The sequence below is a fragment of the Xyrauchen texanus genome, chromosome 40, assembly GCF_025860055.1.
Source record: "Xyrauchen texanus isolate HMW12.3.18 chromosome 40, RBS_HiC_50CHRs, whole genome shotgun sequence".
NCBI classification, from domain to species: Eukaryota; Metazoa; Chordata; class Actinopteri; order Cypriniformes; family Catostomidae; genus Xyrauchen; species Xyrauchen texanus.
Window position 1 is genome coordinate 30,616,202 of NC_068315.1, and position 288,358 is coordinate 30,904,559.

Sequence of the window (288,358 nt, forward strand, 5' to 3'; positions counted from 1 at the left end):
GCTCTGGAAAGCTCTGGAAGAGGAGCCCTGGAAGGCTCGAGAGGTGCTGGCTCTAGGATGGGCACGACCACTGGCGCTGGCTCTTGGACGGACCTGGCTACTGGCGCTGGCTCTTGGACGGTCATGGCTACTGGCGCTGGCTCTTGGATGGTCACGGCCACTGGCGCTGGCTCTTGGACGGTCACGGCCACTGGCGCTGGCTCTTGGACGGTCACGGCTTCAGGCGCTGGCTCTTGGACGGTCGAGGCTTCTGGTGCTGGCTCTTGGACGGTCGAGGCTTCAGGCGCTGGCTCAGGGACAGTCGAGGCTACAGGCGCTGGCTCAGGGACGGTCGAGGCTACAGGCGCTGGCTCAGGGACGGTCGAGGCTACAGGCGCTGGCTCAGGGACGGTCGAGGCTACAGGCGCTGGCTCAGGGACGGTCGAGGCTACAGGCGCTGGCTCAGGGACGGTCGAGGCTACAGGCGCTGGCTCAGGGACGGTCGAGGCTACAGGCGCTGGCTCAGGGACGGTCGAGGCTACAGGCGCTGGCTCAGGGACGGTCGAGGCTACAGGCGCTGGCTCAGGGACGGTCGAGGCTACAGGCGCTGGCTCAGGGACGGTCGAGGCTACAGGCGCTGGCTCATTGACGTCTGAGGCTAACGGCACTGGCTCACTGACGTCTGAGGCTACAGGCACTGGCTCACTGACGTCTGAGGCTACAGGCACTAGCTCGGGGACGGTCGAGGGCTCAGGCTCGCTCACAGTGACATGCGAGGGCTCTAGCTCGCTCACCGTGGCTGACGAGGACTCAGGCTCGCTCACAGTGACATGCGTGGGCTTTAGCTCGCTCACCGTGACATGCGTGGGCTCTGGCTCACAGACCGGGGCTGGCGCGGGCCGGGAGGCGGAAGCCCGTCTTCTCTCCCTCCTCCGGGCAGACGAAGTGGGCCGCGCTGGCTCATGGAAGGCGACTGGCGACGCTGGAACGCTGTTCCTGGTCGGCGTGACTTCAGGCTCGCTGGCCAGGGCAGGCGTAGGGCTCTGGCTTGCAGACCGGGTAGGCGTGACAGGAGGAGCCCGGACGGCTGAAGGGTCTCCACAGTGGGTGGAAAGGTAGGGTCCTTCTCGGCGAAGCCCACGGTGTACTGGCGAGCCGCAGACCAGTAAGGTCGCCTCTAGGAAGTCGTGGAGAGTCCAATCACGCCGTAGCCGGCGCAAACGCTCCCTGAGCTAAACGTGTAAAGTGTCCCTGAAGAAAACCACCAGGGCTGAGTCCGGGAAGTCTGTGAACTTCGCCAGCGCGAGGAAGTCGCTGATGTGGTCTTCAACAGGGCGGTCCTCTTGTTTGAGGCTGAGCAACCGGTAGTTGGCCCGAATAACCGCTGGATCCATTGTGTGGTCTGTCGTTCTGTAACGAATGAGGTCGGAGTCAGACAAGGGATGAGGATCCAAATGCGGGTTTATTGATTAAAGGAAACAAACAGGCATGAATAAACAAAACTACCACGATGGGCAAATGAAAACAAAACACAGGAACTGGAACACGGGAACACAGGCATGGGAGCGAGCACAAACTACGTACAACAGCATTCAACGACAGACAAGGACTAAACCAAAAACCAGGATATAAATACAAAAACATGGGAAAAAGGGGCCAATGAACAAACAGAACACAAACTAGGTGACAAGGTGATTAACAGAAACCAAAGGCAAATTAACAAGGGCAGGTGAAAACAATGAACAGTGAACACGAGGGAAAACAAGACTATGGAGGTACAAGGGTGACAAAAGTGAAAACTAAGGAATAACAAAAGTGACAAAATTACAAACAAAGGGCAACAGTGAGACAAGACAGGGTAACCGTTACAGGTTCAAGCAAAAGTATCCATTTGCTCTTGAGATATTAAAGAAATCTCACTTGTGATTTTCCTATATGGGACTATATGTTTCATAATTACACTCAAATAGATTAGGATTAGTAGCGGAAAACAGGTCAATTTAATCATCACGATATGAAATTAAAGCAATATTACTTCATGTGGCTGTTTTCATGCCCTTTTGATTTAGCTCTTCATTAGCTTTCCCGCCCACATTTGACATGATGCGGTAAAGTTAGCTGCTTACCTTGGATGCATTGAGAACAAGTTTAAACAATGTGTTGTTTGAAGGCGTACTTTTTGTTCCCAAACTGATTAATGGAGAAATTTGTGAGCCAAGAGCTGCATGACCTTTCAGCACACAGACAACAACAGTCCCACTTCTGGCCACTGAAATGCATTAAAGAAATGCTTAATGGAGTGCTGTAGATGGGATTTAAGTGGTTTATTTGGTTTAGAGATCAGCTGAGACCCATGTTAATAAAAGGGTATTTTTGGGAACATTTGGTTTTATATACCATTTGAGAACTTGCATAATTGAATTGTTTGGTTCATTAATTGTGAAGTAATTGCTTATAAATAAACAGTGGTAAGCTTGAGGTTGCATTTTTGCACTGAAATTACTAGGGCTGTCGATTCAGTGTGATTTAATCATTTAAAAAAAATATATAATATTAAACAAATTAATACAATTAATCATTCCCTTATCTTAATAAGGAATATTCCTACAATCAGTGCAATTCAAGCTTGAAGTACCCACTTCAAGTTTTTGAAGTCAGCAGGGGACAGTAAACACAACTCCAGCTGTGCAGGTACAGGCAGCAAACCACACTGTGTGACAGCAGACAGCACAAGGTTAGGACGCGTTCCTGCATTATTGCATTCATAATTCTGAATGCATGGGTCTCGAGATGTGTTTTATAGGTTTCAAACTATATTTAACAGTTCTTAAAAAACCCTGTGTCCATAGGAAAGCCCTTATAATAAGTCTACCTCAGACAAATGGACAACATTAATAGCAAAATGGATTGCTGTGGACTGTAGGCCACTGATAGACTTATGTTTAATGATATTGAAATAATATATTGATTTCTAAAGTCACTTTAGCCACAATAACGTAATGCATTTTAAGTATTAAAATACAATATTTAACCATTAAAGATTGAATTATAGTTAAGCAGAGGCTGTTTGCACTAAGTGCAAATTGCGATAGATGCTATTTACACATAATGTAAAACGTATTATAACTATAAATCACCATGGTATTTAGAAGTAAAATCATTGTAACCACAAAATTAAAACATGGTTACTATATTAACACCATATTACTGTAGTAACACCATGGTTAATTGTATTCCATAAAAAAAATAAAAAAAATTTATATGAATTTTTTATTTGGGACAAAAAGGGGAATTGAACCCGGGTCCTTCTGCACAAAAAGAGCACACCCACTCGGTCTTTACACGCTAAGCCATTGCAGCAAAACTTGAGAGTGCAGTGTGGCAGGTGCTATTTACACCTAGTGCAAACAGTCGCCCGTTATAGTTATTTGGATGTCTTTCTCAGCAAATATTGATATACTATGTGATTGGTTGCAATTTCGAATATCCAATCCAATTGACAAATATGAATTAAGTATTCCAGAGAGCTGTGTAATAAATATGTTTATGTCTATGTTACATGTATTACTCTTTGCAATGCTGGCACTGCAGCTTTTGTGTTTAGCAGATGTCGGTTTTGCAATCTATTCAAGATCTAAATGCATTCAATTCAGAAGATCATTTAAGATTACAGATAACAAGCAAATTAGAAATGAGGATGAAGTTGCTGCCAAATCATTGTGATTAAAAAACATTTCAAAACATTTGTTGACGTGGTGATTTATAGCTTTAATCATCCCCAAAATAGCTGGAAGGAGCGTGATATACTGGCAGCATATTTTTCCAAGGTACTTATTTCACAGCAACCCCACTTCCATCAAAAGAAAGCTTTTCCTGACACATCCTCATTGTGCTTTGCTTTTTAATAAGTTGAGCAGGACACAAATGCAAGTCAAATAAAAAATCATATATGCTCAGGCTTCCAGTTGCTCATCATGCTTTACTCACGGTTGAATTTTTCATGTTGTAACAGAATGAAATACTTATCCGACATCTGCCTCAATGCAGATTTCCCCCTCCTCTTTTCCAGGCTGATCTCATTGGGAATGCTATTAATTGAGATCAAATGCTTTTCCGAACACTCTCTTTGCACATTGCTGCATATCTGTGGTTCCCCTGTGAAACTTAATCTGCCTGTTTCTCAAGCGCTCACTCGTGACAGAGGCAGGTTTGCCTACATTATTAGACTTTGCCAAAAATGAGATGGCAATGTGGGCTGGATATACAGCATGCATGTTATGCCACATGTGCTGCAGTCCATTTGTTTGTTTCTTCAGCATTGATACTGTGTTTTAAATTAGACCAGTTTGACATATGAGAAAAAGGATTTAATAGAAAATCATAATTACAATTAGTTAGCCATTCATGAAAACTTAAAGCTCTGTCTTTCTGTGCACTTTGAAAATGTCTGTTTAGATCGACCTGCTTAGACCCGCGCCAGCAACATTATTCAACTAATGGCGTGAGTAGGGGGCGGGACTGACTCTTTGCATGACCAATCACATATCGAGGGTGTACTCAGAAAGCTGTTTTGAAAACAAAGTTTAATTTTGCTATTCCATTTGGTGGCGCTAGTTTTGCAGGAATTAAATACTTCAGCTTTAACCGAAGAAAATATCAGTGCTTGCATGACAGCAAAAGTATGGCATTAAAGTTTCTGGTAAAATTATTTTTTTGAAAGGTTATAAACCCAAATATAGATAGAGGGAGAAAGGGAGAAAAAGAGAGATTAATAGTAATATGCAAAGTAGATGATAAGACATATCACTATTCAGTATAAAAATAGATATAAAAATGAAGACCAGTTGCAGTTTCAGACTGATCTTGCTTGAAATCAGCGACAGGAGATGGATTTTTTTGTGTGCAAAAATTGATCTCTGTTTTCCGAATTTCTGAACTGCCTCCCAGTGGCCGATGCTGGAAATACAGCTGAATCTATGTGCACACATACAGGCGATGCACCATGCAAGTGCAGTACATGAACAAACATGTCTGAATAAAGCATTTGAGTAGTATTTACTAGGTCTGGCAATTCATTAAAAATAAAAAATATTTATTTTAAATATTTAGTCTTTTAATCGATGTAAGCTTAGATTTCTTAAGAAGTAATGGTTCAGACTGCCAAGCACTTTAATAATATACTGTAGCATATCATGATTATTTGAATGCATATAAGTATTCTTGCATAAAGTGTGGATCTAGCATATGTAAATTTGCTTACGTTTTCATAGACACTGAAACACATATTATTGAAGTACTGACAGCATCTAAAATGTAACAACTTGACATTTTAGATGATCAATACATCAATAATGTACATTTCAGTGTCTAAGAACAACTTATGAACATGTTAACATATCCTAGTGGGTGTACGAATATTTAATTCCTGGTATCTGGCAATAAGCATGAATCTAATGTCAATATTAGTTATCTACACTGGCGGCTAAAAGTATGGAATAATGTACAGATTTTGCTCTTATGGAAAGAAATTGGTACTTTTATTCACCAAAGTGGCATTTAACTGATCACAGTGTATAATCAGGACATTAATAATGTGTAAAATTACTATTACAATTCTAAAAAAAAATTCAGAACTTCTTAAACTATTCAAAGAGTTCTCATCAAAAAATCCTCCATGTGCAGCAATGACATCTTTGCAGATTCTTCACATTCTAGCTGTCAGTTTGTCCAGATACTCAGGTGACATTTTACCCCACGCTTCCTGTTGCACTTGCCATAGATGTTGCTGTCTTGTTGGGCACTTCTCACACACCTTACAGTCTAGCTGATCCCACAAAAGCTCAATATATATATACCCGTGTGTCTGGGGGAGTGGCATGCAAATTCCACTCAACAGTTTTCATTGGCCTTTTCTTGGGGCTCCCATGAGCGTCCCCTAGTGTCAATACATCGACACAACATCGAGTGAGTGACAGAAGGGGAACTGAGCACGGTCATAAAAAATGCATCCGTGCATGGAACTACATTATTACGCAACGGATCAGAATCTCCAAGCCTCCCTTAGTAATTCAAAAATTTCAATTCAGAAATAGTATCATGGCTTGTGCTGTTTCTAACAAGTTTTTGGATAAACTAGGATGGATGTGTGTGTGTGTGAGTGAGAGAGAGAGAGAGAGAAATGGTGCATGTGCGAGTGTTGCCACTCCCAAGCAGAGATGCTGTCAGCTTTCTGAAGATCAGATTTCTCAGTGGAAAAATAGCATCCAAGTGGCGGTATTTCTCCCTATTTCGTGGTAGCCGGTGCACAAGGGTAGATCACTATAGAAACCGCAATGTCCTCTGCCATTTTAAACAGCACGCATTGTGTAATTAATCAGTGTGTTGTGTCTCTCAGCTGTGATGAGCCGTAATGCTGAAGTTGTTCACTTAAAGCCGTTTAAAGCCATTTCCTAGCTTTAGTAGTAGTAATACAAGCGATCACGAAGAGCTGTTGTATGTAAACACTGACTGATGCGGATTCACTTCACATCACCTAACTGGCTCATATTACACCAAAAAATATTTTGCCACCACCTGCTGGCTAACATATGTAATGTAAAAAAGCAATAAGTGTAAAAAAAGACAAACAGTATCTCTTAACACATGCACTGTTCTTACACTAGTTTAGAATGGCACGAACAGAAGCAGAGTGATACACACACACAGTGAAGCGTCCGAGTGCTGATCCTGTCAGACCATCAGAGCACATGGAATGTCTCTTGTCCAATCAGATTCGAGGACCGAAACTACCTGTTGTATATTATAAATTATCTATAATATTAGGCATTTGCAAATATATTTACATTTCAAATGTTGTAAATACCTATGCTTACGTTTTACAGTAGATGCTGTCAATATGTACATATTGTACATTTCAGCATCTATCCAAATGTACAGAAATACGTGTTTAAATGTTATAAATAGCTACGAATAATAACAAGATCAGTCTGAACCTACTGTATCTGTGAGCTACCAGCAACATATTTTGGGAGTTGTCTCTTAACGTAGAGAGACTGGGGAGTGTTGGAACGTGAGGGGAGATGTGCAGTAAATTCATGTACATAATTTACTGATGACCAATCTCCATGTTTTCTATTAGTGATACAACCCAAGTGGGTCTTTGTGCTTCACACAAATGTACCCAGTTTCAGGATAAGTAGTACGTTTAAACAATTTAATTTGTCGTAGATGAATATAGTAGTTTTATATTAAAGTTTGAAGGTAACAATTTACAATAAGGTTCCATTTTTTAACAACATGAACTAACGATCGATTTTGTTACAGCATTAATCAATCTTTGTTCATGTTAATTTCAACATTAACACATACTAATACATGTTTTAAATCAAAAGTTGTATTTGTTAAAATGAGTTAATGCACTATGAACAAATTAACAATTGCATTTTATTTAACTAACATAAACTAAGCATTTCTTTTAACCCTAACCCCAATCCTACAACAATGCTAAGTATAAATATCTTAAAAGTGGTGGAAATACAACTGTACTTCACACTTTAAGGCTTAGCTTCCTTTTCTTTTCTGATGATTTTAGCCATCTGCCAATCTGAACGTAACATAGCCCTGAGCACTATTTCTAAAATTCAAATTTTCCCCTTTCCTTAAAAAAAGAGAGAAAAAAAGGGTGTCACACAAATAATAGCCACAGGAATAGTAAGAGAACTGGAAAAAATGAAGCAGCTGTATGTTAAAGGCAGCTGTCATAATCCTTTTATGCCTTTGCTGTCAGAGCTGGCTTCGGCATAAAACTCTTCAGGCAATGTAATATACTGAGCAATTTCGCTACATTACAGAAAATGAAAGACAAAGTAAAACATTTGTACAAGTTAAAAGGATAAATTAGGCTGGAAATGATTTAAGAGCCAACATTTGGACTTAGTCCTGGGACCAGATGTTAGATTTTCCTGCACTGGGAGAAAGTTATGGGGGTTATCCAGAATGCTTGACTGGTAGCCTCTCGGCTTTCCACACATTCCTAAATTGCCATGTAATTTAAGACCTTGTTTTCATTGCAAAATAGTGCGCTGCATTCAATTCGGCGCGGTTACACTCGAGTTATAGAACACAAAAATAATGTTTGCATTGTTCGAGGAAACTGGGCGAGATTGCTGTTCAGTGCTGGTCATAAATGTGGCGGATGACTCTGTTGTGCAGTAAAATTCTTTTAAAGCGAACAGGATTAGTGCTTTGCCTAGATTGTTTGGTCAGTCCTATACCCATGCAAATCCTTAAAAGCGTTTGCATTACGCTCATGATATTTCAACCACTTTCCCCTGTAATATTTACATACCAATTGTTCTTCTTTAGATACCTGAGACTTAAACATAAACAGTATGGCTCCTCTTTGTTTCAATCAAACTCATTAAAATCAGCCCATTATCTTCAACCGTAGTTTATATTCATTTCCTGGTGGGTGCCGTTAATGTTGCTTACATAATGAAATTCATTGAGTCTTTAGGGCTCATTGTATAAATCATTAATTTCCTACAGCAGAACAAGTAAAAGTAAATCAGGCGCACCCTTGTTGTTTCATTTTAAACAAATCATTTTGTTGCTCTAGAGTCAATCTTATCTGGAGAGATACAGTATGTTTACCTGCACAAGGTTAAACTGAAATAAGACAAAGAAAGAGAATATAGTGGCAAAGGTCAGGTTTTATTGACGTAACACTTTCAATAGAATATAGTCTGTTATATATTATGTGAAATACTCTGGCGGTGGCATGCATATAAAATGTCATATACCATATTTCCTAGCAGTTGTTTTGAAATTTCAGTTACATGTATTGAAGAAAAGGTCTGGATTTTGCGAGCAGCACTTGATTTCATAGATTAGATAAAGTAACCCAACTGTGTTTGAATCTATCCAATAGATATGATACATGTATTAGTCATAGTATGATTGCATTTAGTAAACATATTAAACCATGATTGCATTTAGTAAACATGTTAACCATGCACAGTATGTTCTGACATGTTGCAGTGTCAGACAGTAATTGTCCATGACGCATAACATGTATGTTGTTAATTACTTTAACTAGGTCATTTGAAATGGCCTTGCGGTGAAAAATGAATGCTTATGAGTACAGATATTTATGTGATCTGTCAGTAAGGGTCATTAAAGTGACATTTATGATCATTTTAAAACAGCAAGAATGCTGTTTAAAGTAGCTTTAGATGGAGTGTAGCATGTCAACTACCCTGTTACACAAAAGCCTATTAGAAACTTAAACTATTACAAACCTAGGTGGCATTTATTCAGTAAGACCTACCATTAATATTCTCTTTGTTAAGGGTTTATAACGAGGTTCATTCATAACTAATAATTCATTTAAAAATGCATTATATAAAATATACTAAAACGTTCATGCAATTCTTGCCAAATAGTGGGAATTTTGACTTGCATGTTATAAATGCTTAATAAATACACTTATTCATATTTACGTTAACTAAAATCATAAAATGCCACAAATTGTGATTCATGTCACAATACAGCAAAAATAAACTATTGTGGTGAGATGTGAAGGAGGGATTATGTAATTTTGTCATAGTCTACTTCATGTTTACTTTAATAATTACTTTAATGTCTTGACTTACATGTGTTGTCACTTTCCTTGTTACGATGATGTCAAAAGAATGTTGATACTCCGAGTGGGATTTTTTTATTAAACAACTTAGAACTGTTTCATTCATTTGCACATTTATTATCAAAGCAATTATAAGTGGGTAAAGCCATAAAAGATAGATATGTGCTATGTACAGTATCATTGGAAAGATTTCAAATAGTAGACTGCAATAATCAAATTTGTTTCACACAGAGGCCAAACTGCCCACAGACACACATAAATATAATAAACAGGAGTGGCTTTTTGTCCAATTTTTTCTTATTATTTCCTGAAACATACATAAACATAGAGAATTACGTATTGTAACTTACAGCACACCAGATTCAAATGAGCCCATATGCAACAACTTATGATAAGTAAATCTTGAAATATTCCTCAAAGATGTACATGGAAAGACAATGCGCAAAAGGGCGGTCAACACACATTGTGTGTGTGAGAGAGAGAGAGAGAGAGAGAGAGTGTGTGCGTGCGTGCCTGATACTCACTTTTTGCTTGTACATTTTATTAAAGCAATGTAGCAATGACATAAGCCATGCTTTTAAAATTGCACTAGCATTTCAATGCTTCTATAACTTAATTAGTCATGAAGGCAGTCACATGGCTCATGGAAGTCTTCCACAGGGAAATTGAATGCATGCTATGTAGTCTATTAGACAACATCGTCTTTCTGTAATGCCAATACAAATGAGATGCAGAGCTGTGGACGCAGACCTCAACACTTGGTGCACAAAACACTATGACAGTAACAATCAAAATATTTTTTTATTCTTTTTATTTTATCATGATGGGTTATTTTTAGTAGAAAATGTACTTTAGACTTCACAAAACAAGAAGTTACCAAATCTATCAACACAATCAACAATATAAATGGTGCAAATCATCTAGCTAACTGTGAAACCATGCAAGCTCATTAACTATTCAAGCCCAGTGCATGATGGGAACACCAGCTTTGAAAAGTTAAGTAAAATTGACTCGTTTTATTTACTCTTGAAATTTATTAAAATCAGCAAATAAATATGACAATCTTGTTTTAGATTGATACATGATGACACTTTGTAAAGATAACAAACAATCATAAATAATATTACTAATAGGCTAAAGCGTTCATTTTTACATGTTTGAATTGAGTGCAAATGTAGGATTTACTTAATTGTTTCAAGTTCTCACTTTAACTTATTCAATTTAGAAAGTACTAATTGTTTTCTGCTATATTAACTTCACCACCAAATATTTTTTTCAGTGTTGTCCTAAAGTCCTCTCCAAAATACACTTTTCTATTCCTAATGCTCATTCGCATCATGTATAATATAATAAAGCTCGATGACCATTCAATCATATTGAACTTTATATTTACATTTACATTTATGCATTTGGCAGACGCTTTTATCCAAAGCGACTTACAGAGCCCTTATTACAGGGACAATCCCCCTGGAGCAACCTGGAGTTAAGTGCCTTGCTCAAGGACACAATGGTGGTGGCTGTGGGTCTAGAACCAGCATCCTTCCGATTACCAGATTACCAGTTATGGTGCTTAGACCACTACACCACCACCACTATATATATATAATGTTTGTAATGCTGTCAACTCCTTAATACATTCTTCATATGTTATCACTTTACATAAAGGGACACTTTCAAAGGTTACTAACGTTGAATTAGTGTTATTAGGCATTTATAACATGTGACGTGGCTCACTATCTGGCAGTTGTTTCATGAAAGTCATGCTTTTTATGCATGATGTTATAACTTCATATCAATGATTTATAATGCATTTGTAAATGAATCATTAGTTTTAATGAACCCCTTTATAAACCCTTAACAAAGGGGAATTAATTTAAAGTGTTAACAAACCTACATATGTATATATATGTATTATGCTTATGAAAAATGTATTCTTGTGATCAGCTTTACGATCAGTCCCAAAATGGCACAGTTTGCTGTTGGCAGAGACTCAGAAGAGCAGTTTGAAGCCTTTTTATTCATGTTATGAAATCATTGACTTTGTATATGAGTGGGTGTTTGTTCATGTCACTACCAGGGATGATTATGAGAAATATTTGCCTTTATCCAAACTGGAATAAACAGCACCTCAAACAGGCTATGAGACTGGTATGAAACACGATAAGTGCTTTCATGAATGTAACATTTTACACCACCTTTGATAACAAGTCCAAGCACTGCTAGTTTCTCTACCTTTTCAAAGCTGCAACATTCTGTCTCATCCATTTTTGGCGTGATAATATTAAGGTTCATCTATTGCAAAGCAGATTTTTGCTTTAGTGACAGATGAAACATGTTGTATAACAGGCTGAATAATGCATTTTTAAAATCGCTCCATAAAGCATACAAGCTCCATTGTAATGCGTGTGAATTATGCAGAAGCCCCTGTATTATTTCTACTGTATGTTAATGGCTGGATCCAGTGGCCTCAACATTAGCGTATTCAAGAACACGATAACATTCAATCATTCACAGCCATATCTTAAAAAATAAAACAACAACTCCAATTAGTTGCCTTTCAAAGCCTGGTGCCTTTATGCAATAACGCAGTAAAATCCATTATGTGCCTGGATGATAGAAAGCAAATGCTGCTGGAGGAACAGACATGGATATTGATCTGATACTATCACACCCGTGTCATATTCCCCAAGGCTCAAATTTATGCAAACAGATTCTGCTATGTTTTCCAAGTCCTCTGAAGCCATACGCTAGCAGACTGAAGAAACAGACTGAAATTTAAGTCATGATTGACAAAGAATCTTCCCCTCTACCATATCTCAGGAAATATCTCAGGAAATGCAAATAACATTTTAATGTTATTTGCATTTCCTTATTTAAATATGGTGCAAAGGTTGACAAAAATGGTGCCAAACAAAATTAGTTTTTGAGTGTCTTATGTCTGAGCGTGATACAACAACAAGTTTTAAATTGAACACAAGCGTGAGATAGATTTGATATCTATGGAAGAGGGGAGTGATAAACAGCATACATTTGCAGTTGTTCTACACTGAACGGTATCGTAACGGTTTAAGATGACTATCGTAAGCCCTTTCAACATTTAATCATGTGGAGCATATATATTATGGATATCTACAATTACATTTTCATTTGTTGAAATGCTAATTATTGAAATCAGTCATTGTGTTTGCACTAGTAAAAATGTTAATTCTTAATATAAAAAATGTTAAAGGGATAGATCACCCAAAAATGAAAATGATCTCATCATTTACTCAACCTCATGCCATCCCTGAAGTGTATGACTTTCTTTCTTCTGTTTTCACATCTGAAAGTGAAAGTGACAATGGAGATTTAGAGTAAAAAAGGACTTAAATATTGTTCTGTTTCTCACTCAAACCTATTATATTTCTTCAGAAGACATGATTGTAAACACTGGAGTCATAGAGTATGGATTACTTTTATGTGATTTTTGGAGTAACAAAGGTCTGATCACTATTTACTTGCATTGTGAGGACCAAACAGAGCTGAGATATAATTGTAAAAATCTTTGTTTGTGTTCTGTTGAAGAAAGAAAGTCACACACATCTGGGATATCATGAGGGTGAGTAAATGATGAGATCATTTTCATTTTAGGGTGAACTATCCCTTTATTTTCAGATATGTATAATGTGATTGTAAGTAGTAAGCCTTTAAGATATCTTTATTTACAAGAATATATCTGACACATATATATATATATATATATATATATATATATATATATATATATATATATATATATATATATATATATATATATATATTCTAGGAGATAAAAACTAAGCATTTTCACTATTTGTTATTTAATTATTGATATCGGTAATGGATATTTGTACTAGTAACAATGTCATTATTGATATCAAAATGATTATTTTGACTTATAAATATTGCGGATATTTGAATTTGGATTTCAGCTAGAATGAAATTAATTATTCATATCTGTAATTACATTTTAAACAGAACCAAATGACAGCTCATTGTGAAATTCTACTAAATGCATTTAGAGAAATTAAACATTATGGCATTTTCTAGTTGCAATCCCAGTTTTGATGAAAGAAGTACAAGTAATAACATAATTTTTTTTATCAAGAGTTCACTTTTTTACTAGTGCAAACATAATTAATCTTATTAAAACTTTCAGTTTCACTATTTATTCCATTGCTAACATTGGACTTTTTGGAGCTTTTTATACGTTTTGGAGCTTGACAGCTCCTGGTCACCATTCAGTTGCATTTTATGGAAAAGAGCAGCATGAATATTCTTCTACACATATCCTTTTGTGTTCCATGAAAAAAAAAATCATACTGGTTTGAAACTGCAAATGATGACAAAATATTTGAAGACAAAATTATGGAAAACATTTTTGCGTGAACTCCCTCCTTTAATGGCTTTAACTTATTGACATGCCTCACAAGTGCTGTTTCCAAAAAATTACTCATGTCTAATATTTGTGTGATTAAACAATAGTGCATTGTAATCTTTCCAAGCAAAAATAGAAAGGTGCAAATCTCAAGATCATATCACATCTGTTGTTGGTTCTCCAATTTTAGTTGCCTTTGGCCTAGCAGTTCTACACTACTCTTGCACAATTCCCAGTTTCCCAATTTAGATGAATAGTTTTAATTTGTTGTCATGGTGAAATCCTCTCTAGACCAATACATATAATACCAAAGAAATCATCAGAAAGTGGTAAAGGATTTGGCAATGACACAATTCAAATAACAGATATAAACATCTAAAAATCAGAAGACTGCAGTGCTTTTCTGAGAATCCCCCTTGTTGTTCTGCAAATTAAAGCCATTCTTTCTTGTGTTGATGCTAGCCCTCTGTCAAGCTGAGCTGATGACTATTAGTTTGCACAGCTTTTCACCATTAACAGCAGTATTTACCGTATGCTCTACATATGTATGTTTGGAAATGCCTGTTGGGTTCACACATTTGCTCTTCAACAAAAGTGTTATTCTCAAACACTTTTTCTCAAATCAAATTATTTTCGAGTGCATACACAATCACTGTTTTTGATATCCTATGGGAGACATTGTTTCAGTTGTCTGACAAAAAAGGAGCATGTATTTTCCATCTTTATTTTAAAGCACAACAATACACAATATATCAAATGCCCATGATGTTATGTATCATGTACAATTAGTTAAAGGGATTGTTCACCCAAAAATTAAAATTCTCTCATTTACTCACCCTCATGTCATTCCAGATGTGCATGACTTTCTTCACCATAACATAAATGAAGATTTGTAGAAGAGTATTTCAGTTCTGGACCATACAATATGGTGGAATATGAAGCTCCAAAAAGTACAAAAAAAGCAACTGTAACCCGCACACACAAACACAAGACGAGACAGTCACAATGTCGGAGGAAACTGCTTTATTCCAACAAAGCAGGCAACAGTACAAAAACAGGGCAAATCCAGTGATGAATGGTCAGGGTGAGCGTTAAGTCGAAGCCGGGGAATCAAGAACGGGCAAAAAGGGCAAATCTACAAATAGAGTGGTCGAGGAAAGCGAAGGGGTCAGAGCCGGGGTAATCAGAATAAGCACAACGAGGGAATCTAACGAGTAGAATAAACAGGGGAGCTAGGGGAACACTAGAGCTGGCAAGCTAAGGGGGGACTAATCACAGGGGAGTTCGGAACTAGACGGGACTAGCGGGGGGGCAAAGACACGGGAAACTAAATACAATAACCAACAGGCGTGAGACGAAGGGGTTGTGATATATATAGGGGCGAGTGCAGGTGTAAACAATGATAGGTGATGAGACGAGTACAGGTGAAACTAATGATCTAGTGATTGGGACGAGTGCGGGTGAAACTAATACTGGTGATAGGAGAGCGGGCATGCGAGCCCGAGGAGGGAGACCTGCTAACGAGCATGAGAGCTCGTAGGAGCAAAACGAGCGTGCAAGCTCGAGCGAGCAAAATGAGCGTGGAAGCCCGAGGGAGCAAAACGAGCGTGGAAGCCCGAGGGAGCAAAGCGAGCATGGAAGCTCGAAGGGGCGGAGCGAGGAAGCGGGGTTCATGACAGTACTCCCCCCTCTATAACGGACGGCTCCTGACGGCCGCGCTCGGTGCGAGGAGCGCGACCTCTGGGAAGAGGTGCTGGACGATCCCAACAAACAAAAAACCCCTGAACAGAAAACCCACAAAACACACAAACAAAATTGAGGGCAGTCCAAGGGGCACAGAGGGAAATGAGACTGTCCATGGGGTCAATGGGCAGTTTCAAGGCAAGGTCAGGGGGAACATAGCGGACAGGCGGGTGGTCGGGAGATCTAGGGGGCAGCCATAGGGCAGAGTCTGGGTCAGGGGGTCTGGAAGGCGACTGGAGGACAGGGACTGGGTCCGGGGGTCTGGAAGGTGACCACCGGACAGGGATAGGGTCCGGAGGCCAGGGAAGAGGCCACAGGACAGGGAGAGGGTCAGGAAGTCCGGGCTGAGCCGTGAAAGGTGGAGCCGAAGGAGGCTTTAGGGACGAAGGCCTGGAAGGCTCTGGAGGTGGAGCCAAGGGAGGCTTTAGGGGCGAAGGCCTGGAAGGCTCAGGAAGTGGAGCCAAAGGAGGCTTTAGGGAGGGTAGGTCTGGAAGGCTCTGGAGGTGGAGCCAAGGGAGGTGGCACCGTGGGAGGTTTCCGAGGCGACGGCCTGGCAGGCTCTGTAGTCTCGGGGGGTACAGCCGTAGGAGGCTCGAGGGGCGGAGCTCTAGAAAGCTCTGGAGTCTCTGGGAGCAGAGCCGTAGGAGGCTCGGGAGGTGGAGCCGTAGGAGGCTCTGGAGGGGGCGCCGTAGGAGGCTCGGGAGGCGGAGCCCTAGAAAGCTCTGGAGTCTCTGGGAGCAGAGCCGTAGGAGGCTCTGGAGGGGGAGCCGTAGGAGGCCCGAGAGGCGGAGCCGTGGGAGGCTCTGGGAAAAAGGCCGTGGAAGACTCGAGAGGCACTAGTGGCAGAGTCCTGGAAGGCTCGAGTGGCTTGGGAGGCGGAGCCCGAGAATGCTTGTGAGGCTTGAGGGGGGAGCCATGAAAGACTCGAGAGACGAAGCCCTGAGAGGCTTGAGAGGGGGAGGAGTCCTGAAAGACTCGAGGGACGGAGCCCTGAGAGGCTTGAGAGGAGGAGGAGCCCTGAGAGACTCGAGAGACGAAGCCCTGAGAGGCTTGAGAGGAGGAGGAGCCCTGAGAGGCTGGAGGGGAGGAGGAGCCCTGGGAGACTCGAGAGACGAAGCCCTGAGAGGCTGGAGGGGAGGAGGAGCACTGGGAGACTCAAGAGACGAAGCCCTGAGAGGCTTGAGGGGTGGAGCCATGAAAGACTCGAGGGACGGAGCCCTGAGAGGCTCGAGGGGAGGAGGAGCCCTGAGAGACTCGAGAGAAGCCCTGAGAGGCTTGAGAGGGGGAGGAGCCCTGAAAGACTCAGAGAAGCCCTGAGAGGCTTGAGAGGGGGTGGAGCCCTAAGAGACTCGAGAGACGAAGCCCCAAGAGGCTTGAGGGGTGGAGCCATGAGAGGCTCGAGGGACGGAGCCCTGAGAGGCTCGAGGGGAGGAGGAGCCCTGAAAGACTCGAGAGGAGAAGCCCTGAGAGGCTTGAGAGGGGGTGGAGCCCTAAGAGACTCGAGAGACGAAGCCCTTAGAGGCTTGAGGGGTGGAGCCATGAGAGGCTCGAGGGACGGAGCCCTGAGAGGCTCGAGGGGAGGAGGAGCCCTGAAAGACTCGAGAGGAGAAGCCCTGGGAGGCTTGAGAGGGGGAGGAGCCCTGAGAGACTCGAGAGACGAAGCCCTGAGAGGCTTGGGAGGAGGAGGAGCCCTGAAAAACTCAAGAGGAGAAGCCCTGAGAGGCTTGGAAGGAGGGGGAGCCCTGAAAGACTCGAGAGGAGGAGCCCTGGGAGGCTTGAGAGGCGGAGCACGGGGGGGCTCGAGGGGTAGAGCTCTGGGAGGCTCGAGAAACGGAGCCATGGGAGGCTCGAGAGGAGGAGCCCTGGGAGGCTCGAGAGGAGGAGCCTTGGGAGGCTCGTGAGGCGGAGGCCGCGAGGGCTCTGAGGGGCGAGCAGGGGCTGGCAGAGCCGTGGAAGACTCGGAGAGCGGAGCAGAGGCCGGCAGAGTCGTGGAAGACTCTGAGGGCGGAGCGGAGCCCGGCAGAGCCGTGGAAGACTCTGAGGGCGGAGCGGAGCTCGGCAGAGCCGTGGAAGACTCTGAGGGCGGAGCGGAGCCCGGCAGAGCCGTGGAAGTCTCTGAGGTTGGAGCAGACTCTGAGGGCGCGAGCGCTTGTTCATGTCTCCAAATAGTAGCTCCTCGCGCTGAATGTGACGTGTACCTCCGCTCTAGTGAGCTGCGCGTGATGCATTGTGACTGTCCTCTGTAATGGTTGGTTATTCTGTAACCCGCACACACAAACACAAGACGAGACAGTCACAATGTCGGAGGAAACTGCTTTATTCCAACAAAGCAGGCAACAGTACAAAAACAGGGCAAATCCAGTGATGAATGGTCAGGGTGAGCGTTAAGTCGAAGCCGGGGAATCAAGAACGGGCAAAAAGGGCAAATCTACAAATAGAGTGGTCGAGGAAAGCCGAAGGGGTCAGAGCCGGGTAATCAGAATAAGCACAACGAGGGAATCTAACGAGTAGAATAAACAGGGGAGCTAGGGGAACACTAGAGCTGGCAAGCTAAGGGGGACTAATCACAGGGGAGTTCGAACTAGACGGGACTAGCGGGGGGGCAAAGACACGGGAAACTAAATACAATAACCAACAGGCGTGAGACGAAGGGGTTGTGATATATATAGGGGCGAGTGCAGGTGTAAACAATGATAGGTGATGAGACGAGTACAGGTGAAACTAATGATCTAGTGATTGGGACAAGTGCGGGTGAAACTAATACTGGTGATAGGAGAGCGGGCATGCGAGCCCGAGGAGGGAGACCTGCTAACGAGCATGAGAGCTCGTAGGAGCAAAACGAGCGTGCAAGCTCGAGCGAGCAAAACGAGCGTGGAAGCCCGAGGGAGCAAAACGAGCGTGGAAGCCCGAGGGAGCAAAGCGAGCGTGGAAGCTCGAAGGGGCGGAGCGAGGGAGCGGGGTTCGTGACAGCAACAGACATAAAAAGTCCTTTTTTACTATAAACTTTCCTCCTTGCCCAGTAGTTGGTAAAATGCATGAAGAATGTGAATCACCAAAAACAGATGAAGAAGTGAAAGTGAATGTTGGGATTTATAGTAAAAAATGACTTAAGAGACTTAAGATAGGTGTAGGTGAGAAACAGTTCAATATTTATCACTTCAGAAGACATGGATTTAAATACTGGAGTCATATGGATTACTTTTGCTTTTAGGACCTTCGAGAGCGAGAAAGACCATTATCATTTTTGGGTGAACTACCCCTTTAAGGGTTTCAGGGCTCAAACAGTGTAACTCTTTCTTAATTTGCTTTCCTTTTTGTTGTTCCAAACATGTTTGACTTTAAATAATGTCCTGGCTGATGTTTGTCATAGAAGAAACCACAAAAAGACGTGCTTGCTACAGCAAATTGATTTTATTTATTTTTGTATTATTATTTTTATTATTGTTATTTATCTACCCACGAGTATAGGGCTGGCGTGGCTTGCACTGGAGGCGATTTTGGGAATTTACCCGTTCCCCAGCAAGCTTGTTTCCCCCTGTCCGGTTCAGAGATGAGACCGGCTCGCCTTACGGCCAGTCTGATGTCTATTTCGGAGCCCAAAAAGCTGGATGAGAGTTTTGCCGCTGCATCAGAGAGCATCTTGGCGGACTCTGACGCTGAGGATTCAACTGAGCTAGCGCCTACGGGTGTGCTGGCCCAGTCTGAGGCTGACACCGAGCTGTCTGCTATTGTTACCTGGTCCTCCGTGAGTATCGGGCTGGCTAGATGATTGGTTCCTGGGTTTGGTACACTGCTCACAGCCATGCCCCCCCCGATTCCTTTCTTCCCAGAGGTGCATGATGAGTCTGCTCTCACTACCCTTGACGGCGGGGCGGTCCACATGTACACGGAACTCTCCCAACTGGACAAACGGCGCCACCTAGTGGGATCAACCGTCACTCCCCTCCAAGTCCTGTAGGTTGACGTCGTCTCTGGCAACCAGGGCCTACATTGCCGCTGGACAGGCCACCTCCGCCCTGCACACAATGGCCCTGCTGCAAATCCACCAAGCCAAGGCGCAAAGATATCTGCACTTGGGTAGACCTTTCTTGTTGTGCTGCAGGAACTGCGCTCAGCAACCACCCTCGCCCTCCGGGCCACGAAGGACACAGCACATGCACTCGGACAGGCGATGGCCACCCTCGTGGTCCAGGAATGGCATCTGTGGCTGAATCTGGTTGAGATGCAGGACCCCGACAAGGTTCACTTTTTCAACGCCCCCATCTCCCAGAACGGCTACACCATAGAGGGCTTTGCCCAGCAGTTCTCGACGGTGAAGAAACAGATGGAGGCCATACAAACACATCTTGCCCCGCCGCGGCTCAAAATCCTGCATTCTGTCTGCTAACTGAGGGCATCCCCCTGCGGCGGTGAAAAAGCTCCCTGCAGTAAGCGGACACCCCCCGACTCACGGACCACCTCCCGGACTCAGAAGGCTCCCAAGTGCTCCAGAGACGGTTAACCCAGGGAGAGAGATGTCTGCCACGGAGCTGGTATCCAGACCACACCATTCCACGGAGGAGGGCCGGGTAGAGATTATTTTGTTGGCTGCGGTACCCGTGTTGTCGCAAAGGAAGCAGTTTCCTCACTCCCTGGATCACTTAGCCGGTGCCCACAACCACTATTCTCATGGCGATCAGACACAGAGCACTTGCAGTCAGGCCCCCATGAACGCGGACCCTCCGCCTTCACGTGCCCAACTGCACCACACTCGCGCCTCAGGTGGTGATGAGTCTAGAGGTCATCGGTACAGAACCTCCTCCTCAGTCGCCTACCCACCCCAGGCTGGGCACGCGGAGCAAGTTAAGTGCTTCAAGCCTCTCCTCGGCACAACCTGTGAGCGGAGATCGCAACCCTTCTGCGCAAGTATGCGATAGAGCCTGTCCCTTCAGCCGAGATGGAGAAGGGTTTATACAGCCTTTACTCCATTGTAGAAAGGAGGTGGGTTGCGGCCAATCTTGGTCCTGCGAGTTCTGAAATGGGCCAACACTTGACACTTCGGGTCAAATGGGAAAAGAGCAAGCTCTCCCCGGTTCAGAGCATCTTTTTTCTCGGCATGGAGTTAGACTCAGTCTCAATGACAGCGTGCCTCACGAGCGGGCACGTGCAGTCGGTGCTGAACTGCCTGAGTTCATTGAGACCGGGCACAACGGTTCCACTGGAAATGTTTCAGAGGCTCCTGGGGCATATGGCATTCTCAGCGACAGTTGTGCTGCTCAGGTTGATGCATATGAGACCGCTTCAGCACTGGCCTCAGACTCGAGTCCTGAGATGGGCATGGCGCCATGACACATACCGTTTGACCCTCACCCCTTCCAGCAATCACTTATTCTGTGTCAAGTTCAGGGAAGTCGAGGAACAAGTCATTCTCGTGGACCCCCACTGCCCCACTCGGACTTGACTCTCAGACTCACGCTCCCTCGAAAGCACCTCCCTGGCAAATTTCCCTGAGGATGGTCCTTCCTTCTCAGGGACGGGGCACCCTCTGGAATCCACGCCCAGACCTCTGGAACCATCATGTCTGGCCCTTGGAATGGATGCGGATCTAAATGGTCTACCACCGGCCGTTGTAGGCACGATCACTCAAGCCAGAGCTCCCTCTGCCAAGCAGCTTTATGCCCTAAAGTGGCGCTTCGCAAATTGGTGTTCTTCCCGATCTAAAGACCTACAGGGGTGCGCAGTCAGGTCAGTGCTCTCATTCCTGCAGGAGAGGCTGGAGGGGTGGCTGTCCCCTCCACCTTGAAGGTTTATGTAGCCGCCATATCGGTTCACCACAATGCAGTAGACGGTAAGTAGTTAGGGAAGCACGACCTGATCATCCGGTTCCTTAGAGACACCCGGAGGCTGAAGCCTCCTAGGCCATGCCTATTCCCCTCATGGGATCTCTCTGTTGTCGTCTTGGGCCTTCAGGGTGCCCCATTTGAGCCGCTAGATTCAGTCGAAAAAAGGCCCTCTCCTTGAAGATGGCCCTCCTGTTCACGCTCACTTCCATCAAGAGGGTTGGGGAACTACAAGCATTCTTTGTCAGCGAGACTTGCCTGGAGACTTCGGTCCTGGAGACTTCGGTCCTAAAGACTCTCACATCATCCTGAGACCCTGACCGGGCTATGTGCCCAGGGTTCCTACAAACCCATTCAGTGATCAGGTAGTGAACCTGAAAGCGCTTCCCCGGGAGGAGGCAGACCCAGCCTTAGCATTGCTGTGTCCACTGCGTGCTTTGAGCACCTATTTGGATCGCACGCAGAGCTTTAGACACTCTGTGCAGCTCTTTGTCTGCTTATGTGGACAGCGGAAAGGGAATGCTGTCTCCAAACGCATGTTTTCCCCTCCCCAGAGGTGAAGACATGCGCTCTACTCCCCCAGTTGAGTCCACAAGTCACAGATCCTGAGTGTCCTTCCTCCCTAGCACTCTGGCTCCAAACTCAGCAGAGGAAGTTTGCAGCCAGACCCACTGCAGGCACCGACTTGCCTGCGCTGGAATAGGTGCTCCACTGGTTCTGATTATTCCAATATCTCCTGTGATGTATCTTCCCCAATGCATGTTATAGCATTAGATGGCCCCAGCCGCATCTAACACTCTATGGAGAGAAAACATAGAGAGAGAAAAGGCCGCGGCTGGCGCAGCCTGCTCCCAGGCTAGTTATGTCGCTTCCCTCCCTCAGGGATGTGGGGAACTATATGACATCTCTTGGGGCATTGGGGAAGGTTACGTGCAGTCTGAAGCACCTGCTATTTTCGCACGCAGCATCTTGCTTGCACCTGCATCAGCATTCACGTAACATGTTCAGTGGTGTAGCGTTTTTAGATAGGGACCAATAGTGTCACTACATCGACACAACGTAGAGTGAGCGACAGAAGGGGAACATCTCGATTACTGTCATAACCTTCATTCCCTGATGGAGGGAATGAGACATTGCGTCCCTCTTGCCACAACGCTGTACTAAGCCGCTGAAATGGCCGGGACCTTACTCTCGGCTCCGCAGCTCAAAACCTGTCTGAACAGACACACGCTTCCCTCCTTTTATACGCGTATGTCTTGGGGAGGGGCATGCAAATTCTGTTCGCCAATTCTCATTGGCCTTTTCTCAAAGATAAAAGGTAACCGAGGCTCTCAAGAGAGACCCCTAGTGTCACTACATCGACACAACATCGAGTGAGTGACAGAAGGGAACGGAGGTTACGACAGAAACCGAGGCGTTTTGCAAACAGACTTTTACGTGCAGCGTTCTACATTTCAGCTGCAGTTTCCTGGTGAAATTAACACTAGAGGTGCTACAACAACTGTGTGTTTTATACAAATTTCACACAAATTATTTTTTGCACTATTGCTAACAAACTGTTATGTTAAGATATTGAAACACTTTTACTCTAAAGGCATCATGTGAAAATCTATACATTTTAAAGCTTGCATTACTGACTCATTTACACTTTTATTCCAATGTTTTTAGCTTCTGCAGTAGCAGTGGAGTAGCAGTGTTGGACTCTGTAGACAGCGGTTTGAAACCAGTCAAACACGCAAGCTGACACGTGACGAGAGTGTCATAGAAGGGATGCGAAATGATGTGGTTGCTTCAGAAAATGTGCTTTTAATTTCTCATTTTGTTTATCGACACTATTGGTTAGGTTTAAGTGTCGATTTAGGGTTAGGATGTTTTATGTAACTCTCTTTTATTTTAGATCACTATTGGATGGGTTTAGGTTGAAGTTTTAGGTTAGGGAGGTATGTTTTACTCATTAAAACCTTTATCTAATATTCACATTAAAACCTAGTCTGATTACGACACCATATCACTCGCTTTTGGCTCAGGTCTTAGGTGAACCATTACTTTAACAAGCAAGAAAAAGGCATGCAAACAAAGCATAATCAATATTAGTCATGGTAGGTTTATCTGTTTTTAAGTGCGAATGAAAGGCGTTGGAGGCACACAATAATATTTGCTATTTTTGGTTGCCACTCATATGTTGCTTTGTGTGGCTGGTGTCATCATCTCTGCCAGTTCATATATCATCCTATTTACTGCTCTGTGTCTGTGCATCCAAACAACAGAGAGCAGATGGCCTGTACAGATGATTGATAAACATTCGCTTTAATGCAAAATTGGTGCACCTAGATTAGAAATATTCTGATGGCTTCCAGCATGAATAAATAAATAAATAAACAACATGAAGAGAAAGCCAAACAGGTGGTTTGGTGATTATTTTAGTCTTTGATATTCTTGTGTGTCACTAAACACATGTGCTTTAAACATATGTTCATCTGTTTTTTCAAGCCATCAAGTTTTTTGCACAGCTGATGGTCCATGACGGCGTGTTGTGGTCAGGTAAAATATGAGTGGTATTCAAAATCTGTGTGCACGTAGTCTTTAATGATTTAGTAACGCTTTTGAACACTTTTCTTAATAAAAATATGTGTTTTTGCATTGCATTTAACCCCTGTCGTCAAAAAACACCTTTAAAACCATTAATTAATGGGGCATGATGCAAATTATTACAATATTTCTCTTGACCACTGATGGAGCTACTTCCACTTAAATAAAAAATACATCAAAATAAATTTTGACTCATCCCTCCTTTTCTTTATAAAACAAAACAATAATTCTGGGCTACAGTGAAGCACTTACAATGGAAGTGAATGGATGCAAATCCGGAAACATTAAAATACATGTTTCCGGATACAGCTACAAACAATATGCTATAAACTATATTAGTGTGTAAACATGATGTTAGTGTGATAAAATCACTTACTAAAATTTTCTGTTTAAAATTACATACAATTTCAGAACTTCGTTGACATGACAACCTAACGGCATAAAAACCTAAAACGACCTTTAAAATGAAGATTTAAACAACTTTACATATCATACACAAGTTTTAACAGAATAATTAATTTACAAAATTATAAGCTTCACATTTCTGTCTTTAAAACCTCTAAAAATTGGCCCCATTTACTTCCATTATAAGTGCCTCTCTGTAGATTTTTGAAAAAGAGGGTAGTCAAATAATTTATTGTTGTTGTAAACAGTAGAATGCCACAAATGCTGTTGATTGAGCTTAACTTCACTGTAAAAACAACAACAACAACAAAATAATTATGGTAAATTACTGGCAGCTGTGGTTGCCAAACCTTTACTTAAAAAAAATATGGTAACCACGTTTCAGGCTTAACGGGATGTCATTTTGATGATTGTATTTTTTATGGTACATTAACGTTTATATTTTTTTATGACAAACTTGAAATATTAAGCTTCTGAAACTGTAAAAATCTGCTTTTCACTTTATAATGAAATGTTAATCACCAGTAATTACAAAAGGGCACATTATGACATAAAGTTCATCAATAGTGACTCTTCCTGGAGCATTGACCAATAAACATGTAGAGACAGTGCTCAGTGTTACTCACACAGAAACTAAACACCATCAGGATAACGCATGTGAAATTAAAATAATGCAATAAACATGTAGAGACCATGCTCAGTGTCACTCACACAAAAACTAAACACCATCAGGGTAACACATGTGAAATTAAAATAATGCAATAAGCATGTAGAGACAGTGCTCAGTGTCACTAACACAAACACTAAACACCATCAGGGTAACACGTGTGAAATTAAAATAATGCAATAAGCATGTAGAGACAGTGCTCAGTGTCACTCACACAAACACTAAACACCATCAGGGTAACACGTGTGAAATTAAAATAATGCAATAAGCATGTAGAGACCATGCTCAGTGTCACTAACACAAACACTAAACACCATCAGGGTAACACGTGTGAAATTAAAATAATGCAATAAGCATGTAGAGACAGTGCTCAGAGTCACTCACACAAACACTAAACACCATCAGGGTAACACATGTGAAATTAAACTAATGCAATAAACATGTAGAGACCGTGCTCAGTGTCACTCACACAAACACTAAACACCATAAGGGTAACACGTGTGAAATTAAAATAATGCAATAAGCATGTAGAGACAGTGCTCAGTGTCACTAACACAAACACTAAACACCATCAGGGTAACACGTGTGAAATTAAAATAATGCAATAAGCATGTAGAGACAGTGCTCAGAGTCACTCACACAAACACTAAACACCATCAGGGTAACACATGTGAAATTAAACTAATGCAATAAACATGTAGAGACCGTGCTCAGTGTCACTCACACAAACACTAAACACCATAAGGGTAACACGTGTGAAATTAAAATAATGCAATAAGCATGTAGAGACAGTGCTCAGTGTCACTAACACAAACACTAAACACCATCAGGGTAACACGTGTGAAATTAAAATAATGCAATAAGCATGTAGAGACAGTGCTCAGAGTCACTCACACAAACACTAAACACCATCAGGGTAACGCATGTGAAATTAAACTAATGCAATAAACATGTAGAGACCATGCTCAGTGTCACTAACACAAACACTAAACACCATCAGGGTAACACGTGTGAAATTAAAATAATGCAATAAGCATGTAGAGACAGTGCTCAGAGTCACTCACACAAACACTAAACACCATCAGGGTAACGCATGTGAAATTAAACTAATGCAATAAACATGTAGAGACAGTGCTCAGTGTCACTCACACAAACACTAAACACCATCAGGGTAACACATTAAAATAATATAATAATCAAATATAACACAGAACACCCCAATGTATGTAACTGATATTAGAAATAAGAAGAAACATAAATATTCCCATAAAATACAATGAAATGAACTGTCACGTAGGGAATTCTGGGAATGCCTGATTATTGTTTTTTACCATAATTTTAACAATAATTTACCATAAAAAGTACACGCACTCTCTTGTTAAACATACTATACATTTGTACTGTTAATTATATAGCAAAATCATACTTTTTACATCTATAATTTCTTTTACAACATTTTATGGATTTTCTCTTTAAATATTTTATAATTTTTCCCGTATATTTTAAGGTAACTACTCATTAACCAGTTAATGTTTTTTTTTACATATTTACCATTAAAATTACAAAAACATTTTACAGTGTTGTATTGAACCCTGACTATTCCTTTAATTAGTCATTAGAATTACATTTCAAACATTCCTGTCATTAAAACCTATAGGCTAAATGAGCAAAACCATTCAGTCTGAATGAATAGTATTGATGTTGCGAATATTCAGTGATATTTAAAAATAATATTGATGATATTGAATATTTAATTTTATTTATTTTATGATAAAAATGTAAATGTAATATTTGATTTTTTTATTTTACATTAATGTTTTTTCCTTCAAAAAAGAAATTACATACTGTACATTATGGATTCTGTGAAAATCAGATGACATATGGAACTAGATACACCTGGGGTTTAATGGATCTTTTACATAATTTCACATTTTGTGCAATAACAACTAAATAAGCAAATGGGTTTCATTACATTAAAGTCCCCTTTGTTAAAGATTTAATAAGGGGTTAATTAATGACTGATATGGTTATAACAACATGCATAAAAAGGGTGACTTTCATGCAATACTTGGCAAAAAGTGTTATAAATGCTTGATAACACTTAATCAATATCAGAAACCTATAAAAATAGTCCTTAATGTAAAGTGGACACATACAGTATGAAGCATTTAAGGTGTTGCTAACATGAAAAGTCTATGTACATAAAATGTAGTATAGTTTAATAGATATCAGGCTTTTTTATATGCTTGATTGAGCATGAAGACCTGAAAAGTGTTTTTTCAAAGGACTTAAGGCATCTAGGTCTAGGGGCCTCCTTTTAATCTCACTGCAAAAGTCCACTTTTACTCCATTGCGACATAGATATTCATGAATTTTATGTTTCTGATTGATGTTAGTAATGAATTATCAATGATGTTTAATGCATTTGTCAATAATTTCTTTAGTTGTTAATGAACCCCTTTACAAACCCTTAACAAAGGGCACATTAATGTAAAGTGTTACCAACAAAGGTTCCATTAATTTTCTCTAATAGTATAATGACGCATTATTATTCTACACTGTACAAAACTCTAACTCTAACCATTTTTCCAGCAAATATTCAATACACAGTATTATTTAACGATGCCTTACCCACTATCAATGCATTTAAAGATATAGGCACAGTCTCTGCTCTGCATAAAGAGGGTGCAGTGTGTAATTCCTCCCACAGGCAGCAGTGTGGAGCTTGTAGCAATTTGTCATTAATTTTTATGTTATATCTAAAGGGTGAGAGAGAGAGAGAGAGAGAGAGAGAGAGAGAGAGAGAGAGAGAGAGAGAGAGAGAGAGAGAGAGAGAGAGAAACTGCTGACTGTGTTTGCTCTCCGCCCTGCAAATTACTGACAGTAAGGTGAGCAGCATTTCAATGCCTCGGAGCGATCCTCAGAAATTACTCTGCTTCTAATTCAAAACCGGTTCTGAAACAAAAAAGGATAATATATAATTACTTGCAATTTAGTAAGATGAACACTAGTGCATTTGGAGGGAATGTAAGGCAAGGGGTCTAATTTGGACTAAAAATGAAGTACATTTTGTTGCATTGTTCGAAAAACAAATATAGGGACTAATGGAGTGGTGAAGAGGGCATAGTCATGCAAAAATCCATTGACAGGCAAAGCAGCACATTGAATCTCACGGTGAGAGAGAGAGAGAGAGAGAGAGAGAGAGAGAGAGAGAGAGAATTCAATTTTTCTACAAGCTTTCAAACTGCAAATGTTCCTTGCAGCTCTAAGAGAAAGATTAGGCTATCAATCTGCTATACTCATACTGTCAGTAAGCACGAGAAATCTGTGCCGCAAAGCAGATACTGAAACACACAATCTGTGAGGCAAATTATTCTTAACATATTCATCATCATCATTTATTACAGGACTGACTGGCAGAGCAATCAGGAAGGCGAACTATATTTTAGAGCTACTTATAAAGATGGTGAAATCACTATCCAGGATGCTTAACAGCCAAGAAAAGCAGAGCCTGGACCAAAATAACAAACAGAGCACATAACAGACAGCATAAAAACATACTGTAAGGAATTTGGTAAAATACTTAAAAGGAATATTTCACCCAAAAATGAAAATTCTGTTGTCATTCTATCCCTTGTGACTTTCATTCTTCTTTACTTTCATTGTATAGGAAAACTGTACAATGGAATTGAATGGTGACTGAGATACCATTCAGAGTAAATAACATCAACATTTTCAATATTGGGCAAACAATGCCTTTAATATTTAATCAGTCTTGATTAAAAACAAACCCTTAAACTGAATCTTGAACTCTGTATTAGGCATGTTGTTGTCAGTTATAATGCTGTACTTAACCCTTATCCATGTTCATTTTATCTGACTGGAATCTGTGTTTGCACAGAGGCAGTCTTCACCTCTCATGTCAAAGTGTGTCACAGTGCAGTAGGATGATTGATAGTGCACTTGAATGCACTTGCTATTACCACTCACTGTCTCAAATAAAGGAGTTTAATCATAGGCTGACATGACGTCAACAGCACCCCCCCTCCAATCACAAGGACTGTCACATACTATCACAATGCACTGTAATAAAACCTGCAGAGTACAATGACTTCCAGTATATTGGCAGATGACCATTTTCCTGTTCATTTTAATCTGTAAGAATTAGCATACTGGTAAAACATAAATGATACTATAAATGAAACATGAGCAAATGTTATTACTCTAACCAATATTTCAGGTCATTAAATCTATATGACTATTATTTTAAGTATCAACAAATTATTAAAACATTTTCTATATACATTTTGTACATTTTAATTAACATATATTCACATTGTATTGTACTGCTGTCCTTACATTGCTATTAATTGCTTATGAAATGATTATAAAGTGTCAAAGGTTACAAATTTAGTTATTTAATATCCTCTCTCAGAAATAAGATTAGAATGACTTATATTGGCTGTTGTCAAATATTTTGTTCATTCTAATCCACAAGATGTTGACCACTGCTAATACTATGTAATAACTTTCAAAATGAGCAAATGTTTTCACACAATAAAATATTTCAGATCATATTAACCTATAACTATTTAATAATAACTATCAACAGATTATAAGGTAAAAAGTAGATTCTGATTCACATACATTCACATTTGAATGTCAATGAACTACTAAGAATAATATTAGTGCTATTAATTGCTTATGAAGGTAATATAAACAGGTTACTAATGTATTTACTTCTTATCCCATGATTTAGGTTACTGCTAACACTTTATTATAATAATCAATTAATTGTATTAATTCATTTTAAAACATATTATTAATAAATGCTTAAAGACTGGGGGTCTGGGTATCTCACCACCACCACTGGAGTCACGAGTTTAAATCCAGGGTGAGCTGAGTGACTCAAGCCAGGTCTCCTAAGCAACCAAATTGGCCCAGTTGCTAGGGAGGGTAGAGTCACGTGGGGTAACCTCCTCATGGTCACTATAATGTGGTTCACTCTTGGTTGGGTGCGTGGTGAGTTGTGCGTGGATGCCGTGGAGAATAGCCACGGATGAATATCTCCACACGCACTAGGTCTCCACGGTAACGCGCTCAACAAATCACGTGATAAGATGCGTGGATTGACGGTTCCAGATGCGGAGGCAACTGAGATTCGTCCTCCGCTACCCAGATTGAGGTGAGTCACTACGCCACCACGAGGACTTAGAGCGAATTGGGAATTCCAAATAAAAAAAAAATAAAAAAAAAAGACAAATAATTTTAAGGCATAATTTTCAATCACATTTTTCAATGAAACTGCTCAATGAGTACTTTAAGACATTATCTAGACATTACAGCATCATTTTCAATAAAGCTGCTTTGAAACGATGTGTATTGTAAAAAGTACTATAAAACTATTTCTTGACTTGAATTAATAACCCAATGAATGAGCAAATATTACATAACATGATACATAACAGATGCTTGAAATGTTGATTTACATACAGTATTTTCAATTTTATTACAGTTAATGGCTAATTATTAATATATTCAGAGAGAATTTGTATCTTTTCTCAAAAAGAAGAAAGACATCTGTTATTTAAATTCATGGCACCAAAATGAAGCTTTTCTTTTCAGTCGGTTCCATCAATTTCATTGCAAGAATAGCCCCGCCCCCCAAAGCTAAATATTGGCTTATGATTCACATTAACTTAATCACATTTAAGTCTGGTCAGGTCATATTGGTTAAGCTGTTTTCTGAAGAATGAATCTGATCATATCTATAATCACCAGCTACACCTCGTGACTGGAGATAAAACATTGCATAAGACATAAAAATATAGCTGACGTAAATATTACATCCTCTAATTTAGGCCATATGTTATAACTTTTAAGGGCGCCGCTATGCATTACCAACTACAGCAAATAAGAACATGAACAAAACCTCATTCGCTCGATATACACGGTTTAAATATGAGGGATCCATAAATATTTATTTAATTGATCTCAGATATACTATGTTGTTTATTCAACTGAAATGTGCTGTATTCATTCTTAAAACCAACATCGCGATTTCACGTCTCGCTTAAAAACAAGAAATACCGCTGTATTTATTATATCTGTATCTGCACATTCACATTAGCAAAAATATGAGCTCCATTAAGAGTCCGATCGCTTCGTAAGACGTTTAATTTCTCATAATAAATAATAGCTCTCAAGACGCACCTCTTACACAGACATTCATTCGCCTGTAGCACATGTAGAGCTTGTAATTGAATGTATACAGTGTTATTAAATACTAAAAGTCATACTAAATGACCGTATTTACACTACAATGGTCATAATGGCAACGATTCAACAGACGATGTTACAATGTTTCCATTTGACGCGCGTGATGCATTTTTTTCAACAACGTTTGCGATCATAAAAGGCGCTTCGGTATATATTGTTCCAATTCCTTTTTATGTTTCGCCATATCCGGACTCGTTCGCACAACCCACCCACATATTAACGTTAATATGTTGGAGAATTGGTATGACGGTGATATTAAATTATCATTTTACAGTAGATGCGTTCTTGAAATAAGAGGAAGAATCTCTGCAGGAAATGTTTCTTTTTTTACACACAAAACCTCCTCTACACAGGTCCTGATCGACACATACATTCATCTGGTCACATATTATCATAAAATAGCATCACGTTTTATATAAATAAAATAAAATAATTAATATTAACTGCATAAATTACGAATATTTTCTATGAATATCAATTTTAGTCGAAATATAAACTGCGAGTTTTTAAAAAAGCATTTTAAAGGGTTGACAGACCAGTAAAACGCGAACCTCAATTCCGATTTACGAATTGAAAACGAACACGCTGCGTTAAAAATGTACCGAAATGATCGTAATTGAAATAATATACGTTGTAAAAATATTAGACATCAATTGCCGACATTTTAGGTGAGGTAATTTCGCAGCGTGTCGATTTCATATTGAAGCTCGTCGCGTTGGGACGCGCGCTGATATTTGTCCCTTCCAGGACCTTCGGTGATCCATTCAAGCCAACAAGTTTGGAGAGAATGTTTGAGTTTAATCAATTCAGAGCGACGAGATGGAGCCCAACTCACTCCTGGTAACATCATCTACTCCTCTTATACCTCATCTCGCTTTCTTTTCAGCCTCAAATTCGTTTATTATGCGCACACGTGTAAAATCACTGGAGAAAACTTGACAACAAAAGTTCAAATTGTATTATTCATATTCATATATAATATGATTTATTATGCGATCAGCTGGAATGCATTGCTGTGGTCCTGTTATATGCATGTGTGCATGTGTTTGTGCATTTTGTAATCGCACACTGTGCTGCATTTGAAGATGACATTAATGCACTATATTTGTGTTTCCGCAGTGGGTAGGCTCACCTTGTGGTTTACACGGACCTTACGTTTTCTACAAGGCATTTCGATTTCACCGCGAAGGCAAAGCGAGAATTTTGTCCCTGGGAGATTTTTTCTTGGTCAGATGTAAACCAGAGGATCCGATCTGCATAGCAGAAGTGCAGCTCTTGTGGGAGGAAAGGACATCCAAGCAACTTTTATCCAGCTCCAAACTTTATTTTCTCCCTGAACACACTCCCCAGGGCAGAAATGTCACGCACGGAGAGGTAATTGGACATTTATTCGCATTTTCCTGCTTTTTCTGAAGGGCTCCGTCTCTTCGCGATGTGTTTAGGAAAGTATGGATGAAATATGAGCTGTACTGTATGTGGCTTTGCATTGCCTCCCATTCCGCTTTCCGTTCATAAGACATCTGATCGTCTTTTTTTCTAATGCATGTAGACCATATTTCATTGTGATTAATAATAGACACGCAGTCTTCTTAATTTCGCATGGGCTCATTTGCATATCAGCGTTTAGCGCTGATGGTGAGAATGATGCCATTGTGTGAAGTTGTCACATCAGTGTTTTTTCTTGTTTCATCTGATATACAGTTGTGCGGAAACTGAGAACGGCAAATGCGATTTAAGCGTCTCATTGTGGTGGTGCATTCTGCTGATTGTTGAAACGCTGATACATGGATCAAGTAAATAATCGAAACGTGCACGGATGAATTTGCGATGTAAAACACGGTGTCGATCAGCGTGAATGGTATATGGCTCATGCTTTGGGATATTTTAGGTGGACATTTTTAATGTGCGATGTGTGAACTAATATTATAGGCAGACGTTTCCCCCGTGCGCGCGGGGAATCAATAGGAAGTGATTAATAATGGCACGCTGATCAAGCGAGCAGCTGGGATGCCTTAAAGGGAACGAGTGACATTTATGAAGGTTATTATGTCAAAGTGCTGCAGCCTCATTCCACATTACATATAAGCTGAGATCTGTTTCCCTGAAAGAAAAATGTGTTCTTTCTTTGGCTTTAACCCCTGGTGTACTTGTTCCTTTAAATCTCAGTACTGTTTGTGTACTGTAGGCTGCTAAAGTTCTAGAGGCACTCAATGTTTAATTATTATGTGGAGCTGCTTGTAGTTATATTGTTAGTACTATAGTAATTAATTATAATAACTAAATTAATAAATTCATACATTAATTACATTTATTAAACATATAAATAGGAAACCATTTATTTGCATAAATATAATAGCATAAATAGCAACAACAACTATTATTATTATTAATATTAGTGTTGTTAGTATATAATAATTACAATCTCTAATAATAGCAAAGTTTTTTTTTTTAACAAAGCATTATTTTATGTAGAACTGATTGTAATAACACATGGTTATTATTTAAGATAAGTGGATATTATTTATTTGAACGATAATATTTACAGATATTCATAATTTTTTAATTAATTTAGGCCAAAAAAGACTTTGCATAAATAAAATAACATACATATAAACGACAACAACAACAGTTATTATTATTAATAAAAAAAACGTTGTTGTTGTTGCTGTTGTTGCTGTTGTTGTTGTTGTTGTTGTTGTTGTTGTTGTTGTTGATGATGATGATGATGATGATGCTGCTAATTATAATAATAACAATAATAATAATCTCTAATAAAACCTTTGCTGTAGCTTTAAAAATGTAACGTTTAGGGTTTCCTTCTATTGTTCTCTTTGCAATTGCTATTTTAACAAAGCAGTGTTTCATGTGAAACTGATTGTAATTACATATTGTTATTACTATAGTAATCAATTATAATAACTTGAGATAAACAGATCATTTATTTGACTGATAGTAAATAATATATATTGTCAATGTAAACATGGTTTTCACAGGTAAAATAACATATAATATTATGTATTGTTTGTATAAATTACTTAATGTTTAACGTAACAGTCATCACCACTCCCATTATTATTATTATTATTATAGTGTAGATTGTGTAATATAATGTTCTAGTCCTTGTACCTTAACTATGTTGCAATTGCTATTTTAACAAAGCATTGCAGCTGCGCTCTTACATAAATAATGTAACAAGGTCTGTACCTGTTTTATCTTGCACTTCTCATGTAATCACCGATCCTGAATGCAAAAAAAACTCTGTGTTGAATCTCTACTGTCCTGTCCTCCCCCCATGGAGTGGAGGATCATATAGCCTTTTCAAAATAATCAACAGGTTCTGTGTGAAGCCCTGTCCAAATGTCAAGGTTACTTTGCTAAATTATTATCAGTATTAGGGGAAACACAAACCTTGCATCAACCTTGAAAACCCAGTGTTTACACATTATAACAAAGTGTTATTGAGGAAAAACATTAGTCTTAATGCCCTGTTTGTTCAGATGATCAGTGCTCTGTAGTCTCTCCAACTTGTCAGCAGGCTCCCTCCCTTCCCCCACTCGACTGCAGTGCCAATTATTTGCTTTTCAAATTTATTAAGCCTTCATGACTGCTGATCTTAAAACGGCTTGGGAAATAGAATTGCTCGCCAAGGACAATGCTTGATTCGTAGGTAGACTACAGTTTTGAGAAAATGGTGCAATATAAGGCTTTTAACTTGTGGGTCATCCTTAAAGGAGGGAAAAGCAATGCTGCATGTGAATAAAAAAATGCTACTAACCTCATTAATGGTGCGTAGTTAGGATAGAGACATTGAAATAGACTTATTAACTTTTAAAAGTAAGAAATCACTTCCCATGTCTTTTGCTGTTAACGTCAAAACTCTATATGTTATTTTGAGTGAAATTAATCTGTCACTTGACAGGAGCTAGCCAAATAAGACAGATGCCAGCATGGGCCGGTAGCATGACATGTCCTCATTAAAAACCGTGAATAAACTACATTAAATTTGTGAACCACTGCAGTACTGTAGATTCTGTCATTGTACTGTACTTTTTAGGACCACAAACTATTTTTAGGAGTAATAGCATACACCTACTAACATAACAGCTATATTGAGTATAGTGTACACGTTTTACACATGTGAAGAATGTATGTCACACTTTTGCGCTTTCGCAGAGTAGTCTAAATGAGACATGCAGAATTTAAAGAACAATGTGATTAAGTGTCAGCCCAAGCACCTGCCGTAATGTGAGCTGCACAACTCCACAGCCTCAGATGCACTCAGCAGATTGTCCAATTAAATTACATTTGCATTTGCAGGGAATAAACTGAGCGACCGCTGATAAAGTTAATCGACGATCAAAGAAGCCGACATGCATTTGCAGAGGCTATGCTTATGTTGTGTTAAAGGAAAAGCTGTCATTATTTTCTCACACTCATATTGTTATAAACCCTTACGCTGTTATATTGCTCACAGAACACAAAGGAGAATGTGTGAAGAATCGTCTCGCAGCTCTTTTCCATACAATTCATAGCAACCATGTCTGGCAATAAGGCAAGTAAGCACCATAAAAGAAATCCATACGACTTCTGTCCTGTGAGTCCTGTGAAACCAAGCAATTGCTTTGCCTGAGGAACAGACACAAATGTAATCTTCCTCTCTGTCTGAGATTACAAATACATTTTGCACTTGTATTTAATTTAATAATGGAAATGCACCAGGTTTGACATCATTTGACGGCAGGAGACATTGGTTCTTGGGTCTAATGTGTCCAATCACAATGCAAAGCAATTAAAATGTGACCACAGATGAGATTTGAGAGCTACTACAGAGGGAAAGATGATCACTGAATGAAGTGTTTCGGTCTGTTCTGCACACAAAGCTATCATATTGCTTCAGAAGACTTGGAATACACAGTCACACATACTGTATGTTGTATGGAACACTTTTATCGTTATTTTACTAAGGCGGTCAATCGGTTAACAGTTCTACATGACGTGCCGAATAAAAAATCTAATTAAGTGGTATTAATCACAAACTGTATATCAATATTATCTGAGAAAGGCCCCCAAATAAAGATAACTCAATATAAATAATACATAATAATCCCAATATTTAGAAATATAAAATATAAATATAATCATTCAGATATTCAGATTTAAATATATTTGCTTTTATAACAATATAAACACTTTTGAAGCATCTCAGTGGCTGGGTTTCCATCCAAAATGTTTTTTAAAATTTAAGCGCATTTCTAAAAATTAGACTTACATGTTTCCATCCACTACATAATGTGCATTATCATGAGGGAGCCGCTTCATCATAACGGAGCGGCTGAATGACCTCTCCATGCTTTGGGTACAGTTTTATTTGCAGGATTGGAGCAAGTATCAATATTTTATTAAATGCATCCACGAGGCATCGCAGAATAAGTGTAATATCTGATATAATGTGGGCTGAAATAGCTGCGTTGCCCACAAACCGCCAGTCTCCGCATACCTGGGAGCGCTCATTCTCTAAACCATTCTGGCGGATTGTGATGTTCCACTTTATCAACCAACTGTGGGTTAAACACTTCCGAATGACAAGCGCTATGTTCAGAGAATTGTGTACCAAGATCGGCCCTTTCGGTGGGCTAGTCACAGCTATCGCACACGCATAACACATGAGGAATGGTCAAAACCTTAATCCACATTTTTAACCAATGCTAATCTCTAGAAAATCCTCCTCCTCCTAGCGCATTACATTTTAAGCAAAATTTGAATGTTTATTAGCACATCAAGCATTTTCATTCAGGATCTCTTATGCATAATTTAAAAATGCGCATAAAAATATTTTGGATGGAAACCCAGTGACTGATTGTCAAATCCTTAAACACTGCATTTTGGGATGCTGTGTCAAGTTAAATGTAGTTGAAATATGTCTGTGCTGCTTGTGAGGTTTGTTGAGGCGCACTGACTGACCCCTGCTGAAGCAGCATGTAAAAACACAAATATAAATATACTTCAAGATTGAATTGCTCCGATGGAAGGAAAATACATACATTTACTATGGAATTTGCGTATGGGTCATGTGGCATGTTTACCATGTTTTTTATTAATAAATACTCAACAGCCATATATTCTTTTTACAGTATCACAGTATCACTATGAACCATTGTTGTATGGAAAAGAGTTGTGTGAACATTCTTGAAAAATTCTCCTTTTGTGTTCCATAGAAAAATAAACAGCACATGGGTTTGAAACAACATGAGAGTGAATACATTTTAACTGAATATTTATTTTTGGGTAATCCTTTAAGACATATTTCCTTCATGCAGGAACAGAATCTACATGACATGTTCCCTTCTGAAACCGTACTGTTCCTTCTTGAACAACATTGTGTTTGAGGCTATTTGTAAGAACAGCAAAGATAATAGACTTTTACATAACATGGCAGGCAATGTGCTAATGTTTAGCGAGTTTGTGTGTGCAAGCAGGAAGGTATGCGAGTATTATTGCGTGATAAAAGGGGGCACTCTGCAAATACCCTTTTGTTTCTACACCCAGGTGATGTAATTTCCCTTCAGGGTGGGGTTAGTCATTCATTAGAAGGATAGTGGTGGCAACAGGCCTGCTAGAGGTGGGCGATATGACCAAAAGCTTATATCACAATATGAGTAATTTTATATCATGATTCTCAATATATATATATCACAATATAGTAAAGGTTTTCTGGAAAATCAATACAAATTTGTTTATTTATATAAAATGACCATATTGTCCAAAATGCTAAATATAACAGTTTGCACCACATTTCAGTTTAATATCTTGTTGACCAATATTATTATTATTATCATAAACTTTACTCAAGAAACTTAAGATCTTCTCAAAGCAATGCAAAAAAACCCCCCCCAAAATAAACACTTTTCAAGAAAATAAATATCACTTCTTGCTAAATAAATAAATAAACAAACCAATTAATGCGGAGTTCATCTTTTGGCTTTCATAACATGCTTTTGCGTGCTTAATTTTGAGGTGGTGAAACAGATGTTGCACCTGTTTACATAACAAGCTTCTCTTCATTTTCTTGACTTGTTTGGAAGTCGTCCCGTTCTGTGAAGATTTTTTTCTGTGAAGATTCTCTGAGCTGTTCTGTCTCTGGAGCACAAATATCAAAAAGCCTGTTTGATACACATGCACTTCAGATCTCCAGAGACAGCACGCACCACAGTCACGAGCAACATTTGCGTGACAGAGGAGAAGAATATTAAGCACTTTTAAAGCACCAATGTGTGATGAAAGTCATTAAATTTGCTTTGGCGGGTGCAGAAAATTTAAAATCCCGGAAAAACCCTGTCAATGTTTCGTCAATTCTCTCAGTCCCACGTGAAGCCCTGCCCATTGATAGATAAGCCCACACTGCGCACGCAACATGATCACACCGGAAGTCGGCATGCTGTTTCCGAAAGTTCTGGTACCCAACAGTATGCCGACTCACTGACGTGCTGACTATCTCCCATTGGACATATTTGAAGCGGCTCAGCAACTTTCTCTCATGTCTTGACTGGTAGCGCGTTGCGTCAGTTGCATGGGAGCAGACAGTTCAATCCCTATTCAAACGAGGATGCAATCACGTTGTATGAACAATCATGAGCGTGAGAAGGAGGTTGCATTTTTATCCCTACATTGCATTTTGTCTCTACTAATGGTTATGGTTAGATTTGGGTTTTGGTTGGGGGGGTAGATTAAATAAAATAAGCTTTTCTCTTTACTGTTTTGCACCCTGTTCGGCTGAAAGCAATTATTTTTACTGAATTCTGGCAACCTCCTGGATATTAACTGAAACACTTACCGCTTTAGCCTCTGGAGGCATTGTTTTCAAATTCGGTCAACATATACCGATTTCGGCCCCAAAAAAAATCTGCACACACATGCCGATTTTTATGTGCGATCAGGCTGGCGCACATGGATATTTACATAACATGATTTAAATGATATAGCAACATCTCTATCGGTTAACACTTTATATCTTTGCCACAATAAATATTATCGCCCAGCCCTTCAACCTGCAGTGATGTTGTTCTGGCAACTGGCCGAAACTATTTAACATGAAGAATTTGTGCCTAGAGAGGGCAACATAACACTCCAGTGAAGATGTGCTGTTTTGACTTTTTGAAGCAACTGCTTCTTCATCAGTTTTACTTTATTACAGTATATACACATTTTTATTTTTGTATTTTTATTTTTTACTATAGTTCACTTTCATAGTAAAAGAAAAAACGCAAAATGTACAGTATTATATAATAATCAGGGTCTAAAAACGGTTCAAGGTACAAAAAACGAAAATGAACGAACGTTTAGCAGAACGTAAACGAAAAACGGAACAAAGTGATTTTTTAATTGTTCCGGAATGAAAAACTTTATTTTAAAATGCTGGTAACCGGTTATAACCGGTTAATTATGTTCCAATAATTGTTCATGTAACCAAAGGCCAAAGGGTTTTTCACAGTACATTTTTGAAACTACACCACTACAAACTGAATTGTTTTACACCAAAAATGTAACATGTTCTTTGATCCTGAAGGAAACTGCTGCATAACGCATTTCTTTGCCTAATTGTCCATTGTGAATGTTGCATTCTGTGGATGAAGACCTCTTAAAAAAACATGTATAATTACTACATACTATACAGTACATGCACGTCTAATTTACTTACAGTGAGGCACTTACAATGGAAGTGAATGGGCCAATGTTTGGAGGATTTAAAGGCAGAATTTTGAAGCGTATCAATTTTTAAAGCACTTGCATAATTTGTTTTATGTTAAAACATGCATACTATTTGAGCTCTAAAGATGTGTAAATTGTCATTTTAAAATTTGTTTTAGTGTTTTTTTGTTTTGTATTATATCGCCATAGTAACATAGTTGTAAAATTGGCTTTAACTTTACACAGAAAAGGTTAGTAAGTGATTTGATCACAGTAAAATCATGTTAACATCCATATTGTTTATGTCTTGTGGCTGTACTTTTGAAAAAGTTAAAATATTAATGTCCAAAAAATGTCCCCATTCACTTCCATTGTAAGTGCCTCACTGTAACCCAGATTTGTGCTTTTATTAAAGAAAAGGAGGGGCGAGTCAAAATTACGTTTTGTGGTAATCAACAAATGTTGTCGATTGAGTTGAACTTGTATTGAGTGTCTTGAACCCAGGGAGGGTTCATAACTTACATAATTTTGCATCTCAAGTAAATTTTGTTTTAAGGATGTTTACATATTTACAGTCAGACAAAAATGACTGATTAAGAAATAAAAAATAAAAAAACTGCCTATTTACTTTAAACTGTTTTCCAGAAAGGCAGAGCCAAACACTTCATTTGTGATTGTGTTTCAGAGAAAATATGTGTCATTTCAAATGGAGGAATTGTTTTGGCAAGAGCTCAGAACTGCTCTCTTTAATTGGACCCAGTTGTTCTTGAGTCCCTTAGCTCGGAATATCATTGTTTGTGTGTGTGAGAGAGGGGGGCGTGATGCTGTGTCGACAATGACAATACTCTTGAATAGCATTTATGTGACATAAGAGCTGAACCAAATGAGGTTGGTGCTTTATAAATAGATTCCATATCAGATTCCAACAAGCACTGAGCACTTTGTTTAACAGCACAGTTTGCATATCCATGTAACCTCCAGCACTGTGCATTTACAAGCCCTTGTCTATGGAAAGTTAATGGCTATTTGTGCAGATATGCTTGCAAATGTACCCTTTTCAAGCTGCAGTCATTTCAAAGGATCCAGAAAAAGGTGCTAATATCTTATTAGTTGCTTCTTTCAGCTTTTATTTGAATTACAAACCTGAAGATTGAGAGTTGGGACTGTTGCACGGGAAGCATGTGGCAGCGCTCCAGACACATCTCTGCTGCCTGGCATTAGTCCATGTTTGTGTTTGAATGTCTTAGACATATTTATAGTTCAAATAAATTCAGCGCTCCTCTTGTAGGTAACATTCCGTAACATGTTATTTACTATTTTTGTGGCAGGGATGTGCATAACTTCATATTTGTATGACTGACTAGTTGGTCTTAAAGGGACAGTGCACCTGTAAATGAACATTCTGTCATCATTTACTCACTCTCATGTAGGGCTGTCACGATTATGAAATTTGGCTGATGATTTATTGTCAAACATCCATATTATTAATTAATTGCAGTTATGACAATTAATTGTCTGTTTTAGGGTTTTAGGGTCTGTTGTACAAGTTGTCATATTTTTTAAGGTGCATGCATGCTTCATACACCATAAGAAGTTAGTTTAACCTATTTAACTTTAAATATATGACTCAAATAATACAATAGGGTTATATGATTTCCTTTTAAGGCTTTAAAACCTTTAAAAAAATTTAAATATCAAAACATTTCTAAATTGTTAAAATATGTCTCTCAATTTGGTCAGCTTTAGTTTTGGTCAATTTTATATTTACACTGTTCTATTTGAATCTCATATTTTATATTATCTTTTTTATATATATAAAAAATACAATTGATCGTTTTTATATTTATATTAATTAATATAATATTATATTATGCAATAGTAAAATATTTCTGTCCCATTTTCTTCACTTTCATCATGCGCTCTTCCAGACAGGAACTGCTCTGGTTGACATCTGCGATTCGCCTCAGTGATGCTCGGGGTTCAACTGAATGACACACAAAAGTTTATGGCAAAATTCCCTTATTTTGGCATTAAAATGTGATTGGAATTTGAAGTGCACAATAATCATGATTATCTGAAATAACAGGTTAGATCAAATAACCGCCATCAGCAGAATGTTTAAGCTGCTTTTTACCATACAGTACATTTTTATTTATTTATTTTAAGTCATGAGAATTCCCACCACTGTGTCATTTCCTCCACATCTCAAATTCTGTATTGTGTTTAATAGAATTCTGTGGTGGAAATGATGCATGATGGGAATTAAATTATTATTATAATAATTTTTTTAAGAAAACAGTTTTGTCCTGACTACTTAGCTAAAATAAAATTTTCCCTAAAATACACCCAATTAAATAAAAACATAATTTGTCAAAATTATATCTGTGATAAAGTGATATTTACCTTGATATTTCTTTGTTTTCTTCAAACATCACTTGCCTCATATTTAATCTCAAGCATGCCCTTCACTGGCACTTTGTCACCTTGGTTAAAGTACACAAACTTTGATTTTTTTTTTAATGGGACACAATTGTTTGGATGGTGGAAATAACACTGGAGTTGTGGGACAGTCATAATTTTTGAAAAATGGATAGAAGTCATTTTCACACAATAAATATCAAAATTGGTTATGTTTATTTCACTTTTTGTTTAGATTATCATAGAATTAAACATGTAATATTATTATTACTTTCATAGGGAAAGTAAAATAAAAGTAAAATAAAAAAGTAAATCTGTAAAATGTATACCTCAAACGCATTTCAAAAGGACCAAAAATAAATTGTGAAGGTTGGTAAAAAGTTCTCAATTTAGTTTGAATGAAAAAATAAAATAAAAATAAAAATACATAAAAAAAATATATATATATAATACTAGTCGGTTGCAACATGATCACACGGGGCATTGACATGTTGCTTCTGAATATTCATGGACTCTAAAATCAACCAAAGGAGATCACCTTTCCCTTTAGCACTACTGATAGAGCATTGTATGAGCAACCTCCTAGACACTGGTTCGTTCTTGTGAACAACGGTGAGGGCAATTCGAGGGTTGTATTTTCGCTCTAAAATTTACTGCCAGCAAAGATATAAAGAGCCCTTAACATAACCCTTTCCCTAACCCATAACCAGTGTTTCACCACTGTTTGGAGATGTCCAGGCTGCAACTGTACTAAATTGGTCTGCACACATGCTCATACGTAAAGAAAACATCCTGCTTTGTCCACTGGGGGCAGTGCTTCGAATTTCAGTAAGCTCAGACCGATTTCAGCAGCAGAACTTTCGACCTACTGTCACCGAATTCACAGTGTGATCTGTCTGTCGGTTGATGGACAAATAGTCATCCATCCTGGACCTTCCATAGCTCATTTTCATGTTCCATTTGTCTGAATAATCACAACACGATGACTCGACTGATAAAACATGATTATGTAAAACCTTTTGTTTTTTACTTTTTAACCTTCAGAGTGTGGTTGACATGAAATATTTATTGTTTTCTTTTAACCTTCATCCAAGCGTTACGAACAAACATTTGCATTGTTTCTCAAGGCTCTCGGGTTTCTTGACAAATGGGTTTCATTTTGTAAAGCAGTGTCATCATATTTCAGAGCAGCTTATACTGAAGCACCATGCAGTTCCACGTCCAATCAGTGCGCTGCTCTATACATTCACACAAATGGCTATTGTTGGCTTTGTGTTGTTGAAGGAACTGAATTAGATTCAGGAGAGATTTCACTTGCACATCTGTAAGTTATTTCTGAATCAGTTCATGCCTGTTTGACAGCGACTGTGCTAATTGCAACAGGATGGAGCTGCGGCTCTCGTCTACAGTGTGAATGTTCAAAACAGACGTTTTATGCAACACTGTTGTTTTGAGAGGAGAAAATAAATAGTGATAATTTGTGTCTAAACGTCAGTACTTTGTAACTGTAGCTCAACAATGTTTCTAGTTCAGTGTTAAGTTTTTCTGATAGAACTTCTGTCTCTGCAGATAACAATGTGTCAAAAGTTTCAAAATCACCAGAATTGCAAAAAAATCACTGTTTTTATACAGCCGTCCTGAACACTACCCCAGCCTACCATTGGTGGACCACACTGATATTCCCACCCCAAACTCACGCCACTGGTTGAACCAATGTTATTATGTTTGTCTGGATGGGAGTAGAATTGCAATATTAGTAAATAAAATCAAGTTTGTGTGCATTAACAGAGTTAGCTTTGTGCAGTTAAGGATTAGTTGCCCTCTTTTTAGCTGTTGTTTACAAACAATGTAATTAGAGACACGTAATATTATAAGTGGTATTAAGATAATCTTTGGGTGTTTTCATAAATGGAAAGCAAGATTAAGGCAAGATTGGATTGTGTTCTTTGAGTGCCTTGTTTGCTTCCATATTTTGATACATTCATTTTAACCCACTAGTGCGTGTCATTTTTTGTTTGCCTATTAAACTAAAACAATATAAATACTTTGAGCTAGGGCTGAGTGATAGTTACAGTACATTTGCGATGATTTTGCTGGCGACTTATAATTAAGCATGAGTGTGAATATCGTAAAGATTTGAATGCACTTTTTTGGCCATTAAGTTTCCCTTGAGTTTCCCAAAATTTGTGAGGAATCCCTGTCTCGTGATTTACGTGATTTAAAAAATAACATTTTTTACATTCTAAAGCTGAAAAATTTTGCTTTCAGAGGCTTTATATGGAGTTAGGATGAAATTAAGGTGTATTTTGATCTGTTCTGAGACCAGCACAGACAGACAGCACACTGGAGGTCATTAAGTAATTTACTAAATAGGGAACAAGGGAGTAAAATGACATCCTATAGCTTTCTATTCAGCTAAGAGCATTCACTCTTAAATCCGACTAGAAGTTCAGTTTCAGGCTGCAGATGATTTTTGGACCATTCAACATGTTTGGCAGGCATAGGACAATGATCATCAGTACATAGATTCAGAATTTTATAATGTAAAACCTTTTTTTTTTTTTTAAGTGATTTGATGGTGCTGACCATTGCTTTTAATCAGACTTATTTATTCAGTTTTATAGATCAGCTGTAATATCTGTAACGTCTCAAAAACATGAATAACCAATACTCCTGGAAGCAATTTGATGAAAATAAATTATTTAAAATGTCTAAATTAGTACCGCTGTCCATATATGTGGATCATTATTTTAATTGTTTTGCATGTTTATTAGGTGCTACTAGATACAAATCAAAAATGGAAATTTACAGAGCACTCATGCGCGGGTCTCATGAGGTTGAACATTCGGAATCTCCTTGGAAAATCCCCATTTAATCCATTTCAGAACAAATACATAATACGAACATCGCCAGGAAACTAAAAAAATATTGAGGTATAATTTTTTTTAGCTACATAGTCCTAGTTTGAGCTCAGCATGAGATCATTTATTCAATCAGAATACTTGATTTAACTGTTAACTAGTGTTGAAAAGACTTAAAGATCTGCGAGGCTCTCTTTCACGTTACCAGGCAAGCAGGTGTACAAATCTGCGGTGACCTGGGGAATTCTTGAGCTGACCCCTGAATCAGCGGAGTGAGGCGGGTGGAGGGTTTTGCCATCTTCACCCCTCTGCTCTGCTTATCTTATGCTGCTCTTTAAAGACCCTTAAAGTCTAATAACAAGGAAACTGTGGGCACTTTTATGCACCAGGGATTCATTTTATTAAAACAGATTTCAACTCAACCCCCTTTTTGTTAAGAAAATTTACCATGAATTTACCATTCATTTTTAGTTCATATATAATAGAATTTCCACCACACATTTTTGTCCTTCACCAAATTTTTTACGAAAGTTACTGTACTTGTTTAGCACGGAGACAACCGTGTCGCATTAGTCATGAGTCTTGAAATATAAACATATGAAGGTAAATATCACTTGTAAACAATATTTGTATTGTGTGTCACTGGTTCATTTCCAATGGAGATTTACACTGGCGGCCTAAAATTTTGAATAATGTACAGATTTTGCTATTTCGTAAGGAAATCTAGACAGACCCCATTTCCAGCAGCCATCACTCCAACACCTTATCCTTGAGTAATCATGCTTACTTTCCATTACATCAAACACAGTTGAAAGCTATTTGGTTCGTTAAATGAAGCTTAACATCGTCTTTGTGTTTGTTTTTGAGTTCCACAGTATGCAATAGACTGGCATGTCTTAAGGTCAATATTAGGTAAAAAATGGCAAAAAATAAACAATTTTCTCAAGAAACTCGTCAGTCAATCATTGTTTTGAGGAATGAAGGCTTTACAATGCTTGAAATTGCCAAAAAACTGAAGATTTCATACAAAGTTGTACACTACAGTCTTCAAAGACAAAGGACAACTGGCTCTAACAAGGACAGAAGAGATGTGGAGGGCCAGATGTACAACTAAACAAGAGGATAAGTACATCAGAGTCTCTAGTTTGAGAAATAGATGCATCACATGTCCTCAGCTGACAGCTTCATTGAATTCTACCCGCTCAACACCAGTTTCATGTACAACAGTAAAGAGAAGACTCAGGGGTGCAGGCCTTATGGGAAGAAATGCAAAGAAAAAGCCACTTTTGAAGCAGAAAAACAAATTGGTTATAGTGGGAAAAGAAACAAATTGGACAACAGATAATTGGAAAAGAGTGTTATGGATCATAAACCCAATGAGCTTTTGTGGGATCAGTTAGACTGTAAGGTGTGTGAGAAGTGCCCGACAAGACAGTCACATCTATGGGAAGTGCAACAGGAAGTGTGGGGTGAAATGTCACCTGAGTATCTGGACAAACTGACAGCTAGAATGCCAAGAATCTGTAAAGCTGTCATTGCTGCACGTGGAGGATTTTTTGATGACACTTTGAAGTAGTTTAAGAAGTTCTGAAATATTTTTTTCAAATTGTAATAGTAATTTTTCACATTATTAATGTCCTGACTATACATTGTGATCAGTTGAATACCACTTTGGTGAATGAAAGGACACATTTCTTTCCATAAGAGCAAAATATGTACATTATTCCAAATTTTGGCCGCTAGTGTAATTTTGTTGAATTATGCAAAAAGTGTGAAAATATTTTCTTGTGTATATTTAGGATACATAAAGTGCTAGCTATAAAATTAGCTTGGGATCCTTAGCAAGACAAAGGAATTTGCCTTATAATTTAAATACAATGCTCAATACAGAATTTGAGATTGGAAAAAATGACACACTGTGATGGATATATGAATATTTTTCGAAACAATTGACAGAAATTGTCCTGTGACGTATCTACATACACTGTTAGGCATTGTTAACAGACAAATTAAATTCAATTTAGGATCCACAGGGTCAAAAGTGTCCGAAGTTAAATAAACACCTGGAAACGTTTTAAAGCGTATTATTTATCTTGCTCATAAAAATGTAAATTATATAAACATAAAACATATGAACACTGAAAAAAAGGGGAAAGTAGTTTTGTTGAAAATACTAAACAAGTACACTTAAAATTAACATAATACATATATGTTTGTGATGAGAACATGATTATATTGGGTAAAGTCCAAGAGAAATTCAACACAGTCATCAAAAAGTGATATGATAACCGCTATGAAATGTTCAACTGGATTCAGACTTCTAGTCTATAAAGTGTTCACTCAATTAACTCAATGCTCAATTAACTTTAATTAGTTTAATGCTACATAATTATTTAGCATTTGTCTCAACTTAATTTCATTGTGTTCAATCCATCTACATTTGAATTAATGCAGTTGTGTTGGGACTATGTGAATAACCTTGGTTGCGTCAATGTATTTCTGAAACTAAACAGGGGATTTACATATCCCAGCATGCTTTGCATGGGACTAAATTGGGAGAGTGTATTGTAAAATGAAGTGTCATTTTGGATATTTTTAGAGGTTACAATTGTGGACAAGAGTGGATCAGATAGCTAGGTTGAGGATGGCTATACTACTACTGAATTGTCAGTGTCTCATAAAGCAAATACTGAGGGATCATTATACTGTCATTATACTGACTGACTTGGGATCAGTAAACTAAACTCTTAGCAGCACCATACTTGTCACACAGTACACACATAAATAATATTCTAGCTAGCATCAAGCTACAAGGTTGTTACAATAACAGGAGTTATTTGATCAACAATATTTAACTCAATTAATTTGTGTTTTTATGCTACACAAAGTATTTGAGTAGAGCCTACAGTTACATTTTATATTGATGAAAGCAGTGGGGCAGAGTCAGAGCTTCAATGTGAGGGAGCAGGTCAAATGATCTCGTAGTAAATTTTGCTGTTTTGCTATCTGGCTCAACCGTGTTTGACCCACTTTGATTTATAGACACGTGAAAGCAGATGCCTCACTGCTCATAATGGAGAGGTTTTCATTTTTCTGCAGCAATTATTTGTAGGTGTGCTTGTTAAAATTAAACATAAACATAAACATTTCTTTTGTTTTTTTCTCTACCCTTTTCTCCCAAATTTGGCATGCCCAATTACCAATGCCCAATTACTAAGTCCTCATGATGGCATAGCGACTCGCCTCAGTCCGGGTGGCGGAGGCCGAATCTCCGTTGCCTCCACGTCTGAAACCGTCAACCCATGCATCTTATCATGTGGCTTGTTGAGCACGTTACCATGGAGATATAGCACGTGTGTAAGCCCACGCTATTCTCTGCGACATCCACGCACAACTCACCACATGCCCCACCGAGAGCGAACAACATTATAGGGACCACGACGAGGTTACCCCACGTGACTCAACCCTTCCAAGCAACCGGGCCAATTTGGTTGCTTTGGAGACCTGGCTTGAGGGGTGGTAGTCAGCGCCTTTACTCACTGAGTTACCCAGGCCCCCCCAACATTAACATGTTTTAATATTACAATAAACTGCATAGGCCCAAAATGGCAAAATTAATAACATGACTTAGACTGAGTAGACAGATTAACATCATTGATTTTTAAATGTGTCTTGAATTTCGAATGTTTATGCTCTCTTCTGCCAATAATTCACCACACAAAATACATATGGTCGACCATTCTGCTACCTTAACTATGCATGATTATATGGTTAGTTGCATTTAATTATTTGCATTGCATTTATTGTCCTTGATGTCCATGAAACTTTCAGAACACATGGTTTAGACTGCAATAATAGTCCAACATCACATGGGAATGCTATGTAAACCTAGAGGAATGCATACATTCCTGTGGAAATGAGAAGGAAATCATAGATTGGGCATTCATATCCTTCCATTAGCTGCTTTTATTGAGATTGAACCGCCTTCACTTTGTATCTCTCATATGGTACATTTATGTACACTGAAGTAAGTTCCATTTTCATCCCATTACGCTGTCTGTGCAAAAGATAAATTGTTTGCTTGACAGCATGAAACCTAAAAAAGAAACAGCCCTACTTAAAGAAGACGTAATTAGACATGGTCTGTTCAGCAGAAAGTTGTACTGCCTACAGATCCAACAATCTGTTTCCAACAGAGAGAGAGAGAAAATAAACGAAAGCTGCAAGCTGAAAATAAAATCTATATTCCTGTGTCACAGAGCAGGTATTCCTTGCAATCTATGCTTAGTTTTATTTGGTCAAGCTTGGGAAATACAGCCAAACAATTAAACAGAATAATTTGATGATTTTTCTCAGTGCTTTGTAGTCAGTGAAAAAGTCAACCTGGTCTCATAGTGAAAACGTGCCTCTATATATTTTTTCACAACTTGTTATATGTGCCTCCAGGTACAATTCCCTGCAGTTTCCAGGTGAAATGAACACTAGAGGTGCAACAACAACACTGTTTTATTCACTTTCACTCAAATCATGACTTTAATGGCTGATTATGTCTTTATAAATACTTATTTTTCTATCCATTACTCAGAACCTGCTTTTTTAAGATATCAACACACTTTTACTCAAACACGTCTTTTGAAAAACAATACATTTATTGTTTGTATTACAGACCCACCTACATATATACACGTATTCCAACATGATTAGCTTGCGGTAGTTCACCTGATAGGGCGTTGGACTTAGTCCAAACATGAACTCAAGCTGGCACGTGACATTACAGAGTCAGAGTCATTTGAAAAAAGGTTGTCATGTTAGCGTAAATTTCATGAGATCAGGCTGCAAAAAGCACATTAAATAGCACTGTGATTTACTAACACATCTGTTTCCCAGATTCACATTAATAATAAGAGCGTTCTGTTATCCTGTGCCAGGTCACAAGCAAAGCATTTCTTCACTTTGATATGCGAATAATAACGCAACCAGGTCACCAAGTGTCACATGCTGTAGTCGTTTTTATGATTTAGTAACATGATGTGTTAACCCTCCCTATTGTCTTAAGGCCATTTTTGACCCTGGACAGGTAAAGAATAATTTTCAAGACCATCAAAATGAAAAAAATTAAATAAAAATAAATATATATATATATATATATATATTTATTTTTTTTATTTTTTTTATTTTGTCTATAATTTTTTAAGAGAAATTACAGTTTACAGCAAACCGTTCTATCCATTGTCTTGATGGTCAATGATGACCCGTATGGAAAGAACCAGTTGTGACCTTCGGACTTTTCGGATATTTCAGATTTCCTCAAATTTAGTCCTAGCCCCATAGTGTTCTCCCCTTCATCTGCTCCAGTTAGTACCATTGCATCTTTCCCACAAATGTAAATTGGGTTAATAAAATGACAAAATTGATTAAAAGAAATATAAATGGAGAAATCCTTGGCCAATGGTTGCAAGTTATTTTTTATTTTTTTTATTTTGTTTAATTTTATATATACAAAGCATGTTAACACATATAATAAATAAGACCATAATAAAGCACATTTTTATTAAGAAGGTCTTTAGTGCCATTTCATTCAGTATTGGTCCTGTACTGAATAACCAAAAGACTAAAGGAGGGTTAAAAGAATCGCTCACCAAAATAGGAAAATCTAATTTATTCACACTTATGTCATTCTAAACTTGCCTGACTTTTTTTTCTTCTGTGGTACAAAAAAGATGAATTAATGAGCAGGTTTAGATGCACGATTTGACACCTAGTATGCATAAGGTCATGTGTAAGGTCATGTAAACGGCTCAAACGGTTCATCAGGGTAAAGTCATAAAATGTTTAAGCAAAGGCCGATTGACATGTACATTTTTGCCCATTACCCCGATTTCACTTTGCTTTTAATCACCTTTAATGGCATTCTTACTGGCAATACTTTGTTCATGCCTATTTAGGTTTTGATGTCAAATGCAGAGAATCATCCAGTGATTTCAAATCTGATGTAAACACGTTTTTCTTACATTATCTGATTTTTTTTAATAAGCTGATTTTTGTAGTTATCGGCATATTGGTGTGCATGCAAGTGCACTCACTGAAGAATATCTTACCCACTCTTTTTTAAGGATTTTTTTTTAATTACACCTAGTGGCATAGATGCTGCATCTTTCAAACAGATAAATATGAATAAATTCACTAGAGTCAGACATGCCCATGATTAATTCATCCATGAATGAAAGTGTCTAATAACAGGGTGGTTACTGATATTGAGGCGAGTTATATTCAGCTGGTCATGTGATCCCAACATGGCAGCCCCCATGAGGAGACTCTCTCCATAGAGAATAAATCAGCTTTTAAAGGGTTACTGATATGACTGGAGTCTTTATCGCATGTGAGTGCTCATATGTTTCAAAATTACTATTCATTTCTTTAGGGGTTTAAATGAATGAGGGCACCTGTAAAAAAATTACATTTTGTGTTCCACGTAAGGAAGAAATCGAATGGTTTTGGGACAACATGGAATTGAGTAAATTAAACCAGAATATAATTTCTTTGGTGAACTATCCCTTTAAAATGGAATTGCTCTCAAATGTACAACTTCTTGAACATTTACACTGAGATAAATAATAGTAAAATACATTATTCAGGGCTGTTCTGTGCATTTGTTCTTGTGTTTTCTTTCGGCTAAAGAGTAACATGATGTTCCACTGGTGTAATTACACTGCTTGGTGTGCACTTTGTACAGAGTGGGACAAGGCTGGGAGATCAGTGCCTTGTTTTTATTTAGAGATGTTTTCATGTGACATTCATGAGTGTTTAGCTTGCTTTCTCTCAAACTGACTCACTCCATACAGTATGTCCTGCCTCATACCATATATGTCTCTTGACAGGACGAAGTTATCGCCGTCTCAGAAAAGGTCATCGTGAAGTTGGAGGATCTAGTGAAATGGACGGTGCCAGATTGGTCATGCTGGAAGAAGGGTCTTCGGGCCATGCCCCTGAAACCCAACCTTCTCAAGGAGCTAGGCAAGAATGGCCAGAGAGAAGCGCTCCACAAATACAGAGAATCTACACTGAACAGTGGCCTCAACTTCAAGGACATCCTCAAAGAGAAGGCTGAACTCGGTAAACCGCATTATTTCTCATTTCTCACTTTTTCTGTTTGTTAAATGACACTATCTACATGTGTGGCTTAACTGAGAGAAGGTGGTAGTCTTGTATTTTGGTGCACATGTTCCAGTATTGGGGAGTAACTAACTTACCTAAAACCGAATTTCTCAGGAGCGTGACAGCATCTTTTCATAATAGTGTAGCATTTCCAGTATCAACCTAACACGGCTTTGCTGTTTTTTTGTCACATGTATTGTGCTCATAGCTTTACTTTGAGTGAACTGAGGAAAAAATCAAGCACACTCTCCAAAAACGGTACAGACTCATTTTGTAGTGAAACTGTATGTTGACTTTTCTTTTTCCAAAAATAGTCTGTGCTTACCGAAATGCAAAACACTGCCCTCAGTGGCCAAAGCGGTAAGTGTTGTTGGGTGTATAGGCATATATGATTAAATTTATCTGGGTAAAATGTCCACAGAGGGGTGCCAAAGCACCAACCTAAACCTCAAACCTAAACCTAACCATCTGTAGAGTAAACATGTAATGTAACGAATGAAACACAACTACTGAATCACGTTCGTCACTGATTATGGTTTCAATGTGGGATCAGAACCCGGGTCTCCCAAGCCACTCATGCAATACGCATCCAGTTGTGCCAGAGGGGAAGATAAACTGGAGCCAGTGCAAAAATGTCTGATAAGGGATGGTGCTTGTTAGTGAGTTGGCATAATGGGGCCAATTCTAGGGTTCCAGAAGTCTCAGAAACATCACATCGACTTCCTGTGTGATTATGTTGAACATCTTCTCATCATCTCATATGAAGTCATATGAAGTCATCTCATATTTTATGTCTTGCTGCAACTAAATACTGTATTTAGGTAAATGCTGCTGTTGACTTTATGTTTTACAATGTTATATTTTTTATTATAATTTTATATATACAGTATCTCACAAAAGTGAGTACACCCCTCACATTTTTGTCAGTATTTGATTATTCTACAAATTCTACAAATAATACCCCATAATGACTATGTGAAAGAAGTTGGTTTGAAAGCTTTGAAAATGTATTACAAATATTTTTTTTTTATAAAATCACATGTACATAAGTATTCACAGCCTTTGCCATGACACTCAAAATTGAGCTGAGGTGCATCCTGTTTCCACTGATCATCCTTGAGATGTTTCTACAACTTGATTAGAGTCCACCTGTGGTAAATTCAGTTGATTGGACATGATTTGGAAAGGCACACACCTTTCTATATAAGGTCCAACAGTTAACAGTGCATGTCGGAGCACAAACCATGCCATGAAGTCCAAGGAATTGTCTGTGACCTCCGAGACAGGATTGTATCGAGGCACAGATCTGGGGAAGGGTACAGAAAAATGTCTGCAGCATTGAAGGTCCCAATGAGCACAGTGACCTCCATCATCCGTAAATGGAAGAAGTTTGGAACCACCAGGACTCTTCCTAGGGCTGGCCACCTGGCCAAACTGAGCGATCGGGGGAGAAGGGCCTTAGTCAGGGAGGTGACCAAGAACCGATGGTCACTCTGACAGAGCTCCAGCATTTCTCTTTGGAGAGAGGAGAAACTTCCAGAAGAACAACCATCTCTGCAGCACTCAACCAATCAGGCCTGTATGGTAGAGTGTCTAGACGGAAGCAACTCCTCAGTAAAAGGCACATGCCAGCCTGCCTGGAGCTTGCCAAAAGGCACCTGAAGCACTCTCAGATCATGAGAAACAAAATCTGAGTGTCATGTCTGGAGGAAACCAGGCACCGCTCACCGCCTGGCCAATACCATCCCTACAGTGAAGCATGGTGGTGGCAGCATCATGCTGTGGCAGGAACTGGGAGACTAGTCAGGATCGAGGGAAAGATGAATGCAGCAATGTACAGAGACAAGGTTCATCTTCCAACAGGACAACGACCCTAAGCACACAGCCAAGATAACAAAGGAGTGGCTATGGGACAACTCTGTGAATTGTCCTTGAGTGTCCCAGACAGAGTCCAGACTTGAACCCGATTGAACATCTCTGGAGAGATCTGAAAATGGCTGTGCACTGACGCTCCCCATCCAACCTGATGGAGCTTGAGAGGTCCTGCAAAGAAGAATGGGAGAAACTGCCCAAAAATAGTTGTGCCAAGCTTGTAGCATCATACACAAAAATGCTTGAGGCTGTGATTGGTGCCAAAGGTGCTTCAACAAAGTATTGAGCAAAGGCTGTGAATACTAATGTACATGTGATTTATTTTTTTTAAAATTTTTTTTTTTATACATTTACAAAGATTTCAAACAAACTTCTTTCATGTTGACATTATGGGGGTATTGTTTGTATAATTTTGAGGAAAATAATGAATTTAATCAATTTTGGAATAAGGCTGTAACATAACAAAATGTGGAAAAAGTGAAGCACTGTGAATACTTTCCGGATGCACTGTATATGTACAATATATATTTGTGTGTGTGTGTAGTTATATATTTGAAAATATATTGCCCCCTTAAATAGCTTCAGTGTAGTTAGCTGCTTTATGCAAGTAGCTTGTTGTGTAGCTAACCACTTTTTCAACAGAGTAACTTGATTTTAGGTTAACTAAGTAGTTTTCCTATCACAGCAGTGTTGTAGAAAACCCTCATTCCAAGAACATGATGATTTGATTATGGCAGTATTTGAGTGTACTGCTATATCTTTATTATAGGAATTTCCTTTGAAAAGCACACAGTTGTAGTTTTAGAGAAAAGACACACTGCAGACAAAATACAGAGACCTTTGATGTTATGTTATTAAATACGTACATCTTAAAGTCAACATGATACGGCTTTCACAACCCATTTTACTTCTGTATACTGACAAATCCGCAATCCTGTCCAAGTTCTGAGAGAAATGGGACATTTAAATAAGAAAAGGAAGACAGGACTTTTATCATTCAGGTATTGATTAGATTGATTGTTGATAACAGGATGTTTAGCAGAGTGATTAGTCACATGACAATTTATAGTTCAGGTGATTGGCTCATTGACAAGTGTAAATGTGGCAACTTTCATTTCATTTACTAGTCATTACGACGAATGCTAATGCTAATGCTAACAGATAGCTCTCTTTAAGCATTTGAAACCCAATTGGATCAGTAAATGTCGACCAAATAGAAAACATATTTCATTGGCAGAGCTTGTGATTGCAGTTTGATAAAATATTATGAAGACATTATGTATTTAACTAACATTCAAGACAAAATGTGTTGTTTGTCATGTCTTTGATATTTATTTACACAGAATGCCTGTTTCTTCCAGTGATCATCAAATCTACTTCTTTAAGTGAAGTAGAAACTAAGTGCTTGTGCAAGATACAACAAGAAAGTGTTTAAGTATGACACTTGTTTAAACAGGCAGGGTGTCACTCTTGTATTCATCTCCCTCTGCGCTGTTTCCTTCCTTGGCTGTTTGCGCAACTCATTAACTGAGAACAAGATGGTGTGCAAATGCTCATTAATTTGGTGAAGGATCACACCCATTGTGATTACACTTGCTCTGATTGCACAGTAACAATCTGATTTAGCAAAACATTACATGTTCAGTTTTTAGGTTATGCTCAATTTAAGCATTGTTGTCTCTGAGAGAACCTTTCCAAGTCTCAACAGTTCTCAATGTTTTAAGTTCAGGTTCAAGTCCACAATTATTGTAGGTGCTTTATTATATTTATTGCTGAAATTTGGAATCTCTGCTAACAGGGATATATCTCAAAGTCCATGGCGGGTTATAAAGAAATACATTAAAGGGATAGCTCACCCAAAAATGAAAAATCTTTCATCATTTACTCACCCTCATGCCATCAAAGATGTGTATGACTTTCTTTTTTCTGCTGAACACAAACAAAGATTTTTTGAAGAATATCTCAGCTCTGTAGGTCAATACAGTGCAAGTGAATGGTGGCCAAAAGCACATAAAGAGAGCATTAAAGTAATCCATACGACTCCAGTGGTTTAATCCATACCTTCAGAAGCGATATAATAGGTGTTGGTGAGAAACAGATCAATATGTAAGTCATTTTTTACTATAAATCTCCACTTTTACTTTCACATTCTTCTTCTTTAGTTTTTTTTATTCGCATCCTTCCTTATTCATATCGTCACCTACTGGGCAGGAAGGAGAATTCATAAGTAAAAACAGACTTAAATATTGATCTGTTTCTCACCCACACTTATTATATCACTTCTGAAGATATGGATTAAAACACTGGTTGGTAGTCGTATGGATTATTTTTGTGCTTTTTTTGCCACCATTCAGTCCTACAGTGCAGAGATATATTTTACATTTACATTTATGCATTTGGCAGACGCTTTTATCCAAAGCGACTTACAGTGCACCTATTATAGGGACAATCCCCCCCGGAGCAACCTGGCGTTAAGTGCCTTGCTCACGGACACAATGGTGGTGGCCATGGGGATCGAACCAGCGACCTTCTGATTACCAGTTATGTGCTTTAGCCCACTACGCCACCACCGCTCCTCCATTTAAAACATATTTATTTGTGTTCAGCAGAAGAAAGAAAGTCAGAGTATGATGAGAATTTTCAGTTTTTGGTGAACTGTTGCTTTATAAATAACCCAAATGTATTTTATTTTATTTAGCGATTTCAGAATGACATCACAAGATGAATTGTTATATTTGCAACCTTTGTAATCACATAATGCCTTCATCGCTGTGTGTATATAGTGCACCGTGTGCGTTTACAACCTTATAAATGTGTCATTTTGGCTGTGTTCCTGTTTTTGCAGATACCTGCTATGGTTGGGAAATATATTGAACCTTCTCTACATATTTGTGATTATTTTGCCAGCAATATAAAATTAAGCAACTTCATGAATATTGCAATGACTATGTATTAAAAGTGGTTTCAATTAATCAGTTTAAAACTGATTCACTGATTCATTTGTGGCATCACTCTGAAACTTTAAATGGTCTAGTAAAAATATATACTACGTCCCCCTACGTGCGTTTTGGTATATTTTTCCTTGTGTTTATTTATTAAAAAACATGCCTTGATTATTATTAATGAGATTTATACAAGAGTTGGTGTTGGTAGAAATTTCTCATTCGATTCCGATTCACAAGCTGTCTCAAAGATTCAAATTTCAGACAGAATATTGCAGAATCCAAAAGAGTGAATGAGTTCTGAAGCAGGTTAAAATGCCATTGAAGGACCAAATATACATATCACCCCCTTCATTTTGGTTGAGATAATAATTATGTGGTAGTGCAGGGATCTTTTTACTTTGACAGTTACTAGAATTTGCATATGGCTTTGTCTCTGAGCGTGGAAGCAAACACGCTCTTGAGTGGGCTGATGTTTGAGCTTATTATGAGATAGAAGAATCAATAAGGGATGCTTTGTAGCTTTGATGCATTGTAGCTTATGTGCAGGCTACAGTTGCGAATGACAATCAATAGCCGGCCAGAAAAACGATCTGTGATTTATTTGCTGTCAGTTGTGTAACCTTAATAATTGTGTGCATACTGTGAGTGTACATTTTTTTGTAATTTTAATAAGTCGCTTTTTAATGATAATATGAGAGTGTTTGCATTGTCAGGATGCTAAATGAATTTACTCAGAGTGCCTCGAGATCCACTTGGTAAGCGAAATATCCTGGCACAGGACCAGGGACCATTTTTTCTCTCTCTCTCTCTCTCTCTCTCTCTCTCTCTCTCTCTCTCTCTCTCTCTCTCTCTCTCTCTCTCTCTCTTTGTTGGGATTATTCGGCAAGGCATCTCTTTCAGTACAAGACTTAAAAAAAACTTTGCTGATAGAAATAAGCCATAAATGAAATACTCATTTGAATCAACCACATCAACTTAGTGTCCACATTTGACCTTTGTGTGTCTTCTCAGAAAGTTTTTTTTGTCATTGAAAGGTAATAAATTATCATAAATTACAGGGCCACACTCATTTGCCTTGAATATGAAATCTGAGGTGGTTATCAAATGGATTTGGACTGAATAGAACGGTTTCCCGACATGTTGTGCTTCTATTTCTTCACCCGGGGCGATTTGACACACCTTTTCTCAGGACAAGAATGAAAGCTGTCTGCAGGTGGTATGACAATTGAGCAGTCACTTATAAAACAACACTCCACTCATGTTGGTGTAAAAATAAGGCATTTGGATAATTGATGCTGAATAAAAAGGCAATTGTTCACCTCCACAAAGAGGGGGTGTTTTAATAATTAAAGCAGTTTTTTTTTTACAGTCTGGTATGTGGACTGCAGCCAGCAATAGACTGCCAAGGCAATTGTGAGAGAGCCATAAAGAAATAACTTTTACTATCTATCTATCTATCTATCTATCTATCTATCTATCTATCTATCTATCTATCTATCTATCTATCTATCTATCTATCTATCTATCTATCTATCTATCTATCTATCTATCTATCTATCATGTCTGTCTGTCTGTCTGTCTGTCTGTCTATCTATCTATCTATCTAGCTATCTATCTATCTATCGTGTCTGTCTCTCTGTCATTCTTCTATCTATCTATCTATCTATCTATCTATCTATCTATCTATCTATCTATCTATCTATCTATCTATCTATCTATCTATCTATCTATCTATCTATCTATCTATCTATCTGTCATTCTTCTATCTATCTATCTATCTATCTATCTATCTATCTATCTATCTATCTATCTATCTATCTATCTATCTGTCTATCTATCTATCTATCTATCTATCTATCTATCTATCTGTCATTCTTCTATCTATCTATCTATCTATCTATCTATCTATCTATCTATCTATCTATCTATCTATCTATCTATCTATCTATCTATCTATCTATCTATCTATCTATCTATCTATCTATCTGTCATTCTTCTATCTATCTATCTATCTATCTATCTATCTATCTATCTGTCATATCTATCTATCTATCTATCTATCTATCTATCTATCTATCTATCTATCTATCTATCTATCTATCATCATCTATCTATCTATCTATCTATCTATCTGTCTATTCTATCTATCTATCTATCTATCTATCTATCTATCTATCTATCTATCTATCTATCTATCTATCTATCTATCTATCTATCTATCTATCTATCTATCTATCTGTCATTCTTCTATCTATCTATCTATCTATCTATCTATCTATCTATCTATCTGTCTATCTATCTATCTATCTATCTATCTATCTATCTATCTATCTATCTATCATGTCTGTCTCTCTGTCATTCTTCTATCTATCTATCTATCTATCTATCTATCTATCTATCTATCTATCTATCTATCTATCTATCTATCTATCTATCTATCTATCTATCATGTCTGTCTATCTGTCATTCTTCTATCTATCTATCTATCTATCTATCTATCTATCTATCTATCTATCTATCTATCTATGTCTATCTATCTGTCATTCTTCTATCTATCTATCTATCTATCTATCTATCTATCTATCTATCTATCTATCTATCTATCTATCTATCTATCTATCTATCTGTCATTCTATCTATCTATCTATCTATCTATCTATCTATCTATCTATCTATCTATCTATCTATCTATCTATCTATCTATCTATCTGTCATTCTTCTATCTATCTATCTATCTATCTATCTATCTATCTATCTATCTATCTATCTATCTATCTATCTATCTATCTATCTGTCTGTCTGTCTGTCTGTCTGTCTCTCTGTCTCTCTGTCTCTCTGTCTGTCTGTTGAGAACCTTGATTTCTGATTAACAAAGTCTGTAATAAAGAGATTTTTAAATGTCTTGCTTTGCTGTGTGCTTTTGACAGAGGGACTGCAATATTTTTAGCCCCATCTCGAGGGAAAGGAGAGGATAGCTATAAAGATTCATATTAGGCTCGTGTCAGAGCGCTCTGGGATACTGCATAATAATGATGCAGATCTTTGGACTGCCCTTGAAAGTGCTGTAGATTTAATGATGTTCCGGTTTGGTTCTGCCCTCTCCAACAAAATGATTTTTCATGGCTCTCAGAAATACTGTTTTCACTGCAGCTAGATGTTTTTGAGCTGTACTGATAGATTATCTCTCCATCAAAACAACCAGTAATGGGCAAATAACTGAGATATTTATAAGTAAGTTTCTAGAAACCGTCTTTCCCAGAAACCTCTTGTAACATATTTTAGCAAGTGCGTATTTTAACTTGCAAAAAAAAAAAGAAGTGTAAAATGGCTGCAATTAGTATTTATTCATTTCAGCAGAAACACACTCAACCAGTTTTGTCATACATGCTTATATTCTGTTTCAGCTGCCAAGTTACTGTCATAGATTTCAGATCGCTATAGCTTAACTGTGAAAAAGCAAAACAAGAATACAACAATAAAAAGAACTTGTAATTGACTTAATATATGAGCTTGTAATGCTTCTTATAGTGTGATGAAACTGTGTTTCTGAGGATTTTCTATGAAACAATTTTTATAATAAGCAATATTCAGTTATTTACACTTTTCTTCTTAATCACTTTTCAGTTCTTCAATAACGGCCTAGTTTACCGATACGTACTGCCATTTTGTTTGGGAAGTGAACAGCAATTTGAAGGCCAAAATAAAGAAGAAAATTAGCTTGCGAGCATTTTGTTTTCAATTTTGCGTAAAAAAAGTGGCATTAATAAATATTACTTAAAAAAAAAAAAACAAACAACGTAACTATTAACAATAAATATTTTTTGTTGTGTACAAAACCTGAAATAAACAGTAATTAAAAATTGGTTCTGCATATCAGTAATTGAACACTTAAGCAAAAATAAGTGGTAACGGTCAGTTTTTCAGTCTACTCTATCGATAATGCATTTCTTTTTTTCAGTATGAACGGGGTTGCAGTTTAAGCAATATAAGGTATTTTAAGCCCAAAATAAAAATAAACACATTTTAATAATAATATTTTTTTTGCAACTATTTAAATTGCAACTTTACACACATATAATGGCATAAATAATTACTACAAACATAAAAAAGAAAGAAATCAATGTATTATTAATATGGTTATCCCTATTGAAATGTAACATAAATATAAGTGTGCGATCACCTGTTGCTACTCCCAAGCAGAGATGCTGTCAGCTGTCTGAAGGTCAGCTTTCTCTTATTTCGCAGTAGCACAAGAGTCTTTCACTATAGAAACCGCAATGTCCTCTGCCATTTTAAACAGCACGTCCTCTCCAATGTGGAAATTTCTGTAGCTCCTTCAGTTTGTGTAATTAGTCAGTCTGTTGTGTCTCTCAGCTGTGATGAGCTGTAATGCTGAAGTTGTTCATTTAAAGACATTTAAAGCTATTTCCTATTTTAGTAGTGTAGTAGTAATACAAGCGATCATGGAGCGCTGTTGTATGTAAACACTGGCTGATGCGGATTCACTAAACGTCACCTAGCTGGCTCATATTACACACAAAAATTATATTTTACCACCACCTGCTGGCTACCATATGTAATGTAAAAAAAAATACATGTAAAAAGATACAGTAGCTCTTAACACATATGCACTGCTCTTACACTTTAGTTTAGTACAGCACGAACACAATTGGAGTGATACAAACAGTGAAGCATCCGAGTGATGATGATGTCAGACAATCAGTGCTCATGGAACTTCTCTCGTCCAATCAGATATTAGGACTGGAACTAACTTGTGTGTGTGTGTATATATATATATATATATATATATATATATATATATATATATATATATATATATATATATACACATGTACTTGTGGAGCGGAGGGGGGCAGGGCCAGGTCAGAATATTGCGCGCCCTGTCCCCAATCGGCCTGATGAGGCGCGCGAGGGATAAAGGCGGCCGGTGACGATGGTTCGAGAGAGAGAGAATTACGGGCATGTCCATCATGTGTGTGTTTGTTTAAATATTTCATTAAATATTATGATTTATGTTGACAAGTCGGTTCTCGCCTCCTCCTTGCCCATCCTTAACTATGTTACAATACTGTATATATTTACCCACACATTAATTACACGGGTATCTGGAATACTTGATTCTGATCGGTCAATGCTGCCATCTAGTGTCTGATATTTCTCAATAACATTCACACATCCACACACTGTTTAAGTCATAGACTATAGTAAGTCATGTCATCTGGATTTTGCGAGTCATCTTTCCTGCTTCTCGGCTCAGTGTGCAATCTCTACAAGTAAGCTAATGAAATAATTTCAACTCAGATCAGTGTTTCATGTCAATTTATTTATTTATTTGGTAAGTAGTCTTAAGCTGGATAATGAACATTCACACGGTCATTTATTATTTTAAAAAACACCAAAAGAACTCAATGCAGACAGGAGGTTGGATTGCACATAATAATACAATTGTACATGTACAAGTGTTCATTTATTAGGTGAGAAGCATTGTAATGAGCGGGTTAATTTACATTATATCTTACATATTTACATAATGATTACTTGCATATACATAATGGCATTAATACTTTTTCATTACTAAAAACAGAAACAATAATGATATATTTTATTGTTGTTCTTATTAAAATATTACACATATAATTTTTTATTGTTGCAGTCTAATGATTATGTAATGATTGTATATTTGAATTATTTTATTAGAACAGTAGTTATTGGTTCCGCATATCATGGATTAATTTTGTCTGCTTTCACAACCTAGAACAAAGCCATTCAGGTCACGGGAAGGATGGTGTTGTCAATCTGTTTGTTTACTTGTTTGCCTTCATAATATAATAAGTGTCATTGGGTTCAGTGGAGGTTCTCTCAAGCTAACACTAATATGATCTATATATGATCATGATATATAAGACTGCAGAAGAGTGAGTTGTTGTGTTTGAACAATGATTGGTTATTATCAGATGCACCGTGTGTTAGACTCCACCCTGCTATGCTATCTGTGTATGATATGTAACATAATGAGTAAACGGTAACTAAATGCCAGATAGGGAATCTTTAAGGAGACAAGGTGTTGATTTACACAGAGCGTGAGAAGGGAAAATGTCTTGTATTTTCAGTAGCGTTTGAGAGCTCATTTGAGCAGCACCTGGAGGGTGGTGATATAATCACAAATGGCTTCTATTTCACAGCGGATGTGATGTATCCATACAATTACTGCGCCTGCAAGTGAACAATAGAGCCTAACAACATATCTGACGTAATGTATCCACAATAACACAGATCTATCCGTCTGTCTATATATATATAGCTAGATAGGGGGGGGGTCTGCTGAGTGACATCCATGTCAAAATCGTTAATGCTACAGTTGATTTGTGACAGGAATGAATGTGGTTTTCATTTACATGTCCTGAAAATGGCAATGCATACAGTCGTTTGTGCTGACACAGGCAGAGAGAGCAGAGCTAATGCAAAAGAGAGTGAAACACAGAAAAACAGATGACATGTTAGCTTTCGCAGCCAGGGTGATATACAGTATAGCAGACTAAATACAAATGATGTTGCTACATGAGGATTGTGGGCAGGAAATTGTGTCCTACATTTGAAGCGCACATAACAAAACGCATTATTATGCAGATAGACCCTGCTTTTTTGTACATTATTCTAATATTTTAGCAGCAGTGAAGCGTGCTTCAGCATTTGTTATAAATTCTGGGTGAACGTTATTTAAAAACAAAAAAAAAAACCATATAATCCAGCCAAACTAAATGAAAATGGCTTTTGAGATTTGAATAGTCCTTATTAAAGAAGCTAATGTCTTTGCTCAACTTTCTTTTCAAATGAAATGGCTTGATGGTTGATGTATTCCCTATTGAAACATGAAGTTTGAGCCTGGCAGATCGAAGGACTCGACACTTTTTCTTTTTCATCACAGCTGTTAACCATGACTGGCTACTTGCTTTTGTTCATCATTGTCAGATGGTTTAAGGGGAGGGACATTCTCATTCTAGAGAGCATTTGATTGGGCAAAAATGTCGAAATCAGTTCATTTCTTATAACGTTACTCATTGACTGAAGCCATGCACCGCAGCCATTTTGCAAATCTTTTAAGTGGGAATTTAAATGGAAAAAGTCTGTTGGTTCACTAATAATGGAGTCATTTTTTAAACACAAAACAGGGAAAGGTTCTGTTGGGACCGATCGCTTGGGCTGTAATCATCACTCGGTGTTGATTCAAGTCGTTTTTGATCCTTTGCTCCATTTACGTTCCATTTCTAGAAAGCAAGACTCCCTGAGCTGAAGAATGCAAGGTGAGATAGCGTTTCTGCCAGCAGACGCTCAGACAGTGTGCACGTCTCCCAGGCCTGACCTTTGAGGAAATGAATATTTTTATTGTGTGTCCATTTCAGCAGTGTTATTATAGTTAATGAAAGTGAAAATGAACTAAAATCATTTTCATTAACTAAAAGAAAAATTCAATAGAATTGATCTAGAATTCATTTTAGTTTTAGTTTTTGATATACTAGGTGAATATGGGCAAAGTGGGACACTAATGGAAATGTTACTTTTCTTGACACTTTGAATTATGATCCAAACATCACATAACCTAATATTGTACCTATGAAGAAAGCTTACATTTACATTTACATTTATGCATTTGGTAGACGCTTTTATCCAAAGCGACTTACAGAGCCCTTATTACAGGGACAATCCCCCCGGAGCAACCTGGAGTTAAGTGCCTTGCTCCAGGACACAATGGTGGTGGCTGTGGGGATCGAACCAGCGACCTTCTGATTACCAGTTACGTGCTTTAGCCCACTACACCACCACGATTTTCAATACTGGGAAGTAGAACCTTTGAAGACACTCTTTTAAACATATCCCAGATTTTTAAAAGCAGTACTGGTAAAGTGGGACAGAGGAACAATAATTCTCTAAACATCTACAAAGTATTTGGAATTCGTTTTTAGATTTTCTAATACACTTTAACATCATAGCATTAAGTTAACTTTTACTTTTTACCTCAAATTTCTGTCATTTTCTTTACCATTGGTTTTCCCAACAGTGGTCATGAAAAGAGCTCTGCCACACATCCCAAAGTAAAATCATCAATTTAAAACCTCAAAAAGATAAAGGGAAGGTTGACCCAAAAATGAAAAGTCTCTTGTCATTTATTCACCCTCATGCCGTTCCAGATGTATATGACTTTATTTCTTATGCTTTATTTCCTCTCAGCATTCCTGACTCTCTGTTGTAGTTTCCTTCTGTATGATTTGGTGGCTGAACCAAACCAGACAGTTATAGATGTACACAGGACAGACTCAATGACGGCTGAGTTGAACTGTGTCAGCAGCTCCAGTGGCATATATACAGTATATATCTGAAACAACAGATGTATTATTCACTTTAGTGCTCATGTATTGCTCATGTAGTGAAGTATTGCATTGTTCTTGTGTAGACCTACACAATATATGAAAAAAAAATATTCACAAACTTTTTGCAATATTTTGCTGGCAATGTTAGACTATGCATGATCATAGCATTGATTTTAAATAAGACCTTTTACTAGGCCAATCATTTTCCTGAAGAATTCCTCTTCAACCCTAGTATTGTCATCAGTGTTAGGGTGACGCGATAAAAGTAATGCATGTTATGTAATCAGATTACTTTTTTGACTATCAAGTAAAATAACACAATATTTTTTATTTTAGACCGTAATCTATTTTTTGAATTTTTAAATAAAGTAACGTGTTGCTTTTGTACACCTCTACTGTCCCTGTATTGCAAGAAATCAGGAGTAAAAGTGCAAACTTCGGGGAGGAGATGTAGTGCATGATTGGCATTGTTGTTCTATAGAGTGTGAGGCCAGAGACTATTTAGCAGATAGAGACGAGTCACTGAAATTGTAATGTCCAACCAAGAAGCTCTAGCACCCAACAGTCAATGGATGTAGAAAGAAAGTCGCACCTTGAAGGGCCTGTCAATCAACTCACTAACACGCATGCACATTTCATGTTTTAGAGTAATTTGAGGTCAACAGGTTAGTACACACTGAATGAAAAAAAATCAGTAAACGCGTTTAGGCAGAGGGAATATAAGACTAGTCTTCCACTGGGCACGGCATGATACACAGGGTGAAATACTCGCTCAGTTCACTGACTTATGCAGCCGAACTGCTCCGTGTTACATCTCCCTGTAACTGGGAGAATGGGTTGAGAAAAGCTGACTCTGGATCAGTGGCTTCGAGCAGCGTTCTACATCGATTGTGTGCAGAGAAAATGTCTAAGTTTCTAAAAAGATTCTACATTTTTGTTTTATAATAAACAAGTAGTTTGATTCATGAAACAAACCATTTTTATTACATTTTGGTAGAATTAAAAAACGATTCCATTCAAGTGTCTGTACGCACCATGGATCAACTCAAAACAAGCTTGCACTGAGATGACTTTTGTGAAAAATATTCATTTATTCATCAGACTAATTCCTTGAACATGTTAGACTGGCATTCCCCACTGAATTTTATCCTGACTTTTGAAAAACATCTTAAGTTGATCTTAAGCTAATCGACTTTGTCGATGGTCACAGCACATGATATATCTGATGCAGGTTCAAGTGTTGGACTTTGCTACTTAAGGTAAGACAGTGGTTATTCTTCATTATTCATATTGGCTGCCATGTTGATGGAAAAACAAATCATGCATATTCATGTTATTGATTCTTTATTATAAATATGACGCGAAGACCTTCTTTCTAAATTTCTGTTTGTTTACATTGTTGTTTTGATATGAGTGTTGTACATTAGCTAGCATGACCTGTAATGTCTCTTGTATGGAATGCATAGCAGGAGATAAAGTGGCTGTGAGATAAAGTAACGCAAAAGTAATGCAAAAGTAAAATAATGCTTTACTTTCCATAACATTGTTTTTTAAATAAGATACTTTTTTCTCTCCAATTTGGAATTCCCATTTCCCAATGCGCTCTTAGTGACTCGCCTCAATCCGATTGCTGGAGGATGAATCTCAGTTGCCTCCATGTCTGAGCTCGTCAATCCACGCATCTTATCACATGGTTTGTTGAGCGTGTTACTGTGGAGGCTTCACACTTTTCTCTGCGGCATCCATACACAACTCACAACGTGCCCCACCGAGAGCAAGAACCACATTATAGCAACCACGAGGAGCTTACTCCATGTGACTCTACCCTTCCGAGCAACCATCCAATTTGGTTGCTTAGGAGACCTGGCTGGAGTCACAAAACATGCCCTGGATTCAAACTCACGATTCCAGTCAGCGTCTTTACTTGCTGAGATACCTCCATTAATTAAGTTACTTTAAGGAGTAATGCAATATTCTAAGGAGTTTCTTTTAAAAGTAATGTTACCCAATGTAACATTCTGGCAGGCTGAAGACAGGAACATATGGAGACAAAGTAGCTGAAGTGTGAACCCAATTGCAGTTTATTAACAGTGCTGGTAATGGACCAAAACAAACATAAATGACTAGACTTGACTTGACTAAGAACCGGATAGACTAGACAATGAAACAGTTACAACCAACAATACTTGACAAGGGACTAATGCAAACAAGAGAGCTACAATCCACTGACAAAGGAAACACATGACAAAGACAACCAATGACAAGACTAAACAAATAACAAGATAACAAACTACTAAGCTGGAACCAATTACAGAACATAAATGATAACAAGTTAACAAGAAAATAAACCAATGAGAACAAGACACATGAATATGCGGGAAACAGGATATCACAAGTCTAGATGAGGAAAAGGCAGAACTACAAACTAAAAGTCTCTAAACTCCTAGTGTCCTCTGGTGGCCGCTAGGGCAAAAGTCTCAGGTGTTACACCCAACATTGATTGTCATTATTGGAAAAATCAAGTTGTCTTTATTAAACATGACTAGAAATGTCAAGTTGTGGGCTCTTAACTCAAATATCTATGTTCCTTGAACTTATTTATCTTAAAAATATATAGACAAGATTTCACACCGATCAAGTACAACATTTAGGCTATGGGGAATACCCACAATCCTTTGCACTTCAATTACTTTATAATGTTTCCTTGGTCAAAGGGCACATGTGGGGGCATTTAGCTTTCATAGAGTTTTAATCTCTTGAGTAGGATTATTTATGTTGTTTTGTTTCAAATTGTTGTTTCGTGTGATGACACATTAGGGTGATCTGTGTCCCCTTTGGGCGAGTTGGACCCCGTTCACACTATCCGAATTCTCATTGTGCATGTGCAACTGAAGTACAGGTTTATATGCATTTCAGTGAAGAATTAAGTTTATTTAACAATTCACCTAGTATTGGTTACAATATGCTTTATTTGAGCTGTATTGTTTGTGGGATTTAAATTTGAGTCAGTTCAACTAGAATTATTAAGTAGAAGCAACAATATTTAAATAGCAAATCTGAGTTATGTCTACTTGCATCTAGTTAACGTAAATAATTAAGTTAATTCCAAATCAACAACAAGATAAGTTAACTTAATTACACAAGTTTTAGAGACACTATAACTCAATTCAATTGAGGAAACGAGTTAACTCATTTAATTGAGTAAAGTCAACAAGGTTTTTATTGTAATTTTTTACTTATTGCATTAAACATTTTGAATTGACTTGGCTACAATAGCTTATTGGTTGAAATGATGAAAAATTGCACTTTTAAGCAATATCAGAGCAAATCCATAATTATTGAGGCACTGTATATATTGAATATTATCAAAAAGATGGAACATATCGAGATATGATTGTTTTTGATCAAACTGCCCTTTCTTGTGTGTAAATGTTCTAAAAAAAGCTGCATTTGTTTCAGAAGAAGGAAATTCAAATAAATGCTAATGCAGTGTGGTGATTTTTTTTTATGAAGTTCGTGACCCCTCCGGGCAGCTATTGTGGAATTTTATATTTTAAAGCGAGGGGGCTGGCTGTGTTTGTCAGGAAACACAATTTGTCTTATTGTGGTGTCTGGTGCCATGCCCCAGTCACTCACGATTACTAATCTCTTATTACCATCAGCCAATCATTTGATGTTTAGTAAGCTGGGGGGGATTTGCGAAATTCGAGAGGGCCTTCCTTAAATATTAAACATCTTGGACTTTGTGCGTTTTACATCTCTCAGGCTAATTAATGCCCTATTTGGCTGCAGTATCCTAATGCCTTTAAGAGAGGTCATTTGTTTTGCTTAGTCATATGGCTCTGAATATTGTGTGCGTGAGGGATTTGATTAGTTGCTAATCAAATTCATTTCGGACACAGTTTTATCTTAATATCCAGAAAATGAGATGGGCTCCATTATTTAGATGACTGCATTTAAAGAGATAGTTTACCCAAAAATGAAAATTCTGTCAATATTTACATATTTCCATTTAAAGGCTAGGCCTTCAGTGTGATTCATGCCATTAAGAAAACACAGTTTCACAATGAATAAGACATTCTATGCCTTTGGGCATCATACATTATGTCGCAGCTAACTAATAATACCAATTGACATTTTAAAAACACGTCCACGCACGAAAGCCAAAACTTGAAACAAACACTTAATGCTCAAGCAATCCTAATTTAAACTGCAGCATGACTGATTTGTGAAATGAACGTCTCCCAAACAGACGTTCAAAAATCCTAATTATTCATATGAATCTACCAAGGAGGTCTATAATACCTGGAAATATCAATCTCTTAATATTTGCTATTTAAATGTTGCTTTAGTTTCGTCAGGGTACACGTTTATGCTGCGTTCCATTCAAGTTGGATGTGAGATATTCCTGCTTGATATTCCTGCTTGACCATAAATGCATTCGGAACTGCAATTCTCCCGTTAGAGTAACAGGGGTTTGACTCTCATTAGAGATGTCTCCTAGCAACCCAACTGATAAACAATACTGCAGCAGCGCTAGCATTTGTGCTACAGGTGTACGATTATCAAAAGAGATTATAATGTTTTATACACCTGTTTCTGCAGGCGTTTGTTAAACAAGCTTTAATATCATGTAATGTGAAAACAAACTCATTTATCGATATTACTCAATAAAGTGAATGTTTATCACTTACTTTGTATATCTCCCTGAGTGTCGTCGCCATGTTTGTGACATCATGCACCTGCATCTCGGCGAAATCACAGTTGAGAATTTCTGCAAGAGCATAAAAGTTGTAATTGTGACTTCAAGAAGCCTTCCATTTCACTTTTCCTACAAGGAGTTTGACTTTCCGAGTTGAATGGAAAGCAGCACTACTTTTCAAAACTTGATCTGACACTGAATGCTCAAGCAGCTTCATTTACACTTAGAAAACTCCTGATGTTGCTATAACAATGCAAAAAGCTCTTACCAATTTACTTAAAGTGAAAATCAGCCCTCCTTTCCTGCAGAACATCTCGTGTTTTTAAATCCATAAGAATCTCTTTCTCAACTGTGATAGCGGCAGTGATGACAGACGACTCGTCAGACAGCTTGATCTTACGCTTTTCGCTTTTGAATTACATACATCAATTAAAGTGTGATTGCGTCACTCAAGGTGAGCTAGAAGGACTCGAGCAGGACATTTCCTAAAGACCACACACACTAAGAACAAATAAATCAATCTGATTGGCTGATGAATCTGATAATCTGACTTTTGCACTGTTGAGGGATTCTGTGGAAATTCTGAAGGCTTAACGGGGTGGAGCTCAGACTCCCGCGCTGATTCGGCTAACGAGCATGGATTCAGGCATGTGATTTGTGAAACAGATGTCACACTTCTCTTGTAAGCATCAAGGAATAAATTCTGACTTGATAAACTTTTCTCTTTCCTCTATTTGTTTGTAGATTAATTAAGAGTGGAAAGCGATTAAAAATAGGTAGGCAAAAAGGTGATTGAGAATGAAAGGATGAAGATATGTATTTATTTGACATGTTAGGCCAGCAGAGAAGGATTTGCAGGCCCTGAGAATTCGCCACTGGTTCCAAACCCATATGCTGTTATTTTTTCTCTTTAAGTGCTTTTTTCCCCTTTGCATTTAAAAAATTTGACCTCATTGATGTTTTGGTTTTGTAGAGGATGTGGTATTGCTCTCTGGGGGCTGCTCTCAAACCCCCAATGATTTGCATGAGCTTGCACTAGAAAAGAAGAGCATGCGTTCAAATGGCAAAACTCCCTTGGTCTGATTTTATCCTGTTAGCCCTTAGAGACAATTGAGTGCCACAGTGAACTTTATCAGTGGCCCTTTACCTGATTTTTTCCCCCATTAATTTACTCCATAGAGGTTGCAAAACTTGTTTTTATAAAAGATTTGTAATGATTCAAAACCGATTTGTGTGCAAAAAAAATTAAAAATAATAATAGTACAGTACTGTATATGATGTATGATGAGGTTTATGAAAACCTGAAAAAATAAGAGTAATATTAAATAGTAAGTATTTCAATGATTTTATGATGGAATAAACTACTCCTCCCATTAAGCATGGTTAATGATGTAATAAAATCCAAAATGATAGAAATAATAATATATATTTTATAATTATATTGACATATAGACACTTTTTATAGAAGTAAAAGCAATATATTTTCAACACATTCTCACACCGACTCATCACATACGGACGCTCCGGGCGGATTCGTCGCTTATTGACGCACCGGGTATACCTTTGGCGTCGTTTTTCAACGCGCAGGGTAGTCCGATAGACTTCTATGTATCTCTGAACCGGAGCGTTGTGGCGTTGAAATTTCACGTCTTGGGTAAAAGCTCACGCCGCGAACGGGTCGAGAGTCGAGACCGCAATAAATAAAAATAAAAAGGAATAGGCTACAATGGCCCTCCAACAGTTTTTTGATGTTTCAAAACCCGGACGCGTCGTGAAATGACGCCATTCTATGTATCTCTGAACCGGAGCGTTGTAGCGTTGAAATTTCATGTCTTGGGTAAGCTCACGCCGCGAACGGGTCGAGAGTCGAGACCGCAATAAATAAAAATAAAAAGGAATAGGCTACAATGGCCCTCCAACTGGTTTTTTGACGTTGCAAAACCGGACGCGTCGTAAAATGACGCCAAAGCTACACCCGGCACGTCGATAAGCGACGCCAAGGGGTCCTGCCCGAGCGTCCGTATGTGATGAGTTGGGGTGTGAGAATGTGTTGATATTTTAAGTAAATTGCAAATTATTTAGACATACTAATGTATAATAAGCTTCAGAGTATACAGGAGTAGACTACTGTAGATTACGTATTTGCTATGCTTCATGGGAATGGGTGGTCACTGCTGAGCTCTTTTGGTGCACATTTTACTTCCATTGTAACAACAACTTCTCTGATTGGTGGATCTTTCTTTAGGATTATGGGTGGTGTACCTCTTCAACAAGAATTTGTCAGTTAAATAAGAATCTGAAATGGCACTACTACTTGTGGTTTTTATAGAAGCATACATAACTTGTAGAGCAAAGTTGTCCAGGCTGCTTGTTAAAAATGTCTTGGAAAATATTTCTGTCACAGTTGTTTGTAATTTACATGGCCTTGTTTTACACTAACAATATAGTGGAGTGATAGTCTTGTGCTCTGTAGCCAATCAGCAGCCACATTTCATCCCCACTGCCCCAGGGCAGTTGTCAGTTTGACCTTTAACCCCTAGTGAGTGTTGGTGCTGCTTAATAACAGCCATTATTGAACGCTAGTGTTTCCTTTCTTCTCATCGCACATGCTGTGGTTCTTGAACTTTGAAAACATATCAACATAGCACCTCTCAGACATGTGGCGGTGATTATCCAGCAAGATAAACCCTTCTGAGTCGTCCAAAGTCAAGTTCCTGCTCCTTCTGAGCTAGTGTTGGGCAGTATGATGGTATATACTGTGCAATGCTAAAAAAATAAATAAAAAAGAAACAGTAACAACAACAACAACAAGCACTAAATACAAATACCTTTTTTCACCTGCTTTTTTCTGCTGCTGCTGCTGCTATGTTGTTGTCACGAATGAATGACAACGAATGCAGACGAAGGTTGAGGATCCAAATGCAGCTTTCTTTATTATAAACAAAAACACAAAGGAAAACCCTCAGTGGGGAAATAAACATAAATAGAGAACTTGGGCAGGGAACACAGAGCAGGCTAACAACATTCACAAACATTCAACGATAGACAAGGACTGAACCAAAAACCGGGGTATAAAGACATGAACAAGGGACAAAGGGGCCAATGAACAAACAGAACTCAAAACAAGATAACAAGATGACAAACAGAAGCAAATGGCAAACTAATGAGGACAGGTGAAAACAATGACAGAAAACACGAACGCTAACAAGAAGACTGTGGAGCTACAAAAGGGACAAAAGTGAAAACTAAGGAATTACAAAAGTGACAGAACATGACAAACAAAGGGCAACGGAGAAACTAGACAAGGTAACTGTTACATAATCCCCCCTCAAAGGAGCGGATTCCAGATGCTCAAAAGTGACAAAACAAAAAACAGGAAGAACAAATGTCCATTGACTGGGGGGGGCTTGTGGTGGGCAGACAGACCAAGGGGAGCAACCAAGGGCAGACAGACAGTCCAGGGGGCAACGAGGGGCAGACAGACAGTCCAGGGGGCAACGAGGGGCAGACAGGCAGTCATGGGGGCAACGAGGAGCAGACAAGAAAAAGGGACCGGTTCGGGGCCCCTGGGAGGTGGCCACAGGACAGGGACAGGTCGAGGAGGCCTGGGAGACGGCCACAAGACGGGGACGAGTCTAGGAGGCCTGGGAGGCGGCCTTCGGACAGAGACAGGTCTTGGTGATCTGGGAGATGGCCGTAGAGCAGGGGCCGGTTCAGGGAGCCTGGGAGGAGGCCATCGGACAGGGACAGGTCCCGGAGGCGTAGCTGAGGGAGGCTCTGGAAGCTCAGGAGGCAGAGCCGAGGGAGACTCTGGAGGCTCAGGAGGTGAAGCCGTAGGAGGCTCTAGAGGCGAAGCCCTAGAAGGCTCTGGAGTCTCTGGGAGCAGAGCCGTAGGAGGCTCGAGGGGCGGAGCCGTAGGAGGCTCGGGAGGCGGAGCCGTGGAATACACTAGAGGCGGAACTCTAGAAGGCACTGGAGTCTCTGGGGGCAGAGCCGTAGGAGGCTCGGGAGGCGGAGCTCTGGAAAGTTCGGAAGGCGGAGCTCTGGAAAGCTCGGGAGACTTGAGAGGCGGAGCCCTAGGAGGCTCGGGAGGAGCTGACTCTTGGACGGGCACGACCACTGGCGCTGGCTTTTGGACGGTCATGGCTACTGGCACTGGCTCTTGGATGGTCATGGCTACTGGCACTGGCTCTTGGACGGTCATGGCTGCTGGCGCTGGCTCTGAGACTGTCATGGCTGTTGGCGCTGGCTCTGAGACGGTCGAGGCTACAGGCGCTGGCTCAGGAACGGTCGGGGCTGCAGGCGCTGGCTCAGGAACGGTCGAGGCTGCAGGCGCTGGCTCAGGAACGGTCGAGGCTGCAGACGCTGGCTCAGGAACGGTCGAGGCTGCAGACGCTGGCTCAGGAACGGTCGAGGCTGCAGACGCTGGCTCAGGGACGGTCGAGGCTACAGGCACTGGCTCAGGAAAGGTCGAGGCTGCAGGCACTGGCTCACTGACCTCTGAGGCGACAGGTACTGGCTGGGTGACCATGGTATGCGCTGGCTTGGGTTCGCTGACTGTGGCTGACGAGGACTCAGGCTGACGAGGACTCAGGCTCGCTCACAGTGACATGCGTGGGCTCTGGCTCGCTCACCGTGACATGCGTGGGCTCTGGCTCGCTCACCGTGACATGCGTGGGCTCTGGCTCGCTCACCGTGACATGCGTGGACCGGGAGGCGGAAGCCCGTCTTCTCTCCCTCCTCCGGGCAGACGAAGTTGAGCGCGCTGGCGCTAGGGCGGGCGAAGTTGAGCACACCGGCTCGGGAACAGAGGAGGCTGGGCACACCGGCTCTGGAGCGGACCAAGCTGGCAGCGTGGAGGTGTCGATACCCGTGGAGAGCACACCCGGGATCGAGAGGGGAGGTTCGTCAGCTGCGAAAGTCGACAAGATCAAATCGACGTACTCCCGCCAGGTGTAACCCTCGGTTCCGGGCGGCTCTTGCCCCCGGCGCGTAGGCAGGCCGACTCGGTACGCCGCTTTCAGCGCTTCCTCACTCCATCCGCCAATGCTGGCCACGGTGATGAAAAAATAGGTGTATTCGCGGATCGACAGATCCGCTTGGGTCAGCTCATTGAAAAAACCTGCTGGATCCATGTAAGGTCTATCGTTCTGTCACGAATGAATGACAACGAAGGCAGACGAAGGTTGAGGATCCAAATGCAGCTTTCTTTATTATAAACAAAAACACAAAGGAAAACCCTCAGTGGGGAAATAAACATAAATAGAGAACTCAGGCAGGGAACACAGAGCAGGCTAACAACATTCACAAACATTCAACGATAGACAAGGACTGAACCAAAAACCGGGGTATAAATACATGAACAAGGGACAAAGGGGCCAATGAACAAACAGAACTCAAAACAAGATAACAAGATGACAAACAGAAGCAAATGGCAAACTAATGAGGACAGGTGAAAACAATGACAGAAAACACGAACGCTAACAAGAAGACTGTGGAGCTACAAAAGGGACAAAAGTGAAAACTAAGGAATTACAAAAGTGACAGAACATGACAAACAAAGGGCAACGGAGAAACTAGACAAGGTAACCGTTACAGTTGTTCCATAATTAATCTATATTTATATTGCACACACATACACACACACCCCCACACATATACAGTATAATATATGCAATTTCAAGACATATTTATTGGTGGAAAACATTTTGAAATTTTTACTTTTTAAAAAAAGAGATGACCAAAATGATAAAAAAATATATAATGATAATATGACATTTGTCAAATGAATATCTTCATAATGTAACAAGTTGGAACGTTCTTTGCGTAATTAACAGCTGGGAGAGAATTTCTTTCATATGTAGGGCCGTCACAATTATGAAATATGGCTGATGATTAATTGTCAACAGATAATTGTGATTATGATGATTGTCAAACAAATAATTGCGATTATGACAAGTAATTGTCACTTTTAGGGCTTTTGTGATTAATTGTCATATAAATTGTCATATTTCTTAAGGTGCTTGTGTGCTTCATACACCTTAAAAAGTCATTTTAACATATTTAGCTTCAAATATATCAATCAAATAATAAAAAAAGGGCTAAATTATTTTCTTTTAAGGCAAGAAAACTATATGAAACATGCAAAATAATGTTTTAAATGTCAAGATATTTCTAAATACTTAAAATCTCTCTTTTTGGTCAACTTTAGTTTTGGTCAATTTTAAATTTACGCTTGTTTTTGCAACTCATTTATATATATATATATATATATATATATATATATATATATATATATATATATATATATATATATATATATATATAATATATTTGTATTATATTTATGTTATGTAATATTATATATTATGCAATAGTAATATATTTCTTTCCTAATTTCTCCACTTTCATGTTATTTTAATGCTCTTTGATTAAACTCACAAGACCTTATTTCTCATGAAGCAAAAACATTTTATCACTCCACATTAACACTGCGTCATTAACGTTTGGCATCACACAATCTTTAAATTAAAGTGAAACCGTAGCACTTCGCGTTCACTAGCAAAGTTTATATTTGTTATATTTGGTATATTTTCGTGGGAGTTTGTGTGCGAGCATGTGCTGATGGTGCGAGCACTGGAGCGCTTGAGAAGATCTTTGCGCGCTCTTCCGGACATGAGCTGCTCTGGTTGAGCGGCACAGTGACGTTTGAAGTTCAACTGAATAACACACAAACGCTCCATTCATGGCATTTATACATTTGCTTTAAATGTAAGTGCAGCACAGTTCTAGCGGGAAGACTAGCAGCTGTACATCATCGCACCATTAGCTGGGTAATTCCCAGCCAATCACATGTAAGCCATTGCTTTATAAGTCTGCTCACAATCTATCACATTGCTGTTTCAATGTGCTAACGCGGCAACCTCCACCACCCCACCACCACCAGTTGAGTCCCGTCCTACACTGGGGTAGGGTCCTCGCCCCTGCCTCCTATCTCCGGCAGGATATGACAGTTCCAAGTACTACAACTTCGGACCGCCAGACGGGGCCTACGCATTACTTTTGTGTTTTATTTTCATCAAATAAATGTCATCTTCAAATTCATTCAAGTCTGCAAGTCTTCCTGACAGAAATTCCTTTATTTGGGAATCCACAATAAGTTTACAATAATCTATCAGACGATTATTTAATTATCATTACAGGCCTATTCTTATGTAGGCAAAATTTACATTAGAATTGAAATATGCCCAAAAGAATTATAATTTATACAAATCAAGAGCTTGTGAATTGGAATTGATTATTGTAACTGCGTTGAGTCTTTTTGTTTTACTAAGTTTTACTTATTGGGATGCAGCTGTTTCTGACTGGAAGACCGGTGGAGTGTTCAGGAGTGTTTGAAAACTATAATTATTTTAGCAATTCTGTTTCGCTTTAACAAAAGATGGCGCCAGTGTGTGTGGCTAGCCGTCTGCTGCTCATGGTTGTATGGATGTTTGTCTTGTTTTTATTGACTTTTTTAAAAATTACAAACTCTCTATTAGTGTACGATCGCCAAACACTTTTTAGTATTAGATCGGCTTTGGATAATACGCCGATCTATATTTTGAACGGGGGTGGAACAAACAATTCACCCCCCCCCCCCCACCGTTCCTCTGTGGATTACCTGCCTATCTCTGCCGAACCCCATGCTGTCTCAAGAGAAAAAAGCCGCCGAAGACGCCGTGGCAAACGAGGTGGTCTGTTAGTAAAAATAAAAACTTTGATGACCCTGTTCCCGAATGCCGATCCTCGCTGGATTTTTGGAGATCTTGGCGTGGATTGCCGTCGGTACACGCTTAGACGGTTTGGGGATCCCGCGTATAGGTGGTTGGTACCTGTGACTGATGTGGATGTGGATAAAGAGCCTCCGGTCAGAGTTTATCGGGCATCCCGTTTTGGAAGAGGTGTGGACGCAACTCTCCATCGGTCTTTGGCCCGTGAATCGCAGTCATTGAAAGACTCAACTCCAGTGAGGTTAGCCTTGGTGAATGCTAGATCACTAGCTAACAAATCCTTCATTTTGAATGACTTTTTTACATCCAAGGACTTGGACATGTTGTGTGTGACTGAGACCTGGATCGGTGTTGGTGAGTCAAGTGTTTTTTCTGAAGTTTTACCTCTGAACTGTACCTATTTTAACTCTCCATGGCTCACGGGACGAGGAGGCGGAGTAGCAACTATTTTTAAAGAACATTTAAATTGTAGGCGTCTGCTATCTTCCTCCTACTCAAGTTTTGAACTGAGTGTTTTCGAATTAAGTCTGAGTTATCCTGTGTTATGCACTGTTGTTTATCGTCCACCCAAATATAACAAGAACTTTATTGATGATTTTTCGGATTTTTTAGCTGGAATCATGACTAAATGTGACCGGGTTTTAATTGTGGGGGACTTTAATATCCATGTGTGCTGTCCCGCCAGGCCTTTGGCCACAGCTTTTTTAAATCTTGTGGAGTCCTTTAACTTAACCCAGTTTGTCGTTAGTCCCACACATACATGTGGTCACACACTAGATTTGGTTTTGACATATGGCTTGCCTATTAGTAACATCGAAGTCTGTGATGCCACTTTTTCTGATCATTTGCCTGTTTTATTTGAAATATGTATTTCTCGTGATTCCAAAGTGACTGTTCCACAACGTCGCTGTCGGGCGATTAACCCTTCAACTGCTCAATTATTTTCTGAAGCTTTTAATGCAAATGAAGTTGATTATTCAATGCCCGCATGTGGGCTTAATACCGAAGAACTAACTACATCGTTCTTTTTAACTTGTCAAAATATTTTGGATACAGTTGCCCCTTTCAGGACGATTCGTGAAAAAATTAGAGTTCAACCGTGGCTGAATGCTACTACTCGAGCCATAAGGCTGGAATGCAGAAGGGCGGAACGCCGCTGGAAGAAGGATAAATTACAGATCTCATTTGATATTTTACAGTACAATTTGTCTAAATATCAAAAAACTGTTAGATTAGAGAAATCAAAGTATCTCTCTAATGTTATCTGTAACAATTCCCATAAGCCAGCTGTGCTGTTCAGTACTATTAATGCTATTCTGAACACTCCCCAAGCTACTTGTTTAGAGCCTTTTTCCGAGTTGTGTGAACATTTTTTACACTTTTTTTATTGATAAGATTGAGGCTATTAGATCTAATATATCCCCCCCTTTGACTTTTTTATCCGTTTCCTCTGAGCGCACTGCTGTTTTTGATCAGTTTGTGCCGGTGTCTCTTGTCTCTCTGAGGGAGTTTTTTGTTGAAATGAAATTATCCTCATGTTGCATGGATATTGTTCCTCCACGTCTTCTAAAAGACTCACTTGATACTATTGGTCCTACTGTACTTGCGATTATTAATAGCAGCCTGGCCTCGGGAGTCGTACATAAGTCTTTTAAACATGCATTAGTGGAACCAGTAATCAAGAAATCTAACCTGGATCCCACAGTCTTTGCTAATTTTAGACCTATCTCGAAACTTTAGTTTCTGTCTAAATTACTGGAGAAGGTTGTATTTGGACAATTGAACGCATTCCTAGATCTACATGGTATCCATGAAGTGTTTCAGTCTGGTTTTCCCAGCATAGTACGGAAACTGCACTGTTGAAGGTTTCTAACGATTTGTCACTTACTACTGACTCGGGGAACTGTGCGATTCTAATTTTACTGGATCTGTCCGCTGCATTTGATACCATAGACCATAAGACCATGGTTACACGCTTAGAAAAATGTGTTGGTATTGAGGGTACTGCGTTGGCATGGTTTAAATCATATTTGTCTGAAAGAACTATCTCAGTTCGCCTTGGAGAATTTGCCTCCTCAACGGCTTCTTTTACGTGTGGGGTCCCCCAGGGCTCCATTTTGGGGCCTATTTTGTTTGCCTTGTATTTGCTCCCTCTGGGACACATTTTCAGGAAGTTTGGCATCTCTTTTCATTGTTATGCAGATGACACGCAAATTTATCTGCCTTTGAAAAGGAGAGACACTCATACGTTAGCGCCTCTATTACAGTGTCTTGAGGAAATTAAGGCCTGGATGGCACTGAATTTCCTAAGTTTTAATGAAAGAAAAACAGAAGTCATGCTGTTCACGCCGGGTGGCACTTATGAATCCTTACAGGTGGATCTTGGGGAATTGAATCCACTAGTGAAACCATATGTTAAGAATTTGGGTGTGATTATGGACTGTGATTTTAAATTGGATAAACAGATTAACTTAGTAGTTAAGTCTAGTTTTTTCCAATTGAGACAACTCACCAACGTTAAATCTTTCCTGTCTTTTATAGACTTTCAAAGACTGCTTCATATTTTTATCTCATCGCGTCTGGACTATTGTAATGCCTCTATGTAGGCATTATTCAGGCCTCTCTCTCCAGACTGCAGAGGGTCCAGAATGCAGCAGCTCGCCTGTTGACGGGTACACGAAAGCGGGAACACATTACCCCTATTCTCTCCTCTCTTCACTGGTTGCCTGTCCATTTTAGGATTAATTTTAAGATTTTGATGTTTGTTTTCAAATCTCTTAATGGTCTTGCACCAAAGTATCTGTCTGAACTGATCAAGCAGTATGCGCCGCCAAGAGCGCTTAGGTCTGCTGACCATTTGCTTTTAGTTGTCCCTCGGGTTAAGCTGAAGAGCAGGGGCGAAAGAGCATTTGTAGTAGCTGGACCAAAGCTTTGGAACAATTTGCCCTTGTACATCAGACAGGCTCAGACACTTGCTGCTTTTAAATCTAGTCTTAAAACCTATTATTATAGTTTGGCATTTGACGCTATGTGAGAGTTGTTTTATTGCTTTTGTTTAATTGTTTTTATCTTTTGTGTCATTGGTCGTTTGTAGCAGTAATACAGGATTTAAATGTACAGCACTTTGTCAAACACTTGCTGTTTTTAAAAGTGCTTTATAAATAAACTTTGACTTTGACTTTGACTTAGTAGTACAAAAATAGCATATTTCACCTTTAATAAATAAAAATTTTTTGTGTTGAATTTCCAGGAAAAAATAGCAACATTTGGATTATGGCTTCAGTCGCTAAAAAATTTTAATCACGTTAATTACATGAAATTCCAAATAATTAATCGCATATGTAAATATCTTTAGAGAAAGCCCCACAAATAACAATAATGCAATATGTAATAATGAAAGAATTATAATTATAAATAAATATATACACCATAAAATTTCATACAACTAATTATAATGCATTACATTATTGTGGTAGATGAGTAAAGCATTGATAAGAAAATACAAAATGTGGCTTTAGATGGCAGTATATTGATTATTTCCATACTATTGAACATAAGCCTATCATTGGCCTACTGCCCACAGCAATCCATTTGGTAATTGAATTTTTCAAACTGTCTGAGATTGATTTATTATAATTGCTTTTTCAAGGATGCGTCCATGTGCAGATGCGTTGCTTTTGGAGAGTCTTATTTTGGTTGCATCACATCATAAACACACATCGCTGTGTCAAATTAAACCTAATTTGAAACTTTTAAAAAATATGTCTCAAGATCCCTGCATTTGGAATTACTCTCCATCCAGCTGTGTTTGAATGCAAAAACACATTCTTATCTCGTGCTGTCACATTTGTCAAGCAAACCTGAGTGTGGTTTGTCTGTACAGCTGCATGTTGCCTATACAGCTGGAGTTCCACTTACTGCCCCCTACTGAAAACAGGTAGTACTTCAAGCTTGAATTGCTCTGAAGGTAAAATATTTCATATTACGGTCAGGGACATAATTAATTGTGTTATTTTTTTTAAATCAACAGTGCTAATTTTGATATATACCTGTAACTTGATAGAAAATGACTACTGTAGATTTTGGTTATACTGCCCAGTGCCCACCCCTTCTCTAAAAATATATATTTACTTGATCGTCTTGACTTTGAGATTGATCTGACTTTGAAAAGTAGTGATAAATGAGAGCATCCTTTTGTGTCCTCTTCATTGGAATCTACAGTGTGGAATAACCCACAATTCCAGATGGATGAAAATTCCATAACATGCACGCTCTTTGTGACAGCTCCTAGACTTATGAACGATTCATTCTTTAGACCGTAGGCCTTGTCTACCACTGACTGCAGAAATCAGCACAATAGTGCACTGATAGCATGCTATCTTCTTATCCCATCCGTCATCTAATCCCTCCTTTGTGTTGCACTCAAAATGCTTTTTAATTAGTTTCATTGGGTAATGCGCTTCTTTTCCTGTCTGTGGCTATTGTCATCATGTTGAGTCACATGAGCGGTGCCATTGTTTCCAGCAGGGCTCCCCAGAATACACTTGCCATTTCCCGTGAACAAGCGCTAGTTAATCGCTTTGCCATACGTGTCACTCTTCTCCAGAGTTCGACTGCTACATGGTGAATGAATGCATAGTGAAATGTATTATTAAAATAAATATATTTGGCTTGTGTTACAGGCTAGATGTTGTGTTAAGCTGCCTCTGGGATGTAGCGTAAAAAGTGTGATAAAACTGCACTGTGATTTAAATGAATTGTTCAATCATTTGTGGTCAATGTAAGAACATAAAGCATAGACTTGAGATTTGAAGTAATTTTGCTGGTGATATAAATGAAGCGTCACTTGTGACAATTTTTATTTGCTTTTTGTTTGGTTATTAATGTGTTAATTTCGCAATCCAACCATGTCTTGCGACTTGCGAGTATGAGAGCTTTACAAAAAATATTTTTTAGGGTCTCTGGTTTAAATTCCAGTAGCAAAAATGTGATTTGGGTGGGTGGTTCGATTCATTTTATGTGAATCAGTTCACACTGTCTGTTGCAATGAATTGATTCAAAACACTGATTCAATGATTGCTTTGCATCATCGCTTGAAAATGTCAATGGAAGAGCCTGTGTGGCATTTTTCATGTGCGGAAATATATGTTGGAATATAGCTGTTTTCTTAACAATATATTGTTGTATTGGTGCATATAAATAAAAATTATATTGGAAGTCCTCAAAAGGCTGAACAATGTTGAAAATGATTTCTCTATATTGCTCAGCCTTAAACATACAAGTACTGTCTTTGCATTTAAGATCTCATAAAAATGAGCTAAGCTTGGTTGTTTTTACTTGTTGTATCAAAGATAGGAAATGTGTTAATCCGTCGCTGTCATGGCTATGAATTTCAGAGATGAAAGCTCCTTTATTTCCATTGTATTAGTGCTTTGAGTTGGACTCAACTGGGGATAAATTCCAGGGTGCTGCTCAGAGGGCCGGCTGGGATCCTTTGTTGTATGTTCGAGTGATGTTCCATGAGATCTGTCTTGAACAATTCATGAGAATTTTGCAGCAGACCTCTGTCTCAGGCATAATCAAAAATACATACAATTCCCATGACTTGCGCTGTCATTCTGCTGTGTTGCATTTAAATATTCTCGTTCTGTTTCATGAAAGATGTATCTCTAAAAAACAACTCATCTGTTTCATCCACTATTTAGGAGCCAGTGAACACTGAAGACCTTCTATGCACATGAATAAGGTTTAGCTTTAAATGGTGGTTTATTAAATAATATCAAAACTGTTTGATCAGTGTAACTACACAGATGTGCGTTTCTGCACTGTGAATCATCCTGTGTATTAGCACTTACGAAGGAAGCCATTTATTTTAGGCAATGATATGGTAATGGTGCTATATTTAAAGCTGTTACTTAATTTGTTTTGATCTTGCACTTAAAACCCTTTTCTTGCCATGAATAATTATAATCACATTTTAAGAGGCATCTTGACTGTTTTAGAATGTGTACATATACATCATGTCTTTTGATGATATTCAATAGATGTTTAAATATGTATGCATTTGCTCTGAACAAAGACTTTGGAACCATCACTTTGATGAAACAGCAGTTACTGCGAAACAGTCACACTGTTTAATGCAAGAAGTAAAATACATTAACACCTTTTTACTGTTTTTCATACAGTTTTTCTCTAAATTAACACAAGAACAAATGGTATTTAAATATGTATATGCACCATTATAACAGTACCGAATAATGAACAGCTATATTTACATATAACTGTATTTGTACTAAAACAATTTAATATATAAATGCCATGTTACAAATCAGTGAATCAGAGACTTGAACCAACAGTTTGAATTTACGAAAATGTATTACCAAACACTATTTCTCTATTTTTTCTGCGCTTATTGAGTTTCTCCTTTCTGCACAACATTTCTTTCATCTTTCATTCAATGCTTTCACCCGCAAAAGTAGCAAAACATCGAGAGATCTCAAAACTAGTAGTAACGGAATTACAAATACAATCAAGTGAATATTCTGAGTTCAATACAAGTTAAGCTCAATCAGCAGCATTTGCGGCACAATGTTGATTACCACAAAAATTCAATTCGACTCGTCCCTCTTTTTCTTAAAAAAAAAGACAAAAATGTAGGTTACAGTGAGGCACTTACAATGAAAGTGAATGTGGCCAATCGTTTAGGGTTTAAAGCTGTATTCCACACAAGCTGTCAAGCTTTAATAAGTTTTAATAAAGTTTTAATAATAATGCTTTCAGACAGGTTTTCCCAACATCTCACCATTCTGCCATTGGTCGGACCCTGCCCCAAACTCAGGCCATTGGTTGTGCTAGTAGTCATGTTTCATCCGACGCAGAGTCCTGATATCCATACTGTCCTGCTCTGTAGTATGCCAAAAACAGCATGCCAATGGAGTAGTATGTCCAAATCCTCAGTTTTCATAAAAAGTAAAATCCCGAATGACCTGCTATTTCTGGTGAGATTCTGAAGTACGGATCGACTAAACACTTTACTCTCCCATAATCCATTATGAGCTGAGGAAACGTCACATTCAAAACGCTGAATTAAAAGAATGGCTGTGAACCGCGAGTCCAAGTGCTCCTCTTAACTGTGAGTGCTACTGTATTTTTCTTTCCAAATTGAAAATAGTAATTTTTTACGTTATTAATACATTGTGATCAGTGGAATGCCACATTGGTGAATAAAAGTACACATTTCTATCCATATGAGCAAAATCTGTACGTTATTCCAAACTGTTGGCCAGTGCATATACCAACAAAGTTGTTCCTTGTGCTTAAATGGTACTTGTTTAAAAAAACCAGAGTAAAATATTTTCACGGTTATTGCTATTAAGTCATGGGTCAGTACACTTGTCCCTGACTGAAGTATGTCCGGAAGCTATTCTACTTGCATGCATACCTTAAGAATGTTCTGTGAGTGCTACTGTATACACAGGCGGCCAAAGGTATGGAATAATGTACAGATTTTGCTGTTTCTGAAGTAAATTTGTACTTTAATTCACCAAAGTGGCATTCAACTGATCACATAGTATAGTCGGGACATCAATGATGTAAAAATCAACACCATCACTATTTGAAAAAAGTCATTTTTGATCAAATCTAGACAGACACCAGCAGCCATCTGTGGCTGTTTAAGTAAATGCAAAGAATTACTTGAGGTTTAGAACATGCAGACAAAAGATGAAATTGATGTTTGCTAGCGTTCAGCGGTAAATGCCTTATGTGTGCTAGCAAAAACATTTCAGACAGTTCTGGAAGGTAATGGTAGCCAGTAATTTTGATGCAAGGCTTTGTGTCTGGCATTTCAGAATTACCAGAGCAACATTTACGATGCTATGCGATGATATTGATGATATTCTCTGATTGAATTATATATTCCAATAGCTTGTTGAGGCAAAGTCACATGACTTTTTTGATGCAACTAATGTTAACTCCATATTAACTCCATATTAATATTAACTCGGGAATACAGTATATCTCTTTTTATTTAATAAAAAATGAATCCACTTCAAGCAAGAATATACTGTATTCTTTTTTATGCACATTTTGGAGATTTCATTGGCATCTTGGTATTTCTATCCAACAATCTTTATGCTACATGACAAAATTAGCATAACAATTGCTAGTTTTGCAATGTTGGTCTGCTCAAGCAGAGCAAATTTTTGGTAGTATATTTGGTAAAAGTATTTTAACATTTAAGAAAGTGCACCAACTTTAATTATAAAAAGTGCATTAAAATCAAAGTGTGAATATTCAGTGTATTACCCAGTCCTAGCCAGCAGGTATAGGCAAAACAGGAACACTGTTGAAAAGACACACATTGAAGGTTGTAAACACACATTATGCACTATATACACACAATGATGGACTGTGTGATTTCAAAGGTTACACATACTTGTATAACAATTCACGTGATATCATTCCTACACTTTATCTCTTAATAACTCATAATTTGACAGATGTCCCATATATCAGTGACTATAAATCACTGCAGTCAAGTAAACACAGTTATTTCTGCGATACATTTACAGTGCACATAACACCTGCTTGTTACAACATGCACATACAAAGTGGAGTAAACGTTACTTGTTCTATGGGGGAAATTGCAATGGGATTCAAAACCACACCCCTGAAGAGACTGGAGACTTAATGTAGTACCATAGACCACTTAGACACACTAATCCTTTAAATAATTCTTGCATATTGCAAGACAGGGAAAGACTGTGAAACTAGTTTAATGAAAGTGATTTTAGAAAACTTAATGACCAAATCAAAAGTGCATTAAACCATTTCGATATTCACAATGTTGCTTGGTTTTTATATCGCCAGCAAAATCGCCCAGCCCTTGTGAGTACATATAAAACCTTTTCTAATCATTTCAAGTTTCCCTATTTCTAATAACAGTCATCTTGCTTTCCTTGAACTTCTATCTGTCTTTTGTATGTGGCTGCACCTTTTTATTCAGTTCTCCATACAGCAGCGTCATTATAATAATAGGCTAGACATGTTGCTCTTCTTGTCTTTTCAGAAAGTAGAACATTTTGTCATAACCAAATTTGTTCCACCCTGTCATGTTCTACAGGAGCCATTAAATGCGGAGTTTGCAGCCTGGTAATCAATAATACAGACAGTTATATTTGGGGCTGGTCCCCCCTTTAGGAATATTAGAGCTTTGGCTTGTTGCTAGGGAGCAACATGAAATGTGCTGAAACTGTAGCGAACGGATGCCCACTGCAGTAAAATATCGACAGGTGCCATAAATCATAAACAAAAGGGTTTCATGTTGACATCAGGGGATATCCTGGGAAAATGAGCTCAAGGTAATTTAAGCTGGGACAAGCTGGAATCAAATATAGAGTAATATCTTAGAATTATGAGTAGAATTTTGCCACATCCTGCCGCCCACATCTGTATCAAGTGAATCGCAACATATTGAGTTTTATCATCAAGTGTTTCTTTTGGCTCGCAAACGGCAATCATATGAAGTGACAAAGAAACAGTTTCAGTAATTGACCACAGGAACGGTTTGGTGAGATTTGATACTGTTTCCATCATTGAGTGAAAGAAAGGCTTGTTTTAGGGGTAATGGTGGAATCTTTAATCTATGGCTTTTAAGACAGACAATGACCTTGGAGAAGTGCAAAGACTGGTGGAGAGTGTATTAAAGACATTTGAATATGAAAAGCTTTACATTATATTTAAGTAATATAAAATGGTGGCATGTAATTGATTGGTTATCTGGGGAATCCATGCACATTATCTCTCTTACGACCTCATACCTTAAAGGGAAAGACAAACAGCTTGAAAGGCTGCAGTATACGTAACTGCTTTCTGTGTCCTAGTGTCTTAGAGGACAAAATCATTACTGATTGCAGCCAAGCAGGGGCCTGAAATTGTCTTCAAAGGTTCAAACTGTGTTACCATCACAACACTTTAAACTTAAAAGAAACATATATAGGGGTGTTACTTTTGGATTAGGGCTGCAAAATTAATTGGAAAAAAAATTGAAAACACGATATGGCCTACTTAATTTTTTTTAATCACAAAAGGTGGCCTAAGGAGCCTGTTTGCACACTGTAGGTTGCGTTCTTGTGCTCCAGTTATTTATTCTTTGGCCATCTTTTGGTATCATTAGTCATTATGCTGTGTTTTATTTATAGATGCTATCAAGTTAAAATAGTTACATTTCTGACATGCACACAGTGAATCAATGTCGGTTTTAAAACAATAGGCCAATCTATAAGCATATTTATGCTAGAACATACACTGACAGTCATACTTTTGGCATGTGGACATGATGCAGCTGCTGTACATTTAGAAAAACACAAGACATGCTTCATGAAGCATGTATGACATGCTGCTGCACAATTAGACATAATTACAATCCCCATGTAGCAGATCTAGATATAGAGCTGGAGACAAGGAGGGTTTCAGAGAAAACTCTAGCAGTGCAGTGAAATCGGTTTACTTGCAAACTGAGCAAATTAAATGTAGGCAAAGAGAGAGTATGCAAGTTGACTGACTGGCTAACAGATAACAGATGCCTGGGTTTAGCGGCATCCGTTTTACCTCAGTGAATGGCAAGAACGCCGCCACCCTGCATGCAGAGATTGCGAACCTTCTGCGGAAGGACACGATAGAGCCTGTCCCTCCAGCCGATATGAAGAAGGGGTTCTTCAGCTCCTACTTCATCGTACCCAAGAAAGGTGGTGGCTGCAGCCAATCTTGGGCCTGCGAGTACTGCACCAGCCTTGCACAGTCTCCCGTTTACGATGGTGATGAAGAACTGCATTTTAGTGAGTGTCCGGCATCAAGATTGGTTTGCAGCGGTAGACCTGAAGGACGTGTACTTCCACGTAGTGTTGTCAAAAATACCGGTACCCCGGTACCAAGTCGGTACTCAAACAAAAAATTATTTACGATACCAGAATTTCTGGAGGTACCGGGGTACCGAGTACCGGGTCTACCCAGTACCCATGCAGAGGCGGGAACTTTCGAACGCTCACAACAAGCAAAAAATGACGGCAAGCAAAGCTTCTGCAGCCTCTCAACTGAATCATGTCGAAATGAAAAGTGGAAAAAGCCAGGTTTGGAAATTCTTTGTATTTGAGGCTGATGAAAAGGGAAACATCATAGATCAGCAAAAACCTATTTGTAAATGGTGCTTTCACAATTTTTGAAGAAACAAATTTAATAAAACACATGAAAGACAGACACCCGGATTTATTCAAGCAAATAAAGCAGGTGAGTTTAAAAGCATATTATCATTTGCATTAGGGCTGAAACGTTTAGTCGACATTATCGACATCGTCAAATACAAAATTGACGAGAAAAATGTTCGTTCGTTGACGCGTGAGAGCAGCAGTTCATGCCTGACGGAGGAAGAATTACACAGATCAGTCCAGATGCACTCTAAACTTTCACAGTTATATTATGTAGATCCCAAAGTATTAAGGAATGATTAAAAAAAAAAGTACATTCAGAAGCATGTACCGTTGTGGAATAAGCGGAGGCGGAGTTCTTTAAAGGAAACATCCCAGCGTTACATCTTAAATGCAGTGAAATGCAGCGTTTTTGCTTTATTAATGTTCAAATAATACAGAAGCAGCTCATGTTAATAACTATAAACTCAGAAACTGGCATTTCTCTGTGTGGTCGGTGCCTCTTCTATAAGTTGCGCGAATGTCCCGATCTAAGGGGAAGAGATCGAAACTGCACACGGCTGAGAGAGTGTCTGCCTCGGGGAACTCATCCCTTGTGCGCGCACGTTTAATGCAGTTCGATTAGAAAGCGATTGCTCATGACTTATTTCATCATAATATCTATATATATGTCACTATGCATTTCTTATCGTGAAGAAAAATTTCAATATACAGCTTTAGTAATAAGAGAGCACTTTGCACATTAGTTTGGAAATAGTTTTTTATTCATTCTATTGTATGCTTGTTTATTTAGGATTTGTTTTTTAGTACTTGGTAAAAACTTAAATTAAAAGTTGCTAAAGTTGAAGCAAATATTATATAAGTGTTTTGTTATAATTCAAAAATAATATATTTAAATTAAAGTGTTGCTCAATGGCATATTTTTGTTCTTAGTTCTGCTGCTAATTTTGTAGACTTTGTTATTAAAAGAGTGTTGTTCAGTAACCTGTTTTTGTGTTTTGCTTTGGTACCGAAAATGGTATCGAGTACTGTGAAATTTCACTGGTATTGGTACCGACTACTGAAATTTTGGTACCGTGACAACACTACTTCCACGTCTCGATTTTATCTCGGCACAGGCCCTTTCTGAGGTTCGCCTTCAAGGACCAGTACAAGTTCCTCCCCTTTGGACTATCCCTGTCGCCTTGCGTCTTCACAAAGTTGTAGAGGCAGCCATTGCCCAGCTAAGGGAGATGGGCATCCGTATCCTCGACTATCTCGACAACTGATCCTAGCTTACTCTCAAGACTTGTGTGCGCACAGGGACCTGGTGCTCAGGCACCTCAACCGGTTGGAACTTCGGGTCAACTGGGAAAAGAGCAAACTCTCCCCGGTAAAGAGCATCTATTTTCTGGGGTTGGAATTAGACTCACTTAGTTGGTGCTTAACTGTCTAAAGTCGTTCAGGCGGAGAATGTCGGTCCCATGTATGTAATTTTCAGGTGCTCCTGGGGCATATGGCGTCCTTGGCAGAGGTCACGCCACTTGGGTTGATGCATATGAGACCACTTCAGCACTGACCGATCTGCCGCCGCTTGTTCAGCCCTTGGACGGACCTTGCATTTCTGTGGGCAGGGGTCCCCTTAGTGCAAGTGTCCAGGCGTGTTGTGATTACAACAGATGCCTCCAAGCGTGGCTGGGGCGCTGCGTGCAACAAGCGCACAGCCACGGGCTCCTGGACAGGGCCACGACTGCCTTGGCATATCAACTGCCTCGAGTTGCTGGCAATATTTATCGCCCTGCTGAGGCTTCGGCCGTTGATCCAGGGCAAGCATGTGTTGGTCCGGACGGACAATACGGTGACGGTAGTGTATATTTGTGCCTGGAGTTCGGTCCGAAATACTCTCACATTGTCCTGAGACCCCGACTGGGCTATGTGACCAAGGTTCCCACGACCCCGTTTTGGGATCAGGTGGTGGACCTGTAAGCGCTGCCCCAGGAGGAGGCAGACCGAGTCTTCTTGTTGTGTCCGGTGCATGCTTTGCACATCTATTTGGATCACACACAGAGCTTTAGATGCTCTGAGTAGCTCTTTTTCTGCTTCGGAGGACAATGGAGAGGGAGCACTGTCTCCAAACAGAGGATCGCCCACTGGGTCATTGACGCCATCGCTTTGGCATATCACGCCCAGGGCGTGCTGCCCCCATTGGGGCTACGAGCACACCCTATCAGGAGTGTGGTGGCCTCCTGGGCCCTGACCAATGGTGCCTCTTTAGCAGACATCTGCAGAGAAGCAGGCTGGGCAACACACCAATACCTTTGCGAGGTTCTACAATCTCCATGTTGAGCTGGTTTCGTCCCGTACAGTGCCTTTCCCCTCCTGGAGGGAGAGATGTTTTCTTTTTACCCCCAGCCGTGTTCATGAGGTCGTCGACCTTGAATATCCTTCCTCCTTTGCCTTAGTGGCAGGCGAGTTCACAGAGAAACTTGAGTTCCCCTCCGCCTCTTGTCGCCATGTTTGAAGAGCTACATCTCCTCTGGGTAGGACATACCAAGGGGACTTCTCCACATGCAACACTGACGACTTGGTAAGTCTTGGTAAGACCATGTGACATATTTCCACAAAATTGCCTCCCTTTCGGGCTGTGGTCTCCATGGTGTCTTCCACTCTGGAATGAACAGCCTATCCCCATTTTTTCCAGTTGACTTGTCCCTGAGGTGCAGGGGACTGTGCGACGCTTGTAGGAGTGTTTGGCGACATTACATGATAACCGGGTGCACTGGCTACGAGGCACGCAGTGGTTTGCCTGTCTTGCACTGCCAGTCCATGTAACACAGTTCAGCTAGTTGTGGCATTTCGTATAGGGACCCCTAGTATCATTACATCAACACAACGTCGAGTGAGTGACAGATAGGGAACGTCCTGGTTACTTTCATAACCTCCGTTCCCTGATGGAGGGAACGAGACATTGTGTCCCTCCTGCCACAACACTGAACTACCCACTGAAATGGCCGGGACCCTGTCTCGGCTCCTCAGCACAAAACCTGAATGAGTGGTTGCGAGCCAGCTCCTTTTATAACCGTATGTCTGGGGAAGTGGCATGCAAATTCCACTCGCTAATTCCCATTGGCCTTTTCTCAAAGATCAGAGGTGTTTGGGGCTCCCATGGGCGACCCCTAGTGTTACTGTATCGACACAGCGTCTCGTTCCCTCCATCAGTGAACGGAGGTTATGAAAGTAACCAGGACATTTTTCATTACCTTTTTAGTACCTTTTGTTTGATTCAGCAACTGACAATTAGCAAGTTGGTTTTCATTTTTTGTTTTGTTTTGTTATTATGTTTAATGAATATAGTGTGAAAACATTTAAAACACTGCCTAAAGTAATCTGAAAGATTACAATACTGTTTCCATTGTTTGTCATATAATTTGTTATCAGTACCGGATAACATTGAAGTAATCTACCCAACCCTGGCAATAATATAATATTTACAGTTGAAGTCAGAAGTTAACCTACACCTTAGTCAAATACGTTTAAACTTTTCACAATTTCTGACATTTCATCAAAGAAAACATTCCCTGTCTTAGGTCAGTTAGGATCACTACTTTATTTGAAGAATTTGAAATTTCAGAATAATAGCAGAGAGAATTATTTATTTCAGCTTTTATTTTTTTTCATCACATTCCCAGTGGGTCATAAGTTTACATACAATGTGTTATTATTTGGTAGCATTGCCTTTAAATTGTTTAACTTGGGTCAAACTTTTTGGGTTGCCACAACATTTAAGGTTTGCTTGGGGTCATTGTCCATTTGAAAGACCCATTTGTGACAGAGCTTTAAGTTCATGGCCGATGCCTTGAGATGTTGCTTCAGTATATCCACATAATTTTCCTTCCTCATGATGCCATCTATTTTGTGAAGTTCACCAGTCCCTCCAGCAGCAAAGCCCCCCCACAACTTGATGATGCTGCCACCCACATGCTTCACAGTTGGGGTGGTGTTCTTCGGCTTGCAAGCCTCACCCTTTTTCCTCCAAACATAACGATGGTAATTATGGCCATAAAGTTCAATTTTTTTTCAGCAGACCAGAGTAAATATTTAAAAAAAACCGAAGATCTTAGTCCCCATGTGCACTTGCAAACTGTAATCTGTTTTTTTATGGCAATTTTGGAGCAGTGGCTTCTTCCTTGCTGAGCAGCCTCTCAGGTTATGTCGATATAGGACTTGTTTTGCTGTGGATATAGATACTTTACTACCTGTTTCCTCCAGCATCTTCACAAGGTTCTTTACTGTTGTTCTGGGATTGATTTGCACTTTTCACACCAAACTACGTTAATCTCTAAGAGACAGAATGTGTCTCCTTCCTGAACGGTATGATGGCTGCGTGGTCCCATTGTGTTTATACTTGCGTACTATTGTTTGGACAGATGAATGTGGTACCTTCAGGCATTTGGAAATTGCTCCCAAGGATGAACCAGACTTGTGGAGGTCCACAGTCTTGGCTGATTTAATTGAGTTTCCCATGATGTCAAGAAAAATGAAGAGTTTGAAGAGTTTGAAGGTAGGCCTTAAAATGCATGCACAGGTACACCTCCAATTCAGTACACCTCCAATCAGAAACTAATTGGTTGATTGTCTAAAGGCTTGACATAATTTTCTGGAATTTTCCAAGCTGCATAAAGGCCCAGTTAACTTAGTATATGTAAACTTCTGACCTACTGGAATTGTGATTTAGTCAGACAGATATGTCTGTAAACAATGGTTGGAAAATGACTCATGTCATGTCAAAGTAGATGTCCTAAAGTACTTGCCAAAACTATAGTTTGCTAATATTAAATCTGTGGAGTGGTTAAAAACATTTTTTTAATGACTTCAACCTAAGTGTATGTAAACTTCTGTTCCCTCTCGAGAGGTCTCTCCTATTGCGTAAGTAGCTTACGCTATGGGAAAACTCCGTTTCTCGAGAAATATTGAAGTCTTTATGTAAAACGCATTGCAGCTGCACAGCAGACAGCAATGAGCGAGGCAGCTCGGTCATTGGCTGTGCTGCGGCAACTTGCTCGAACCAGTGACGGGGCGACTCTGAACGTGCAACCAATGAGCGCGTGCTTCGCGCCCGCGCGCTCAGAGCCAGCCAAGATTAGCATGGCTAAGGCTATATATTAGGCGCCCCGTCATGAGAGTTCTTTAGATTTAATCTCCTTCAGCAAAGACCTTCTCTTCGCTGGATTCTCCGGATTGTTGGAGTCTTTCGCCCGCCGTCGAAAAGCCTACAGCAGGACCGCTAAGAGGACGCCGGCGCCTTCAACCGCCTTCGAAGCCTTCTGCTACGCCATCCGGTGCGCATCGCTATATCCTTTTACTGCAAGCGCTCGCCTCTGCAACGCTTTTTTGATTAAGTAAAAGAGCAATTTTCAAGGCGTTGTTGCAAATGCCTTCAGCCTGCGCCTCGTGCAGAGGCCCTCTTCCTGACGAAGATCGTCACATCATTTGCACTCGCTGCCTGGGACCGGACCACGCAGAAGCTGCTCTCATTCAGGGTGGACGCCCCGAATGTGACTCCCTGGGCCTCGGCGAGCTGCACGCTCGCTTTGCTGCTTTCGCCGCAAACGAGCCTGCTTCCACCGTGCTGCCGCCCCCTCCGTTCGAGCCGCGCAAGAAAAAGCACCACTCACAGAGGCTGCCAGAGCACGTAGACTTCAGTGACGTTCACGCCGGCCCAGTCTCCGCGTGCTTCACCGCTACCAGAGATCTCCCCGCCGCTAGTCCATTTCACGAAGGCGAACCAGCACCCCTCCAACAGAGCGGTGGGTCTCGTCTCGTTCAGCACGTCAGGGGATGACGATGAAAAAGATGACAGCCTCTCTATTAATGCTGCATCCGACGACTGGCCGGGCTCGGCTTTCGACCCCACGCCATCGACATCAGCGGACACGAGCACGGGCACCAGCATGGACTCTGAGATTGTCCGTATCCTGTCCAAGGCCGTGGAAGACCTCAGGCTCGACTGGTCTTCTCCAGAAGAACCCGCTCGCAGCCGGCTGGACGAGTGTTTCCTGCAGGGGCGCCGGCAGGCCCCTCGAGACCCTCTCCTTTCTTCCCCGAAGTTCACGACGAACTCACGAAGTCGTGGAAAGCCCCACACTCTGCTCGCCTGAAGCCTTCTTTTTCTTCCTCGCTCTCCTCAGTGGACGGCGCGAGAGAAAGAGGCTATGGCCAACCATCTGTGCCCACCCTCCACTGCTGGATGGAAAGCCAAATCTTCTCATCCCTCGAAGCCCTGCAGATCCACCTCAGCTCTCGCCGGTCGCGCATACGCCGCCGCCGGCCAACCTGCGTCAGCGCTTCATTCAATGGCGGTTTTACAAGTTTATCAGGCCAAACTTCTCCACACCATGGACGAGTCTGGACCTGAACCTGAGGCTTTCAAGGACCTGCGCAGCGCCACTGACGTAGCCCTGCGAGCCACAAAGGCCACCGCCCAATCCATCGGCCGGGCGATGGCTAACTTGACTGTCCTTGAGCGCCATCTGTGGCTGACGCTAACGGAGATGAAGGACGCGGATAAGGCGCCATTCCTTGACGCGCCTATCGCTCCAAGCGGCCTGTTCGGACCGGCGGTAAAAGAATTCGCTGAACGCTTTACTGAGGCCCGGAAGGATTCGCAGGCTATGCGTCACTTCCTGCCCAAGCGCTCCAGCTCATCTCACCAGAGACCGCCTCAGCAGCAGCAGCGAGCCAGGGCGGCGCCTACCGTCTTCCAGCCAAAGAGCAGACCTGAAACGGATGCTCGATGCCGCTCGCATTCCGCTGGCCGAAGAAAGCCGCCTGAGCAACGAGGTCCTCGGCCCAAGATCGTGCTGAACCCGGAGCCTCGTAAGTCTTCCTAGCAATAGGAAGAAAAAGAGAGAGTGCGTGTCTCGCAAAGGCCGGACCACTCTCTCTAAAACATGCAAAACATTAACCAGTCCCCTTACAGGCAGCTGGAAATGTCTGTACAGCAGTCAATGGGCCAGTCACAGAACTCGCTCACCTGCAATCAAACGCCGTTTTAACGGCGACACACAGAAATCACGAAAAGAGTCATTTTCTGCCTGTGTCACTAAGGGTTCACATGTCCACACTAAAGTGCGCATTCCCACATATCAATACTGTCCAAACAGTGCCAAATACTTCCCCAGCTCAAGCTGGACGTCCCATGAATGTAGATCCTGTGCCTATTGTCATGTATGCACCACTACACACAAGCACTGTTCCCACAGTTATAAACACTTCCCCAGTAAAAGCGGGAAATACTATAAATGTAGCGCGCGTGCCTGCTGTCCTGCATGCACCCCTACACACAAACACTGTATGCATAGCCAAAACCCCCGCCATGGCGGAAGACTTTATGAAAGTGGTGCGCGTGCCTACTACAGTATATGCACCCCACCCATAAGCGCTGCCCATACAGTTTCAAACAGCTCTCTGTCTCATGCCGCAAGCATCACAGATGCGATGCACGAGCCAAGAGACTCCCCGCTAAGAGCGGGAAGCTTTATGAATGTGGCGCGCGTGCCTATTACGAGGTATGCACCCCCACCCGAAAACTCTGTCCATACAGTTTCAAGCATTTCTCCGACTCATGCTGCAAGCATTTCGGAGATAGCGCGCGTGCCTGTACTCTCACACGCACCCCTGCATTCGGCACTCAACACGGCTGCTCAGCGCGCACCTGCGCCTCTGAAAGCTGTAAACTCAGTGTTAGCACAAGGCAATTTGCCGGTGAGGCCCATACGTCACTGCGACACGCCCCCAGCTGGCATTCAGCCCATATCTGTGCGAGCAAAAGCCTGGGAAAAAATCCCCGACATGCCGAAATGGGTTTTGAACATAATAAAACACGGTTACTTCAGTTCGCTCGCAGACCACCCCGCTTTTCAGCGGTGGTCGAGACGAAAGTGAGGAAAGATGTGTCACATGTTCTACGCACCGAGGTGCTCAAACTGATAGAGAAGGGCGCTATAGAAACTGTTCCTCCCTCTATGAGCGAGGCGGGTTTTTACAGCCGCTATTTTCTCGTCCCGAAAAAGGACGGTGGCCTCCGCCCCATCCTAGATCTCAGACATCTGAACAAAGCTTTAATGATTCACTCGTTCAGAATGTTAACGACCAAACATATCCTCGCGCAAGTTCGCCCCGCGATTGGTTTCTATCAGTGGATTTGAAAGACGCTTACTTTCACATTCCGATAGCGCCTCATCACAGGCCTTTTCTGAGATTCGCTTTCGAGGGACAGTCATACCAATACACAGTACTACCATTCGGCCTATCATTGGCCCCCGTACACTCCACGAAATGTATGGACGCGGCACTTTCCCCCCTGAGACAGCGGGGAGTGCGAATACTGAATTACCTCGACGATTGGCTAATCATAGCACAATCAGAGGGTCAGTTAACAACACACAGATCTTGGATTATCAGCCATCTAGAATGCCTGGGTCTGAGAATCAATTTTGCAAAAAGCATGCTATCCCCCAGCCAGAATATCTCTTTTCTGGGAATAGTGCTAGATTCAGTGCAGATGACAGCGCACCTCTCATCAGAGCGTGCGCTCTCTATTCGACGCCGTGCAACATCATTCAGAACGGGCGTGCGCGCCCCATCAAACGATTTCAAAGAATGCTCGGTCTCATGGCCTCGGCATCAGCTGTACTCCAGCTAGGATTGTTGCACATGCGTCCTCTCCAGCACTGGCTCAAGAGCCGTGTCCCCACTCACGCGTGGCGCTCGGGCCACTTTTTGATCAGAGCGAATCACGGCTGTATAAAAGCCCTGACGCCCTGGAAAGCCGTCAACTGGTATCAAACCGGCGTGAGTCTGGGCGTGAATACGCGGAGAAAAATGATCACGACAGATGCCTCCAAACTAGGATGGGGGGCCCTTTATGAGGGCAGGCCTGTCTCCGGCTTTTGGTAAAATCCGGAAAAGCACCTACATATAAACTGTCTGGAAATGAAAGCGGTCGCCTTGGCTCGCAGAGCCCTGCTTCCGTACCTGAAAAACGAACACGTCCTGGTCCGAACGGATAACATGACGGTAGTTTCGTATATAAATCGCCAGGGTGGACTCAGGTCGAGCTCCCTGCACTCTATGGCCAGGGAGCTCATCTTATGGTCACAGCACCACCTGCGCTCGCTGAGAGCAGCGCATGTGCCAGGCGCCCTGAACCAGGGAGTGGACATGCTGTCCAGAGACAAGGTTCTCCCAGGAGAATGGTCTCTCCACCCCCTGACGGTTCAATGGTTATGACAAACCTTTGGCGAGGCAGAGGTCGACCTCTTCGCCTCCAGGGAAAATGCGCACTGCCCCCTTTTCTTCTCAAAGAGCACGGACGCGCTCGCCCAAATCTGGCCGAGCCGCCCCTTGTATGCTTTTCCCCCGATCGCGATGCTACCTCAGGTCATCAGTCAGATCAGGGAAGTGAAATGTGCAGTGCTCCTGGTAGCCCCACTCTGGAAAAACCAGACGTGGTTTCCAGAACTGATGCAGATGATGCAATCTGCCCCATGGCCGATTCCGTTGAGGCTAGACCTCCTCAGGCAGGCCAACGGGATGATTCTTCATCCCCACCCCGATCTGTGGGCCCTCCATGCATGACCCCTCAACGGGTTCCCGAGAACCTTCCCAGTGGAGTTTTGAGAACCATCACTGAGGCGCGAGCGCCCTATACGAGGCGCTTATATGCCCAAAAGTGGAAAGTGTTCAGTGACTGGTGTGATACCAAGAGCTTGAACCCCAAATCCTGCGAGATACCAAGTGTACTCGCCTTCTTGCAAGAGCTGCTGGAGGCTGGCCGCACACCCTCCACGCTCAAAGTCTATGTGGCTGCCATAGCGGTGTCACACAATCCTGACAAGGGACGCTCATTAGGGAAAAACGACCTAATCATTTGTTTCCTAAGAGGCGCTAGGAGGATGAACCCTCCTCACCCCCCCCTCGGTGCCGATCTGGGACCTGGCCACGGTCCTGGACGCACTCAAGAGTGCCCCGTTCGAACCTCTCCGAACCGTGCACCTTAAACAGCTCTCGCTCAAAACTGCGATCTTGCTGGCGCTCGCCTCAGTCAAGAGAGTGGGCGACCTGCACGCGCTGTCATCAAGCGCTGCTTGCCTGGAATCTGGACCTAACGACTGCAGAGTTGTCCTTAGGCCAAAGCACGGGTATATTCCTAAAGTGCTCTCTACACCCTTCAGAGTACAGGATATATCTCTGGCAGCACTATCGTCTCCAGCAGACGAAAGCGACGCTAATTTACTCTGCCCGGTCAGGGTGCTCAGAGTATATTTGGAACGTACTGCCCCGTTCAGACAGACGGAACAATTATTCGTATGCTTTGGCGGCCGCACTAAAGGTCTCGCAGTTTCAAAGCAAAGAATATCTTGCTGGATAGTGGATGCTATAGCGCTGGCTTATGAAGCCAAGGGCCTTCAATGCCCCTTAGGCGTCAGAGCTCACTCTACGAGGAGCATGGCCTCCTCGTGGGCGTGGTCGAGTGGGATACCCATTGAAGATATTTGTGCGGCGGCAGGCTGGGCCTCGCCTTCGACATTCTATCAGCCTGACTATAGAATGGACTAGGGTATGTATATGCTGAGCATTATCTCCTCCCTTATAAGGTCCGTCTCTGACTGACTTAGAGGATTTTTCATGCATATCAGTACATAGAAAAATCAGTACATAAGATTTGTGCTTGTGGTTTTACAACGAGCACCCCACCATGGACCACCTTGGGGCAAAGGCGCTCTGTATTACTCCATTATATAGCTCGCCGTTGGCCGGCTTGTTGAATAATCACTTTGATTTAAGGCTCAGGCATCTGCCTCTGGCTTTATAGAGCGAAGTCAGCACGCACGGCATTTTGCATGGTGTTCCCATAGCGTAAGCTACTTACGCAAATAGGAGAGACCTCTCGAGAGGGAACGACTGGTTACTAAAGTAACCTCGGTTCCCTGAGAGGAGGGAACGAGTATTGCGTAAGTTGCCGTGCTTGTGCTTGGTCAGTTCGCTTCAGTCGATTGAACCTAAATAACTCTCATGACGGGGCGCCTAATATATAGCCTTAGCCATGCTAATCTTGGCTGGCTCTCATTGGTCGCGCGTTCAGAGTCGCCCGTCATTGGTTCGAGCAAGTTGCCGCAGCACAGCCAATGACCGAGCTGCCTTCGCTCATTGCTGTCTGCTGTGCAGCTGCAATGCGTTTTACATAAAGACTTCAATATTTCTCGAGAAACTGAGTTTTCCCATAGTGTAAGCTACTTACGCAATACTCGTTCCCTCCTCTCAGGGAACCGAGGTTACGTTAGTAACCAAGTCGACTTCAACTGTAGGTTTTTAAAAGTGGTTGAAAAATAACTGTGAATGAAAAGTGCATTGAAACCCCATCAAGTCCACCAGAATGAGATCTGAATCCACTTTTTAGTTCAGATAAAATGTGAGACCTGGTTTCTATTTCCACTCCATTGCACTTCTGAGTAAATGGAAAAAGGTCTGAATCCATTTTTTTTGTATTTATCAAAATAATAACAATATAATTTTGTTGACCAAAATGTACAGCCCTTCTTTTACATCTTCAGATTTTCCAGTGCATTGATATTCTACGCTTAACATTTCGATCGATATTGCTCTGGGAAGTGTATATTTTAATTTTCCTGGCACTCGCATCAGGCATATTGAAGTATCAGAACAAATTTAATGACCCAACAGGGTGCAGAATCTCAACAGCTCGCAATATTAATAGATGAATGTTATTTGACTCATTAGAAGTCGCGCCTGTGAATAATAATTAGGTAAAGCCTGATTATACAGAACCCAACTGTAATAAGACATGAATTTAAAATGTTTCTTCAATCTAGATTTTCTCTACCACTCAGTGCAAACACACGTATTAACTCCCAACATGAAGTACACACACGGGAAATTGATTTGTGGGTTTATGACTGAAGTGCAATTTTGTTAACTATTATTGACGGGGAGTCTTCCATTAAAACAGTTGCCGTGGCAATGACACACATTTTCCTTTCATTATTGTGGGCTGTGGCGCAGAGAGCATGCTAATAATAACACATGCCAATAACTTTAGCCTCAACGCATGCTTATTTTAATACAGTAACCAGGACAATTTATGCAGCTGCTGTCACGATTCCAGAGGTCTTTTTTTTTTACCTCTATCTCCGTCCTCAAGCTTGAATAGATATTTTGACCTGCATATTTTAAAGAGACAGGTAGATATTAAAGCGTGTTTGTCCAGGCTGACTCATTGACAGGGAGAATATATTGGGTGAGGGTTGTTACAGAGGGTGGAGCTGTACAGGAATGTATCTCAAGGCCTGTGTTTGACTTTCTGGGAATTCACCGGCCCTTTTGGCAAAACTTTTGAAGGTTAAGCATGTACATTAGCAGTGGTTGTATTTATTGAAGTTTAGTCAGCGGACCCTGGTGTCTACAGAAGATATTTGGCTGATAACAGACAATGTCGTAGTGAGGGTTCGAGTGTGTTATAATCATAGGGGCTTTTTGATGTCGTAATCTGGATTTATGGAGCTATTTGTAAAAGAAAAGAAGCTCAAAGAAGACATGCTGACAGGTGATTTTAATAAATAGTCCTGTAAACTCCCATTACAAGCTCAGACATGTTTCAGAGTTAACTTTAAACAAAGACAAAAAGATGTTTATCAGTTTTTTTGTTGTTTGTTTTTGCTCTTTGTCCACCTAAGGACAGTAGGTAAAACTACATAAAATATGAGCTTTTATTTTAATTGTATTTTATGAGGTCTGGAGTTATTTCAGCCTTGTTACCAAAATTTGGGACAGGTCCAAATAGAGTTTAAAACTCCCAATTTTTGTGATTGTTATTTTCTATATACTCTAGAATATATATATATATATATATATATATATATATATATATATATATATATATATACACCAAAAATGTCAAAATAACCACACACAAAAAAAGGGTATAATTTGCCAGAATGGGTAACAATGTTGCAAGTAATAGGGTTGAATAAGCTGATATTTTTAGAAATAAATAGAAAGTTATTTTTCTAGTAATAAGGGTTGAAAGTAACAGCGATGGAAAAAGGTATTTCTTATTTCATTTACATTTATGCATTTGGCAGACGCTTTTATCCAAAGCGACTTACAGTGCCCTTATTACAGGGACAATCCCCCCGGAGCAACCTGGAGTTAAGTGTCTTGCTCAAGGACACAATGGTGGTGGCTGTGGGGATCGAACCACCAACTTTCTGATTACCAGTTTATCAGTTATGTGCATTAGACCACTACACCACCACCACTCTATTTCGGTGGTGTTCGCTGAAATATTTTGGTCCATTCTGCATAACGCGACGGCTCATATTAGCTTTACGCCACTGATCGGCCCCAAAGTGCGTCGGCATATATATGTAAATATGTTTATAAATAAAATAATATTGGGGGGAAAAAAGCCAAAACGGGTAACAGGGTTGAAAGTAACACAGTTGACAGCTACAATATTACTAATTAAGGGCTAGCAAATTTAAAAGCAAGTGTATTTAATTTGTGATTTGCAAAGACAAGCACAAGGAAGTCGTGCTGACATGTTATTAGAATAAACAGTTTTGTAGACTCCCATCACAAGCTCAGGCATGTTTGGGAGTGAATTTTAAACAACTTTTTTGAGATGTTTATATGAATTACCTTTTTTTTGCAATGTAAATGTTTCTATTTTCTTTCCCCTCCTTGAATGTATCTGTCTGCTTCAGCTTTTTGTCTTGTAATGTGACATTCTGTCTTATTGTGAAATAATGAAGTCAAGAGACTTAATATTCCATCTCATCAAAACAAACAAAAGTTAGTTTCAAAAATGGCTGTCACAGATCCTCAAACCAGCACTCAAGGTTTATAGAACAAAAATAACATGAAATATTAAAACTCAGGGTTGTTTTACACCACATACATCTGTGTTGTATGTTTAATTGGTCCTCTTTGGCAGCGGCGAGCAGTGGAGAGGTGTTATGTAAATATATTCCCATAGAGGCCCATTTGACATTTTGTGGGGCACTTGAGCTGTAAATAGGGAGCAAACTGATATAGGAAAAGAAAGAGTCCATCCGTTCTGATCTGATAAAACCTGTTAGGATTACTAATGCAGATTTTAGCCTATTGATTTTGCAACCAATCAGTACTTACCTGTGTGTTTTCCTCCATCCTCTTCACAAAGGCTTCTCTTCAAGTGCATTAAAGAAAATTGTATAATGGGATTTTCAGTGCTCTCAAATCATACTGTCGTCCTAGCCAATTATATTGCAAATGATAAGAAATCGTTTCTTTAGTAAAGGTTCGATTTTATTAACAGTGTGGCTGTAGAGCTCTTTTGTGACCTCCTCTGTAGCTCAAAGCTAAATTTAATCAAGAAATCTGTATGTAGGGTCCATGCATGATTAGCACGGCCCTTAAAAGATGGACATTTTGAGACCGGCCTCAGTTGTGCTAATTGCAAGTAGAGGACGAGGAAGTATGTAATGATTCCAAGAGATTCATTCACAGCAATTCTGTGATTCTAAAAGCTATGATTAGTACAGATTGGTAACAGTTCTACATAACTCTACATAAAAAACTATTTTTTTTTTTTTTAGCTTTTATCAACACTGAAAATTATTTCATATGAGATACCTTGCAATTGCGTGGTTGTGAGTCTGTCATATTAAGACGTCCCCCTTCTGTTGTACGAGTTGGTATTGCCCAGCTAGATAGTAGTGTCAACTGGTACCTGATACTTTTCTCAGCGCTGGCCAGGATGTATGAACTCACAGTTGTTTGTTATTACTGGAAGAGGATTTTTTTAAATGCTTTTATAGATAATGCTGAGACAGATTTTCATTCACAGATATGAATCCTTACAATTATCAGTTTTTATTAAAAATAACTATGTAGTGTAAAATGTCAACAAATGGATATAAAGCATTCTTAGATTTAAATGTGGATGAATGGAGGAATCGGTTTTCAAGCGTCAAGCGCCCCCTGCAGGAATAAAACTCACAAGACAGTCAGTGGCTGACCAAGTGGAATTTCGGTCTGTAGGTCTGTAACCCACACAAAACATTTGTATGAATTTAGAAGCAGGAAATATATCACAAGAGTCATATGTGGAGTCAGTGAAGATGTTAAAGATGTCCATAGAAATGATCAGTTCTGTTCATGTTGAGGAAAGCAGACCAACATTTCAGATGAGCAGGCAAGAATTCTAATTTTCCGAAAGGGTAAATATATTTCTGAAACATTAATCCTAATGCTTTGATATAATACAGTGTATAATTATTTAAGATTATGCTTTGAATTAGGGATGGCAGGATTATACGGTTAATATAACTTTAGAATTTAGAATCCATTGTTAAAAACTGAGAAATGCTTTATATATATATATATATATATATATATATATATATATATATATATATATATATATATATATAATGTTGTATTATATATAATGTATAAATATATAATATAAAATAATTTTCAGTAAGATTTTGTAAGCCTAAATGAAAAAACTCTCATGCCTATGTGGATACTGGAGCTGTTGCTATGGTTACGGATGGTGATCACATTGTGCTTTAATGGCCAGGTGTCACGAACTGAACGTGAACTTTCAATTAACGTGAAACTGAAGCTAAAACACAGAAATTCCAAAATATAACAGAGGAATTCGATCTACCAGACTCCGACTTAAAAAAAAAAAAAGCGACTTAAATCGGCTGTATGGCATTATTTAAACGACTGACTGAAGACGACTGATGTGAACAAGCTGACAGAAAGTCCTAGAAAGATACACATTCTACAAATGAGACAGGATGCTCCACTAGTCACCCAACAACAAACTAGTAAGTTTAATATTTTTAGCTGTGTTGATATTAAAGTGATGAATTAAAGATGGCACTTTTTGTACGATTAAGCGTGCCGACTGCGCGCGGTGCATTTGCGTGTACAGTAGTTACTTTCAGCGAGTAAACTTTAAAAAGTTGCATCTTAAATCGCATTGCTTCTGTACAAATTCACAGTTTCCCTTCTGACACGCACTCGATGTTGTGTCGAATGAAGTGACACAAGGGGTCTTCCTTGGGAGCCTCACATACCTCTGAACCTGGCAAACTTGAGAAATTGGCAGACAAAATTTGCATGTCCCACCCCCAGACATACAGGTATAAAGGGAAGAGTGCGTGTGTCTGTCTGTCAGAATTTTTCATCTAAGCCGAGCAGTTGTGCAACAGCAAGGTGAAGTTCACCACTGTTCCACTCACCTTTGTTGGCAAGAATCACTGCTGTTGGATCTTACGGCACGTTTCCAGCTGGCGTTCTCTCTCTCTGCATGCTGTGCAGTCCACGCCCCTGAGTGCTTCGACAGTGCTTTCACTGCCTAAAAGAGTGTTTTCCCCTCCTAAAAGAGTTTGTATTCTCTAAAAGAGTTTGAGTTTCCACTCATAAAAGATCAATAAACAGGACGCATCTTTTTGAAGATGCACTTCCATCTTTGTGTAGTTCCTGGTTGCGGTCGATATCTCTCCAAGACCGACGGCCACATATGCCGATTTGGGGATGACAATGGGCTCGGTTTCACCGGGTAAATCCCCACAAACCACCCGCCCCCCGGCACGCTTGCATACTTCCATCCGAGCTCGGATGAGTGCGGCTCGCCTCCCGGCCAGCCGGCATTCTCCCTTGAACCCCCGGAATTGGATGGTGTCATCGTCGCTGCATCGGAGAGTGCATGACGAGCTGACGTGGTCGTGGAGGGCACCTTTTATTGCCCCGAACCGACCTCTCCGCTCGTCAGCTCTCACTACCCTGGATGGCAGGGTTGCCCACGGGTACACGGAGGTCCCCCAGGTGGACAGAGCGGTTGCGATCCACCTGTGTCCCGAGAACGCCGCCACCTGGCGGGACTGCCCAGTACTCCCCTCCAGAGCCTGTAGGATGATGTTATCACTGACTTCAAAAGCCTACAGCGCTACAGGACAGGCCACCTCTGCCCTGCATGCCATGGCTCTCCTGCAGGTCCACCAAGCCAAGGCATAAGACATGCCGTGGCATCGCCAAACCAGCGCACCATGCCTGCCCACTGACGCCGTCCCCCTGTGGTCAAAAGACAGGCAGCTCCACCTCAAACCGGGCTCAGCCCCAGCATCAAGCACCTCACTGGCGGCACACGCCCCCCGTCTCCAGGAACCCTTCCAGGACCAGGAAAGCTCCTAAGCACTCCTGAGATAGACGACCCGGGCAGTCAGGCATTCGCTCCGTAGCTGGTACCAAGACCACTCCATCCCCCGGTGGAGGGCCGGGAGGAGAATCCTTGTTTCCCTTATTTTCGTTTGCCGCACCGCCTTCGGGCTGCGGTAACCACTTTCTCAATAAATGGGCGATTTCCATTTTATCTAGCTGGTTTGTGCCATTCTCATGGCACCCCGGCTCCAAAATCCTACAGTCCCGGCTCCCAGGACGCAGTCACCTCGCCTCCGGACCAGCGACTGCTCAGCCCCGGCAGGCCAGCGCTGACAAGTTCCGAAGATGCCTTTCCAGGACCTCATCCTCAGTCTTTAACCCACCCCCTGCCGGGTGCGTGGAGCACGGTAAGTGCTTTGAGTCTTTTCTCAGCACCCAAGCCTTGGGACAATCTTCTGTCACCCGACGTGCTATTACTTGTTCCCCCCCGCCGCAAAGCCTCACCCGGTACATAAAAATCTATCGTCCCTCTGGGCAACACCCAATACCGTTGCAAGATTTTATAATCTCAGGGTTCAGTCGGTCTCGGTAGAACTCGGTAATGCGGAACAACCGACCCGGTGTCCCTCATCAGGCAGGCCCTACAACAGTGACCGCTCCCCTGTGTGGCTTCACAACCCACGTGGTGTATTTGCACATGTCACCTCATCCTAGTCTGAGCAGGATGTGCCTCTGCAGGGTCTTTTCCCCCTGAAAGAATAGGATCAGGAAAGACCGCCTTCCCCGACGCATTTCATAGCGTTAAGATAGCCCCAGAGAGACATAGAGAGAGGAAAGGCCGCTGCTGCCAGGCTTGCTCCCATGCTAGTCATGTAGCACCTGTTCCCCCCTCAGGGGTGCTGGGAACCTAAGGTCTGTATATAACACCTTTTTCTGGGGGCATTGAGGAGTCACGGTTACTGTTGTGACCTCCATTCCCTGAGGGGAGGGAGGGAATGAGATATTGTGTCCCTTCTGCCACAACACTAGACCTACCATTGTAAACGGCCGTACCTTATTATTGGCTCTTCAGTGCAAAAACCTGACTGACAGACACATGCCCGGTTCCCTTTATACCCGTATGTCCGGGGGCGGGACATGCAAATTCTGTCTGCCAATTTCTCATTGGCCTTTTCTCAATTTCAGAGGTATGTGAGGCTCCCAAGGAAGACCCCTTGTGTCACTTCATTCGACACAACGTCTCGTTCCCTCCATCAGGGAACGGAGTTTACTACAGTAACCATGACAAATTCATCAATAAATGTCAATTTTAGTCATGATAGGTCTTTAAATTGCCTGCTGTAAGCAATGTTCCCATTAATCTGCATAGTCCATAGGTTTATTTGTTAGGTGTTGAGGACAGTATTTAGAGTCTGTTGATGATTCTTTATGTTGGGGTATCTGACAGACAATGGATTGCTTTAAAAAACTGATGGAGAAGAAAAAACTGTTTAATGCCATGAACTACATGTTGTGATCTCACAATAATCTTACATTTACACTTTTGAAGCATTCTGGTTACATTAGCACATCACTGAGCTCAGGATGTGCATAAGCAGTGTAGTGGCCTAGATTAAAGTCTCTTATTACCTCTTATTTTTTTAAGTGTGTTTACCAGTGTTCTTATTATAGGTCTTCCCTTAGCGTCCACATAACCCCTAGAAATATGTCCACTTAGATGTTTAGACAGTTGTTATCTGATATGCATTATTTGCATCAGTGCTGTTGCATAAGAAAATGTGCTTATAATTGTAAAACCGGTTAATTGTGATTTTTCTTTTCACAGACAGTAATCTAACCGTGAAAAACCACTATACCTCTACTTTGAATATACTTTTTAATTATTTATCTGTGCATTAATTTGAACTGTTATTATGCATTTTGTAATGAAACATTACGACCCCCCCTCCCAAACCGACGCCCCTGCTCAAAATTGTAAAGATGCAAAAGCCAGACTAAATTTAGCCTGCTCTGACCCACCTCAGCCCAGAGTATCAAAGGCAGTTCTGGTGCTGCTTAAATTCTGTGTAAATGAAATGCAGCATCAGAGCAGCCTTAAACTTTGTTGTTGTTATGATAGAGCATATATTTTATCATTTAGTTAACACATGGCTCGCTGTGCATGACACCACGGAGACTCAAAGCATGTGGAGGCTCTTACTACTCTCCGCGATCCACACACACATAACTTACCACATGTCCCATTGAGAGCGAGAACCACTTAATCGCAAGGAGGTTACCCGATGTGATTCTACACTTCCTAGCAACCGGCCAATTTTGTTGCTTAGGAGACCTGGCTGGAGTCACTCAGCACGCATTGGATTCGAACTTGCAGCTCCAGGGGTGGTAGTTAGCGTCAATACTTGCAGAGCTACCCAGGCCCCCCTGTTTCCCTTGTTTTTAATTCCATTACAAAATTTGCTATGCTTCAAGAGATTATAATGAATTTCCCAAAGACATTAAGTACACAGCCTTGCTCCTTTGAATGTTTGTTTGTTTGATTTATTAATGCTTTTTTTTTGCGTTAAAAATTATTAAAAAAATATATATATAAATAAATAAATTAAAATTAAAATAAGTTAATAATTACAAATATTTGTTGTATGGTATCTGTTGTCTATGATGAATTGAATATTAATTCAGCAGATAATGTCAAAATTATGACACTGTAGATTTTATTTGTTTGAGACAGTCCAGAAAGTCCAAGCTGGTTAAAATGGAAGAGGAAGCGAGAGAGAATGAAACAATATGTGCTTCCCATTGAAGAAGACATAATACATTCAGTGAAAGTCCAATAAAAGGATAAGCTGTATAAATCAAAAATATCTCCAATTTATTTGAAACAAGCGTTGTAGTCATGGACCATGTAGACCAGCATATGTAATAGCAATAGGCCACATCATGTTGTTAATGCTCTTGGAAACATAATCAGAATAATTTTATAGGCTATAAAAATATTTTCAGTCGAGTGATGAAACATCTGTCCGCTGACGTGCCTAGTGTAGATAGTTTGCATAGTTATTCAGCCTTTTGTTGAGCAGATGACTGTTTTCTTTTTATTGCTTAATGCTTATTATAGTATCAGGTTGTTAGCGTAGCCATTTGCTAATGTGAGTCTCTGTTGAAAATAGTTATTTACATTTACATTTATGCATTTGGCAGATGCTTTAATCCAAAGCGACTTACAGTGCACTTATTACAGGGACAATCCCCCCCGGAGCAATCTGGAGTTAAGTGCCTTGCTCAAGGGCCCAACAGTGGCATCTTGGTGGTGCTGGGGCTTGAACCCCCGACCTTCTGGTCAGTAAACCCTGAGCCTCAACCACTGAGCCACCACTGCCCAAGTTATAAATTATGTCCTGTACTGAGTGCTATTGTTGTGGTGCATGGAATTGCTGCCAATGTAGAGCGATCCAAATCAGTCAATGAGAGCCTTCACATGCACATTCTTACACCGATTATATTTAATAAGCCGACAACGTGTGTGGTTATGCAAACACAATAAACGGTGTTCCTTTATCGCAAGGTCATAAACGGGGTATATGATAAACTGATCGACACGGTTAGATTTTTGCCCATTACCGGCGTTCTTACCGGCTTATCCAATGTGCACACGTGTTGAGCCTCTTCGCGGTTTGACTTTAAAAGCAGAGAATAACGTGATTATTATCGTAAACGTGATTAAAAAGTTCTTGCTTTGTCTGATTTTAAATAAACAGATTTTTGGGAGGAATCAGCGTATTGTGTGCATGTAAACAGCCACACACTGTTTTTCAGCTGTTTCTAATGTTAACCTAATGGTTAATTGATATTTTTGACTGTTGTGCTGCATTGCGCTGTTTTTTTAGCATCTTGCATTTTTTAAACACTCTATTCAGGCAATTCATCAACCTTTTTTTTAGCATAAATATGTGTTTGGAATGAACAGCCCTTTAGGCCATGTCCTCACTAATACGTTTTCAGTTGAAAACATCTTTTTAATATTTTCTAGCATCATCGTTTACCAAAGTATGCTGTACTAGAGAGGAAATGTAGTTGAGAATGTAAACAATATCGATATGTTTTCAACCAAAAACATATTTTTTGTGTATGTGGCCTTAGAAGGCAGCTGTCAGAAGTTTTTCATTAAACCTCAATATTTACCCCCTGGATTTGATTTTCACACATGTTGTTTTAGCTTTATGAGGTCATGTGTTTTGTAATGTTTTTAAAAATACTTCAATTGAATCAATTGTATTCTTGATAATTAGATCTAATTCTTAATGGAATAATATAAATAGCAAAGCCTAGAATAGGATAGGAATAGGATTCATAACTATATCAGATAATAAAAATAAAACACCTTGGAATTCATTACAGGGGCCCCCCACACACATTTTGGGGGGAATTTTGGGGGTATTTTTTCTTCTTTCGAGGATTCTGACCAGGCCAACAGATGTAAACCCACTGTAAGGCTGTCAGTGGATCATGTTTTATGATTCCCGCCAGCTGAATGTTTGTGAACATTGTGTCTGAATAAAGTAGAATAGCTTGTTCTCTCCAGGGACGACATGTTTGGACTTTGTGACTCGCGTATCATTTTACAAGAGCTCGTATTCTGAGATGGCAGGTATTTGAGGTGGAAAGATGCGACGAGTCTTTGATTCAGCCGACGGATTTTTCAGGTTCTGAAGGGAAGACTAACAGGTGCACGCTATTGCTTGAAGCTCTGATCTCCAAGAACTGAATGACATGGCTTCCTGCCCGGAATCTTTTATATTGCCAATCCTAACAGAGAGTTGTCATGTTAAACCAGCAGCTCAGGCTGTAGTAAAACTTAATAGCCCACAAATCTATATCACAACCCCTGGGAGCCACTCTCTTCAACATCCTCCATTATGCCATGAGATTAGCTATATGGACTCACAGCACTTCCATTTGGATTGAATTATCATTACTGCAAAGCTGATATTGTAGACAGCAAGATTTATCAATGGTCTTTGTGCTGTACATAACATTTCGCTGCATTGGCGACTGAACAGACCATGTTATGTTTTGCATGCTGGAGTGTTGGTGTCCCAAAAATGCTTTCTTGGCCGACCAGCATACTGTAACTAAAAAGACCATGTTGGTCAAAAAGTAAGTTTGCTGATCCACAAGCTAGACAAGCACCAAACCAGAATAAAAGCTCTAAGTCAGACTTTTCAGTTGGTGATTAACCAACTAAAAGTAGCGAAGCTCCTAAATGAACTCTGAACAAATAACATATTCTATGTAGAAGCTTACCTCTAGCTCCTTTTTATTAAAACTTTGTAGTGTATCTAATTACGTCCAGTTTGACTGTAGTTGAATTACCTTTAATTATAAGTAGCTTGTAGTTTGACAAGCTAGAGTTTCAAAGAAGCTTCCCCAACACTGCAAATCAATAAATCCATGATGTTAAACATTGTCTTTAAAATGACCTATACAAGTTTGATTGTGTTAACTTTATTAAGTAAATGAAATAAATCTCAATACTCTTTTTGTCTCTTTAGGTGATGGTGGCGAAGATAGAAGGGTTCTGGTACTAAGCTACCCTCAATATTGTCGGTACCGTTCCATCATCGCAAGACTACGGGAGCGACCCACCTTCCTTCTGACGGACCATGTGGTGCTTGCCCTGGGGGGCATCGCCTCTCTCACCAACAACACCCAGATTCTGTACTGCAGGGACACGTTCGAGCACCCCACGCTGGTGGACAACGAGAGTGTGTGCGATAATTCTGGTAAGTCCTCATTCTGAGGATTTTACAGTAACTGTGTGACTTACTCTTTGAAGTCTGATTGTGGCTTATTAGTTTGATTAAAGATGAATTGCATTTGTACATTTGAGTGAAGAAGGGATAAATGTACAGTATGAATGGAGTACTGTTGTCAAATTATTGAATAACTAGTGGTGATTGCAAAGGCCAGCATCATTATTACTATTGCTTATACTATGATCAGACCTTGCATACAATAAAATAGGCAAACAAAAAAATGTGTGACCCAAGTCCTATCTAGAGTAAAGAATATAATAGAGAGGGTGTGCGCTTTTGACTTGGGCCTGTTAGTAACCAAATAGTAACCACCCAGAACTACCTAGAACATATATTTTTTATTAAAGGGATAGTTCACCCAAAATGTTTTATTTCTCATCATTTTCTCACCCTCATGCCAAGCCAGATGTGTATGACTTTCTTTCTTCTGCAGAACACAAACAAAGATTTTTGAAGAATATATAAGCTCTGTAGGTCCATACAGTGCATGCAATGTGTGTGAGAAATAGGTCAATATTTAAATCCTTTTTTACTATAATTTCTCATCCATGCCCTGTAGGTGGCGATATGCACCAAGAATGTGAATGACCATAAACTAAAGAACAAGAACGTGAAGATGAATGTGGAGATTTATAGTTAAAAAAGATTTATTTGAGCTGTTTCTCACCCACACCTATCGTATCGCTTCAGAAGACATGGATTTAACCACTGGAGTCATATTAATCACTTTTATGATTCTTTTATGTGCTTTGTGGAACTTCAAAGTTCTGGCAACGATTCACTTGCATTGTATGAACCTACATAGCTGAAATATTGTTCTAAAAATGTGTTTTGCAGAAGAAAGAAAGTTATTCACATATGGGATGGCATGAGGGAGAGTAGATTTTTGGCTGAACTATCCCTTTAAGGGCTAATTGGTTTTCTTGGTAATTTTAGACATTTATTATCTTAGTTTTTCTAACTATATAAAAACACACTGCATAGCATCCATTAACAGTATGTCAAATGCATCTAACTCATATGATACTAGACTAGATATATGCATATGCAAAATAACATTATTTTGTTTTATATTATATAAGAGATTAAAACCAACTAAGGAATCTCCCCCACACATTTTAAATATTTTTTACATTTTTGTTATTTTTGTCACATTTGCCCCAAAAACTGGAAAATATTGCACTTGCAATTGTGGAGGCGAGTTATGCACATTCAAGCACCACTCACATTTTTCTGAAATTTGTAAAATCTAGTTACTGCATAATAGTTTGTTTAAAGATTAATGAATGAATGAACATACAAATTAATAAATGATTGAAAATTATGTCCACACTCAACCTAGACTTTTCCACATCACCAAAATAAGGCCTTTATCTTCATTATTTGACTGATGCTGGGTTACCATATGAGGGCAGGCAGAGTTATCGTTGTTGTGTTGCTGTACAAACAGGAATCAAGACTGAGCTGGTGATTGAAACAGACACTCGTGTCTTTTAGTGCAGCAAGCTTGTCGAGTCGAGAGTCAAGAGCTTGTTCTGTGATAGAGTATAATTCTCAGCTGAACTGAAAGCCTGTTTTTACACTGAGGTCTGAGTCCGTCACAGTCCGTCTGCTTGTGTCAGGAACATATTTCTTCAAAAGTGCTACTTTGATTTCAAAGTACAGCTTTGCAGCAACATTTTTGACTGAAAAAATAAATTCTGAAAACTTCCGCTTTGGATGTGATTATCGGCTGTAAACGGCAGTCTCGCTCTCAGATGTTGACTTTGAAGTCATTGTTTACATTCAATAGCTGTGCACGATCATGGTTTGTAATTGCTAGGTGTATTGTGTACACTGATGGTATCTCTATATGTAACAAACAGTGTTTGACGGTATATCATAATAGTTCTTGTTCTGTTATCTGATTGCACAAGTGGCATTCCTGATATTTAGTATAACAGCACTGGGGTGCTTCACTGTTTGGCGACACGCAACGGTTGATCCTGCTTTGGCTTCGTTTGGATCTATTTTAATTTGCAGAGTAAAGAATTTTTGAAAATAACTGGCCGTGGTGTGTCTAAACTGCATGTTAATTAATATGAACTTCTTGTTAAAGAACTGTTATATAAAAGCAACACTGAGCTATCATAGTGAAAAATAAACAAACCATCGGACAATACTGTTACGATTGTTCCTAAGTTTAACATCAAAGTCTAACCTCTTACCCAAATATGATTTTAATTGGAGAATAACTTTTGTGCACCACGGAAGACAGAAAAAAGCAGGGTTTGGAACAAGAAGAGGGAAGTGTATTACAGGTTAGTAAAATGCATTAATCATTTGTATTGCATAAATAAATATGGAATGAGTAACCAAATTTGTTTCCATTTTAAAATAAAGTGTTAGATAGGAAGATAGCTCAACTTTTATGCCTGTATTGTATCAATTTTATATTCTGTTGATTGGTTGGCCTCTAAGGGAGTAAAAGTCGTACCTTTTAGTGCGAGCCAGGTTATATAATATCTTCACCATCTTTTTTACAAATTATTATGAGTTGTCATGAGACTGTGTTGGTTTAGAAAATAATTTGTGCTGACATAGTTATAATTAGGTCTCTGTTGGCGCCCTAGGTGAGATTTCAGAAAGCAAATTTGACCAACAACTAAAAAATTCCAAATTCCAAATGACCTTCTCCCAAAAAACAAAAAAAAAGCTACACAATAATTAAATTAAATACAAACAAGCTAAAAAAAATAAAAATAAATTAAAGTTGTAAAATTTCCATCATGGTCTATTTTGATCAGTAATATTAGTTGATATTTCCCTGATGTGTAGGATATTTGACATTGTGAGGCTAAAAGTTGTGGGGCTTGTGACGGGGTGAGCTACAGACAGACACAGTGGGTGTGGCTTCAGGCCTCTGAGTGGCAGTTATTTTAAATAATAACAACAAAAAAGGGCAATAAAGTGTTCAAAGGAGAAATTGTCCAAAATAAAGAGAAATCTGTTGTCTTTGTGGTGCATGGGGCTATGTGCAGGAAAGTTAGTGTAGAGGTGGTAAGGTCCAAGTGCTAATGGGCGGGGTACGGGGCAGGGGCTCTCCCCTTTTAGGTTAAGAGGACAGTGGGGCTGTGGCTCTCCTTGAGCGGCTCTGCTTCCCTGGTCCTCGGTGCTTGAGGGGAATAGCGGTCTGGCATTCTGCCCGTCGGCGGCGACACATCTAATTTGCGACCTACGAAGATGCCAGCAGGTAGAGACCAGTCTCTCGAGGAGAGGCGCACTTATGTTTTAAAGGCAGCAGTGATGAGGCTCTTCATTATGTTCAGGTGAACCCCATCATGTGCCACCAAACAGGAAAAAGTCACTGCTCCCCTCCTCTCTCTCCTCTGCCCACTCCAGTTGTGGAAGAACAGTTTGTCCCTTATCTCAAGATCAGTGAACTCTAAAATAGAGTTCTTGACACAGTATTCTGGATGGTTGTTCTCTTTAATAAATAATGGGTCTGCCGTCAATTCGAACAAAATGTAGCCAAAAAGTGTTTTTGAACGCTTTGTAGTGGTTCAAAACAGCTTGTCGTTGCTGGCTTTCAGGAACATTTTTAGGAGCCATTTGCCAAGAACATGTTGTGGAATGTTTTTTTTATTTTTTTTGTTTTTTTAGATTAAGCATATAAAATACAGTGGTGCATATTATGACCATGTTTAGTGTTAGCGTTAGCATTAGCGCCACAAATGCAGAATGTAAACATAACAAATTACACATTATCTTCTACATATATATTACTTTAAATCATCATCCAGTGGTAAAAAACAGCTTCTTATACTGATTTTTTATAATTGAAAATAAAAAATTTCCCCACCGCTACAACATACAAAGTTACCATAGAGCAAGTTCTTGTACTCAAATGCCCTTCAATTGCTTGTATAAAGATTCAAGCATGTGAAATGAAAGTAAATAGCATTGTGTTATTGTGATCACTGACACATCAAGGCAAATTCTTTGCAAAAATAATGTACTGACATCCGATTTTTTATTGAATGTGACAAGACAAGTGAAGTTAATCATCTGTTAATGCTTGAAGCAGTGCTTACACACAGAATATAAATGCTCTGTACTTTAATGTTTGTGACTTTCATTGGTTTGGAGGTCATATTCAAACAACACAGCTGTTTGTGTTCGGTTCGCTTTTCCACAGGTCCTGCCAGGCTCCAGTTTACGTGCTGGGCTTCCTGTTGGAAAAACGCTGGGTTATTGAATGCTGTTTTGCAAAAGACGATATAGCAGTTTACAGTACATAATTACATTTGACGAGAAGGAAAAACAAACTTACAGCAAGCAATGCATTCGAGAAATTGGCGTAAATGGGTGCCAAAGATTTCAAGAAATGCTCTTAGGTCTCTGTGATTGCTCAAAAGCATAACTTAAACACTGTATTCTGCTTTAAAACCGTGTTCTTTTCTGAGAAAGTGTAACATAAGTGATTCTAGTTGAATCGGACAGCCTGCAGGGATTTGCATACCCTTATTAAAATGTCTTTGTTCTTGCCAGAGTTTTTAACAGAATCACGGCATGCTGTATTAAAACCCCAAAAAGTCATTTTGTTTAACTTAGTAGGGTGTGTTATTTATTAAGGCTTTAGCTCAACATATGAAGTCATTGTTCATGCAAAGGCTGCCATACGCTGGATTTGTTACAGCGCGATAGTTCTGATGTTGGCTATTTCTGAAGTCAGGGCAGATCAAAACATTTGAGAAAGAGAGAGAGAGAAAGAAATATTTTTATGCTCAGATTGATGGTTACTTGGTGGAAAATCTTCTGTATTTAGCCTTGTCATTAAGTGTTTGAAGGGAATAACAGTTCTTGGCAATGAATAGGGGAGTTCTACAGAATTTAAAAGGGTCCAGTGCGTTATAGAAAAAGGATCAGAATGGAAAAGAGGGATATTTAAGGAAAATACAGCTGGAATTTGTGCAGATGTTATATTGAATATTTTTAGTTATTGGTTCCTCTGCTAATGGAAATAACCTCAGAGTTAGCCTCGCTAGCATGCCTCTTTGGTCACATGTTTGGAGACATCAGGATGTTAAATTGACTAAAGTCTTATCCTCACTTGAGTGGGCTTTAGGGGAGTGGGTGAGTATTGAGAATATGGAATTGAATGTGATGTTTGGGAATTTTACTCAGGCATCAGCTGATTTTGAGCCCTGCTTATCACATGGTTCCTAATAATATTCAGTAACCATAACCTTTCAACAGATTTTGGTTTATTAAAATATTATTATTATAGTTTATAATATAATTAATCAATAATTAAGCTATACTAATTACAATTATTTATAATAGACTGTATATGAGTAAAGTATATCAGACACTTTTTTTAGGTTACCTGGCAATTAGTTGTTGTTTTTTTTATCACAGTGAACAGCGTTCACAAACCTTTTGGCCCAGACTGATCACACAGTGAAATTAGAAATGGTAGGTTATTTTTCTTTAACTAAAATCGGTCTGTGCTTGCCGAAATTTGAAACACTGCCCCCAGTGGACAAAGCTGTAACTGTTCTTGGGCGTATGGGCACGTGAGAGCTCCTGCATATTTTATAAACCGAACCTCCCAACCCAAACCAAAACCTAACTATCTTAGGTTTAATTTTAACTAGTGGAGTAAAAATTTTAGGTAGTGAAAAAAATGCAACCTCCGAATCGTGCTCATCACTAATTAGCAAACCCGGGTCTCACATGCAGCTGACTCAACATGCTTCTGTTGGCGCCACAAGGTAAGGTAAACACGCTTGAGCCAATTAAAAAATGTCTGATCACTCCTCTACATAGCAAGTAATTCACTCGCATATGCGACCAAATTCCGCGTTATCAGACTGAAATATACATTTTATTAGCCACTGGTGAAAAAAAAAGATTTTTCTCACCAGAGCATGAGTTGTCAAGTCAAGTCAAGTGGTTTTTATTGTTGTGTAGTGACGAAGAAGAACTTGAGCGCCACAATACTTTTTACTGTATATGAAACTTACGATTAGCAAGCTGGATTCAGCCTTTTACAGAATGTAAAGACTTTTGACAACATGTAAGCGTTATACAACTGAAAACCAAGATGGGGCATATATATATTTCTTTTTATATATATATATATATATATATATATATATATATATATATATGATTTCATAGTATGTAAGATTGTCCATTTTATTTTCATATTTCACTTTCGATACTTTTAATCACATTTTAGCTTGTGTAAAAAATGTCACATTCTATCAATTTATATGATGTCATGAATTTGCATTTTTAATAATGATACAAGCTGTTGTCACTGTTTGAAATTTCATACAAATTAAAAGGTATGAAAAAAGGTTGGAACATTTAACTGAGAAGAAACATATAAGATATTTAGACTTATTTAAGAGAATGTATCTTAAATATAAATGTATTTTTTATATAAGTGTATTTTTTCCACTTATACTTCTGCAAGTGCAGTAAAGACAAAATATACTTATTTTCAAGATCTGTTCTCTAAAATCAAGTCTAAATATCTTATATGCTGCTTCTCAGCTGAATGCATCTTTTTTTAAAGGATTTTTAAATATTTTAAAATATTTGTATTTTTGATATTATATTCAATATTCTCAGATAAAAAAAATTTTCTACAGAATAGCTACTAAAGAAAATGTACATTGTTTTAAAGGAGTTTTAGATATTTATATTGGAAAACAAACCAAAACAATAACAAATCAAAAACATATTTTGTTGCAGTTTTTAATGGGGTGAAGACTACCCTCTCTCTCACCATTCTGTTCACTTTAATCCATCTTTAACTCACAAAAAACAAACACTCTCTTATTAATAAAGCTGCATAATGCCAATTTTCTTCACGATAACAAATGCACAGTGACATTTTATGATTTAATAAGTTGCGAGCCATCACGTTATAATCTAGCTGCTCAAGGGACAAGCATCCCCGCAACAGTGTGCATCAGCCGGGTACAGTTTCAATCTCTCCCCCTTAGATCGGGACATTCGCACAACTCATAGAAGAGTCGCTGGCCACACAGAAAAATGCCAGTTTCCGAGTATGATCTGCTTCCATACTATTTGATCTTTAATAAATCTATAACTCATTAAATATAACTGCATTTAAGATATAACGTCGGGGGGATTCCTTTAAAAACGCTCGACACACAAGTTTTGCTTCAGTGGAGCGGCAGCTCCAGCTCCACTTATTCCACAACGAGAATTGCAGATCTGCGATCATGATGTCACGTCAGTCCGACGGGGTAGAGCAACAGAGAGAGAATGAGCGATAATGCACTGTTTTTAGTTTACATTTCCAAAATGCTGTCACTAATCCAATCACTATTCTGTGAGAACTCTGATTGAAAAAAATATATATATTTGTCACAGCACCACTAGCAGTTTAACTTTTAATAATGGCTTCGCGTTTTCTTGCAGTTGATTATTAATTAGTGATTTGTGTTACAACAAAACGCTAGAGACTGTAACCAAATCATAGATACTCATAATTCCTCACTAAAGCAGTTTTGGAGCTTATACTCTTATTTTTTAATGTATGTCTGTCTTGTATGATGCTCTCAAGTTTACTGGTTGCCAGTATGTCACAATGATCACTGATAGTGACAACAGAACTATTCATAACTGTTATTAATTCTAATAAATGCATTTCACAATTAATGCAACTGAATATAATTTTACAGTGTGGGGCATAAACATTTAACTGCTACATATAACTTGTAAAAGTGTAGCAAAGTGCACTTTAAAAAGAAAGAAATGTTAATCGGATCGGTAGCAGCCGATCTCAGTGTTAAACAAATCTGTGATCGTATCGGACTCAAAATTGGTATTAATACCGCTTCATCCATCAATTGCAACTTCTGTCCAACAGCTTTGCAACTTCATTGTAAAATGTTCACAAAACATTCTGTGCTGAAATGTGCCACTTAAACTGTTAAGATCAGACTGAAAGTGAAGCCGCTCGTCTCAAACACTGGGATTCTTCAGAAGGATCTGCAGAGTTGCAGGTGCTACACAGCCAGGATCAACACACGGTTTGATACATTTTCCCACATTTTAATCTTATCGTTCCTACTTTCTTTTATTACCTCACCATGAAAGGATGAGCCAAGTTTCTGAAAATTTAATAGTTGGTGATTGCGTGTATATGTTTTAAATGACCTGAGATCAGAAGGCTGGGGAAGTATTTGCAGCATAGTTTCAATAAATTCCCTTTTGTCACCGGGGAGGACGTTTTGAGTTCTTAAAGTTACCATTTGTTTTCATAGTACAATAAACTCTTTTATCTCAAAAGATCAAAGAATGTTTGATTCCTTATGATATGACTCCTTTATTAGACAGATTCAGCCAAACTCTCCACTAAATATGAGAGAAAACAAGTAGAGAATAGCCAGAAAGAAAGAAATACTTTTATCTTACGGATGCAACCAGAGTTTGTAGAGGGCCAGAGAGAGGAGGAGTGTTTATATGGACGTTGTTAATAGGGTTGACAGTTTGTAGGTTGATGTCATGTTATGGACACAATATTATTTCCCTCTATTGATTCATATCCTCTCTCTGAGGAGGTCATTATTAGGAGGTTATTATTATTATATGAGGATGAACTTAAGATGGTACTGCACAATAGCAGCATTATGGAAGGAGCGAGAGACAAAAGTGTGCACATTGTTTGTGGCGTTCTGAAGATAGAAACTAACGAGAACAACTAACTAAGTTGTTCTCGTCATCATTACATGTGCTGTGTGGCATGTTCTCTCTTTGTTCCAGGGATCTGGAATGCCAATTTGGAATGCCCAATTCCCAATGCGCTCTAAGTCCTCATGGTGGCGTAGTGACTTGCCTCAATCTGGGTGGCGGAGGACTAATCTAAAGTTGCCTCCATGTCAGAGACCATCAATCCACGCATCTTATCACGTGGCTTGTTGAGCGCGTTACTGCAGAGACATAGCGCGTGTGAGGCTTCACGCTATTCTCCGCGGCATTTTCGCACAACTCACCATGCGCCCCACCGAGAATGAGAACCACATTATAGCGACCACGAGGAGGTGTGACTCTACCCTCCCTAGCAACCGGACCAATTTGGTTGCTTAGGAGATCTGGCTGGAGTCACTCAGCACACCCTGGATTTGAACTCACGACTCCAGGGATGATAGTCAGCGCCTTTACTCGCTGAGCTACCCAGGCCCCCTACAGATGAGGTTTTTAAAGTTAATGCTCTATCGAGTTTTAAATAAACAAAACTGACCTCCCTACCATCAACCTTAAACCTAAACTTAACCGTTATATCATAAGCAAATGTGAGATGAAAAATGAAAATAACGCAAATGCGTCAATTTGTGCTGCTTCTATGACACTTTCGGCTCATGTGTCGACTCGTGTGCTCTTCAGGACTCCTTTGGATCGCAAGGGCAATGCTCTTCCAGTATGTTTATGTATGGCCCGTTTCTGTATTATTCTGAATGGGTTTGATAGGCAGACAGAGTGGATGCTGGTTAATCTATCAGTGGCTGAGCTATGTGACTGGAATACTGTGTGTGTGTGTGTGTGTGTGTGTGTGTGTGTGTGTGTGTGTGTGTGTGTGTGTGTGTGTGTGTGTGTGTGTGTGTGATTGCAGTGTGACTGTAACACAGTGCTGCTGGGATTAATGATAGCATGTTGGTAACTGAGAAGATAGGCCCCAATTATATTTCTCATCAAGATGCTGCTCAGTTTAAGCTGTTGAGTGTTAATAATTTGCTCTTCAATAAAGTGTATTACAAGTGATGGTGTGTTTTCCCCCATTCTAGCAGTTTTGAATTCGGACAGAGCACACTGGATTCATCTGCTCCTTCATTTAGATGCCGTGTTTACCACATAGACTGCAATAAAAATGGGTCATTTATTTTCTTTCCCTGAGATCTCAGCAGCGCTATCGCAGCACTGGGAGAAATCTTAAACAGGCCGACAGAAACGAGTGCTCTTAATAAAACATTTAAGTAATTTAAAAGGATTGTAAAGTAGCATTGGGGGATTCATTGACAGGTTTGTATTGGAGGATATTAGCATGTTGCGGACAGTGACGGGAATATTTCCGAAGCACGTGGTTCTAGATCTGTGATTCTCAAGTGGTGGGTCACGACCCAAAAAGCGATAACAAGTCTGTTCTGCTAGAGTCCTGGACAATTGGGATAAACATCATCATGCATGGTTAGGATAGCAAAATAAATAGGCTCAGATGCTTTTAAGGGGGAGGAGAAATCAATCAAACTCTTGATTATTTTTTGCGCATTTTGTCAATTGGTAGAAACTAGCAGATGCCAATATGGACAGGTTGAATGACATGCCCTCATCCTCAAAAACATTTGCCAAAACAGACTGATTACACTGTGAATTTGGCGATAGGAGGCCGAAAATGTGCTTATCGAAATTTAAAACCACTGCCCTCATTGGCCGTAGCTGGATGTGTCGTTGAGGTGAAATGTTTGAAATGTCCACAGGGTGGCGCCTAAAGCAAGTTGCATTTTTAGTTGTAAATTACAAAATGTAGTCAAGAGGAATGCATATTTAATTAACCTTACCCTCGAATCCAAAGCCCCAACCCTAAACCTAACCGTAAGTGGAGTAAATAGGTAATTTTAGAGTGAAAATGCAGTCTCTTAATCGAGCTCACCATTGTTTATGTGAACAAGTCAACGAGATTAATTTTTGGTTTCCATGGGACCAGAACCCATGTCACAGAGATTGCTTGCAATGTGCTAACAGCAGTGCCACATGGAAGTAAACACATTTGAAGTTATGCAAACATTTCTGATAAATTATGCTGAATTGGGTCGATTTCAGACTGCATGAACATTTGGAAGCAGCATGTCATTCCTGTCTGACATTAAATTTAAGATTACATTTTTGTATTTTTTTAACCACAAAGTAATTCCGGCAATGAATTATTGGCTACCGAGAGCATGAAACTACTGGGTAAACCTGGAAAGTACAGGAAAAAGGAAATTGCCAGACCTGGCAAATTAATTAAAGACTTGGACGTGGGAGTTTAGTGATAGAGGTAAGAAGGTCTGCTGCTAAATTCAGACTTATGAAATATAAAACCACTGCCCCCAGTAGCCAAAGCTGGAAGTGTTGTGAGGTTTAATGTGTGAAATATCCACACGGTGGTGCCAAAAGCAAGTTGTAATTTTTGTTGTAAATGATGTCATGTATTTAACAGGAATGCATATTTTATTAACCTTACTCCCTAATCAAACCCCAACCCTAAACGTAACCATCAGCAGTGTAAAAAGGTAATTATAGAGCGAAAATACAATCTCCAAATTACTTTTATCATTATTTATTTGAATTAGATTACTTCTTGGTTTCCACCATGAATACTTCCTGTTTTTTGGCCAACCACAATGTGATTTGTGCTGTGAATTATTGTCTGCAGAATGCATGAAACTGCAGGATGAATGTAGAAACTACAGGGAAAACCTGAAAATATGAAAGAATTAAAAAATTACGATTGCCGGACCTGGCAAATGAATAAAAGTCATGGACATTTATAAAATCTTTAAATGTTGTGGACAAATCTATAGTGAACATTAATATAGTCTTGTTATTTTCAGCTCTAAGACATTTTATCAGTTAGAAATTACTCTTTGTGAGTGAAAATGAAAAACAACTAGAAAATTCCAGGAAATTCATTGGTTAAAAGTTTGCGTTGACCCCATTGCTATCAATTTGCCTTTTCGGCTGATGTCAATGTCATGTTAATAATTGTGTATATTGTTTGGGTCTGTGCAGTTCATGGTAATATTAGTTAACATAAATAATAGCCAAATATAATTTGTATATACATTTTTTTGTTTTTTTCTTCTGTATGATAAACAACCGTTTTACTGTTTTGGGTCACCACTTCAAAACCAGTTGAGAAACACTGTATGAGAGCCCAAACACTGGGAAAAGCTGTGGGAGGATGTTGTGTGGTTATTACATGTGGCTTTTGGACGCTTAATAATTGGATGCTGGGAATGAATTCATCATTATATGAGCACATAAGTGACTTTTTCGAATATAGAGAAACAACAGGCACTCACTTTTTTCCCACCCCATATATTTCATCTGGAAGAAAAAGGAAAGAAATAACTGCAGGCTGAATTACCTATTACCCAGTTCCTGTTGCAATCGGAGCCGGTCCTCAGGCATACTACTTAAATAAACAAAGCTGTCTCCAAATTGATTCAGCATTTTTAAGACTTTCCAGCTAATTCACAGCACTTTTCTTTTCTATTTATGGTGGCTGTTTCTGTTTAAATAGATTAGATTCAAGCTTCTATCGCCACTCTTTCTTCTTCATTAGAATTGAACTTTAGGTGGTTTGTTTGACAGCACGTACTTTGTGTTCACCAAAACAAAATCTTCACTAAAACGAAAAGATATCCCGCATTCTGTGGGAGTCTGTCTCTTTCTCTCCCTCTAGATTTAATGTGAGTTATTAATGTTGTCCAGATGTACTGTAGTTTCTGCACTGCATTGTTAGGATGTACAGGCACAGACAGGAACTATCCACTCTAACCACTTAAAACTCGGCAGAAGGATTGTACAAGTTTAAGTAAATAAAATGTTAAATGGTTATTGTTTTTAGCATTTAAAGGAATTTGTCATTTTAACTTGTTTTAAACTCCTATTACTTTTTTTTCATACATGGAACACAAAAGGAGAAACTTTATAGAATGTCCTGGCTGCTCTTTTCCAGATAATGAAAGTGAATAGGGACTGGGACTGTCAAGCCCCAAAATGACATAAAAGCACCAGAGAAAGGATCATAAAAGTGGTCCATACAAACAGTGATGTCAAATGCCATGGTTTCTCATGTGTCTTGTGACCAGACTTGATGTGAAACGTCTTAAGGTGCCATATTTAAGATTTTCAGTAGTTAATGACTTAAAAATGTAGTCCACACAAGGCTATCGGATGACTTAAGAAGATCTGGAAGAAAGTAAATGAGTTGGATTAACAACCTTTATGGGTTTTTTTGGACCTTGGAGCTCTTGGCAGCCTCAGTCACCATTCAGTTTCATTATATAAAAACGAGCAACCAGGAAATTCTTTATAAACTGTTTTTGTGTTCCACAGAAGAAAGGAAGTCACAAGGGTTTGGAATGACATGAGGGTGGGAAAATAATTACATAATTGATTATTTTTGGGTGAAACTTAAAACTATGCAGTTATCCCAACATGTAGGAATTTACAGTCATCATTTGCATGAAACAAGGGCTGGAAGGCTTTTGTTAACGCTCTCTATCTCTCTTTTTGTGACTTTTCTGCTATGTAGACAGTTGTTGAAATGTATTAGGTCATACTGTACATTTTAAAATGTTCTTTTTCATCTATTTGATTCAATCTTTTTTCCTTGTTTCACAATCTGGTTTGGATTACTAAAGATCATGCATTTTTTAAAAGCCCATATGTCTCATCCATGTGTCTTATTAAGAATTCTGAAGCACTGAGTCTTTTTTTGCAATTTCTCAAGTCATAGTTCTCCATTGCGCATTCAAATCTCCACATGTTTCTCTAATTCCCACCCAACTGAAAACAAATGATCTCTTAAAATCAGAAAATATTTTATCTTTGAATAGAATTTACATAATCATCTGGTGAAGTATGATATTTCTCAACATCCAATTTGTCCAAATGTATAGTATTACATACCTTGTCAGCCTGCAGTCTTGAGAATTATCATTCACTGGTTAAGCTCTGGGTGTGTGAATGTGCATGTATTACTCATGTCACCGCTGTGACTGTGGGTCATTATTTATCAGTTCAAATTCATTCTACAATGTTGTGCTTGTTTTTTGCAAAAGATTTTTGCACTTTCAAATACACAGTGATGTTTTGTGAAGTTAAAAGTCTTGTGTTAGGTACTTTTAGGACATACAGTATATCAACGCCCATTGCAATGAGTATTAGGCTAGAAACATACAGTATTTCACTCAAGCCTGCAGATGCAAATGCTTAGGATGCTGCCCGTTATACATGATTAGGTAAGAAAGATACTTTACACTGGTACATAAATGCAAATTTAGCAAAATTCGTCATCAGCACAGTAGTTTTTCTAGACATGCAGACGGTCTGCTGTTGACTGAAATAAAAAGTATTACAAAGGAGTCAAAGTGACTGAATGCATCTGCACTGGCTTGTAGTCAAAATAGCTGGCCTATAAGCCAGCGGCAGAAATTAAGGAGGGCTTGGGGCAAAAATGCCACCGAAATTCAAATCCTTGCAATGAATTCTTCTGCTTTTATTTGCAACATCTGATATAGTTTTTGTATTAATGAATTGATTACATTGAAGAATTTGACATAAAAGGATGAGAAACAGATTGTTTTATATGGGTTTAAATATTTATAAAAATTATTAATAACATAATGAAATTATTTAAAAAAAGCTAAAAATAAATATTGAATTAATCATTAAATCAATCAATCAATAAAAAAAAATATTAAATTTATTATGCACTCTATGTATTTATTTATTTTTGATTATTTTATTTAAAAAAAAAATAAAAAAATATTTTTTCTCCCCAATTTGGGATGCCCAATTTCCATTACACACTAAGTCCTTATGGTGGCATAGTGACTCACCTCAATCCGGGTGGCGGAGGACGAATCTTAGTTGATTCCGCGTCTGAGACCGTCAATCCACGCATTCTACCACGTTGAGCATGTTACCACGGTTGGTAAAGCTTTGTTTTGCTGGTGAAAATCAGAGCTATTCTGCTACACCAGCACCAAACCAGCATAAACCAGTCTAGAGCATCATAAGAGTTTCATGCTAGTTAAGCGTGTCTTTTTAGCAGGAATGTGTCTTAATCTGAAATCTTTTTTCATTTGAAACCCCCCCCCCCCCAAAAAAAAACAGGGTAGTTGGTTTACACAGGGATCAGGTTTGACTCATTCGTCAAAGTCTCTCAGGTGTCTGTGTCATGTTTGGACCACCGTGTCAGCCCTCTCTGGCTTTTCCATGAAAGGCTTTTGAAATCCATCTGAGCACCTTAGTGCCTGTATTACACTGGATTCGAGCTCAGCAGCCACCCTGCATTCATGAATCACATTTAAAATGTATCTGGACAACGTTCCTGAGCTCTGAGAACATCTCGAAGACAGAGAGAAGGAAGTAGAAGTAGGGAAAGGTGCGTTGTTTCCAACCAAATTTTCCAGTAAGCATCACTTCAAATTAAAACCAAATTGCCATTATTTCCACTTAATGCTCCCCGAGGCATTGGAGGCTTGGTGGTCTGACAGCCGAGAGGGTGTATACTACTTTATTTAAGTGCTAAGAGTCTACACCCCTGCCTAAACATGCAAACATCCCCTAACCCAATGACACACTCAACCCCCAATCCATCCCTTGTGTCATTAAACCCACAGTTAAAATGATGTCAACATCGTAACCCAACAATTGGTCATACACCCAGCAGAATGTAAGTTAGACCCCCCCAATGACCACCAGGATTAATTGAAATGGGCGTAAATGGACGGATCACTTTGACGAGTTTGTGCTCCCAGCATATATTTTTTAGACAACATGATCTCACAGATATAGGTATTCGTACTTAAAGGACGAGTAGATTAAAAGTGTTTGCGAACAGCGTTGGGTAGGCTACACAAAAAAGGAATCCTCAACAAACTATTACTTTTACTCTATAAAATTGTATTCAGATTACTTTACTGATTACTTCATTGAAAAGTAATCACATTACTAATTATTCTACTTTTAAGTTACATTCTAAAACACTTCAAAGTAAAATTTTTGTTATTGATTTCAAAATAATTGTCTTATTAAGGGGTGCGCGCACTTCAGCTAGATGTTGTAAATGTGTTGATATTGTACATTTTGGTTTCTTTTAGTGTTTATTTTGTATGCACGAATACCTATAAATGGCAAGTATGAATGAGATCACTCTGTTTAAGGACACTTTAAACATAGTCTTAGTTTTTTTCCCCCTTAGAAAATCCTGCAAGAAAAATCCAGGTTATTTTTCGGAATGGATAGTCTGTTTGTTGACATTTGGGGTTGTGCTGATATTTTTAGTGTTCTCTGCTGAGATTTGGACTAATTGCTCCGCTGTCTCCCTTTAGTTTTAAGGGCACAATCTTGGCAATAAATTCTCGAGAGAAGCGTTGACGCATCTCGCTTAAACGAATCACCTCTTTTTCCCCCCTTTCTGTGTTCTGGAAAAGAGCTGTGCATGTCAACACTTGAAAAGCGCTTGTACTTTTGTAAAGGATTTGGAGTAACAGCTATGACGTGCATTGTTTCGGAATGCTGTACAGAGAAAGTCAATATTGAACTTGATTTTTAGTTGCACTTATCCCCAGCAGACTACTTACAGGCAAGTTTAATAATTCATGCCAAAAAATGGAACTCAACCTTTCGGGGCCAAGAATAATTTTTTTCAAACACTGGGAGAAAACGAAAAACGGCTTTATAGACAGGTGAAATGTCACTTGAAGCTAGATTGCGGGTTTATTTCTCATTTTTCAGTGCTGTGTTTGTGGCCTGGTTTTCTGGCCGATGTTTTGATGCAGCATCCTATAATTTATTTCCATGCTGACATCCACAGTGCATTTCCCCTATAAACATTTAATGAGACTGAATACATGGACGTGGAAGAAATACACATCTATTCTTTATCTTTTTGATAATAGCTTTGAAATAAATCCTGCTTCAAGGAATAATGTTGCTGACCATCAGGGAAACATTACTTCCTTGCTTGAGGACTTTTTCTTTTTTTTTTTTAATTATTGGGTGTTTCTTCAATTATAGCCAATTTAATGTCCCGGGGGTTGTCTTTTACTAAAACTGATTTTAGTTTTTTTTTAGTCTTTTTATTATATGAAGGTCACATTAAAACATTTCTTTACCAGACCAGCATAATTTATTTTGTATGCTTTTCAAATGCCTTCAAAAAGTGAGAATCCTTCCAAAAATATGAATTACTACATTTAAAAATATGACAAATATTTGTAAAAATAATTGTAATTTCCACCACAGAATGAATTTCATTAAAAGATGACATTTGTTTATGTTTGTTCACGGAAAATATGACAATGCTGGACATTGTTAGTGGACAAATTTAAGAAAGTAATGAGTTTGAAAAGTGGTGTTTTAAGGGTTTTAAGTTTTATTTCCAAATGTGTCCATAGATTTGATCAGCCATATAGCGGATGTGATTTGTAATTTGAGAACGTAAGGCTATGTCAATGCTTTATCTCATCTGTCTTGATTCAAATAGTTTTCAGTGGAATTAATGTGCTCTCTGTTTCCCTTTTTTTGCATTCCTACTGTGAGTAATGTTTCTCCTTATAATTTTTAGCTCTGCAATTAAAGGCCTTGAGCTCATAAATAGAACTCGATGTGGATGCAGATGAAAGCAACAGCAAATGCTGTTTCTCTGATATGGGCATTTGAGAATGTTAACACATGTTTAGAGGTGGATTTTGAGTCCCTTTATGGAATCGCATCAGAAATGGAAGGCATACGTCGCTTTTTTCCCCACAGTATTGTGCTGTGAGCAACTGGAGAATGTCAAATAAATTTAAACCGCACACTTTACCAGTAAATTACAGTGAAAGCTCTTTGTTTATCCACTGATCTTTCATTTCCTATCAAACGCATTATGAACGCTTGAATGTTTGGATATATATATATATTTATTTTATTTTAATTTTGTTTTTGGCAGGGTGTTATGTAATGCTCCTAAATGCCACAGAGCTTTCTATTTGGAGCAGCTTCGAGCTTTTTACATCAAATTAATCCTTAAAAGGCTTTTCCTCCTGTCTAAACAATGACCAATAAACACAGCAGCCATGGCTAAGCAGCTCAGAGGAACTTCAATAACATGCTCATTACTCACATAGATATTTATAGTTTCACATACCGGTTAATCTCTCCTCTGTTTCATCCACTGCTCTCCATTTCTTGCCTGAATATTATTAAGACAGGAAGTAGGACACAAACTGTTCTTCACATATTAAACTTTAATCAGACACTAGCTCTTAGCATAGCTGTTAGCAATTGACACATTAAAGATTGAGACTTGTACTTTGCCATATGCACACTGGTGTCATTAATCGGATATTAATGGGATGGGTAACAGACATATTGTAGATGCTGGTGCATATGTAACATATTTGACACACTTTAGGTTTGTAGTATAATTTCTGAGTGGCATACATGACTGTGTTCTCCAGCACTGTCCTATAACTGTTCATTAAAGGGATATATGACTCAAAAATGATAACTCTCACATTATTTACTCATGCTCATACCATCTATAACTCGTGTGACTTTCTTTCTTTTGTGGATCACAAATGAAGATATTCTGAAAGATGTATTATGTATTTTCATCTAAATGTTCAAGTCAATGGGGTTCAAAAACATTCCAAAGCTTCAAAAAGGACTTAAAGGCAGCATAAATGATATTCATGTGATTTAAGTAGTTTAAACAGACCAAAATTTAAAGGGATAGTTCACCCAAAAATTAACATTCTCTCATTATTTACTCACCCGCATGACTTCCCAGGTTTTCTTTGTTCTGCTGAACACAATTGAACATTTTTAGAAGAATATTTCAGCTCTGTAGGTCCTTACAATGCAAGTGAATGGGTGCCAACAATTTGAAGGTCCAAAATGCAAATAAACAAGAGCATAAAAGTAATCCATAAGACTCCAGTTGTTAATTCCATATCTTTTATAGTGATATGATATGTGTGGGTGATATTTAAGTCCTTCTTCTTTTGTTTTTGGTGATTTGCATTGTTCATACATATAGCATTACTGGGCAGGGAATAGAATTTATTGAAAAAACTGCTTTTAATATTGACCGGTTTCTCACCCACATATATCATATCACTTCAGAAAATATGAATTTAACCACTGGAGTCTTACAGATTACTTTTATGCTGACTTTATGTGCATTTTGGAGCTTTAAAATGTTGGCACCCATTCACTTGCATTGTATGGACCTACAGAGCTGAAATATTCTTCTAAAAATATTTGTTTGTGTTCAGCAGAAGAGAGAAAGTCATACACATCTGGGATGGCATGAAGGTGAGTAAATGATGAGAGAATTTTAATTTAGTCCTTGTATCATACTGTATTGAAAAACTTGACAACAATGTATAATTGTTGGGTTATAATACAGTAATAATAAATAAAACTGAGTTCCAAAATGTTAGTGTGTGAAGTTGTAGGTTTTGCACACCATGTAAAAATGTGTTTTGTAAAACTATATGTAGGTAAATATAGCTTTTTTTTTATATTGTCGAAAAAACTGGAAAACATGCATTAATTATCTTGAGTTAGAATTTTGTTTCATTAAACATTTTGAATGTACTTGGCTACAACAGCTGATAGGATGAATAAAAAATTATGATTTCAAATACATTTTATGTAATTTTTTAAGCAACATTTTTTAAATGGGACCCCGGGATAGTCGGTTGCTTCATAAATCCACTCCTGCATTTGCTCTTGTGTGGCAGTATAACCTACTCATGAAAACATGCAGCCATAAGATTGATTACGTCTCTGAGATCCCGACATGAAGTTTTGGAGGACTCTGGATTTTCCGTTATGACCTCGTGTGGACAAGGGATGTGGAGTGATATGGCTGAGTGATTGATGATGCATGAGTCCTCAGTGAGCCTTCTGATTGGCTGGGGAGGATCACATGACACCAGTCTGGCTGACCTGAGCTGATTTGCGTCAGATACAGTGCGCTTGTCCGATGTGCAGTTAGGCACTCTTCAGAATAATTCTAAAAAAATATAACCTTTAGTTTTTAATCTGCCGACTGCTGCATGAATAATATCAAATCCTGCTTGCTTATTCGAGGACAAATACACATTTAATTGCATTACTTTTTGAAACTGCGTGTCCTGCTTGGCCTGGCCGTGCTGAAGCGAATTCCCTGCTGTGAGTTGTTCCAGGTAGAGAGCCAGATGCCCTGCAGGTGTTCTCTGAACGTGGATCCATCCATATTCATCCCTGCTACATGCAGAGGACGTCTCTGTATCCACTACTTTTCTCTTTCATTTGACTTTTTCGATTCATTAGACATTAAGGTGCCAAATATCAATGAAATTGCAGATGCAAGGATTCCCATCAATTCTGATCACGGGGGGGGGCTCATTCGACCATATCATAAATATTATGAATGATGCATGTATTCATCTGTATTCATTACTTAGTTATTACTATGCCAAATGAAGTATCATATAATCAAACAAATGTTCAGGCCTTCTCGAGGTGATTTGGTTTGAATTGTGGCGTCAATGGATAGAATGATCTCATTCGAATTTGCAGGTAATCATATCACTTTTTTTGTATGTTTATAGACCCTGAAATGAACAACAGCAGCATATAAACAGCATCTTAAAGTAAACCCTTTTTACATACAGTACTGTACAAAACTGATGTTAGATGTTTCACAAAAACACTTGTTTTAAGATGGTTATTTTATATCTTCTTCTTTAGTGTGCTAATAGGAAATATCAGTTTTAAATTTATATACAGTTTAAGATATTTACACATGATTACAAATCATTCAAGATGAAGACTGGTCAGAAATGAAAGTTGCTGAAACCTTTGCAAGGGTACCAAGTTCAATCCTCGGACTGAAGATTATCAGTAAATGATTCAAATGCACACAAATTCTGTAAGCATCTGCCAAGAAATCGTTTTTGATGGGAGATTTATTTATAAATTAAATCCAGATAGGACTAATAAGAAAATAACGTTAACAAATATGAGCTTAATGAAATTATGTCAAATAAGGTAAATGCATTAATGGTGTCAAACCTCAAAGACCCAAGCATTGATATTGATCATTCATATATATATATATATATATATATATATATATATATATATATATTAGGGCTGTCAATCACAAAAAAATTTGAACCTAATTAATTACATGGTGTCCCGATTAATTTATCGTGATTAATCGCATTTAATCGCATATACAAATATTTGCTGAGAAAGCCCCTCATATAACAATAATTCAGTATATAATGTTGAAATAATTATACATAGTTATCTTTAAATTATATATATATATAATACAAAATATTCAGATAATTAAAATGCATTACATTCTTGTAGCAGAAGAGTTAATCATTGATAAGACGATACAAAAGCAGCTTTAGAATACAATGTATTGTTTACTACCATATTATTGATCATAAGTCAATCATAGGTACACAGTTCACAGCAATCCATTTCACAAGTGAATTTGTCAATCAGTTTGAGATTTATTATGAGGGCTTGTTTAAGGACCCGTCAATGTACACCTGCGTCAGACATGCTTGTGTAGCGTCTCGGGTGCGTTGTGTCATAAACATAAAATATTTAGGTCACTGTGTCAAGTTAAATATAGTTTAATACTTAATACTAATCCCTTAGTTCGGATTTGCGCTCCATCAAGTGTTTTGAACACAAGAACTTAACGCATGTTTGTGTTGTTCTGCCTACTGAAGTGTTTTCTTCACTGTATAAACTGTGTGTTACCACACAGCTGAAGTTTCACTTCACAGGAGTAAACAGGTGGTACTATAAGCTTGTATTTCTCAGGAATGTTCCTTATTATTGTCCGGGGTGCAGTGTGATTAATTACGTTAATTTTTTTAATGCGTTATTTCTTATCAAATTAATCGCATGGAATTAACACTTTAAATTGACAGCCCTAATATATTAGGGCTGTCAATTTAAAGTGTTAATTACTCTCTCTCTCTCACTCTCTCTCTCTCTCTCTCTCTCTCTCTCTCTCTCTCTCTCTCTCTCTCTATATATATATATATATATATATATATATTTAACAAATATATTATATTTATTGTACTGTATTTATTTTTAGTTTGGTGTGAATTCTGGAAAAAACACTGCAAAATATATGTAAGAACACTTGCAAAAATTACGTGGAAATTCAAAACACAATTCAACACACAAAAGTATATGACATTTTTTTTTTTAATAAATGAATACAATCTGGGTAAATTCATGAACAATGAAATGTTGGGAAATGTTTAATTGTTTTTATTAGATTTTTACTATTATTATTATTGTTATTAAAAGAATAGCACAGAAAACAGCTGAAAATAATTTGGAGTAGTTTATTGATTATTTACTTAATTGGCTCTATTGTGTAAATATAGAAAAAGTACGAGCACTAATGCCTAGCGTTGCATTTATTTATTTATTTTTTTCTTGACAATTTCAGAAAAAAGTGTCTCAAATGTATTTTTCAAATGATTATTTTCACATATCCCAGCTAAGCTGGAGTTAGAGGGCAGGGTCAGCCATGATACTGGAGCAAATAGGGTCAAGGGCCTTGCTCAAGGGCCCAAAGGTGGTGCCTAGGTGATGCTAGGCCTTGAACCCCTGACCTTCTGGTCAGTAACCCAGAGCCATAGCCACTGAGCCACCACTGCCCCTAACAGGGTTCAGGTTTTAGATGATGTCAGTACGTTGATATTGTACGTTTCAGTGCTTTCCAAATGCCTGAGAATGTACATGTGCTAGAACCATACTTTACAGACACACATTGATGAATACTAATAACAATTGCACAGAAGCAATACTACCTTTTGTGACACCTGTGCACAAATCAGCTTGTGTGAGGGAACAATAGCCCAACATTGAGGTGTCTCAACTGCTCTTTATCTTTGAAGCGAAGATATGCTTGTCAAAGCTCTGCGGCTCTTCCCCCCGAGGCTTTAGGGCACAAACACGCTTTGCTTTGCATACCACACTGACATATCAATGACCCACGGGACAAATTTAACCCGTGTTGTATTTCACTGCAATTAACTGTCATTACATTGTGTGGTTTTGGCTACTTGGGAAATTAAATGTAAGATAAAAGCCACTGTGTTTTTTCTCATAGCACTTGTTGTTTATTTTATCATATGCAGTCAGCATTTTTCACAGAGATGAGCGTTAAAGTTGTTAGAGCAAATGGCTAGGGCCCCGGTTGGGTTTTTGCATAGCCCAGTACCATTCATGCAGAAATAATGGAGTACTATTGTGAAGAGCTTCTTTAATAGCCTTCCGCTAAGCTTAAACAATTAGTAAGCGCATTGCGCCTCCCCTGCCATTTGCAGCGCAGAATCACAAGGCAAATCATACATCATTCCAAAGATGTAAACGTGAGGGGAGAACATGCTGTTTCAACAAGGTCATTGGGAAGCATATGAGGAATAATTACAAAACAAGAAGCTCTTGCAGATAAAAAAAAAAAAAAAAAAAAGGCCAGTGGTCTAAATTGGAAAGTGCTGATATGTTTGATCTCAGTCCTTTCTTTATTTTTCTCTGGCCTTGTGCATACTCTTCAAGTAAGAAATGTACGTTTTGTCCAAAGTCCAATACCAAGTGAGCTGCCTACTTAGACAGCATCTTGAGGCATCATAGGCACACTCCAGACGTAAAAGCTTTTTAATATGGTAGGCAGCAACATTGTGCTGCCTCCTAAGCTAATTTTGCCATTGTCTAAAACAGCGTTGATTACCGTTTATATATAGAAATGTTGATTATAAATTAGTTGCCTAATGAGTTTTACAATGGCTTATGCCAATACTGGGGTCTAGAGAGAAGGGTGGCTTATAGTCGATATAATGCTGATTTATAGGCCTGCATAATAGAATTTAATTTTGACAAATGAGACAAAATTGCTTATTTGACACAATATTTACTTGGAAGTCTCTTGGTAATCCATTAACAAAGCTGTTTGCTATTTTGGATCTGACACATATAAGAACCAAGGATGTAACCACATTTTGAAGATGGGGAGGTAAAAATATAATAATTTAATAATCAACCATGGAAAAAAAACACTTTTATGATTTGGGGGGGAGGGGGGTCATGTCTCCCTCAATGTCAACCAATGGTGGTTACGGCCCTGGTAGGAACTAACTCTTCAGTAAATCGGATAAGTGGCCACAGTTATCAGATAATGCAGATAATCTCAAAATAACTCAATATCAGCAGATTATTCGACTAGACTGACATACCTTATATTGGCCTGTAACGTTTATTAATATACATGTATTCAATTCAATAACTAAAACTATAAAAAAGTAGGCCATATTACCCAATATTTGTGTATGCTATGCATTTTTATGCTTATTAAATTATGAAGTTGTTATCTTAGCAATATGCTAACATCAAACTCATTATATGAATGCTATTTGTGTTGTGCACTATTTCAGAACTGCCAAATCGACCACTTATGACATTCCATGATGTTCCCCTAGAAGTTAGATGCCTATGTAGACAGCAATGGCGGATCACTATATTTTGGAACTGAGCTACAGTATTCGGTTGTGTGGAATTGTGTGAAAGACCGTTATAGCACTCTGTTCATATAGTGGCAATAAGAACTCAACCGCTTACAATAACAAGATGAATATGTGTAAAATAAACTTGTTTACAAGTGGCCACCTGTTTTTAGTTACTTTAACATAGGGAAAGTCCATATGCTCCTACATTAGCCCCCTCATGATAGTTGTCTTTAGCTACACTGCCATTGTATCACTGTGTTGGGTAGCAATAGAGCCCAACAGTGACAGCCTTATTTTTCAGTGGCCTAGACGTATTTTTCCATTCATGTTCTCCATTGAGATATATAACAAATATTTAATAAAGAATTCTAAGCCATGAACCAAACTATCTAGCACTGAGATGAATCACAACCTTACAACCTTTTATTGACCAACAAAATGTCCTGTTGCTTGTTGCGGATTTAGACAGAAGACACAACTGAAGAGAGAATTTAGCTTGCCACATTATTGTGTTGTGCTTGGTTAGGACACAGTGTTAAGTTTATTGCGAAATATCCAGATATAAAATATATAAGTAGTTTGAGAATGTAGGGAGACTGACTGTTACGTCTTTTATTATGCTTCATGGGAAAGGGGTGGTCCCTGTAGACAATTTTCCATTTTTATGTTAACAGAGACTCTGATTGGTTGATATCTCTTCAGGATTATGGGTAGTGTAGTTCTTCATTTATTTAGTTCTTCAAATAGCAATTCATTTGAAATCACATTAGCTTGTGGCTTGTAGAGAATCATATACCCATATTGAAAGGTTTATATGTTATCAGCAAAGATCACTTTGTCATTGGAGAATTATTATTATTTTTATTTTTTTCTGGAACCCGACAATTGCTCTTTATTGTGGGGCAGTCATGGGCACGTGCAGCTTTGACTTGCATGTCAAACTGTTATTTCACACTTTACTCATTTTAAAGGTCAGTGCCAAGACCTTGTAACATTTTTCTTTCTCTCCAGCTATGAAAGACATTTTAGTGAGCTGTGATGGTATGAAAGTAACTACATTACAGGGCATGTTCTAAATGCCAATGGTCTATCTCACCCACTCTACTGTTGTTAAATGCTTATTCATTGAACATTTCCTCTCAATTTCTGTTGAGTTCCAGAGGATAGTTTGTGCATTGTGAAGCACTGCAGACCATGAAGCCTTCCGAAGTGAAACGTTCTGCTGCTGTACAATGCAGTATTGTTAAAGATTATTTTGGCATGAGTTCATGATCCTTAGAGTGCAAGAAGACTTTATCCGTTGAACTATACTTCAGCTTGTTGATGGTCTACTGGCACTCTCAGATTAATGATGCATAGCTATTTTATGTCTGCTGCATAGGTTTAAGTGTAGTTTTGAAATCATGCATTCTGATTTATTGCTTAATATCTGAAAGGTTGATACCCACTATGCAGCTTGTTTTGGTGTGAGAACGTTCTCTGGAATCATTAAAACAATAGTTCTTTGACTTGTTTAATTACCACTTCCTGAAGCTACTTTTCCTCTCATTGTTAACATTAATGAAATATATAGCTTTACGACATCAGCATAATCACTTCTTTATTTCATTACTTAAGTACTTGCAAGACAAGCTGTCATTGTCTATTACTGTGGTTCTCAACTGGTTTTGCTTCAGGACATTGGAAATCAAGTCACACAATCAAACACACTAGCAAAATTGTTTGTTACAAATGAAAGCAAAATATCCCTACATCAAACATTAAAATTGTGTATTAATATTGCAACTCGTTGTCACTTCCAAGGTGTCAAACACTGCCGCTGAAATATTTAATCAGTCCGGGGAGGGTAGTCTTGTATCAGACTGAAGGGTTTATTTTGCAATAGCAACCAGCTGACTGTACATTATCCCGCTTATTACATAGCTACTAACCAAATAAATAAATAAATACATCAACATGAAATATTGATTTGAGTTGAAATTACTTCATTAGCTTACTTTTGGAAACTGCACAGAGATCCTAGAAGCAGGAATGATAGCTTGCTAATACCCGGATGAGTAGACTGATATGTGGATATGCAGTTGTTACTGAGCAAAATCAGACAGCTAGATGGCGCCATTGACCAATCGGAAAAAGAAAACTGGAAATAATTAAGTGGATTTCATAAGGCCCTAAACAGGTGGAAAAATCAAATTGAAGAAGGAACCCGAGCCATGTCTATGGACCGAAATATCATTATGGACAACAGTCCAGAACCAATAAACCATATCAACCATAAAGAAACACGCATACCTTAATAAATGCATAGCAATACCCTGGCAACCACCCACAACATGGTGAGTTTTGCATGGGCAAACACCATTTACTTACGCAAACTTTTTTACTCCCTGCTGTCCGTGACCTAATCATAACAGACCTATTACCCAATTTTGGTTTTGCAACCCACTAATTGAGAACCATTGATCTATAACTCTTCAGTGTAAATTAATTCCCCATTAAATAAATGACTTAAAAAGAACGTCACACATCAACCTGATGTCCTGCTTATTATTTCCGAGTAGCATTAGAAATTGACTATATTTATATATGGAAATGCATACAAAATTATGCAAAAACCACCATTGGTCTATGGAGCAGTTCCATAAATTATGCAAATACCACCATTGGTCTATGGAGCAGATCCATTCCTGTTCGGCCTACGGGGCCACAGCAGGTTAACTCTCTGGACCCACCCTGCCAACAGAAGTGAACTTGCTGATTCAGATTGTGACAGTGATATGCAAAAGACCTCATTGTGAGAGGTGGTTGAGAAAGGGAGGGGCAAAGGACCTGAACATTGTTCAGCAGAAGGGGAGAGCCCAGAGCTGCGCTCTCGTTATCAGATTCCCTGCAGAGGAGATTTGGCATGTCAGTTGCGGTCATGCGTCCATCTGTGCTGTTGGTGAGCTGGGCAGGATTCCCTTGTGGAAGCAATAGGGCTGCCTAGATACCACAGGCCATGAATATAGCAGCACAATACTCCAATTTTACTGCAAAGCATTTGCCTTGATTTGTCTGGACAAAAAGAGTAGTCAGAAATAACAGCAATGAACAATCCTTGATGGAGGTTGCACCACCCATTCAGGACATGTTATTGGGCACAAAAATGGTTTGAATGAGTGCAACTGAATGGATCTTTGAAGCTGCACCTTAAAATTAATTAAAGGGTCTCAAAAATATGATTAAATTGCAAATAAGGTGAGAGACACTGAAAAAGCAGCGAGACATGATGCAACCACCTAAGATGTTCAACTCATGCATATTATTGCATATTAAACCATTAAAGATGAAGTGTGCTATTTCTGCATCTTTGATGTATTTATCAACGGTATAGCAAAAATAAAGAATGTTTTCAAACAGGTTTCCCCAACATTTCTCTGCCATTGATCAGACAAACAGAAAGTCTCGCCCCAAAGCCATTGGGACAATGAGTGCATTTACATGCATACCAATATTGGCAGTATCTACTAAAAATCAGCTTCCTCCAAAAAAATATGTATATATATATAAGATTTGAAATCACTTTGGATAAAGTGATTGGTGTGGTGGTGGTGTAGTGGTCTAAACCACATAACTGGTAAACTGGTAATCAGAAGGTTGCTAGTTTGATCCCCACAGCCACCACCATTGTGTCCTTGAGCAAGGCACTTAACTCCAGGTTGCTCTGGGGGGATTGTCCCTGTAATAAGAGCTCTGTAAGTTGCTTTGGATAAAAGCGTCTGCCAAATGCATAAATGTAAATGTAAAATGGATAATTGGTAAATTGGATAAGCTGGCAAGAAAAATTGGTAACGTTTTTTGGAGTTTTTTTATGTAACCGTGTATGAGCTTACCCCAATAAAGAAGAACAGTTTAAGGCATTAACAAGACCTTACACGTTGTCTGCTTATTTAGCATAATCAGTGTAAGATTGTGAGATTAAACATGCTCAGTGTTGCTGTACATCTGTAGATAGAAGTATGACACAATGCTTTTAAAAGCAAAAATTCTGAATGTTTAAAGCAAAGTTAAAAAATGGTTTCATTCTTCTGACTGATGATACGGTTATGCTTGAAAGGGGAATGAAATGAAGCATTTCTTATGAATACAAGTTGAACCTTGAAAGAGAACAGATGTCCATAACTTATCTCATAATAAAATGAAAATATCAAAGCAGCTGTTTTAGCTGCCGACTGGCTCATTGCTAATCCCTAAATGAAGCTGTAATTTGTGTCAGAATTTAATTGATTCCATCAAGCCAATTCAAACAGTTCACCTTCAGCAGGAGGCGCTGACTTCAAAGTTCTATTAAGTTATTGGCAAATATATATGCTCCACCGGTATCGCCGTTGTCATGGGGATGTTTTGGTGCGGGGTCTACGTGGTTGGATGTCTAACGATGATTAGTGGTTGGCTTTGGGCCAGAGTTCTTCAGATAACAACATCTCCATCCCATTAAAAGTCTCCCTCCATTTTCCTCGTTCAGCCTTTGAAGATCTTAATAGGTTTAGAGTTTAGGATTAATCTGCACAATTTTGTGCAAACGGGCTGTTTGTTTTAAACTAAAGGTCAAACATGAACGGAATCGTCACATGCAAATTTCAGGCCGCACAAAAGCATTACATAGACATTAGCATTACTTATGAGCTAATGAAAACCATTAGTGTTTGAGACACAATTTGAGCTTATGAAATGCTTATGAAATTACCCCCTTTGTGATGTTTTTGACAAAAAGCACATGCTGTGCTGTGTAATTATATTCAGTGGAAATCAAAGTTTCTGAGCCAGGCAGAAGATCCTTTATTCAGTATGCTGCCCTGTGTCCATGGAAATCCTAGCCACCATGGAATTCACATTATATCAGCAGGAGTGAACAAACAGTCTTAGTTAATTCCAGCTCTATCTACTTATTTGTCTCTCTATCTCTCTATGTTGTTCATTTTTAAGTGGCAATTCAAATTGGATGCATGCAGACAGAGTGGTCTGTAGCTTTTGAGACTCAGATCAGTAATCACATTATTAAATCTGAATACAATAATAATTAATACCAGTCTTTCATGCCAATGTGTGAGATAGCAGACAGTACATTTTAGCATCTCTTTGCATGATAGCACATGGTTACTAACATGCAAAAAGCTTCCCTGCTTTAAGTTTTGAAAATAGCAATGTTCCTACTTTGGAATTAATCAGAGATCGATGAAAATTCTTAACACTAATGTCATATTTCACTTTATTTTATCAAAAGTATGACAAGTAATTGCATTAACACGAGATATTATCGATGATATTATCCTCAGAAATGTATTTATCAGCAGCCTGTCAAATCTGTTTTATAATTTTATAATTAATTCATTCATTATATTTATATTTATTTAAGTCTCTTCAATGAATTACAGCAAAAAATAAAGAATATTCTTAAAGTTTTTTTATGTATTTAAATAAATGCATAATAAATAAAATAATAAATATATATTTATGCATATTTTTTAGACTGTATATTTTAAAATCCAAATATATAGATATTGTCCAATATATATATACACAGGATATATATATCCTGGCCATTCATACCTATATACGAGGGACTGATCTGTCCCCATACTTGTCTCACTTTCACACACACAAACACAAAGTGTCAAATTCACTAAATATTTGTGTCGCTTTTTCACAATATATTTCAGTGCAAAAACCTGCCACTCAGAGCTGCTAAATGTGCTGAAGTGTGCTGAAATGTGCATGAGTATCTAAAGTATATAAATTTTTTTTTTTTTTTTTTTTCAGTGCAAATAAATCATGCTATCAGCAGGCACAATTAATTCTTAGTCTATTTGAAACAAAGCTAACAGCTTAAGAGAACTGTGCTACACATGCTGCCCTTTTATTTTCTCCCCCAGGATGCATCTGTCAGTCGGTTGCACTTGCACCGTGCTGGCGGTAATGTGGTCGCATCAGCAATTTTGATGCAGATTTGCACTGTGCACTCTACCCTCCCCATGGATATCATGTGATTTAGTTTGATTAATTTACCACAGAATTTACCACTCTTCTTCAAAAACAGGGTGCTAGAAATCACCTAGCTGTAAAATATAATGTATTTCTGAATGACAAACCCCATATATATATATATATATATATATATATATATATATATATATATATATATATATATATATATATACATATACAACAGTTAGTTCCGATCCTCAAATCTGATTGGACGAGAGACATAACATGAGCACTGATGGTCTGACAGGATCAGCACTCCGACGCTTCACTGTGTGTGTATCACTCAACTAAGGTGTAAGAGCAGTATATATCTGTTAGGAGTTACTGTCTTTATTTTTGAAATTACATATGATAGCCAGCAGGTGGTGGCAAAAGATCATTTTTGTGTGTAATATGAGCCAGTTGGTGACATAAAGTGAATCCGTTAGTCATTGTTTACATAGAACAGCACTCTGTGATCACTTGTATTACCACTACTTAAGCTAGGACATTGTTTTAAACGGCTTTAATGAACAATTTCAGGATTAAGGCTCATTGCTGCTGAGAGACACAACAGGTGGTTTGATTACATAACTCGAGGCACTTACCAAGTTTCCACATAGGATACACAGTCTGTTTAAAAATGGCGGAGGACATCGCTGTTTCTATAGTGAATGACTCTTGCACGGCTACCACGAAATAGGGAGATATACCCCTGCTTGGATGCTATTTTACCACTGAGAAAGCTGACCTTCAGAATGCTGACAACATCTCTGCTTAGGGGTGGTAACAGGTGAACGCACTCTCTCCGTCTCTCTCTCTCTCTCTCTCTCTAATACACACACAAAGACACACAGACACGCACACCCATCAATCCATCCTTGTTTATCCAATAACTTGTTAGAAACAGCACAAGCCTTGATACTATTTCTGAAGTGAACTTGTTGAATTACTAACAGAGGCTTGGACGCATCATTTGTTTTGAACCAGCAACGGCAGATTCTGATTCGTAGCGTAATAAAGTAGTTCTATGCACAAATGCATTTTTATGACCGTACTCGGTTTTTCCTAAGTTTTTAAAATGTAATTGTTCATTGAAATGTTGCAATATCACACTCGCAATCATGCTATATGGCCCTACATCAACACTGCTGTAATTACTTACAGAGGCCTGCGGCCTCATGTCTGTGGCCGAATCACAGCAGTGCTGATGTAGGACCATATAGCACTCTTTCTCGTGTGATATTACTTAAATATATAGTTGAAGTCAGAAGTTTACAGACACTTAGGTTGAAGTCATTAAAACACATTTTTTAACTAATCCACAGATTTAATATTAGCAAACTATAGTTTTGGCTAGTGGTTTAGAACATCTACTTTGTGCATGACATGAGTATGTTTTCCAACGATAGTTTACAGAGAGATTGTCAATGTGTCAGAAGTTTACTTACACCAAGTTAACTGTACCTTTAAGTAGCTTGAAAATTTCCAGAAAATGTTTTCAAGCCTTTAGACAATTAGCCAGTTAGCTTCTGATAGGAGTGAACTGAATTGGAGGTGAACCTGCGGATGTAATTTAAGGCCTACCTTCAAACTCAGTGCCTCTTTGCTTGACATCATAGGAAAATCAAAAATTGTGGACCTCCACAAGTCTGGTTCATCCTAGAGAGCAAATTCCAAATGCCTGAAGATACCACATTCATCTGTACAAACAATAGTATGCAAGTGTAAATACCATGGGACCATGCAGCCATCATTCCATTCAGGAAGGAGACGCATTCAATCTCCTAGAGATGAACGTAGTTTGGTCCGAAAAGTGCAAATCAATCCCAGAACAACAGTAAAGGACCTTGTGAAGATGCTGGAGGAAACAGGTAGACAAGTATCTATATCCACAGCAAAACGAGTCCTATATCGACATAACCTGAAAGGCTGCTCAGCAAGGAAGAAGCCACTGTTCCAAAACCTCCACAAAAAAGCCAGACTACAGTTTTCAAGTGCACACGGGTACAAAGATCTTACTTTTTGGAGAAATTATCTCTGGTCTAATGAAACAAGTATTGAACTGTTTGGCCATAATTACCATCATTTTTTTGGAGAAAAATAGGGTGAGGCTTGCAAGCCGAACAACACCATCCCAACCATGAAGCATGGGGGTGGCAGCATAATGTTGTGGGGGTGCTTTGTTGCAGGAGGGACTAGTGCACTTCGCAAAATAGATGGCATTATGAGGAAGGAATATTATTTGTATATTGAAGCAACATCTCAAGACATCAGCCAGGAAGTTAAAGCTTGGTTGCAAATGACCCCAAGCATACCTCCAAAATTTTGGCAAAATGGCTTAAGGACAACAAAGTCAAGGTACTGAGTGGCCATCACGAAGCCCTGACCTCAATCCGATGTGTGCAGAACTGAAAAAGCACGTGCAAGCAAGGATGCCTACAAACCTGAATCAAAAGTAGCAGTCAGTGTGCTTTATTAAGTACTGCAGTGCATCTCCTCCTCTTGGACTGCACCAGATTTGCCAGTTCTTGCTGTGAGTTGTTACCCCACTCTTCCACCAAGGAACTTGCAAGTTCTCTGACATTTCTGGGGGGAATGGCCCTAGCCCTCACTCTCCGATCCAACAGGTCCCAGATGTGAGATCCGGGCCCTTCGCTGGCCATGGCAGAACACTGACATTCTTGTCTTGCAGGAAATCACACACAGAATGAGCAGTATGGCTGGCGGCATTGTCATGCTGGAGGGTCAGGTCCGGATGAGCCTGCAGGAAAGGTACCACATGAGGGAGGAGGATGTCTTCCCTGTAACGCACAGCATTGAGATTGCCTGCAATGACAAAAAGCTCAGTCCGATGATGCTGTGACACACCACCCCAGATCATGACGGACCCTCCACCTCCAAATCGATCCCGCTGCAGAGTACTGGCCTCGGTGTAACGCTCATACCTTCGACGATAAATTAGAGTCATCCCTGGTGAGACAAAACCATGACTCGTCAGTGAAGAGCACTTTTTGCCAGTCCTGTCTGGTCCAGCAAAGGTGGGTTTATGACCATAGGCGACGTTGTTGCCGGTGATGTCTGGTAAAGACCTGCCTTACAACAGGCCTACAAGCCTTCTGTCTAGACTCTCTCAGCCTATTGCGGACAGTCTGAGCACTGATGGAGGGATTGTGCATTTCAGGTGTAACTCGGGCAGTGTGTGCCATCCTATTCCTGTCCCGCAGGTGTGATATTCGTATGTACCGATCCTGTGCAGGTGTTGTTACACATGGTCTGCCTTCGCGAGGACGATCGGCTGTCCTTCCTGTCTCCCTGTAGCACTGTTTTAGGCATCTCACAGTACAGAATTTACAATGTATTGCCCTGGCCATATCTGCAGTCCTCATGCCTCCATGCAGCATGCCTAAGGCACGTTCACGCAGATGAGCATGGACCCTGGGCATCTTTCTTTTGGTGTTTTTCAGAGTCAGTAGAACGGTCTCTTTAGTGTCCTACGTTTTTATAACTGTGACCTTAATTGCTGTAAACTGTTAGTGTCTTAACCACCATTCCACAGGTGCATGTTCATTAATTGTTTAATTAATTGTTTATGGTACAATAAAGATCTGTAAAGTTATTTGGATTTTTACAAAATTATCTTTAATATACAGTGTCCTGAAAAAGGTCCTTTTTTTTGCTGAGTTTATATATATATATATATATATATATATATAATTATACAGTTTACAGTTATATATACAGTAGATATGCAACCGTTTTAATTATAGTAGCGATTTCTAGACTGCCAAATTGCTCACCGCCCATGAATTAATCCCCAGGCCAAATTAAAATCCACTGCAACATAAGTGCTAACTATCCAATGCATTAAATGTCAACACAGTTGGCAAGTTCTCGGTCAAACCACAGGGCATATTAGCGTCCTCATTGGGGGAAGCACTGGAGAGATGAATAGGTGCAGAGCTACAAAAATAAATGAGATTTATGAGGAATTGGCATGGTGGTTATTACACATTCCTGAGCAAGTGTGAGTTGATACACTCAGTCATAACCCGTCCCCCTTCCTCTCACGCACTTGCCCCTGGACTGTGGCATGTCTAAATCAAGCACATGGAAGACACACTAAGTAAACGCAGAGAGGATGGATCGGGTGACGACACATCTGTTGTTCAGCAGCGACTGTTAATTTGGATGTCTATAAATCCCTCTCGTAGTGTCCCGTTCCACACTCAATGGCCCCCGGCCTGTGCCAAGACTGACCCCAAACAGCCGGCTGTTCCAGCAGCTTTAGAAGAAGCAGTGGCCTGCTAACTACTGGGAGGCACTCAGTAATAGATGTGGTCTAGCTCACTGGTGAGTGGATAGTGGTTTTTTATATTTCTGTTCACAGGTCGGTCAAAAGTGAACAGGTTGGGGTGACTGTGACCCAGGGTATTCATTTTAATCAGTGCAGGATTTTGTATTTTATTGAACGACCCCCCATTTGCCCCTCAAATAGACACTTCTAGATGCTTCGTCCAAACTTCAACCCCTCATTTATTTTCAGGAGAGTGTGTTAGATATTGCTAAATCAGATTTCATAGGACAATATTATTATAATTTTAATATTAATATTTCATGATTTATGAATTAATATTTCATAAATCATATCCATTTAAGTGAAGAGGGGCTTTTTAGTGATTTCGTCATATTTCCAACCTTAATATAATATAATATAAAGAAAATGAATCCTGTTGAGACCATTAAGAGTTTTTTTGCATTTTTATATTATTATCATGACGGTTAAGCAAATTTCTCTCTCAATTCTCATTTACACAATGTGAGAAAAAAAGAAAAATCTTGTTACTGTAATGTCAAAAAATAATTAGATATTAATACAAATTAAATAAAGATATAATTGTATTTAGAAAGTTTGAAAGTACGTTTGTAAGTACACATAATGGTCATATTTGTTGTGGTAAATTTAATTTATGCTGATTTAGAATTATGCTCGATTTTCATTCATGTATTATTTTATTTATTTATTTGTTTATTTATTTTCACATCTACTTAAAATGCATAGGGGTTACAAATATATATATATATTTCTTCTTCTTTTGCTATTTTCTCCTTTTTGATTTTTGGATTTAATACCACTGAATATTGAAAATGAAATATAATATGAAATATAAGGTTAGGGTTAATAATATTAAATACAATCAGATATTTCTCGAGATTCATTAATTTTAAGACCCAATTTAAGGTATTATATGTCAGCTTGACATAGTTATAATATCTGTAGTAATACTGTATTTTCATTAAGAAATAACATGATTTATTATAAAGTCATGACAGAAAGGGGTTAAAATGGTTCTGCTGGGCTGCCTGTATTGATTGTTTGTATGTGTGTGTGTGTGTGTGTGTGTGTGTGTGTGTGTGTTACCTCACAGTAACACTAGAGGGCAACTGCCTGTCAATGAGATGACTCCTCTAACATGACATGTATAAATAATTCAGCGCAAATCTGTAGTGCAGGCGATATTGTTGCGTCTAATCTTTTTAAATAACAGCCTGCGCTCACATAGCATTTTTAGCTATTTTTCCTACAGACACACTGACTGTAAAGACTGGCAGAAATGTAATTTAAAAGAGTAAGAAATCAGGGAGATGCAGAATGATGAATGTGGTATTATTTTATGCAAAGATCAATTGACAGACAGTCAGAAGTTTATAACAGAAGCTGAGCTAGCATATTAGGATATCACACTGAGAGTAACAAAAAGAGTATTTTATATTTTAAGTCTTCAAAATAACACATGGAAATATGGGAACTATGAAGTGATAAAAAATATTCAATGAAGTAAATACAATGAGTCTACCTTATTCATTTTAATAATAATAATTAAAATGAATGAATATAAAACATTTTAAAGTTATTAAACAAAAAAGTATATTTTCTAAAGAAATTCACATATACAGTAAGTACAGTTTGTATTTGTCTGCAAAACTGATTTCAAGCAATTAAGCAAAATATATATATTTTTTATTTGAAAATAATTCAGTCAAGAATGTCTGCCATCCTAATAGCAACACCCTAGCAACCGCATCCTTTAATGATAGGCAGCTATATATGATATAGTGGCAGCTACTTTTTCATGTGCAAACACCACAGACATTTTCTCAAGAAAATTTCGAAATTAAGTTCATTTTGAAATCCTAATTTGTGCAAGATGAATAACATATAGGAGGAATGTGGTGCAGGGCGTTTACAGTGTGTGACGACGCATTGAGCTGATGTAGCATTCTCCCACCACCACACATGACATTACACCAAACGACCAGATAAATAAATAACACACACAGCTTGCACTGCTTGTGTTCGAATGCATCCCACGGCATAAGCGAGTATGTGTGTGTGTGTGTGCACTGCAGCTTTTAGTGATGTGCTGTGACTGTAGCACTTACTCCCTCCTGAATTAGTATTTGACCTTGGTATGCGCGTCATCTACGTGCTCACATTGCATTTCCCCCTGTGCTGGGACACGCTGTGACATTGACTCATTGTTTGTTCCAATCTGTTTGCACTGTAAAAAAAATAAAAGCCAGAAGTCTGGCAACACTATCCACGATTAAAAGACAGAAGTGTTGCCATTTCAGATTTGGTTGCAGGCAGCATTATTTAATGAGGTTGATATCATTTATTCATTGTGTATGTTTTGCTCCTTCTGCACCTCACAGTGCCATCTGCTGTATAGTCATGTATTAAATCATAAAGAGGAGCGATACAAAGAGGATAATTAAATCAGGCCATGAGAGAAGAAGATAAAAGGGGCGTACACATACAGCAATTTGTAGCAGCAAAGCGAGCAGAAGTCATTCATTTTCAGTGAGAGTTGGCACAGTTGAGAAAAGAAGCATAGGTCTATTACTGCGCCACTAGCATCACTAAATTAATTTGTAAAAATCATGATTGTTTTTAAATAGGTTTCCTTGGTAGAGTTGCACCAGCTGTGCATAAGGTCTTATGTAAAGTTCAAACTAAGGGCTTGGTAACTACTAGTTAGTTTGTTATTAAGTCAGTGCTTAATTTGGTGGCACCACCACCAGTTCTCTCAATGCAAGAATTAGCTAGTAGGTCATAAGCGCTCCTTAAAGCAATATAATGTTGCATTTACCTCTTGATCCAATAAGAAGCCATCAAATTTATAATTCATTTATAAAGTCAGTTATAATTTGTGATAGGGTTTTCAAAAGCTATGGCTAGCCCACCAATAATGCTTTGGCACCCAGCAGTAGCGAAGAGCGGTACGGTGACTTGGTGACTTCCAGCTCCGGAACATTGAAATGAATGTGTGTGAATGGAACTGCAGCTGGGATGATGATGTTGAGGATGAAAATGTGGGCAGCACTGGACTGGCATTTGGCCCTCCCTCTTCCTGCAAAATTAAAGCGTTGAATTTCCTAGCAGAAAGTTTGTCAAATGGATGTGTGACTGGACACTTTATATAGAGTTTATGAAGTCATCACTCTCATTTTTTAACAGGAGTCACGTATGTCAAACTCAAATCCAGACAGACATTTCTGTTTAACTAAGTCAATTAAAATCTGAAAAGTACTATTTAGTGTTGTTTGCTAAGGCAAGCTTCAATGATACCATTGCTCACACGTCAAATTAGCGATTTGAACAAACCCTAACCCTGAGAATTAAACTTTGTCACATAACTTTGAAATACAGACATAAATGATACCTCAAACGATGTAGCTTATGGGAGGTGTGCTTTTACTTTTCTATTGATTGGATTTCAGATTTTTGCCTGGCAGATGGAAATAAGATTAAATGAGTGGAAAAAACCCTATAGATTTACACTGAAGAAGGGGCCCTAGTAGGCATGTCCCAATACCGATGCCAGTATCAGTATCGTGTCCGATACTCATGTACTGGTACTCATACTCCCTATCCTAAAAAAAACAATACCATCTGACGTACAAATGTCATTGCGTAAACATTCAGCTCACAAACATAAAAATCATGTTATGTCCTAGTAAGATTATTTAACCGCAAAAGCTGTGATTTAATGGGATAAATCTATAATTTGCATGTAATTCAAATGTGAGTGCTTTTGTGAATGTGTGGAGACAGTGTTGTACTGACGCCGGCTGCTCATACCATTTAAAACTCCTCTCAGGCTCATACAGGGAAAACACCATCATGAGCATCGCGCGCTCTGTTTGTAGCAGATGACAGTAAGCGGAGTGCAAATTCACGTTGTAGCATGAGGCACTTACAGATTAAATCATTATTTAATTAAATAGCAGCCTTTTGCCGTTTAATAATCACTTTGAGTCACAAAGCGACTGGCTTTTCAAGAGTGGGAAGCTACCGTCAAACGTCAGAGCTCCTTGGTAAAAGCAACACAGTAACACTTCAAAATAAAAGCTCTGTCAAAATGAAAGGTACATTTGTAGGAAAAAATTATTACAGAAATCTTTCACCACTGTAAAGTTATGTAATATTCACTATACTACTAGTAATAATAATTATAATTATAAATGTGTAGTAATTGTATTATACTTAAGTATTATCTTACTTTTGTGATGCTCTGTTATGCAGCACTTTATTTGACAAAATATAATTCCAATGTTGTATTTTGGATTGTGCTGTGAGGTTCTGTATAGAAGCACTTCATTTAATAAAAAATAATACAATATTATGTTGATAATTAATTGTTATATTTTTTGAATGCATTTATTTACAAATTTTGGTGATAAAATTGAAATAAACCATTTGAATTAGAGTTTTAAAAAAAGAAAGAAAGAAAAAATGTATCGTACTCGATCTCGGCGAGTAAGTCGTGTAAAGTCGAAAGGCAACTGTAGCAAGGTACACAAATCTCTTTGAGATGTTAATTTAGGGAGAAAAATAACCTCAAGGGAAACCAGGCTCATCTGGGGGATTTAGTTCTGCTCTGATTATATAGCATGAATGTAATGACAATATTATTTATCTATGTGTAGTACAAGTCTTGTTTTATGTGAGTAAACTAAGTAGATGTTGGTGGGCAATGTATAAAACTAAAGGATTTTGTATGAACTGTAAGAGTAATGATTCAGTGTCTTCACGAAGTCGATCATGAATTAACTGCATTCCCGAATTGACTACAGATGTGCACATAGATGAAGTGCCAGTTGGCATGTCATAAAATATCGATACATTGATTACCAATCGGCGTGCTATTTTCTCTATACGTTTTTGAGGCATCGATATATTAACATTAGCTGACATTTAATTTAGAAGCTTAATTTGTGTGCCTTCCAATTCACTGTCAGTTGGCCTTCTGTTTAATGTAGTCTAGCATAATAGCTTTGAGAGACCATGAGGGGGTGATATTACATTTACTGTTTCCGAATTTTGAGCAGCCTCCAGAGTCGTAGCTGGGCGCAGGACAGATGGAGAGCAGTGGTGGCAGTGAGCATCTCTTTATAGAAAATAATTGTTTATAATTTAGAACATGTCATGTCATCCGCCAGATGCGTCCAGTGTACGACCCCCTTTAAGTTACCCTGATGCTCATGCGCTTTACCAGTTATGTTGAGAAATATGTATGAAGATATCAAGACTAATGTTCAACAAGTATCCAACAATTTTTTTTTATATAGATCGATAATCATCGGGAACATTTTCTGATTACACATGCATGAAAAAGACATCAATCCCAAGCCTATAATCTATGTTTTGCATTCTAAAAGAGTGTAGTCCATCCTATGACCAAGATGATACTGGCAGAGCAGATTGAGGTGTGCCTCGCAGTCCAGCTTGAAACTTATGGCAGTTAATTTCTAGTAAAGTCCATCCTAAGTCTGAGGTGCAGGCAGTGGACTGTGAAGTATCCCTTGTTTTACGGTTGGAGTTGGCAATAGTTCATCCTCTGTGAAGTCCATCATAATAGATTTAAGTGATGCAGACAGTGATCATCGAAGAGCCCCTCGCTGTCTGGTTGGCACAGGCTGCAGTTAGTATTCATCGCTCATTGACACATGGCGATTGGAGTGGGACATCTGGCTGAACCAAAGCTGGATTTTATAGGTTCTTATATTCTCTGATGTTCTTAATAAATATTCCTGATCTTATTTTGCATGATTAATAATCATTATACATTTTCTCTGCCCAAAAAACAACTTTACTTTTTTGCTGACATCATCATGGCCATGTGGGCAAGAATAATATGAAGAATATGAATTATGCTCAACATAATTTACTGCCAAATATTCACTTTTAATATGTCACATTAAGAAAGTGAAATGCCTGTAAGTACTTTTTATGGCAGTTGTAAACATACTGTAGAGCTTAATAAATTAAACTATGAAAAATTAGGGGAATAAAAAGTTTTGGGTGGAGGGAAGGAGGTGGCTAAGATTGAATGAGCTTTTCAGATACAGTTCATTTAATTTGGCTTCCTCTGAAACTTCCATCCAACCACAAATATTTTGGGCCAAAACTCCAGAGAATCCGCAGATATGATTCAAACGTATTAGCTTAAAGGAACAAGCATGACCACAGGAATGCTCAAGCAGGTATTTGATCTGCGAAAGACCCCATAGTGCTCCATAATGACTTTGCAGGGAAGGTGGAGAGGGCCTGCTTGGCTTCAAAGCTCTGGCCACCCCTCAACACCCAGCACTGTGCTAAATGAACTGTTAAAATCCATAGAGGGAAAGTGCTTTTCCAATCCACAGAATCAAAAGCAAAAGAGAGGTAACTGGGTTGCAAAAATTTACTTATGGTGTTTGCAACATTGGGAGCAGGCAGTTTAAGGCAGAAGAACAAAGAAGAGATGTTAGGAACAGATATAACATGTTTTGAAGAGCATGTTTTAGAAGGGGTTTTGGGCTTTAGTTAATGCTACAGTGGATTGGAGTCCTCCTGGAAGAAATTATGGTTGCTGCTAGAAGAGGTGTTAGTGAGGCCAGAAGTGGGTGTTCACTCTGAGGTCTGTTTGGGTCCTAAGTCCCCAGTATAGTGACGGGGAATGTCTTTTGAATGAGACGTTAAACCGAGGTCATGATTCTCTGTGGTCAATAAAAATTCCAAATGGCCGCATTCCCCCCACTGTCCCTTATCAGCATATAATCAGTTTTGCAATTGGATTTGTCTGAGGTAGACTTAAAGGCTGTTTGCACAGGGTGAGTTCTTGTGTTCCATCTGTACACGTGCACCAGATGGATGATTTTTGAACACTGAGGTTGTTTCATGTTTCACTGGTTTTCAGCATTCTTAGCCATGAACTGCGCACATTTGTAGTTGTGCTGTGTCAAGATAAATGTAGTTTGAAAATATAAAAAGGCATCTCGAATCTCCTGCACTCTGCTCCGTTTACCTACCTTTGAACAGTTACGGCCTGTGCAGCTGGACTACCCCCTGCTGAATGTGACTCACAAAAACATAAAAGTAGTACTTTAATGGTTTAAATTGCTCCATTGGTAGGAAAAGAAATATTTGTGGAATTTACGTGTTGTCATGGGGCATGATTAATTGTGCTATATTGTAATTTAATATTTTTATATAATTTATATAATCGCACTGAATTAACGCATCAAATCGACACCCATCCTTTATAAACATTCTGTCACACAGTGAGTCAAATGTTATATTCAGTATCCGCTCTAAAAGATTCTGTGTGTAATTTCTTTGAATTATTCAAATTGATTAATGGTAAGGAATGATTAATTTAAAAGAACCATTATATTAACTTACTTTGAGAATGATATTTGAAAAGGTGCACTAAAATATGAATGTGTTAAAAATGGGAATGGTATGCTTCTATTAAAGGTTAACAGGCGTGAAGTTAAAGAGCTAATGTACTCCTGCAATCATGAGTAATATATTACTCACATGGATGGAATTCAAATGATTGTGTGATTGTGGTATGGTGTGGAAGCTAAAAGGGGAGGAGAGGCCAGAATAAAACCTTACTTGAATGAATTACTCTCAGGAACAAAGGAAGAGTGACATTTAAGGGAGAAGCGCCCTCATTTCCTTGATAAAAGTAAGCCTTTCCTCTGCCTGCGCAAATGTGTTTGTCATGAGCACAGCAGCCAAGTAAACAACCTGCCTTTTGCCAAGGTGACAAAAAAGGTTTCTTACATAAATGTTTATTTATGAGCAAATGGACTAATTTTAGTCTGCCATTTCATAATTTCCTCGACTGCAAACTCTACATTTGTTTAAAAAAATGGTTGTCATAAGAAAAACAGACAAAAATAAAGACCCCTTCTATTAGCTGCTAAACTAATGCTTTTTTTTCTTCTCCCATGACAGATATCATGTTACCGGTCCTTAAGCTTTTGTTTGAAGATCAAGTGTTGCATTGTGGCTGCAGCCTCGGGCCCAGAGCAACCTTGGCAATTATTTAATCTTCAGCGCATGGAATGCAGTGCCTGGTGACCTCATTGAACCCATGCCTGAGAGCCTATTACCTGCACCTGTCCCGGTGTCAAAAGTTCTGCTTCTCGCTGTTCCATTAGAACTCTTGCTTGTCGCTGTCATTTTACAGCATGACGCTCATGATGTTTTGATGGCACCCATCGGGTGCTCAGTGTGCTTTTGGTAATTCCTGGAAATATGGACTGCATTAAAACTTAGCAAGTAAATATTTTAAGGGAGATTTGCTATGTTTGGAATAGCATATTAACATGCTATTTAAATGTCTGCAGTATATAGCTGTTTTGTATACAGTGCACATTATTCAAATTGCCTGTAAATATGGAATGCCAGGAATAAGGGTGGGCGATATACTGGTAGACGCGATAGAGCTTGGTTTATGTGTGCTGTATGAACAGAAACATGCATTTTTTAATGCCAAACACTGTCTGTCTGAATGTAAGCAAGAAATTAATAAGCTAGTATTTCATTACAAACACAGCTAATGGGGCTCGTTTATAGCCTTTTAATGAACCCTCTGCACTTACCTTACCTTTCACTGTTATTTTCAGCCATGATTATTATGTATTTCAGATTGTGTTCACTTGCCCTTCAGGTTGTGTTTGAGTTCTCCGGTTGATGACATATCCTGTCATTCCATGATTCCAATTGCCTTACCATTACCAAAAGTATTAACTAACATTGTTGCTTGGGGACAGATTTAATGATTAAAATAATTAGGAAGTGATGATTTTTTTGTCTGTTGTAGTGATGGTCAGAATTTTGACCTTGTCCCAGGATAATTAAGTCCTGAGTGCCATTCAATGTAAAAATATAAAAAAGAGTGGGGAATAATATATATTTTACAGCAAGGTACAGTGTAAGTCAGAACAATGGCTTCAGGATCACATCTCAAATGGTCAATTGGTAGACCAACCCTCGCCTGGAATATATGTCTATGGCAGACATGGTTTACATGGGCTGTGGGTGTGTATTGTTTGTTAGTGGTCACTCTAACTGGTCTCCTGCTGTCCACAGCACCCAACCTGAAGGGCCGGCCCCGGAAGAAGAAGCTCTCAATTTTCCAGCGACGGAACTCGCAGGGGCCGGGCGGCACTGGCAAGGAGCCCAGCAGTGTGGAGGGCAAGTCTCTTGTCAAGGTAGGGGTTTTATTAGGCGTTACACTATGTGAATGAATGAATGAATGAATGAATGAATGATTGAACGTTACATTTATATAGCACTTTTCTGACACTAAACTCAAAGCGTTTTACACAGTGTAAAGGGGACTCTCCTCAACCACCACCAGTGTGCAGCATCCACCTGGATGATGTGACGGCAGCCATGGTGGAGAGGAGAGTGTGGAGTGATAGAGCCCATTAATGGATGGGGATTATTAGGAAGTAATAAATTAAATTAAATAATATAATTTAATTCATTAAATTCTATCCTCGGGGGACCACTCTTTGACAAGAGAAAAATAATCAAGTCTCATAAAATTCTACCCTGAAGGTTGAGTAGTTTGATTAATCCGTCCATGGGTGGGACTTCCCATCCGGCTGTGAAGCATTCTGGGAAACCAAGTTCAATGTCTCACCTTTGATCATAGAACAAAGGACCATGCGGTCTCCGCTGCCATTTATGGCCCTACAGAAGCCATGATTGATAAGGACCAATGGGGGGGATTGGGCCAGGACACCAGGCTTACTGGGAATTTTGTGTCTGGGCTTTAAAGCAACCAGTAAAATTTGAACATGACACAGACCATTGAAATCAATGATACCACAATAATATACGTTTTGGGTGGGGGCCTTGGTAGCTCTTCTGGCTACCACCATGGAGTTCGCTTGTTCAAATCCCAGGGCATGCTGTGTGACTCCAGCCAGGTCTCCTAAGCAAGCAAATTGGCCTGGTTGCTAGGTAGGGTAGAGTCACATGGGGTAACCTCCTTGTGGTTTCTATAATGTGGTTCGTTCTCGGTGAGGCTGTGGTGAGTTGAGCATGGATCCCACGGTGGGTGGTGTGAAGCCTCCATGAGTGCTATGTCTCCGTGGCAACGTGCTCAACAAGCCACATGATAAGATGCGCAGGTTGACGGTCCTAGGCGCAGAAGCAGCTGGGATTCGTCCTCCACCACACGGATTGTGGCGAGTCACTATGTGACAATGAGGACTTAAAAGCGCATTGGGAATTCCAAATTGGGGGAAAAAAATTTAATAGAAGTTTTGGCATAAAGAAAATTCACTCAAATAATGGCGCAACTCTTCTGTGCAAACAGTTGTACAGCAGGAAACACAGAAGAAATTTGTGGAACTGTCGAATAAGCAACCATTTTCTTATGCAAGGGCTGTTGATTTAACACATTCATTTAGTGTGATTAATTATATGAAAAATACATTTACGCAATTAATCATGCCCCCACTCTGTATGTAAATTCCATGACTGGAATGTTCCTATCATTGTAGTTATTCAAGCTTGATTTACCACCCTGATGTTTTTATGCAAACTCCTGGCAGTAGGGGGCAGTCAGTGCGACTTCAGCTGTACAGGCATTGCACCTTGAAAACCAACCAGAGCCGGCAGCACAGATGACACGCTCTTGCACTCAAAGATAGCTTGATGGAGCAGAAAAGAATTCAGGGGTCTCAAGCTGTGTTTACGATATGCAAGAGGGAGAGTGAACTGATTCCCCTCATTGTTTAATTCCAGCATTGGAAAGTGACCGTAATTAAACAATTATAATGAAAAGGACTTAAAAATGTATCTTTTTCTCACCCAAAGCGATTGTATCACTTTAGAAGACATTCATTGTCCACTGGAGTCGTATGGATTACTTTTACTACAGTTGTCTGTGCTTTTTAGCGCTTTAAAGGAATGTTCCAGGTTCAAAACAAGTTAATCTCAATCGACAGCATTTGTGGCATAAAGTTGATTTACAATTTTTTTTTTTATTTGGACTCGTACCTCCTCTTTTAAAAAAAAAAACAAATATTGATGTTACAATGAGGTGAACAGCTATTTAGGAAATCATATATTTATGATTTACATAATTTTCTGTAGCTGAGCCACAGTCTCTATCCATCCATCTGAAACGTATCCTCTGTTGCTTCCCCTGGTTTTGCGTTATGTTACTGTTTCTTCATTTTTCCATTTTATAATAATGGGCCACAAGTTTGTCTTGTTATTTTATCAACCTTTGCCCTTACATGTCATGTCTATTCTCCTGATCTTCCTCATTCAGAGTCAGAGAGTGTTTAAATATTCCCGACGCAAAACAGAGGCTAATTCACTCCAGCTTTGTTGAGAACCTTGAAAACATGCAGTGATGTAAACCAGCTGTGGCTCTGGTTTTGGAGATGTGCTGATCTAAAGTGGTTTAAGGTTTTTCAAGAACCCATCAGCTGCTTTACGCAATAATATTCGCCAAAGCTGGGCGATTAATTATTCACAACATATTTGCTGCCTATATGAAATTAAGCAGCTTCATAAATAATGCTGTGATATTAATGCACTTTTTATTTGGCTATGAAGTGATCTGAAGGCCGTGTAATTTAGTTTCGTGACCCTTCCTTGCTTATATTTCAGCAAAATTATTTAGCCTCAGTAATAAACAACAGAAATGAAAAGCGAAGGGTTTCATTGTTCATTCTCAAATTACTCTCATATGATAGAAAACATGCACATGCATACTTCAATATGTTAAACTACTTCCAGGGGTCGAGTTTAATTGAAGTCAACGTAATATAATATTTCATCTTTCTTTGTCTGAGGTTTTTTTTTATTTTATGAATTCGTTCACATATTCCATTGGCCTTGATAGCGCCTTTTGGAAAATGAATGCGCTTGATTATCGGGAACAGATGGCTAAACAGCCGTGTGTGGGCCAGCGATGACTGCAGTATGTGACAGCATGGTGGGGCCTGACACTGTAAAACTGACTGCAGAACAGTTCTGAAACACACACCTGGGTCAAGCAGCTATTTTAAGTGTTTGAGAGCTTGCAGTGGTATTGGGAAAATACAGAACATCTATTGTTTTGTCACAGCATTTCTCACATTAATGAAAAAACGTATATTTTAAAGAAAATATTGCTGACGGTAATAGCACAACATCAACTGCAATGACTTTTTGTGAATCTATAAGCCTAATTCACATAAAAAGAAGGTAAGTCATGATAATGGCTTTATATAAATATGCATGGTGCAGCGCTATACCAGTGCATACAACAACTGGATAACTTCAATTGGTTACTGAATAAGATGCTTTTTGCACTGAAATGCCAATTGCAAAAGTGCAACTGCAATGCCGCCTCTCAATATGTAGAAGACGGCATGTGCTTTGATATTTATTTGATGCAGAACTAAAATATAGCTGATGTTACCTGCTTTGTCAGGCCTGGCATGCATTTCAACATTATCTTCCTCTTGCTGTGTGATTTTCAGGTAAATTTGGAATTAAAATCAGGGGTGTCGAAGCCCAGGAACAACAGCAGTAGCAGAAGCTGTAAAAGGGTACCGGCCGAGGACAAGCCCAATACGGATGCGGGTGAGGAGTGCCGTACAGATGAGCAGGCCTTTCTGGTGGCACTCTATAAGTACATGAAAGAAAGGAAAACCCCCATTGAGAGGATACCGTACCTGGGCTTCAAACAGAGTAAGCCTCTTCACTACATCTCTAACAGCTCTAAAGATATCTCACTCTCTCAGGGTCAAACACTGCTTTTGTGCCTCTGTATATGTTGGGCGCATTCAATTATCTATAGCCTATTTGAATCATTAAAATAGCTTAAATTGGTGCTTTTAGCTTATTCTTAAAAAAAAATAAAAAACATAAAACATGTTTGTGGATCAGTGATTATCTCAACTTTTTTGACCCACATGAGTTTGCATCCTGTGAGTTGTAATCTTTAATTCACACTGGGTTGGTAGCATGGTGAGTCAGCTTTAATACTATGAGATGTGAATTAATTTTCAATAATTCAATGATCGGAGTCAGCTTTTACCGCAGTTTATCACTTTTTGAGTTTAATTATTACACTAGGACAAATAACAATATTAATTTGATTAATTGTACATTATTGTACATTATTATACAATTAACGGAGTTCCCCGTCTGTCACTCACTCGACGTTGTGTTACCAGCAGCTTTCTCTTCTCTGCACGCCAGTGCAGTCTACGCCCCTGGGCGCTTCGACAGCACTTTTTAAAAGAGCAGAAATCCTCTAAAAGAGGACTGTTTTCTCTAAAAGAGTACACATTGGTGTTGAATGTCTTTTTAAAGATGCGTCTTTATGAAGATGCCTTTCCGCCTTTGTGCTGTTCCTGGATGCGGCAGATATCTCTCCTCCTCTGATGGTCATAGACGTTGCCTCCAGCCATCCCCCGCATTGCAGCTTAATCCCACAGGATTGAGGTTGACCCAGCTGACGATGGAGGCGATTTGTGGAATTCAGTGGGCGCGGTTTCGCCGAAAGTACATCCCCACGAACCATCCGTCCCCCGGCACGCTCGATTGCTTCTGTCTGGGGCCGATGTGAGACCGGCTCGCCTCACGGCCAGTCTGAGCTCTCCTTCGAACCCCCCCCCCCAGGTGGATAATGGTGTGGCTGCTGCATCATAGAGTGTCGCGGTGTCTGACGCAGAGGACTCGACTGGGCTGCCACCTTTGGGACTGCCCACCTAGTCTGAGGCTGATGTGCAGATGTCCGATATGCTTGCCCGGGCCACCATGAGTGTGGGGCTGGACTGGAACCATCCGTCCTCCCCTCAACCCTCACAGCTAAAGCCTACAAAGCCTCCGGACAGGCCGTCCCTGCCTTGCATGCTATGGCCCTCCTGCAAGTCCACCAGGCCAAAGCACGCAAAGACCAGGCAAAGATCTGCACTTGGATAGTCCTGATCCTGATGTGCTGCAGGAACTGTGCTTAGCAACTTACCTTGCCCTCCGGGCCACGAAGGTCACAGCGCGGTGCTTCCACGTCTCAATTCTACCCCGACACAGACCCTATGTAAGGTTCGCGTTCGAGGGCCGGCGTATCAGAACAAGGTCCTCCCCTTCAGCTTGTCCCTGTCCCCTCGCATCTTCACGAAGTTCGCAGAGGCAGCCCTTGCCTCGCTAAGGGAAGTGGGCATCCGCATACACAACTACCTCGACGACTGGCTGATTCTAGCTCACTCTCGAGAGTTACTGGCTTCAGACTCGAGTCCCGAGATTGGCATAGCAACATGGCACATACCATGTGTTCATCACCCCTTCCTGCAGTCAGTTATTCAACCTTTGGGCAGAACTCTGTTTTCTGCGGACAGAAGTCCCCCTACAGCAGGTGTCCAGACATGTCGTAGTCAACTCAGACGCCTCCAAACTGGGTTGGGGCGCTGTGTGCTATGGGCACGCAGCAGCTGGTCCCTGGACAGGGCTGCAGCTATGTTGGCACATCAACTGCCTAGAGTTGTTGACTGTACTTCTTGCCCTGTGGAGGTTTCTCCCACTGATTCAAGGCAAGCATGTCTTAATCCATTCAGACATCACTGCGACAGTAGCATACATAAATCATCATGGCGGCGTGCGCTCTCGTCCGCTATCTCCTCCTCTGGAGTCAGCAGCTACTGAGGTCACATCCCAGGCAGCCTCAATACGGCAGTAGACATGCTACTGACGTGCTCAGTGGAGAGTGGAGATTCCACCCCATGGTGGTCCACCTGATTTGGGACCAATAAAGCGAAGCACAGGTAGACCTGTTCACTTCCTAGGAGAACTCCCACTGCCCGCTCTGGTACTCTTTGATGGAGACTCCCCTCGGGACAGACACACTGGCACACAGCTGTCCCCGGAAGCTAACCCATTTCCTCCAGTGAGCCTACTTGCACAGGTGTTGTGCGAATTCCACTAAGGAAGGACCTTCTTTCTCAGGGACGGAGCACCCTCTGGCATCCGTGCCCAGACCTCTGGAACCTCCAAATCTGGCCCTTGGACGGGATGTTGAAGATCTAATATGCCTACCACCAGCTGTCGTAGAAACGATCAACCAAGCCAGAGCTCCCTCTACCAGGCAGCTTTACGCACTGAAGTGGCGTCTGTTCGCAAACTGGTGTTCTTCCCGATCTGAAGACCCGCAGAGGTGCGCAGTCGGGTCAGTGCTCTCATTTCTGCAGGACAGGCAGCTGTCCCCCTCCACCTTGAAAGTGCATGTAGCTGCTATCACGGCCCACCACGAATCAGTGGATGGTAAGTCCTTAGGGAAGCACGACCTGATCATCAAGTTCCTTACAGGCGCCCGGAGGCTAAATCCTCTCAGGCCATGCCTGTTCCCCTCATGGAGAACATCTCTCCATGTTCCTTTCCAGGCTTCACAGAGCCCCCTTCGAGCCGTTAGAGTCACCTGAGCTAAAATCCCTCTCCTTGAAGACGGCCCTCCTGATTGCACTCACCTCCATCAAGAGGGTTGGGGACCTGCAAGTGTTTTCTGCCAGCGACACTTGTCTGGAGTTTGGTCCGGCAGATGTCATTCAAACCCCAACTGGGCTATGTGCCAAGGTTCCTACGACATCCTTCAGGGACCAGGTAGCGAACCTGTAAGCGCTGCCCCGGGAGGAGGCAGACCCAGCTTTATCATTGCTGTGTCCGGTGCGTGCTTTGCGCACCTACTTGGATCGCACACAGAGCTTTAGCTGCTCTGAGCAGCTCTTTGTTTGCTTTGGCGGACAACAGAAAAGGGAACACTGTCTCCAAACAGAGGCTTGCCCACTGGGTTATTGATGCCATTGCATTGGCCTATCACACCCAGGCCATGCGTGCCCTCTTGCGTCTTCAAGCACACTCTACAAGGAGTGTGGCATCCTCGTGGGCACTGGCCAACGGCACTTCCCTAGCAGACATCTGCAGAGCGGCCGGCTGGGAAGACCTTTGCAAGATTCTATTTTCTCCAGGTTGAGTCGGTCTTGTCCTGTGTTTTGTTAGGTCCAAGCTTGTAGAACTCGGAAATACGGTACAGCTGACTGGGTGTACCACTTGCACATAGCGCCTTTCCCCTCCACTGAGGTGAACACATGCGCTCTTACTCCCAGACGAGCCCACAAACTCACAACGACGTCGACGACTCACATTGACACAACGTCTCGTTCCCTCCATCAGGGAATGAGGGTTACAACAGTAACGTAGATGTTTTTACCTTAACTTAAAACTGTCATTAATATTGCAGGGTTGTTTAGTCGGTCAAAGCAACTTGAAAAGTTACAAACAAAATTATTCCCAGTCAGCTCAGTGAGCCCCTTTAATGTAAGATATTCTGCTCTCAACTGTGGTATACTCAGTGAATAAACAATTAGCTTAGGGCCAAGCTCATTAGCCAAATGTGCAAGTCTGAATACAGAAAGCAGAGATTTTAATACTGTATCCATTGATTTTTCCTCATAATTTTGTAGCAATTAAAAACAATAAAAACGTCTGGATATGCGCATGCATTCATTGTCTATAAATGTATGAACTATGCTCAGAACTCAACATTAATATTGCTGAGCTAACAACCTAAAATATAGTAAACTGACTACCTAGCATTTTATTGTTCCAAACAATAGGCCACAAAATTATGCTGCCTTCGGATACCTTGTTTTGGCAAAATGTCCTTCTCTTCCAAGGAGAAGGACATTTTAGAATGCATTGTGTAAAACTAGTTAAGAAATTTGTTGATTATAAATATAATCATATATGCTACTATTTTGTTCATTACTGAAAAATATCAATTCAAAGTAGGTCCATTTTATAAAAAAAAGAATTATAATGCAAATCTAATTGAATTGTTGTATTGTTTTTAAAATAGTATGTCCTTAGCATAGTACAAAGCAAGTTATTGATGAAAGCTACTTACTGGCTGAGAAGCCTATTGTTTGAGTTTTATATAGAAGTGTCATTAACCATTATTTTGTTCAAATCATAATAACATATTAGTCTACGTCAAGTGTAGGAGTCTCTGCATGAGCAGATGCAATGTATTCGCCATGTTCTTATCCACACTAAAGACACTCGTCACTATAAACCATTTTTAACCTCGTCCATTGTGACACACGCTTCTTGTAGAGGGTGATTCATAGTTCTCTGAAAGCAGTAGGGAAGTGAATCAGGCAGGATTAAGGCATCTGCTGGTGTAAAATGTTTGGTAAAAACAATTCTATAGCACCAGTTTGAACCATGTCATAATTATATGGGTTATTCCATGACACAGCTGCCTTTTCCAATACATTTTTATACACTCAAAAAACTATTTTCTTAGTCTATTTTTAAGATTTATGCATTACACATTTTCAACAAATTGAATTGAGAAATCTTCAACAAATTAAATGTAGAAAACTTGAATAAATGTATGTTTCATTAATGTAATTTTTTTAAAGTTTACTCAATTCAGTTTTATGAAAATTTGTTGAAATGCATACATACAAAGTTGAAATGCATACATTTTAAAAACTCATTTTAGATCGGGAAATTAACTTGGGTCACGGATGTAATAAAAATGGACATGAGTTTTTGGGAGACCACTCTGTGCAAAACCCAGAATCCAGAAATTATACTAGCCAAACGATGAAGAGGAGTCAGCACTCCTAAGAACAAGTAATATCACTTGTAAACTTGTACAAGTAAAATTAATATTATTATTATTATAATACATTGTCATTTTCACATTAATGTGGAAAAATCAGCATGATAATTGTAAAAGCAGCACTTACAGTAAGTACATGTTGAGGGAAATCTCTATAAAATCTCCAAACGTTAACCTGTGAGACATTGGTATGATATCCGTTAATGCAGAAATATGGGTTGAATTAAGATTGAAATCACTATATGGCCTTGCATGATCATTAATAAAACATTACTAAACCACGTTTAAAACCGTCTGCATTGACTGCTTCAGTCAGCAATGCACCAGCTAGTGGCGCCATCTAGCGACTGTGTGCAGGAAATCACTGAGCAGTGCATCATATGAGATCATCCAATGTTTATCATATTTCAATCCAAATCACAAATTTATGTTGGGATACATTTACAGTATGCCCTTAAAAAGGTAACAGTGTTGGCAGTTTTAAAAGTACATTTGACATATATTTTGCACAAGGCCATAAAACTATAAGGTGCATTTTAGAAAGAACTTATAATGCTGATATCTCTACAAATATTCTCTTTAAATACTGTATGATCAGTTGTTTTATTATACCCCACTGTATATGTGGGACACAAATGGTTCCTGTTTTGTAGAATGACCCATACTGGCCTAATTATATGGCATTCTGTAATCTCACAGTCCTGTAAAGTGTGTGTCTGTGTGCATTTTATGATCTCAGTACAGTGCTAGCATAGTGTACTATGTATAATTGCTGATGTGAAAGAGCAGCTCTCAGATGAGCCTAATGCCATTCAGCTGACTCTAAAATAACTCGCCTCGTAACTCGACAGTCCATCAGAACTAGGTATTGGAAGAAGGTAAAAATCAATAAGGCCAGATATGGGTATAAATAACCAGCACTCTGACAAATGCAGTGGCTTTGTGTTCGTGGCAATTGAATCTTGATTGATTAGTCTCCCAGCAGCAAAGTCCCTCATTAATTACTGGTGTGCCTTATTCATAAACATGCCAGAGCTCTGCTTCATTAATCTGACACTAATTTATTTAGTTTCATCTTTTTTCATTCTCTCACTCTCTTAGAGGCCCCTACTTAGCTTTAGCATTCATGTGGCAAAAATTAAACGGTGGGGAATGAATCATCGACAAGCATTTCAAGTCATGTTTTACTTCTTATTTGATGTTCAGTTTATTGGACGAGTCTGTTACTATGGCGATGTTCGAAATGAAAAACTAGCTTGCTATATATTGAATAGTATGCAGTGTACACTGAATACTGTCTACTATTTTTTTTTAAATGGTGAATAAAGAAGGCATTATTCCACAATAAACATTTCAAACAGTAGTATGGGACATTGTTGTCATGTGACCTCATCACGTTGCATGTGAGTGGCATCTAGTTGTCATCTCAGAAATAAAACAGTAATTTTGCCATGTTCTTCTTCAGTTTATGTTTTCTTTTTAAATCTGAACTCTTGGCTGTCAGATCAAACAATGAGTCAAAATAGTGTAATGGATCCAAATGGATCGTTGCGAAATATGTCTTGGAATTTGACTTTTCCTGACATGCTGTACTATGTTTAAAACTATTTTAAACAGGAGTTTGCTTATTCTTTTATAACCATTATGTGTGCAGTTTGTATGAGCTGATTCATTTAGACTGGGCATTAGACTGGATTATTTGGAATATACTTAAAATATAATCATTTGTCACATTGTAGGACAATTTAAATTGAATCAGTGAAGGCAAAAAGGTGTAAAATATTTTGGGGGGAAAATTTAAGTTGTTAGATTAAACTAGATTAAACAACTTAAATTGTCGACTTTGTCAACTACCGAATTACTTCTGGTAATTTTTTGCTCTTGTGCACAGCAGGCATACTTTTACTGCAGGAACAGTAAAGAATAGTATGGTTTTATGTTATTCCGAACAGTCTGAATAATGCCTATGTGTCCTTCTCTCCGGTGGAACTAATATCCTCGTTGTTCTTCTTACAGTAAACCTCTGGACTATGTTTCAAGCGGCTCAGAAACTGGGAGGATACGAAGTGGTGAGTGTATACACACTTTGTTTAAAATCCAGTGCCCTTGGCAGTGTGCTTTATTCCTTTGGCTCTGAAACATTCCTGAAAAACAAGATTTTCTGATTTTTTGGCTCGCCGCGTAATGTGTGTATACTAGACTCGGGCCTGGACACGGAACTCTGTCTGATCCAAATTTGGCTTGAGCAATTGCAGTTGTTGTAAAATCGAAGTGGAAAACATGTGTAACCCTTTTGCGGTGGAGGAAATTGGTTGGGGCTTGTTCAGTACTCATGTTGAGGCTCTTAAGGGACCATTATTGTGCAACAAGGAACTGCGCAATAAAGGGAATTCACTTGGCAGCTTATCTGACATCTGCTATGCTAAAATATGGTAAAAACATTAATGTCCTCTCTATACAACCAGTTCAACCAGGAATAGTTCATTCAAAAATGAAAAATCCTGTCATTATTTATTCACCGTCATGTTATTTTTTCCAGGGAACACAAGAGGAGAATTTGAAGAATCAAAACTTCATACAAGAGCAGTTCATAGTAGCCACATCTGTTAAGCTCCAAAAAGACAAAAAAGGACTACAAAAGTAGTCCTTATGACCCATGATGTATATTCCAAGTCTTCTGAAGCCCCATGAACAGATCAAAATTTAAGTTAATGGTAGTTTTCACAAGACTGATCACACTGTAAATTGTGCGTGAGGAAGTTAGAAGTTCCTCTGCTGAAATTGGTTTGTGCTTACCGAAATCAAACCACTGCCCCAGTGGCCAAAGCTGGAAGAGTTATTGAGGTGAAATGTCCACAGGGTGGCACCAAAAGTGAGTTTTTTTTAAAGTTGGAAATGGTTTAATATAGTCACCAGGAAAACATTTTTTGTCTTAAATTCTGTTTTCCAAAATGTAAGGTCATACAAAGTCTTATATGTCTTAAATGATACAACAAAACTCTAAACTAATGTTTATTTAAATAGGTCTTAAATTTGGGGGTGGGAAGACAGGAATCATGATATGACCTAGTGTGATAATCAAACTTCAAAAGAATACGATTTATTTCAATAAATGCATGCGCTGTGTCCTGAAAATGCAGCACTGTGGTATGTGGTGGCTTGTGAGTGTTTTTTGCTGCTGCAGAGCAGTTCACAATTATTAAGTACGGTGACCATACGTCTTCTTTTTCTCGGACATGTCCTCTTTTTCGGACCTTAAAAAAACATCTGGCCATTATTTCAAAATTTGCGAATGTCCGGGATTCAGCTTTAGTTGGATTATGATGTGCATCTGGTCTAATACTTCATGTTTAGGAGACCAGGCTGGAGTCATTCAGCATGTAATAGATTCGAACTCGTGACTCCAGAGGTGATAGTCAGCGTCAGTACTCGCTGAGCTACCCAGGCCTGTCCCTGCTTTAAAAAAAGCACTGACAATGGAAGTGAATGGGGACAATTTGTGGATGTTAAAATACTCACTTTTTCAAAATTATTGACACAAGACACAAACAATATACATTTTAACATGAATGTAGTGTGATAAAATCACTTACTAATTTTACAACTTCATTACCATGACAATGCAATGTCAACAAACCCTAAAACGACTGTAAAAATTATGATTTTAACAAATTCAAAGCTCAAATAAAACCTTCATTTTAACAGAAGAATTAATGTATGTGCTTTTATCAAATTATAAGCTTCACATTTCTGCCTTTAAACCCTCCAAAAATTGGCCCCATTTACTTCCATTGTAAGTGCTTCACCGAAACCTCGATTTCTGCTTTTTTTAATGAAAAGGAGCAATCAAGAGAAATCAACATTATGCCACAAATGCTGTCGATTGAGCTTAACTTGTATTTAACACACAATATTCCTTTATAAGTATTTACCAAATTAAGCTTTTTATATCCTACACTAAAAAAAATTTTTTTGCCTATTTTTAAAATGCATCCATTTCTATTGAATAACACATTTCAAATTGTATTAATTAAATTTTCTTCAAGACTATTCAATTCAATTAGATGGAAATGTGTTATTCAATTGAGTGTGTATAATCACCAGATGAAGTGTTTTGTAGATATCTTTTACCAGATGAGGTTTATTGATGAGGAGTAATAATAAAAAAAAAACATCAGCAACAATCTGTATAAATTTCAATTACATTTTCATAAGAATTCTAAAAAGTTGACTAAAACAAAGAACAGAGTAAAAATTTAAGCTGCAAGCACATGTCCCCTCCCCTGTCATTCAAACAGCTAAATATGAATCGCACATTCTCGCTGCCACAGAAAGCTTGGCTTTAAAAGCTGCTGACATCTGTAATAAAAATCATAGTGCAGGAGGAGCGGTGAAGTCATTGGAAACATTTGTATTGCACAAAAAGATCAGATTAAACTCCTCTCCTGGGTTTGAACTCTACTTGACTGTGTTTTAATACTGCAACTATACTCCACACCTGAAATCTGCCTCGTACACAATAGCTGTGTTAAAACAAACAGCAGTCAAGCTGTATTATGGGTGAGGGAGTTTATAGAAGGCAGTGGAGGCCACAGGGGCTATTCTGTTCTCATGCTGTCAAAATTACAGGCGCTTCATTAAACGCTGTAGGAGACAGCAGAAACCCTGCTCACAATGAGTCAAGTTACCAAAGGAAAGTACAGTTTATGGTCAGCAATGCTTTAATTTAGCTGGTTCTATATTTGAATAGATGTAGTTATTACATCTCTATGGACACTGGGTCATATAACGGAACACTGAGAATATTGTGCATATTTGTGTTCTAACTAGTCTGAAGTGAATACATTGGCCCCACTGACTAAATTGCACATTCATTTCCCAGCACTTGATGCATGTGCTTTTCCATGCAATGCATTATATTGAGAAAGACAGCCATTAGCTGCGGGAAACAGCCATTAAAAATCCTTTAACCCTCGTACATTGAATGCACTAAAGGTCTCTCATGAATATTAAACACTGGATATATGAATTATGTTAATCAAGTATGTGTTTTTCTTTCTTTTTTTTTTTCTTTTTTATTCAGTTAATTGTATGGAGACATCAATTTCATTTCAAAAACTCAATCTAGTTACCTTGCATGGGACATTGTGCACTATGTGTCACTTATAATATAAAGACATCATAAGCTCGTAGGGTGTTTAATATGCATCATATTTACATCGCTTGACAAAAACAAACCTAACATATATGAATACATGAATAATGGAGTACTTATGTCTAAGTATCTGTGTACAGTCATTTCTGCTGTATTCATGACCGTCCTTGTCACGCTTAATGGACTTTCTTGCCATTTCAGATCACAGCTCGCCGACAGTGGAAAAATGTATATGATGAGCTGGGTGGCAATCCAGGAAGCACCAGTGCCGCCACATGCACACGAAGACACTACGAGAGGTTTGTCTTTCATTTCTTCATTAGTATGTGTGGCAGGGGGGAGGGCCAGGTCGTGATGCTGCACACCTGGCCCCTTATCAGGCTAATCAAGTAAAGGCAACCAGTGGCAGCAGTTCCAGAGAGAGAGAGAGAGTTATGGGCAGCTGCCTGGCATGTGTTTGTGTTTGTCTTTTTGTTTAAGTTAATCATTAAATTATTATTTATATTGTTAAACCGGTTCTCGCCTCCTCCTTTCCCTGTTACCTTATTACACTGGTGCCGAAACCCTGTAAGAGGAGGGATGCGGCATAGTTGAGTCCTCACCACTACCATCCACCCCAATGGAGCAGCCGTGGCCATTCGCTGTTGTTAAGTCGGTTCTCACCTCCTCCTTTCCCTTTATCCTTGTTACAGTATGGTCTTATCCCGTTGGTGCTGCAGAGAAAGTTAATAAAATGTAATATGCCACAAAGTAGATAAATAACAGAAGATACCTATGAAATAGGTGTTTGTAGGGAAATGGACTAAAGGTACATGTGGTATAAATAATTTTTCTTGATAAATTTAATTACTTAAAGGTATAGTTCACATAATTTAAACATTTACTCACCCTCATGCCATCCAAGATGTGTATGCCTTTCGCCATTCTATTGCTGACTTTATCATCGCGTCCGTCTGAAATAAAAGGATTTTACTTACCAACTATCATATGTTTGAATCTTTTTGCCATGAATTTACATATTTAAATAACTTCTGATTGCTACATTAAAGCCAGCTTGTGATGTTTCTGGTCTACTTACATTTTCTGTCCAGGAACATTTGCTTTAGCAACTGTAACATTACATATTTAGAACATTTGGAACATTAGGAATGCCACATTTGGCTCAACCTGGTTGAGTGGAGAGAGGCCGACAAGGTTCGATTCCTTGACGCACCAATCTCCGAGGTTGGCCTGTTCGGCGACACCGTCGGAGACTTTGCTGGCAGTTTTTGACAGTGAGGAAGCAGACGAAGGCTAACACATACTGCCCCAGTGCGGCTCAAGATCCCACACCCCGTCTGCTCATCGCCAAGAGCGTCCCCCTGCAGAGGTAACACCGGCTCCGCCACAGCCCATCCCAGTGGAGGAGAAGCTGGAGGGGCAGCTGTCCCCCTCCACCTTGAAAGTGTATGTTGCCGCTATATCGGCACATCACGATGCAGTAAACGGTATGTATTTAGGGAAGCACAAATTGATCATCAGGTTTCTGATAGGCGCGAGGAGTTTAAACCCCCCTCAGGCCGCGCCTCGACTCCAATTGAGCCCCTAGAGTCAGCTAAGTTAAAGGCGCTCTGCTTGAAGACTGCCCTCCTGATGGTGCTCACCTCCATCAAGAGGGTAGGGGACCTGCAGGCATTCTCTGTCAGCGAACCGTGCCTGGTGTTCGGTCCGGGTTACTCTCACGTCATGCTGAGAACCCAACCGGGCTATGTGCCCAAGGTTCCCACGACTCCATTCAGGGATCAGGTGGTGAACCTACAAGTGCTGCCCCAGGAGGAGGCAGACCCAGCCTTGCCGTTGCTGTGTCTGGTGTGTGCATTGCGCATCACACACAGAGCTTTAGAAGCTCCGAGTAGCTCTTTGTCTGCTTTGGTGGACAGTGGAAAGGACGCACTGTCTCCAAACAGAGGATCGCCCTATGGGTCATTGACGGCATCTCTATGGTATATTATGCCCAAGACGTGCCGCCCCCATTCTACCAGGGGTGTAGCGGCCTCCTGGGCTCTGACCAACGGTGTCTCTTTAGCAGACATCTGCAGAGCAGCGGGCTGGGCAACACCTAACACCTTTGCAAGGTTCTACAACCTCCGGGTTGAGCCGGTTTCATCCCGTGTATTTTCAGGTTCAAACAGGTAAATCTCGGGACAGCTGGCCGGGTTTACCGCTTGCATATAGCACCTTTCCCCTTCCTTGAGGTGAAGACGTGCGCTCCTTCTCCCAGTCGTGTTCACAAAAGTGTGTACCCTGGATGACCTTCCTCAGCCCTGTGGCTGGTGGGTTTTCGGAGAAACTCGCTGCCGGCCCAGTACGTGTGCCAATTAGGCCCTGTACTCTGGTAGGTGCTCCACATGCATTGGTTATCCTGTTGATAACCCCATTTAATTTATTTTCCTCAAAAGGGTTTCCCCATTGGTAAACCATGTCTTCCTTGGTTAGAGGCCTCTTTGTCCCCAGTCACCATGTTTGTAGTAACACCTCCCCCTTCAGGAAGGATCTACCATGGGACCTCTCCACATGACGTGCTTCTAACCAGACTTGGTAAGACCATGTGACATATTCCCACTCTAAAGCCCCCCCCTCTCAGGGCGGGGTGTGGTCTCCGTGGTGTCCTTCTCTTTGGATGGACACCCCCCGATGTGGACCTATATGGCCCTCAGCTGAACATTTCGTTCCTTTTCGGGACAAAAAAGAGAAGAGGTCAGCCGGTCCTTATTTTCTGAGCAGTCGAATTGTCGCTCAGTCCACGTAACACAGTTCAGTAGTTGTGGTGTTTTCCATAGGGACCCCTAGTGTCACTACATCGACATAACGTTGAGTGAGTGACAGAAGGGGAATGTCATGGTTACTAACATAACCTCCATTCCCTTATGGAGGGAATGAGACATTGTGTCCCTCCTGCCACAACACTGAACTACCCACTGAAATGGCTGGGACCCTGACTTGGCTCCTCAGTGTGAAACCTGAATGATTGGATGTATTCCAGCTCCTTGTATACCCTAAATGTGATTAAAAATAGGGGAGTTACCCAGATAAAGTGAGCAGCCTTCAGCTGATCGTGTGATCTCAACATGGTAGCCACTATGAGGGGCGTCCACCATCATGTACACCTAAAACATTTTCTTCATGTAGTAACATCTAAGTCTCAATTGCTTCTGTCTCTTCATGTAATCCCAGACTGACTCAATATTCAGTGGGGGGCTCTGTGGGGACCATGCCAACTGTTGCAGGGCTCCCTGTTCTTCTATTCTATTTGCAAAATAAATGTTTGGGAGTCTAAATTGTATATTTCCTATTGACACACTAAAGCTGAAAATATAAATAACCATCTTAAGACAAATGCTTTTGTAAAGCATCTTATGTGCTTAAGACTTTTGCACAGTACTGTATATTATTAACTTCAGTGTAATTACACTACAGTACACCAAACAAGTGCATTTTTATTTTTGTACTGCGTAGTGCCTCTATAATTGTGTTCATTTATGTACTGAAGTGTGTATTTGCACTAGTGTATGAAAGGCTGCATATAGGGCAAGTTCTTGTTCCTAAAGGTTTGGAGGCAGGGGAGACCGTTATGGTCCTTGCTGTTCTAACTATTTGGTTTGACCTTTATGGTTTGTGTGACATGCCTTTTTCTTTCAAGCTGGCTCAATGAGAGGTTTAGTGGGGCTCAGGCAGGTGGAGTTGGCAGGACTTTTGTTGTTGGCAGCACTCCATCCCTGGCTCCACCATCAGACTTAGTGCTGAGTCAATAGCCTCCAATAATGTATCTGTTCAGTGAATAATAGGCTGCCAAAAGCTGATGTTATATCCTTGATCAAACAGGCGGGGACGTGCCGATGTGTCCACTCGTGCAGCTGCTACCGAAAGTAATTAATTGAATGAATTTGCCCAGTAAATGAAGCTGTTCTTTCTGTCAGTCTTGAGTCCAGTATTATTTGCGGGTCGTTCCCCCGGCTCGTATTCGGTTTCATGCAGGATGGGCCACATTGTTCCACTACAAGCTCTGCTCTTGGGGGCCCAAGTCGAGTGGCTTTTAATTGAAGATTTTATTTTTTTTTTACGAGACCGAAACAAGCTGAACATGCCTTGATCATGTTTTGTTTTGCCTTTTCTCTCTCCCTACTTGAGGTAAACAAAGTTCTAAAAATATTTTTTGTAAAGTACTTCCCCTCCCTTTGAACCGACTGAACTGACTTTGTTTGCAATTAGTCATCTTAGAAAGCAGTCTGCAGGCTCTCTTATCGGATAAAGAGTGCTTTCAAAGTATGAATAAGGCTTCAAGATGAACTGAAGTAACAGAAAACAAATGGACTAACAAAACTGTTTTAACAAGGCTTAAATATTTGATCATGTGACGCATGTAATTAACAGAAACCATGCGCTCAGGGCTGGACTGGGAAGAGAAATTGGCCTGGGATTTTACATTAGCAACTGGTCCAAGAGTTGTTGAGCTGGGGTGGGGGGGTGTAATGTTTGGTGTCCAAGGAGTGGAAGAGGAAGAGAGAAGACGCAGAAGTAGAGTCTTTGAATCATTTAATTATACACACTGGAGTAGAACAAACACTGGTGTAGAAACTAACAATAAACTAATCAACATGCCAACCTAACACTTCAAACATGACAATTCAAACAGTACCAAACAACATTATTGTTCATTACTATTCAAGGACTGACAACCAACGATCATAACTAGAAGGTATATATACTCACAAGAACTTAATGAGGGAATGGTATACAGGTGGGGATAACAAGGAATTGATCAGGGCAGTGGATTCTGGGAAACGTAGTGCAGGAGAAAACTTCAAAATAAGAGTCCTTGAACATGGTGGAAACAAACTGTGACATTTGTCTTCTATGTATGCTGCAGGGGAAGAGAAACAAATGTACATTACAAATTGGGTCGTAAAATACAACATCAATAACCTTGAGAGAGACTGCAACATCCCCGCCTCTCTCCCGTCTGCTTTTTAATTATATAGGTCAGTGGCACTGATCAATCTGGCCCTGCTTATTTTTTTAATCCTCCTCTTCCCAGAGAGAGATCTTTGTTCTAGAAATGTTGTGCCTGCGAATGCCTGTGTAGATAACAGTATTCCATAAACCTCATCGAGCAACTTCAGTCTTTCTGCCACAGAGGCAGTCCCTTTTTTCTTTTTTTTGTTTTAAACCTCTACGGGAGATTTCGCAATGCACTCACCACTGCAGAACCAAATAATACAGGAAGCATGCTGCTTTGCATAATACTTGAATAATATTTGCATGACTACTTGCAAATATGACCTTATTGGGCTTTCAATAGATACAAAAAAATTATTATAATAATTACATGTGCATTCATTGACGATGTTCAGAATAGAATACAAGCTTATTAACTGAATATTTTGCAGTAAAATTAGACAGCTTACTATTTTAAACAGTAGTATGTAATATCAGTAGCCATTATGCTATCATTGATAAACAACAGTAGTATGCTAGTGGTGTCCTAATATTGTCCTGGAAATAAAAAGGGCTATTTTGGATTGTTTATCAAATGATATATATATTTATATATATATATATATATGCTTGATGGTGTGTAAATCTGAAATAAAGATCACAAAATGTGTTCTTCTAAGTATTTAACTATGTTGAACTTGACACAGTGACTGGGATCTTTATGATGTGACACTCCAAAAGCATCTGTCTGACGCAGCTGTACATTGACGGTCCTTAGACAACCCTTCATAATAAATCTCTGACTGACAAATTAATTTGCTAAATGGATTGCTGTGACCTGTATGTCGATGATTGGCTTATGTTCAGTTATATGCAAATAAACAGTACATTGGATTCTAAAGCCACTTTTATATTGTCTTATAAATCATATAAACTCCTCTGCCACAAGAATGCAATGCATTTTAATTATCAGATTTTTTTTTTACTAATATATATATATATATATATATATATATATATATATTAATATTAAAGATACATATAATTTATCGAGGACCCCCTTGAAAACGAGATGTTTCATCTCAAGGGGTTATCCTCAACAATAAAAATTCAAATGAATTTTTTCATCATTATATAGTGAATTATTGTTATTTGAGGGGTTTTCTCAGCAAAAATGTATATATATATATACACTCACCTAAAGGATTATTAGGAACACCTGTTCAATTTCTCATTAATGCAATTATCTAATCAACCAATCACATGGCAGTTGCTTCAATGCATTTAGGGGTGTGGTCCTGGTCAAGACAATCTCCTGAACTCCAAACTGAATGTCAGAATGGGAAAGAAAGGTGATTTAAGCAATTTTGAGCGTGGCATGGTTGTTGGTGCCAGACGGGCCGGTCTGAGTATTTCACAATCTGCTCAGTTACTGGGATTTTCACGCACAACCATTTCTAGGGTTTACAAAGAATGGTGTGAAAAGGGAAAAACATCCAGTATGCGGCAGTCCTGTGGGCTGAAAATGCCTTGTTGATGCTAGAGGTCAGAGGAGAATGGGCCGACTGATTCAAGCTGATAGAAGAGCAACTTTGCCTGAAATAACCACTCGTCACAACCGAGGTATGCAGCAAAGCATTTGTGAAGCCACAACACGCACAACCTTGAGGCGGATGGGCTACAACAGCAGAAGACCCCACCGGGTACCACTCATCTCCACTACAAATAGGAAAAAGAGGCTACAATTTGCAAGAGCTCACCAAAATTGGACAGTTGAAGACTGGAAAAATGTTGCCTGGTCTGATGAGTCTCGATTTCTGTTGAGACATTCAGATGGTAGAGTCAGAATTTGGCATAAACAGAATGAGAACATGGATCCATCATGCCTTGTTACCACTGTGCAGGCTGGTGGTGGTGGTGTAATGGTGTGGGGGATGTTTTCTTGGCACACTTTAGGCCCCTTAGTGCCAATTGGGCATCGTTTAAATGCCACGGCCTACCTGAGCATTGTTTCTGACCATGTCCATCCCTTTATGGCCACCATGTACCCATCCTCTGATGGCTACTTCCAGCAGGATAATGCACCATGTCACAAAGCTCGAATCATTTCAAATTGGTTTCTTGAACATGACAATGAGTTCACTGTACTAAAATGGCCCCCACAGTCACCAGATCTCAACCCAATAGAGCATCTTTGGGATGTGGTGGAACAGGAGCTTAGTGCCCTGGATGTGCATCCCACAAATCTCCATCAACTGCAAGATGCTATCCTATCAATATGGGCCAACATTTCTAAAGAATGCTTTCAGCACCTTGTTGAATCAATGCCACGTAGAATTAAGGCAGTTCTGAAGGCGAAAGGGGGTCAAACACAGTATTAGTATGGTGTTCCTAATAATCCTTTAAATGAGTGTATATATATACATTTACATAGTCCTGACTAACTAATCGAATTAATAGTAATTAATTGCATATATATATATATATATATATATATATATATATGCAATTAATTGCCATTAATTCGATTAGTTAGTCAGGACACCATTTAATTAATTCAATTAAAAATTGTAATCGATTGATAGCCCTAATGTACAGTATACATATATATATATATTCATAAACACAAACACATTTTGGCAAATGTATTTTATTCCATGCATACAGGAAAGTTTAATAATCTAGAGAGTATACTGTACATGCTATATTATATTACATTTATGTATTTGCAGACAGATTTAACAAAGGCCACTTACACTGCTTTCAAGGTATACATTTTATCAGATTGTGTGTGTACACTGCTGGGAATTGAAAATATGACATTAGTGTTGCTAGCAGTACTTACATACCTACATACTATATACTGCAGAAATGGTGAGTGTAGGATCATAGTATGCTATTCCAAGCCATTTGTTTTGATGACAAATTGCATTGTGGTATTTCTAGCCCAATGTGACATCCTCACAGTACTTGATTATTGATTTTCGTATCCCCCCCTAGAATTAATGTTTGCTCTAAATTCAAACAAGTTATGCTTCACAGAGCTCATACTTGAACCTCTCGCCAGTATGACCGATTTTAATGCAAAACCTTTAAGCACTGACATGCACAGAACGGGGGAGCAGCAAAATTAAAATATCATTAAAATCTCACAATAAAAATAATAAAGATTTATTGTGAGATTTCTTTGTAAATCATGAGCATATAAAAAAAATTATGAGGAGGTGCCGTTAAGAGTGTGCTACAGCAGATTGGGGGTGGATTCCAATCGCAAATGATCCTCCTTATGCCTATACTCACTCTGAACTACATAGCTCTTGAAGTGGGTACTTTTTTTTTCTCCCTTCTTCTGCCCAATTTGGAATGCCCAATTCCCAATGCACTCCAAGTCCTCGTGGTGGCATAGTGACACACCTCAATCCGGGTGGCGGAGGACGAATCTCAGTTGCCTTGGCATCTGAGACCGTCAATCCGTGCATCTTTTCACGTGGCTTGTAGAGCACGTTACCACAGAACTTAGTGCATGTGGAGGCTTCACGGCATCCACCGCGGCATAAACGTACAACTCACCTCACGCCCCACCAATAGCGAGAACCATATTATATCGACCATGAGGAGGTTACCCCATGTGACTCTACCCTCCCTAGTAACCGGGCCAATTTGGTTGCTTAGGAGGCCTGGTTGGAGTAACTCAGCACGCCCTGGGATTCGAACTCCATGGGTGGTAGTCAGCGTCTTTAGTCGCTGAGCTGTATGAATTTACCCTTCGCTAACAGTCTTGTGGAAGGGCCTTCTGAGAAAAGATTCATTTGCTCACTTTTGTTTTGAACGAGCTTTCGAGTGGTATCCCCTCCTGCTGGAGTGCCCTTCAAGGGAGAAGTGCCATTACCACAGACGAGTAACAGGTCAGATAAAAAGTCCATGTATTGTGTTGGAAGTTCATCAAAAGAATAATACTCGATTGCTACCGCATTTTCGACATCATGTACCACTAGTGTAGACAGATTTATTCATAGAATAGAAAATAATTTAATTTTATAGAATTCTACTCATTCAAAAACAAAAATCAGTGCCATTTTTATCCTTCCGCCCCTGCTAAGGTCTGTGCACGCCACTGCCTTTAAGTGAAGTATAATGATCTGACTTTGAAGGAGGCCTTATTCCCGTTGAGAATTGCATCAGCTGTTTTCGTCCCCAGAGACATCAAAGGTTCATTCTAGACTGCGGTTGCAGTAAACAAAGCAACATGCATTATCCCTGAAAATCATTAACAAGCGGGCTGCATTTTCCTACAATATCATTACTGCGTAACCCCTTGAATGTCAGACGATAACGATTCATGCTCTTAAAAATGCCAATCATCTAGATCTATTTATTATTATCTGTTCATCTGTATTTACACCACTGATGAAATTTAGCTAATGGAAGGATGGAATGGTGTGACGTGCTTGTGAAAGCTGACAAAACCTAATTAAATCCCTGATTGGTCTAATTAGTTTATCATCTCAATTTGCATGTCGATTTGCAGGCTCATTTGCCATCCTAAGATGCCATCATGTTCATTCTTTAACAAGACAAAAGCGGAGGTTTCAACCAGCAAGCGCACAAAGATGATTAATTGCCTGTCAGCAGAGTTGTTTCTTAATAAAAACAATGCTATTATTTTTTTTTTTTTTTATGTAATCGGTAGTAACATGTAACGATGAGTTTGGTACTGAAGGACCGTCTGACTGACACTGGCTGGTTTCGAACGCTTACATGCACACATTTTGGTAATGTGGATTCACGTGTTATGATACACAATCTTATTGCTCTTAAAGGAATATTAAGGATTTAATACAAATAAAGCTCAATCAATTATAGCATAATATTGATTACCACAAATATAAATATTTACTTGCCCCTCCTTTTCATTAAAAAAAAAGCTAAAATCTGGTTTACAGTAAGTCACTTACAATGGAAGTGAATGTGGCCAATTTTGCACATTAAAATATAAAAAATTTCAAATGTATAGCCACAAGACATAAACAAGATGCATGTAAACATGGTTTTAGTGTGATAAAATCACTTTTTATTTTTTAATGTATTTCTTTTTTGGGGGACTTTTTCACCCAATTTGGAATGTCCAATTCCCAATGCACTTTTAAGTTGTCTTGGTCGCGTAGTGACTTACCTCAATCCAGGTGGCGGATGACGAATCCCAGCTGCCTCTGCGTCTGAGACCGCCAACCCGCTCATCTTATCATGTGGCTTGTTGAGCGCATTGCCACGAAGCATATAGCATGTGTGGAGGCTTCATGCCATCCACTGTGGCATCCACGCTCAACTTACCATGCGCCCCACTGAGAACAAACCACATTATAGCAACCACGAAGAGGTTACCCCATGTGATTCTACCCTCCATAGCAACTGGGCCAATTTGGTTGCTTAGGAGACCTGGCTGGAGTCACTCAGCACACCCTCGGATTTTAACTAGGGAACTAGCAAACTCAAGGGGTGTTAGCCAGGGTCTTTACCACTTTACCTTTTCTGTGTAAAGTTATAGCCAAACTTTACAACTTTATTGCCATGACGATGTAATGTCAACAAAACCTAAAACCCTAAAATGACTGTAAAAATGAAGATTTAAACAACTTTATAGTTTTAAAAGAAGAATTAATGTAAGTGCTTTTATAAAATTAGACGATTCAAATTTCTGCCTTTAAACCCCCCAAAATAAATTGGCCACATTCACTTCCATTGTTAACTTAAAGTGGCAATATTTAATATATTTAATGTACTAATGCATAAAAGTATCATAATATGTTATCAGAGATTTAGGAAACATGCTAAGTTGAAATACTGGCTTCTCCAAAAACAATGCTACAGCCAGTATATTCTACTTTGAAATGCCTGTGTGAGCCCACCCACTGCCCATTTCCCAATAGTATTTTGACATCCCGGGTTGCCAGATTTGAAACAAGTTAGTTGACATACACATAAAAACATTGCAAAATGTATACATTAGCTGATCAACTTACAGAGTAAGGCTCATTGCTTGCCATTGTCAGTTTGCACATTCCTGTTGTGTGTCCTCAACCTGGCAACCAGCGTGAGCTTCGAGTCTGGGGAGAAGGGAGCGGAGAAGACAACTCTCTCCAATATTTTTAATTTGGACTGCAGTACCCATTTTAAACGCTTGAAGTCAATGATACATATTGCTCCTTTAAGTGAGAAATTGAATAAAATTGCAAAGTGTACTCTTGTATGCTGTTGCAATTTACTTAAATATTTACATACATATTTAACTTTATAAAAAAATTAGCATTTTAGTTTGATAGCATGTTAGTTTTGCTGTAGTGCCAAAGTGGTACTGAAAATCATTAAAGCACTGGAATTGTTATTGACTACTGAAATGTTCAACTGGGTCTTATAGAATCATGTTAATATACCAGTTTTTGCTAAATTATTTTTACATAGCTCATTGTATGTACAGTGATACATTTTAACATATGCATTACATAACCAACTACATTTACAAGCACGATAAAATGAGTTCAAATTGCATTGCACATGCGATGCACAGGACCGGGGTACAAGTCGTGAAGATTGTTTAAGTCGACCGTTTAAACCATTTAGGTTTAAGGTTTAGGTTTGGTAGGGTGGTTTTCTTGATTTAAAACTCGATAGAGCATAAACCGTTAAAAGCTCATCTGTTTAAGAGAAAATTTAACTCGCTATTAGCGCCACACAGTGGACATTTTAACTCGGAACTGCCGCGACACATCTAATATCATTTTGCGAATCCTTTGCCACAGTCAAATAATTTTTATGAGATTAGGCTAGAAATTTTGAAATCATGAAATCTGCTTTCTGGTATATTTACTGTTCCAGTAATTTTAAAAAAGCTTATTCTGTTGAAGTTTATCTTAGGTCAGAAACACACTACTGAAGTATGCAAACACAATTTCAAATGCCAGGTATGTTCAGTGCAAGTGTGCATTCCCATTGCACATAACATTTTGCACTTAACGTCTTCTCTATTTACTTGTGAAGAGTGTGTTTTTGGCTTTAGAGGGATGACACGGTTTTTAAAAAGTTTGGAAAAATCTGCAAGAAATTCCTCAGTCAAAAGGTACTAAAATATCTATCTGACCCTTATTAGACATTTATTAAGGTTAGTTTTTGCTCACTGAGTGCTGCTTCATGTCAAGTTCCCTCGTCTATTTATAATCTGAAGATTTAAAGCTCTTTTTTAAGGCTTTTTCACAGTATTGACGTTTCGTTTTCCACATATGCTTATTTATGCTTTATCACTTCTCATTCTGCTGAGGGAAAAAGCACTGTGTTTATGTTGGGCTAAAGATTGAACAGCGTTCAAAAGAGCTCAGGCCTCTAATTTCATGTCTTTAAATCACTACCCAGGAATGTGGCTTTCATTTCGGTCTGTATCACAGAGCGCATTCCAACAATAAAATATTTCACAGGGAGGATGTCTCAGTACAAACGACGTACACTACAAAAACACACCGCTCACTGCGCATTATTTAGAGTGTTTAATAATTAAAGCTGGCTTTTGAAAGTTAATGGCTTTTAGCCTGAAGGGAGTGAGTGAGGTCATTTTAGGTCTACAGACCAGGAATGACAAAAGGCCTGCTTTGGCATTCCCTCCCCTCTCTGTTTAGCTGTATGAATCTGGATTAGTTCAAGGGTCGACTTCTCAACAAAACCTTTCAGGCATCCTGCGAAGCTTAGGGAACAATGTCTGTTTTTCTCTTTCTCTCGCACACACACACACACACACACACACACACACACACACACACACACACACAAACAGCCTCACATTCTCTTCACGTCTGTCTCTATGATTAATTCAACGTTTCCCCCTGCAGAGAAATTCAGAAAGAATACTGCCCTTAAACTACTTCAAATTACCCCCCCCCTTTAAAGGGCTGAGTTTGAGCCCAGACCATACAGATGTGATAATTAAAAGCTCTTTGGTGTAGGGCTGTGCGATTTATCCTAAATATTCATTATATATTTGCAATGATTTCAGCTACTCATGTAGATTTAAGCAATATTGTGAATATCACTACTATTTTTCGTGAGCCTTTTATTTGTCCATAGTCTAATTTCATGATCATTCCTTGTGTCATGACTTGCAAGTATGAAAGCATTTAGACAGATGGATAACAGGTTTAATACTATAAATGTGAAAGACGGGGTGGACTCTACACATGGAGGGAGGATGTTCGAGCAGCTCCGCCACCAGAATCAAGAACTTGGCAATGAAAAGGGGCCCAAAAACCGAGGGGAGAGTTTTCTTGTGGAGGTCTTGAGTGGGAGGTCCTTAGTAAGTGGGAGGGCCAGTAACATAAGCAGTGGGGCCGTGCGTTGTAAATCGGCATGGGCCTTGGTGTGTTCATTAACCAGCCATAGAGTCCTACGGGCCCAAGTCCGATGGCAGCATCTGAAAGATGCCAAAGCAGAAGGAACAGCAGTGTCCGGTTACTGGGAAGTGAAAAGAGGAAGTTTATAACCAAGACATGACTGGAAAGGCGACATGTCTGTAGATGACACCAGTAATGAGTTACGAGCATATTCAACCCAGGACAATGATGACTTCAAGAAGCAGGATTCTGAGAGGCGAGACAATTGATCATCTGCTCGAGGTCCTGGTTAGCCTGCTCAATCTGGTCGTTTGTCTGTGGATGAAACCTGGTGGAAAGACTAACGGAAGCTCCAAACTGGCAACAAACTCTCTCCAGATATCAAGTCATGTCAAGTGTTTTTTATTGTCATTAAACAATATACATTTGGTACAGTACACAATGAAATGAGACAATGTTACTCCAGGACCATGGTGCTACATAAAACAACATAGGACAAACACAGAACCACATAGTCTAAACAGACTATATAAGACCGACACATTCCTAAAAAAAAATTTGCTAAATGTACAGGACAGTACAATAATTACTAAAAAGCAACAGGACAATAGGCACAGTAAGAGACAGTGAGAGACAGTGCAGCGCCGACCAGTACACATTTCTAATTAATGGTAGATGAACTGGGGACCTTTTCCCGTACCGGGAGGCCATGGATGCTGAAAATGTGGTCCACGAGTGGCAGCTGTCTCCCGGGACAGGGGAGTTTGGTGAGGGGAATGAAATGGCAGCCTTAGAGAAACAGTCCACCATCATTGCGCAGGGAAGGGGGAAGGTCGGTGACGAAGTCTGGGGCAATGTGTGACATAGGGAGGCAGGTGGGTGATTGGAGGTCTTGTTTTGAGCACAGACTGCACAAGCTTCCACAAACCGGTGAACGTGTCTCATCATAGTCGGCCATCAGAATCTCTGATGCACCAATGCCAATGTACGTCTGACCCCTGGATGACAGGCAATGTTGGATGAGTGACCCCACTGGAGGATGGATGTCTGATTGACTCAGGCATGAAAAGAAGTCCCACCGGACATCCCCCATGGGTGGATACCATCCTAAGCACTCTCTTGACCCAAGCCTCAATACCCCACGAGACTGCCGCCACCACTCATGCTCATGTGGGACAATAGGCTTGGGACAGACCGGCAGCTCTGGTCCGGGGGAGATCCTAGAGAGTGCATCGGGTTTGCCATTTTTATGCAAAGGATGGTACAAAATCTTTAAAACAAACCACCCAAAAAAGAGTGCCCAGGTAGCCTGCCGGGAATTTAGCTTTTTAGCCAGTTGGATGCATTCAAGTGTTTTGTGGTCGGTCCAGTTTTTGTGGCCGGTCGGTTTTTTGGCTCCCTCCAACAAGTGATGCCACTCCTTTGGCCAGCTTGACCATCAACATTTCCTAGTTACCGATGTCATAGGTCCGTCTGGCCTGAGAAATCCGGTGAGAAAATTAGGCACAAGGATGAGTCAAACCATCGAAAGGGGACTGTTGTAACAGGACAGCACAAACACCCACTTCTGATGGATCTACTTACAATATGAAGGGACAATTGCGGTCAGGAAAACCCCAAAAGTTTGTTAAAGGCAGCTTTTGAGTTGGCTGACCTCACAAACGACTCCTTGGTGGAAGTAAGATCTGTCAGAGGGGCAGCAACTTCAAAAAAAAAAAAGAAAAAAAGTTGGCGAATCCCAAAAACCTCTGACGAGAATCAGGGATTAGCCAACTGGCTACAGCCCTTACCTTGCCAGGATCCATATGAATTCCCTCCGAAGACACTACAGAATTACGGAACTGACTGTGCGTGAAACTGACACTTCTCCACCTTAACAAAGATCTGCTTCTCGAGAAGACTCCTGGCGGACATGCTGGGTGTGCTGCTGGGTGTACTCCTGGAGAGACTGGGAGAAGATCAGTATTTCATTTGTATACAAAGACAAACCGATTAAACTATTCCTCCATCGTCTCCCTACCTGAGAAGTACCTGGAAACAGATCCACATCACAGTCATACTGGCTATGGGGTAGGAGAGATGTAGCCTGGGACCCCCCAGGTCTTGATTAAATGCCAGGACTCCCATCAAATATGTCGGCTCAAGACAGGAGAAGAAGCGGGATTGCGGACGGGCAGGCCCCACTGGATGGCCAAGGTGGAATTGATAAATTCCCCTCAGCTCTAGAGTCAATAAAAATGGAACATGGATGATGTTTATTCTTAAAACAAAGCATGGCCGGGAGGAGATTACATTGAACAGGGGCTGCCTCAACAGACAATGCGCTCACCGGTATGACCCAATCTTGATGAAGCTGCCAGGTGGCTTCCCTTTCCTGCTGAGAATGTTCAAAAAACTTCTTCATCTCTGTAGAGAACTCCAAATAACTGGCACAAAAGTAACCTGAGCCTCGAAAACCGCTGTTTAACAAGGTAATGACGTAGGCAATCGTAGCTCAGTCGGTGGGAAACGCTGACCATTGCAGGGAGAATATGAGGGAGCATTGAAACAAGAAGGGTCAGCACGCCATGGAGTCACCATCATAGAGAGCTGGAAGATTGAGACGAGGCTCCTAATTCTGCTAGGTAGGTAGCAGGGGGCAGGGCAGGGGCTACGCTGGAGGACAGGATTCGGCTACACTCCGTAACTGTCACATCTGCTCTCTTAGTTCAGCCGCCATAGCTTCGAGGATTTGGTTAGTTGATGATAACTGCTGCTCGTGGCAGCCAAGGAGGGCAGCCGAGGAGGGCACCCTGCTGCGAAACAGCGGTCATGATATCCGAAACATCTGAGAGGTCCATAATGGCCAGATCATAATTTCAAAGCCAATTAAAAATGACCCAAGTACAAAAGTTCAGTAGTAAAGTTTAAATTAACACTTCAGCAGCAACAAAATTAAATAAGAATATTCCAGCGCAAACAGTGCAGGTGGCAGCAAAGCTTGGGGGCTGAGGGGTGATTTCTGTGACAAGCAATGCAGCGAAATCCAAGGGAGAGCAGATAAGGAGCAGGTAAACCAGAGAGAGATTGTCCAATAATGGAGGTGAGCTGCTGGAAGGTGAGCAGACAGATGATGATGTAACCGGGTGAACTGGAACAACAGAGAGGCAATTGACTGAAAACAGCACCAAAACAAAAACGACAGAAAAGGAAAAAACAATAACTAGACAGACAGAGCTGAGAGTCGCTCAGCATGGCTGACACTTAGGAATACAAGAAAATCTGGCACAGAACAGAAAATATGAGGGAGTAATAAAGGGCAAGGGTGATAAGAGACAGGTGCTGATAATCAGGGTAACGAGCCCGCCAAACTCCGCAGCGAAACCGGGTGCCTGTAAACAAACAAAGCACACGCGAGGAGAAACATGAAACACAACACAACAGAACATTCTTACTGCCAGATCAGCCAGAGATCCCAATAGTTGGTTACGCCACATCATTTTGATTTGGTGAACAAAAGTGTTTTTAAATGTTAATCATATTTTAAAACACAATTATTTCACTGTTTATCTAAAATAAAAATAAAAAACAATAAAATGGGCATGGGTAGCTCAGCGAGTAAAAGACATGAGTAAAGATGGAGAATAGTGTGAAGCCTCTACACGTGCTAGGTCTCCACGGTAACCCACTCAACAAGCCACATGATAAGATGCACGGATTGACGTCTCAGACACGGAGGCAGGATTGAGACGAGTCACTACATCACCACGAGGACTTAGAGCACATTGGGAATTGGGCATGCCAAATTGGGGAGAAAAATAAACATAAATAAAATAACAATAAAATACTTTTTTCCTTTTGTTTACTGTCTCTGGATATCGCATGACATTTTTTACTTTAAGCCCCTGAAAAATATTAATATGACTTTAAATTTAGAAATTGAAAATATGCTCATCATTGAAGAGGTGTATTTAAGTAGGCTAAATGTTTTCTGTGATTTGTTTTTAATGTATTTTTACTTTAATGGATCTGAAAAAACAAAACAAAAATGAGCATCCTGAAATTGACACTGTAATTTAACATGGCCATAATATGCACGTTAACCTCTTTTATTGTATTTTATAATGAATTTTTTTAAAGAATCCACGGTATGTTCATGAAAAATTCACATTTCATTCCATTCGCTCACTGTCACACACGCATTTTTTTTCTACTCCAATAGCTGAACTAACTGGTGTTTGGGTTGTTTATTTGAAGGATGTTGTCAAAAAAACGATAATGGGCGAATACCTGAAATTTTTGCGCTCACACTTTTGGAAAAAATTTCTCACTGAAAAGAGTTTTGCAAATGTGAGGGGGAAGGCAGTTCTTCCTGCTTCTAGTACTACTTCTGACCTGATTTGTTTAATAACGTAACAGATGCGATTCATATGGCTTAGCATCGTTCCTCTGGGTATCTCTCCTCTCTTAAATATTAAACTTAAATATTAATACATATATGTTATTTTATTGAGAGTGTAAATTTGAGCTGACACCTTTTAATGATATAAATCTGATTCTCAATCTGGTGTTCAAATGATTCTTCTTGTTGCTGTTCATTAAATGAATTATAGTTTAATTACTTTCAATTATCATTAGCATGGCGGATGGATGGATGGATGGATGGATGGATGGATGGATGGATGGATGGATGGATGGATGGATGGGTGGGTGGGTGGGTGGATGGATGGGTGGGTGGGTGGATGGATGGATGGATGGATGGATGGATGGATGGATGGGTGGGTGGGTGGGTGGGTGGGTGGATGGATGGATGGATGGAACTTGCTTGTATCATTGAACTAATTCTAAAAACAAAATGATATGATCTGTTCACAGAGTTTTGTTATATATGGGTTACTTTATTAATTCTGTGATACCAGCTAATTCCAGCAATTCACCAAAATGCCTTACCAATGATAATTAAAAGTAAATATAATTAAATTATGTATGTATAAATATTTCAGTTTAATATTTAAGAATTTGAAGAAGAAGCTGTCTTTTATGTTATTAAACTGGTCATTGAAAACCTAATTTGATTGGTTACTTGAAGCAGGTAGATCCGCCTTCCCCCGCGCTTAAAAAAACTATTTTCAGTGTGAAATTTGTGTCAAAAGTTTGAGCACAACAAATGGAAGATGGAACAGTGTATATTGGATTATTTCTGGAAAATATTTATGCCATAAACACAAGTCATTTACTTGTTTATGGCATTTTTTAAAAAAAAAAGTATATACACACCAAATTACAGATTCACAACACATGAATTACACTTATGCGAAGCATTAAAGTATGGCTAATATTTTTATCATGCTTTTAATTTTTAAGCTTGCAATTTGATTCACACTTTCACAAATCTTACTGTGCGTGCAAATCATTTAGGCCATATTTTAGCTTCATACCTGCTGATCTGCCATCTAGCTGTGTTTCACATTTGCTACGGCTGTGGTCAGCATTTACAGCAAGCACTCATTAGGAGCACTTCTGTGGACATAAACTGAGGCTCCATCAGAGGGCTTGTATAATATGCGGTAATGTTGGATCCCGGGCACGTCTCCCCAACACCAAAGCTGTGATATGAGATCAATGTGAGAATGAAATTGTTGATGTCATCATCCATTTGTCTTAGTTATTACGGTATGTGGCCCGAGGGGTGCAGGGGGAGATCAGAGCATTTCTCTGTGCCTGAGAGCACTCAAAGATAAATATGCTAAAAATACGCTTGGAACAGTTGTGGTTGTAATCATTGGTGTAATGTTTTACTTCCTGTTTTATTGTCTCTCACAGCTGGGTATTGCTCCATCTTGTGACCAAGCAGTGAAAGTGCATTGTGAACATTGCTGAGGTTGTAGGAAAAACTGCTTTAAATATCAGTTCAAATACACACTGATCAGCCACAACATTAAAACCACTGACAGGTGAAGTGAATAACATTTATTATCTTGTTACAGTGGCACCTGTCAAGGGGTTTGATATATTAGGCAGCAAGTGAACAATCAGTTCTTGAATTTCTTGTGTTGGAAGCAGGAAAAATGGGCAAGTGTAAGGATCTGATTGACTCTGACAAGGGCCAAATTGTGATGGCTAGACGACTGGGTCAAAGCATCTCCATAACGGCAGGTCTTGTGTGGTGTTCTCAGTATACAGTGGTTAGTAACTACCAAAAGTGGTCCAAGGAAGGACAACCTGTGAACTGGCAACAGGGTCATGGGCGCCCAAGGCTCATTGATGCACGTGGGGAGCGAAAGCAAGCCCATCTGGTCCAATCCCACAGAAGAGGTACTGTAGCACAAATGCCTGAAAAACGTAAGGCTGGCCATGATAGAAAGGTGTCAGAACACACACTGTATCGCAGCTTGCTGCGTATGGGGCTGCGTAGCAGCAGACCAGTCAGAGTGCCCGTGCTGACCCCTTTCCACTGCCGAAAGTGCCTACAATGGGCATGTGAGTGTCAGAACTGGACCATGGAGCAATGGAAGAAGCTTGCCTGGTCTGATGAATCACATTTTTTTTTTTTAGATCATGTGTGTGTCGTTGTGTGGTGCTAGGAACTTGTGTATACTTATAAAATATATACCTAGTCATTCTTTTCCAAGAATCAAATGACATTAATATTGCAAAAACTTGAAGCCACCCATGTCTATCAAGTCTCAGTTAACACAATATGATCTATTGGTATACTGTATTTGTCCTTGCATTGTATTAGTGATATATTTGTACTTTTTGTTGATACATGTATTTTTTCTGTTACTGTGGCAACATCAGATCATCCAAATATTATTCTTCAATTTCAAGTATGTGGGATTATGTAATGCATATGTAAATTAACACATATTTGTGCATGAGCTATTTCAGTAGACACAGGAAACCTAAGTATTGATTGCGGGATGTTATTCTAATAGCAACGCTCGTACTCACAGCAGTGTGTGTTAAATATTACTCATTTGGTGGCAAAGAGCTCTATTAGTTGGAAAGAAAAGGGAAAAATATCTCCTGAATAGAATGACTCATTTCAACTCATTTTAATGATCAACGTCTTTAATATATACCAGCAATAATTGTGTTACAAATGAAATTAGACTTTCAGTTCCCTCATAGTAACCCATTGGAAAGAAAAAGCGTAAATTAGATACATTTTCTATATCAGTTGTTTCCCCTACTTCTCCTACTTCTCAGATGTAGATCTCAACAATGTCTTAAATTGTGCTCAGATTTGCCAGTATACTAAAGTCTGCAAGTGAAATTCTGAGAATTTAATATGAACACAAACATGTCACATCAAATTCTTCCAAAACCAAATAATTTGAGAAATGCTATCCACGTTTATTTTATAGCTATGTATGTCATTATTTGTCTATTTTTATTACAGTTATAATTTATAACTGACAACTCAATTAAAGGAATATTCCGGGTTTAATAAAAGTTCAGCTCAAATGACAGCATTTGTGCCATAGTGTTGATTACCACAAAAATGTATTTTCACTCATTCCTACTTTTCTTTAAAAATAAAAAGAGCAAAACTCTGGGTTAGAGTACAGCACTTACAATGGAAGTGAATGGAGGGCAATCCTTAAAAGTTAAAATACTCACTGTTTTAAAAATATGTTCAATACCCACAAGACGTAAACAATATGCATGTTGACATGATTTAATGTGATGCAATCGCTTACTAACCTTTTCTGTGTAAAGTTAAATCCAATTTTACAGCTTTGTTGCCATGACGATCTAACATAGTAAACCCTAAAATGACAGAACAAATGACATTTTAAACCACTTGACAGCTCAAATAATACACAAGTTTTAACAGAAGAATTACTGTAAGTGCTTTAATAAAATTATAAGCTTCAAATTTCGGCCTTTAAGCCCTCCAAAAATTGCCACATTTACATAACATTATGCCACAAATGTTGTCATATGAGATTTACTTGTACTGAACCCAGAATATTCCTCTAAGTCTCTAGACTTGTATATTACAGTATATGGAAGAGCAACCTGGAAGAACAATTCTGTTTGGTTCTGTGCAGTTTCAATTCACTTCACAGCTACAACCATTATATTTAGAGAAGTTCAGTTGTTGTAACGAGGACTGTGGAACAGATTTAGAAAGGTATCTTTTCAATACCATGCCTACAACTGCATGCAGCTGCATACTAGCCTCAATACTAGTTAGTGTCTAAAATTTGACCTCAAGTTTACTATCTCTGTTCTCAGGAGAAGCCTGGCTGGGCTTTCAGTTCCGCCCTGGCCATGTGGTTGTGGTTTAGGGCTGCAGCAAATTAAGTTGTATGGCTGGCAGGAGCGGAGCCCATACGGTTCCACTATTACATGCAGAAATGCCACTTCTCCATGCAGGAAAGCCCCACTGCCCTCAGCACAGCTTCTTCCTCCATAATACCAACAGCCACCACTGCACAGGAAATTGCAAAACACAATACAGATTATCTTCTTCCAATGTATCTCCTACAGGGCCCAGATAGGGAATAATTGCCATTGGACATGAATAGAGTTAACCTATGTATCCCATTACATTTTTAAAGTATTAGCGGCAAAAATCTCATGTTTTTATTGAACATGTTACATAAATAATAATCAAATATTAAATGAACATAGTTTTAAACACATCCAATAGCAGAACCAACCTCGTAGGACTTTTTCCTTCCATGGAACACAACAGGACTTTTAATTATTTTTTTGGTCATCAAATGAAAGTGAATTGTGACTCTAGGCTGTCAAGCTCAATAAAGGACAAATAAACACCATAAAACGTCTCCTGTTACACGTGTAACCTCGGTTCCCTGAGATGAAGGGAACGAGACATTGCTATAAGGGATTACTTCCCAATGACTTAGTTGAAGCCCTTGTAAAATAACACCAATCCTGAGTTTGGCAATGGTGTTTGAGCCCCGTCCCTTTAGGCGCGCTGTTGGTGCACGAACCCCATTTCTTCATAATTTTCAGACTGATGTACTAGAGCGCATCTCTCGAAATGTGTAACTGGAGTCCGATCACGCCGCTCTATGTGACCTCAATCCCCCAGAGGTATAAACACTTAAAAAAGAATAGGAAGTCACTGGCCTACAAGACGGTGACTTATTAAAAACATGTCTTCAAGTGTAGAAATTAATTAATAAACCCACATGGTGAAAACTAGATATAAGTTAATCTCAGCCTGGGAATCTATATGAACCATATAAATGCACACAGTATAAATGTAACCCCTTCACATCCAGAGGTTGGGAAAGGAAATTATTCCTTATTAGAAGTGCTTGTTACTTCAAAGCGGGGTAATTTCAAGAACAGCCTACATATAGGTTGCTGTCAAGATATATATATATATATATATATATCAGGTAGCCCACCTATGATAATTGCGCCTGGGCTCTCCTGCTGAGTTTTGGAACAATATGCGCTCTAGACAGAAAGGTCTTTTGAAGAGATGGACACCATGTAGTGTTTGTGATGACCAACCTGCTACAAAGCATATGTCCTGCAAGGACACACCATTTGTCCATGCCCATGAAGAGGCCATGCCTCTAGTTGAATGCCCTTTCACACCCATAGGGCATCTCACACCCTGTGATTCATAAGCGAGGGTGATCATATCAACAATCCAATGAGAGAACCTTTGCTTGGAGACGGACATGCCTATGTTCATCCTCCATTACAAAGAGCTGATCCGACAGCCTAAACTGGTGGGTGCACTCCACAAAGTGCTAGCCTCCAAATTAAGAGCACTAATTTGTAAAAATATGCAACTTAGAACATAGAGGCGTCTCACAGACAGCGCTGTAGCTTTCAGAATGGCATTCACCCCAGTAGGGCATGCAATTTATGTATGTTGTCTGACCAAATCAGAACATGGTGATTTGCTACCTTCAAATGCAAAGCCTTCAAGGCTAAGAGACAGCTAATATTTCCAGATGACTGAAGTGCTAACTGTCGAAGGCTGGGCACCCACCATACAGTGTGCCTCAGCCTGTGCTGAATGCTTCCGTGATTAGCACCTTTTGCCAGAAGGCCTGACCCAGCATGATGCTGTTAAAAGGTTGGAGCTGTCCAAGGTGCTAGAGCAACTAGAAAGCTGCCAGTAATGCCAATGCGCATGCACCACTGGTGCCAGGTGTGCCGCCAGCTTTAGAGAGGCCTCATGTAAAAAAGACTAATAGTGCGATGGCGGATGCTTTACACTCAGTTTGCCATCGCCATTTTTACAGCCTGGGCCTCAGAGTAGTAAATCCCTGTGCTTGCACAACAGAGCCTCTGATCTGGCTAATAATAGCCCATCATAGAGGTAGTTCAAAATGTGCACGCCGCTCAGCTTTAACGGAACAAGCACTGCATCGATAAACCTTGAGATTGTGGAGAGCCAAGGAAAGGACTCTGAACTTTGACTCTAATGCAAATCTCAAAACAGCCTGAGACAAGGTGCAACTCATACATGAAAGTACCATGAATCCTTTAGATCCATTGATGCAAATCAGCCCGAGGTCGGATGCGAGATAAGATCTGTTTCTGAGATACCATTTTGAATGGCCGCTTTGCAAGCGTGCAATTTAAGCATCTCAGATCTAAAATGGGCTGAAGCCTGCCATTTCACTTCAGAGCAGAAGACATCGGCTGTAGAACCGTTGTTGGCGCCACAGTTCAGAACAATGTCTATCACGCGATTCTCTGTAAGGAAATTGTGGTCCCTTCACGCAACATAGGCACTTTCCGTGCCGGAAGCATAGATGACCAAATGGCATAAGCAAGATCTCGGCTCACTCACTAGAGAAGATAGAACGCCACTCGCCACTGGGAAGCGTTTGTGCAGAGAGTGTGTGGCTAAAAGAAGCATGAAGAGCAGCGAGCATTTTTCTCTTTATGAGAATATCCTTTATTTAAGCAACATTCTGTGTAATACGGGGCGGGGAGACAAAAGAGAATGTGTAAATGATGCAGTGCGAGCAGATGCAACAACCACTTTCTCTATTGTGTGAGAAGATTCTTTATGTGAAAAGCATCACAGAGCAATGACACATGCAATCGCACAGCTAACTCCAGTGAGGAGGGGAAGTGAACAACGTATAAATGTGTGTGTCGAGCACATGCAGCGCGAGCACACGCAAACAGGGCTTTTTATATTGTGTGATAACATTGTTTTTGTGAACACAACACAAAGGAACACAAGTGTGAATGTGTGCATCTCGACAGCGAGCACATTTCTGTTTCTTGTGAGAACATTCTCTATTTGAACACAACATAGAAACTATTCAGTGACTCGGCTGTCTTTGGTAGAGCTGGAGCAGCGGGGAGGGGTTCTCTGCCGGGTGCCAACCCGAAATAGAGCGGTGAGTAATCAGACTGAATCTTCTGTGACTTTTTGTTACCCGCAGCGCCATCTTGAGGCAACCATGAAATTTTGTGTAACATCCATGTCATCACATGTATCAGATTGAGTCGACGGCTGGTTTTGAACCCCAGTCCTCTGACTCCAAGGCCAACACTTAATGAGGCGAGATAACATACAAGCTGGATCTCCGGGAAGAATGGCACTGCCCTTTGAGACGCAGTCTACTGACACTGACTGGACTGCAGGACCACTCATCCAGATGAGATCATTCCAGCTTGTCTGGAGTGGACCATTGTAAACCGTGCTCCGCAAGTACCTGCGATGGGACGCAAATCATCTCTTTATCAGTGGCATGTGCACGCTCCTCACCCTCATTGGGGGAAGTGATGGCGACATCCTCCATGGACCACTCGCTGATATTTTATGCTGCGAAGGACATGACGTCATCCCCATCGACAGAACCGGCAACGTAATAAAGCCATATGCTCCAATAGAGGGCCGGAGCTCATCACGCGTATACTGTACAGTCACGGATGCTACATCAGAAGATCGAGGGGCTCGCTGGCTTGCGCCGGATCCTCCTTGATCACTTCCAACTCGACCTCACGGCCTCGTCTTGCTTCCCTGTGTGAACTCTCGGGATCTAACACAGATGAGGTGGGTACAAGGGCAATCATTGAGCAGAGCGTCTGGAGACTAATGCCCTTGCAGTGAGGGCAGTCTGTCTATATGAGAGGCACTTAAGTATGGGCGTGGCCGAGGCAGTGAACGCAGCTCTCATGTTCATCTTATGGTGGGATGTGCCACTCGCACGGAACACTTGTGGAACAGCATCTTGCAAAAGATGTGTATATGAGAGGCACTTTGGCATGGCCGTGGCCCAGGCAGCGAACACAGCTGTCATGTTCATCTGACGGCTGGATGTGCCACTCGGAACACTTGCGGAATGACATCTTGAAAAAGACGAACTGCACGCAAGCGGCTCTTTATGTATATTTGAAAAGGATTCAATATCTCGTGCCGGAACACTGTGGGAACCGGGGTGTCTCGCTGAAGTGCTGTGTTGTTCAACGGCGAGCATCTGAAGTGAAAAACACATACACCAAGAAGCATTTTCGATGCCGAGAATCTTCAACGGAACACTGCAGGGGAGGGGTGAGTCTTCTCTCTACAGTCACTGAGTGGGACAGGCTATGAGTCATCCTGTCTTTGTCTGCAGAAAAGATCCTGTCCGCTAAAGAAGTGTATCTTGACGGTGAAGCAGAGGGGGCTTTCAATATGAGAGATGATGTCGCTGTCTTGAAGGAAGAAATGGTGTTCGCGCACCCACTTATATAATCCAACCACACACCTAAAGGGGTGGGGCTCAAACACCATTGCCAATCTCAGGATTGCGGTTATTGTACAAGTAATCGGGAAGGAATCCCCAATAGCAATTTCGAAGTGAGCTGAATTGAAAAGGAACCAAAGTGTACACAATGTGATTGTATGATTTCAGAATACTTGTAAAACAGCCCACAAGTCACTTTGACTACTTTTAATTTTTTATTTTTTCCCTTTATGGACCTTGACATCCCTGAGCCACTATTCGCTTTCATTATGTGGCAACACGTGTGGACATGAAAAAAAAATTATTTGTGTTCAACAGAAGAAAAAAGTTATGTGTTTGGAGTGACATGAGGGTGATTAAATAATAACAATAAGGAATCTTTTTTGGGTGAACTATCCCTTTTACACTATTTTTTACCATACTAAGTGACAACTTGCTGCTTATTGTACACTGACTTCCAGTAATGCTTACATACGTTTGACCTTCACGGTCACATCTGCATTTACTCTTTGCCCTACTTGATTTTTATAAGCACCACGTTCCAGTGACCCACGTCCCTATCTGGAATACAGTACATGGCAAGAATGGCAGAAATTGCAGCACCTTATAGCAGAGCATAAATGCTGGCATTTGAATAATTATTGTGTTCTATAAGTATGATTCATTTTATCGGCCCGGAGTTGCTAATTATGGAAATTAGTGTTATATAAGGCTGGAGGGGGGAAGAGATGCTGCAACCGAATCTTATTACCCACTCAGCAGTCTCCCAGAGGAGAGAAGAGCAGACGCAGACAAAAGCGAACAGGCACACCTTTGTGGTTTTCAGCTGGCTGCTATCTTTGCGATGCTGCTCTTATCTGTCCACATTATACAAGAAGTTCTATTCTCCTCATGGTTCCTCAAGCAATTACACATTTGAATTAATGACAGAGAAGCAGTATGCACAGCAAAGTCACTTTGTCACTGAAATTTTAAAAGTTTTTGAAATTTTGATGTCTTGGAAAAATGTACATACTCATTTTAATTGCGGTATCTTGAAAGGCTATAAAAATGTACTTGCTTACAAGCAACACGTAATCTAGAATTAATTACTTGTTCATGCTATTTTTAATTGCTCATTTCATTTTGATGTTTGGGCTTACAGAATAATAATTAAAGGTGTTTGATAAGACAAGCATCACTATAACCAATGCTCATATGTAGGGTTATTGGCCTTAAGAATTACAGTAAATGGTACATAATGTAAACAATAGTCATTACAAGTGATATAATCAGCAATATTGTACACAAAATCATCATGTTTGTTGATACTTTTTCGAACATGAAATAAAGATGTTGATACTTTAACACATGACCAGCATATTGAGATGGAGCACTTGCTTTAAAATGAACAGGAGAAACTGGAACAACCAATATTTATATATATATATATATTTTTTTTTTATTTTTTTTTTTTATCTGCTCTAACTTCAGTACTACTCTCTCTAAATTATTGGCTGTTGTATGATGAAATGCTTATGTTCCTTATTTTGTAAGTTGCTTTGGAGAAATAACTAAATGTAAATGTTAATGTAACCAATACGGCAGGTGTAGAAATGGAAGTCCCGCCTTACAGGTGAAAGAGCCAATCAAGTTTCAGGTTCAGACAGTAAACTCAAGATGTGCATGCAGCCCTAAAAATGGCATTTTTTATCGTGATCTGAACTAAAGAAGCACAATTCATGACACTGTCTATTATTATTATTACTGCCGATTTGAAATACGTTATTTGATCATAGACAACCGTTTTGGAGATTTCGGTTTTTCTCCATTCATGTAGATTTAGGAGCTGTACTTTCATGGCGCCTGTATCCGTAAAAAATAGTTGCCCGGGAGCATTCCCTTGTTGTAAATGGAAAAAGGAAATCATTTAATTTAAAGAAGCGGATATACACACAAGCATGAGAACTTCACAGATCTTCTTCAGTGTGTCTGATATCAACATGCACAGACACTTATGAGAAGCACAAACATCTGCAGCTCAGGTTAATATAACTAATCCACTAAAATAACAGATAATACTTGTCGAAATTTTGCTTTTGTGCTTAGATTAAAAGTCAGCTGCATCTGGGAGAAATAGCACTTTTTTCTCACTTTTGTGTTTTATGACTTTGTTGTGCTTAAATGTCATGAAGTAACACTCTGACATTGATTGATCTATGTCGTCATGAAACAGAGTCCCTCCCCTCCAAATTCAATCACAAGTGGTCACAGGAGATGCATTTAAGTGACAGGTGCAAACAGTGAAGCATCTTGCCTGACCACATGTGATCTGATCACCCGAGATGCATCTTAATATCAGGTGGAAACAGGGTCTCTGTTTCTCAGCCTTTAACTACTAAGAAAACAACTGATTTGAATTTCTTAAAAATGATGTTGAATAATATTAGCATATCATTTGATTATTAGTTAATGGATTGTAAGACAGAATTCACATATTCAGGCATTACTATTACTCCGTCTTTGGATTCAAAAATCTGCAGGTGATATGGACTGCATTATTTTTCCTGCCCAATCTGCTTTCTCTGATATGAGCATAGCTGGGAACCTGAAAAGCTGGCCTCAGTTTCTTGAGTACTAGGGGTTTTGGTTGGCATACAGTATGTGTGTGCGTATATGCACAACTTATTCTGCAGGTGCAGCTTGGCTCTACTCACAGAGGTGGTGATTGTTAGATGCCCAGCCCTTAAAAATAAGCACCCTCTTTCTGCTCCAGAATCTGTGACCGAGGCTTTGAGAAACACCTGAGCCCAGCTAGAATCTGCACAACATGTTGAGCTGGCCTAAAAATGAACCGGTGCAGTTAATGCGCTGAACTAGAGGACTTAAAATAACTTCAGTAAAGCTAAATAAGTAGTTTTCATAACTTTGTCAATGCTCTTAAAGGAATAGTTCATGCGAAAATTACAATTCTGTCTTGATTTGTTCACCATTTTGGAGAATTTTGAATAATCTTCCATTATCGACCATAGGCTGTCAAGACAACACCGAAAAATCACAAGGATAATAGTCATTACAACGCCAGATTCCAAGTTGTCTGAAGGCATATGATTGCTTTGTGGTAGGAACAGATTGAAATTTGTCATGTTATTCTCTTAAAATCTTCCTCTCCGCCATAGCTATAAAAAATCTTTGACCTCAAGGATGTTTGGTCACAAGACATGCAAGAACCAATGGTGCTTGGTGTCAAAGAAGATTAGCAGTGAATAAAGACTTATATTTCAATCTGTTACATACTCCAGTATTCTTTAGCTGCTTTGTTGAACCTGTTAATCAGTTCTTATTGAGCGGAAATATAATTGCATAGTCAAACTTTGGGGAGCAACAAAGAAAGGAGTATGATATAAAAAGGGGTCCCACAGCCTCAGAAGTGGTCCATCTTCAATGGAGCTTTAGACGGCTGTAATGGACTGACAAATGAAGTCTGCACGAAAACTCAGCATGACACTCCAACATTACTGGCAGCCGTTCTGTTAGGTTAAACTCGGGTTCACAGATGTAATCAGTCTTTGTAGAGATGTTTGGAATGTGAAGAGGAAGGGGGTGGAGCCCTCACTCTTGAGTGGGACATGAGTCGTTTCCAGCAGGAGGGGAAATAGTCCTGTAAATGGATCGCTCTGTGCGGCTCTTCAAGTTATTCTTTGTGCCCCCAGAATGAGTATACATACTCCAGACCATCATGGAGGTTTTAAGGTTCATTTCCCAGGGAAATGTATTCCACCACATCATTTGTGACAAAATGGTGCATTTTCCTTACAATCAAGCTTATATTGATTTCGAAAGTCGACGCTGTCAGTGGTCTTGCTTTTTTCTCGCAGCACCTTCTCCCTTTCTTGTCCAACATGTGTTTTTTGTGCACATTTGCTTACACTTGTATCTCTTTGCATGGGGACGTGTCCCTAACAAAAGTAAGGGAATATTTGCACCTATGTAGAAAATGACTGTCATTACTTACTCACTTATGTTGTTCCAAACCCTTTGACTTGGTTTTCAACTGGGTAACAAAACAGGAAACATCTTGAAAAAGGTATGCTGCTAGTCGCTCTTTTATGCTAGAGCTGTCAAGCTTCAAAAGGATGCAAAAGCACCATTAAAGTATCATAAAAATGGTCCATAGTACTTGTGCACTATATTTTGTGCTTCTTGTTTGATTTAATAAAAAGTCTTTGTCTGTTTCCTTTTTTTTTTTTTTTTTTTTGCTCTATCCTCTGTACTGTTCCAGATACATTTGGAACTTGGTTGTGTGATACTTAAGATATTGTTGGCTTTTGTATGACAAATTGCTAATGTTCTTCATTTGTAGATACTGTAAATTTGAAAAAAAAAAAAAAAACTCACCCCTATTAGATGCAGTTACAAACCACATACTTGTATATATAGACTGACAAGGAAAATACATCATAATTTAGAATTTGGCTTTGCTGTGAGCTGTGTACGTGCACCTGTATAGTTGAATCGATTTTAAATTGGAACATTTTAACTGCACATTTCCTGCACTTGGCATTGTGCCTTGTACCGACTATATGAAATAGGGTCATACAACTGTCTATCTGACAGCTGCTCAGCTCAATGAAAATAACAAAAATGTAAATCTCAACCTCAACCTCTTCAAAACATTTCCCTCTGAGCAAACACTCCACAGCCAAATTTGTAAGGAAAGACTTACAGTTATTCAGTTTTCTCTTTTTTTCAGTGAACTGCAATGGGAAAGGAACAGTGACTTGTTATTCCCATAAATGGTCATGTGGAGAGAATGAGTTGGGATTTTAGTCATCATTTATTTATTCCTTGACTTCTCACCTTGTGATGGAGGGCTATTTCCATTCTTATCCCAACGCTCTCACGTGCTCTCACAACTGTTTATATTTGTGCAAGTATATACTGTTTATATACTGTGTGTATATATATATATATATATATATACACACACACACACACACACACACACACACACACACCCCTCACATTTTTGTCAATATTTGATTATATCTTTTCATGTGACAACACTGAAGAAATGACACTTTGCTACAATGTAAAGTATTGAGTGTACAACTTGTATAACAGTGTAAATTTGCTGTCCCCTCAAAATAACTCAACACACAGCCATTAATGTCTAAACCGCTGGCAACAAAAGTGAGTACACCCCTCAGTGAAAATATTTGTGTGGCCACCATTATTTTCCAGCACTGCTTTAACCCTCTTGGGCATGGAATTCACAGAGCTTCACTGGAGTCCTCTTCCACTCCTCCATGATGACATTACGGAGCTGGTGGATGTTAGAGACATTGTGCTCCTCCACCGATGCTCAATAAGGTTTAGGTCTGGAGGCCAGTCCATCACCTTCACCCTTAGCTTCTTTAGCAAGGAAGTGGTCATCTTGGAGGTGTGTTTGGGGTCGTTATCATGCTGGAATGCTGCCCTGCGTCCCAGTCTCCGAAGGGAGGGGACCATGCTCTGCTTCAGTATGTCACAGTACATGTTGGCATTCATGGTTCTCTCAATGTCCCCCAGTGCCGGCAGCACTCATGCAGCCCCAGACCATGACACTCCCACCACCATGCTTGACTGTAGGCAAGACACACTTGTCTTTGTACTCCTCACCTGGTTTCCGCCACACACGCTTGACACTATCTGAACCAAATAAGTTTATCTTGGTCTGATTAGACCATAGGACATGGTTCCAGTAATCCATGTCCTTAGTCTGCTTTTCTTCAGCAAACTGTTTGTGGGTTTTCTTGTGACAGCCATGCAGACCAATTTGATGCAGTGTGTGGCGTATGGTCTGGGCACTGACAGGCTGACCCCCCACCCCTTCAAACTCTGCAGCAATGCTGGCAGCACTCATACATTTCCCAAAGACAACCTCTGGATATGACGCTGAGCACGTGCACTCAACTTCTTTGGTCGACCATGGCGAGGCCTGTTCTGAGTGGAACCTGTTCTGTCAAACCGCTGTATGGTCTTGGCCACCATGCTGCAGCTCAGTTTCAGGGTCTTGGCAGTCTTCTTATAGCCTAGGCCATCTTTATGTAGAGCAACAATTCTTTTTTTCAGATCCTCAGAGAGTTCTTTGCCATGAGGTACCACGTTGAACTTTCAGTGACCAGTTTGAGGGAGTGTGAGAGTGATGATACCAAATTTAACACACCTGCTCCCCATTCACACCTGAGACCTTGTAACACAAATGAGTCACATGACACCGGGGAGGGAAAATGGCTAATTGGGCCCTATTTTTACATTTTCACTTAGGGGTGTACTCACTTTTGTTGCCAGCGGTTCAGACATTAACGGCTGTGTGTTGAGTTATTTTGAGGGTACAGCAAATTTAGTTATACAAGGTGTACACTCACTACTTTAAATTGTAGCAAAGTGTAATTTCTTCAGTGTTGTCACATGAAAAGATATAATCAAATATTTACAAAAATGTGAGTGGTGTACTCACTTTTGTGAGATACACACACACACACACACACACACACACACACACACACACACACATATATATATATATATATATATATATATATATATATATATATTCTGATTTCAAGTGACATTCACTTTTGGTAAAAGTTGATTATGGTCATGGACCATCTTTGTTCTGCACAATAATGGTTTGTTTATTTCACTTTTTTGTTTAGATTATAATAGTTTTGACATAAAATTATATTTAAAAGGTTTTTAGACTTTCAGATTTTAATTCTGGTTCAAATCATTAGTAAAAACTTTGAAATACTTTTTAATGTGACCTTTATATAACAAAAATAACAAATGTTTATTTAGAAATCCATCCATCCATCCATCCATATTCAACCGCTTATCCGAATTCGGGTCGCGGGGGCAGCTGCTCCAGCAGGGGGCCCCAAACTTCCCTAGAAAGACATTTATTGATCGACTGGAGTCATGTGGATTACTTTTGGACCGTCAAAGTGCTGGCACCTGTTTACTTGCATTATAAGGACCTGACAGAGCTCTGTCTTCTTCTAAAAATCTTAATTTGTGTTCTGCTGAAGAAACACATCTGGGATGGCATCAGGGAAAGTGAATAATGTGAGAATTTTCATTTTTGGATGAACTATTCTTTTAAAGATAAATCAAAATATGCTAATTAAAACAGAAACATTTGATATCAATTATCCCTCTGGAATACCAAAAGAGAATAATGCGTAAATGTACTTTTACTTTTTGAATGCAGTTTAAAGTTAAAGCTCAATAAGGACTCTATGGGGGTTTGAAAAGCACCCCCTTAGTTCCAGACGAGAGAGATTTCTGCAGATTAGCTGTGAACAAGATAAGTCATTGTGTGCATTATTATGCCTCCGTTATGTAAACATGGCCTGAAACATAACAGTGAGAATCAGTTATTTGGCAGCTGCCTGCAATTTTGATTTGACTGTGCGGACCCAAGCAGTTTTTCCACTTTTAGCAGCTGTAACATGTTTAAACTCTTTTAGTAATGGGATCTGAAGATAAATATTCCCTCCGGGCTCTTGCTTAGCTTTGCCATTGGCCAGCCGCCAAACCTCAGCTGGCATAGTTTTCCCGCACAGCCCCTTTCTGAGCGTGCTCAGAGTGTCCCGACTCTGAGATCCCCGAACACTTCCCGTTGAGTAAACACACGGCTACAAACTAGCGGAGATGAATTCCTCTTGAGATGCTGCCAGATCTTTTTAAACAAGAATGAAATGAGAAGATAAAGAGAACTGGAGGATGCTGGGAGTGATTGTAGCGATATGAAAAAAGGGAAGATATTATAATTGTGATAGAGCAGTCTGCCGTATTTTGCGCTCTTTGTCATATTAATCGCTGGTTCTTTCTGCTGCACCTTTTTTCCTCATTTGTAGATCGTGATGCAAGAGATGTGAAATTTATTTTTATTACAGCTGGCATGTCACAGTAGATATTTATAATTCCGCATGTCTCCAACAGTTCCCACTCGCACTCATTAATCACATTGAAGGTATTATGAAAACTTCAAACTACAAGACTAAAAAGGTAGATCATTTTGCTGTGTGCCCTTTACCCAATTAATAAGCCTCTCTATCAGTTGAAGAGTGTTAAACTGCGATATATTAAAATGAATCATAGTTTTACACTGTCTTCTTATCTTTGATTGCATTAGTCTTATGCTGCCTTCAAAGAAGAACGATAAAATAAATAAAACATTAATTATGCACCAATAGGGCATATTTTGTTTTTCATTTTGTTGTACCAGTGCTAAAAAACACAACTTTATTCTCATGAGAACTCGAAATAATTTGAATGAGAAAATTGTAAGATGTCGAAAAGGTACAACTTAGACCAGCAAATAAACAAACAGAATTTCAAATCAATACAAAACACGTAATTACGGTGACGTAAACACAACACAAGCCCTCTATCCAACACTTTATTTAAAGACTGGAATTGTCTGTGAACACATTTGGCTACTCATTCCATATTTTTCTCAATTGGTGTACATGTTGTACTTTTTTTACAAACCAACGAGATCTTAGCGTTTAGCCATCTCTTTCAATTATTATGACTTGTCATGAGGCCAGGTTGAAAAAAATGACATAAAAAAGGTAGAAATAAATATAACTTTTCCAAACGTATCCCATTTTTCCTGACCAAAATCAGGAAAGGAAAATCAGAATCAAATTCCTTCCAAGTTGCGAATATAATTTATGTGAAAAAACATATTATCACAAAAACAATGTGCGAACATCCAAGGGGGTTCAAAAGGATGAAATCGTCACTTCCAGAAAAATTGTAGCTAATATGAGGTTTTTTTTTTATTATTATTACTGGCGGTTTAGAGCACGCCGACAAAACACTCTAAAGAACTTGGTCTCATGTTTGGGAGCAACAGCATGTCACACTCTTCTGGGAGCGCTATATATGTGCGTTCATCCAACCTTATGTCAATACCTTGCAGACCAAGATATTTGTGTCTATAAGATAAGTGTCAATAATCATCTGTCCCGTACAGTTCAAGTTTTTTTCGAATTACTTGCTCTGCAAACTCTTTTGATCAGCAGTTACAGAAATACTCAAACAGTCAATCTGGCACCAACAATCATGTCACGTCCAAATCACTGAGATACATTTTTTTTCCCCATTCTGATGGTTGATGTGAATGTTAACAGAAGCTCCTAACCCGTATCTGAATGATTTTATGCACTGCACTGCTGCCAAATGATTGGCTGATTAGATAATCACAAGGATGTTTGTTGGTGCCAGATGGACTGGCTTGAGTTTGGTTTATGTACGTATAACATTTTGCCTAAAAAGTGTGCTTGTGCTGTTTTTGTTTAAAACGAATTACACTTGCCTTAATACTCTATCTAATGCAATGACATTCATACATTTCTATGTGTGAATGTCAACAATAATACAAATCATTTGTTGGACTGTCATGATGTCATGCATCAGTTTGCTCCACAGTTGTCTAAGAAAACGGTTTACATGAAACAATGCTATCAGCTATTTTTATTATCAGCTCAGGAAGGAAGACAGGACTGTGTAAGCCAGTAGAAGTTCAAACAAATAATGAATCAGCCTCATTCTGCTAACTTGTATCACTTCCTGCTTTTCCTCAGGCTCATCCTGCCCTATGAGAGATTTACTAAAGGAGAGGAGGACAAACCGCTTCCTCCCACCAAACCCCGCAAACAGGACGGTTGCACCCAAGATGGGGCTTTCAAAGCAAAGGTGACAGCCATGAAGCGCCCTAAGGATGAACAAAATCCAAGGTCTCGGACCGAAAAGGACGCAGCAGATCAATTCCTGGAACTGGTCAGTGTTTCATTATTTCATTCAGCCTGTTTCAGAGCAGCATCTATTAAAAACACACTATTTACCTGTTTTAATTGAAATGTTATCCCGCTCCCTGGCCTTTCCCAGTAGCGGTTCCTTGTTTGAGACAAGCAGGTATTATGTAGCCCATTTTACCAGCCTAGAACAACCTTTTCTGCTATGGAATGAGTCAAGATTGGGCACCGATTCCTGTACAGCACCTAAACCCTGTTAGTGAAAAAATAAGACTGAAAAGAAAAACTTTCCATAACAAATAAGCTGTCAGAAGTGTGAAAGAATAGTGCTGTCGGGAGCAGCTGGTTTTAACATAATTATCTGAGTTGAATTGGAAGCTTGGAAATCAAATGGCATTTCTCTGCTGGCGATTTATAGGCTACCTTATGCCTGATTATTTTATTTTCAGTGAATCTCTAGACTGAAGTTCACAAGGTTTTTCCCCCCATGTTCCTTTTTTCCATAAACTCCCTCTGAGTTTTATTCACAAATCAATTTAAAGAAGGTGAATTGTGGGGCAAATCATAACAGAGTTACTTTTATCGACGAGACCTTTTGTTCACAGAGCAGCTGTGGTGGAAATGTTTTTCTATCACATCTGAGAAACCAATATGCAGTGAGCCAATGCATGCCATAGTTTTGTTCTTATATAAATTCTGGGCTTATTTTTATCCCTAAAATCCAATAAATCCATGCGACACATTTTAAAGCCGTTGAACGGCTCGCATTAATTTCTACCACACATGAAATGAGTAATAAGTTGTGGTGTGGAAACAAAAAGGCCTGTTGTATATTTTTTTCCAGAGGCATGCCTAGCTCATCTGTCTGGTATGTTGTGTAATTTGAAAGACCTCTCCAGATAATTGATTGTACATTGTACAAGGCAGAAAATGAAAATGAATTCTATGTTCAAGGCAGAGTTGATGACAAGACTGAAGTGTGGAATGGAGGAGAAATAAAACTCTTAAAGCAGAGTTATAGATCTCAAAGAGTATATTTGGAGAGATATATGCTGGGAGTTATCATGGGGGCCTGCATGCCAGTGGAGCATAATCAGGGCATGGACAAATATAGGCATGCTGCTCTGCTAAGAATAAAAGCATTGTAATCGCTGTAAAATCAGTCCTTCCTTAGGCACCAAATACAATCAAGGTTATTGAATGATACACACTGAGCCAACTGGTGATCACACCCTACTACACCAGGCTAATTTAGTCTTCTAGTGATTAGCTGCTTGTGGCAGACATTTCTACTAGCTTGTACAAGTACCCAAATGGCATGACACTAAGCGACCCCTCAAGTGAAAGGTCCCCAACATTACCATACAAAGCACAGTGTGCACCTTCTGCACGACTCACATTATGATCATTTAAAAAAGTAATTATCGTTTTCAAACAGGTTTCCATAAACACTCCCTCATCTTCTAGTTGGGCAAAGAGATAGTCCCTCCCCAAACGCTCACCATTTGTTGAGCCAATCTTTGCTGTTGGGTTGGTCGGACGCTCAAAAAAACACAACCGTTTTGATAGTGTCACAGAGCCACGGCATTTACACTTTTTGGAGAATTTGAACCTACAGTACAAATGGCCTCTTATTAGGGGTGCAAATATTTGCTCTGACAATGATTTGATTCTATTACGAATTTTATGTATCATAAAATTTGAAATATGGTCACAATTTGATTCTTTTGGTAAGATTAACAATAATATGCAATAATGTTTATAAAAATATAACTATGTTATATTATGTGCTATAATTAATTAATAATTATAAGATTCTAAAATATTTGCTGAAGACACAGATATAAATAGAAGGACAATCATGCACAAATACAATTTAATACATCCATGGTGGAGATATAATTAGGATCTTGATGGATTTGAAAAGTTAACTGAACTAAACATAGGTTAAGAATTGTATTTTGGATAAGGCCTGAACATGTAATACATTGTGTTTATAATAGTAGTTATAATTAAATGTTCAATTCCTTAGTTGATGCGTTGAAACTTCATTTTTACACCCCTATTACATATAGTTTACTCTGCATGTTAAGCTTGAACATTATTGCAACATTGAAAAAATTACACTTCAGCATTAAATATGTGTCCCCTCAAAGAGTAAATAGAAAAGAGAATATTTATCTTTTCAGCAACACAGTGGTGTGTGGACAGCAATGTGAAGTAGCATAATTGCACTCTTGAATGTCATCTGATAATGAATCAAGTTAATGCTATTTTCAAGCCTACAAAAAGAAGCTGCAACAAGCTGTTTGTCTCTGCACTGTGTAATGTGATGTATGAACCTGTGATTATTCATGTGCAGTTGCATGTTTCTTTTGGGTTAAGTGGGGAAATGGAGTGAAAGGGATGAGCCAGCCTTTTCTTTGACACCAGCTTATGTCAAACATCTGTTCATCTCCTTCTCCAACACTGATAATAAATGGATGGGTGGGGCTCACCGCTGTCACCACTCTGAAGTTCCGGCAAGCATCTGCTCATTAGAGATATCTAAAGTTTGTCCAAAGTGCAAAACTTGCATCATGCCCTGGATCGTAGAGTTGGCAGCAGCTGTCAGCTGTCGCTTCTGTGCAATCGTTCTGACTCTGTTATCTGCTCTCATTTTAGCAGAGTGCATTTAGAGGATCCTGGGAGTGATACATTCAGCCCAGAAAGGTATTTGTATGGGGAAGGCATTGTGATATCTGCTATAAGGAAATAGTTAACCGAAAAAGACAAATATTTATTTTTCCTTTCCAGCAAAAGATGCAGAGACAACTACAAGCAGGCCATATGTAGGTTATTCGCCCAAAAAGTTAACACCGTGGCTCTATAAAACACTGTTCTGTTTGTTTGAGCATCCCAACTAGCCTAAACATTGGTTCAATTAATGGCTAGTTTGCGGTGGCCGGTTTGTCTGACCACAACAAACAGGCCACAAGTATCAGGGGGGATTATCTACCTGTAGCTAAAGGGTGGACTTTACTTACATTAGCATAAGAAGCACTCTATTCTTATCCAGTCTCTGTATGTGACTCAGTTACTAAGTATTGTTTCTTCATGTGTGTCTGTAGGGATTGGAGGACAAAGAGGACAAGGAACAATTCCAAGAGAAGCTTTTAGAAAAGGAGGATAGCCAGAAGTTCCAGGCTCTAGCCCATAAGAACAAAGATGCTCTTACTGAGGATGAGAGTGTGCAGCAGGATGTCAAGGAGGAAGAGGAGAAAGCTGTGCTCCATAACACATATGAGCGGGCAAATGGGAATGTGCTGCCCTCACTTCCGCAAGATGGTGCACCACTGAATTCAGAGGATTGTGATGTGTTGTTACCTGTTGCTGTTGCTGCCATGCCTCTGCATCATACTCACCTTCTTCCCAGGTCTCAGACTCCAGACCAATGGGAGCATGGGATGCTAGAATACAAGGTACCACCAGGTGCACTTGGAAACATAGAACCATCTGGGCCAAAGGAGAACCAGGTGGGAATGGTGCTGCCCATTCTGAAGCAGAAACCCCACACAACTCCAGAAATCTTACCTGAAAGGGCTGAACCCCCTAGAAAGGAAGAGGGATGCTTCAATTATAATCCACTTCTCTACCCCAGGGGCAATCCTGGCATTATGTCTCCTTTAGCCAAGAAAAAGATGTTGTCTCAAGTCAGTGGCACAGGACTGCTTAATAATTACCCATATGGGCCACCACCTCCATTAGTGAGTAGGAGGTTATCATTAAGTGGTACAGAAGGGTCATCTGCTGGACAGCAAAGCACCCAGGCTTCCTCTACTACAGAGACAAACATGGTGATCAAACGGCCATCAGTTATCCAGCATGCTCAGAGCTTTAAATCCAAGAGTTGTGAGGATAGGAGGTCCTCAACAGAGGCCTCACAGAAAGAGGGATGCAGTGATGGAGAACCTCTACCCCAGTCACAGCCTAGTCAGATAAGAGAGCCATACCTTATGAGGGCTGATCCCCATTCCAACATGGAGACATCTGCAGAGATGCCTCGTCCAGGCCAGGCTCCCAGCTTCTTGGGTGACTTTTATTCCTCACCACACCTGCACAACCTCTGCCGACAAACTGAGCACCACCTGAGCAAGAAGCTGATAAGCAAGTATCTTAGCAGAGACACTTACCCTCGGGACTGTGAGATCGCCCAGGGCTTCCCCTCAACCCAGCATCCTGACAACTTTGGGTTGAGTTACTGTGCCCGACTTAATCAGAAAGAAATGGGGCCCCCTCCAGAAAGGGTAGCAGAGGAGCAACCAACTGATTTGAGCCTCCCAAAACCATCTTCTCACAAACCTCTTTCCACATCCTCTCTTTGTGGCATCCCACATCCTGCAATGCAACAGGACATTAAAAACTCTCCTCTGTATCAAACAGGCAATGGTCAGAACTCAAATCTAGATTATCATCCCAGGGCCTGCCGGGTTCCTCCCATGACTGTGTCCACATCTAAAACGGTACCAGAATCTCACACAAGACTTCTGGAGAAAGCACACAATGGCAGAGAAGATGAGTCCCTAGGCTACAAGATTGAGGAAATGGCTCGACCCATTCTGAGCACTAAAAGTAACCCACAGAATATCTGCACTGCACTGCCACTGAAAAGGAACCTCGAGGAGTTAGAGAATGGACCTCCGGAGAAGAAGATCCGGGCTGTTACACCCTTGCACTGCTCTACACAAAGAGATGGCCCAGGGAAATCACGGACACCAGATGTTGGCGGTGAGTCCATGAAGCCAGCAGAACCTGCACATGCAGTGCACTTCAACAACTACACTCCAGAGGGTCACAAGTTTCCTTTGCACTCCCACCTGTTCCAAGGGCTGTATCCAGGGACATTTGTATCTCAGGTACAGGATATGTGTGAAAGCTTGGGCTCCCACATCACCCCAAGTTACTCCCATCCACTGCAGTACTTGAAGAACCAGGCTGTGATATCACCCCTCATGCCCCCCTTCGCCATTCATTCCTTAATGATGCAGAGACAATTCCTGGCTGCCAACCCCTCCCACATGTACAGACAGCAAGTCGGGACCTCATACGGGGACCTTCTACACCCTGGCCTCTATCCCATGTCGGCCCTCCACCCCCAGCCAGCTTTTAGTCCACCACAACTCTCTTCAGTGCACCCCAGCACTAAACTCTCCTAGGTGACTGTAGCTGGAGACCCCCAACCCACGCTTAATAACTTGATGCTCCCCAGAAATCCCATCAAGCATTATCACACTATGTATCAAACGGATAGCAGTATTTTATAAATGCTTCAACACGGGAGCAGTTGTTTCTGATATTTGCCTTCTTGCCACTCAAGTTTAGGATTTGCACATTTCTTTGAACAGGGGCCAACTTGGCTAATTTGTGGCTTGTTCTCACCTCACTGTCTGAAAGTTTCAGTTGTCTTGATCGAAAACATGTTGCCTTGGCACAGGTGCTCAAGTGGAGATGAGCATAATGTCCACAGAGGTGGCCAAAGGAAAGTTGAGTGACAAATCAGTGCAATGCAGCAGTGCTATTTCAGTCAACTCTCAGAACTCTTTTGTCTAAACACTATGTTATGATAATGCAAGAGCTGCCTGGCTAGCTGGTTAAATCTTTCCTAATTACGCCTGACTGTGCGTTTTGTTGTTGTTATGTTTAATGAAACAGTGTGATAATTCTGTATGTCTATTTTTCAATCCTATAAGGGTTAAGCAATGAGATTTCACATTTTATAAAAATGCAAAAAAGAGACCTAAGTATTGCAGTTTGGTGTGTTACACGGTTACATGTAAATACAACTAACTAAGCTTCACTTGAAGGAATCTTAAATGTTAGTGAATAAATGTAAGATTGGCTTCACAAGCTTCATGGACCACTGTCTGATGGCCTCACTATCGGCTCCTGTCACATCCAGCCAAACTCCCTCCCATTCATCAGAGCAATGTAGAATGTGTTTGTCAAATGTTGGACTGAGGTGCTTGTACATAACCTTCACAAACTGAACATACTTTGTATCATGCTCACTTGCTACTGTAATTTCGGACTGCTCTGAACTGCGGGGCTAGAAAGGCAATTTTGGATGACTTTTGATTGTGAGAGGATAAACTGCAGTGTCAACAGGACTACTTACATGTCTGAAAATGTGTTTTGTATTTGCTAGTGTGCACTTGTGATTGCTTACTCAGAGGACATTTTATCAGGAGATACAACTGAATATTAAAACTACATTTGGGGAAAATTAATTTTAGAAGCACTTAGTTAAGCACACACACACACACACACACACACACACACACAACATTTTCCATCAGTTTCTGTTTAAGGAAAGCAAAAAAAAAAGTATATATTGTTTAAATATTAGGTCTGTATTGTAAGTGCTGGCAGAAGTCAAATTTGCATATGTTTAAATGAAGAGTAACACTTGCCGAAAAAGCCTTTAGTAAAAATAGGCATGATTTCTTTGCACAAATGATTTTGGGAACGTACCAATTTGAAAGCAACACAATACTCCTAGGGGTAATCAATTATATATTTTTTCTCTTTTTTTTTTCTTTTGATGTATTAGTTGTAGAAACTAAACTTCAAGAAATGTATTACTCCAACAATGTCTGGAGTAAACCTAAAGGTTGCTATGTAGCATTTTGTAATGAGTAATAAACAGTTTTATAACTTAAAAGAAATTCATCCACATTTGCAATATTTCCATGAACATATTATTATTTTTTATTGTCCAAACACAAATACAAGCCAACCTAAAGTAATAGTTCACCCAATTCATAATTCACCTACCTTTGTGTTGTTCCAAATCAGTATGATTTTCTCTCTGGCATGGAACACAAAAGAGGTTCTCTAGAATGTTAATACTGCTGAATATGTTGAATGTTACAGTAGCTGTCAAGCACCAGTAATGACAAAAACAACTTGTTCAACTTAGTCTTCTAAAGCCATATCGCTTTGTGTAAGGAATAGACCAAATGTTATCTGATGAATTATTTTATTTAATTTGTGCTTGTGCATTTTCAAACTTGGATATGGATAAACATGGATATTTTCTCATGAAAATGTATCTTGCCTTGTTTGACTACAAACAGTATGTTATCACGTGTCTCACCGATGGCAAAGCTTCACAAACTGTCATTGTCATACGGTTTGAAACAAATGATGACAGAATGTTTAAGTGAACTATTCCTTGAAATTAATGCAATCTCTAAGTCTACTCCTCTACCCTACTTAGCATTATTTATGCCAAAGCTTTTGGCTAGAGATAGAGAACACATGAAGACAAATTAATTTTACAATACTACAGTGTTAGAAATATCTTACTATACTGTAAATGAAAAGAAAAGGAAAAGAGTGTGACCTATTTGTCTGAGTTAATGTTTATATTATAGAGGGGCCACATAGAGAAGCTGACCCCTGTCTTGGTACAGTGCTCAAGCTTACATTGAAAAGGCACTGTACTAGGACACATCTGCTCTAGTTTACCTACCCTGTTATTATAATTGTTATGAGCAGTGGGAATTTGGAGGCCCCATAGACTGTTTGTCAGGAGCACTTATACTGTATCTTTCACTGTAATATTTCCACAGCCAACTGCTTGTCAGAGGTTAGAGTTCAGATGTCACTATTGGCCTGAATATGATAGATGCTAAAGCAGGGTTTCTAAAACTGGGGTTTGTGGCTAATGCTGAATCAAATTCATAAATGTAGTCAGTTTTTGAAAATATATGTATAAAAGTGCATTAAAAGGCAGCAAAATAATGCAAACATGTTTTAAAAGATTCAAGTTGCTTAAAATGACAGAAGCAACCATAAGCAAACATTTTATGTCATAGGGATTCCACTGGAAAAAATTTTTTGAAAATCCCTGTGCTAAAGGAATTAATTTTTTGCCTTCTTGTTGTAAATTGTTACACTGGACCATTTAAAGCCTTTTTCTGTTTTGATTTGTATGATTTGTATATATAGCATGCTATGGTTAAAATAGCCAAATGATTCACTGGGTAGTTAACTTAACTATATATATATATATATATATATATATATATATATATATATATATATAGTTTATTTATCCACATAGCTAGCTTACGAGAGAGACAGTAAAGGTATTTATTTGATGTGAACAACTTCCTTTTGGAAATGTAATTTAGAATTTGGTCTGGGGAAACAAATGTATGAATATGAAACCAGCGCTGATCGCCAAACCACCAAGTGAGGCAAATAGTGACATTAAATGTGTCTTAAATTCACTCAAATATTATAGGGTGTTGACTCAGAAGGAATGGGCATCTAACACCATTGCAGTTTCCTGCCTTTGAACATTTCTGTGATTAAAATACACTTTTGGTGCTAAAAGTGGGAAGGGTTGTACCACAAATTGTTTCCACACTGGAACATACATATACTATACAAACATGTCCTATTCAGCATCTACTGAGCCCCTCAGAGGACAGAGAGGGATTTTATTTTCTGAAATTAGTTCCTTCACATTAGTTTCCTCCCAAAAGTTTGCATTCCCTCACAAAAAAATTATGTTGTGCCTCATTGCAATAGTATTGCATTCCCTCAAGATTACACGGTTACTACAATATTACTATTGTAAAGCAATGGTTAGTATATGGATCCTAGAGTTTTATTGTAGTAAATCCATGGTTACATTTATACAAACCAATAATATCGTTACTACGATATTACTGTAGTATAGTAAAACCATAGTTTCTGCCAAAAAAAAAACACAGTTATGGTTACTTAAGTATTACAATTGTAAAACCATGGTTTCTGCCAAAACCTCGCTTAGTACAATAATTTGTATTATATATTATACTATTTGTATTATTAATATTACTATAGTAAAACTATGATTATTATATGGATTCTACAGTATTACTGTGGTAAATCCTTGGCTAATTATATACAAATCATGGTTCCCTTTCAAGTTGGTCACTTCGACACAGTGTCAGTAGCTGACACTCAGGGAACTCCTTGCAGGAGTGATGATCTCTGAAGCCTTATAAATTCCCATAAATACCATTGGCAGATGGCACTTGACACTCTAGCACTATGCACACGTCATCTCTGTCATATAAACTGAAGCACAAGGCCGTTTTGCCAGAGCTTTTCTCTTCTGGGTCACAATGGCATCTCTCAAACTCTGGAAATCAAACTCATCAATTTGTCATTTGGAGTTGCACCACTCAAGTGTTTTTTTTTGTTTGTTTTATTTTCCTGTTTGTGCTCCAACGATCAGTGTATCATCTGAACACTTCCGTGTTATAAATTGATTGTATTCGTCATATTGTGTGTTTCTTTGGACTGAATGTCTTAATGATGTCTTTATAAAGATGGTGTTTTGCAAATGTTTACACAATCACATGAAAACAAGTGATATATCCCTTTGACATGCAAAAGCGATGTTTTATCTGCCTGGACAACCCCACACGGAAGCGGCGCTCATTCTGACTAATTGTGTTGTGAGTACATGAAACTCAAGGGGCTTCAATATCGGTTCGCTTTCTTTCCGAAAGCTATAAAGCACAGAATTTGAGGATGATTGTCGCTTCCTTGAGCCTTACATTTCTTCAGTATCGCAATGATGATCTGCGGCCCACTATTGCTGCACTTGATACAATCAGAGATTATGATGAATTTATTTTCATAACCCGCTTTCTTATTATTTGAACTTTAATAAAGGATTCATTAAAGATTTAATGCTGGGGTGTTTCATTGCGAAACGGAATGCAGCACAATAATCATTTTATCTCGATTATGTATTTTTCATAATCGTAATTGTAAATAATTTTAATTGACAATAAAATTTGATTAATCACCCAGCCCTAATTAGTAGAATGGCGTTATGATGCACAATTCCCGTAGCATCAGCTACTGACGCAGCATCAAAGCGACTGACTTAAAAGAGAATGTCTTGGTTATGACTGTAACCTTGGTTCCCTAAATGGATGGAACAAGATGCTGCCTAAGCTTGCGCAATACTGATTTCTCGCTGTTAATGGATCAAGAGATGTCTCCTCCCTTCAGTTGAAAAATCCTGGTGAAATGCTACTGTGCTCTGGTTTATTTGCATGCAAAGACATGCGCATGGGGTGGAGCGCCAAGTGCCAAGAAATTGGTGAGATTTCATAAGGTTTCAGAAATAGTCAGAGATAGTCACTCTAGTTGTATGTGACATCACTCAATAAATACAGTAATTAACTTATTATCTAATGAACAGTAACAAACTGTAAATTGCAAAACCCACAACGTCTTGGAGTGTACGTATTTCTGTGTTCATAATCATTTTTTACTCATAAACCCTGTTATTAGGCACAAAGCCAGCATCACACTAGATTATTTTTCCAATGATTTGTAAGTATAACTTTTATTTAAGTAATCTCGGTTTACCTGGCTTGTAAGAGGGAGACAGAGCTCCGATTTGCATCTGCCAGCTCATTAATCCCTTGACTGACAGAACTCCCTGCTAATGAGTTAATGGCTCTGACAACTGGGAGTGCAGATCAAACATAATCAACAGCAAAACCTTTCTGTAGCTGGGGTGGATCCTTGTGTTCTTTTCAAATGACCAATGAGCTTCTTTTACTGAAGAACAGACAAGACTTCATGCTCTGATCTGACCCTTTTCATCAGCAATCACACTCACAGCCACAGTTCATCATAAACACAGATTGTAATCCATAGTGATTCTTTTACCAAGAATGTAACAGACCTCTGACTGGACAGAGCGAGATCTCAGCAAAATATTTGGTAAGGAAAAATCTGAAAAATCTGCCTGAATGCATCAGCGCCTTTGTCTGTATTACTTGGTGTTGCACTCAGGGATGGGCACTACTCAGGGATGGGCATTTGTATTTCAAATACATGTATTTGAAATACAAAATACTATTTTGTACTTTATATTTGAAAGAATTGAAAAAAATCATATATAATTTGTATTGAAATCTATTTACTGTAAATTTGGTATTTGTTTATTTTCAAAACACATTAAAAAAAAATATGTGCCAGTCAAACTATTTATTAGGCTGCTGATTTCCTGTATCATCTAGTTCAGGCTTGCCCCCCAACCCAAATCTTCATGTACATGAGCTGCAGATGTCAGAGAAAATGGCTCCATCTAGCATTGGGTGAACACATTTTCTGCATTACTGTAAGGAAATAAGTAAGAAAGGAAATAAGAAAAAAGTAGCTATGACACTTCTCACAAGCCAATGCAATGCGTGTCAACAGTGAAGAAATCAAAACTAGTCAGCAGCCAGCTAGTCTAACTATAATCGTTAGCGAGTTCACCAGCTATTATTAGCAAGATTGCTTATTGCTAGCAAGCTAAAATGTAACATCATTCAACTGCCTTCAGCTAACATGAAGGAATAAAAGAACACTGGCAAGGAGGAAATAGCATTAGCACTGGACATTAGCGCTAGCTCATCAGTCATGCTAGCTAATTGGTTGTTGGTGTTAGAAACTGCTTGTGTGTGTACTAGCTAGTCAAGTGTGTAAAGAATTACTCCTTGCTAGATAGCAGTAGGCCTACCCATTTTTACACGTGATTTATTTAATAGGGTTCGCCACAAGTAATAGCAGACTGCATTGTAACCTGGACAGAAATAAGTAAAGAAATGGCTGCTATTTAGCATTTTGCACTACGTAAGTTTGTAATAACGAACCTGTTTATATATAATTGTCTTTGATTGAAGAAGAAGTTTTAACGTTTTAAGCAGTTGTACACAAATATTTTCTTTGCATTCAGAATTGGACAAGATAGATTTCAGGCTAATAGTGATACTTCATTGAATGGCCAATTTTACATGTATTTTGTGTATTTAATTTTTATACATTTAATACTGGGGTATTTTTTATTTGAAATCCATTTGAATGTATTTGCACCCATCACTGTTTACGGTCAGACCATACTGGATTAAACAACTGCTTAAGGTGCATGTTTTTGCATGTGTTATCTTGGACTTACAGTGACACCTAGCAGTGTGGATGCAGGATCATTCAAAATGAACAGTTTTCAGTTACAGATAGAAATTCACTATTCACAATCAGCCATAATTTATTTAATTCAAGAGTGAAAGTGTCCAATAACAAGACATTTACTGAGATTTAGCGAGTAGTATTCAGCTGGTCATATGATTCTAAAATGGCAGCCCCCATGAAGGTGCCTGTGACCCATAGAGAATAAACCAGCTTTTATAAGTTTACTGATATGAATAGAGTCTTCATCTCATGTGATTCTCAAAATCATGAGCAACCATATGTTTCAAAATTACAATTTATTTATTTAGGAGTTAAACTTTTTGCAGAGTGCATATTTAAACATTTAAACTTCTCTCTATTATTTTCTAAATTCTAATGTTGGGTATTGGTTTCTAGATAAACTGTATACTGCTGGTAATGACAGTAAACACAGTTAGAAGGAGATTTTGAAAAGTACTGGGTGTGATAACTGTAACTTTAACAATAACATTGATCAAATATTATTTTCTTTCAATATTCTCTTGATCCTGGTGGCCCTACATTGACTGACGAAGTCTTTTTAATTGTGGTACATGTTGTGTAGTCTTTTACTTCAATGTTTTTCAATATCTAATTACAGTAATATATGTCATGCTCCAATTCCAGTTACTCGCAGTTACTCACCCTCCTGGCATCCCAGATGTGTATGACTTTCTTTCATCTGCATAACACAAGATTTTTAGGAGATTATCTTAGCTCTGTAAGTGCGTACAAAGCAAGTGAATGGGTGCCAAAATTGTGAAGCACAAAAATCCACATAAAGGAAGCATAAAAGTAATTCATACATCTCCAGTGGTTAAATCCATGTGTTGAGACATGCTATGATAGGTGTGGGTGAGAAACGGATCAATATTTAAGTCATTTTTTAATAGAAAATGACTTAAATAGAGGGTTTTAATGGGTTAAATGTAATCTGCATTACAAAAATCAAGTACTTGCAATCAGACCACATTACATTTTAAAATACTTTTTTATCAGATTAGTTACTTTTGTATGGATTATCATCAAAATACCCAAATACATGTCCTTTTCACAATCTATGGGTGAAAGGGACAGATTTTCTCTTCAAGGGGATTCAAGGAAAGGAGGTTGGGAACCATTGCCCTGGAGGCCTGAGTTCTTCTCATCACCATTTCACTATTTTGTCAGATCATTAAAACAGAAATTAATTATTTCTTAAACTGGTGCAAAGATGCACAAACCTATGCACCTTCTTTACATACTCGTCATTAACAAATCTATTAAAATTAAAAGGCATAGCATTTGTACTGCAGAATGTCATCCGAGAATCCAATGAACAATGTCAATGGACATTCAGCCTGCTGTGTATTTTCTACACCACCCCAGGTGCTGGCAGGAACAAGGATGATGTTGAGCAGAGCGCCCCCTGCCTTTCAAATGAAAACATTGTCATTAATAACACAAGCATGTAAATTAGCCTGCTAAACACTTAGGGGCAAACACAGGGGACCAGGGTTGGGCAAAACTCGCCTCACAACGCATGACGTAACGCTGAATTTGAATGACAGGAAGCAGAATTTCATTAGTCCAACAAAAGCTGTCTGACTAAATAGAATTTAAAAAATGCATTAAGACTAAATTAATAATTAATTTATTCATTAAGTTTAATGTGGAAAGACAAGCACAGTGGTTCTGCTGAATGACAACATTATTTAAGTTGAAAAACAAAGGCACATTACAGAGGTTACAGGTATATTGTTGATTGTGAAAACTGCTACAAAGTCTGCTACATTGGGTCTGTAAAGGACTTGATCCAGTTACAGGCTTTTTAACCCTTTAATTGTGTGCTAATTCAGAATGATTGCAGTAACACAAGACATATTTTGCCTTTTCAGTTTATTCATCCAGCACATTGGACAATAATATCTAGAGTGCAGTGCAGTATGGAGATGGTTTGCCTGCATGCGCTGATGGTATAGCTGTTTGTTTTAGCAGCTGTGCTCTGATAATATGCTGGCCTGTGCAATACAGAGCCAACTATTCATCGGTTCTGCTCACTTTAATACACTACTTCACCTCACTGTTGTCTTTGTACAGTTTTTTTTCTTCAGTCAAGTAAATCGTATGTGCATATTGTGTGCTGTTGTTAAATGCTTTGCATACAGCTCATAAGCAAAAATATGTAGTGCATTTCCTAATCACTGAAATGCAGAACATCTTTCTTGCATAACTGGATTAATATGAGCATGTCAAACTGAAGCAAATATTTTTAGTGTATTTTAAAAGAACTTGTTTGCCAAAAAACTGCTTGAAATGCATAAAGCCTTTATTTGTCTATCAAAATCTAGGGTTGAGACAAAGACAACACCAAAGTTTTAGCATGAGTTTGTATATTTGGAGATGGGGACTCTAGATTGTTAGAGATACCATGACAGATTTTCAGTGAGAGAAAAACAGTAAGTGATAAACACTTGGATGACTTGCTATTTCTGTTGAAATTCTGAAGTGTGCATCGACTGGACACCTTACTATTCCATAATCCCACAGGAGCTGAGGAGACGTTGCATTCAAAACAATTTATAAAAAATATAATTGAGATGGTTTCAGCAGATTGTGTGGAAGTTTGACGCTCATTCCAGAGGCGTTTCCAGCATTGAAGGACATCCGGGTCTTAGCCCAGACAATTTTATTTTCACACTAGCAACCACTTCTCTGTAGTCCAGAGCTGGTGAGAGGGTATTCTTTGAGTTTTGCTCTGGCTGGGCCTGTTTCTACAGTTCCTAAATCTTCCACTCTAGTACTATCCTCGACTAACTCATCCTCTCTCCTCCCTGAATCATCTGTGATGCAAAAGAACAGATACAGCACATAACTTATTGCAAATCAGCTTCAAACAACTAATTCATCAAGTGCTACATATTTCAAATTGTGTACCAATACCATTGAAGAAAATGTATTGTGAAGAGCAGATCAGTGGGATTGCCCTTAGATCTATCATGATTCTTGAATTTTCATGTACATTACCATAAAGTCATCACAAAAGAGTTATATTATAGTGAGTAAAGTGAGGTAAAAAAATATTGAATATAAATAATTTATATTTTTTGACATAAATAGTCAAAATGATGTATAAGATTAAAAGCAAGTTAAAGCAATACATGACTGACTTTAGTCTAAGTTCATTGACACACCATGGCATCGAACTGTATATAATTCTCATCATCTCTATGAGAATAATTCATCTGTCAAAATCCTTTCATTAGGATCATTGGGATCATTAGGATCATTGGGATAAACAATGTTTCACTTTTATCTTTCTCTAAAGTAAAGTGACTTATTAATTGTTACCAGTTTCCATGCCCGATTCTGGCACTGCTGCTGCTGCTGCTCCTCAGTCTGTAGCTCATCTTTGCTACACTCTACAAAACCATTTAATCAAATCAAAGTGTATATTTACTACAAACTAATATCACAAAACAAGTCACACATACATTTTATGTTAATGCTTATTGGTTATCCTTAGCGAAAACAACTTTATTTAACTAAATCTGAACTACTGAATTTTATTTTGAATTAATGCAGTAATGCAGTTTTTCTTACCTCTCTCTCTCTCTTCCAGAATGAGCTCTGACATATGCAATAAAATGGAATGGAATGTCATGAATAGGTGCGCTTTCTGGCGTTTTAAAATCCTAATGGTGTGAAACAATTAACATGCACTCAAATGATATATGATTTTGACAAAATGATCTTGCTTCTGACAGATATCATGACTGTAGACATCCACTGATTGTCTCTGATCTTTCCCACAGCTGTTTCTGTCAAGTGTAGTGTAAAACAACATCCGATATTTGTGTTTCAGGTCCATTTCTCTTGATTTGTGAAACATTCTCAGCAGTTTGTGAGTGTGATGCTAAAATATGGGACAAACAGCGTCGCATATGGATTTCATACGTAACAAAGTTTCCCCGTCTGTCACTCACTTCGACGTTGTGTTGAGTGAAGCAACACTAGGCACAGCCTGCTCCCATGCTTGGTATGTCACTTTGTCGATTTTTTATGGGGCATTGGGGAAGGGTATGTGCAGTCTGACTTTGGCACGCAACTGACTGCCCGCACCTGCATCAGCAGCACATGTACATGGTTTAGCACATGGCATGATTGAATATGGACCCCTAGTGTTGCTTCACTCGACACAACATCGAAGTGAGCGACAGACGGGGAACGTCTAGGTTACTATTGTAACCTCCGTTCCCTGGTGGAGGGAACGAGATGTTGTGTCCCCCTGGCCACAATGCTGAACAGAGCCACTGTAATAGCTGAACCTTATTCTCGGCTCCTCAGTGCAAAACCTGAATGAACAGATGCACGATTCCCTCCCTTTATACCTCTGGGGAAGGGACATGCAAATTCTGTCTGCCAAATTCTCATTGGCCTTTTCTCAAGTTCATAGGTAACCGAGGCCTTCAAGAAAGTCCCCTAGTTTCGCTTCACTCGACACAATGTCTCGTTCCCTCCATCAGGGAACGGCGGTTACAATGGACAGCATCCAGTACAGTTAATATGACAGTAGATTATGGAGTTCTAAAGCAGCAAAACAAGTGGGTTTACCAAGGGTATACTCAAATATTGATTCTTAGAAGCCGTTATAAGCAAACAGCCCTGGGAGAAAAATAAGCATATGGCGTATACGTGCGTATGGCCCTGACTACGTGCGTATGGCCCTGACTACACCACTACTATGTACATATATGCTCAAACAAAATTCTTGACAGAATCACTTTAGAAATATGACTGCTATACACATTATTTGAGCTCACATTTCGTAAAATTTTGTAAAACATTTTATTTATGTACAATCGTTTATTTTTTTTCGCCCAAAATATTGATGAGGCACTGCCTCGTTTACGTCTCCGGAGAAATCGCCACTGATAAACTGACTTAGGAAATCGTCATGTTGCTTCTGAATGTTCAAGTACCTGATATTAACACCATTCTGCTGAATAACTGTCAAAGCACCATCCCCAATGAGACATTTTCACATCAATTCATAAGTTGTCCTGGCTTTCCTTTGTACAAGCAACCTCTGACATCGCTATGGAAGTTTATATAAAAAAAAATACCCTCATTTACCTCTTATTTACCTAGAGAGAGTTATTCAGCAACCCAAAATGTAATACGGAGTAACTATTTTCACTAAGTGTAAATACTTGCCACACAGCGGAGCTATTTCCACTCAAATAGTCTCAAAATTAAAGACAAACTGTGCCCTGAAGTGTTGCTTCAATGGTGTGGTGTGTAAAGACACTGCAAATGTGTTTTTCTCATACAAATGACCCAGGTTCGACTCTCCCTTCTGCCCCAATTTTCTCATCCTTTTTTCTGTCTCTATTTTTAATATTTCCTTTTCTACTACAGTACTTATAATAATAAATCAAAATTAATGTAAAGGTTGATTTCCTCACAGTGATTTAGTCACTGTGAATATCTAGGAGTTAAGAGAAAGGTTTGATTTAATTTACCATTTATTATAAAATTAACCATGGTTTTGTAATTTTGTAACTACAGTAATATTGTAGTAACCATGCCTTTGAAGGAATCCATAGTTTTGATGCAATTAACCATGGGGTTTCTTCTGTAATATGGTGTTAATATAGTAACAATATTGAAATTTTGTGGTTACTATGATTTTACTGCAAAATACCATGGTGATGCTATTATTACTAGTAAAACCATGGTTATTTTTTGTAAGAGAAGGTTAGGGTTATGTTTAAGGGTAGGTGTTGATGTAGGGTTTCTTTGGGAATATAAACACGATAAACACACTGCAGTGATGCCCCTATATGGTATGTAAGTATTTAATTAAGGGTGCAAATATTGTGCAAAGAAGATGTTTTTGGTTGCTATTTGCATTTAGTTCAAATTGCCTATGCCAATTTAATATCCTCTAAGCAATCAAAGACTTAGTAGCATCAGATTTGAATTTAAGAGACTACTGTGTGTAAGAAGTGTAACAAATAGAAAAATCCCCAGAGGGTTGTATATAAAGGAAGTGAAAATGGGCCAAATACAGAACCTTGGGGTACCCCATAGGTGATAGGTGCCTTGAGAGAAGTTACCAATAGTGATAGACACATTTCTAGTTTTAATGTAAGAAGTAAACAACGGCAAGCCCTCTCATGAGATGGTCCAGGAGAATAGAAATAAAGGAGAATGATTAAGCTTGTCATAACCAACACTGAGATCCAGCAAAATTACACTGGCACAGCTACCAATCCAATTACAACTCTAACAAACAGCATTTCAAGTTGACTTTTATGGGGAAGCGATTTGAGAAAAACACAACTTTGTCCATGGGCTACAAATCATTATGTTCCATTTGGTCTACGTATGCTGGGCATACACTTGGACCATTATTAAATCATGTTATAAACCAGATTTTGGGCTTATGTGAAAATTTTTATCTCACTGCATGAGTTTGGCTTGTAACGAACATAAAACTTTCTTGTGAATCTGTTGAGTTCTCCAAATATTGGCTCAAATCAACCACAGGAAATCCACCAGTGAAAAAGTTACCAAGGAAAAAATAACTTCTCAGTAAATGCTACTGTAGATGTGCTTTGCACAAAATGCTGGAAATCAGATTAATGAAGTGGTGGTGGCGTAGTGGCTAAAGCACAGGGCTGTTAATCTGGGGTGTTAATCAGAAGGTCGTTGGTTCGAACCCCACGGCCACCACCATTGTGCCCTTGAGCAAGGCACTTAACTCCAGGTTGTTCCGGGGGGATTGTCCCTGTAATAATTGCACTGTAAGTCGCTTTGGATAAAAGCGTCTGCCAAATGCATAAATATAGATTAATTCCATAATGGATTGGAGGAGAATGGAAAACACAGATGCAATTTTGGACTTTACTTTTCGTAATCTTCCCATTTCCATATCCTCTCTCCCTTTTGCAATTTATTTTTGAAAACATGAATTATAATGTTGAATTCATCTGAATAATCAAGCCCTTTGAGGCCTATTTAATATTAACTCTACAATATAAACCCTACAGTCATTTCCCACCATCCTTGATATGTTTTGATTAGAATTTGATTAGATGATTAGATTAGTTATACATGATTGCTCTCAATTTCCCTTATTTCTTAAGGATGTGTAATATTAAGGCAACAGTAGTTAATTACATCTCTTCATCACAGCATTTTTGATGCCATTCAGTGACTGCAGGAAATGGATTAGCCCTCTGGCAAAATCAATTTAAATCATATTCCAAGACATCATTCAGAAGAAGAAAAAAAAAGAGCAAGAAGGCAAAATAAAGCAGTGTATTAAATTTTAAAATACACTTGAATCTAACCAAGGCTACATGAGTGATGTTGGTAAAATATTTATCCCAATAATAAAGAATTCTGGAAGCTCAGTTGTGCATGGTAGTGAGCCAGCAGTTTCAACATTGGAATATGTCAGTCAATACTTTCACTGCTCAACCCAGCTGCTGAAATGTGGCTTTGTTGTAGTGTGTATGAGTTTGTGTGTGTGTGTGTGTGTGTGTGTGTGTGTGTGTGTGTGTGTGTGTGTGTGTGTGTGTGTGTGGGTGGGTTTGGGTGGTTTACGAGGACATTTTTTTAGGTTACAACTGGTAATTACAAAGGTATTGTGCTATAAATGTGGTGTATGAGGACATTTCTAGTGCCCCCATAATTCAGATTGTTTAAAAACATACTAAATATACTTTTTTTTTTATGTAAAATTGCAGAAAGTTTTCTGTGAGGGTTAGGGTTAGGGTTAGGGGATAGAATCTATAGTTCGTTCAGTCTAAAAATCATTATGTCTATGGAGAGTCCTCATATGGATAGCTGCACCATCGTGTGTGTGTGTGTGTGTGTGTGTGTGTGTGTGCGCGTGCGTGTGTGCGTGTGTGTGTGTGTGTGTGTGTGTGTGTGTGTGTGTGTGTGTGTGTGTGTGTGTGTGTGTGTGTGTGTGTGTGTGTGTGCAAAAATGCAAAAAAGTTTTCTGTGAGGGTTAGGGTTAGGGGATAGAAAGGTCCTCACAAGGATAGCCACACTAGCATCCATATTTAGCAATTTTCAAAATGTGAGTAAAATTCTGTTAAAAAAGTGCTTCATTTGTTTGTCAATAACATTATGTAGGTAACCAGGTTTTTTTTTAATTAGTTTTGTTGTTGTTTTATGTGACGGATATATTACTCACAAACTTATGTTGTGCGTCAAAATATAATTTACAGTGTTATCTTGTAAAGCGCGAGTAAAAGATGATACTAAACTGCTCATTTTTTGGCACCTTGCGGACGGTGATGACGAGGCCGGGGCGATGATGAGGAGACTCGGACGACACTGAAATCAGTGACTGTGCCAGAAGAGCGACACGAGATGGATGAATAGAGGAACACACCGACAAGATCGATGTATTTGACATTGAACACATAAATGATATGGTAGGTTGAGGGAACACGTTAACATTATAGTTAAAAAAAAATAGATGTTGGGAATGTGTTTATAAGGGATAAACAGGGTACCCAAAGCCGGTGAAAATCTGGAAATCTCAGCAAATTTTTACATTTCCATACAGGGGATGTCTTGAAATTCATTAAAACCGAAAACGTCATGGAAAGTGTATTTAGTGAATTTAATTATTATAATTATTACTAGAAAGATATAATATATATAATTATTTTAATGTAAAGCATTTAATAAGCTTGATGTTGCTCTTTGTGAGTGCAGTCTCTATAAAACTCTCTCTCTCTCTCTCTCTCTCTCTCTCTCTATATCATAATTTAGTACTGGAAAAGGCATTCTCAAAGTTGTTGAGATTTATTGGTCTAAAGTCCTGCTTAAACTATTGCAAAGTATAGTTATACAATTTCTTTTTAATTAAGGTTTTCAATGAAGCTATTCACTGGGTACATTTAATTTATTAGACATTTAATACATTACAGAATGATTTTCTGTAAAGCTGCTTAGAAACTTTTACATTCTGAAAAGTCTATACAAATACAAAATGTATTTACTTAATATAATGGGCAAAACATCATTGTATGAATTACAGCTGTACAAGAGATTGTAGAATAAAAATTATATAAATGTTTACCCTTGCTTTTATTTATTTATTTATTTATTTTTTCTTTCTTGAGGCAGAATACAGGAGAAAGTTCTCAAAAATAAATGAAAGAAAGAAATAATGCCCGATTCCCACTTCTTAGTATGTCCTCGTGGTGATACGGTTACTCACCTCAATCCGGGTGGTGGTGGAAAAATCTCAGTTGCCTCCGTCAATCTGCGCATTTTATCACGTGGATCACTGTGCATGACACCTCGGAGACTCATAACACAGGAGGTTCATGCTAGCAACCAGGCCAATTTGGTTGCTTAGGAGACCAGGCTGGAGTCATTCAGCACACCCTGGATTCGAACTTGCGACTCCAGGGGTGGTAGTCACCTAGTAGCACCACCTGTTCAAAAATGCAGTTTTCTTTTGTGCGTATCTTTTGAACCATTTGTCCTAAAACTAATTTTTGTATGTAAATATGCTCCATCATGCATAAATGGAGTGCTTAAATTAAAACTCCCCCCATTACATTGGCTGCCATATTGGATTATGACTGCAAAGATTATGCAAACTTTGCCCGAATTCCTAGGTAGCTCAGTGAGTAAAGACCCTGACTACAACCCCTGGAGCTCGCAAGTTAGAATCCCAAGGCATGCTGAGTGACTCCAGCAGAGTCACATGGGGTAACCTCCTCGTGGTCGCTATAATGTGGTTCGTTCTCGGTGGGGTGCGTGGTGAGTTGTGCGTGGATGCCGTGGTGGATTGTGTGAAACCTCCATACACGCTATGTCTCCTCGGTAACACACTCAACAAGCCACGTGATAAAATGCACAGATTGACATCTCAGATGCAGAGGTAACGGAGATTCGTCCTCCACCACCCAGATTGAAGCGAGTCACTATGCCACCACGAGGACTTAGAGTGCATCGCGAATTGGGCATTCCAAATTGGGGAGAAAAAAAACTTTGCCCGATTTGCCTAAACAGGGGCTCAAAATAATCTTCAGAATGATCTGCACAGAATGAATCATACCAAATTTTATTTTTGATTTTGTTTAAAAGTTACGTTAACACAAATTTAATGAGGTTGACATAAAACAGAAAGTGAGGCTATATCTTGCCAATGGTTTGTCGTATTGAAACAAAACTTGGTATGGTTCATCAGGAGCATGATCTGAGTGTAGTTACAAAGTTTGGTGACAGCGCCACTTATGGGTCAAGAAATGTGAAAAATGTATATTTTTGTCTGTAACTTTTGAACCATATGTCCTAAAATCATGGGTTTGGTGTCTATGGATTATATGGGTCATGAGGATTTCAAGTTTATCCATATCAGCCATGTTTCATTTTTCCCATATCAGCCAAACTACCTGTCTGGCACATTGATTTTTATCAAAAAGTGAAATATATTTTGCATGCATTGTCATATTTATAAGAAATTTGGACTTGTTTGAAATCATATCTTGAACGTACTTGAGCAGTTTGGAGACAGCGCCACCTATTGTTCAAAAGATAATCCTCACTTGTGTCCTGACTCCAACCTTGGCACGTCTTTTTGCCATTCGTGAATCATATGAACAGAGTGGCACAATGTGAACATTTCTGTACATTTATATTTTATTGGCTAATCTAGGACAAGGGATTTAGATGGACGAATCATAGGGAGGTTCTTATAACAAAAGAAATATAATTATAAATTATTTTGTATTTATCCAAATGTATTTGATAAAATCTTTTATTTTTTATTCCAGAGCTTTGAAGTATATTTTTGGATGTCGTGAACTTGCAGTGTCGTAGAGGAATACAGCTGATACAATGGGTCTGATCCAAAGACAAAATTTATTTCCACATTCTCGTGGTTAGGCACAGAGGTATTCAAACCTTATTGTGTTGAATTAAAAAATAATGGAGATCTGTTAAGGTATGTTTTTAAACTTTGAAGTGTTCGCTACTGTATACAGTATATATGACTATTATTGTGCTCCCTTGGCATTTACATTTAGAGAGTGATGCGATGACACTGTGTTCCCTTAAATGTACTTTAGTTGGTCTTTAAAAGGTCTTAAAAAAGTCTTAAAATATAGCTTCATAAAACCTGCAGAATCCCCTTTCTCATTGCATTCCCGAACAATGTGTGCAGTGTGGTAGGGCGCATTATCATGCTAAAAGATGTCACTGCCTTTAGGAATTACCATTGCCATGAAGGGGTGTACCTGGTCTGCATCAATGTTTAGGTAGGTGGCACTTGTCAAATTGACATCCACATTAATGGCCGGAACCAGGGATTCCCAGCTGAACCAGAGCATCACACTCCCTCTACCGGCTTGTTGTCTTTTTCTGTGTCTTGTGCCACAGCATACCTTCTGTTGGTTCAGACCAGACGGAATAGCCTTAATTGTCCTCGCGCATCAATAAGCCTTAGGAGCTCATCACCCAGTCATCAGTTTGTGGTTTGCCCCTCCTCGGACCACTGTCGGTAGATACTCACCACTGCTGACCGGAGTACCACACAAGCCTTGCCATTTCAGAAATGCTCTGACCCAGTCATCTGGTCATAACAGTTTGGCCCTTGTCAAAGTCACTCAGGTCTTTACTCCTGCCCCTTTCTCCTGCATTAAACACGTTGATTATGAGAACTAATGGTTTGCTTACCATCTAATCTACCGAGACCTTGACATGTGGACTTGTAAGGAGGTGATCAACTGGTGTTATGTTCCAGATCACCAATTTTTCGTTATACCATATTTTGGCTAAAGGTTGAATTACATTACCCAAAATCTAAAGAAATTATAAAAATGTTACAGACTTAAAACTTAAAAACTGGGCATAACACAAGAATTTTCACACACTCGGCCCCTAATCAGGATAATCAAGCCTCAGAGAGGGATAACGGCCGACTGGAGACTGCAGTGGGACAGAGAGAGAGATTTACAGACAGCTGTCTAACACCTTTTTGTTTTGTCTTTTTGTTTCATTTTTATATTAAACTATAATTTATATTGTCAAGCAGGTTCTCGCCTCTTCCTTTGCATTAATATCTTTACAAATGGCTTACGTACATTTTAATTTATTTGTAATTTGTTTGTTTTCCTTTGAGCTGTTATTAATATGAAAGCCCACTAGACTACAAATGCATGCTTATTCTATGCAATATCAGTCTTTTCGTGTCAACTCATCTTCATGATGTCCATCAACATCCAGCACGAGCAGCACAGTAAAAATCCACTCGACGCCGAAACTCCCGCTGCTCTGCTCCCTCTGTGCTGCTTCTGTCACGCACTGACACACTGCTTTTGCTTCTGATGTACTCTCATTTGTTAACATAAAAATATGCACTGCTTCTGTCCTGCTTCCGCGTGCCGTATAAAACAGACGTTATGATATCAGTTATGTAGTCTAATACAAATCTACTTCAACGATGGTGAGACATTTCTTTGCAAGCTTGTCACGTTCTCAGATTTAACTTGTCATGTGTAGACATTCTAAATCCAAATAGGCACATACTCCCCAAGGGAGTCATTTTAATCTCATATTTGTGTTACCTCTAAACACTCTAATCATTGATTATAATCCAACTGGATTTTCACTTTACTATGATATATCAGTGGCATAAATGTTATTAAAAGTTAAAATCTTATAATTGTTGTATCCTTAAATATAATCTCAATAAAACGTTCAAATACTATAGTATTGGGTTTACTTTAGTTTACTTCATATAAAGTTTAGATTTTTGTGAATATATTGAATGAAAAACAAAAGGATAAACAATAAAGAAAAATTCCAAATTTTCACAGCCTTTTTGCTCATATTTACCAAGGGTCCCAATATTTTTATCCACAACTGTATAAACAGTGCATTTCCCTGTGAATGGCACTTTAATTTGGAGCAAGAGATACAGTGGGAGTGACTTCATTGCATCAGAGATATCCCTTTACTCACAGCTGATTGGTTCAGTATCTGTTTGCGATCTATAACCAAGAATAAAACATGCTCTGGAGCAGATTAGCTGTTTTTTCTGTGTTTTCGAGTTTGCTCAAACTAAACTCAAAATTAACTTGGTAGCCACTGAAACCGACTTCGTGCAACAGGTCTCATGATTTGATGGAATGAATCAGGTTAATTTTATTCTATATATAATCATTAAAGTTAATTAAATGTTCACAGGCATCACATTTATTTAAAGGGGTCATGACATACTCTTTTTTTTTTTTTATAATAATATTATCTTCCCTGAGGTCCACTTTTTTATTTAATTTTTTTCAACAAAACTCATAATTTAGTAATACAAGTCTGCACATAAGGTGTTTCACAAAAACATTTGCCTTATGATGGTTGTTTATATCTGCTACTTTAGTGTTTCAATAGGAAATATACATTTTATACTCCCAAACATTCCCTTTATTAATAGAATAGAATAGGATAGAATAGAATAGAAGAACAGGGAGTCCTGCAACAGATGGCATGGCCCTCACAATCATTTTAAAATGTTAAAATTAATAAATGAATGAACTGTGTATTTTGTTTATTACTACTTATTGATTTTTTTATGTTGTTTGCCAAAAGACACAAAAGGAGTTTTCAGAAAATGTTGCAGCTCAAAAACATGACCATATAATACACCAAAAAAGCACCATAAAACATTCAGAAAAGTAATCCATTCTATTAATGCGCTATAATCAAAATCCACAGAAGACATATGATAGCTCTGTGTAAAGTCTTTATTCAGTGATCTTCATCTCCATCCGCCATAGCGTCCGTAACGGTCAAATCCTTCACTCATTTAAACATTTATAAAAATTCACCTCAAGAAGTATTATTACAGACTGCAGTGATATCAAATGCTCATTGGCTCTTGCATGTCCCATGACTGAATGGTGATATAACAACTTCACAGAGTGGATCAGGAGAAGATTTTCAGTGATTAAAAACTTTAATTCCACTCTCCACCTCACACAAAACCATTGTATGCTGTCAGAGAGCACTTTCAATGCAGCACAGCACCATTTAGACTACTTTTGTGTCTCAGCGAGTATTGATGCTGATTACCACCCCTGGAGTCGAGAGTTCGACTCCTGCCAGGTCTCCTAAGCAACCAAAAGTTGCCTGGTTCATATGGAGGGTAGAGTCACATGGGGTAACCTCCTCGTGGTCACTATAATGTGGTTCTCACTCTCGGTGAAATGCATGGTGAGTTGTGCATGGATACCGCAGAGAATAGCGCTACATCTCCACGGTAATGCGCTCAACAAGCCACATGATAAGATGTGTGGATTGATGGTCTCAGACTACGCCACCACGAGGACTTAGAGCACATTGGGAATTGGGCATTCGAAATTGGGGAGAAGAAATAAATATATATATTATATTGTAAATAAATGTTTAGGTTTAAGAGCATTGGTGGGATTAGCAGCTCAAATGTTAAAGTATCAATGCTGTATAAGTGTATTGTACCTAAAATTATTGCCATTGCACATTATCTGCCTGTTTTTTATATTGTTGAGAAGTGGTTATGCTTGTTTCTAAAGCTGAAAATGTTTTGTACGTTTCAGATGCTATCAATACATGTCCATTTAAGCGTCTATCCAAACATACAAAGATGCATGTTTAAATGTCATGTAGAATATATATGTATAAAAATGACATCATTACTGAAGTTATCTGGCAAGACAGCAAGAGACGCTCTTCTGACCCCTGCCTGCATCTCTGCTGTCAATTTTGGATGAACTACAAAGATTCTTACAATTTATCATTATCATTTACTATTCAATGAACACATGATATGTACATACTATAAAGATAAATATTATTGCACATTTATTGTAAAGCCAGTTCCCTTTACAAAAAGCTTCACTTTGATGCTGCGCTGCTAAGCGCTACAGGGAACAACTCTAGCTGTGAACCGAGCTGAAATAGTGTGTGTAACACGTCAATGAACATTGATTGGAATTTATAGCCTCGGTTGATGTAATCATTAGATGCACCTGTGGCCAATCTATAAATGGATACGTCACCAGGTGTCGTCAGAAACTCTTTTTTTCAGAGCGATTCTGTTTTTGTGTGTTTCACAAACCCGGTCAAAACTTTCTTTCCTCTGTTAGGAGTTAGAATCAGTTAGGCAGTGTGCAGTGAACGTTGTTCTCTTTGTTCTCTTTTTTCTTCTCTCTTCTGTTTAGAAAATATTATATATAAATATAATATTTATATATTATATATATAAAGGAAGGAAGATCATCCTTCCACATGATCTCGAAGCGCATTCCGACGCTTCTTCGGATCATGAGGAGGATCGCGATTCTCTTCCCGCCTCCGAGCTTTCCGTCCGCAATAAAAAAATCTACGGAGGAATTGCTCGATGTTGTTACTCAAGCGGTTGCCAGATTGGACTGGCCACGCGAAAAAGAGACACCAAACCCTCCAAATTAGGGGATAGATTTTATCTTCCAGTCTAAGAAAGGGAACGCCTCATGAGTCCCTTCCCTTCTTTGATAACCTCCATGAAGAGTTTTTTCGCTCATGGAGGACCCCTAAAAAAAAAAAAAAAAAAAAATATATATATATATATATATATATATATATATATATATATATATATATATATATATATATATTCTTCCCGTGTTCACATACCCTCGACGTCATTATATTCGACCATCGTGGGTGCTGAGGCACGGGGGTATTTAGTGATGCCGCCGGTCAAAGAGACGCTTGCGGGCTATCTCTCGCCGGGCTCGGCATCGTCACTTAAGAAGCCCTCTCTTGTAGGACAACCTCCTCTTTAGTGGGAAGGGCTTATCAAGCCGCAGGTCAGACTGGTGCTGCTCTGCACACCATGCTGTTTTACAGGCGTACTAGAATGACCTCTCAGACGACCTGAGTGTGGGTTCTGCGCTTGACAAGCAAGCCTCAGACCCGCCTCAGTCCTGACTGAAGGGAGGCTCAAAAGCAAAGCGTGGCGAGTCGTGCTCCTCCTCCCAGGGATTGGAGACAGTTTCGCCTTCCTCGCCAGCCCCCGAAGCAAGACCTCAGGGCTATCATTTCTAGTAAGAGAAAACACTGACGGTCTTGCACCTAGATTAGGGGATAGCTCCCCTCGGGACAGGGCGCGTGCTTCACTTCACCCCTCCCGGTACCCCCTCGAAGCCCCTCCATTCCCGCCACCTCTTGCAGAGGTGTTTTGGGTTGCGGAGGCTTCCGTCAAAATTGGGTGTTTTCGCTGTTCCTGCATTTTATTCAGAATGCGAAACACCCGACAACCCCTCAACAGGAAGTGTTAAAATATAATACCCATCTCAGAGATCCTGGCAGCGTGGAAACTTCTGCCGGATATGTTCTGTTCTGTGGGTCTTATAAGGGCGTCAGGATTTAATTCACTCGCCGCTTTTCCGTGTTTCAATGGCGTGTTCTCACTACCGTGAACAGGATTTCTTTTTTTTGTAAAAACAAAAAACTCAATCTCCTGGTTAAAGGGGCCATGGTATGTGTTCCCCTTCCAGAGAGAGAGTTAGGTTATTACACTAAATACTTCCCGTTTCCCATGGAGGGTGAGGGGTGGTGTCTGGCTTAGATCTTAAAGCTTGAACTACCCGTGGGTGTTCAAGTCCAAGATGATGCCTGTCAAGAAGGTCGTGTCTCAATCCCTACAACTCGTTTGGCTGGTCACCATCGATCTTATGACGCACTTCTATACTTCATTTAGAAGTTCTGCCACAACATGGAAAGTTCCTGAGGTTCACTTCCGGAGGCTGAAGTCTTCCAGGGTCAGGTTCTTTCACTCAGCCTAGCCCTTTTACCCGCACATTCACAATGCATGATGTAGCTGGCTCCTTGCGACTCGGGTATCTGCATTCTGAATTATGTAGACGACTGGCTGATCCTAGCGCAGTTTCAGGAACTGGCAGTTCAGCACAGGGACATCGTCTTAGCTCATCTGTTTCTCTGGGGTTGAGCCTCAACGCCAAGAAAAGCATCCTCTCTCCCACTCAGAACACTGTCTATCGGGGCATCGTATGGAGTTCAATCACAATGCGGGCACAACTGTCTCCCGCTAGTATTGAGTCCATTCAGATCACCCTGAGCAAAGTCAGGCTAGGTCAAGGTTGCACTGTTATCAGTATCAACGATTTCCAGGTCTCAGGGCTGAACGCGCCCACGGTGATCCCTCTGGACCTTCTGCTCATGAGACCGCTTTTGTTGTGGCCAAAAGCCAGGGATTTCTTCCAAGGGCCAAAACCCCTAGGCTAAATAGGGTTACGCGCCTCAGGCTTCGCTCCCTTTCTATGTGGTTCAGACCCCGGTTTTCTGCCTTGGGTCCCACTCTAGGTGCGTCTTGTTGTCGCAGGCTGCTAATCGACAGACGCCTCCCTGATGGGCGGGTAGCGGCCTTAAGTGGTCGCCCAGCTTAAGGGGATAGGAGGGTCGCCAGCTCGGTTGTCACAGTCACTGTCTCGGGTTGATGGCTGTATTTCTGGCCCTGAAATACCTCCTCCTGAGGCTGCCATGTCTTGGTGCGGGTGGACAACACAGCGGTAGCCTCTTACATAAATCATCAAGGAGACCCACGCTCTTGTCAGCTGTATTTCTGACACGCTGGGTTCTCCTTAGGGCCCAGGGCAAGCTCCTGTCACTCAGGTCAGTTATATCCCTGGATGCCCGTATATGGGAGCAGATTTACGGTCCAGACAGAAAATACCAACGGGGGAGTTAAGAACTCCACCCTAAGGTAGTAGTTGCCCAGAGTTCGCCAGCAAGGGTTATTGCCTCTTACTGATAGCACCGCGCTGGCTGAACAGGGCTTGGTTCTCGGAGCTAATCTCTTCCCTCGATGGCTCGCCTTGGCCGATTCCGAACAGGAAGGATCTTCAGTCTCAGGCACAGGGCAATATTTCATCCCTGCCCCAAATTGTGGAATCTTTCATGTTTGGCCCCTAAGGGTACCAACTGAGGGACACAGGGCTCTCTCCTGAGGTTATCGAGACCTTTTTAAATGCCAGGCTTTTTCCTATTGGAACAAGTTTGGGTGAGATCTTAGGGCAGAAGAGGACCTCTTCGCCTCTATGAATAGCGCAATGTCTCCTCTACTTCTTCCTGAAATCACCCAGCCCCCTTGGATCTGGACGTAAGACACATACATGACCCAGAATGCGTCTGTATGCGTTTCTTTCCCCGGTTTCTCTGCTGCCGGGAGTCTTGGCAATGTTCACCAGCAAGGGTCTTGCCTCCTATTAATGGCGCTGCGCTGGCCGAACAGGATATGTTTCTCAGAGTTAATTCCTCTCCTCGACGGCTCGCCTTGGGCGATTCCGAACAGGGAGGACCTTCTCATCCTTGGCCCGAATTGTGAAACCTTTCATGTCTGGCCCCTAAGGGTACCGAATGAGGTTCACAGGGTTTTCTCTTGAGGTTATCGAGACCATTTCATGTGCTAGGGCTCCCTCCACTTGGAACTGATCTGGGTAGATTTTACAGGGCAGAAGAGGACCTCTTCGCCTCTGTTGATAGCGTAATGTCTCCTCTACTTCTCCCCGAGTCACCCAGCAACCCCATGGAGGGGCTGATCGTAGTAATGCATTCATAGCACAAATGCACCTGCATGCGTTTCCATCTACTAAAGTTCTTATTACAGAACCAGCTAACTGCCAGTTTGCTTCAGTTCTGGATTTTCTGTAGAAAGAACTGTCAGCGGGCACTTGCCTCACCACTGCCAGGTTCTATGTGGCCACTGCGGTTTGCCACAGCTTGGTGGGCGGGGTGCCCTCAAAGAGGCATCCTCATTATTGCCCGGGCCTACGAGGCGCGCGGTCAAGCTTCACCAGTAGGTTTTAGGGCACACTCTACCAGAGGGCTCTCCTCCTCTAAAAAATTGGCTAGAGGTCTCCCTCTGCAGCAAGTTTGTGATGTGGCAGGTTGTCCTCTCCGCACACATTCATTAGATTTTTATAGTTTGGAAGTTCTGCCACTCCGGGCTCTTATGCCCTTGAGTCAACATCTCAAACTCATGTCTGGACAAGTTTGTGATGCGGCAGGCTGGTCCTCTCTGCTCACATTCATAAATTTTTATGACTAGTTTGTGTTGCGATAGGGTTCTCTTCGCACACATTCATCGAACTTTGTGGGCTAGATGCTTTGCTACTCCGGAGTCTTATGTCCTTGAGTCGACATCTCAGCCCATGCCTAAACAAGTTTGTGATGCGGCAGGTTGTCCTCTCCGCACACATTCATTGGATTTTTCTAGTTTGGATGTTCTGCATTCCGGGCTCTTATGCCCTTGAGTCGACATCTCAGCTCATGCCTGAACAAGTTTGTGATGCGGCAGGCTGGTCCTCTCCGCTCACATTCATCAGTTTTTATGAGAAGTTTGTGTTGCGATAGGGTTCTCTTCACACATTCATCAAACCTTATGGGTTAGATGCTTTGCTACTCCGGGCTCTTATGCCCTTGAGTCGACATCTCAGCCCATGCCTAAACAAGTTTGTGATGCGGCAGGCTGGTCCTCTCCGCACACATTCATCAAAATTGAATGGTTTAGATGTTTATGCTACACCGGGCTCTTATGCCCTTGAGTCGACATCTCAAGCTCATGTCTGAGACCTCTCGCGTTTTTGTGAGTACACTGCACAACCGTAGGGGTCCGGACAGCCCCAAGTGCGGCGGCGTGGGTATTGCGTTCCCCGTAGCACTTAGCAGCGCAGCATCAAAGTGAAGCTTTTTGTAAAGGGAATGTCTCGGGTTACATGTGTAACCCTTGTTCCCTGAAAAAAGCGGAGCGAGATGCTGCGCTGCTTTGTCGCACTGGGACGTCCCGGGACTGCTCTTCAAAAAGAAGTATCTGACGACACCTGGTGACGTATCCATTTATAGCCTGGCCACAGGTGCATCTAATGATTACATCAACCGAGGCTATAAATTCCAGTCAATGTTCATTGACGTGTTACACACACTATTTCAGCTCGATTCACAGCTAGAGTTGTTCCCCATAGCGCTTAGCAGTGCAGCATCTCGTTCCGCTTTTTTCAGGGAACAAGGGTTACACATGTAACCCGAGACGATTTGGATGGGCTCCCCCAGCTGAGTCTGGTTCATCTCAAGGTTTTTATTTCTATCATTTTTTTCCCTACACTAACATCTTATAGAGTTTTCCTCTTGCCACAGTCATTTTTGACTTGTTCAGTGGGGCACGCCAGATGCTGGACACCCGTATTGTTCTCTCTCTGTCCTATGGCAGTGGCGTGGCCGTTTATATGCCTCTCCCCATGCTCACTGGAATTAGAGACAGGTGTTAGACATAATTTAGCTCATGTGTAAGCACCCTAACTGCTTTCTCTCTCTCCCTCCGGACGGACGCTCGACAACACCCTCGCTGCCACAAGTGTGTATAATTTATCCCCACAATGACTCAAAATTGAGATTCAGTGTGTTTGGATTTGATCCCCACAATGACTAAAAACTGGTATTAAGTGTGTATAATTGATCCCCAAAATGATTAAAAACTGGTTGTGTGTGTTTGAGGACCTCAGATTTACACAATACCTGAAATGTCCCCACAAGTGGCCACCATGTCAGGTTTTAAACTTTTGTAGTGAAATCTTCGTGATCTGAAGTGATATTAGTGATCAAGATATTTTTTTCAGGTCTGTAGGACCTTTAGAAAGGGCGGCCCCCATAGCATTTGTGACAGGTGACCATGCATAAAAACAAGTGTGTGTGTGTGTGTGTCTTGTGTTATATATATATATAAAGTTAGCTCTCACTTTATATTACTGGACTTACCTTTTGGACATAATCCTCATGAGTAGGGTTTGAAATAAGGATACGTAAGGTACAAGCGTGTACCGGCAGTTTATGAGTGCTGTCAACAATTATTCACAGTGAATGTAATAGACCAGACCAGAATTGCCTTTTCTATTACGGCTTATTCCTGTCAAAGAAAAGTACATGTCAGAGAAAAGCATTATCAGAATCTTATTCAGTTCATACTATATACAGGTCAGCTTGTTTAAAGAACCTCACATGGCATTTTTAATCAAATAAAACACCATTCCAATCATTAAAACAGCCCTTAGTGCAAGTAGTACTGCTGTTCTTTATTTGTGAAGGCTCAGTGTATTCCATGCACAAGTCAAAAGACTATTGAATATTGTCTGACTTCCTCTCCTGACCCTGCCATTGATTTTAAACAGTGCTGTTCTGTCTGCTCAAATAGAATAAAAGACATGAACTTTGGTTTTGATCTTGATTCTCCACATCCGTTAACCCTGCTCCCGCACATCCTGTTTAACTCTTTCCTAAATAGCCCCATTATTTCCCTCTGTCAATAACATGCAGTACATGCAATCTTACAATTCTACTGTAAACAGGCGAAGATGAATTTAATTCATTTTATTCATAAAGAGTTTTATCTTAACCTTCCTATTTCCTTAAGAATGTTGAAAGGGATGTTATATACTGAATATTAATGGAGGAAAAATATTATTATTAAAATATTTTTTTAAACTTGGCAAACATTGATCAAGGATGTTTATTTCAAGCACTTTAGTAATTGTATAATAGCATTATTCCATCTGTGGGAAATTGAGTGTATACATTTTAGAGTTACAAATTTAGTACATGCCTATCTCATAAATTCATCTCTATTGCCTTTTTCAGCAGTCAAAATGGGCCCACTTTAAATTCACTGCAACAAATCCATTCCTTCCCATTAATGTCAAAAGTATTTTTTGTGTTTTTTTATTTCATTGTTTGTTTGTTTTTTGTTTTTTTGCAGTGTTGCAGGGGTTTAGATGTTTCTGCCATCTAATGTTTTAGGGGGGAAAATTTTATGCAATAGGACTTTTAACATTGGGGACATGTTTTTAACATTTAATATTAAGCCCCATTGTACTCTTTCATATAAAATCATGTGAGTAAAATATATTTACTAATATATTGCCTGTTCAAAAAAATTTATAAATCAAAATACCCTGTGTGTGCTTGTGTGTGTGTGCATTAGAGGAAAGTATGCAATTACAGGTAAAGGTGCAGTACTTAGTGGAGCAAGTGTGGGAAGCTAGATAACAGTATGGGGTTAGGGGCTAAATTTAAATTCTTTAAAGCTATATAACAAGTCAAAAGGTGGTTCTTCTCATACGGATCAAAATGTACAGTTAAAACAATGAAAGGATGATTTGGTTTAAATCTCTTAAGCAATTATATACAAAAATAAATGTTCAAATAACACCAAGATCACATTTGTCATCTGTTCAGAGGCCGAGATATTCTACAACATGAGGGAAGGGCAGGGCTTCTCAAAATTGACTAGATGTTTATAGACAGAGTCACAAACCACATTTGGATGCCCCTGCCTTTCAGATGTGTATATTGTGATAGAAGATGATAGAGAAAAATACAATTCTAGTGTTTGCTGCAATTTAACAATTTAAGACCAAAAGTAGAGAGATAGAGCTAACAGAGCCTTCATTACAAGCTTTTGAAATGTAAGATAAAAACGTCTCAATTTGACTCGGCAGGTTCAAAGTAGGGACTTGATCATTAAGACCATCCAAGGGTTAATCAATTAATTACAATTTACAAATGAAAAACAAATAAAAAAAAATAAATAAAGAACAAATTATTCTACACTCACCTAAAGGATTTTTAGGAACACCATACTAATACTGTGTTTGACCCCCTATCGCCTTCAGAACTGCCTTAATTCTACGTGGCATTGATTCAACAATGTGCTGAAAGCATTCTTTAGAAATGTTGGCCCATATTGATAGGATAGCATCTTGCAGTTGATGGAGTTTTGTGGGATGCACATCCAGGGCACGAAGCTCCCGTTCCACCACATCCCAAAGATGCTCTATTGGGTTGAGATCTGGTGACTGTGGGGGCCATTTTAGTACAGTGAACTCATTGTCATGTTCAAGAAACCAATTTGAAATGATTCGAGCTTTGTGACATGGTGCATTATCCTGCTGGAAGTAGCCATCAGAGGATGGGTACATGGTGGCCATAAAGGGATGGACATGGTCAGAAACAATGCTCAGGTAGGCCGTGGCATTTAAACGATGCCCAATTGGCACTAAGGGGCCTAAAGTGTGCCAAGAAAACATCCCCCACACCATTACACCACCACCACCAGCCTGCACAGTGGTAATAAGGCATGATGGATCCATGTTCTCATTCTGTTTACGCCAAATTCTGACTCTACCATCTGAATATCTCAACAGAAATCGAGACTCATCAGACCAGGTAACATTTTTCTAGTCTTCAACTGTCCAAATTTGGTGAGCTCTTGCAAATTGTAGCCTCTTTTTCCTATTTGTAGTGGAGATGAGTGGTACCCGGTGGGGTCTTCTGCTGTTGTAGCCCATCCGCCTCAAGGTTGTGCATGTTGTGGCTTCACAAATGCTTTGCTGCATACCTCGGTTGTAACGAGTGGTTATTTCAGGCAAAGTTGCTCTTCTATCAGCTTGAATCAGTCGGTCCATTCTCCTCTGACCTCTAGCATCAACAAGGCATTTTCGCCCACAGGACTGCCGCATACTGGATGCTTTTCCCTTTTCACACCATTCTTTGTAAACCCTAGAAATGGTTGTGCATGAAAATCCCAGTAACTGAGCAGATTGTGAAATACTCAGACCGGCCTGTCTGGCACCAACAACCATGCCACGCTCAAAATTGCTTAAATCACCTTTCTTTCCCATTCTGACATTCAGTTTTGAGTTCAGGAGATTGTCTTGACCAGGACCACACCCCTAAATGCATTGAAGCAACTGCCATGTGATTGGTTGATTAGAAAATTGCATAAATGAGAAATTGAACAGGTGTTCCTAATAATCCTTTAGGTGAGTGTATGTATGCCATCTTCGTCATCAAGATCTTCTGTTGATTTTTGGACTATCATACTGAAGAAGATTGAGAACAATGTTGGGGCTAATACACAGCCCTGTTTCACGCCATTTGCAATGGGGAAGGTCTGTGACAGGTCGTTATTGTTTCTGACCTGACCAAACTGGTCTCAGCTAGATGGCAATAGTAAGGAACTTTGGAGGACAGCCGAGCTTTTCAAGGATTTTCCACAGTCCAGTTCTACTCACTGTGTCAAATGTCTTTGTCAGATCCACAAATGTGATGTACAATCCTTTGTTTTGTTCTCGGCATTTCTCCTGGATCTGTCTCAGGACAAACACCATGTCGGTTGTGCCCCTTTTGGCTCTGAAGCCGCATTGACTCTCTGGAGCATGTTCTTCTGCAATGGTGGGTACCAATCTGTTCAGCAACACTCTAGCATGGATTTTGTCTGCAATGGAGTGCAGAGTTATCCCACGGTAGTTTGAGTAGTCAGACATTTCCCCATTGTTTTTATATAAAGGCAATGATGACTGCATCTCGAAGATCCTGTGGAAGTTTCCCTCGCTCCCAGCAGCAAAACTCATGGAGTTTGGTGTACAGCGCTGGGCCTCCACTCTTCCATATCTCTGGTGGAATACCATCTTATCCTGCAGCCTTTCCAGTCTTGCAGTGTGGGTGCCTCATCGAGTTTGACTGTTGTGGGATGCGGTCAATAGCTGCCTCCTGGACTGCTGAAGTGGGTATGGAAGTGCTCTGACAAGCGGTTCAGGATAGATTCCCTGTCAGTGAGTAGCTCTTGGCCATCTGCACTCCGTAGGGGGCTCTGTGTTTGAAATGAAGGACCACACACTGCTTTCAATGCTTCATAGAACCTCTTTTAGTCGCCAATGTCAGCGTACAGGTGGCTTTCTGCAAATTTTGTCCATCAATCATCATTGTTGTATAATAAGCATTAGAATTTAGAACAAAAGTTTGAACACAGAGAAACAGATCCACAGTACAGTTGATGATATGAACTTTAGCAAATTATTTTTTAGCCCACTTTTGACGTCTTCTTGGTGGAAGTCCTGACCATAACATATGAGGGGAAATATAAAACAATCAGTGGTTATAAACTTTTTCATTCTTGCACAAATATTGAACCAGTTTTGGTGATCTGCACACTGTTTCTGATAAACACACCAGATGGTTTTATATTAGGAATGCACAATATATTGGTGACAATATTGGTGTCAGATGATAGATAAATGTGAATTTTCAAGTTATCATCCAATAAGAAAATTTGGCCAATACATTAATGTCGATAAATTATGGCTTTTTCAGGCAAATGCTACACTCCATGTGGATTTGGTTTGGTGCCTTCTGGCTTTGCTTTAGAGGATCATACTAGATCTGAGTAAAAACTACAGTTTTTATTTATTTCACATGCATTTTGTTGCTTTTTTCTTTTTTGTATGTTAAAGCATATTGCTGTTTATGATGAGTTTGAGACTTGTTTGCATCCTTTAGTTTTCTCTTTTCACAGGTTTGAGTGCAATGCACTCTGTTTATAAAAGTAGCTCACTCAAATTAATTTTAATTTGCACAGTCATGGTATTTAAATAAAAGGAAGTCGGCCATAGAAATGCAAAATGTCTTTATTTAACTGGTTCAAAGTAGTCTACATTTGGTTTATAATTGTATACTTTTCTTGCAGGTTCCTTGTTTTCTGCTATTGAAGTTATTCTAAAATAAAAACGTCTAGGTTACGTATGTAACCTCCGTTCCCCGATGGAGGGAACGAGATGTTGTGTCAGAGAAGCGACACTAGGGGTCTCTCTTGAGCGCCGATATACACCTCTGATCTATGAAAAAAGGCCAATGAGAAGTTGGCAGCCGGTATTTGCATATCCCACCCCCGGACATACGTGTATTTAAGCGGGGCAAATACGGGAGTTCATTCAGGATTTTTCTGAGGAGCCGGAAATGGTCCGGCCACAACAGTGGCTCGGCTCAGCGGCGTGGCGGGGAAGACACAACGTCTCAATCCCTCCATCGGGGAACGGAGGTTACATACGTAACCTAGACGTTCCCCTTCTGTCGCTCTTTCCACGTTGTGTTATAGAAGCGACACTAGGGGTCCACTTATAAACATGCCATGCGCTGAGCCGTGTACGTGAACTGCTGATACAGGAGCGAGCAGATATTCTTATGTGCAAAGGTGACCAGCTGTATCAGACTGCACGTACCCTTCCCCAATGCCCCAATCAAGCCATCAGAGTCCTTCTGGTTACCCTGGAGGGGGTAACAAGGTGATGGCCGCCAGCCTGGCTGGGCCTCTTTTCTCTCTATGTTTCTCGCATAGAGCAACTACGGCCAGGGCCCTTACACGCATTGAGGGAAGGGGGTCTTAGCCCTTCTTTCAGGGGGAGAAGACCCTGCAGAGGCCACACCTACCCTGCAGGGGAGGCAAAGAGTGGCAAATACATCACATGGAATGTTAGGACCTATGTGGAAAAGTTGGTGCAGTGGTAGATCCAGCCTTGTAGAGGGGGGAAGCGTACAGCATGGCGACCGAGGCAGTTGTAACTGCCTAAGGGAGACACAGTGTCCACTCGTGAGGGGACAGTACCGCGGAATTACACACAGGGGGAGTCCGAACAGGAGGCCTTACCTGTGGAGCACCAATTCCAGTACAGGGTAGATTGGGTACCCATAGTGGCTTGGGTCGGCGAGTTCCTCTGCTGAACTGCGGACCCAAAAAGGGCTAGGGAAGAGTCAACCAGCGACCCGAACATGGGGTCTCCTGGGAACGGAGGCACACTATTTTACCTTGGCTGAGGGAAAAGGTGTCAGGCGCAAGCAATTCACCCGGCCAGATCATCAGCGTGTTACCGAGTTCTATGGGCTCGGACCTGAGAAAACACGGGACGATACTGTCTCAACTCGGAGATTGTAAAATCTCCAAAAAGTGTTAGGTGTTGCCCACCCTGCTGCTCTGCAGATGTCTGCTAGGGAGGTGCCCCTGGCCAGTGCCCACGAGGACGCAACACCCCTGGTGGAGTGAGCTCGGACCCGTAAGGGGGGGCACGGCCTGGGTGTGATAAGCCAATGAAATGGCGTCGACAACCCAGTGGGCAAGCCTCTGTTTGGAGACAGCGTTCCCTTTCCGCTGTCCCCCAAATCAGACAAAGAGCTGCTCAGAGCGTCTAGTGCTCTGCGTGCAGTCCAAATAGATACGCTAGGCACGTACCGGACACCGCAACAAAAGGGCTGGGTCTGCTTCCTCCCGGGGCAGTGCTTACAGGTTCACTACCTGGTCTTTATGAAGGGCGTGGTAGGAACCTTGGGCACGTAGCCCGGTCGCGGTCTTAGGATCACGTACGTGTCTGCAGGACCGAACTCCAGGCAAGTGTCACTAACAGAGAACGCTTGCAGGTCCCCGACCCTCTTGATGGAGGCGAGCGCGATCAGCAGGGCGGTCTTGAGTCCAGCTGAATCTAGCGGCTCGAAGGGGGGTCTCTGATGGCCCGTGACGACGATCGAGAGATCCCAGGAGGGGAACAGGTTAGGCCGGGAGGGAGTTAGCCTCCGGGCAGCTTTTAGGAACCTGAAAATTACGTTTACCAAGAGACTTGCCGTCTATCGTGTCATGGTGAGCCGAGATGGCGGCGACATACACCTTGAGGGTGGAGGGGACAGCCTCCTCTCCAGCCTCTCCTGTAGAAACACGAGCACTGACCTAACCGCACATTTCTGTGGGTCTTCAGCCCGGGAAGAACACCAATTTGCGAACAGACGCCACTTTAGGGCGTAAAGATGCCTGGTCGAGGGGGCTCTGGTTTGGTTGATAGTATCTAAGACGGACGGTGGTAGGCCGGCTAGATCTTCCGCATCCCGTCCAGGGGCCAGATGTGGGGGTTCCAGAGGTCTGGGTGCGGGTGCCAGAGCGTGCCCTGTCCCTGAGAAAGAAGGTCCTAGAAGGTCCTTCCTCAGGGGAATTCGCCAGGGAGGGGCTGTCGCGAGGAGCATGAGGTCCGAGAACCAAGTCCGGGTGGGCCAGTAGGGGGCCACCAGAATGACTTGCTCTTCGTCCTCCCTGACCTTGCACAGCACCTGTGCAAGAAGGCTCACTTAGGGAAATGCGTACTTGCACTCCCGAGGGGAGCCTCTGTTCGGGCATACCAGAGCGGGCAGTGGGAGGTTTCGTGGGAGGCAAACAGGTCTACCTGGGCCTTGCCGAACCAGTCCCAGATCAGCTGGACCGACTGGGGGAACATTGAGGTTGCCGGGGATGTGAGTGGCACGCAGTGACTTGAGTCGCTGCTGGCCCCAAAGGAGGAGACGACGGGCAAGCTGTGACATGTGGTGCGAGCATACTCCGCCTTGGCGATTTATGTAGGCTCCCACTGTGGTGCTGTCTGACCTGACTAGGGCATGTTTGTTTGGAGAAACTTCCTCAGGGCAAAGAAAACAGTCAGCCGCTGTAGGCAGTTGATGTGCCAACGCATCGGGGCCTGGTTCCAATGGCCTGCGGCTGCGTGCCCATTGCACACTCGCCCCAACCCAATTTGGAGGTGTCAGTTGTGACCAGAACGCGTCGGGACACCTGCTGCAAGGGTACCCTGCCCGTAGAAAGCAGAGGTCTGTCCAGGGTTTGGCGGCTGGCGGTGGTAACATTTACATTGTGCGTGCCGCGGTGCCATGCTCGTCTCGGGACTCGAGTCTGGAGCCAGTGCTGAAGTGGTCTCATATGCATCAACCCCAGCGGTGCGGCCACCGCGGAGGATGCCAAATGCCCCAGGAGCTGTTGGAATCGTTTTAGAGGGACCACGGTACCTGGCTTGAAGGAAGCGAGGCATTTCAGCACCGACTGAGCACACTCGTTGGAGAGACGTGCTGTCATTGAGACTGAGTCTAACTCCAAACCGAGAAAAGAGATGCTCTGAACCGGGGTGAGCTTGCTCTTTTCCCAGTTGACCTGAAGCCCCAAATGGCTGAGGTGCCTGAGCACCTGGTCTTTGTTTGCGCATAGTAACTCTCGCGAGGGGGCCAGGATGAGCCAGTCGTCGAGGTAATTGAGTATGCGTATGCCGGCTTCTCGGAGCGGGGCAAGAGCTGCCTCTGCGACTTTCGTGAAGACCCGAGGGGACAGAGACAGGCCGAAGGGGAGGACTTTGTACTGATACGCCTGGCCGTCGAACGAACCGTAGAAAGGGTCGATGTCGAGGGCGAGTCGAGACGTGGAAGTACGCGTCCTTCAGGTCTACTGCTGCGAACCAATCTAGATGCCGGACGCCAGATAGAATTTGTTTCTGGGTGAGCATTTTGAACGGGAGTTTGGACAAGGTCCGATTGAAAACTCGCAGGTCCAAGATCGGTCATAAGCCGCCGCCTTTCTTGGGTACAATGAAGTAAGGGCTGTAGAAACCCTTCTTCATTTTGGTTGGAGGGACAGGCTCTACCTTGATTAGAAGGGAGGCGATTTCTTCGCGCAGGGACTGGGCATGTTCGCCGTGTACTGCAGAAAAATTAACGCCCACGAAGGGGGGCGGAGGCCTGGCAAACTGAATTGCGTAACCGAGTCGAATGGTCCGGTGCAGCCAGCGTGACGGGCTGGGCAGTGAAAGCCACGCCTCTAAACTCCGTGCTAGGGGCACAAAGGGGACGGGTATTTTGGACATACATGGCGGGGCTTCGCAGCAGTGCGGAACAGGTAATGCGGCGTCGGGAGGCAGTGAAGTGGCCCGAGGCTCTGGTGCTGAGAATAGACTCAAAGCACTTACCTTGCTCCGCGCACCCGGCAGGGGGCGGGTTCATGACTGAGGAGGAGGTCTGGTTTTGGCGTCCTCAGAGCTCGTCTGAACCGGCCGGCCGGGGAACAGTCGTGGGGATGAAGGCGGGGACACCTAGTCCAGGAAACCGGGACTGTTGGGGCCTGAAAGCAGAGTGCCGTGAGAACGGCATTTTCGGGCCAGGTGACCCAGAGACAAAAAGGAAATAGCTCTATAGAATGTAATGAATTTAACAAAAAAATTCCACCGGGGAACGGAGCGGTCTTACCATCTAGGGAGCTACCGTCTCGGTCTCTGGGTTGGTCATCTCAGGAGCGCCTGGGAGCCTTCCGGGTCCTCGAGGGGGTCCGTGAGATGAGGGGCGTCCAACTTCTGTGGGGAGCTCGATGCTGGGGCTGAGAGCTGGGCCCACTCTCTTCGTTAGTTGAGGCGGAGCACCACTTTCTTTCTTTCTTGAAAGCCACAAGAGGACACCCTCGGCGAGCAGACAGGGCATGGCCCCTGGCGGCAGGTTTGCGGTAGGGCAAGATGTGTGAAATAGCCTCCGTCTGTTTCTTCACCACTGAGGACTGCTGGGCGGAGTTGTCAAGTGGTGTCGCCGAATGGACGGAGCTGGGAGATGGGGGCGTTTTGAGAAAGTGTGCTTTGTCTGCCTCCTGTACTGCGACCAGGTCCTGTCCATGCGTTGCGTTTCTGGACCACGGGGGGTGGCCATCGCCTGTTTGAGTGCAGTTCCTGCAGCACGTCAAGAACAGGACTACCCAAGTGCAGATTTTGGAGTGCCGTGGCCCGGTGGACTTGCAGGAGGGGGCCATGGCGTGCAGGGCGGAGCGGTCTGGGACCGTTCTACCACCGAGGTTAGCGGAGGAGCGAGGAAGCTGGGCTTGCTCAGCTCGTCATGCACGTCCGGGAAGGAACCGGGGGGGGGGCGCGGCTGTGAGCGGCGCACATGCCCACGGAACCAATTAAGCCCGGGGAAGCATTGCGGACCTCCGTGCGTCAGGCTCAGACTGGGCGGAGACCAGAAGGTGGCGGCCCAGGCGAGTTATCCACATCCGACGCCACTGTTACGCTCTCCGATGCACTAATTCACTTTACATGATTGATTTCATTAGAAGCCTTATAAAGCCACATCTCTGGATGTGGCTTTATAAGGTGTGGTTTTTGTTTTTGTAATCAGACACACCAAAATGTAGATTTTGTCAAAATGTCTGCTCTAAACCTGTTGTAAATCAAATTTTTATTAAAATTGTATCATTGCAAACAGTTCTCCCCATAGAAAAAAAATTTATCTGTTGGTATTTCCACCTTTTGCTTTAATGATAGCATGCACCCAAGCTGGATTTTTGTTTATTTCCAGGTTTAAATGTGCAAATAAATCCCAGATTTTAATATGGTCTCAGACTTGCTACCCGGGAGAATATATATACACTGTTAAAAAAATAACATCCTGTAAAAAAAAAAACACAACTATTGATAACAAAACTAGAACACTAATTAAACTAAGACTTCTATTAAGTCTGAATAAAAACTTTTGTACATGTTTTTTGTTTGTTTTTATTTATTTTTTTTAGCCCCAATGCATTTCCAAAGCATGCATACTTATTCAAGCGCAAAGGCTTATGGGTATGTCACTTATAACCCACAATGCAGTACTATACTGTTATTTTACTGTGTGCAGGTTGTTGTTGTTTTTTTTTGTTTTTATTATAAAAAATACACTTTTCAATCTTGGCAAAACTGTACATTTAATATGCAGATTACTTCAAAGGTTGATTTTTTTTATTTGACTTCACATTAGACAGACAAGTGAAGGTTGATGTGAGATGATAAAGAACTGAGGAGTTGGTCAGAAGCATCATGATATATATATTTGTTTCAAAATGTCACTATAGCTTGAGATGATATCACGATTTTAAATGTTCATTTTCCCCTAATGCCTTGCATATAACAGCTATTTACTGTAAAACTAGTCACTTCACAGTGAGTCTGCTCTTGATTTCCCGGAATGCCACATTTTTAACAGCAAACTACTGTATTTAAGAATCACAGTAGATTGCTGTAGGAATTTGGCTGTAAATTTACAGTAATTTTTTACTAACTAAAGCGTTCAATTCTGGTTCATTTTTGCTTATTCTTGACTACCATTGTGTAGCACAAATGTATGGGCTAAATATTTATTTTTTTATATAAAAATGTTTTTATTGTATCCAACACAGACTATAATAAATAAACCACAAAATTTTGCATTCGGAATCAGACCAAATATTTATTAAAGACTAACAAGACAGCACTAATTGAAGTTTTCTCAAAATTACCTTTCAAAAAAGTAGCCTGCTGTGGCAGTAACATGGTACAGTGAAGGACTCAGATGGCAATACTATGATACTTTAACCATGGTATTATATTGTAATGACAATGTAGCCTACATGTCCAAAACCATGCTAATGCAGTTATATACATTATTTTGCACTGTTAATGTTTTGATACTTTTTTCTTTGGTAAATGTTTACCTTGTGTTTGACAAAGGCTGCACATGTAGGTCTCAGACATAAAAAAGATCCCTATTGCTGGCAAATTATTGGATACATTTGCAGGTCGTGTTTTAATTTATTGCATGTAAATATCCACTTCATCCCACGCTCTTTTTGCCCTGCTCCTCTTATTCAGTTGTGTAAGTGAGAATCCGCTCCAAATGTTTCAGCGTGTGAGCTGTCCAAGTGATTCACAGACTGACTTTGACTAAACCAGCATACAGAAATACGTTAGCCTACAGTACACAGGACATGACTGCTGAAAAATGGTTAGTCTCATCTTTATGAATAGGTTAATGTAAATTTCTTGGGGAAGCTGAAGCACCTGCAAGCCCCTCCTTAGCACACCCATGAATGAAGCATTTAGAAAAAAGAGGTTTTTTTTTTTATGGAGTGTGTGTAAAACATTTATACTTTCGGTTTGAAAGGCTGTTTTCAATAGAAGTTCACTGACCATGCCACACCAGTTATACCAACAAAAACAATGTTTCCTTTGCAAGCAGACCCAATAGACTATATCTGGTTATCTTTACAGGCAAATGTACTGCTCTTGTAATTTTTCCATGAGCACATTGCTGCATGCTTACAGAGGGGTAATGTGGGAAGACATATGGATCCAATCCAGAGAGAGGTCCCTTGGGGGTCCGCACATGCTCACAGCCACTGATACAAAGGAACTGTCCCACATGTTTCAAATGGAACATAGGAAATCAGAGACTGTAAAATGTGTAAGAATGGATATTGCTGCTCTCAGGCATAAATAACATCATGCCACACCTTTCTTTGAAATGGAAATACTACCCACAATCCTCAAATGTTTTCATCATTTGGGTTAAGCTTATTGGAGAGCAGGTTAGAGAGTTAGTTATACATTCTATTTGTATAGCTATATGTTTTTGATCCAGACAAATGTCATTTTTGCAGACTGGATAAATACCTTTGGACAAGACAAACAGCGTTATGTCACATCTATCATCATAAAAAGGCCAAGTTCTCAAACACATGGTTTGTCTTTTACCACCAGGCTGTGTTATTTACATGCCGAAAGCATTTCTAATCTACAATCTGTGCAGTTGTGACTTTCATTATGTTTTTACAAGTAAAAATGAAAGATGCCATTCAAACACAAATTAAAGGACAGAGGTTGTAAAATGCTGCAAAATTGCATTAAAATCTGCATGCTTCAAAGTGATATAAATCCAGTCATATTTCAGCAAAACCCTAGATATAATTAGTGGAATCTTTAAATAATAAGTTAACACTTTAAAAGTTTCCATTTGTTAACATTAGTAAACAACATTAGTTTACATGAACTAGCAATGAACAATAATTAAGCATTTATTTATCTTAGTTCATGTTAATTAAACATATCCTAATATGTTTTTAAAATCAAAAGTTGTATTTGATGACATTAGTTAATGCACTGTGAACTAACATTAACTAACAATGATCAACTGTATTTTTATTAACTAACATTAACAAAGATTAATAAATGCTGTAAAAATATATTGTTAATTGTTTGTTCATGATACCTAATGCATTAACTAATGTTAACGAATGGAACCTTATTATAAAGTGTTACCAATAATAACAATAATAATAATAACAGTGTAATTTCAGTTATTTATGTTATTCCCATCAGGGGTTTGGAATTTCTTGGACCTATAACATGTGTTTTGGATTTATGGAAAATTTAAGAAAGCCAAAAACATTAATTCCAAAAACATTATTTCTTTCCATTTTATCAAGGCTGGATATAAATTCCATTTTCTATATTCAACACTGTTGCTTCTGTGATTAATTTACCTTTTTTATTATTATTTATTTTAATCTATTTACTTATTGAGATTTTCTGGGTCAAGTGATAATTCTGTAAGATAGGAATTTTTTAGTATGAAAAATGTGATATTATTACTTGTCTTATGCTTGTGTTGTGTTTTTGGCAGTGTATAAAGTATACATTTGTCATACTTGAGTAAAAGTAAAGATACCTTCATGGAAATTGACTCAAGTAAAAGTTAAAGTAGCTCACGAGAAGTAACTGATATTAAATTTACTTATATATCAAAAGTACATATAAATTGCATAAATTACGGAACAGTTCATTAAACCCATGGCAACTTATTTGATTGTTGGTGCTCATCATTTACTCTGAGAGATTATTTCTTTCATCTGCAGAATGCAAACAAAGATTTTAGAAGAATATTTCAGCTCTATAGGTCAATTCAATGAAAATAAAGGGTGGCCAGACATTTCAAGCTACAAAAAGCACATTAAGGGAGCATAACGTTATCCATACAACTACAGTGGTTAAATCCATGTCTTCTGAAGTGATTCAGTTGGTTTTGGGTGAAAACAAACTAAACTGTAACTCAGTTTAACTGTATATCTTGCCATTGCAATCTCTAATCATGATCATGATTTCAAGCTTGATTTCACTTTCTGGTGCTTGATGTATGAGCAGAGTCTGGGTGACACTAAAGGAAGTGTAATTGAACTTGAAATCCTGATCGCCAAGAAGACTGCTAATGTCAAAATTTATACTAGTTATATTTTGGTCTATTCTCACCCAATAAACAATTTGGTCCATTCAGAAGACATTTTTTTGGATTTTTTTTTTAAGTCATACACATCTTGGATCGTATGAGGGTGAGAAAATTATGAGAGAATTTTAATTTTTAAATGAACTATCCCTTTAATGACACATTCAAGTCACATCAGAATTTTCATATTTTTGGGATAATGGGGCCAATAAGCAACCACCCAGAACACCCTTTCAAGTGCAGAGCAATGTGCAAAAAACACAAAAAACAATTTAGAAAAAGCATAGTAACAACCTGGCAACCACATACTGTAGAAATGCGCCAAAACACACAGCAGAGATCACCTTGACAACTGCATAGTTGCCCTAGCAACCATCCAGAAAACCCTAGTTACCACATACTGTGGTATAAATGTGCTACAAAGCAAATATAACACTTTTGCAACCACCAGAAAACTAGTTTTGTTTCAGCAAAGAGCATTCACATCTTTATAAAATATAAAAATAATATTGTTGGACATTTTCATAAGTGCTGGTAATTATTCATATCTTGTTTAAATGTCAAATGTAAATGCATGTGATTGACTTTTATATGAATAGGTCTCCTGGAAAGGTGGGAGACAACACATATAACTTCATTATTACACAGCTTTCATAATGTTTAAGCCTAAAATTATTAATGTAATTAGTCAGAAAATAAAATTAACTCACATAAGCAATTTCTTGTCTTCCCCAGAGGAGAAAGACGACGGAACACGTAATCTGGCGCGTGCTTCACTTGTGATTTTGATTCAGATTTGTGATTCTCAAAATAAATCATTCAGAACGCTTTTTGAATGTTTTTGTTTAGGTCAAAGGTATCAAATTGTAAAAGATTCGAATCAAATGATTCTTTCAACGAATCACACATCTCTATCACCAATCTGCCTGCATTTTTGCACATACATCTGTTATTTTATTTTTTTTAGTTGTTCAGTCACAAAAGTAACAAAATTGTCTGGAGAAAAAAGTCTGGAGTAAAAGTATCAATTTTATCTTCAAAATGTAGTAAAGTGAATGTAAAAGTCCAAATAAATATTTATACTCAATAAAGTACAAATTTTTAAAAACTGTACTTAAGTACAGTTACTAAGTATTTGTACTTAGTTACCATACACCTCTGTTTTTTGGATAATTTGGAATTCATTAAAGGGACAGATCACCCCAAAATGCAACCCTCATGTTGTTGCAAACCTGTATTTTTTCTCTCTCTCTCTCTCTCTCTCTCTCTCTGAGTCACGGAGGACTCCAAAGGAGGAGATGGTGGGAGAGTTGTGACATATGACGATGTGACATGTGACGCACGCCGCCTTGGCGATTTATGTACGCTACCATCGTGGTCCTGTCTGAACGGATCAAGAAGTGCTTGCCTCAAATTAGCAGGAGAGACCTCCGCTGGGCAAGAGATACAGCCAACAACTCTAGGCAGTTGATGTACCAATGCAGCCGGGGTCCTGTGCAGGACTCTCCGATGCAGCGGTGATGTTGTCATCCAATTCCGGGGGCACATGGGAGAATGCCGGCTGGCCACGAGGCGAGCCGCACTCATCCCAAGCTCGGACGGAAGCAAGCAAGATTCCAGAGCCTTAGTGGAGGGGAGAACTATCAGTGAATAAAGACTTAAAGTTTGGACCATTCCTCACACAAAGCTAACTATTGTTTGACCTTAGAAGACTTTTGGCCTTTGTGGATAAAATAAACTCTCTTAAAACACACTTTTTCCATTTTTAAGTTACATATTATGTCCACTTACAATGTAAACAGTGTAAATACATGAACCACAGGAGAATTCTGTTATTTTTCTCTAGACTATCAGTGAATAAAGACTTAAAATTTGGTCTGTTCTTCACACAAAGCTAACTATTGTATGACCTTAGAAGACTTGGAAGAATTTGTTAGGAGCTGCAGTCACTATAAACAACAAAATTGTAATTGGTTACATTAAGGGTACATAAAGAGGTTCATTAATGACTCATAACTAATTTACAGTTGCATTATAAATAATTGAAATGCAGCTCTAACAACATAAATATAAAGGAGGACTTTGTGACCATTTTAATGTAAAGTGGGCACATATGAAGCATTTGTTATGGAGCTGCCAACATTAGTAACCTCTGTACATAATCAATGTTTTTCAGTGTGGTTAAATGGTCATCAAGCTTTATTGTAAGAAATGTACTGTGAATGAGCATTAAGGCCTGAAAAAAAAAAATTGCAGAGAACTTTAGGTAACTAGGACTTTGTGTTTCACAGAAGAAGAATTTTTTATTTTTTTTTATAAATGACAGCATACAGGTTTGGAACAACATTAGGTTGAGCAGTTAATGACCGAATTTGAATTTTTCAACTATCTCTTCACCTCACATACTGTTCTGATGAAGACAAAGGTTCAGAGAGCATTTCTTGGGTAAGTGTTGTTTTAGTGTTTTCTAGGTTTGTGGCACATTGTATGAGTGGGTTTGCCTGAGCCCAGAGGGCCATGTATGACCAGGTGTGTTTAGCTGTATGAAGGCCTGTGTGAAGGAATGGCAGCCAGCGGAAGGAACTCCGACCCATCACAGGACTCTTTCAAGGCTGCTCATTTCAGTACAGAACATGAAGTACTTTCCCACACTGTACATGACAATGTCTGCCTTCATCATGCCTTGCTTTGATTGAGAGATGAGAGGGACAAAGAGTTTTGCAGATGTTAAGGTGCATTGCTGTCTGTCCCTAAAGGTTGCGTACCTCTCACAAAGGGTCACTCTCAAAGATCCAGTTTTCCAAATGCTGGCGACAAAGAGGCCGTGTCATATCCATGATTGTGCCTCAGCGGAGAGGGACTTAACAGAAATGGCTTTGAGTAACACTGCTTGAAAATGTCACGATGTAATAAGAGTGTTTGTTATTTGTGGTCTTTCATACAGGCTTGGCAGCACATCTGAGGAAACATTGGAAAACAGCTACAGATCTGAGCCTCTCTGGTTCATGCAGTAATGGCCATCTTTAATACGAGGCCTGCCTTTTATACCCCCAAATTTCTGTCATTGTTAATTGTTTTCAGAAAAGTTATCAGAATACAGAAAAATGCAAGTGTTTCCAAATGCCACAGTCTGGTATTGCAAAATGTGCACTTGGGTGTTTCTTCAACATTAGTGACTTTTGGCCTATGTGGATAAAATAAACACACTTTTTACATTTCTATGTTACATAGTATGTCCACTTAAAATTTAAACAGTGTAAATACATGAATCACAGGAGAATTCTGTTATTTTTGTCTTTATTTTTTCTGAAAATCATGAATATTTTCAACACAGTGTCATTTTCACTACATCTCAGTTTAAGTATTGTGTCTAATAGCATTTTGTGGTGGAAATTACATACAAGAATTTGTATGTAATTCTGTATTCTTTTGCCTTGCTGAGTCTTTCAAATAGCAAAACAAAAATTCAAAGCATTACATTTAATGTATCCTAAAAACACACAATTAAATAATATTGTCCACACTAAATTATATTATATACATAATTTCATAATTAGAAAAATTACATCTTGACTGGAAATGATGACAATAAAAATATTCTGCTCAAAAGTGATATTTAAATAGAATTTTTTTCTTCACTCACCACATTTCTTATGTTTTATTTCATGCATGCTCATCATTGACACTTTTATCAACTTTATGTTTTTCAGTTATCAGTTTTAACCCCTTAACCTCTTTGGGGTTTATGTGGACTGAGACAGAAGTATGCAATAATTGTATGCTTAAATTGTAAAAGTACCCGGAGACATCCATGTAAATCACTCATATGTGGTATCATTTGAAAGCTTGGAATGTGATCTTTTCAGAGAATGCCATTCCTTTTGCATTTGTGTTACATACAAGAACAAAATAATTTTTTTGCATTCTGTAAAATTAGAGAGCTTTTTGCAATTAGTCCATTGTATTGTGAGATTTAAAATTTGGGTGTGAAAAGTGAAAGGTTTACATTTACATTTATGCATTTGGTAGACGCTTTTATCCAAAGCGACTTACAGTGCAATTATTACAGGGACAATCCCCCCAGAGCAACCTGGAGTTAAGTGTCTTGCTCAAGGACACAATGGTGGTGGCTATGGGGTTAGAACCTGTGACCTTCTGATTACCAGCCCTGTGCTTTAGCCACTACGCCACCACCACAAAGGTTGCATGCAGCAGCCTAAAAATACACTACAGTTTAAGGTAGCAAACTTGTTTGTAGTGGTAAAAATTATGCCACAAGGAACATGGTCAAATTTGTTTGTATTTATTTTGATCATAATAAGTTTAATAATCAGTTTATCAGTTAATAAACATTTCCTTTAATAATCAAGTTTTAAATATGTAATAATTTCTATTTTCATAATTCATTTTCATAGTTTAACATTGAAGTCTTGGTCTGGGACCAGATATACAATCTACATATACATAAAAGGCATTTAAAATGTAGCAAAAATAAACGTTGAAGGCATGGTTAAAAAGTCAGTTTTAATGTGACCAAAAGAATGAAACATTTAAAAAATCAACCCCTGGGACATTGAAAGAGCCAGAAGTTAAAGAAACACCCACTTGCATTATTACCCTTCTGCAGTATTCATATTGTAAAAGCCCACATTCTATGTTGTAAAACATTGTGGTTTTGAAAATATGTAACTTACTAGCCACAATCACACCCTTGCCTCTGGGCTTGTGGATGGTGCCTGAACATATTTTTGCTTTATAGACTTTCTGTTGCTGTTGCTTTCTGTTGGTCCTTATGGAATCAGTCTGCTTCCCGTTATGGAAAAATGAACCACTAAGCACTGACAAACCTAAAACTCCAAGGCAAGCTGATTTCTATAAGACCACATAAGGAATGTCACTTTGCTGTGCCAACACTCCCCAATGCAGAACTGTCCAATATCAGTTTGTTTTATGTGTGGTTTCCACAAAGCATGTGTTATGTCCCTGGGGAAGAATTATTTGATATTAGTGTTGTTATCTTTATTTTCATTTGGTGTTGCACCTAGATGTGTTTATTTGAGTTAATTTGTGGTGTCTTTGTGCATGTGTTCTTTTTTGTTCCCACTGTGGCTCCTACTTTGCTCCACAGTTAGCTGATTGTCACCAGCTGGACCTTGTTACCATAAGAAGACTACCTGCTTAAAAGAGCTGGAGAACACAGAGAAGTTGAAGTTTGACTTCGAGGGTGGTGTCTTTCGCCTGCCCCATTGCATTTTGATCAATATTTGTTAAGCCGTAGTGGGGCTTTGTAGTGGCCTTCGTGCATTTGTGGGCTTCTGCCTGTACTCCTAAGTTCTTACTGTTAGTGAAGCTAGAACTTGCACTGTTAATTTTTAAAGCTCTAGGGAGGTGGGTGCCACTTTTGTTTACCTTTCCACGTTTCTCCTGTTTTTGAACCAGTCAGGGAGTTAGTGTATATCTCTGCTGTTGATTTACTTTTCTTTCTAAAGTTTAGTTAAGATTTCACTCCCATACTAGGTAGAAGACTTTGTTTGTTGTTTTGGCCTTTCCCCCTCCTGAAGTTTATTGCTTCCATTTCGAGTTATTGTTTTTCATGATATTGTACAGCTTTGTTTGTGGGACTGGGTCAGGGGACAGGCTTTCACTTACAAACCAGTTGCATCTGTTACTCCTCACCGAGCCTCTCCCTTAGACCTTTTGTTGAAGGTGAGGACGAAACACATGTTTCATTGGTATTTTTTAGTGGTGTTTGCTAAGGCAAGCATCAATATTACTATTGTGCATACTTAGTGCAAGTGTTTGTTCAAATCTCTAACCCTAAGTTTTAAACTTCAGAGGGTTATTGATCCCACACTGTTTGTGCTACACACATGAGTAATGCCTCATATCATGTGATTTGTTGAGGAGAGATGTGCTATTAATCACCTATTAGTCTCAGCACACCCACGGCTCACCCACAGTCCTAAAAAGAAGTATTATTTTCTCTTTCGCTCTTTTTATACATATAAAATTTAATTTTTTATTTTATTTTTTTATTTTGGGGCGAACTGTGACCATACACAAGATTTCTAATTACATCAGAGATGGCTGAATGAATAAATGAAAAGATAAATGTGCAATATAACATCATGACCTCAGTGACCACAAATAGACTAAACAGATCTGTTCAATAATCAGTTCTGATTCATATGAAATCCATAGATGAATGTACTGATAGACAAACAGACATGCACATTTCCAGCACTTCTATATAATGCTTTGGGAAACATCTAATTTCTTCATATCAGCACATATAAATACACCATAACAGCCACTAGATGTCATCCAGTGGACACAGATTCTGTGTCTGTGCTCAGTGCCTTCAATTCAACTGCCCATTGTGGTTTGTTTGAAATGAAGTCCACAGTCTGTCCACACACAGTTCCCCCTTGGAGGAGCTATTCTGATAATGAATTGGATGTATTTTCTCCTATATCAGCTTAAAAAGATTTTTCGGGCAGAGGGTAGTCTATATGCTCACAAAAAATAATCACATTTGATCTGAATGATCACTGTGGTTGGTTTTGTATTATTTTAATATATGATGGTGAAAATTAGGCTAAATATTTCTGTACATTCTGCATTTTATTCATAAAGACCCCATGACCAATGCAGTTGTCCACTAATATTCACATTCTAAAGCACTTTAGATTTAGAAAAAATCTTGTGCAGGAAGAATCATCAATATTTTGCCCATTTTCCTGGAAAAGAAAGACTTTACATTTTAAATGTGCATATCTGCTAAGTTTGTTTTGCCAATTTTTGGGAGTACATTAGTATATACACTCACCTAAAGGATTATTAGGGACACCATACTAATACTGTGTTTGACCCCCTTTCGCCTTCAGAACTGCTTAATTCTACGTGGCATTGATTCAACAAGGTGCTGAAAGCATTCTTTAGAAATGTTGGCCCATATTGATAGGATAGCATCTTGCAGTTGATGGAGATTTGTGGGATGCACATCCAGGGCACGAAGCTCCCGTTCCACCACATCCCAAAGATGCTCTATTGGGTTGAGATCTGGTGACTGTGGGGGCCATTTTAGTACAGTGAACTCATTGTCATGTTCAAGAAACCAATTTGAAATGATTCGAGCTTTGTGACATGGTGCATTATCCTGCTGAAGTAGCCATCAGAGGATGGGTACATGGTGGCCATAAAGGGATGGACATGGTCAGAAACAATGCTCAGGTAGGCCGTGGCATTTAAACGATGCCCAATTGGCACTAAGGGGCCTAAAGTGTGCCAAGAAAACATCCCCCACACCATTACACCACCACCACCAGTCTGCACAGTGGTAACAAGGCATGATGGATCCATGTTTTCATTCTGTTTACGCCAAATTCTGACTCTACCATCTGAATGTCTCAACAGAAATCGAGACTCATCAGACCAGGCAAAATTTTTCCAGTCTTCAACTGTCCAATTTTGGTGAGCTCTTGCAAATTGTAGCCTCTTTTTCCTATTTGTAGTGGAGATGAGTGGTACCCGGTGGGGTCTTCTGCTGTTGTAGCCCATCCGCCTCAAGGTTGTGCGTGCTGTGGCTTCACAAATGCTTTGCTGCATACCTCGGTTGTAACGAGTGGTTATTTCAGGCAAAGTTGCTCTTCTATCAGCTTGAATCAGTCGGCCCATTCTCCTCTGACCTCTAGCATCAACAAGGCATTTTCAGCCCACAGGACTGCCGCATACTGGATGTTTTTCCCTTTTCACACCATTCTTTGTAAACCCTAGAAATGGTTGTGTGTGAAAATCCCAGTAACTGAGCAGATTGTGAAATATTCAGACCGGCCCGTCTGGCACCAACAACCATGCCATGCTCAAAATTGCTTAAATCACCTTTCTTTCCCATTCTGACATTCAGTTTGGAGTTCAGGAGATTGTCTTGACCAGGACCACACCCCTAAATGCATTGAAGCAACTGCCATGTGATTGGTTGATTAGATAATTGCATTAATGAGAAATTGAACAGGTGTTCCTAATAATCCTTTAGGTGAGTGTAGATGATTTAAAGAGTCACAGCAAATCATGTGACTTGCACTTGTATTTTTTTTCTCATAGTCTTGCTGTTCTTACATAATGAAAATGACACATTGGGATTAGCATTTATCGATATTCTCCACTCCCTTGGACAAAATATGACAGGACCAACTCATCACCATAATCATATGCTAGATTTAATTCTGTCATATGGATACTATAGAAATTCTGCCGCAGAGTGATGACATCTCAGATCATTACCTCGATTCTTGTATGCTGCGATTAGCTAATGTCAGTAAATCTCTCATCTACTCAGTAAGCCAAAAAGTCTCAAAGAACTTGATGTAATAACAGAAGATATACAGTAAATACAGTCCTCTTTAACAGTCTTGATAGTGTTGCTCCCCTTAGATAAAAAAAATTGGTACAATTCCCCACACCATGGTACAATGATCACACTCATGCTCTCAAGAGAGCAGCTCGGAAAATGGAGCACCAGTGGAAGAAAGCAAAATTAGATGTATTTCGCTGTGCATGGAAGGAGCAGTGTCTGTAGCGACAGGCAGGCACTAAAAGCTGCCAGGTCAGCATATTTTAGCAAACTCATAGAAAATAAACACAAGTTTGACACTCTCTTCAATAGGCTTGAAAATGATGTTGGCATTTGTGGACTTACTTTGTTAGAATTGTTTAGGTCCTATTTATCAGACCGCTACAACTGTCTGTGTAAACAAGGAATTGTCAAATCAAACTAAAGTTAATTATGGAGTGCCTCAGGGATCAGTTTTAGGGTCTCTTCTTTTCTCCTTATATATGCTTCCCCTGGGAGATATTATCATGAATAGTAGAATACCTTTCCACTGTTATGCTGACGATACTTTAACTTTATATTCCTTCGAACCCCATTATTCTGTTTGTTTCCCTGTTTCAACCTCGGGATTCATATCCAGATCCCGCTCTGTTTCTGCTTGGTGCTGGACTCCACTGATATGTGTCACTGAGTGATGATGACTAAATGCAGCTGGTGCTTGCCAGATATCACTTCAGTCAACTCCAACCATAAAACATGGGATACGTCATATGCCACTGCCTGAATATTGGACTTAGGATAGACCTCACCAAAATTGCCTGCCGGTTTGTTCTAATGATGAACTACACCAGTCAACTAACAAAGGACAATTTATCTATGTGAACTTCTGCAGTTAATCCAGGATGGACTTCAAAGACATAAATCATTAATCCTAAAGTTCAGACAAAATATTTGTTTAAACACTGGCCCTTACCACTTAACTAGTTTACTCATTTTAAACCATTACTTGCACTGCACACAAATAACTAATATTCATGCTATTTAGCCAGAGGGGAACTGGCCTCCACAGCGAGCCTGATTTCTCCCAATGTTATCTTTCTCCATTAACCTACATCTTATGGAGTTTTATGTTCCTTGCCACTGTTGCCTTCGGCTTGCTCACAGGGGTTCTAAATACAATTATTAGTTAATTATTTATTTATTTTTATACACAATTTACAATCATATTTAATCAAACTTAACAATGATTACTCTAAGATTTTATAGATATTACAGTTTCAGTTTCTGTTAAAGCATGATTTTCTGTAAAGCTGCTTTGAAACTACAGTATGTGTGTTTTGAAAAACACTATACAAATAAAAATGACTTGACTTGACATAATAAGCTGTTTCCTCTTATATTACAGGCCTAAGTCTTCTAATCAAAGGTGAGGTAATAGAACACACATGTATCTGGGTCATTTGTCTGTCCATCAATTGGTGGGAACCATGCAAAATAATTATCTTCGAGTCGTCAATGGGTGAAGCTGGCAATTGTAATCAGGGACTAAGATTCAATATAGTGCCATGGATGGCAGCCTCGTTGTGGAGCTCTCCCATTCTTTTGCTGTTTTTGTTGGTTTGTTCTGTGTTTAGTCATTTTTTTCCAATTAGTTTTACCAGGGATGAACTGCTGAACATTCAACAGCACATACCAGACAATCTTTTCACGGTTTTTGACTAATCAGTCATTTTTCTGGACATTTTAGTCAGAGTCGCAGCTGTGTTGTTCAAGAGTGCTATGAGAAGCAAGCGAGGGAAGAAAGCTGGTGCACAGAACAAGCTCTGTCAGCGCAGATGTTTAACAGCACTGCCGAGTATTCATCTAGCGAATCTCCTCTATCTTCCTAACAAAACGGACAAACTAAATCTCCTCACCCTTACGAACAAGGACTTTTCAAACTTTGCTGCCTTGTGCTTTAAAGAAACCTGGTAGAGTGAAGCCATTACGGAGAGCGTGTTGCATCTGCCAGGCTTTCAGCTGTTCAGAGTGGTTTGCTTTGCGGATTTAATGGGGGAAACAAGAGGCGGTGGAACATGCTTTGTTCAAAGTTGGTGTTTAGATGTAATAATGTTGAAGAAGATGTGCTGTCCTAATTTGGAAGTGCTTTATCAACTGTAAGCCTTTCTACTCACCACGGTAGTTTTCCTTGTTTATTCTGGTGAGTGTTTATTTTCCATAAAATATCAGATCACACACACGGAATAACAATACCCAGACTCACTTATTATTATTCTTGGCAATTCTAACAAAGCCAATCTCACCCGTGAACTGCCAAAATACAGACAGCACATTTCATGCCCCACCAGAGACAGAAATATACTGGATCGCTGCTACACAACATTAAAGGATGCATATCGCCTTGTCCGTAGACCAGCTTTGGGACTCTCTGATCACTGTCTGGTTCATCTTCTTCCGACCTACAGGCAGAAATCAGCTAAACCTGTTGTAACAGGTTAAAGGAATGAGGAAGTGGGAGATGGCGAATCCAACTCAAAGGTAAATTTATTCTTCACACAAAAACATGTTCACTTGAATGTGTAATGGTAAAGCTTCATGCATAAACACTCAAACGCTATATATATAGTGGGACTGGCTGTGGCCAACACACTCAAAGCTTCAGCTGTGCTCTCTCCCCCTCACTCTGAGGTCTGGCCCCTTTTATTTCCCCTGTTTCTCTCTGCAAACATTGAAACAGCAATTACCAGCAATTCATCTCAGGTGAAAACCCTCACCACTTCCTCTCTCTCCCCAGATGAACACTCGACCACGCCATCGCCTCCACATACCTCCACCACCCGACTCACCCTTTCTGGAGAGGAAGCCTTTGGACCACCTTGAACTTAAACTGTTGAAGTGCAAGATACCAATGGGTGATCTGGGTGTTAGCATCCTTCATGCATTGGAGCCATTTGAGCGGGGCATGGTCCGAACAGAGGGTGAATGTTCATCCCAACAAATAGTAGCGGAGAGTGAGGACCACCCACTTGAGGGCCAAACACTCCATCTCTATGGCACTGTATTCGTCTCTCTCATATAGAGCTTCTGACTAATGTACAGCACCAGGCGCTCCTCCCCCTCCACCACTTGGGACAGTACCGCACCCAGCCCCCTGTCCGATGCATCCATCTGCAAAACAAAAGGGAGCAAGAAGTCAGGGGAATGCAGAAGCGGCCCACCACAAAGTGCAGCTTTTACCCTGGTGAATGATTGTTGGCATGGCTTGGTACACTGTACTGGGTCTGGATCTCCCTTTTTAGTGAGATCAGTCAGTCGGCTGGATTTTTCTATTACCCCCATATCGAGCATGGCCTTTAATTCATCCTGTACTCCTCTCTTTAATTCATCCTGAACTCCTCTCTCTCCGAAACAACCTTTGCCAAGGATACGGGGACTGCCTCTCTCCATGGTTTTAGTAGGTTGAGGTAGAAAATCTGACGTGCTCTGCCCCTATCCGCATGCACTACTCATAGTCAACTTCCCCAACTCGCCATGTGACCTTAAAGGGCCCATGCCACTTTGCGAATAATTTCGAGCTCGATGTGGGCAGCAATGCAAGTACTTTATCTCCCAGTGCAAACTCCCGTAGCCGAGCTCTCCTGTTATACAGCCCGGACTGATGTTCTTGTCCCTTTTGCAAATTCTCCTGTGATTGCTACCCCAGTGTGTGTGGAGTTTTGCTATCAGGTCAAGAATGTATTGAATTTCATTTTTGCTCTATGAAGGTTCCTTCATGACATCTAACACGCCACGGGGCTTACGCCTATATAATAAATCAAATGGGAAACCCCCATGGAGGCTTGCGAGAATATGGGTTCGAACCACTTATCCCAGTTCCGGGCATCTTCGTGCACAAACTTACAAATCATATTCTCTATGGTCTTATTAAATCATTCGACCAAGCTGTCTGGTTGTGGATAGTACACATTTGTCCAAATTGATTTAATACAAAATAATTCGTACAGCTCACGTAGTGTACGTGACATAAATGGCATACCCCGATCAGTGAGGATTTCATCGGGAATCCCTACTTGGAAGATAATTTTGAAGACTGCCTCCACAACACTACGTGCTGAGATTTTGCACTGCATTTCTCCACGTTGTGTCAGAGAAGCAACACTAGGGGTCCACTTATAAAAGTGCCATGCGCTGAGCCGTGTACGTGAACTGCTGATACAGGAGCGAGCAGGTATTCTTACGTGCAGGACGACCAACTGTATCAGGCTGCACGTACCCTTCCCCAATGCCCCATTTAAGCCATCAGGATTCCTTATCGTTACCGTGGAGGGGGGAACAAGGTGCTGGCCGCCAACCTGGGAACGGGCCAAGCCTGGCCGGGCCTCTTTTCTCTCTATGTTTCACGCATTGAGGGAAGGGGGTCTTAGCCCTTATTCAGGGCGGAGAAGACCCTGTGGAGGCCACGCCTACCCGAGAGGGGAGGCAAGTTTAAGTGGCAAAACCATCAGAGGCCTGACTTAGGGCCTATGTGGAAAAGTTGGTGCGGTGGTGGATCCAGCCTCATAGAGGGGGGAACATACAGCACGGCAACCGAGGCAGCCGTGACTGCCTAAGGGAAACACGGGAGTCTGCTCGCCAGAGGGGACAGAACCGTGGTGTTACACACAGGGGGAGTACGAAGGAGGCCTTACCTGTGGAGCACCTATACCATTACAGGGTAGCTTGCGGTACCCGCAGTGGCTTGGCGAGTTCCACCGCTGAACTGCGACCCACTAGGGCTAGGGAGGAATCAACCAGAGTCCCAAACCTGGGATCTCCTGGGAATGAAGGCGCACTGTTTCCCCTGATTAGGGGGAAGGGCGCTAGGTGCAAGCGATTCACTCGGTACCTGAGAAAACACGGGACGATACTGACTCTACTCGGAGATTGTAGAATCTCGCAAAAGTGTTAGGTGTTACCCAGCCTGCTGCTCTACAAATGTCTGCTAGGGCAGTGCCCCTAGCCAGTGCCCATGAGGACGCAACACTCCTGGTGGAGTGGGCTCGGACCCCCAGGGGGGGGGCACGGCCTGGGTGTGATAAGCCAGGGAAATGGCACCGACAACCCAGTGGGCGAGTCTCTGCTTGGAGACAGCGTTCCCTTTCTGCTGTCCCCCAAAGCAGACAAAGAGCTGCTCAGAGCGTCTGGTGCTCTGTGTGCGGTCCAGATAAATACGCAAAGCGCGTACTGGACACAGCAGTGAAAGGGCTGGGTCTGCCTCCTCCCGGGGCAGCGCTTGCAGGTTCACCACCTGATCCCTGAAGGGTGTGGTAGGAACCTTGGGCACGTAGCCCGGTCGCGGTATTAGGATCACGAAAAAGTCTGCTGGACTAAACTCCAGGCAAGCGTCGCTAAAAGAGAACGCATGCAGGTCCCCGACCCTCTTGATGGAAGCGAGCGCGATCAGCAGGGCGGTCTTGAGAGAGAGGGCCCTGAGTCCAACTGAGTCAAGCGGCTCGAAGGGGGGTCTCTGGAGTCCCGTAAGGACGACCGAGAGATCCCAGGAGGGGAACAGGTTAGGCCGGGAGGGAGTTATACTCCGGGCACCTTTTAAGAACCTGACGATTAAGTCGTGCTTACCAAGAGACTTGCCGTCTACCGTGTCGTGGTGGGCCGCAATAGCGGCTACATCCACCTTGAGGGTGGAGGGGGACAGCCTCCTCTCCAGCCTCTCCTGAAGAAACACGAGCACTGACCTAACTGCGCACTTCTGCGGGTCTTCGGCTCGGGAAGAACACCAGTCCACGAACAGATGCCACTTTAGAGTGTAAAGATGCCTGGTAGAGGGGGCTCTTGCTTGATTGATTGTATCTATGACGGTCGATGGTAGGCCGGCTAGATCTTCCGCATCCCGTCCAAGGGCCAGACATGGAGGTTCCAGAGGTCTGGGTGCGGGTGCCAGAGCGTGCCCCGTCCCTGAGAAAGAAGGTCCTTCCTCAGGGGAATTCGCCAGGGAGGGGCTGTCGTGAGGAGCGTGAGGTCCGAAAACCAAGTCCGGGTGGGCCAGTAAGGGGCTACCAGAATGACTTGCTCCTTGTCCTCCCTGACCTTGCATAGCACCTGTGCAAGAAGGCTCACTGGGGGAAATGCGTACTTGCACAGCCGCACAGGCCAGCTGTGTGCCAACGCGTCTGCCCCGAGGGGAGCCTCTGTCCGGGCATACCAGAGCGGGCAGTGAGAGGTTTCTTGGGAGGCAAACAGGACTACCTGAGCCTTGCCGAACCGGTCCCAAATCAGCTGGACCGACTGTGGGTGGAGCCTCCACTCTCCTCCAGGCAAGCTTTGTCTTGACAGCACGTCCGCTATCACATTGAGGGGGATGTGAGTGGCACGCAGTGACATGAGTCGCTGCTGACTCCAAAGGAGGAGACGACGGGCGAGCTGTGACGTGGAGGGAGCGTACTCCGCCTTGGCGGTTTATGTAGGCTACGACCGTGGTGCTGTTTGTCCTGACTAGGACGTGTTTGTTCCGAATTAACGGGAGAAACTTCTGCAGGGCCAGAAAAACAGCCAGCAGCTTGGCTTCTCTCACTACAAGAGAAAGCAGAGATCGTAACGCTGCCGCGGTTATGTTTTCACACGCGGTTATGTTTTCACACTGAAAACATAACCCATTGGAGAGAATGCTCATCCCGAGCTCAGACGGAAACAAGCAGAGCATCAGAGGATTAAACAGGAACTTGGTGTGTAACTCGCAGCAGACTGCATGCACGACCATTGGCTCTGAATAAATTTTCTGAATGAACTCCCGTATTTGCGGCGCTTAAATACCCGTATGTCCGGGGGGCGGGACATGCAAATACTGGGTGCCAACTCTCATTGGCATTTTTCCATAGTTCAGAGGTGAATATCGGCACTCAAGTGAGTCCCCTAGTGTCGCTTCTCTGACACGACGTGGAGAGAGCGACAGAAGGGGAACTAAATGTTTTTCAATTTGGTTTGTTCTGAGCAAAAACTGTATTTATGTTCTTTTTAAAATGACAGTACTCTGTGCTAAGGGGTGGGTAAAATACTTATTGCAGTGTTTCCAGATCTCACAAGAGAAACAAGCAACCTGGTCTGGAATAATAAGCCCAAATTTAGCCACTTGCCTCTTCAAAATAAGTGAAGACATGCAATAATTTTTTTCCTGTGTGGTGGATTTATCAGCATAGAAATCATAATGAGCATACAGTTAATTAACGGTTAAGTAGTAATGTAGTAATTATATATAGTTGTTAAAAAGGTCTTCATTCACAGAATGCGACATTCACAATGGGCAATTAGGCAAAGAAATGTGTGATGCAGTATACTTCCTTCAAGATCAAAGAACGTGTTTGATTTTTTTCAGGCAACATGAAGTGGAATAGTTCCAAAAATGTTATGTGATAAACCCTTTGGCATTTGGTTTCATTAAAAAATGATCAGAACTAAATTATGACAGGTTTACAGCATTTTAAAAAAAAAGTTTTCACTCACTCTTGCAAATCACTTTTTGCCTATTTCAGTTATGTTCAACAAAAAATGTAGTTCGTTTTTCTTCCTCGAACCATTTTAAGTCACTGGTTGTAATAACATAATAAACAGAGATTATCATTAGTGTGTGAGGTGCATGGAGAGCTAACAAGTCAGGTGGTCTCTATAACTCTGCAAGCGTTCTCTGACAAACTGGCCCTGTTCTCCTAACCGTCCTTAACCCATTTTTAGGGCCACATGCCAAGTAGACACTCTGACTGTGTATCATTTCATCAGAACTTGGAGAGACCCATCTCATTTCTGAAGAGTATAATGGATCATTAGCATCAGTGTGGCTAATTGGAGGTGAAACAGTGCAAGAAGGCCAATGTTCATTGTTTGCTGCCAAAATGTCCAGAGTACCTGCTGAAGCCTGCAAGAGAAGAGGTCTGGCAGTGTTTTCATATCACTGTATTAATGGCACATACTTGATGAGCATCTGAACCTTATGAAACAACACTGAAATGGCTAAATACTATTTTATATATATATATATATATATATATATATATATATATATATATATATATATATATACAATTTCTGTATATTCTATCACTACATCATATTAAATCTGTTTACATGAGACACAATTGTGTAATTTCATGTGTCATTTCAAAATGATAGACAGTCCTTTTAAATAAGCGGTTGAGGCCACTTAACTTGTATGTTTTATGCACAGATGGAATTAGAATTTGATTATTTAAAAGAGAAAATGAATAATGATGTTTAATTGACAGTTGTCTTTATCTCCAATGTAGTGGCAATTATGACACAAAAAGAAAAATGTAAAGTTCATTATTTTTCTTTTAAATAGTTTCAGTTGAAACTTTCACCTCAGGCCCAAAGTGGGGGAGGCGTCCCCCCAATATTCAGATTAGCAGTCAATAAATTCAGTAAGTGTTTTTCAATGTAATATTAATACCCCCAACACTAAATAAGTGGTTACAGCCTTGCAGAGTAACACTTTTTTATTAATACTAACTCAGGCTAAAATTTTGGAGTAGGACTATAATCAGTAAATTATTGCTGGCACTAATTATTGCTGTTTTCTGATTTGTAATGTAGTCAAAATGTAATCATGTAATCCATAAAAGTAACTAATCTGATTGAATAGTATGCACATTTCTGATCTGATTATGCACATTTTAAAATGATACAATACAATTACAAGTAATTTATTTTTGTACTTAAATGTTGAATGTGCCAACCCTGTTATGTTCAGAATGTTTGGGGATGAGATCAGTGCAAACAGCAGAATTTACTGAAAGTAAATTTACAGTTTTATTGGCTCTCTGCCAATAATAATATTATTTTGTTTCTGTAAAAAATCACTATGATCTATTTTAAAAGTTCAAAAGTTGAACTATTGAGCTTGATGAGGCCAATATTTTTGTAAGCACAATAAATACTATAAGAAACTATAAGAAAACTCCTTTATGAACCATGTAAAAAAATTATATATATATATATATATATATATAAAAAACGTTTTTTAAAGGGAAAAATATCACTGCATCGCACGGTTAAACAGGCAGTCACAGAACAAAGAAATTCTGTATTTTTTTATTTATTTATTTATTTTTCAGAAAATGCATGAAGCAACAAAACTACACAGACTGTGAAAGAATGATATACATAAATCATTTGACTATACAGTATAGACTATTTCAAGAACTGTACAATGGTGATGTCAGTGTTACTTGAACATTTCCTGCTTCTCATAACAGAGAACATTTAGCAGAGATGGGCCACTTCAGTTCAAATTAAATGGAGAATTTGGAACACCCAACGGAAGCCATTGGTCAACAGATGTAGTAAGGAAGTCCCGCCTCACAGGTAAAACAGCCAATCACCTTTTAGATACAGAAATGGCCTGACAATCAACTTGAGAATGCGCATGCGCATTAGCTATACAAGAAAGCATTTTTTTGCATAATCTAAGTTAAAGATGCACAATTTACTATACCAGTTGTGATGAACGACACGCCCCTCTCATGGATCCTCGTTGCCCGCGGTGACATTTCCCCATTTGGCATGACGTGATTGAGCTCACTGGAATCCAAAGAAGAGCCTCATCATCGCTGCCTTTAAACAAAGAGTGCGCCTCTCCTCGGAAGACCGGTCTCTACCTGCTGGCATTTTCGCAGGTCCAGGAATGGAGTGGAGAAGGTCCAGTGCATGTTAGATGTGTCGCCGGACACGCACCCGGGTGCAAGTTAGATGTGACACCAGAGATTGGAGAACGCCTCACTGCCGCTGGGCCAGGATGCCAGGCCGCTCTTCCCCGAGGCCAGGGAGGGGAGTATGTTTTGGCTGCCGGGACACTGCCTTCCCATTATCACCAGGACCTTCCCCTGTCTTCAATACTCTTCCTTACCATAGCCATTTCCACTGCGAAGGCCACAGATTCCCCCTTGTTTCCGTCTCTTGCTCCCCCTGCCACATTGTCAGATTTGACTGCTTATTTGAAATATGTCATTTTATTGTAATCTTGAACAACCGTTTTGGAGATTTTGGTCTTTTCGGTGCGTCACATTTGCTCACAATGCACCAGTGGAATTGTACGGTAAAGAAATTATGTAGATCAGGCAATGGCGCAAACGCACCCATTAAATCACTAATTTATCGATTTGCACATGCAATTCTGATCTTTCAGCCCGATTCTGAGTGCTATATAGCAAATGATGCCGCAGACCACCATATTTAGACACACTCTGCCAGGACTGTACAGAATCACTTTGATCCAGGGCTGGACTGGGAAGACAAATCGGCCCGGGATTTTACATGACAACTATCTCGACTGTTGAGGGGGGGGGGTTGTTTTGTGGTCCATTCTGCATAAGGCGGGGACTCATTGTTGCTTATCACGGCCCATTCGGCACGTTTCGCAGCTGAACCACTGGCCCACTCGGTTGTCCCAATGGACCTTCCGCCCCTGATCGGCCCAAAAGTGCATCGGCCCACCGGTATGCCAGATTACCAGTCCAGCCCTGCTTTGATCCAAGCACTTGGATCATCTCTTAAACATGCAGAAAGTGTGCTTAATAACACAGCGCACCTGGATATATGCCAAGTAGGGGGTGGCTGTGGCTCAGTTGGTAGAGCGGGTCAGCCACTAATCGCAGGGTTGGTGATTCGGCCCACACGACTCCACATGCCGAAGTGTCCTTGGGCAAGACACTGAACCCCAAGTTGCTCCCAATGGCAGGCTAGCACCTTACATAGCAGCTCTGCCACCATTGGTGTATGAATGTGTGTGTGAATGGGTGAATGATACGCAGTGTAAATCGCTTTAAATACCGTTAAGGCTTAAAAAGGCGCTATATAAGTGCAGTGCAGACCAAGTTATAATACTCTCATCCATCATTTGAAGATTATTTGATTAATTACTGCTGATGTGATTGGTTGAAAATGTGCACAAACATCTCTTTAAATCAAATAATTTTTACCACCTACTTTCATTTGGCTGTAATAGCGCAATCTAAATTGCACCAGGCAATTTTTCTGAATGAAGCACAATCTACAATGAGCCTAATTTACATAGAAAGGAGGTGTGTTTGAGTGGAAAGGAATGACAATAACTTTTTAGGAATGACAATGACATTTAAACTCTCAAGACGCAGCACAATTTCAGTGCTGATTTTGGTTTGCTGAAAATCGGTTGCAGGTGGTTAGTGAATAAGATGCTGGTTTTTGCTCTGAAATACCATGCGCAAAAGTGGCACAACTGTTTAAAGAATCTGCCTCTGAGTGATGCATTGCTATTGCTTTATTTAAGTAGCATTTTCCTCTGATTGATACACAATTAACAACCATTTAAAAAGGCTAACTGGAGAGAGGGTAAGGGACTGGGGCTGACACAAATGCGCTGCGCCAGGGTAAATAAATGGTCTGAGATGTCGCATGCCTTCTGACAGTAGAGTCCAATCAGCCCCTCGCCATTAGAGACACAGAGAACAGCTACATAGAAGAGCAGAGGGGCTGAACAATTGTATAGGAAACCCATAAAAATAGCAGAAAATGCATATAGACTTTTGAAAATAAAATAATTTCTGTCTATCCAAAGGCAATACATACAGACATAATTCTGAAAGCATAGAGGAATATACAATTTGGCTGAACCTGGTCTCAGAATCATGTTACTATACCTACATTTTTGCAGTATGGCTCGTGTATATTTTTTTGAAGAGCACGCGAATCGACACATGTGCCGAAAGTGTCATTTGAAGCAGCACAAAATGATGTGGTTGCATCAGCAATTGAGTTTTTCATGTCACTTTTGCTTGTTATGCCACTATCAGTTAGATTTAGGTTTGAAGTTAGGCTTGAAGAACAGGGAGCTAGTATGTGTTCATAAACTCGATAGACCATTAACCTTAAAAATCTCATCTGGTTGGGAGGATATTTTTAACTTGCTTTTAGCAGCACTTAGTGGACATTCACCTCGCAAATGTTGTGATACATGTAAGATACCATGTAAAATAATTTCACAAAAATGTCTCTACTGTAATTTTTATGAGATCGTACTGGTTCTGCTTGCAGTTTTAGTGTCTCAAATAAAACTCTTGAGTATCTTTTAAAGATCCAATGCCAATAATCTGACAAATTTTGACAATTCCAGTGATTATTTCATTCTCAAAAGCACTTGTTGTACTGTATGTATCAGCATGGTACCTTGTAAACACAACTTGGTTTCCAGGTGGACTGATAAAAGATCCTGTGTGTCCTTACTCCATGAAGTTGAGTAAAGTAAAGCAATCAGATTCTTGACGTATCGAGAAAGCAGATGTGTATAGTAACGTATTACAAATACTTCATTACTGTACTTAAGTACAGATTTTTTATATTTGTACTTTACTTGAGTTTAAATATTTCTTTGGACTTCTACTTTCACTTCACCACATTTTGAAGAGAAAACTGGTAATTTTACTCTGATAAATTTCTTAAGTTGTTTTAACTGTGTTTCAGCACATTGCAATGCAGTTGCCAGGGTGTTTTGGGTGGTTGCTGGGTGGTTGCTTACTGGCCCAAATGCAAGGAGCACACCCCCACAAGTCTCTGCTCTGTTCACTAATACGACTCAACTCCCTCCTTCAGTGTTCCAATTTTTATGGACTGTGGTGTTTATTTACACTCATCCCATAAATATGGACATTCTGATGTGACTTGAATATGCCATTAAAGGGATAGTTCATTTAAAAATTTTAATTCTCTCATAATGCAGAACACAAACAAAAAAATGTTTTCAGAAGAATATCACTGTTATGTAGGTCGATTCAATGTAAGTGAATAGTGGCTAGACCTTTGAAGCTCCAGAAAGCACATAAATGCAGCATAAAAGTAATCATAAGACTCCAGTGGTTTCATCAATGTCTTCTGTTTAATTTGTTTTTTCACACATTCCCTTTTAGGACACTATAAGTTATGTTTAGGTGTAAGGTTTCGGGTAGGGAGGTAGGTTTTGTTTATCTAAAACTCGAGAATTAACCTTAACAACCTTCTTCTACATCTGTATGTAAGAAAACTCTCTTTTAGCACCACACAGTGGACATTTCACCTCGGAACTGCCGTAATACATTCATTGTAATTTTATATTGCTAAAATGAATAAAGAAAGCAAAAGTGCAAAAAAGAAACTGTAGCCATGTTAACAGCTAGCAACCACCTAGCAGTGCCATAGCAACAACCCAGAATACCCTAGCAACCACACAGCAACACTCTAGCAACCTTAGCATTGTAGTGACAAATTCTGTACAAGCAAATATCAATAAAATTTTCCGAAAACGTCAAATGTAAAAATCTTCAGATTTCAGTCATTTTTTTTTTTTCACAATTTTAGATACATTTTTATATATACTATTAAGAATATTTTGTATAAATTAATTCCATGGCACATACGTGAAATTTTATGCTCTAAACTTTGTTTTAAAAGTTTTCAAAATGATGATATTTCTGCCCTAGTAAAAGTAAAACTGATATAGTTTAAAGGAAGCAGCGTGTGGTTTAAGTGAGTCAAAAATAGTCTGATGTTGTCAACCATGTCAGTTGTATCCTGTTTTAAAAATAAATTAAGTTTTGCTTTCTCCACAGAACACAACATTGTGAAAGATCACCCCGAGTGACAGCACAAATAGGCTTATTAATGATCTCAAAAGACTTGAGAAAACAACACTCATACATCAAACTCCCATTTGGGGGAGGATCAAAACATTTTGTCACGGAAAAGAAAGTCAGACTGCCTGCACTCCCCTGCACACCCACCTCCACACTGAACTACCTGTGGCCTGATGAATGAGGGTACATTCACTACTGTAGTGGTCTGAGGTGGAATGAACACTCATTTTAGTACAATGACCAAACCCCATCAGATACACACACAGTCACTTGCCCTGAGATGGATGCCCCAGTTAGTGTAGCTGCACATGATTTCCACCTCAATGACTCTGTTCTCAGGCCTGTATGTGAATATATTTTTCAAGCTATTTAAGGTGTTTGTTTGTTTGTTTGTTTGTTTGTAAAATGAGCAGTTGTTACCTTAAATGGCTATTGTAGCTCAAGAAACCCTTAAAACATTTTGTTGGTGTATCCTTAAAAATTCAGGTTGATTCACTTTTATTAAATAATACTTTTGACTTGAATAAGACCTGTTAATTTAGATATTGCCACATGAAATACATTTTTAGGTTAACAGAAATAATTTTTAAAGCATAAACTCCTAAAACAGCCTTTTATAAAGCAGTGTTCCTGGAAAGCATGGGCTATTCCATATAAAACATATAAAACTATCCCGATTAGGGGATAGATATACACTAATCTCCTAATCCCAAGTACTGAACATATACCGCACTGTTTCTGCTACAGACATAACTGATATACCTCAAATTGTGTGGCCTATCAAGGAGAGGGGTGGTTTTATTTTATCCAAAAAAATCTGGCTTATGATTTTTGTTTGATGGACAATAAAACAAGCAAAAGAATCCCATTGCTTTACAGAAGGGATCAGAGCCATTTTTAAGGACCAGACTTTCACAGAGGTGGAGGTGGGCTCTTTTGACATGGCCAAGTAAGTAACCAACAGAATACCATGGCAACCTCATAGAAACGCCCTGGCAACCATCACGTCCTCATTGGAAGATAGGGCAGAAGGTGAGCCAATCACATTGTTTGCGCCATTAAACACTCTTCTCTTTTCACAGAAAAACAACATTAATTTTATTTAAATTAGCAAGTACAGATAAAAAGGTATTAAAGTGCACAATGTGACCTTTCGCAGAAACGATTTTGGCAGACAAGGTTTCAGATCCTTATTTTGAGGTCTGTGGATTCCCCGAACAGACCTTGGCCTTTCTATAGATTTCTTCGGCCCTGCAGCAACCTCAGTCAAGAATGGCTGTCTCTACCTCTCTCTATCTCCCTCTCTCCATTTGAGTCATATGGAGGAAGAATATATGTTTGTTCCACAATACTATTTTTGCTGCTCTTTGTGTAGAGCTTCTGCATTGCAAGACTTCCAATGAAAGAAGTGAGAAAAGTAAAAGGCTACAAAGCACAAATAAATGTGAAACAGATACAGTCTGGCTTCACAATCTTAAATCCTATACATAATGAACAGACCACCTAATTAAAGGTCACATGTAGAGGGAATAATGACAAAATGTAGAAGTGTTTAAATGTCTGGATCTTTCCTAATCTCTTAAAACTGTACATCTGAGCTGCTTGCTTATGCTGCCTTAGAATGTAACTGTATTATAAGTTAAATGTAATAATGTTTTGTCTTGAATAACACGGCACTCTGGAATACTTGATTCTGATTGGTTAAATGTGTCACTCCAATAACTGTACATAATGAGGCCCTGATTTACAAGGATCTGGTGCTATTTTGCTTGTGCAATCTATCAAACTGCTTGTGCACATCGTTGGCATATTGCGAGTAAAAACTGTTCACAAGTGCAAATAAGTTTTGCACACACCCTCCAAAAAGAGGCTTTTGCAAATGGACGCTCACTCACGGTACGCAGCTTTCATTTAATTATTTTTAATTAATTAATATTGCATTTATTCAAAACATTATCATCATAAGATCCCTGCTATTTAGCAAGTGTAAGGGCAGTTGATGAGAATTCCATTGTATGACATTCTTCTCTTTAATTCATAACTCATAAATAAAATGCAATATTATTAAGCCATCGACCCACTGATATATACTAATACAATATCTGAATTTTAAACAGCAAATATTGTGACCATGATAAAATTGCATTTGATAAAGGCATGAAGGCTGCATGGGAGAGAACCAGATTTTTAAATTTGGGGTGAACTATCCCTTTAATTGGCAATAATAAAAGATTGGCAATAATAAGACTGAGGTGCAAAAAAACCGTGCAATAATAATGCATTTCTGTGTTTTTAGGTTGGTTTTCATGAATCTCTGAGGCAAAAGCAGGATATGATTCATCACTTCATCCTTTTCTTTATAGGTGTTTGTGCCATTATTATTATGTTTTTTGTACATAGTAAAACCTCAGTGGTTTGATTAGAGTCACGAAGCACAGTCTATTACATTGTTGGAAACCCATAATGCTTCTCTGGTAAACATCAATTATTTTTTTTCACAAACACACACACACACACACACACACACTGGATGAGCACATCCAATACTTTGTCAGAAACAGGAAGTCAAATCTCACATGCAGCTCAAAATGACATGTCACTGTACGTCCTTCATTCCATCCCGAGAGGTTTCCCAACCTGGGATATGGATACAATGCAGGGGAAATGCAAGGAATGCCTCTCAATGTCATGGAGGAGTCAGGGACTCTGAGTGGCTGTCACCTCCAGGAGTTCTCGATGGAAAGCCAGTGGCGAGGGCAGCGTGCCCAGCAGACGTGAACCGCCAACTGGATGAGGTTCCTCATATGAAGGGCCCGCTTCAATCTTGATCCTCAACAATAACAGAGAGACAGGACAAGACCATCAGTCTCCATTATGGGGACAGTGTTTTTTCTCAAATTACCCTCTCTGTCGTGTTCTCTGCAGCATCTATAGGAGCGGCTGTCTCGTGCATCATTTCGCTCACAAAGCTTGAAAGCCCCCTGGAGGGGAGAGAGAGCTCCTTCCTGCCCTGCTGGCCCCTCCTTGTATGTCCGTCCACCTTGACAGGGACAGTCTCTGCTGACAAGGGGGGAAATTAACATAGCAATGTAGGCCCTCTCATGGCTGACAGGGGTGGACATTGTAAGTAACTCTGCGACCACCCACTCATGGTCTCATTCCTGCCTCAACAGTAACTGGGACCCTCTTAACAAGTCCTGGATTAAAGCAGAACAGCTAGCTCACCTTACAGACCTACCTATGGCCTTCCTCTCACATTGACGTACTTGAATGATGTAAGATGTGCAGATATAGTAGAGCAGTTCTCAAAAAAACCTCTTATTGGTTTTATTATGAAAAGAACATATGGTTGTCTGAGTTCACTCTATCATTCAATTAATTGTTTTACATTCCAAGTCAGAAAAAGAACAATTTCTCAGTTGATACTACACTGTTAAAGATTTTCTCATTTAAAAAAAACATTTAAGAACTGGCAGCAGGGTTGCCAGCATGTTACTGTAAAATTAACGGTGTCTTGCTGCTGCTGAAATTAACAGCTAGATACTGTTTTTACAGTTACAGTATACAACTGTAATTTAGTCGCATATAGCTGTCAAATTACATACTATGTACAGTTGTTGAAATTAACAGCTAGATACTGTTTTTACAGTTACAGTATTCACGGTAAATTAGTCGCATATAGCTGTCAAATTACATACTATCTACAGTTGTTGAAATTAACAGCTAGATACTGTTTTTACAGTTACAGTATACAACTGTAATTTAGTCGCATATAGCTGTCAAATTACATACTATCTACAGTTGTTGAAATTAACAGCTAGATACTGTTTTTACAGTTACAGTATTCACGGTAATTTAGTCGCATATAGCTGTCAAATTACATACTATCTACAGTTGTTGAAATTAACAGCTAGATACTGTTTTTACAGTTACAGTATACAACTGTAATTTAGTCGTATATAGCTGTCAAATTACATACTATCTACAGTTGTTGAAATTAACAGCTAGATACTGTTTTTACAGTTACAGTATACAACTGTAATTTAGTCGCATATAGCTGTCAAATTACATACTATCTACAGTTGTTGAAATTAATAGCTAGGTTCCCAGCATGCACTGCGGCATGAAGAATTTACTTTTAATATTTACTGGTTTATTTTTATGCTGTTTTTCCTGTAGTCTAAGTTACTTGAATTGTAATGTTCAGCTTTTACTTTTTTACGTAAAATATGTTTGTTAATTTTCACAATTGTTGAGTTTTGTAAGCCGAGAGTTGATTTCTGTGTGTGTCATGATGATTCGAGTTATGCTGTAAATCCATCAAAAACACCAAACACTCAGTTTGCTGATATCATTTTGCTGAAGCAACCTTTACAGTTTTTGCTTTTATGTTTTTATGTGTAATGCATCACTATTGCCTCATTTAGCGCCATTTGCAAGGTAGGATCAGATATTCAGTCTGACCTTAGGTTTTGTCTTCCATGTAGCACAGTGCAACATCTTGTGTTTTACTTAAACAAAATTTGACTGGCTGGAAGGACATAATATAATAATAATGATGGTCCAAAGTGCCAGCTCAAGAGAACACTAATCACCATAACGGTGACTTCAAATAAAACACAACTATTGATAACAAAACAACAACACTAATTAAAACAAGTCTTCTATTAATTCTGAATAAAAACTTTTGTACATGTTTTTTTTATTTATTTTTTTTTGTAGCCCCAATGCATTGCCAAAGCATACATACTTATTCAAGCACAAAGGCTTATGGGTATTTCACCATTATAACCCACAATGCAGTGCTATACTGTTATTTACATTTTCATTGCGGAGTGGGGTTAAAATATACGGTTCAAAATGTCACTATAGCTTTCACCAAGATGATATCACAATTTTAAATGTTTCCCCTAATGCCTTGCATATAACAGCTATTTAGTCACTTCACAGTGAGCCTGCTCTTGATCTCCCAGAATGCAACATTTTTAACAGCAAACTACTGCATTTAAGAATCACAGTAAATTGCTGTAGGAACTTGACCGTAGATTTACAGCAATTTTTTACAGTGACCTATTATTGATTACGCTGACATTGTATATGAAACACCTCTGACATGTATTTTAGGCCCCTTAATGTTGCATATTATTCTCTGTGTAGATTTGCTTTGCGGTGTCCATAGAGAACTCACTGCAACTTAAATCTAGACGGCAATTTCACTGGGTTCAGTTCATTTTCAAATGTGCTTATTTTACTTGTCCTTCCTACTTGAAACAGTTTTTGACCCCATGTAGATCTTCATATCCCTTTTACTTTGTTTAATTTTCAAAGAAGTCGGTTGCCGTTCATTTCAATACAAAGCTCCTTCTGATTGGAATAATCTTCCTCTTTTTTTTGAGATCTACTACCTCTTTTCATTGCTTCAGGACATCTTTATTTTTATATTTTTTTTCAACTTAAAACAACCTGTTTATGTAGATATTATGCTATATAATACTTTTTTTGTTTTTGTTTATTTGTATCACAAATAACCTGAAGATAAACTGCTCAAACTGCTTCAGCTGGTCTTTATGCACATGTAACTGATGTATTAGCTGGGTCTTTGTAACTAAGTATCTTGTATAATAGCTGAGGTCTGTGGGTGTGGGTGTGGGTGGGAGAGCTGTCTGTATTTGTGTATTTGTAGTGTATATTTTGTAATGCTGTTTTGTTTGTATGTGTTTTATAATTTTGTATCTTGTGTCTTTAGGATCCCCTCGAATTTGAGATGCTACATCTCAAGGGACTATACTTTCAATAAATTCAAATTCGTGGGTCGCCACCCAAAATGTGTTGCATGTCTGTTGTGATAAGGTCGTGGAGAGGGAACAATGTTAAATGTAAATTTTAGAATGTAACTAACATATACTTGTGCATGTTAAGAATAGAAAAATAAAAAGGGGTAACGCTACATTAATATTCCCTTCTATAAGGGGTTTTAAAAAGGTTAATTAATGACTAATAATTCATTTACCAATGCATTATAAACTATTAAAATTCAGCTATAACCTATGAAAATGTACCTTAAAGTAAAGTAAACTCATATGAAGAATTTATTGGGAACCCATGTATATAAAGTTTAAAATGGTTTAATGGCCATCAGGCTTTATTATATAATTTATGCTGTGAATGCAGAGGACTTTAGGTAACTGGGAACTAGGAATAGGTAACTTGGGACAACATTTGGAGTTGCATAATTCTTTCAATGTGACAAATGACAACACAAGCGAGTAAAGACATTACAGTAATGAATTTGAATGCATGATGGACTGTAGCAAATGACAAAATACCTCCTTTATGAAAGTTCTTTAAATAAGAATGAATAAGTGTTTTAAGTTTGTATAACAAAAGTTAAAATGCTCACTATTTGGCAAGTATTGCATGAATTATTCATGTTGTTATAACTGCATATAGCATTTGTAAATTACTTATAAGTCAGTAATGAAGCTCTTTATAAACTCTTAACAAAGGGGACATTAATGTAAAACATTTATAGTGTATAAATAATGCTTTTCAAATTTTATGTTGTTAATGTCAAAGGCTGTGTGTCAAATGACACTTTATTGAACTGTGTTCAATGCATATAATACAACAATTGGTCCAGTGTCTGTTCGGCTGGTAACTCACACTTATGCTGTTGGTGCTATATTTTATTTAAAGTGTCAATTTTCCTATTTATCCCCTATGTTTATACCTACAATATGTTTATAATTTTGCATAATTTTGGGCCTATGCAGTTCATGGTAATATAAATATAGGCCTATTTCAATGTTGGATTTTAGGACATTTCTGTTTGATAAACAATTTTGGTGCTGTGCTGGCTTGTCACTTAATGTCCATATCAAGTCAAATCTGGATGCTGAAGAAAAACCAGTTAAAAGCCACTGCAATAAGGCAACATAACTGCCTCTGTCATATGCTACATACAAGTGTTTGGTGTTTTAAATGTAAACAAACAATGACGAACGCGAATTGGGAGCAACGTCACTTGGACGGAACTGATGCAGATGGATCAACACGTATTCATAAACATCCCATAGATGCACTCACGCAGGTGCAGACTCATTGTGGTAGAAGAGGGGTGTTTATATTTTGTCTACCTCAGAGAGGACTCAATATCTCCACTTTTCACTCTTCTAAGAATCTCAGAGCATCTGTAATGAGGACATAATAAGAGATAATATTGTCATCTCTAGATGAATATTCTCTGACGAATGCTGTCATGTTATTACATGCATTAATATCACAAAGCAATATAGTATTTAAAATTGCAATTATACTTTCAGTATGGTTCTTACACATTTGTTTCTTAAACTATATATGAAATAACTTTCCACTGATATAAGTGCAACAGAGCAGTTTTTTAAACCACATATAAATGATTTAATTACATTTATGATAATCAAGCCTAAGTATAGCTTTATACAAAAATGGCAATAAGACAGTTATGACAATCATGTAAGAACATTTGATATTTTTGTGTGCTGTTTTGTATTGTCTTTGTACCCCTATTATTGTAATGGTATCTTTAGGAAAACAGCCTAATTTCAGTCATTTAGATATTGTTTAATGAAAATAAGTTTAACGGTTAACTAAATATAAAGGGTCCTACACAAAATATTTGTTGGTGGGCCCCCAATAAAAGTAGAAAATGATAAGAATTTGAAGCCATACAGAAGGTCAATCAAGGCTAAAGGCCAAAGTATTGTTAGGATATCCACATTGCTGATTGCTCCATGCACAGTATGCGTGATGCAAATTTCACTGCCTGATCTTATGAACATTATTTGACCATGGTACATTTTTGCAAAACAAAATGATGTGCTTCATTACACATTTTGCTGCAGTTTCCCAGTGAAATGTCCTGCAGGGGGTGCCAAAAGTGAGCTAAATGTTGTTGTAATCAGACGAGGTTTTAAGGTGAATGTTAGATGAAGGTTTTAATGATTAAATGTGTACCTCCATAACCTAAAACTTGAACTTTAACCTAAATAATAATGTCCTAAAAGCAAATAAGAGGTAACAAAACAGACATCCCTGCCCTAAACCAGCATCTACACCTAACCGATAGCAAATGCGGCATGAAAAGCACCTTTTCTGGAGCAACCATGTCATTTCACGAAGCTTCTGTGACAATTTCGTCTCTCGTGTCAGCTTGTGTGCTTGGTTGTGCTTGAGGCCAAAGTCTAAGACTCTATCAGATGAGATACCACGCAAGCTAATCACATCGGAATAAGTGTGTAAATGTAGCTGGGTTTGTAATATAGTATAATATACAGTAGTAGGCAGTAGTGGCTCAGCGGTTAAGGCTCTGGGTTACTGACCAGAGGTCGGGGGTTCAAGCCCCAACACCACCAAGACACTGTTGGGCCCTTGAGCAAGGCCCTTGACACTATCTGCTCCAGGGGCGCTGTATCATGGCTGACCCTACACTCTGACCCCAGCTTAGCTGGGATATGTGAAAAATAAATAATTTCACCGTATATATGCAGAAATGTATGTATAATGTGTGACAATTGATCAATTTATTTATTATTATTAATATAAGCATTAAAATTTGTCATTTTTCAAATAATGTGTTATACTAGTTGTAGTGTTTTGATATCATAACATTGCAGTGTGTTAGCAATAGTGTAAAACAAATGAGTTTCTAAAATAGTCTGGATTTGTGTCCATTGTAGTTTGGATTTGTAAAGTGAATAAAACACACAGTTGTTGTAGCACATCTAGTGTTCATTTTACCAGAAAACGTGTAAAAGTAAAAAATTTATTTATAGCAACATTCATTTCATCATCAGCACTGTCTGGACAGTCCAGTCGGTACATGCGCCTGCTGTTGACTGTATTAAAATAATATCACATTCAGTTGTTGAGCGCATGTGTCGAACACGATTGGATTCATTCGTGGTCAAAAAGGATACTTTGAAAGGCAACGCATCCAAAGTGCAGGAAAACAAAGTACACCTGGGCCTTAAAATTAAGATAATACATGTAACCCTAACCCTAATACATTTAATCCATTCAGTCTTTTTTTTTTTAAACATTTAATTATATTTTTGAACTAAACTCCGTAGAGGACCTAGTGGGCCCCACTTTTCACAAGGCCTGTCACATCATTCACCTTGTGTTAGTGTGAGCTATGTGATCCTGTAAGTGATAAGTCTTTCATATGTTGACAAGTAGAGAGAGCATCAGTCCTCATCCTTTCAACTTCAGATTGCATTTGAGGCCTGTTTCAAGTCAGAGACCAAGCGTGAAAGACAGTGAAAGACCTTTAGTGAGATATAGTGTGTTACTGTTATTGTCAGGACCTGTTGCTCAAAACCCACAGGTTCGGTAAATAGTTTCATTTTAGACGATAACAGCGATGGATATTTTTGACATCTTTTTTCTTTTATGTCTTTTATGTTTTATATCATCATTTCTTGACAATAAATGAAACAGTCTTGTTAATGCAAGTTTGTGTTTTCATTTCAATTGTCAAACAAGGAGTTAAATACGTTGTTGGCGCAGCACATGTCCCCACATTTTTTATAAACATCAAGACTTAACAGTAGCTTACAATTTATATAAATGTGTAGAAAAAAAGTGTGTCTTAATTCTCTGAAACACTCATGGAAAAGTATTTTTTTCTTTGCTCAGAGCTAGAAAGGATGATAAAACAGCTGAGCAACAGTATACTGTTTACGAACATTTGGACAGCGTCCATGCCGCTGGGAGAGCCATTTGAAGGAGCATTTAAATGAGATGCAAACTGTTCTGAATATTAAGAAATAAAATCCACATGAGATCAGTAGAAGAAGCTGTTTTAACAACTCAATGATGATTTACACTAGTATAAATGCAATATATAATGTGTAATTTGTCATGTTTACATTCTACACTCACAGAGCTAATGCAAAAGCTCACACGCTAATCATAGTCATAATATGAACTCATTACCCTCTGTTATTGTATTTTATGATGAATTTTGTGTAAGAAGTCCTTGATCATGAAAAGTAATTTTTTACTTCTTTTTTAAATAAAGACATTGATGGGTTTGCAAAGATGGGTGTATTAAAGATTGGCAACTCATGATAATGTTGACTGCTAAATGGTCTGCACTATATAGCGCTTTTCTAACCTTAGCGGTTTTACACTGTGAACTCGTTCACCCATTCACACTCACACTCACACACTATTGATGGCAGAACTGCCATGCAAGGCACTCGACTGCCATTGGGAGCAACTTGGGGTTCAGTGTCTTGCCCAAGGACACTTTGGCATGTGGAGTCGTGTGGGCTGGGAATAGAACAATCAACCCTGAGATTAGTGGCTAACACACTCTACCACCTGAAGATGTTAGCATCAAATTAGGTGGAGCACCGAGTCACACCAACTAATTATGTGGACAAAAAAGGTGTAAACTAGTAAGAAGTAGGCAATAAGAAGGTGTTTAACAATAGGTACAAAGTTCTCGTCGAAGTCTGCGCTGGAGTGCTGTTTTGAACAAACGTAAAAAACTCAAAAACACCTTCTGTTTTCACCAGTCACCTGTGTACATTTTCCAACATTTTTAATCACATTTTGTTTTGTATTTTTATGGTCCTGCAGTGTAACTTACTTTTTTTAAATGTAGTCTATCAATGAGGTAATTAAATCTGCTTGAATAACTGTATAAAAGAATGAGTAAAATGCTTTTGGAATGTATTGGGACTAGAAGACTTTAGAAGAATCTCACTTCAAAAATGGGTGAGAACAATTAATGTACATTTGCTTGACAGTTTCATCAGTTTAATAATCATAAAACACACAAAAGCTCCTCAAAATCAGTCAATGGCCCTTGAGAGTCAGCCAGCAGTTAGCACAGTTAATGACCCCTGTATTGAGTCAATTCTTTACCATTGAGATATAAAAATAACAAGCCAAGAAAACAATAGAATGTCACAAATATGCTAATTGCAAATGTGAAATTATTATTACTTTTTGAGGACATGGTATGAAATGGAATTTGGCATAAAATGCTGCATGCTTTACTATATCTAAAACTCTTTTACAGCATTGTGCTAATTATTTTATAATTATTATGCATTTTATTACCTCATATTAATAAAATATTATTACTTATAAAATATATTTCTTTCACAAAACGCTACAGCACCTAAAATACACATTCCCTTTTACGTTTGTATACATTTTAAAGAAAATCTAGATGTTAATAAATAATAAATAAATAAAAAAAAATGTATGCATCAACTACCCATTTACTAATTGACAAAAACATTATATGTATGGCCAGTTATTCACCATATGTTGCTTCATGATATTACATGTTGCACTGGGGTTGGTGTAAATGTGTCACACTTGTGAAAACATGTTCAGATTGTGTGCTTGTGAATCAGCTGTGTAGCTGGAATGTAATGAAGTGATGACGAAGACAGCTTACGCATGTGCCGCCTGTATGACAACCCCTCATTCACAGAATGGACGGAAAATCAAACCAATGCATGTAACAGGAGTGACCCTTCTTCATGTCAAGAACAACAACATTTTCATTGGCCTTTGCCTCTTAACCATGCAGATATGTTCCGAAAATCTAAAGCATGAATATGTATAATCCCAGGGAATTGCTCACATATCTGAAAACAGTAATTGCTTCAGTATCCTCAAGAAATCAATGGAGTCTCATTTGTGAAGGAATAAAGACCTCACCACTGACAAAGGCATGCATGTACCAACAATCATAACAGAACAGACTGCAGATTGAGCACAACAATGGGAACGTTCACCACAAGATGTCTGAACAAGTAGAAAGTCTTTTTGTCCTTTGCTCTGCTCATTCAGGATTCTTGGCTGGAATTACAAGAGATGCATGAACTCCATTCTGTTTGACCTCTATGCAATGTTAGTCATGCACATTTTAATCATCTGCAAATAATGTTGCCTTTATCTGCCCCTGACATTATCTGCTGAAAACGATTGCATCTCGATTGGAAAAACTTGCTTATTCTGAGCTAACGTACACATACAAGTCTTCAGAATTATTTATAACAGTAAGGGATTGTAAGAGAAATATGTAAGCTTTGCCCACAAAAGGACTTTCTCTAAACAGAGCAACATTGACCATTTATGAGCTGAAGTTGTATCTGAAGTCTTTGTTGATTCATACCATTTGGAGTGGAAATGAGATTAATTTTTGAAATTGACTCAAATGTTTTGATATTTTGACCCCAATCTTGAAAATCAAAACCACATACTGTAACTAACAACTGCAAAATATATATTGTTTTATAACACAAATGGAATTATGGGAATTATGTTGTGACTAAACAAAATCCAAAATAAATTAAACGGTGTTATATTTTAGCATCTTCAAAGTTGTCACCATTTACCTAGAATTTGCAGATAATTTGTAGAATTTACCTGATATATTCTCAAACAACTTCTTGAGGTATCACCCTGGGATGCTTTTTAAACAGTATTGAAGGAGTTCCCATCTATGTTGGGCACTTAGTGGCTGCTGTTCTTTATTATTAGGTCCAAGTCATCAATATCAAAAACGTTTTTTAAATAAAACTTTTAGTTTTGTAATAAAATAATTTAATATGGTGGCACAATTATATTTTTGTCTACAAAACTAATTTCAAACATATAAGCATACGCCTTCAGATCAAAATATTTTTAAGATCGTGAGAAACATTTCAGTCAAGTGTTTCAAAACTTTTGACCGGTAGTATATATTAACATCATATCGGCCTGGGAATGCCTCAGGGTCCTCCTGTCAGAGCTGGTTAATGTGGCTTGGGATAGGGAAGTTTGGGGCTCCCTGCTGGAGCTGCTGCCCCCGCGACCCGACTTCGGATAAGCAATTGAAGATGGATGGATGGATGGATGGATGGATGGATGGATGGATGGATGGATGGATGTTTGCATTAAAACTATTGGTTCCTTCAAAAAAAAACATGGTTACTACAGTATTATTATAGTTAAACCATTTTTACCAGGATCAAACTTTTCTCTCAACTTCCCAATGTTAACTGCAAGGCAATAACCCTTTTTTTTATTATTATTATTAATTATTATGAGCTGTTTTAAAGTAAATATAAGGAGAGGAGACAGGAAACAGGAAACAGGCTGGATAAAAGTGTGAGAAAAGGCGGATTTGAACCCGGGTCATCTGCATGAAAAAAGCACATCCACACTGTCATTACACCCCAAACCACTGCAGCAACACTTGGGGCACAGTTTGTCTTCAATTTCTGTTTTTACAAGACTCTTGGAGAGCACAACAGACCTTATTGATTTTTAATGGGAATGACAATGTAAGGGATAGACTACCATCTCTTCATTGGAACGAATGGTATAAATCTGTAAATGCTCCTTCATCACATCTGATTTTCCACAACTTATGTTGTCTGGGGTTTTTTCTACTGAATGTTTTTTAAATATATTTTTTCAATGTTTTGTATGCGGAACGATCAAAAACACTTAAAACTTTAAGACACTGTACAGTACATCTATACCTCACGGCGGTGCTGGGAATAAAGTTTATAGCTGCGCTGTGTGGCAGATGCTATTTACACTTAGTGCAAAATCCCTCTGCTTTAAATGAAACAAATCAAGACATTTAAAAAGAGAAATCTACGTATATCACTAAAATATCACTTTTAGCAGTCAATACAAGTTAAGTTCAGTCGACAGCATTTGTGGCATAATGATGATTACCACAAAAATTTATTTTGACTCATCCC

The 288,358-nt window shown here is 39.6% G+C and overlaps 1 protein-coding gene across 2 annotated transcripts; it reads left to right on the forward strand.

Moving 5' to 3' along the window:
* Window positions 1–32,286: 32,286 nt before the first annotated feature.
* arid5b (AT-rich interaction domain 5B) lies at window positions 32,287–212,913 on the forward strand. Of its 2 annotated transcripts, XM_052112818.1 has the most exons (10): window positions 32,287–32,360; window positions 32,640–32,894; window positions 52,363–52,597; window positions 112,294–112,524; window positions 156,328–156,449; window positions 159,732–159,942; window positions 166,895–166,947; window positions 170,235–170,332; window positions 205,677–205,872; window positions 208,958–212,913. In XM_052112818.1, exons 1-10 carry the CDS (start codon window positions 32,340–32,342, stop codon window positions 211,040–211,042), a joined length of 3,507 nt encoding a protein of 1,168 aa, XP_051968778.1. In that variant the 5' UTR covers window positions 32,287–32,339; the 3' UTR covers window positions 211,043–212,913. The 2 variants fall into 2 exon arrangements, with proteins under 2 accessions (XP_051968778.1, XP_051968779.1); XM_052112819.1 differs by lacking the exons at window positions 32,287–32,360; window positions 32,640–32,894; window positions 52,363–52,597 and adding an exon at window positions 101,918–102,125.
* Window positions 212,914–288,358: the final 75,445 nt, after the last annotated feature.

Excerpts from the sequence above, each read along its gene's own strand:
- arid5b (XM_052112818.1), top strand. The coding sequence starts at position 32,340 with ATGGAGCCCAACTCACTCCTG. Across the intron at positions 52,598-112,293 it reads CAAAGAGAAGGCTGAACTCG|GTGATGGTGGCGAAGATAGA; the intron begins GTAAACCGCATT and ends TTGTCTCTTTAG. Across the intron at positions 156,450-159,731 it reads AGGGCAAGTCTCTTGTCAAG|GTAAATTTGGAATTAAAATC; the intron begins GTAGGGGTTTTA and ends TGTGATTTTCAG.